The following is a 230,833-nucleotide window of genomic DNA, read 5'->3' as shown; positions in this document are numbered from 1 at the left end:
TCTGTCCCAGTCTCAGGTCTTTTGCAGACTCCATCAGGTTTTCTTCCAGAATGGTCCTGTATTTGGCTCCATCCATCTTCCTATCAATTTTAACCATCTTCCCTGTCCCTGCTGAAGAAAAGCAGGCCCAAACCATGATGCTGACACCACCATGTATGACAGTGGGGATGGTGTGTTCAGGGTGATGAGCTGTGTTGCTTTTACGCCAAATATAACGTTTTGCATTGTTGCCAAAAAATTTGATTTTGGTTTCATCTGACCAGAGCACCTTCTTCCACATGTTTGGTGTGTCTCCCAGGTGTAAGGTTCCCACTAAGAGTTAATTAATTATTTTGATTGATTGAATCTCAGCTGCGGAGGTTACTCAGGTGTAAACCACTACTTCACTCCTTTGTATGGTCAAAGAGTTTAGGGTTTAAATCATCACAACCTCTAGTATGGGAACAACTCAATCAAGGGAGCTTATTGATTCATAAGTGCTGTTTATGCACAAACATATATATATATATATATATATATATATATATATATATGTAGCAGAGAGAATCTGTAAAATATGTACACAAATAATATGTTTGACTTGTGACTAAAAGTAATCAGATAATGTGAACAAAAGTCTCTGGTAAGTATCACTAGTAGTGAATCCAATAATAGGTAACTTCAGATTATGCAGATGTAACTTCAGGCATGTATAAACAATTGAAGTAAGGAATAATTAGTAGGCAAAGTCCTATTGAGTTCAGTACAGAGGAACTACAATAATGCTGTTTTATGTAAGTTAGAGATACTTGCGGTACTGTTGGTATCTGAAGAGATTGCTGCAACCTGGGTTGTATTGGTCCTGGGTGTCAGTGACTGCAGGATCTTAGGAATCCTCACTGTGGTTTCTAGTGACACAGGTTCAGAAGTCCCTGAAGCGCTGGTGCCTGCAGAAAGGAGCAAGTCTTCTCCCTGAATGAGGGTCTGTGGTCCGGACAGATCTCCACGGGTCTGGTGTGCGGGTTCCAGGTGATGGCAGGCGTCCAACAAAATAGCGGAACGACCTGCCGTCATGCCTGGAGGTTTAAATAGGCCCTGGAGCGCGGGAGAAGCGCAACACGGCTGGGCGCACTTCCGCGTTCCAGCGTGGAGCGCAAGCACCGGCGCACCGGAAATGACGCGGCCAGTACAGAGAGGAGCGCAGCTGTGAGGACAGAGTAAGGCTGCACTCGTTCTGCATATAACGCCAGTGGCGTTACACCAGGTGGCTTGTGGCAAACTTTAAGTGACACTTTTTATGGATATCTTTAAGAAATGGCTTTCTTCTTGTCACTCTTCCATAAAGGCCAGATTTGTGCAGTATACGACTGATTGTTCAAAAACAACAAGGATATGGACAGCCGCACTCCAGTAACTTAAAAAAGACGTGCCCTTTATTGGGTACAGGAAAAAATACACTACAGGTATCAGCACACAGTGGGATAAACACCTGACGCGTTTCGCATTGAGTGTCAATGCTTAATCATAGCTAGCCATGATTAAGCATTGACACTCAATGCGAAACGCGTCAGCTGTTTATCCCACTGTGTGCTGATACCTGTAGTGTATTTTTTCCTGTACCCAATAAAGGGAACGTCTTTTTTAAGTTACTGGAGTGCGGCTGTCCATATCCTTGTTGTTTTTGCACATCCTGTGCATTGCCAGCACCCATCTGCTTCTGAGTGCACATCAATTACCCTAGTGAGCTCACCTGGAGCGGCAGCTCTCTTACCTATACGACTGATTGTTGTCCTATGGACAGAGTCTCCCACCTCAGCTGTAGATCTCTGCAGTTCATCCAGAGTGATCATGGACCTCTTGGCTGCATCTCTGATCAGTCTTCTCCTTGTATGAGCTGAAAGTTTAGAGGGACGGCCAGGTCTTCGTAGATTTGCAGTGGTCTGATACTCAATATTATCGCTTGCACTGTGCTCCTTGGGATGTTTAAAGCTTGGAAAATCTTTTTGTATCCAAATCCGGCTTTAAACTTCTCCACAACAGTATCTCGGACCTGCCTGATGTGTTCCTTGTTCTTTATGATGCTCTCTGCACTTTAAACGGACCTCTGAGATTAGTCATCATTAGTCATTTAGGTCAACATTGGATCATTCAGAGATCCTCACTAAACTTCTGGAGAGACTTTGCTGCACTGAAAGTAAAGGGGCTGAATAATTTTGCACACCCAATTTTTTTGTTTTTTATTTGTTAAAAAAGTTTGAAATATCCAATAAATTTCGTTCCACTTCATGATTGTGTCTCACTTGTTGTTGATTCTTCAAAAACAATTACAGTTTTATATCTTTATGTTTGAAGCCTGAAATGTGGCAAAAGGTCGCAAAGTTCAAGGGGGCCGAATACTTTCGCAAGGCACTGTAGGTGATCAATCCCTCAGTGTCCGGCTACCTTGATCCCCAGTGGTTTGTCGAGGCCCTTTTGGACCGCAAGCCTCTCAATGGCGCTCCTCAGACGGACTCTCCACCGAACAGCAAATTCAGCTTGAGATCCACAAAGGTGGGAACCCAGTCACTCATTTGGTCCCCGTCGTTGTTCAGATGCTCCGGTCCCGGAACCAGGAACACCACGTACGTCCCGGCCAGCTAGGCCATAACGCCAGGGCAATGTTATGTGGTCACCCTAAAGGTGGGTGCCACACTCGAAGAAGAAGACCCAGAACCAATGGCGTCTGCCTCATAAATACCTCTCCCCAGCATGCACAGCGAGGTCAAACCCTCCTGATTGGCTGCTGGGAAAGAGCACCCAAACCAAACGTTTCGCATTGAGTGTCAATGCTTAATCATAGCTAGCCATGATTAAGCATTGACACTCAATGCGAAACGCGTCAGCTGTTTATCCCACTGTGTGCTGATACCTGTAGTGTATTTTTTCCTGTACCCAATAAAGGGAACGTCTTTTTTAAGTTACTGGAGTGCGGCTGTCCATATCCTTGTTGTTTTTGCACATCCTGTGCATTGCCAGCACCCATCTGCTTCTGAGTGCACATCAATTACCCTAGTGAGCTCACCTGGAGCGGCAGCTCTCTTACCTATACGACTGATTGTTGTCCTATGGACAGAGTCTCCCACCTCAGCTGTAGATCTCTGCAGTTCATCCAGAGTGAGATCCACAAAGGTGGGAACCCAGTCACTCATTTGGTCCCCGTCGTTGTTCAGATGCTCCGGTCCCGGAACCAGGAACACCACGTACGCCCCGGCCAGCTAGGCCATAACGCCAGGGCAATGTTATGTGGTCACCCTAAAGGTGGGTGCCACACTCGAAGAAGAAGACCCAGAACCAATGGCGTCTGCCTCATAAATACCTCTCCCCAGCATGCACAGCGAGGTCAAACCCTCCTGATTGGCTGCTGGGAAAGAGCACCCAAACCTTGACACCACTGCTGCCACCTGCAGCACCGGGGTTGGAAAAAAAAACCAGCGCAACAGAATAGCCTACAACACAGCCAAGCTGAGACAGAGACCCTGTTTTGCACTTGACAATTTGGATCAGAGTTTAACTATACTCTGATCTCCCTCTAAATTTAACTAGCACTGGTACTATAAAGTACACAGGCGCTACACAACATTAATAATTCCCAGACTGCACTTCTGTGTGGGTAATCAATGTTTGAATTGTCTCTAAACACCTTTCTATACTCGCATTTCAATAATCAATTCCACTTATATTTCCAGGGGTTAAGGACATGAAACAGCCCCCTAAAAAGTTACACTTACAAGAAAAAACAATAAAAACAGCATGTATCAAATCACCAGCTCATACATCGCAGATATAAATTCACAGTGCTTCGCCTTACATCACAGATTCGACTCCTCCCCTCTAAACGCGTGTCGGCCTCTCATTGGCCTTCATCAGTAGATCTACTGCTCTAGCAAATTTACACTACTACTACTTTACAGTAGCAAAGTGTAATTTCTTCAGTGCTATCTGTAACAGCTCTGGTGAACAGAGTGAACCACAACTGCGGTTAGCAAAGATTTCAATGTGAGAATTCAGTATTGGACCCCAGGCGTCACTCCACACTAACAGGAGTTTGGGGGTTCTCTACATCATCTCTCTCTCACATAAAGAAAGGCGTTGAGTTACTAAGGATGGACGCATTACAACATGCGACCAGAGATTAGCGTTTAAAATTATAATATTCACTTTAAAGATTCCAATACATCTCTATATGCAAGTGATTATCAGTATGGGACCCCAGATGTCACTCCACGCAAACTGGAGTTTGGGGGTTCTCTACATCATATCACTTAAACATATAGAGATGTATTAGGCCACTAAGGGAGTTGGTGTGAAATACCATCAACCCTTAGCATAGAAAAGTTAGAGCGAACATGTTCAACAAGTTAGGGCAAGGCCCACAAGCAAATAGTACTTATGTCAAGCACGTAGTAAATAGGAGTTGTAGAGACAACTAATAGTTGCATATGAGAGGCAATATAGCTCAGGTAATAATAGTTGCATATGAGAGGCAAATATTGCTCAGGTAATTTGAGAGTAGATGTCCCTTTAAGATATTCCTTAGCAAGCAGTCATAAGCACAACAGTCTATCCCAAGTAGTATGTTAATAGCCACAAGCCATAATAAATATCAGCAATTGTTTTAGGTGGAAAGTATGCAGCAGATGTTTCTATAGAACTACAAGTGACACAATTGCTACTTATCCGTTTGGCTTCAGTGTAGCAACAAGGGATTCCCCAGTGTAGGGTGTCAGCAAGGAAGGTCTCAAAGGTTGTCCCCGGCAACGACAGTCTGTTTCAGCAAATGTAGTAGCATTGATGCAGGAGTTGCAGGCTGGTCAAAGTTTCAGCATGGAGAACGATGGCACCATTGGTTGTTGCATGGCCAAGCTATGGCTGACAATAATAGAACGTTGTGCAGTCAGCACACCGCTCTGTTTAAAGGATAGGGGCAGGTGCAGTGCATTTAGCACTGATTCAAAGAGAAGCGCCGTATGTTGCGGCGCACTTCCGTATTCCATGGTGGAATGCACGCGGCGCCGGGCGATGATGTCATTGCGCGGTCGCCGTAATACGTTCCAGCGTGCAATGCACTACAAGAAATAGAGGGCGCGAGGAGCACCTGTTACACTGTCACAAGAAAAGATATAATAAAATATTTACAAAAATGTGAGGGGTGTTCAACTCATTCACACTTAGACCCGGTTCACACGGGGGCGGCACGACTTTGGGGCGACTCGGCAAGACGATCTTAAGACGACTTCAGCGGCGACTTGCAAAATGACTTCTGTATTGAAGTCAATGCAAGTTGCCCGAGTCACCCTCAAAGTCGTACAAGAACCTTTATCTAAGTCGGAGCAACTTGAGTCACTCCTATTAGAATGGTTCCATTGAAACAGAACGGAGCGCGACTTGTCAGGCGGCTAAGTCGCCTGACGAGTCGCCCCTGTGTGAACCGGCTCTAAGTGTGTTGAGCTGTGTTGATTAAAAATAATCAACAAAAGATCACGTAGAAAACAATTGTTCTCTATGTGCCCTGTCTACATTGTATATGTGCATTGTGTAAAAAATGCAGCATGCCTGCATTTTTTTGTAATGCAATGCTAAAAAAATGGGTATTAATGCATCACATTGAGCCACGACATGCTGCTGCATAGAGTTGAAGTATAATTTTTTGACATTTCAATAAAATAAAAAATAAATACTGTGAAGCATTTAAACAAAAAATTCCAGCACCCTAAGGCCCCTTTCACATGATAGGCCTGCTTGGATCCACCTGTCCGTTTTTCAGGTGGAACCGATCTGAGCGGGCCACCCATTGACTCGTATGGGCAGGCGGAGATGTGTCCGATCTGACAAGATCTGTTCAAAACAGACGGATGGTGGTACGTTCGCGGATTGGATGAAAATGGACATGCTGTCCATTTTCATCCGATCTTCCCATAGAGGACAGCGGGGCTCTGACAGGTCTGTCCCTGCACAGTGAGTGGAGACAGACCTGCCATCCGCCCTCTCAGAGTCTGCCAAGCAGATCCGCCCCATGTGAAAGGGGCCTTACACAATACACATCAGCATGCCCGCATAATGAGGACCGTACACCTGTTGATATGAATAAGCACTTACATTCCATTTAGCCTGAATCTCAGCAGACAGGGCATTGATCATCACTCAAATTAGGGAAATACATCTGGGGCATCTATTGCTCTGTGACCTCTTATATACAGACATGCTTTTTAGAAAATCTGCAGTGAGTATATAAAAGGCAGCGCCACTGGCAAATTTCTGCATCAAAATTCTAGTTGACTGGCTGTCATGGGGGAACTTCAGTCCTTTTCAAATTACTGACCAGGTACAAGCTTGCAGCTCTGAATTCCTCTAACGTCACATGCTCATTCTAGGAAGGAAAGTCCATGCAAAGACGGGTGATTAGCATTTTTCACAAGGAAATCTTCAATGGCTTTCGAGGAGCTTGCAAATAAAAAAAAAGTCCCTCTCTCATATACAGTACATATACTAGGGCTATTTAGACGGGAGCCTATTAACCTATCAGTGTATATCATTGGAGTGTGTGGGGAAACTGAATTACCCAGAGGAAACCCATGCAAGCCCAGAGAGAACATACAAACTCCATGCAGATCATTTCTTGGAGGGCATTTGAACCAAGGACTGCAGTACTTGTCTCAGAGAAGATTTGTCACCATTGTCTGAGGAGCAAATGACTCATTGTGGTCATTGTGTTTCCTCTGCATCCGTTGACGCAAAAGGGCAATCAAAATTTGTGACCACAAAGTCAAACTTATTTTCCTGGTTAGACAATACAATACCTCAGAATATCATTATTGCTATCATTCTGTGCAAAGATGGGACTGTTTAGCCAACTGACCCTGCTGCTCACAGGTAATTTTTAATACTGTTACTAGCTGAATACCCGGCGTTGCCCGGTCTTCCTATCTTAACCTTTTGGGGAGGAAAATCATAGTAAATATACCCATCTTTTATATAAGGGTGTAGGTAAGGGTTAATTTAACTGTCATATATTTTTATTTGGCATATAAGTAATATGTGTACCAGGTATTATTGAAATATCTCCAGGCGTACAGAAGTTATGTGGGAACATACATTTCCCATTGATTTGCATGGGACTTTAAACAAAAACCCCGACCCTCACAAATGGGGGTAGTTAAGGGATAAATTAACTATTCTATAGTTTAAGTGGACATATAAGTAACATGTGACCAAGTGTTATCGAAATATCTACAGCCGTTTGGAAGTTATGAAGTAACATGTATTTCCCATAGAGTTGAATGGGACTTTAAAGAAAAACCCCGACCATGGCAAATGGGGGTGGGTAAGGGTTAAACCACCTATCCTATGTTTGTTGCTGACATATAAGTAACATGTGTGCTAAGTTTCGTGTTAATATCTTTAGCCGTTTGGACGTGATGCTGGAACATGAAGTAACATGTATTTCCCATAGAGTTGAATGGGACTTTAAAGAAAAACCCCGACCATGGCAAATGGGGGTGGGTAAGGGTTAAACCAGCTATCCTATGTTTGTTGCTGACATATAAGTAACATGTGTGCCAAGTTTCATGTTAATATCTTTAGCCGTTTGGACGTGATGCTGGAACATGAAGTAACATGTATTTCCCATAGAGTTGAATGGGACTTTAAAGAAAAACCCCGACCATGGCAAATGAGGGTGGGTAAGGGTTAAACCACCTATCCTATGTTTGTTGCTGACATATAAGTAACATGTGTGCCAAGTTTCATGTTAATATCTTTAGCCGTTTGGACGTGATGCTGGAACATGAAGTAACATGTATTTCCCATAGAGTTGAATGGGACTTTAAAGAAAAACCCAGACCATGGCAAATGGGGGTGGGTAAGGGTTAAACCACCTATCCTATGTTTGTTGCTGACATATAAGTAACATGTGTGCCAAGTTTCATGTTAATATCTTTAGCCGTTTGGACGTGATGCTGGAACATACATACATACATACATACATACATACATACACACACAGACACGTTGAGTTTTATATATATAGATTATGTATATGCCAGTGGCCATAGATTCGGGGGCACAGGAAACAGGCGGCAAAAAAACATGTGGCTTGCAAATGCACGCAGCTGAGACTTCTGCTTTTAGAACCATAGAATACTGATAGCAGAAAAGATCAAGTGGTACATCGAATCTGCCCTTTTCTTTACATTTTTGCTTGAGGATAGAAGCATGTTTATCCAAAGCACTCTGCCTTTGGAGCCATTTTTTTATTTTTCACACATAGTAAAATCTGCATTTTTTGACTAGAAATGTATTCAGAACCCTCAAAACAATATTTATTTTTGAAGTCCCGGTAGAATAACAATTAAGTAGTTGTAGAAACGTTGTCATTACTTTAGACAGCGAAGTAATACATGTATTTTAATTTGGGACCAGCAACACAATTTATGGTGATTTTGTGCTACCTGTTTTTTTTTCTATTATGATCATTCTTATTTCTAAAACAATAGTGCTACTTTACGTAAAAAGGTTCTATTATTTGTCCCACTTTGAATGGCACTAAAATTATGATTCTGGTACAAAGTATTTTAAAGTAAGGCTTCTTTCACACTATGGATTGTATGTCCGTTTTATAATATCCGTATTACACCTATTAACGGACGTTTATTAACGGATTTAATAACGGATACATACGGATAAATATTTTACCATTCTTCCTTTATTGAAAACAGATAATGTTTATCCGTATATATCCGTATACATCCGTTATATCATTCCTTTCTAACGTCCGTTAATAAAAACATTTCACCCTTTCTTGAAGTCCAGCTCCAGAAGTCGCATGGATATTCAGGGGAACCCCGCCGTCAATTTAAAACAAAAATGACGTGCGGTTCCCGGTAAATATCCATAACCAGACCCTTCAGGTCTGGTATGGATATTCAGGGGAACCCCGCCGTCAATTTAAAACAAAAGTGACGTGCGGTTCCCGGTAAATATCCATAACCAGACCCTTCAGGTCTGGTATGGATATTCAGGGGAACCCCGCCGTCAATTTAAAACAAAAATGACGTGCGGTTCCCCCTAAATATCCATAACCAGACCCATTATCCGAGCACGTTGACCTGGCCGGCCGCAGAAAAGAGGGGGGGACAGAGTGCGGCCCCCCCTCTCTCCTGAACCGCACCAGGCCACATGCCCTCAACATGGGGAGGATGTCCCCATGTTGATGGGGACAAGGGTCTCATCCCCACAACCCTTGCCCGGTGGTTGTGGGGGTATGCGGGCGGGAGGTTTATCAGAATCTGGAAGACCCCTTTAACAAAGGGGACCCCCAGATCCTGACCCCCCCCCTGTGTGAAATGGTAATGGGGTACACTGTACCTCTACCATTTCACGAAGGAAGTAAAAAGTATTGTAAAAAAACACACTGACACAAAAGAATAAAGTCCTTTATTAAAAAAAAAAAAACTCCAGCGCTGAAAAATCCACTCGTTCCCGGCTTCCAGCGTTGTCCTGATCCTGCGACGGGTGCGGGTGATCTCCCGCGATGAGAAGATCCAGCGTCGGGTGATCTCCGCTCCGGCGATGTGAAGATCCATCCATCTGGCGCAGCAGCATCCCGGACCTCCTCTCACCGCTGGGCACAGCCCAGCGAATGAGCGGCTGAAGCGGTGACATTTCTTATATAGAGGAGGCAGAGCCACCCGTCACGTGACCCTGCCCCCTCTGACGTACCTCTGCTACGTCACTGGGGAAGACCATGAAGAGGAAAGACCTTTCCAGGGCTTCCCCAGTGACGTAGCAGAGGTACGTCAGAGGGGGCAGGGTCACGTGACGGGTGGCTCTGCCTCCTCTATATAAGAAATGTCACCGCTTCAGCCGCTCATTCGCTGGGCTGTGCCCAGCGGTGAGAGGAGGTCCGGGATGCTGCTGCGCCAGATGGATGGATCTTCACATCGCCGGAGCGGAGATCACCCGACGCTGGATCTTCTCATCGCGGGAGATCACCCGCACCCGTCGCTGGATCAGGACAACGCAGGAAGCCGGGAACTAGTGGATTTTTCAGCGCTGGAGTTTTTTTTTTTTTTTTTAATAAAGGACTTTATTCTTTTGTGTCAGTGTGTTTTTTTACAATACTTTTTACTTCCTTCGTGAAATGGTAGAGGTACAGTGTACCCCATTACCATTTCACACAGGGGGGGGGTCAGGATCTGGGGGTCCCCTTTGTTAAAGGGGTCTTCCAGATTCTGATAAACCTCCCGCCCGCATACCCCCACAACCACCGGGCAAGGGTTGTGGGGATGAGACCCTTGTCCCCATCAACATGGGGACATCCTCCCCATGTTGAGGGCATGTGGCCTGGTGCGGTTCAGGAGAGAGGGGGGGCCGCACTCTGTCCCCCCCTCTTTTCTGCGGCCGGCCAGGTCAATGTGCTCGGATAATGGGTCTGGTTATGGATATTTAGGGGGAACCGCACGTCATTTTTGTTTTAAATTGACGGCGGGGTTCCCCTGAATATCCATACCAGACCTGAAGGGTCTGGTTATGGATATTTACCGGGAACCGCACGTCACTTTTGTTTTAAATTGACGGCGGGGTTCCCCTGAATATCCATACCAGACCTGAAGGGTCTGGTTATGGATATTTACCGGGAACCGCACGTCATTTTTGTTTTAAATTGACAGCGGGGTTCCCCTGAATATCCATGCTCAGTAAAATTAACGTCCGTTAACATAACGGACATTTACGGAGACATTTACTAACGTCCATGTGCCATAGACTTCAATGTTAAAATATAACGGACGTTAATATATCCGTTACTTGCAACGGACAAATAATTTACAAAAAATAGTGCAAGACCCGTCACATATTCCGTTATAACTAACGTCCGTATGTTATAACGGACTATTACGGATCTTTACGGAACATAAAAAAATCCCATAGACTTTAATGATATTTTATAAAGGACGTATAACTTCCGTTTTTTAACATTATCTGACGGATTTTAAAACGGATTATTAAAACGGATTTATTTTGTAGTGTGAAAAGGGCCTTATATTACAAATTAATAAATACTTTTTTGTATTTTGTGCATTTTTTTAATGGGAAAAAAAATAAACATAAATAAAAAATTTCAATTGTTACTGGTTGAAAAAATATAAAGAATTCAGAAGAAAGATAATCGCTAAGTGCAGCAAGAAGAGGATAATTATGACTGATTAGAGCTGACTAAACTTTATTAGCCCTTACATGCCTAAGCCTTTTTTCAGACATTTGTTGTTTACAAGTTAAAATCTGTATTTTTTGCTAGAAAATTACTTAGAACCCCCAAACATTATATACATTTTTTTAGCAGAGACCATAGAGAATAAAATGGCGATCGTTGTAATATTTTATGTCATACAGTGTTTGCGCAGTGGTCTTTAAACGCAATTTTTTGGGAAAAAAGGACACTTTCATGAATAAAAAAAAAAAAACAGTAAAGTTGACAATGCTTTAAAAGCTTCTACAGGTTACCAGTTTAGAGTTAAAGAGGAGGTTGTGTACTAGAATTATTGCTCTCACTCTAACGATTGCAGTAATACCTCACATGTGTGGTTTAGCGACCGTTTACTTTCACGGGCGCGACTTACGTATGCATTCGCTTCTGCGCACAAGCTTGGTGGGGCGGGGTGCTTTAAAAAAAAAAATCTTATTTATTTTATATTATTTTTATTAGTTTTACACTGTCTCTTTAAATTTTTTTATTTTCTGAGTATTTTTATTGCTGTCACAAGGAATGTAAACATCCCTTGTGACAGTAATAGGCAGTGACAGGTACTCTTTATGGAGGAATCTGGGGTTTATAAGACCCTAAATCCCTCCTTTGCCTCCCAAGTTTGGCTGTTTTGAAAATTGTATTTTTTTTATTTGGCGCCTTTAAGTCTTCAGTAAACTAGAAGTGATATCATGACATTGCTTCCGGGTTACTAGATCTGAGACCCGATCGGACGTGTCGACTGTTCGCATGGACTTCTCATGGGACGGGAGTGCCCAGGAGAGCCACGGAAGGTATTGAGAGGGGGGAAGAGCTCCTTGGGATAACAGCCAAGTGGATTTTAGCCGCATCGTTTGTTATTATAAGAAAGCCAACCGTTTTCTCTAAAAAACAGTACCTGGCATCACCCTGGTATAACCACTTTAAGCCAAGGCCGCATATTTGCGTACGGTCAGCGTGAAGGGGTTTTAAGGAGTATCTCTGGTCTAAATAGAAAATGATATATTCATTTCCACATTGTATTTCAACTATTTCTAGTTTATCCCTATTCCTCTGAACAATCTTGTTTGTAAACATAGTGAAGTTCCCCACACATCCTTGATTTTGAGTTCTGTGACTGACACATATTCACTATTTCTTATTGATAGGCGTTGCTGTGTCACACATTTCACAGAGCCTGTCTTCTAAATGTTAGGTCCACCTTTTAAAAAATAATAATAAATACACAAGTATTTACCAGAATAAAAAAGGGTTTTCTTTAATGAGCATGCAAAGCATTGCAGCCATAAGTGGATAGCAGGTACAATGTCAGGCTACAGCAGACTGTTGTCAATGGATAGTCAATGCACTATGAATAATGCAGTGATTAACCACACTTGTGTTTTATGCCATAGTGGCAGTTGGGACCTGTAGTTAATTTTTTAACAGATCTCACAGATTTCAAGTCTGACAGCCGCTATGGTTCAGAAGAATCTCTGTACACTGTCAAAGGGGGTCCTCTTGCATGATGCCATGTGTTCTAAGTGTATCTTGTGTTTTATACTGAGGATTTTTATCATATGTTTTTCTCATATGTGGATGTAAGCAGAGCTTTTTTTTCTCAGAAAATAGGTGCAGGAACTCAACCACGACCCCGTTCAGATTTCACAAACAGTAGAAGGGTCTTAAAGGGGCATTAAATACCAGGATTGCATCACATACAGAGTGCAGAGTTCAGGGGGTTACACACAGAGTGCAGAGCTGTCACTTGTAAACAAAGAAACCAGACGTTTGTGTTTACAAGTGATTGTGGTGAGCAGGCACCAAAGGGTCTGAGCCAGAGGTGGTGGAACTGAGTTCTCCCTGAAAAAAAGCCCTGGATGTAAGTAATTGTCAGATTATGTTACTGGTCAGTCAAGGGATTGTATGGTTTGAGATCTGAAATTATTAAACCTTGAGGTTTTACTGAGGGAGAGAGAGCGTTGATTGTAGTGAAATTGAGGGGTCCTCTTGGCACCTAAATATGGTCGTAATATGTAACGCTATACAGTAAACATACCTGTAATAAATAAATAAATAAATCTTCAGGTGTTTGCTCTTAGGCAGCACTTGTAAATCAAAACTTTAAAATATAGTGCAAGCTCACATTAATTTGATATTATATTGGCTTTCGTCTGCTTCCTATGTATTCTGACTGGAGGTCTCTTCTCTGTCTCTACAGGTTTCTTATGGTTATGCGTTCCTGTTTGTACATTAGCAGATGATACCGTGACCATACCATGCTCTTACACAGTTCATCAATACCAATATTCTGTGTGCTGGGGCAAGGGGTCCTGTCCACTCTCCTACTGTAACAATTTGATCCTCAAGACTGAAGACAATGGAACCTGGAGGAAAGCAGATAAATACCAGCTGATGGGTGACATAGAGAAGGGAGACGTGTCACTGACCATCTCTGGTGTGACCATGGAGGACGCTGGAACATACTGCTGCCGTGTGGAGATCCCAGGATGGTTCAACGACCTGAAGAGTAACATAGATTTGGAGATACAAGAGGGTAAGTCCTGAATTCATGTTTAAAAGAGAAACTATAATGGTTTTGGTGCAGTTTATGTACACATTTTCAAAGGTGAAAGGCAGGGTGGTAATGTCACAATCTTCACCTCGTCCAATCACAAATAGCCTTGCATTAATGGAAAAACATACAAGGTGTTCTGTGAATGGCTCTGGCACAGCAAAATTGCCTTTGTTTACAATGTGGCAGGATAGCCACTTGGCACAGGATCTGAAAGACCAATCACTGTAGTAGTGCACGTGATTTCTGCATCCTTAACGGCTCCCACAAGTATGACATACTGTATGAATACTGAGATTGATCCAAGGCGAGATGGGGTTCACCGCTCCAGGGAAGTCCTGAGTGCAATCTTGGATAAGTCCAGGTGGATGTGGGTGCTGGCAATGCACTAGGCAATAGAAAGTAGTAGAAGATGAATGGACGGCCGCACACCAAGAAACTCTTGAGTTGTCTTTATTGAAGAAACATAAGCAGACACCGCAAATACACAGCAAAAATCATAAAACAACCAATGTGTTTCACACTTGGTTAGTGCTTATTCATGCCATGAATAAGCACTAACCAAGTGTGAAACGTGTCGGCTGTTTTATGATTTTTGCTGTGTATTTGCGGTGTCTGCTTATGTTTCTTCAATAAAAACAACTCAAGAGTTTCTTGGCGTGGGGCCGTCCATTCATCTTCTACTACTTTCTATTGAGATTGATCCAAGCTGGACCAATGTAACTATATGATAAAGTCTATACCATAAATTGAGTTTTAAAGGCTAAAATATAAATGCGCTATTACCAAGCCCACCCTGGAAGCCCTTGACGCCTGCCAGGCATCGCTGATGGTTTGTATCGACCATCTGGCCACAGACTGCACACTTTTCAGGCATGACCTAGACAAGATCTGGGGCAGACTTACAACAGCTGAGGATCGCATATCTGAGGTGGAAATGCTTCCCATTCCCATGGTTCTTAATTATGTGAGCTACAGGATCTGAGGTAGCTGGGTAACCTCTGGGTAAAAGTATTGTTTGATCACCTGGAAACTCCCTTCACCCCTGCCTGCCCTTTAATAGGTACTTAACTACCCGTAGTTGGTACTGGTTTAATTTTATATCTAAACATTGTCATGGGTTTCATGGCATTTTTTTTTCCCACCTAGCATTGGACTTGATTGTCTACTAGAATTCACTGTGACACATACTTTTAAGTTCATTTTTATTTTTAGTGCATTTCTTACCCTGGAAAATGCTGCATAGGTTGTTGGAGAATAGCTTGTTACTGGGAGGGGAAGGTGTGGGTGGAACTAGAGGGTAGATAGAGGTTTTCAGAATGTTAGTTGGTCTCTGTTAGACCTCATACACAATATTAGATTTTCTGCAAATTTTTGTCTTCAGATCTACCAAAACCATAAAATATAAGGTCAAACCTTAATGCCGCGTACACACGATCGGAAATTTCGACAAGAAAACCGTGGATTTTTTCTGACAGAATGTTGGCTCAAACATGTGTTGCATACACACAGTCACACAAATCTTGTTGGAAATTCCGACCGTCAAGAACGCGGTGACGTGCAAGATGTACGACGAGCCGAGATCAATGAAGTTCAATAGGCAGTTTGGCTCTTCTGCTTGATTCTGAGAATGCATGTTTTTTTGCACGTCGGAATTGCATACAGACGAGCGGATTTTCTGATAGGAACTTTTTCCGTCGGAAAAATAGAGAACCTGCTCTCAATCTTTTGTTGGCGGAAATTCCGACAGCAAAAGTCTGATGAAGCATACACACGGTTGGAATTTTCAACCAAAAGCTCACATCAGACTTTTCTTGTCGGAATTTCCGATCGTGTGTACGCGGCATAAGAAGTTTCAATCAGGCATGCCCTTGCACTACAAGGTTTTGGTAAATCTAAAGACAAAAATGTTTCCTTGATTAAATGGACAGAATGGAGCTAGACAGGCCTATAACGCTAGAGGAGATTCAAAGAGTTACAAATGAGATGGCGGGACAGAAATCCCCGGGCTCGGATGGGCTCCCAGTTGAGATATATCGGCATTATGGGAAGGTGTTGCTCCCGGAGTTGATGAGGGTTTTTAACTGGTCGGTGACAAAGGGAGCGCTCCCCCCCATCAATGATGGAATCCACTATAATTATTATACATAAGGAGGGTAGATACCGCCTCATACAGGCCTATTGCCTTACTGAACTCTGACATGAAAATACTTGCAAAGGTCTTGGCGGCTAGGCTGAGCAAAGTTATACAGAAACTCGTCCACCCCAATCAATCGCGTTTTATACCTGGAAGAACCACCAGTACAAATATAAGACGGATATACCTGAACCTCCAGATTCCAACGGACGAGGGAGGAGAGAGGGCCATCTTGTCTTTGGACACTGCTAAGGCCTTTGATAGCTTTGAGTGGCAATACTTATGGCGAGCTATGCAAGTGGCCCAATTTGGACCGGGTTTTATTAACTGGGTAAAAATGCTTTATAGGACACCAGAGGCTAGAATAAAGGTGAACAATGAACAGTCTGACAAATTTCAATTGGGGAGGGGAACGAGACAGGGGTGCCCTTTGTCACCCCTCCTCTTTGCCATCGCAATCAAACCCTTGGCCATTGCTTAGGTCCTCAACTCAGATAAAGGGCTTAAGAAGAGGCAAGCTGGAAGAGAAAGTCGCATTATATGCAGACAATCTCTTGTTGTTCCTTGGCGATACGCAGGACTTCCTTTTGGGGAGCCATGGATATCATCAATAAGTTCTGTTGAATTTACAGACTTAAGATAAACTGGGAAAAATCCACCCTCTTGACAGTAGACCCCTTAGGAAGGCCCCCTACCTAGAGAGGTGACCCAGGTACAAATAGTGAACAAATATAAATATCTCTAGAGACCCCCAACAGTATATACAATACAATATAGCCCCACTGTTGGTTAAATTTAGGGGGAAAATAAAAGACAAAAATCTGCAGAAAATCTATCTTACTGTAGTTAGGAGGAAGTAGAATTGGTCTATGTAACTGTTATATTGGGCACTACGAGGCCGGTTATGGCGGCATTGGTCTTGTGGCTGCGCTACTATGTTTTTTATTGCACGTTGCTAAAAAATTGAATAAAAATAATTTTTCAAAAAAAAGTTTATTATATCTTGTCATTTTTCAATTATATGGCATAAACCTTTTATTTACTACACAAACATATTTAGAGGAAGTGAATATTGGTGGGTGTAATGGCGCTAAAAACAATAGAAAAAACTTAGAAACAATAAATGATCCTCATCACTCGACCCATAAAATAATGGAGAAAATTTCTTGGTAAATACTCCAATGAATGTGAATAAATGTGTCCCACTCTTGGCGAATCCTGGAATACCATCCAGCATCAACAAAAAATGTGGAGGGTATTAATAGTGGCAAATAATAACAAATGATAGGTGAACAAACTGTGCCAAACCAATGCACAATGTTGCATCAATACAATCAAAAGTGAAATATTTGGGTAACCATCAATATTAATGAAAAAACGGAAATCCAGTATATAAAACCACCAAAAAAACAAAGGTCAAATAAAGTGCAGCGTGCAATAATTATAGTGTAACAAATTCCAAAGTGATCCGAAGTAGTTTAAAACAACATGCAAAAATTTAAGCATGAAAATTAATTGTGAAAAAATGTCCAGTGAAAAGAATAATGTTACATTAATAACAATGTCTCTAAAATTCACCAATAGAGGTTAAAAATAAAAGCACAGTGATAATGGTAAAGTGTCACAGTGCATATAAGGTGAAGAAAAAAACAATCATAAAAAATGTTCAGTGAAAAAGATAAGTGCACCAAATCGCAAATCTTTAAAATCCACAGCGTTCAGTGATCAATCCTGGATGTGCATGCAAGCTTAGAACTTCCACCATCAGGATTCCCAGAAGTGTCCAACAAACTAGGTGTTCCAGCCCCTTACCTCAGAGCGGCTTGTATTTAAGCCTATATAGATGTCTCACAGGCAGTCAGCTGTTCATCCAGCTCCACAATCCCACGACCCAGTCACGGATGGTTGCAGTCTCTCAAAGGGAACATAAAGCAAGGGGAGCCTCCATGGTGTAGTAACATCAATGCATTTTATTGAAAAACAAATAGACACTCACATTTCTAGAAGTACAGAGTCGGCGTGTGTAAATCTTTGTGTCTCCCGCTCTGCGGCCGGGAGCGGGTGACGTCACCAGCAGCTCCTCCACGTCCTCACGCGTATCGCAACTGATTCACGTTGCTTACTCATAGGATGGGGAGCGGCTGGCATACAGGTGACTTTTATAGCGCCGGGCGGCGCCCTAATACATACAAGTTACAGTAGTTTAATAATCAAATTCCTGATGTGAAGTGCAAGGACTTCTAACAATATTGATAAACTACAATTAAATATTAAATAAAATGAATACTAATGAAACCACGCTCAGAGTGCTCACCCTGGTGGTCAAAAAATAGTATTACAAGATATATTCAACACAAGCAGAAGATAAAGACAACCTCTGATTGAGCTGGAAATAAACAATTCGCATCTGTAGCCAAGGAAGAAAAGCAAGGAGTTTGACCAATCTGTCCAGATAATATATTAAACATCATGTCTGAGCTAATTGGACACCATGTCTAGACAAATCCTGGTTGGTAGGAACAATAACCACGCATAGAAGTTGCTGAAAACTAATGCTTGTGGACCAATGATCTAATATAATAAAAGAATAAATAATATACTGATGTATATAAAAAAATCTAGTTAAAATCAGATATTAAAAAATGCGGAGAATGGGGATCGGAATCTGTAATGCTAAAATATATGTCAACTACTTCATTAAAATCGTTAAAATGATAAAATGATCTATAAAAAATGGAAATCGAGATATAATTCTAATAATTGGATATAAAACAATTTAAGTCAAATTCCACATTATGTCCATGAGGTGTTAAAGTGCATAATTCGTGAAATCCAGCGGGATTCTGCCTGGCTGATTTTTTGCACTTTATTGTCCCCTCTCCAGTGTGGTTTATATTTCTCAATGCCCCATACCATTAAAGAGGAGGGATCTTTATTATGGTAACGTTCATAGTGGCGGGACAAACTGTGTTTGGGGTACCCATTTTTTATGTTTTGTGTATGTTCACGTAATCTTTTCCATAAATTTCTTTTAGTTCTGCCAACATATTGTATTTTACATGGACATTCAAGGAGGTACACTACCCCCTCCGTGTCACAGGAAATAAAATCTTTAATTTTGTATTCTCTACCTGTGACATTGGATTTAAAACCTTCCTTTTTCTTTTTACTTTCTTTCGTATGTTTGCATGTATAGCATCTCTTGCAGGGGTAGTATCCTCTTTTTTTCCGGTGGATCCAATACATTCTTAGCTATCATGTCTCTTAGAGTGGGGGCCCTTCTGTATGTAAATATTGGTTTTTCTGGTAAAATTGATGACAAATGTCGATCGGCTTTCACGATATGCCAATATTTTTTACAAATTGCTTCAAGCTGCTTATGCTGGACACTATAGTCCATTATCAGTGGTACTTTTCCGGCAAAGGCATTATTCTTTACAGAGTCCTGGATAAGGGTTACTCTGTCTAGGGCGGCGACATCTTTAATTTTTTTCTCAATATAGTCCTCTTTATAGCCCTTTTCAACAAATCTTTTGCCAATAAAGTTAGCTTGTTCCAGAAATACCTCAGTCTTTGTGCAATTTCTCCTTAGTCTTAAAAACTGCCCCTTGGGGATGTTCTCCAACCAGGGGGTGTGGTGACAGCTATCCAAGGGTAAATAGCTATTTCGGTCCACAGTTTTAAAATGCGTTTTCGTTACTAGCTTATTCCCTTCTCTGGCTATTTCCAAGTCCAGAAAGCTAATTTTCTCGTCACTAATCTCCCAGGTTAACTTGATATTTTTGTCATTGGAGTTCAAATAAAAGCCGAAATCTAAAAGGCTCTCCCTATCTCCTGACCAAATAATTAAAATATCATCAATAAAACGCCGATATAAAAGTAGTTGTTCTGGTTTTCTGTTATATAAAACTTCTGCTTCCCACTCCGCCATATAGAGATTTGCCACACTGGGAGCATACTTGGCTCCCATCGCTATCCCGCAGATTTGCTTAAAATAATCATCACAGTACCAGAAATAATTGTGATCAAGACTATATTCCAAGCACTTAAGTATAAAGTTCTTTTGTGTATTTTTTAGGTCACTAAGACCAGTTAGCGCCCAGTTTGTGGCTTGGATTGCTTCTTCATGGTTGATGATGGTATACAGAGATGAAACATCAGCTGTAGCCATATAAATAGAACTTCCATCAACAGAGATAGTGTCAAGCAGCTGGATCAGATGTTTTGTATCCCTAAGGTACGATTCAGTTTTCTTCACTAGGGGTTGCAAAAACCAGTCTATATATTCACCGATTCTTGCACCCACGGAGTTAATGCCATTCACAATCGGCCTACCAGGTGGGTCATCTCTAGATTTGTGAATTTTGGGAAGTGTATATAGAACTGGGATCTTACATCCTACTGGTTGTAGATATTTAGCTTCCTTTTTGTTTAAAAGTCCTTTTTTCGTACCCCTTTTGACCAGGTTTGCTAGATCTTCCTTATAACGTACAATAGGGTTTCCTATTTTTGCATGTTGTTTTAAACTACTTCGGATCACTTTGGAATTTGTTACACTATAATTATTGCACGCTGCACTTTATTTGACCTTTGTTTTTTTGGTGGTTTTATATACTGGATTTCCGTTTTTTCATTAATATTGATGGTTACCCAAATATTTCACTTTTGATTGTATTGATGCAACATTGTGCATTGGTTTGGCACAGTTTGTTCACCTATCATTTGTTATTATTTGCCACTATTAATACCCTCCACATTTTTTGTTGATGCTGGATGGTATTCCAGGATTCGCCAAGAGTGGGACACATTTATTCACATTCATTGGAGTATTTACCAAGAAATTTTCTCCATTATTTTATGGGTCGAGTGATGAGGATCATTTATTGTTTCTAAGTTTTTTCTATTGTTTTTAGCGCCATTACACCCACCAATATTCATATCTGTCTTGAGTGTGAGAACACTTTTCGTCGTGGCTGCTATTTTATTTTATTTTATTTATTTTAATTTTATTTTTAGTTCCCTTTGAGTTCAGAATTATTCTTTATTAGGTGGATTTGCGCATTGGTTCCCCCTCTCATTATATTTAGAGGAAGACTGTATTAATGTTTTATTTTTTTTTATTTAACCACTTGACCTCCATAAGATTTATCCCCATTAAAGACCAAGCCATTTTTTGTGATACATCACTTGCGTAATTTTAACTGAAAACTGCGCGGCCGTGCGACACTGTACCCAAATATTTTTTTTTTATATTTCTTCCACAATTAGAGCTTTTTTTTTGTGGTATTTGATCACCACTTTGTTTTTTATTTTTTGCGATATAAATAAATAAATAAAAAATAAATACTGACAATTTTGAAAAAAATAAGAATTTTTCCTTTCCGCTATAAAACAGGCAAAAAAAGGTTAAAATCGAATTTCTTCATTTATTTAGGCCAATAATAGGATTTTTATAAAAGCTTACCTGTAAAATCCTTTTCTTGAAGTACATCACGGGACACAGAGCAGCCATAGTAATTATTACTATGTGGGTTATAGGCCACCTTCAGGTGATAGACACTGACAGAAAGTCCCTCCCTATATAACCTCTCCCATCCAGGGAGTACCTCAGTTTTTTTAGCCAAGCAATAAGTATCCCAACAAGAAGGGAGGGACCTCTGTGTGCCGTGATGTACTCCAAGAAAAGGATTTTACAGGTAAGCTGTTATAAAAATCCTATTTTCTTTATCGTACATCACGGGACACAGAGCAGCCATAGTAATTACTATGTGGGATGTCCCAAAGCAATGCCTTCTGAGGGGAGGGAAACACAGATAAAAGCAAGCCGCCATCAGATGCGAGGACCTATACTGCTGCCTGCAGTATACTGCGCCCAAAAGCGGTATCCTTTTGCCATCTTACATTCACCTGATAGAATCTAGTGAATGGAGGCACTGACAACCAAGTTGCGGCCTTGCAAATCTGAGTCATGGAGGCCTGGTGATGCACTGCCCATGAAGCACTTACTGCCCTGGTAGAGTGCACTCTAACTTGAAAAAGCGGAACCCTTCCTTTCAACCATAAGCCTGAATAACAACCTGACAAATCCATTTTGAAATAGTTGATTCCAACGCTGCCTGCCCTTTCCAGTTTTCTGTATCTGAATCCTTCAGATAGACCTTAACTGCTTCCACTACAAGGAGAGAATGTAATAACCTTCCCTCCGCAGAACAAGGTAGGCAAACATCTTGATTCAGATGAAATTAGATACCTTAGGCAAAAAATGATGGGTGAGGACTCAACACCACCTTATCGTTATGAATCGTTATCGTTTTTGGTGATCTGAATACTTTGAAGTGTAAAGAGGGGATTTGGGGTCTATTAGACCCCTTCTTCTTCATGGCCGAGGAAAGCGCCATGCAGCAGCCCTGGAGGACCGCCTTGTGGGCTTCCCAAAGAATGGCCGGGAGATATCGGTATCGTTTTCAAGAAAGTAATACTGCAGCGCAGATTCCAGTTCCTGTTTGGAGGGGCCATACTGGAGCAGAAAGTTGTTCAACTGCCAGTGGTAGGGCCTGTGATTAGGGGCACCTAAGTTTAGGTTCATGACCACGGGAGCGTGGTCAGACCAGGATATCGGTAAAATCTGGTTCTCCCTAGTGACGCGGAGGGTGGCGTTATTGACAAAAAGGTAGTCAATGCGGGAATGTATACGCTGCGGGGCAGAGTAGAACGTGAACTGCTTATCCCCTGGGTTGAGGGCGTGCCACGCATCAAACAGGGCATAGCGACTAGTGAGCTGACGAAAAAGTTTGGAGTCCCTGTGAGCCCGGGTCTGTGGGTCCGAGGGGGTTCAATACGTGGCGATCAAGGGCCACCGACTGGCACAGGCTGAAATCTCCACCAATCAGCAGATATTCGTTAGGCGTCCGGAACAGACGCACGAATACTCTAGAGAAGAAGTGGATCTGGTGGGTGTTGGGAGCGTACAAAGTGCACAGTGTGATGGGTTGTGACTGCCAAAGGCCCATCAGAATGATGTAGTGTCCCCTTGGATCAATAAATGACTCAGAGCATGTGAAGGGGGAACCGCGCTTGAAAAGTATGGCCACTCCCGTCCGCTTTCGGGGAATAAACGCCTGGAAAGCCTGGGGGTGAAGGGAACTCTTAAGGTGTCAGCATATTAAGACATTTGGGACAATTTCATGCTAATTAGTTGATGCTGTAGAACCAGAAATGAGTCAGTTATACCAAATAACATACATAGGGAAGGTGCTGTAGAAGCAACATGGTTTTACTGCACCAATATGTTCTACAAATAGGAGTAATGTTTTCGAACGTTAACAAAATAGGTTTCTAGGCAACAACTTAATATGTAACACTATTCCAAATTAGCAGTGGTAAGGGGCTTGGTGTATTTTGTTAAAAAAAAAAGTGATGTAGATGTAGCGGCCTGCTCTTTTTGAGCCAGCGCTGTTGTAAATTCAGAGGGAAGTCTGAGAGTTAGTTGACTCAGACATGTGTGATTTGTGCAAATTTGGCTTCTGCTCTATCCATGGCTGTGCTGTGAGTGACCACTATTGTTCGCCTGGGGTGTAGTTGTTACTCCAAGCCAAGGGTGGCAGCAGCTAGGTCAGGGTGATTTGAGTATTCTCCCTCGGCAGCCAATCAGTGGGGTTGATCGTCTGGATCACTAGACTGGGGTCGTCGATCCTGAGTCTGTCGTCTCACCACCCCCGTGTGTGGCCCTCCTGGCTGGGGGTGCGTGTTCCTGTAATCCTGGCTCCAGGACCAAGTTGGTCCAGGGTTGTGATCTTCTGAAGGCAGATTGGATCTACGCATTGGAAGGTGATCCTGTGCTGTCCGTCCTGAGGAAGGAAGCCGCTTAATGAAGGACCCATCATGGAGAGGACCAAGCACGAGGCTGGTGTCTCAAGAGAGGCCTTGGACTTCATCGAAGGATGCACCATTTACTGAAAGGCTGGATGGTGATCGCCTGTCAGTCTCAAGTTCTACAAGAAGTTACTCTGGGGAGATCCAGGTGCTGAATTCTGTACGGTGAGAATTCTGGACCGAAAAGTGTCTCCATCTGTGGGAAGGTCTGTGGCAGAGACTGTACCATACAACGTTTTTCCAACTTCATCATTAAAAACGATGTTGCCCACACACCATCGTTTTTGAAAAATGATGAACAAAGCGCGGTGACGTACAACATGTACGACGGCACTCTGAAGGGGAAGTTCTATTTGCTTTTGGGCTGCTTTTAGCTGATTCCTTTTTAGTAAAAGACGATTCGCGCTTTTTTTGTCTGTTACAGCATGATGAATGTGCTTACTCCATTATGAACGGTAGTTTTACCAGAACGAGCGCTCCCGTCTCATAACTCGCTTCTGGGCATGCGCGGGTTTAAAACGTCGTTTTAGCCCACACACGATCTTTTTTTACAACCCGAAAAACGACATTTTAAAAAACGACATTAAAAAATGCAGCATGTTCGAATTTTTTTTTGGCCATTTTTTCAGAAGCCGAAAAACGATGTGAAGCCCACACACGATCATTTTAAATGACGTTTTTCAAACATCCTTTTTTTCATGCCGAAAAACGACTGTGTGTACGCGGCATTAGAAAAAGAAGTGCAAGGTGTGGACATTGAACTTTTTCAGCTCTCATCTAATACCCTGGACGGTGAGGAAATAGAGGAAACATGCTGCCCGAAAATATCCAGCAGCTCCTTCGGGGGTAGTGCTACATAAATACCCAGCGACCTACATATTTTAGCAAAAATCAAAAGACATTTTGTTTGGAGGTGGGAAGTGAATTTGTAGCTTCTAAAAGCTCGGATGAATCCAATGTTATGTTGGATCCAAGTATTAAAATTTTTGGAGTCCAATTTAGGATTGTCAGTTTGTGTCCCTGATAGGAGGTCTACAAACCAGGAGTTGGGCTCAGGCAAATCACTCTTGATGTATGGTTTTATTTTCTCCATGGCTGCTGTATTAAGTCCCATATACACATTCAGACTTTTTGCCAACAAACTTCAAAATGAGCAAGTTTTCCAAAAAATCAGACCGTGTGTACACTCCATTGGACAAACTTTTTCGCTTTTCATCGGACAAAAGTTTGTTCTGCAAACGGTAAAAACTTTTAGGCAACAAAAGTCCAATGGTGCAAAGCCTGACCGTGTGTACAGAAATCCATCGGACTTTTGTCTGAGGTACAAATATGCATGCCCAGAACCAATGTTAAAATCAACCAACAATAGCAGAAGTTGACCAAAGGGTGGCGGTAAAGAGCAGAAAAGAGCTGAAAAACCATGTGATGTTGGGAAAGTTTGCAGAAAAGTCCGAGCGTGTGTATGCTATGGGCAGGGATGGACTGGCCATAGGGACTACAGGGAGTTTCCCGGTGGGCCGATGGCTCAGTGGGCCGTCTAAAAAAATATATATATTTTTTTTAAACTGAGACTCTCTCATTCTCCCCCTCTGTCTCTCAGTCCCCCCCTCTTTTAGCCCCTCCTCTGTCTCTCAGCCCCCTCTATCTCTCAGACCCCCCCTCTGTCTCTCAGCTCCCCCCCTCTGTCTCATTCACTCCCTGACTCTTAGGCTGCTTTCACACTGGGGTGGACATTGAGGACTTTTTTTTAACGCTCTGGCAGTTCCCCAGTGTGAAAGCACTTGGGCTTTCACACTGGGATTGCAGCGGAGCTGTTTTTCAGGCGCTTTACAGGCGCTATTTTTAGCCCAAAAGCGCATGAAAAACGCCTCAGTGTGAAACTCATCACCTCTCTTTTACACTCACTCTCTTTTTCTTACTCTCACCCCCCTCTCTCACCCACCCCCTCTCACCCCCTTTCCCTCAACCCTCCCTCTCTCTCTCATTCCCCTCTCTCACCCTCTCATGATATACAATAATGGATGTAGGGGCCTTTTGGTGGGCGTGATTTTTCGGGGGGGCAGAATTTTATTAACTTAAAGTGGGCCGGTCTGGATGAAGTCCAGGGCCAAATTTTTGTCCCAGTCCAGCCCTGGCTATGGGTGTGCCCGACCAACTCCCTTCAGACAAAAATCCATGGAAAAGTTTGTTTGAAGTCCGACCGTGTGTACGAGGCTTTACACATTACATTATAGAACACATGTAAATTGCCTCTGCTTCCACCTCCCAACAGGAGTTTACACTCAGCCTAAACATGCAAGTAAATAAACACTCATTGTATAGTTAAGTTAGTTAGATACCACTGACCCCAACATTGTGTTTTTGGGCTGTGAGTAAATTCCAGTACATAAGAGGTGACTCAGCCGAATAGAGAAGGAACATGTAAAAATTAAAAGATGAGAATGAGAGCGGGGGGAAAAAAAAAAAAAAAAAGACAGGACCATGTCAAACAAAATGCTCTTGTTTTAATTTTTTCTTAATTCACTGATTATTTCAAACTTGTCCTTAAAATAGATGAACCAAAGATATCTCAGGTCTACCGCCCAGAAGGTCAACCTCAGAGTGCCCTTACGAAGGTCATACACAAGATAAAGGTATCCATTCACTTCTGCTTAGAACATAAAATGTCATTATTTGTTCAGTTTAATGTTTTTATTGTTAGGGAGATGAAACAAGCCAACAGGCAACATAAAGTGAAAAGAGAGACAGCACTAGCAGTCAATCAATTTCTGCTAAGTTTACACAAGCTGACAGGTGAAGGGAGTAGACTGAGCAAATGGATGACTCAAGCTGGATACACACTATACAATTTTTGGACTTTTTTTTTTTCCCCTTTAGATTTACCAAAGCCATATAATATGAAGTAAAAACCCAAGAGTTTCAATTTGTATGCAAATCAGGCAGGCCCATTGTTAGATTTTGTTTTGAAAAAACACGTGAGTTTTGCACCATTAGTTTTGAAAAACTAAAGGTGTTATTTTGAAACATGAGGTGACCTAGAATGTCAAAATAAGCTTTGACTAAGCTAATGACAACTGGATGTTAAAAAGTAAGGACAGTTGAAGCTAAACTTATGCAGTGTGATAAAGCCACAGTTATGTAAGTAAATCATGCAAAAGTTACTTTATCAATTTTTCAGTGGATATTTATTGGGAGGGAAATGTTGTGCTTTTATAAATGGATCCATTTATATCTATCTATATTGGCACAGATTTCACTTTCTGAGTATCTGTCTACACTGAAAAATTATCTTAAAGCGGTTCTAAACCCGCGATTAATTTTTTATTTATTTTTTTCACCTGAAAGGCAAAAGCCATAATGAGCTAGTATGCACCGCATATTAGCTCATTATGAAATACTTACCTCGGAACGAGGTGAGAGGAACTTAGCTGGTCCACGCCGAGCGAGATGTCATCTTGACTCGGCGTGTCTTCCGGGTATCGCCGCGCCAGCGCTGCGATTGGCTGGAGCGGCGATGCGCGGGAGACTTCTGAACCAATCATACAGTATGATTAATTGAACCACATGTGTTCTGTCACTTTGTGACTGCTAAGCAAACACAAGTCTTAAAGTGGTTGTAAACCCACATTTTTGACTTTTACCTACAGGTAAGCCTATAATAAGGCTTACCTGTAGGTATAAAGAATATCTCCTAATCCTGTACGGTTTAGGAGATATTCCCCCGGCAATGCGCCGCTGATTGCAGCGGCGCATGCCCGGCGGGGATCCTCGGCTAAAGGCCCGGCAGCCGTCTCCGCAGGGCCGGCCCTTCAGCCGAGGATCCCCCCTGTGCATGCGCCGCTGCAATCAGCGGCGCATTGCAAGGGGAATATCTCCTAAACCGTACAGGTTTAGGAGATATTCTTTATACCTATAGGTAAGCCTTATTATAGGCTTACCTGTAGGCAAAAGTGAAAAAAGTGGGTTTACAACCACTTTAACATGATCAAGTTTCTTTTAGAAATAAAATATTTAGGAAAGCCCAACCTAAATGTTCTTTTGCAAAATTAATATGGTTATAAGTAATTATTTCATAATGAGCTAATATGCGGTGCATATTCCTTGCAGGTGTAAAAAAAATAAATAAATTATATGCGGGTTTACAACCGCTTTAAAGTACTTTTTCTGAACCAATCATACAGTATGATTAATTGAACCACATGTGTTCTGTCACTTTGTGACTGCTAAGCAAACACAAGTCTTAAAGTGGTTGTAAACCCACATTTTTGACTTTTACCTACAGGTAAGCCTATAATAAGGCTTACCTGTAGGTATAAAGAATATCTCCTAATCCTGTACGGTTTAGGAGATATTCCCCCGGCAATGCGCCGCTGATTGCAGCGGCGCATGCCCGGCGGGGATCCTCGGCTAAAGGCCCGGCAGCCGTCTCCGCGGGAGACTTCAATTCGGCAAGGTCCGGCGGCTGCCGGTCCTTTAGCCGAGGATCCCCGCCGGGCATGTGCCGCTGCAATCAGCGGCGCATTGCGGGGGGAATATCTCCTAAACCGTACAAGTTTAGGAGATATTCTTTATACCTACAGGTAAGCCTTATTATAGGCTTACCTGTAGGTAAAAGTCAAAAATGTGGGTTTACAACCACTTTAAGACTTGTGTTTGCTTAGCAGTCACAAAGTGACAGAACACATGTGGTTCAATTAATCATACTGTATGATTGGTTCAGAAAAAGTACTTTAAAGCGGTTGTAAACCCGCATATAATTTATTTTTTTTTTTTACACCTGCAAGGAAAAAGCCATAATGAGCTAATATGCACCGCATATTAGCTCATTATGAAATAATTACCTCGAACGAGGTAGGTAACTTCCCTGGTCCACGCCGAGCCTCGGCGTGTCTTCCGGGTATCGCCGCTCCAGCGCTGTGATTGGCTGGAGCGGCGATGACGTCACTCCCGCGCATGCGCGTGGGAGATTTCCTTTCCGCCATGGGTCGGCAGGGCCGGCCCTTCAGCCGAGGATCCCCCCTGTGCATGCGCCGCTGCAATCAGCGGCGCATTGCAAGGGGAATATCTCCTAAACCGTACAGGTTTAGGAGATATTCTTTATACCTATAGGTAAGCCTTATTATAGGCTTACCTGTAGGCAAAAGTGAAAAAAGTGGGTTTACAACCACTTTAACATGATCAAGTTTCTTTTAGAAATAAAATATTTAGGAAAGCCCAACCTAAATGTTCTTTTGCAAAATTAATATGGTTATAAGTAAAGTATAGTAAAAGAAAAATACAATAATATGGTAAAATTATTACTTTTACAAAATATAAAATTAGTCACAGAATAAAGATGGGGACGATGAAAATTGTCTCAGTACAGACTGATAATGAAGAATTCATTGTAAAAATAATTGATTCCAACAATTATGGATAGAGTAATTTTTTAAATGAAAATATTTATTTTTGCATATCCAGGTACCTGACAGATTGACTGATTAAATGATAAATTGATCTTTTTGTTTGAGCTAATGAAATTTTTTTGAACTACTCATTATTAGAGCATTTTGTCATCAAACTTCTGAATATTGTTTTATTATGTTTATAAAGTTTCAAAAGGCAAAGTGTAACCCGATACTATTACAAAGTATTGAGAGATTTTGCAATCTATGTAGATTGATCTAAAGAAGGATACAAGGATGTTTTTTCCTTTGGTTAATTTTTTTTTTTATAAAATAATTAAATTAAGGTAATTCTAGTAAAATTAATATATTTTAAATGAACGCTAAATTATGAACTTTGATATATTCCATTGGGGTTTGTTTTTAAACCATGGAATCAGATTATGATTTTTTTTCATTTTTATAGGACAGGTGATGAAGGACATGTATGCAATTCTAGCATTTGATAAAGTTATTGTTTTTTTATCATCTTTAGTACCCAGATATAGTAGAACGCTACAATAGTATTTTTAAAAGTCTAAATAGGGTAAGAGGATTTAAGAAAAGGTAAATACTAGGGGGCAGATCCACAAAGGAAGTACGCTGGCGTATTTTCAAATTTCCCACGTCGTATCTTTGTTTTGAATCCTCAAAACAAGATACGCCGGCATCTGGGTTAGATCCGACAGGCGTACGTCTTCGTACACCTTCGGATCTAAGATGCAATTCTTCGGCGTCCGCTGGGTGGCGTTCCTGTCGTATTCCGCGTCGAGTATGCAAATTAGCTATTTCCGACGTTCCACGAACGTTCGAGCGGCCGTCGCATTCTTTTACGTCGTTTCCGTTCGGCTTTTTTCGGCGTATAGTGAAAGCTGCTATTTGGTGGCGTACGCAATGTTAAGTATGGCAGTCGTTCCCGCGTCAAATTTGAAAATATTTTTTTTGTTTGCGCAAGTCGTCCGTGAATGGGGCTGTACGTAATTTACATCCACGTCAAAACAATGAGGTCCTTGCGACGTCATTAAGCGCAATGCACGGCGGGAAATTTAGGGAGGGCGCATGTGCAGTTCGTTCGGTGCGGGGACGCGCTTCATTTAAATGAAACACGCCCCCCTACTCACCGATTTGAGGTACGCGCCGTTACGCCGCGATAGATACACTACGCCGCTGTAACTTACGGTGCAAATTCTTTCTGGATTCAAAGCTTTCAAAAGTAAGTTACAGCGGCGTAGCGTATCTCACATACGCTGCGCCCATGCAATTGTATGTGAATCTGCCCCTAGGTGACTTATTTACCTGCTATATTTTTAGTTTAAAACCATTTCTAAAGTAAGGGTTTGTTACATTTTTTGAGTTAATGACAGGATGAAGAATGTCTGTTTTTCTATGTCTTTTTAAGATTAGCATACATAGTCATTTGCAATCTGTTGCATAGGACAAAGTACAGGTATAGGAATTTCAGAAGTTTGTTCACAAAACATGACTAGGCCTTTGCTAAATTTAAATAGAAATTATGTTTTAAATAAGATTTCTACTTTATGAGTATGTTTCATAATTTATTCCAGTAGCTAAAGTTATGGTTAGGAATTATAGATCTGAAGGTACCAAGGATGCCAATAGAAATGCCAGCTGAAATATCAATTGGAGTTTCGATTGGGAAGGTTATTTTTATTTTGGATTCTTCCATGACCATGAAACAAGCACAGCTAAACTTCTATGTGTTATTACTTTAATGATTTATTCATATGGACTTACATCAAAAGTGACATATTGATCGGTCGATCATTATGTAAGGGGAAGTTGGAATGTAATTCTAATATAGGAATTTATTTGAAATATGGAAAATTAGTTATATTTTGGTTTCTAAATATTTTATTAGAATACATATTGATACACATAGAATTATTATTTCACATACAATAATTAATTTGCATTCATTTTTATAGAACACATAACTTGGGAATGTTGGATGGATAGTTTGTTATTACAAGTATGTATAACAGTATACATTTGAAGTATTAATATAGTTAAAATACATACAGGCTTGTGTGGAAGAAAAGAATTTTAAAGTGTCTAAACAGAATTATTGTTGAATTAAATAATATAGATAGATAAAAATAAAAAAATAAATAGAAAGAAAGATAGAATATATAAAAATATGACAAATAATGGGAAAGTTATGTTTTTATGTATCCACAAACAAGTAGATTACGTATTATGTTTATAATTGTTCAGTGTAAAGGATAATGTATAAAAACTTATATTACTGAAATTATTTGGTTATTGAAATTTCAAAAGAAATACAAGAAATTGTATTCAATAATTAATAATTGATATTATAGAGTAATATAATTTGATACAAAGATATTTAATTTCTTCTTTATGATAAAATAGTTATATGATATGGTTGAAGTTATAAGAAGTAACATTTATGAAGGTAAAGGAAGAAAAATTTTAATATTACATAATTATAAATTAAAATTAATGATATAATAATTTATAGTTTCTTAATGGAATGAAATGGTTAAATATTTCACAGGAATATCTCAGAATTTTGGAAAAAGTTTATATACAATATCTAAAATGTTAAATTGTATTGTTTGTATTGGAAACAAGTGGATCAGAAACCTTTATTTAGGATGAATGCACTTATTTTGTTTGTTAATTATAGTGCATTAAGGGGGAATTGTTAGATTTTAAATTTATTAATATTCTTATGTGATAAATGTTTTTGAATCAATGTTTAAGACATGGTAGTTTGAAGCTTTGCTGAGGTCAGAGAAATGCCACCTGTCGTAGGCTTCATGTATTTTTGAAGATCTACGTCAGGGGTACTGAATTAAAATTCAAGGAGGTCCGGTCGCCAAAATTTTCTTTGAGCCGAGGTCCGATTCCTCAAGTCTGTGCTATGACTCAAAAAGATTGTAGTCACTGTATGTCCATCAAAATATGAGAAAAGTACAATTTCCTTAGCATTTCAACAAACTTTATTGTCAAGTTTCAGTTACAACATTAAACATGTGGACAGTTGAAACTAGGATAGCTTTACATTTGCTCTTGTCTTTGTATAGAAAACAAACAACTATTTTTAACAAAAACAATATGGAAATAAATCAATATCTCTTTAATAAAACATAAAAAGCACCTCCATTTTTCAAGTAAAAGAAATAAGCACCTTCTAACTTAAACAACTAAAGGTGTCAATTTGAAAAAATGCACAAATTATCATTTTTTTTTTCATGCAAAAACCTCCCCTGTCTAGTGAGAAAAATGGGCTTTTGCTTGTCCTGCCAGTAGTTTGAATCTTGGCTTAAATTGAGTTACTGCCATTCTCATGCACATATGAAGGTGCTCATTGGTGAGCCTGGAACGATACTTTGTTTTAATAATGTTCATAGTGGAGAACGCTGACTCACAGCTGTACGTAGATCCAAACATGGTCAAGGTGTGTAGTGCTACCTTCGTTAGACAAGGGAAATCAGTCTCAGGAACAGTCTGTAGCCAGAAGTTAGCAGGATCAGTTCCTCCAAAGTGCTCTCTTAGTGCAACATTTGTTTGCAGGTCGATCATTTCCATCTGTAGAGATCCCTCGTGTGCCCACTTGAAGGTCTGTGTCACCTCCTTTGAAAAAACTCTGACGTCTTTAATGATGAATGGATTGTGGATAAACAGGAGGATCTGCTGTCCAAGACTGAAGCTATCAAACCTTTTACTAAAGTTTCCAATTAGTTTATTGATGAACTCAACAAAAGGAGAAACATCTCTCTTTCCTTCAATCTGTCCTTTCACCTTTGAGAAATGCAAGCACTCTCCTTGCAGATCTTCTTTGAACAAATCCAGTTTTCTCTGGAAGGAGCGGACAGCGGTCATCAAATCACAGATGGAGTTGTTCTTGCCCTGGAGCTTTAAATTTAGTTCGTTAAGGTGTGAGGTTATGTCCACTAGGAAAGCGATATTATCCAGTGTGCTCTCATCCTGTAAAAACAGTGAAAACGGTCTTGCTTTCTGACTTTTGAGTTGCACTAAGAAAGCCGCTACTTCTGTTCGAATGGACCAAAAGCGTTCCAATACATTGCCTTTACTCAGCCATCTTACATTGTTGTGAAGTAAAAGGTCATTTGCATTTGCCTCAACTTCTTTAAGAAACTCTCTTAGTAAACGATGTTGATGGGATGAGGATACCCTGAGGAAGTTGATGAGTTTCATCATTGTGTTCATGATTTCTGCAAACCGGTCTGATAGAATGGCACACAGGACAGTCTGGTGAATGATGCAGTGATAAGAAATAAGGTCAGGGTTGTCCTCTTTCAGTCGTGCCACGGCTCCTCTCTCCTTTCCTACCATGGCAGGGGCACCATCTGTGGTAACTGAGACCACTTTTTTCAGATCAATCTTCCTCTTTCTCAAAATCTCCTTAATGGCCTCATATATGTCTTGTCCTCTTGTGTGTGTCTCAAGTGGTGTTACACCCAACAGGTCCTCACAGATTTCTTTTGTTTCTCTGTGAAAAAATCTTACATACACCAAAAGCTGGGCATTATCAGTTATATCTGTGGATTCATCAATGGCTAAAGAAATGCATGCTGCACTCTGAATAGCTACCTCAAGTTGTCCCAATACATCCTCGGTTAATATTTCCGTCTTTTTTGTTGCTGTTGACGCCGACAGTGGGATCTGGTTGATTTTTCCACACAGCTCATCTTTTTGTTTACCCTCGAGTAAAGTTTCAGCAACAGCATTCAAACACTCCTTTACAAATGTACCATCGGTAAATGGCCTTTTGTGTTGTCCCAAAATCCACGCTACTTTAAGTGAACATTCATTTGCACGCTGCTGGGCGGTAAATGAATGTGAGAGGACTTTGGTGGATCTGTCATACTGAGCTTTCAGTTCCGTTATTTTACGTGCCCTCACCTCGGAATGCTGTGGATATGTTTGCGCAAACGAACTGTGTTTTGTTTCGTAGTGACGCTTCACATTGCTACTTTTTATTAATGCCACGGTTTCGCAACAAATGAGACAAATTGGTTTTAAACTTCCAATGGGAAGAATGAACATATATTGGCCTGTCCATTCATCTTTGAAGACTCTGTTTTCAGCATCTACCTTCCTTTTCTTGGCACAAGCCATGCTCTCTGGTGCCTTTTCTACGGTTTCCTCCACACACTTTGGTAATACTCTGTAAATGTAAAAGGGGTATTAGTGTTCCCCCTTACATCAATTGCCCCTATCGGAGTAATTCATTACATTGGGTGCCCCATCAGACTACCCCCAAAAATCAGTTGCCAACGTCAGAGTACTCCCTTACATCAGGTATTCTTGTCAGTACCCACTTACATCAGGTTTCTGCAATGGAAGGTCCCCTTACAGCTGGTTACTCCCATCAGTGTGCCCCCTTATATCATTTGACCCATTCTATAAGGTTCCCCCATCAGTGCCCCCTTACATAGCGTGTCCTCATCAGAGTGCCCTCTTACATTAGATGTCACCATAAGTGTCCCTCATTACATTGCCACATCAGGTGTGCCCATCAGAGTGCACTTTACATCAGGTGTACCCATCACAGCCCCCCTTTACATCAGGTGTCCCCATCACTGCCCCCCTTTACATCAGGTGTCCCCATCACTGCCCCCCTTTACATCAGGTGTCCCCATCACTGCCCCCCTTTACATCAGGTGTCCCCATCACTGCCCCCCTTTACATCAGGTGTCCCCATCACTGCCCCCCTTTACATCAGGTGTCCCCATCACACTGCCCCCCTTTACATCAGTTGTCCCCATCACAGTGCCCCTTTACATCAGGGGTCCTCATCACAGCACTAATTTACATCAGGTGTCCCCATCACAGCCCCCCTTTACATCAGGTGTCCCCATCACAGCCCCCCTTTACATCAGGTGTCCCCATCACAGTGCCCCTTTACATCAGGTGTCCCCATCACAGTGCCCCTTTACATCAGGTGTCCCCATCACAGTGCCCCTTTACATCAGGTGTCCCCGTCACAGTGCCCCTTTACATCAGGTGTCCCCATCACAGTGCCCCTTTACATCAGGTGTCCCCATCACAGTGCCCCTTTACATCAGGTGTCCCCATCACAGTGCCCCTTTACATCAGGTGTCCCCATCACAGTGCCCCTTTACATCAGGTGTCCCCATCACAGTGCCCCTTTACATCAGGTGTCCCCATCACAGTGTCCCTTTACATCAGGTGTCCCCATCACAGTGCCCCTTTACATCAGGTGTCCCCATCACAGTGCCCCTTTACATCAGGTGTCCCCATCACAGTGCCCCTTTACATCAGGTGTCCCCATCACAGTGCTCCTTTAAATCAGGGGTCCTCATCACAGCACTAATTTACATCAGGTGTCCCCATCACAGCCCCCCTTTACATTAGGTGTCCCCATCACAATGCCCCTTTACATCAGGTGTCCTCATCACAATGCCCCTTTACATCAGGTGTCCTCATCACAGTGCCCCTTTACATAAGGTGTCCCCATCACAGCGCTCCTTTACAACAAATGTCTCCATCACAGTGCCCCTTTACATCAGGTGTCCCCATCACAGTGTCCCTTTACATCAGGTGTCCCCATCACAGTGCCCCTTTACATCAGGTGTCCCCATCACAGTGCCCCTTTACATCAGGTGTCCCCATCACAGTGCCCCTTTACATCAGGTGTCCCCATCACAGTGCCCCTTTACATCAGGTGTCCCCATCACAGTGTCCCTTTACATCAGGTGTCCCCATCACAGTGCCCCTTTACATCAGGTGTCCCCATCACAGTGCCCCTTTACATCAGGTGTCCCCATCACAGTGTCCCTTTACATCAGGTGTCCCCATCACAGTGCCCCTTTACATCAGGTGTCCCCATCACAGTGCCCCTTTACATCAGGTGTCCCCATCACAGTGCCCCTTTACATCAGGTGTCCCCATCACAGTGCTCCTTTAAATCAGGGGTCCTCATCACAGCACTAATTTACATCAGGTGTCCCCATCACAGCCCCCCTTTACATTAGGTGTCCCCATCACAATGCCCCTTTACATCAGGTGTCCTCATCACAATGCCCCTTTACATCAGGTGTCCTCATCACAGTGCCCCTTTACATAAGGTGTCCCCATCACAGCGCTCCTTTACAACAAATGTCTCCATCACAGTGCCCCTTTACATCAGGTGTCCCCATCACAGTGCCCCTTTACATCAGGTGTCCCCATCACATTGCCCCTTTACATCAGGTGTTCCCATCACAGTGCCCATTAACATAAAATGTGCTCATCATTGTGCCCCTTAACATAAAATAAGGGTCACGCTGATGGGCACATGTTATGTTAAGGGGCACTCTGATGGGCACAACAAAACTTATGTTAAAGCGGAGGTTCACCCAAAAAAAAAAACTTAACATTACATTCAGCCGAGTTGTCCTAATGACAATCGGCTGTTTTTTTATCCCCGTACATACCGTATTTTCACCGTCGCTTCCGGGTATGTCTTCTGCGGGACTGGGCGTTCCTAATTCATTGACAGGCTTCCGACCGTCGCATACAGCGCGTCACGAGTTGCCGAAAGAAGCCGAACGTCGGTGCATATAGAGCCGCACCGACGTTCGGCTTCTTTCGGCAACTCGTGACGCGCTGTATGCGACGGTCGGAAGCCTGTCAATCAATTAGGAACGCCCAGTCCTGCAGAAGACATACCCGGAAGCGGCGGTGAAAATACAGCATGTACGGGGGGAAAAAAAAAGCTGCCGATTGTCATTAGGACAACTCGGCTGAATGCAATGTTAAAAATTTATTTTTGGGTGAACCCCGCTTTAAACATTCTGACATTAGCTATATGCCTCCAGCATACTGCTAACATCTGCAGTATGCTGTTTCTTTTTTTTTTTTTTACTTATCGTTATACGAGCCCTTGTTATCCGGCTCCGAGCGGGGGATTACTTCCGGGTATAGGCGTTCCTAAGCAAAGAGGAGTTGATTGACGGGCTGCTAAAGCGCGTCATGCCTTCCGAAAATACCCGAAGTTACACTCGGGTGTTTACGGCGCCTGCGCAGTCAGCTCTACACGGCAGGCGCCGTAAACGCCCGAGTGTGACTTTGTGTATTTTCGGAATGCGTGACGTGCCTTAGCAGCCGTCAATCAACTCCTCTTCGCTTAGAAAACGCCCATTCCCCGCAGGATTCCCCGCTCAGAGCTGGTAAACAAGGGCTCATATAACAAAAAAAAAAAAAAAAAAAAAAAAAAAACAGCATACTGCAGATGTTAGCAGTATGCTGGAGCTAATGTGAAAAAGTGGATTTTTGGGTGAACCTCCGCTTTAAGGGGCACGCTGATGGGTATATTTTTAATGTGTACGCTGATGGGCATATTTTATGTTAAGACGCACTCTGATGGGCACAACAAAATGTGTCCATCAGTGTGCACATTAAAAATATACCCATCAGAGTGCCGCTTAAAGCGGTGGTTCACCCTAAAATCCACTTTCTGTCACTAGATCCAGCATACTGCTGACATCTGCAGTATGCTGGATTTTTTTTTCTTTTTTTTGTACTTATCGTTTTATCCGTATGTCTGCTCCGGCTCGAGCGGGGAATGGGCGTTCCTAAGTAAAGCGCAGTTGATTGACGGGCTTGGATAGCACGTCACACCTTCCGGAAATAGCCGACGTGACTCTCGGCTGCTTACGGCGCCTGCCGTGTAGAGCTGACTGTGCAGGCGCCGTAAATTGGCGAGAGTCACGTCGGCTATTTCCGGAAGGTGTGACGCGCTATCCAAGCCCGTCAATCAACTGCGCTTTACTTAGGAACGCCTATACCCGGAAGGATACGTCGGTCGGAGCCGGAGCAGACATACGGATAAAACGATAAGTACAAAAAAAAAAAAAAAATCCAGCATACTGCAGATGTCAGCAGTATGCTGGATCTAGTGACAGAAAGTGGATTTTAGGGTGAACCATAACATAAAAAAGTGCCCATCAGCGTACACATTAAAAATATACCCATCAGAGTGCCCCTTAACATAAAAAAAAGTGCCCATCAGCGTGACCTTTAGCAGTATTGTTGACAATAAATTATTAGCCATAGTGATTAACAATATGCCACATACCGTGAATGCAGGGGCGGATACTGCAAGTCAAATAGCCGGGAACGAGTAGCAGGGGGCGGGGCGCGCACGGGACGTCACGCCTCTAGGAGAGCCAGGAGTGGACCCGGGAACCAGGAGTAGCAGGGGGCGGGGCACGCAAGTGACGCGTGAGACAGGCGTGGCCCCTACTCGCAATGTAATCAAGCATTGGACAGCGAGCTGCAGGGGAAGGAACGTGACGTCACGCCCATTCTCGCCGCCGTAAACTTCAAGGACCTGCGGTGAGGAGCGGGGGGGCGGGCACACACTGGCAGCGTCACTGGTTGCTGGGGAAACCCGCGATCCCAGCAAACCAGCGCTGCACTTTGTAAATGTACTGGCGGTCCGGGGAGAAGTGTCACTCGGGCCGGACTCGGACCGCGGGCCGCCATTTAGTGACGGCTGATCTACGTCAAGACAGTGGGTGGAGATGTCACTTAAAAATACACAAGTGGGTGTTACGTTTATCACCAACCTTCCATGGAGCTAATATATATATGAAGTATGCTTAGCTTGGCTTTTAAACCTGTATAAGTATCCATGTGGTGTGCGTAGTTAGTTAGGAAGCCTTAGGGTCATGACCCTACAGAGAAGATGGAGGTAGGAAGCCCCAATCTGCTGGAATGGACCTTTCCCAGCAGACAGATCATACCATCATAACATCTATTTCCTCCTTCTGTAACTTTCTGAAGTATCATCCTGCCATGATGTTTTTACCAGCTGTAACAATGTAAGCATTGACTGTCTTGCTGTCCTGTCTTTGAAAGAATAAACATTGTATAATGAAGGAAACCTGAGTCTGTATATTGGGAACCAAGAACGCCTGGGATGAAGGAGAGTTTTGACATATCGCATGACATGTGTTAAAAATGTCTCTCTCTCCCCCACATTTTACACCCATGCACTACATGGTTTTGGTAAATCTAAAGTAAATCTGACAACAGTTGTAGAGTGTATGGAGTCCTAATCAAGGCTCTTGTTCTTCATGGTCCAACAGGCTGGGTGTATGTTCTTAAGCTTCTGCAGGGTAAGTTGAGGACCTGGCCAAGCTGCTTGCCAGCAGTGCCTGCATCACAAGTTTGACTGCACGGAATTACAAATCCTCTGCCATGTAAAACATGTATTTATCAGTTTCCAAAGAGTTCAGATAGAAGGGTTTGCAGAAAAAAAACATAAAATGTGAAGGACAACCTTTAAACATGTATAAAATAAAAAGTAACATAGATGGAATATAATTTGTGCCTTTTTAGAAGCAGATCCATGAAGAGGAAGTGACATCAAACCCTCCAGCATTGCCAACAGACTTCACAGTGAGTATATTTGGTTGACTAATTACTCACTTCTTTTCTTAAAAATAAAGTTCTGCCAGGACAGGATATCATTAACTGGTATATAAAACCTGTTGCAAACTTGAAAGTGTAACGCAGCTATTAAGGTAGTCCTTTCAGCCATTTTGAAACTTCCAAAAGTCCTGACTAGTAGCAGAACCAACAAGGTGTCGCCTATTACGTTTATTTGCACTAAAATATACCTTAGCGCTTCCCCTTGAGGCTGGGTTCACACTACTACACTACTTTCATCCTACTTTGCTCTGTGTTCAATGTTTCCCTATGAGAGCGTCTTGTAGCGTCCTACACAAGTCGGTCCGACTTTGAAAATGCTCCCTGTACTACTTTTGGTCCTACATTGATCCTACTTCAGGCCCATTGAATATCATTGAAGTCGGACCAAAGTAGTATCCTGTTCATGAAAGTAGGATGGATGTAGGACCAATGTAGGATAAATGTAGGACCAATGTAGCAGAGCAAAGTAGGATGAAAGTAGTGTAGTAGTGTGAACCCAGCCTAAAACTAGTTTCACTAAGAACTTGGCACCCTGACATAATGGCTAAGACCGGCCATACACTGTCCGAATCGTTATTGGGCAGGCTGAATGTACCAAGTTGATTGATCAACTTGAATTTAACCAGCCTGACTGATTCTCCTGCGATAATCACTACCTTCTCCCGGCGGGGACGGTTCACCCCTCCACCAGGAGAAAACCGTAGCACAACAGGATGAATTCCCACATCAACTCATGGTTGCAGGAAAAAAATTAGTTGGGTATAGCCAGCCTAAGGCTGGCCATACATTAAAGGAACATTTTGTATAAGTAAATTGTATAGATTTACCAAAACCCTATAATTTGAGATCACACCTTAACACTTTCCATGTGTATGCAATCAGGCAACCAGAAAATTGTATGACCTACTTAAGGGTACGTTTACACCTGCCAATGTACCCACACTCAGATGTGAGAACACCAGCAGTAGTTCCCACAATTAGCTGTGGGAGGCAGTCCTATTGAAAGCAGTGGGAGGCCCCACAGCTTATCATGGTCACTCGCACATAATCTCTCATGTGAATGATCATCCCTAAAGCCTAGCTTACTCAACAACCCCCTTATCGGCCAATCTCATTGGACTGGGGGGAGTCAGATTGGCTAGGTTAAAGCCCAGTTGAAGACTCCTTTTTTTCCACCTTTATTGTACAAAACTGCTGCATGTTATAATTTTTAACCAATTTCCATTTGCAAATGCCTTAATGGCTCTTTAAAAAGATTGGACATTACCTTAAAGACGAAGTAAACCCTCTTTTTTTAAAAACACCCTGCAAGGCAAATGCATAATGAGCTAGTATGCATAGCATACTAGCTCATTATGAAGTACTTACCTGCGATCGAAGCCCGCACACCGGCGCTCGGTCACCTCCTCCGTCAGCGCCATCTCTCCAGGAGTGTCTTCCGCATATTGCGGCTCCGGCCCTGTGACTGGCCGGAGCCACGATCACATCACTCCCGCGCATGCATGCGGGTGCCGCCACTAACGGCATGCGCCGTAGACATCATTCACTTTCTTTTGGAAGTATATACCAAACCGTGTAGGTTTAGGAGATATTTGTTGCACCTACAGGTAAGCCTTAACCTAGCGCAGCTTTTCCTTTTTTATATTTGTTCTTTGGTGTTGTATAACATTTTAGTTGCCGCTTGATATTTTTATTCAAATAGTGCAGTATAATTTTTTTGCCATTCCTTAATCTAGGCTTACCTGTAGGTTAAAGTGGTCTGTAAGGGTTTACAACCACTTTAAAATTACATCTCTGTTTGACAGAGTTTGAGATTTTAGTGAAACCAAAGGCAACACTTGTTATTGCTTTGGATAGAGCAGGGATTAGAACACCTATCAAGTAAATCTCCCTAACAAGGGAAACGGACAGCAATAAAAACAACGTCATTTTAATTTATCCCGGTTATACTCCGTTCCCACCTAGGCATTATTGGACGATTTTTGCTCTAAACCTTGGCTCAAAAAACACCTAAGGAAACAAATATTATTCATGCCAATGGCCTGTGTTCACATCTGAGCATTCTGTCACCTTAAAGGGGTTGTAAAGGTAAAAAAAAAAATCCCTAAATAGCTTCCTTTACCTTAGTGCAGTCCTCCTTCACTTACGTCATCCTTCGATTTTGCTTTTAAATGTCCTTATTTCTTCTGAGAAATCCTCACTTCCTGTTCTTCTGTCTATAAGTACACACAGTAATGTGAGGCTTTCTCCCTGGTGTGGAGAAAGCCTCTTGTGGGGGAGAGGGCAAGCAGGAGTGTCAGGACACTCTCTACTTTGCAGATAGAGAAAGGAGCTGTGTGTTAGTGGGTGTCCTGACACTCCTGCTCGCCCCCTCAAAAGGCTTTCTCCACACCAGGGAGAAAGCCTTGCATTACTGTGTGTAGTTACAGACAGGAGAACAGGAAGTGAGGATTTCTCAGAAGAAATAATGACATTTAAAAGCAAAATCGAAGGATGATGTAAGTGAAGGAGGACTGCACTAGGATAAAGGAAGCTATTTAGGGGAAAAATATATTTACCTTTAAAACCCCTTTAAGAAAAATGCCTGTTGCTCAAAAAAAGTATGATTTTTTGGCCAGATTACAGGCGTTTTGCTGCTTGAACAAAAACATCAGGGAATAAAAAAAAACACCTGTAAAAATAGCAAAGCCTAGATGTGACTTACTGTTACTGAGTGTTCACATTTTGGGTGGTCACCAGAACTGGAGGGGAAATTTTCCCTTGTGGACACTAGTTCTGGTGACAACCAGGGATTTCCACTACTCTCCGTTTTGGCTATTAAAAAGGAAGTGAAATTAGCTCAATGGGAAATAAAAAAAAATAAGGGTTATAATAACCCCTCCTTACTCTATCCAAAATGAAAAGTTTTGGCTTTTAGTTATACTTAAAGCAGCATTCCAACCCCCCTCCCAAAAGATAACAAATACTGTAGCTGCTGACTTTTACTGTTAGGGCACTTACCTGTCCTGGCATCCAGCAGTGTCCTCACCCGAGCCAATTCTTGAATTGGCTCTTGGGTGCTGGCGCTGCCATCTTGGTTAAGGGAAAACAACCAAATTTCCAACTGCGCATGCGTGAAAAGAGGGGGGGGGGGCAACTACCACATCACTTCAACAGGCAGAGCGTCCCCTTTTGGGTGCAGCTTCGCTTTAACACTGAATTCCAAACTTACCTTTAGTCTTACTGGCTCCTCTCCTCTACTGAAATTGCTTACTCAGATTTCACTACACACAGTGAGCTTCTTACAATGAGCATTATAAGCTACAGCAGGCAATGCCTGACTGCCCATGGCCCACACCTTTAATTCTTTGGGACTCCGCATCGCATGTGGTTGTTACTTTGGTTGGTCTAAATGCCAATTCAGCCTGCCTATGAATGCTCACTCCTAACACCTACCCATTGATATTTGCACAACGCTCCCAAAACCAACCTATTGCTTACATCAGGGTTCAGGGCTCCAGAGATGAGTGCTGAGGTAGGGTGATGTAATGTTTCCAGGAAGCCATGTACAGGAAGGACCCAGTCAGTCTGTCCAACCAGCCTTGATCTGTCTACTTGCATAGGAGAAGCATATACAAATATTTAAATATATCTCAAATAAACTTTCAATTTCATCTCTATATACAATTTTTTTAATTAACTACATCATTAGCATGTTGACTTTGGGGGTGGAGAAATAGTATTAAAATCCAAGCGTTTCTTTCTTCTCCAGAGCAGTCTTGCCAAAAAGGATAAGATCACCTCTGCAGCGAAGGATACAGGCGAAAACAAGGTTAGTTTAATGGCAATAAAATCTGAAATAAAAGTATTTGGTTATGAAATTAAATATTTAACTCTGTTTTTCAGAGGATCACAAATCACAAACCCCAATACAGTCTACCATTCAATATTATCCGAGCAACTATTATACTTGGAGTGACTTTACTGTTGCTAATCCTATTTTGTAAGTATGAAACATTCCTAAACCAGTACAATTTAAAGAGGAATTTGCCTTTTAATATCATCCCCTCTCACTTTTTATGAGGAGTTGTCCATAAAGACACTCGCATGCCCAACAAATCTAGCCATATGCTCCATTATGATCGACTGCTGCACACCATTTCCCACACGGTTATTTTTTGTTGCCTTCGTCATTTGGGAACATGTCGTTTCTTCCACATTCTTACAGCCAGCACCCCCCCCAATGACACAATTCTGGGTTTGCCTTCTTCCAGCACTGTGATGCCTCCTAGGATATAACACATGTACATCCCAGGAGCCTGCAAATGCAAGGTGATGTCATTGTCACCTAGGTGAAAATTGTGGCAAGAAGCAGCATGGCCCATTATATATATATATATATATATATATATATATATATATATATATATATATATATATATATATATATATATATATATATATATACACACCATATATAGAAAACAAAACGTGCATCAGCAAGGCTCATTGGGGTACGATTCAAAATGAACCACACAAGGCATGCATTATTGCAGCACAATAGTGTGAATGGGCCCTAGAAGAAGTTTCCTCTCCTCTCACTTGACCAGGTTTTTGTGTCGCGGTTTACTATGCCAACGTTTAGGTGTTCGATATGCTTTATTGGTAAACTTTACCCAAAGTCTACTTGGAACATGACATCAGGAGTCAGGACAGTCCAAATTTCTCTAATTCGCCATGACTTGTCTGTGTAAAATCAGACGTGACATTTTCTGTCCTCTTAAAGTGGTTGTAAATCTCAGCCATGAAATATGAACAAAGCATATCCCTCTATAGTGTGTACCAAGAACACCAAGTGTCATTTCCGTCTCCCGCTTCATTCCTTCTGACACATTTTGTTGACACCAAGAGAGCAAAAGGTGACAAAAAAAAAAATTGTAGCACTTATCACAATTATTGAAAACTCAAAACACCTGAAGTGTTGTAATTTTTTTTTGTAAACCCAATTTATTTTTTAATTAAGGCTTGCACCTGGTACAGTATAGGTTTTTAAGTCATCTGTGCCCAGTCCATTTCTCCCGCTTGCTGTGACTGGCTCATGCATGAGATATGCAAATCGCCCGAGAGCTACATTCAGTGTACTTCAGATCCCCTCCTTCAGCTCTCCCAGGATTGACTGCTACACACCTCAGCATGATTGGGCATTCTGAAGTCATGTGGTGACGCTTCTGGGTTTTAACTGGATGTTGGTGATTAAAGCAGACGTTCAGTGTAAGAAATACACAGAAGAAAATTATGTTGACAAGGGGAGTGTAGAGGTGGGCGGGGAGTCTGACATGACCCACCCACAGACACTGCAGTTTTTTGGGTCGCATAACAGACAGAGGGGAGACATTTGATATGGATACATGTATATCCTTATAGACAGGGCTCAAAATTTCAAGTCCTGAACTACTAGCCAGGCCTCAAGGCGTACTCGCCACCAGTTGCCCCGTCCAACCCCTACCATGTCCCGTCCCCAATCCCGCCCCTAGACACACCCTCATAAATCTCATGAAATGGCACTTAAATGTTTTATGCAGAATCAAGTTATAAAAATAATTAACAACAACTTTATCCGTGCCCAAAAATGCAGCCTGCCCATGTCTACCAATGCAGCATGTGTCCCCAGTGCAGCAAAATGTCCCCATTTTGCAGCCAGAGTTCCCCCACAATAGCAGCCAAAAGTCCCCCCACAATAGCAGCCAGGGTTCCCCCCACAATTGCAGCCTACCTGTGCTGAGTAGGGTAGGAGAGGAGCCGGAGCCGCCGCCGCGTTCAAACCACAGGGAACATTACAGCTTTCAAATCAATAGCTGCTGCCGCCGCTGCGAGCGTCATATACAACCCCCTCCCCCTTGACCGGGAAAGTTTGATAGACAGATCACCCATCCAATCCTGGGATGGGTGATCGGTCTATGAAAAAAGTGCCCGAAAAGGGGGAGGCGCTGTATATGACACGCGCCGCGGGGAACACAGATATTGAATTGAAAGCTGTAATGTTCCCCGCGCTATTAACAAACAGGCGGCGACGCGACTCTCCTCTTCTTGCTTGCCCCCCCTGCTCCCAGGCAGCCCACACTCGCCAGTCCTCAAAATATACTCGCAAAATGAGAGCAGACGAGTGAAATTTTGAGGGCGGCTTATAGATATCCACTATGGCAGTAGTTAAGAATGAAAGTGGGTTTACATCCACTTTAACCAGTAGCTGACCAGCCACCGCAGGTATACTGTGGCAGGTTGGCTCGGCAAATCGCTGTAGCTGTGCATCGCTCCTTTAAGACTTGACAGGAGGCGCACGTCCCCGGAGCCAATGTGCCAGATAACCACAATTGCTCATTACAGAGAGAGAACCGGGATCTGTGTATATAAACACACAAATCCCAGTTCTCTCAGGGGGGAGGAGACAGATCGTGTGTTCATACTAAGTAAAAAAGAACAATTTATCTTTTTGGGGGGGCGACGTGGTTAAAGAGCAACTGCAGTCTGCGCACATAATTTGTAAAACATCTTTGCCATGCTGAAGCTTCCCTCCAACCACTTTGCATGTTATTTTATTATGCGATTCTGTACTTGCCATATATGCGCAAGAAATCACCCTCCACTGAGTCTGGCTGCATTTAACTGTGGGCAGCTACAGCGGCTTCCTGGATTTTCACACACACACACCTCCAGCTCTCATTGGCCCTCTTATAACTCATCCCCCCTCCCTATCTGGCAAACTCATGAGCTAGAGAGCTGTGCATGATGTCATAAGCCTAGGCTTTTTACCAGACAAGAAACAGGAAGGGGCCTATATAAAAAGGCATTTACTGGCAAAAAAAAAAAAAAAAAAAAAAGAAGGTTTTACTATCCAAAGTTAAAAACAAAGGCAGAAGATTTAATAGATGAAAAGTTGAAAGAAAAAAAAAAAAAAAAAAAAAAAAGAAGGACTGAAGGTCGACCTAACACCTTTACTTTTAAAGCATTACATTCCAAGTGATATCCCCTAGTAATCCAGTCCCCCAATGTGACCTCCACCAATGCCAGAAAAACACTCGCCAAATGTAGTTGCTGACTTGCTGTCTAAGAATTAGAACAGCAAAAATTTAATGCAACAGGTTTACAAACGCTTTAGGGCTAAACTACGTAATCCCATTTTCAACTGTTCTATTTTGCCTCATCCATGGTTAATTCTTCAAAAATACTAGGTCAACAACTATAGCCATTCAAGAGACATTGCCGCACCTTGCCTGTGCAGGATAGAGGAACAGCTTCTCTACATAGCTCCTGGCCCCCACCCCCAGGCCTATAGACCAAGGCAGCCTAGAAGCACCAGGAATACCTTATGTGTTACAGCTCATCAGTGGCGGCTGGTGCTCAATTTTGGGGGGGGGCGCAAACAAACTGAAAACTTCTGGGGGAAAAAAAAATGCTGCCACTGCCCATCAAATGCAGCCACTGTGCCCCACCCACTTGCCGTCTGCCCGGCACTTACCCTGTCTCAGTGGGGCAGCAGGTGATTGCAAGGGGTGTCCTCCATGCGTCTCCTCCTGTCCGGTGTCCAATCACAGCACCTGTAATTTCAGCCAATCCGGTGACGGGCAACAGACCCAAGCACCTGATTGGCGGAGAGGTGGTTCAGTGTTAGTAAAGGTAATATTCGCTTTTCTAACACACCTGGGTGGATTGTGAGCGCCAAGCATGGTGTTCGCAGGTCACCTGTAGCGCTACCCCCGGAGGAGCCGCTGATTAGATTTGGGATCGGCGCATTTAAGTTACCTCTATACTGTGTCTAGGGGTGATAGTAGTGCTGAGAGCAACAACATAATGTCCAGGACCGTTGGTTGACGTTTTCAAATGCTTTATTTTCCCGGTCCAACACGACAAACATATGAACTTGAGGTAGACAGGATAGGTTGGTGAAGGTAGAGCAACTTCACAGTATCAGGCTATGGATAATAAAGGCAGTCCTGCCCTCTGTAATTTGTATTCGTCTACGTCACCACTCCAGCCGGAGTGGGCAAAAGTGCCCCTGGACAGACCTCTCACAGGCCTGGCAGCCAAAGCACCACTTAATGCTTCTGGGAGGAACAAGTCTCTGCCACCGACTTGGCTCTTATTTAATTAAGATGTTAGGCGAGACTGCCACAGGCCTAGTGCTGAAATTGTAAACAGTAAAGCGAATCCTCACAGTATGTCCTTTTGGGGTTACCGACTGACAGGTTGAATGTGACCCGTCAACGTCCGGTCACCCTGATCCCCGATGGTTCGTTCAAGCCTTGTTGGATCACCTGCCTCCGGGTTCTCCTCAGACCGATCCCCCACCAGCATCCAGCTTGGGATCTTCTCAATAGAAGTGGGGACCCAGTAAGTCACTGGGGCCCCTTTGCAGCATCAGTTGCTCCGGGCTATGAGAGCCCAGAGTCAGGAAATCCGCGTAGCATGTGACCCCAGCCTGGTGGGCCATAGTGGTGGGGCCCGTTATTCTGCGCAAACCCTAAAGGTGGGTGCCACACCAGGAACCTGTGAAGAACCCCGAACGGCCTCCGCCACAGAAATACCCCTTAACATGAGGGAAAACTCCTCTAATTGGCTGCTGGGAAGAAGCGGCTCCGCCTGGACCCCTCTGGCGCCACCTGCCGCCCAGAGATGAGACTGCATCTCTGGGGCACAGACTGACCCGCAGGACAATCCAGATTTGGCAATAGCCAAATTTGTCAAATCAAAGAACAACATGTAACATAACTCTCATTCTCCCCCGAAATTTAAACATAGCACCTGTACGAAAGTACACAGGCGCTACACACCTTTGATGCCTATGGCTCTAATCAAGTGCTTCAAAAACACTCCCCCTGCAATTCAGGCACCCAGCAAAGGCTGCCTGAATAGGTGGCGGCAGCCATGGAGAGATTCATGCTATGCATGAATCTATTCATTGGTCATAGAGGGGGGGTTAGCTAGAGAGGGTGCGGTGCCCATGCGCCCTTATGAACGCACCGCCACGGCACCTTATCCTTGTAGCCTTAGACTCCATTGCAAGAGTAGCTTTTTGTCAAATTTCCAGGGTTCAATTAATGGGTAATTAGACACCCTTAGGTGCCCCTCATACATTCTTGCATGTATTTTTCACCCTAAAAAACTACTTTCTACCATGCAGCATACTAGCGTCAGCGTATGCCTTTTATTTTAATTTTTTTGCGCTGTACTCAGTGTTATCCAATAGTTTTGTTTTAGACACCTACGGGGAATAGGCGTTCCTATCAAGAGGGGAACATGATTGACGGCCGGCTATGGCGCGTCGCGCTTCCCGAAAATAGCCGGAGTAGGTCTCGGCTCTTCACGGCGCTATACGGCGCCTGCGCACAGACTAGGAGCTGACTGCGCAGGCGCCGTGAAGAGCCAAGTCCTATTTCGGCTATTTCCGGGAATCATGTTCCCCTCTTGATGGGAACGCCTACTCCCCGAGGGAGTCTGAAACGGATTAAACAGTGAGTACAGCGGAAAAAAATAAAATAAATGCATACTGTAGCTGACGCAAGTATGCTGCATGGCATGATAGACAAAAAAAAAAATTTTTTTTTTTTTTTAGGGTGAACCCCCGCTTTAAGCAGATCAAACAAGAATACCTAGAATTTAGTGGTGTTGCTTGACCATTTGGCGGTTTTCGCTACTTTCACACTGAAGTGCCTTGTAGGTGCTATTCTTAGCACTATAGCGCCTGAAAAAACACCCTGAAAGAGCCTCTCCTTTCACTCCAATGTGAAAGCCTGAGGGCTTCGCACTGGAGTGGAGCGCTGGCAGGATGGCAAGAAAAAAAAAGTCTTGCTAGCCACGTCTTTGAGGCGCTGTAGGAGCAGTGTATACATTGCTCCTAAAGCACCCCTGCCCCTTGAAATCCAGGGGCAGTGCCACTTTGCGAGCGGTTTTAACCCTCTTTCGGCCGCTAGAGGGGGTTAAAAGCGCTCCGCTAGCAGCTGAAAAGCACCGCAAAAACTACTGTAAAGTGCCGCTAAAAATAGTGGTGCTTTACTGCCGACACCTCAGTGTGAAAGTAGCCTAAGGCCCCTTTCATATGTGCGGACCATATGTCCCTTTTTCATCCATCCGTTTGCGGATGAAAAAGGGGCATACATTGGTCCCTATGAGATTGCGGGCATCCGCTGACACCCGATCTCGTCCTCCTCCACAAAGATCCAATTTTGCAGACAGAAAACCCTATTTTTCCTTCCGTCTGCGGATCGGATGAACACGGACACACGGTCCTTGTTCATCCAATCCCCCCCATAGGGGAGAGCGGAGAAAAGACAGGGCGGTCCCTGCACAGTGTGCGGGGACCGCCCTGTCATCCACCAGCTCAGCGGGGATCAACGGAGCGATCCCCACTGAGCATACGGAGGCGGATCATTACCGATCCGCCCCGTGTGAAAGGGGCCTTAGGGTGTAACTGCACATATTCTCTTTTGAGAGCTACAGGTGCCCCTGTGATGGCAGATGGGACTTTTAGTCTTTCAGTCAAAGATCTCTGAAAAGATGCAGCTGTGTGGAAAGAGCCATGCACAGCTACCTAAAAAAAAAAAAAATTACAGGAGTCCTTGGGAAGAACTTCCAGATTGAGTGAGGCAGGGCACATGCTGCAAACGGACCATAATATGCCCAAATATAGGTGTAACATAATTCATTGTCAGAAAGGTGGACTAAGTTTTTTTTTTTTTTTTAAACTACTCATTCTCTCATTTCAACTTTTTCAGGCACTGCAAAGAAAAACAAGACCAAGGACAAGACAAAGTCATGTTATTATAGGACCCAAAGTTGAAACAAACCTGCAAAAGGCCATCGCCAGCTCTATAAAAAAAAAGGGCAAAAATATTAGCATCTGGTAAAATTTGTGTAGAGGATGGTTGCCAATAGTTACCAACAACCACCATATCACCCGGCTGCCAGACCTCCATATATCACTCTGAGACAATGAACAGTCATTTGCTTTGTTTTTGTTTATTTGGGGGATATAACTTGGTTGGGGAAAGGAATGCCTATAGAACAGATCACTTTGCCATCATGATTACTGAATTGGTTGAATGGATTAAGCTTTTGAAGAACCGATACTCAAATATTCAGTCACTTCCCCTGCATGACTCCTCTCCTCCTGCATAAACTTCACTGAACTATTTGCCTTTCCGCCTCATCTTCACTTTACACTAAGGCAGGGCCGGTGCAAGGATTTCTGCCTACACAAGCGAAGCTCCATTTTGGCGCTCCCCCCCCCCCCCACTCCTTCTTCCAGTTCCATTATGCCCTCCTGCTTTATTAATTATCCACCCGACCCAGTCTCCATTAACCCCCCTTGCTCCTTCTTCCATCATCCATCCCCCCTGGGCCCTGCTCTGCTTCCGCCATTCCTCCCCCCCACTGTGGGGGGGAGGAATGGCGGAACCAGAGCAGGGCCCAGGGAGGATGGATGATGGATCATGGAAGAAGGAGCAAGGGGGGTTAATGGAGACTGGGTCGGGTGGATAATTAATAAAGCAGGAGGGCATAATGGAACTGGAAGAAGGAGTGGGGGCCCCACTGTGGGGGGGAGGAATGGCGGAAGCAGAGCAGGGCCCAGGGGGGATGGATGATGGATCATGGAAGAAGGAGCAAGGGGGGTTAATGGAGACTGGGTCGGGTGGATAATTAATAAAGCAGGAGGGCATAATGGAACTGGAAGGAGTGGAGGCCCCACTCCTTCTTCCAGTTCCATTAAGCCCTCCTGCTTTATTAATTATCCACCCGACCCCGTCTCCGTTAACCCCCCTTGCTCCTTCTTCCTTCATCTATCCATTCTTCTTCCCCACGCCACAACCCCACCCTCACCTCCTGTGCGATTTTCTGCAATCTTGAATCTTCCGGCGGCGCGGGACTGGGCACTGTGTCACCCAGCAGCGGAGGTCCGCCCCTTCAGTGACGTCAGACGTCCTCCTGCGCGGAGGAGGACGTCGTCACTGAAGTGCCGTGCAGTTACAGGCCCGGACCCGGCGTCATCCATCACCAGGCAGTAACTGGATTGGCTGCGCCCGGCCGGGCCACATTCAGTCAGCAGCTGACAGGCGCTGCGGCGCATTAGCACACCGGAGCGGGACACCGTGCCCCGGGGGACGGCGGCAACTCCGGACAAAGTATAAATTTTTTTTTTTTTTAAAAAGTTAATTTTTTCGCCCCATCCCAGGCTGCGGACCTGCCCGCCCCAAGCGGCCGCTTGGTCCGCCTGGTGGTTGCGCCGGCCCTGCACTAAGGATTACTCTGAATAGTCCTAGATGCTTGCCAACTTTCCGAACTGTTGAAAGGCCTGGGGCCTGCAGTACCCCTTCTTGTGGCCTAGTAGTTTAGCAACTTACATTGGTTGGTGGACTACTGATGCCAGCTAGCCTAACTTGCAAATCCTGTACCCATAGGCCACATCAATTTGACAAAATCCCAGCGTCTTCTCCTGGCCTTGCACCCAGCTCCCCTGGCATGCCTCATCCAGATATCTATTGTGCCTCACTCACCAACATTCTTCTGCCCTAAATCCATGGTGAAGAACTTAACCAGACATGTGTTCCAATCACTTCTCCAGCCCCTCTGTTCCAGGACACCTCTTCCATGACCATGTAAGGACAAGGCTCCCTCCCAGTTCCCCTGCTAAGGCACCCCCCCCCCAGATGGGGATGGGCCCAATGCTGTGATCTAGCACTTAATTCTTCACGTCTCCCAGCTGACAACTCTCCTCCAGTGGGCTGGACCTGAGCTTAAGTAGGAGGCCTGCCCCCAGCCAATTCCAGTTGGGGGATTGTTCAGGGCTCCTCACATGTTTTTTGTCACTCCAGGTCCCAGCCCTGCCCCACTTCCACAACATTCTCCCTGGAAGCAAGGGAGGCACCCAAGAACTGAAGCACAGGTGGTCACACCCACTGCTACACTAACCACTCCCTGCCCCCAGATAAAAACAAGCAGGCCTAGCCTGAAGCATAGGCATGTCCAAATTTACCTGCCTGCCACACAAAAAAACTCAATCTCTAGCACCTATTGGGTGACCACATTTCCAAACTACAATTCAGGGACCCCCCTTCCCAAAAATCAGCTTGGGCTGTAACGAATCACAGCACAGTGATTGAACACAAGAGGCGGGATTTATGATTTCTCCAATAACAAACAGGGGGCGGGGATTGTGCTCCTCCAGGCATTCCCGGCCAGGACAAGTACCGTCAGTGAGTAAAGCAGTGATGTGGCGACCTTTTTTGGGGGCATCAGATTGGCCCAGGGGGTTGGCTGTGTCAGTTTCATTCCGGGACACTGTATTGTCCTGGAATAAAGGTGCCCGGGACAGACTTGCAAAATGCGGGACTGTCCCCGGCAATCCGGGACACGTGGTCATCCTAAGCACCTACCTATTGTAGAGGGTTTTATATTTGTAACAAGGCATTATAAAAAAATAAAAAAAACACAAATGCTGTAATCTTCAGATTGTATGGGGGGGGGGGCAGCTTAATGCCTTCAAGACATATCTTGGGAGACAGAGGTCACCTCTTCAACTTCATAGGAAATTCATTTCAGGGATGTTTTCCGAATGCAGTGAGCCTGTGTGCAAGAACACAAGTTGGGCACCTGCAACATGGAAGAGACACACTGCAGCCACCTACACATATACAGCTGTTAAAAGGAGAAGTCGTCCAGCTTGAGACGTTTTCAGCAGAAAGCTGTCTGGAGGTCCACTCTCCGCTGACGTCACTGCCATCAGTCAAGGCAGCACGTCATCCCGACTTCCAAGTTTGGATCTGCCAGCTGCCTTGACTGATGGTAGTCTCAGCGAGCCACCGAGACGGCCACTCCCCTCAGTTCATCGCTCCAATGAAAGTGGAGGAGCAGAGCAGGCGCAGTAATTGAGGGAAAAAAAAAAAATCTTCAAATGGGGACTAGTTCTAGTGACACCCCAGTATTCCCTCTTTGGAGGGATTTCTTTTCACTTCCTGTTTTAGCTATGGACAGGAAGAAAAGGGAAATGTCCAATGGAACAGATGGCAAAAATAACCGACAGGGTTATAACCCTCCCTTACTCTATCCAAAAATGAAGTGTTGCCTTTAGTCACACTTCAACATGTCTCCATAGCAACAGCCAACCTCCAGTAACAGTGCAGAACGCTGTGTGTGGCCAGCGTTTTTTTTTTAAGCCATGTCTTAGCTTATCAAATACCAGGGGCCACTGGGGGAGTCAGCCCTTTTCTATTAAACACATGTTTCTTAAAAGCAGCCAGCAGCAGTAAGGAGAACTGGTTTGAGGTTTTTGTCCATTTCTAATCAAAATAAAAAAACAACCACAATGACACAGAATATTGCAACCAGTGTTTATTTAAAGCAGTTCCACTCCATACAAACACCAGTAAACCTTGCTACACACCAGAATCCTTATTTAAGTGACAAAAACCACACTTTTCACCAAAGCATTATGGGATGACTACATTTGTGCATCCAAGTTTAGACCAAATAACATTTTCATGGTGTTGTGAACACCTAAAGCTGGCCATACATTATACAATATTTCTTTAGGTTTGACATATTACATGGTTTTGGTACATCTAAACACTTTCAATTTGTAAGCAATCAAGGCAAGCCCTTACACTACATAGCTGAAGGTAAACCTAAAGTAAATTGAAGAAAATTGTAGAATGTATGGCCAGCTTTAGACCATGGAAACTTTGCATGGCCTATCCAGTACTTTGATGGGCCTATAGTTCCAAATTACACAACTGCATAGGTAAACAAGGAACCATTCACCATTACTTAAGTTGCTCATGTACTGGCCCCAGCTCCAAAAATTTGGCTGATCAATCCTGGTACAGTAAATACCCAGAAAAAGTGGAGTACTTCCAGCTACTACCATAAATTGCTCCTCTGTGTAAACGTAACCATATCTGGTCACCTTGGAAGAGTTGTAGGACCGCATGGTTGCTGGCCGTTTCGTGGTCAGGAGCACCATCATTGGCATAGGCTGAAACCATTACCTCTTCGTTCTTCATCAGGTTAACATACAGTGGAACATTGACAGCAAGCTTTAGCATATGAAAGATGAAGACATATGTGCCATTAACAGGACACATAAAACGGCCCATCTGAAAATCAAAGGTGTCTCCTAGGTTGTTGAGCAAGAGGTCAAAGGTAATCGACTGATCCAAAGTACCTGGAGCAAAGTTTGAGGTTCTGGCAGCAGAGAAGGCAACCCTCATTTGTTGGGGGAGGGGGTAAACATGAACAGGAAGGATGGTGGCTTGGTTGTTCATGGACATGTCAACCGATGTCATACTGCGAGAATCTCCTTGACCAGAGTCCGTACTGTTGAAACTTTCCTCGTGCTCTGGACTGCCAAGCTGAGAGTCGTTCCAGTCTGAAATCAAAATACATTTCAGTCAGTTACTGCAGACAGTTTACAGTGCCACTTACCAAGCATTGGGGGGGGGGGGGGTAAATGCACACAACTCTATTCAGCCTTTTTTTTTATTATGCAATCAGAGTTATTGTGCAATTTTTTTTTTACAATTTATGGTTCATGGCAAGTATTGTTAAAATTAGACCGTTAACCCAATTGGCTCTACACACACCAATTTTACTTCCATCCTAGGGTGCAGACTAATATTGGTACTCACTTCTTGCAGTAGAGCGTGTACTAGGAGTGACACTTCGCTTGTGACACAGATGGGCATTTGCCTCCTAGATAAAAACAGTTCAGTCAAGCATTAGATTAAAGTTTGCCTGTAAACCACTCACTGGCCTGGCCATTCAATACTATATTGAAGATAATTCATTGCATCAAGTGGAGTGTTGCTTAAATCACCAATTCAAACAAAAAATCAACCTACCCGAGATATGACCTGAGTAACTGGAAAGTCTCTCCCGGGGCATGGGCCATGTCCATACATTCCATTAGGGACACATTGGGCTCCTCTAAAGGTTTCTGGACCTGCAGAAAAAATGAGTTCAAGATGTGAAAGCTGTACAACAAAAAGCCACAGGGTGCCAAAACCATGCAGAGCCTGTTACTGTGCCATTTTGCTTCAGGGCTAATGGCGACACTCAGTCATCAGTTATGGGACTCAGCTTATATGTATTCAATGGAACTTTACTGTAATTCAGTTATTCATTGTGGACATTTTTTATATAGAAGCGGATATTGGGAAACCCATCTGAATATTTTTCAGTTTACCATCACTTTTCATAGCAGATAAGTCTGTTTTACCACAAGATGGCAAACTCTTGTATAACTAGAGTGCGGTTTGGGACTGATTTTACATTGACAAAATTTGTCCCCCCCCATGCCCATTTTAGATATACGCTATATTACCATAAGCATTGGGACACCTGCCTTTACACCCTCATGAACTTTAATGGCATCCTGGTCTTAGTCCACACAGTTGGCTAGTTCAATGTCAGCGAGACACAACTGTACAGAAGATTAATCTGAGGGCTCATAGTATTGGGGCCTCATTTATTAATTCCCCGTGCATCGTGGCCAGTCAACTAAAGACTTTAACACCTGTTGGAATAGTGATTATTGTGGTGTATGTAAAGTATGCCCGTGTGTCTACATTTAGGTCGGAGGTGTAGTATTGGAAGGGGGGGGCAGTCATACGGTGAGTGTAGCGCATAACCTATGTTTTCACTTGAAAACTAGGGGGTCTTATATGCCCAGTCTTTTTATAAGCCCGCAAATACGGTACACAGGACAAAAAAAAAAACTCACCATGCCTCTTAAAGACATTGGAATGTCTACTTTCCAAAAGGGGAAATTTGGGGGGTATTTGTAGTGTCATGACATTTCAGAGCCTTAAGAAATGATAGGCCATCAGTACATCAGGTGTAATCAGCACCATAGCTTGTGGACTCTAACTTTCACAAAGACCAAATGTACACCGATTTTGGTTAATTTAAGATATGTAGCAGTATACATTTTGCCCAAAGGTTTGAAGCAATGTTACCAATTGGCAAAAGTTTATAACAGAAATGAAGAAAAATGCATTTAAACCAAACTTTTGGCCTTTCATTTAGAGTGAAAAAAAAAAAAAAAAAGTGGCGAATAACCACCAAAAGTAAGCTTAATTTGTGAAAAAAAAATAAAAAAAATTGTATTTATTTATTTATTATATAAATAAATATATAAATAAATATATAAATAAATAAATAAATAAATATATAAATAAATATATAAATAAATATAAAAATAAATAAATATATAAATAAATATATAAATAAATAAATATATAAATAAATATATAAATATATATATATATATATATATATATATATATATATATATATATATAATTTTGGAGAAGGTTTTACCGTTTACCGCAACAATCTGAGCCCCCCACTTGCACATATTTGGAACAGACTGCACTGCAACTTCATTGTGGTCACATACACTGCTCTATGCACACTACAAATCCCAAAGTCCCTAGTCCCATCTTAGGCGCAAGCAAGAGTGGCTACATTCCTCCATACAATGGGACCAAGTAGAACATGGTCACCCTATAACAGTTGGATCACAAAAAAAGTCTGACCTTTGAAGGTGGTCTGGCAGCGATAGCCATTGGTCAGGATACGCCCTCCACGGCTGGTCCCCCTGATTGTTCCACCTCTGGTCATGCATGGCTGGGAAAGTCTGGGTAGGATGTTGGGGGTAGATGTGTAACAAGGCAGATTTCCACTGTTTACAGGAGACGCCCCAGATGAATAAGGACCTAAATAGAAGATCAATCCTTATGTAAACTACTTTAGGTTTATACAAAGCTATCAACATGCTACAAAATATGAACTACACACTTGGGGGTAAACAAACCAAGTCAGCTCCCTCAACCATGAAATCTGGTCTAATTACTGGCTTGAAAACTGCAAATGGTTTTCCTGAATGTCCAGATCAGTTGGGTAGGTAGCTAGAGACTGGACCTAACAAAAACTGCCAAAACAGAAAAATTGCTTCAGAGTGTGGCAACGATTTCCTTGTGTCACACTATTTTTCAAAGGGGACATCCATTCTCATTTCCTTGCATCGCAAAGCAAGGTAGTTAAGGGAACAGGATAAAAAGCCACAAACTAAAAACGGTTAAAATAAAAGTTTTGGCTTTATACTAAAGACTTGTGCTAAAATGGGTCAGGCTGTGCACCTTAAATTTACATTAATAAAATTAGGTTTTATGGCTCAATAACACCATGCTGCATGTGGTCGCACACATGCCCACTGCATTACAGCCAGTTGGACATGAAGCTGGAAAAGGTTACACGATTTTTCTTCGGCGCACACCAATGTACCAGCACACCAGTACATTGGTGTGAACTGAACTCCTTTGTTCTTGCTTTGCGGCAGTGATGGACAGGGCAGCTCGACGCCCTTGCTGCAAACAAGCCTGTAAAAAAAAAGAAGCCCTGCCTGACCTGTGTACCTGTAGAAATTATATAGTAAATCAGGTTTAGCCCTGGTTCACATTAATGCTACTTTGAAATGGCGCTACTTCACTTGAAGTAGCGCCATTTCAAAGTAGCAAGGTCAGCGCCACTTGATAAACACAGATGTCTATTGAAGTCACACCTGAAATCGTCAAAAGTAGTGCAGGAACTACATTTGCAAATTGGTACGGCGCCCTCTAACCACATGTACTGACTGAACCAAATCCTCTGTGTCCAACACTATACTGCAGCTCACAGTGGGAGGGTTTCAGCTGCAGAGGCAGTGCCGTCAATCCAAAAAGCAGTGGGCAGGACTAGGTATGGCCCGATGCCATACCTACCAACTTTGAGATGGGAATGAGGGACACCTATCAAAAAAGTATTCAGGCATAGGAGACACCCCCTTAAAAAGGAAAAAAAAAAAAAAAAAAAGATTGGTTAAACCCACAAGTGCTTTTTTACCACTTCTATTCCTTTATATTGGCTTTTGAAATTTACAAATGCAGCAATTAAAAAAAAAAAAAAAAAAAAAAACACACACACACACACACACACACACACACGAAAGGTTTAGCACTGGGGACATTTTTGATAGATAAGTGCAGTTTATATACATCAGACCAAAATGAAGGACAAATTAGGAGGAATAAAGGGAAATCGGGGACAATTGGGAGCTGTGGTGCTTTGTCAATTTACAGGCTTGTGAATCAGCAGTGATCACATTTTAGATGTGTCACCTGCAACGTCTCATCTCACCGTCTTCCAATCAGGCACAGCCTGCATGAGTGGCAACACCGAGTTAACAAGCAGTAGAGCATTGCTGCCACACTATCACAGGAAGCTCAATTGGCATTTTGCAGAATCAAGCTTTGCATCTTGTCTTATTGAAGTCGCCTGCTGGCAAAAATTTGTGTCAGCTTTAAAGGCTATAGACCGAGTTGCTGTGGGGAGGAAGAGCAGAGGGAGCCAAGCTGCTGAAATGGGGACATGAATTTCTCCACAGTGCCTGAAGCTATGTCAGCAAATGCTTGTAGTAATCTACCAAGTATTCATAAAAGACTGGGGACATTTTCAGCCATATTTAGCATTTAAAGAGTAATTGTATAATAATGGCCTACCCCCAGAATAGTATGAACAGACCCTGATCTAATCATCCTGCTAAGCTTGTACATCTTGGTGCTTTGGCAGTCTGACTATAGAGAATGGTTGTCTGAAGTGCATGAAATATGATTGCACCATCTGTGTGTGGCCGAGGTATTAGCAGTTTTTACCAACAACATTTTTAGGAAATCCTCATGTACAATTAGGGCCAGAAGACTCCCATGTGACAATCCCAAAAGTCTTGAAAGCTTACTGCTCACCAGGTAAGTGCTCCTGCATGAGTGAGCGTGGATCCGTCCCATTCATGTCCAACAGCCCATGAGGAAGGGTCTGGGTACTGGCTGTGCTGAAAGTTTGTTGGTATTCTACAGGATAAGGTGGGTCCTCCTTAACTTCCATCTCTTTTCGCAGAGGAGCATTGACTTTAAACACCTGAGAACAGAGTACATAATAGATACTTGTAACTAGACTATCCCATACCAATCCAAGTCAGAGCCAGATCTAGGGGTTGTTGATGGGGTGTGTTTTGCCCCTCTCCCAGCCTACGAGTACATCAACTGAATTATGAGCCAGTCCAATTGTGGCAATCTATGCAAGTTGGCACACGATGGTGTATGCACCGCCCCTGCTCATTGAAATGAATGGGCAGCGCTGCCGAAGGTCCTGCAAAGCGATTCGGCAGTGGTGCTTTGCACGCAATTTAACCATTTGGGTGCTAGCAGGGGTTAAAAGCGCCCCACTAGTGGCCATAAAGCATCACTAAAATTAGTGGCACTTTACCGCCAATCCCCCCCCCCCCAGTGTGAAAGTAGCCTAAACGATCACACGCTACCTGTATGCATACCAATGTACAGTAACACTCCAAGATATCCCCCCCTGCTTTCCCTTTCAGAGCAGTAGTATATGCCAGCTCAGGAAGGACACCTGTAAAACCTGTCTAAGCAGTTATTGATTGCATTAAGAAATGTGACAGATCAGCCCCTTTAGCAGTCCATCACCTTGACTTGCTACAAAGTTGCAGTTCGATCACTGGGGATGAGGTGGAAAGGTCTGCCTGCAGCAGACAGGCTTTATTTCAGCTTGGGCTCAACATAATCCAAAAAAGTTTTGCTTAGGTTTAAATATACTTTTATCTATTGGGCTTGTTCTTGGGTATGTATATTTTTGTCAGCATTTGCCTACTTAACCCCCCCATATATACACATTATTTGCATCTTCCCTCAGCCTGTCTCTGTATTTTGTTGCCAACATGCCTACAGTACCCAAAGACATTTAGTTAGTTGTCACCAGAATAGGAAGGGGACATCTTTCAACACCTGTTCCAGTAGCAATTGCCTAGAAGGGGGGGGATAGCCCTAACTTTAGAAATATTTCCTGTTGTGCACACAGGGCAAGTTAGGGATCATTTCAGTGGGACAGATTTAATCATCCCTTATTCCATCTAAAATTAAATAAAAATGTTGGCTTTGTTGACTCTGTTAGCGTTTGGGTTCCTGCATATTCCACAACCAATATGGGATGCCATATTAACTTCCATTACCCTTGAACTTACAGCTGGCATGCTCTGAAATGGGGAGGTGTGAGGAGACATTGGTGGGCTCCTGGATAAGGCAGTTTCCTCCTGTTGCAGCTGCAAGATTGATATGTTGGTTGGAGTCTTTGGAGATTGGATCCGGCTGCTTGGCAGATTCACTGGAGTCTACACCAAGTAAATGAAGATATTCAAATAGTTGTCTCTAGTACTTTGCAGTTTAGCAAAAGCTTTGCACCATACAATATATACCTTGTCTATAGTACTTTGTAGTTCAGCAAAAAGCTTTGCACCATCCAATATATACACCAACTAAAACATAGGTTTCCATCTACGAATGATGCATGCGTACGCAACAGAGCAAGCTATCCAACTATTACCCTGCTATAGAGTCAAATATTTGTGCTAGAGGAATCCCAAAGAAAAACAAAACCAATCTGTTGCAAAGAGCCCAGGTCACCAACACAGCAAGACTAAAGTTCCAACCACTAGTCGGGGTCCAATATTGTTGGTCAATTCAGTTTGCAGGTTACCGACTCGCCTAATTAGGTGGAGTTCCTCATCAAGACCGTAGAAGCAGTCAAAATTAAAAAAGGAAAGTGGTAATAAGACAAAACGGTGTCCTTGCCTTCAATGAAGGAAAAGGAACAAACTGTGGTTTAACCCGATATATCTTTATTAGAACAATTGGTAGAAAAAGTGCATCATTGAAAGGAAAGCATAAATAGGAGATTACACATTGTAAAAACTGACAAAGTTGTCACTTAAAAACACATGCCCACAAGCTCAGCCATATCCAAGTCATCCACACATGTCGATCACCTCAAGTCAAGTGTGACTTAAAGTGGTGTTCCTCAAAAAAAAAAAAAAAAAAACACCCGATTTGTTGCTCAGCTCTCGAGTGCTGCCGCCATCTTCGGTGAGGAAATCAGGAAGTGAAGCCTTACGTGCAAATGTGACACAGGGAGGGGAGGATTCCAAAAAGCGGAAGTTCCATCTTTGGGTGGAACTCCGCTTTAACACCTAATGCTTATGTACATCAGGGCGAGGAGAGTTCTGTGAAACCTTGGTAGCACACCAGTATCTGTATTGTGCTGTATTACGGACCTCTGGACTCCCCATTGGCCTTAAAAGCTGCTGCATCAAGTATCTACAGTATTAAAATGGCATTGATCATATTGCAATATTGGACCGTAAGGTGTTCCTGCCAGTTAATGAACAAGGCAGGTTTGGTTTCTTAACGTAGCACTATCAGTCAGATGATAAATCAGTGGAATGCAGCACACTGATGTAGCAATGTGACATGAGTCTAGGAGGAATAGATCTGCAGTAAGCCTTTTAAATCATTTAGCACCAGGTTTCCATAAAACGTTTAAAGCAGCGTTCCACCCAAAATTTAAACTTCCGCTTTAAGTACTTGTGACCCCCCAACATGCCATGTTTGCATGTCATTTTTAGGGGAGGGCAGGTATTTAGTTTTCACAGGTACCCAGCTCCCACTTCCTCTCCTGGTGCCTCCAAGTGGAAGTTCAACAGTTTTCCCCTCCCTGCAATCTTCTGGGACATGTCACAGGTCCCAGAAGATTGCCTGGCCATTTGCAGTGCTTACCCACTTGCGAAGCCACAGACGGGTGCCTACACTTGCAATGCCGGCACTGCAGAGAGGAGGGGGAGAGAAGCGAAGCTTTGGGTGGCCGCATCGCTGGACTGTCTGACAGGCGTCTGTTTATTAAAAGTCAGCAGCTACACTCATTTTAGCCACTGACTTTTAAATGGGTGGAACTTTGCTTTAAGACAGCGCTGCATGCGAGAAAAGAAAAAATACATAATCAGCTGAATTACCCTGAAGAAACCCACATCACAATTGGGTGTAACGTGTGCTTACACATCTTCTCTGACGATAGCCAGCCTGGGTTTTTACATCACCCCTTAAGCCCTACCTAGTCTCTGCAAACTAGTCCACAAACAACTGGAAACCGGAAGAAGATGGCCCCATGCTGGTTTTGAGTGGATGACACCTTGTGTGTCACTAGGAATACAAAGATTTGCACCCTGCATACCCACGGACCACTGCAAAGGACTCTAGATTCACACCACCTTGCCCCTGCAATCGAGGGCCAAGTCAATATCGTCCAAACAATCTTTTTCAAGCTGGTTTACCCAGCAAGCAATCACAGCCTGAACACCTTTTGAGGCTTTGTCTCAGCCAATAAGATTTTACTACTTAACTCACATGCAGTGCTGTCTTACTTTTTTTTGGAAACCTGGTGCTAAATGATTAAAAGGCTCAATGCAGATCTAATGTTCTCAAGTGACTCAAGTCACATTGCTACATCACCATGTGCTGCATTCCACTGCTTTACCATCTCTATGACCGATGGTGCTAAAGCAAGAAACCAAAACCTGCCTTGTACCATTAACTTTCTCTGGGACACCTTCCAGTCCGATATTGCATTTGTCTCATGATCAATGCCTTTTGAATACTGTAGATATTTAATGCAGAAGCTTTTAAGGCAAATAGGGAGTCTGGAGGTCATTTGTATGGTCAAGTACAAATAAGTCCTAGCTTCCAATTCACCTGAAAGTTCTCCAATAGGGTTGATGGCATGGCTCTGTGCAGGGCACTGAAGCTCTTTGCTACTAAACCATGCTCTTATAGAGCTGGCTTTATGCTGAACATCAAAGGTCCCTCCCTAAACTGTTGCCACAGAGTCAGAACAGAAGCACACAATCAGCTAACAAAACCCTTCACTGTAACCCACTTTACTTGGGTCTACAAACTTTTGGTCATATAGCACAGCAATGATTTGTAAAAGCAGCACATCGCACCCAATTCTGTTACACTCATACTGACCCATCATGACCAAGAAAAAACCCAGCAAGGTTCCCAGACTCACCAGATTCCTTTCCAGTGGTGGATCCATCAGACGAGGACTGGTCACATACATGTGCTCTGCAGGGATTGCTTCCAACTCATGAACTGGAGAAGCTGGAAGCTATCAGAAGACATTACACTAGATGCTGTTAGTCAAGAACACCTCCTACTCAACTTACAATTCTACCCTGTATTATGTGGTTATGTCATCCCAGGACCACAAGAGCAATGTGGGGCCCCCCAAGTGTGTTAACTACATTGTACACACCCCCCTTGTGTGTGAACGCAAATACAAGAAATCTAGATTCTAGCACCAATTTATGGGCATTAGCAAGTGTGTGATCTTACATTGTACCCAGTGCCAGGACAAGGTCATCTAGAGTGCAGGGCGAACATGCCAAATTGCAAACCCCCCCTCCCTAAGATGTACGAGCATTGGTCAGCAAAAATCCCACACCATATAAACTAGCACTAATCTGTATGCTTACCCCAAAGCATAAATTCCCCCTCTGCCCTGTACATATCGGGCCCCCTACTGCCATTCTCTCCTTCCCAGCACACATCTTTGTCCCCGCCTCAGCTAAAACCATCTATATGCCCTCAGCACAAATGACCCGCGCCCCTGAGTCACTAATGACACTGCAGTTAGGCTCCCCACACCATGTGGCTAAGCTGCCCACACCTCCTTGCTTTGTGTATCCCTCCTTAAGTTAGCACTGGACGATAGACCCAGAAACTACTTATGTACATTTACAGGAGACCTGACGGTTGATGGATGGTCAGAAGGTAGGGCAGGACGTTCAGGTGTAACAGGACAGGCTGTGTCACGCTCCATCTCTTCTGAAGCTGGCACTGGGGAGAGCTGTAAATTGGACATAAAGAAAGCAAATCAAAAAATTCCCTTTGTAATTACGCAGAAGCCTTGGTGTCCAGTTCATCGCTTAAACACCCCTAAACCTTAGTTCAAACAGTAAGATTTCAAGCCAATGTTAAGTCTTAAATGAAGCCTTATATGCCAATAGGAAGCTATTGGGCTTTGACCAATCACCTGCCTTGGAGGGCAGAGGAGAATCCAATTGACCCAACATCTCAATTAAAAAAAAAAAAAAGTACCCGTCACCATCCAAGCCATCATACGGGACATTCATCTCTTGTGAAAGCAATAAACAAAAAAAAATTAAGTGTTGGAAAAAAAAAAAATGGTGTCCATATATGCTCACGAATGCAAACACTAAGGCCCAATTCACACCTATGCAGGTTGCATATTCCAGGAGCACTATGCGTTTTTTCTATACACACACACTTGTGTGACACACAAGTGCCATTGCTTTAGTGCGCATGTGCCGATGACATCAGCACATGGGATATCTCCTAAACAGTCCAGGGTACCTGTAGCAAAAAGTATGTTGTAAGGGTTTACAACCACTTTAACAAAACATCTTTGAGAGAAAGCTCGAAATTAGCCCAGATGGCAAGTTGTTAAATGTATTTTGGGAAACTTAAAATTGATTTGTTTATCGCGACTAATATCTTCACTTGATCCTGGAGCACCAAGCTATAGAACCTTCTAGGAGAAAGCCTAGGTCCATATATTCGTTGACCCCAAACTCGCCAATTATATCAACTGTCCATTGGTCTATATCTGAGATGACTTATGTCTCTATGCTATGGCTTAGGAGTCTCTGGTTATCTATGCATGGTCATGGGACTTAATACAGATTTCAGGGAGGGGGAGAGGTGATCTTACTTCCAGCGCCAGGGAGGAAGTGGGAACTGTGTGTGTGCGCCTCTAAAAACAGGGTACCCGGCTCCCAACCCCCCCCCCCCAAAAAAAAACTTGCCAAATGTGGCATGTCAAGGTCACCTGCACTTAAAAGCGGAAGTTTAATTTTTGGGTGGAACTCCACTTTGACCACACACACACACACACACAGAAAGTGATAGAGGCTTTTAATTTTTATTTATTTTTTAATCTACATATCCACACCGGCTCTGTGCAATAGTTTTGCACAAAGCAGCCCACATGCTCAGGTCTCTTGCCGCCGCTCTCGGCCCCTCTCTCCTGCCAAGTGCCCAGCGCAAGCAGGCTAGTTTCCGAGCCATGGCTCTGCGCGTTCATTCACACAGCCCTGTCCCCTCATTGGTTGTGATGGCAGTGTCAATGGCTCCCAATGCTGTCTCAGCCAATGAAAAGGGCTCCCCAGAGAGCCGAGACTCATGCACATTGCTGTATTGAGATGGGGATCAGTATTTTTTGGGGGGGGGGCTGCTGCACAGAGGTAAAAACCTTAAACCTTTAGAACCACTTGAAGTAAACTATGGTGGGGGGGGATTTCAAACCCATGACTGCACTGGTGACCAATTCAGATTGAGGGAAATCTAAGGAAAAGGTTAGTGAACCAACAATGCACTAGCTTAAAGGAACCTATTTAGAAAATAAAAAAATGAAACGCCCTCCTAAAATACAGTACAGGTTTAGTTAGTGGCTTGGACAGTCAGGTTTTGTATTATGCTATGACTTGTGCCATGTACTGGTTTAGTTTACTGCCTTGCTGAATGTAGGACAAATGTTTTTGTCCCTGTCTCATGTATAGTTTACTGCTGCCACTACCAGTTGAGCCTGTTCCCCTTCCACATCTCACTTTATCAGTGAAGCTTCAAAAAATATTCAGGTAGAAAATGGGAAAAAGAAAAAAAAAAAAAAAAAAAAAGAAGAGCTATAGTTTCATATAATCCATCAAATGAGGTAATCAAGAGCATTATTTTGTACAGAGGTTTACTTCCTACCCACAAACTTCAAAATGCAATGCGTTGCTTACCTCCTGAGGTTTAATGGGGTCCTTTTGAATTGGTGCAGCCTCAATTAGGACTAAAATGAACAACAAGTGTGCGTTACAAAATGGCAAAGGATTTTGATCACGAGAGATTAGCCAAGGACCACACAACAAACTAAAGCATTACTGAAATAAAAAAACACACTGGAAAGAGCAGATCAAATAATGGAGAATGGTTTCACTTACAAGCCAATATGGAAGATTGGCCTATCGCAATATTTTCAACTGCAAGATCAACCTCAGTATCACCATCTCACCGATACTGTTAATGTCCATTCTGTTACATGGCACCAGCATTTTGCATACACTCGTTTCATCTACACATTTGTTGAATTCTTTGCCAGAGTTTTAGTGAAGTAACTTTACTTCCCAGAACTCTCCTCTCCAGCCAGCTTTAGTGAATTGGAATATGCCCATATCACCTATTAGTTTAATAAATGTTATACTTCTGAATTAGATGAAGCACAATAAAACATTAAAAACCAATGTCTTGACATCTCATCCCCCCAAAAAAAATTTTTTTTGATCATGGTTCGTAGAAACTGTATTGTGCATGACTGGTGTTACAATCACGTAGAAGGCAGCTCCAGCCATAATTGTACATCTACTGGACCCTACACAGTATGTTCTGTCCAATGCAGCCACATATCTAAAGATGGTTATACACTAGTACATTTTTTAATTCATGTTCAGCTATTCAATATTTTATATGAAAAAATTATCAGGTGCATTTGATGACAACATTACTGAAAGCACTTCTAAACTTTCAAGGCTTTAAACCTACTATAAATTTGAAATGAAGGTCAATGGTCAGCGAAAACCAAATCCATGATTAAAAATTTGTTTGTGAAAATTAAAATCCTGCAAATTGGTCACTATGGTCATAAGTGAATGTCGATACAACCACTAATTGAAAAGTGAGCAAACATTCTTTAAGTGGAACTAAAGTCAATTCCCCTCCTCCAGGAAGTGAGGAAATCAACGCAAAGGGAAATCCTTGGAAACCACAGATCACCTGAACTAGCGACCCTATTAAAAGATTTTCCCTTATTACTTTTTTGGGGAAAGCCCAAATTTTGAATTTTTTTACTTTCAATAATGATAAATAAGACAAAGGGTGCATCTCCTCAAACAGGGGAACAGCAATAAAAACTGACAAGCATTCTGATCCTCTCCATTCTATGCAAAACAAAATGTTTTGCCTTTAGTTATATTTTAAGAAAAATTTCAAATGAAATTCATTATTTTATAGTCAGCTTCAGGTAGGAGATGTCAATTCTTTGGAACACAACAGCACTGCAAATACTCAAGCCCACTACAAAGTAAATTTTGGCCTATAACAGCCCTTCACAGGATCTCCAACTTACCTTTAAGAGGAGACACTGGTGGCAGCTGTTGAGGAGAAGCTGGTGGCAGCTGTTGAGGAGAAGCTGGTGGCAGCTGTTGAGGAGAAACCTTTGGCAGCTGTTGAGGAGAAACCTTTGGCAGCTGTTGAGGAGAAACCTTTGGCAGCTGTTGAGGAGAAACCTTTGGCAGCTGTTGAGGAGAAACCTTTGGCAGCTGTTGAGGAGAAACCTTTGGCAGCTGTTGAGGAGAAACCTTTGGCAGCTGTTGAGGAGAAACCTTTGGCAGCTGTTGAGGAGAACACTTTGGCGGAAACTCAGAATCCAACATGGAGTCCTTCAACAAAAGAGAACATGTAGATGCATTAAATTCAGTCTTCAGGTTTTATCCAGAATGTCATGAACATTTACAGAGGAACATGGACAAGCTAGAGCATTAATGAAAACACTTTTCTAAAAGTTTGTGCTCTACAGCTCTTTTATCAACCGTCTTCAGTTTATAGGTCATTCTACAGAAGAATGTAGTGTTAATCGGTAAACACATTGGGGTAGATTCAAGAGGAAATTGCGCCTGTGCAACCATAGGTTACACAGCGCAATTGCTTACTTGCCCCGGCGTAACGAGTGCTCCTGATTCAGGAACCTCGTTACACCGACTGCAGCCTAAGTTCTGCGCGGCATAAGGCTCTTATGCCCGCATATCTTAGGCTGCATTCTTGCGGTGGCCGCTAGGTGGCGTTCCCGTTGTGCTCAGTGTATAGTATGCAAATTGCATACTAACACCGATTCACAACGTTGCGCGAGCCCTGCATACGCAATTTACGTACGGCGGTTTTCGCGCAAGGCTGCCCCTGCTATTAGCAGGGGCAGCCCATGTTACGTATACCCGTCGTTCCTGCATCGCAAAATTTGAATTTTACGTAGTTTGCGTAAGTGAATCGTGAATGGCGCTGGACGCCATTCACGTTCACTTTGAAGCAAATGACGTCCTTGCAATTTACGGAGCTTCTGCTCCGTGAATCAAGGGCAGCGGAGCAAATTTGCGGGGGCGCAGGGCAAAAACGTTGCCCTGCGCCTCCATAAATAATGCGCAAATCTACCTGAATCCGGGCCATTAAGCACATAATGGAAAAATCTTTCAATGAAGACAGCCCAAAGGCCCCTGGAGCCACATTTAAGGGTGACATAACCAAAAGGCAAACCTTAGCCTTACCTGCATGAAATTATAAGTGCCTTTTATTTCATCAATAAGGTCATTAATCTTTTGTTTTCTGAGCTCTGGATCTTTAGGCAGAGTTGGTGAGGAGCAGAATTCTGCAGCTGGCTGGGAGAGTACCCGGGGGACCTGTGAAAGAAACCAAAGTCTTTACTACAAAAAGGTTTTAGGACATTTCCTCTTCTGAACTTAACCACACGTTTGTAGGTTTACCCCATTTGGTCAGTTACAGTGACTTGAAAAAAGTATCCATACTCCATGAAATGTTTCACATTTTGTCATGTTACAACTAAAAACGTAAATGCATTTTATTGGAATTTTATGTAATAGACCAACACAAAGTGGCACATAATTGTGAAGTGGAGGGAAACAGTTTTCCAATTTTGTTTACAAATAAATAACTCAAGTGTGGCATAGATGAAATTAATGTTGTATTCTATTTACATGCATGTACCAAAGATACTTAGTTGTCTGAATGACTCTTGGACCTATTGCGTCGACCAGACCCAATTTTCTTGCATTTTTCTATGATTGTACTTTATTAGCTTGTTTTCTTTTGATATGCACTCGCAAAACGTTAATAAAAGATTATACAAAAGAAAAAAAAAAAAAAAAAGCGGCGTGCATTTATTCTGCTTTTTTACTCAAATACCACCAACCAACATCTAGTGGAACCAATTGCCTTCAGAAGTCACCTAATTAGTAAATAGTCCACCTGTGGGTGATTTAATCTCAGGTATGAATACTGCTGCTCTGTGAAGCCCTCAGAGGTTTGTTAGAGAACCTTAGTGAACAAACAGCATCATGAAGGCCAAGGAACACACCAGACAGGTCAGGGATAAGTTGAAGTTTAAAACAGGGTTAGGTTATAAACAGGGGACACAGCAAATATGTGGAAGATTCTCTGGTCAGAGGAGATCAAAATTGAACCTTTTGGTCTAAAAGCAAAAACGCTGTGTGGCAGAAAACACTGCACATTACCCTGAACACACCATTCCCACCGTGAAACATTATGGTGGCAGCATTATGCTTTGGGGCTGCTTTTCTTCAGCAGGGAAGCTGGTCAGAGTTGATGGGAAGATGAATGAAGCCAAATACAGGGCAATCTTAGAAGAAAACCTGTTGGGGTCTGCAAAAGACTTGACTGACAGAGGTTCCCCTTCCAGCAGGACGACCCTAAACTTTCAGCCAGAGCTACAATGGAATGGTTCAAATCAAAACCTATTAATGCGTTCGAATGGTCCAGTTGAAGTCCAGACCTAAATCCAATATAGAATCTCTGGTAAGACTTGAATAGCTGTTCAGACGCTCTCCACCCAATCTGAGAGCTTGAGCCATTTTGCAAACAATGGGCAAAAATGTCACTGTATATGCACAAAACTGGTAGAGCAGGGCTGTCTTAATAGCATCATGGGCTCCTGGGCAAAGTAATACTACATACATAAACAAAGCTGTCCTGTGAATACAATATATCTGCAAGATTGATGCCTCCCTGGCACTCTGGTCCCTCTATGCCCCAGATATCCCCCCCAGGCACTCTGGCCCCTCTACGCCCCAGATATCCCCCCGGCACTCTGTCCCCTCTACGCCCCAGATATCCCCCCCGGCACTCTGGCCCCTCTACGCCCCAGATATCCCCCCCGGCACTCTGGCCCCTCTACGCCCCAGATATCCCCCCCGGCACTCTGGCCCCTCTACGCCCCAGATATCCCCCCCCGGCACTCTGGCCCCTCTACGCCCCAGATATCCCCCCCCGGCACTCTGGCCCCTCTACGCCCCAGATATCCCCCCCGGCATCAGTAACCATATACCAAGAGATACGCCTTGTATCGTGACCCCACTACATCCCTGATACCCCTACACTGTGGCCTCTCTACATTCCTTATACCTCTAGCACTATAGCCACCCAAGCATTGCTACCCCCTATACATCCCAGTTCCCCCCTCAGCATTGTCCCCCCCCCCCCCCCCCAATACAACCTTGATATCCCCAGCACATTATTCCATCCATATAGTACCCCCTTTTCCAGTGGAGATGCAGTGCATGTAAACTTTTTGCCCTGTGCCCACGTCCAGCACTGCACTCACCTATACCAATCAACCAGGCAGAGGAGGGAGCATCCATCCGGGGATTCCAAGCCTTTCGGTGCAAACAATGCTGGACAGCTGGGCTCACCTTGACATCATCCACAATGTTACTTCCGCAGGTGGGCTCTCCGTGCTGCTGACTCAGCAACTCCTACCCTGCAGCCTTCGAGTCCTGAGCTTTCAAGGTGCATGGGGCGGGGTCAGAGCACAGCCTGCCTCCCCTGTGTATCCATCACTTTCAGTGCCATCATGGGGGCCCCCCCCCCCAATTTTGGGACAGCGTGGGCTCAAGGACCAGCTGGTTTGGGGAAGTGCAGGGCCCCCCCCCCCCCCCATGCAGCTGGGGCCCAGGTGTGCCCTCATTAAGACAGCCTTGTGGTAGAGACATACCCAAAAAGACTTGTAGCTGTAATTGCTGCAAAAATTGGTTCTACGAAGTATTGACTCAAGGGGGCTAAATACAAATGTTTTATATTTATAAAAGAATTTTAAAACCATTTATCATTTTCCTTCCACTTCACAATTATGTGCCACTTTGTTGGTCCATCACATAAAATCCCAATAAAACACATTTACATTTTTGGTTGCAACATGACAATGTGGAAAATGTCAAATAGGAATACTTTTCCAAGGCACTGTAAATGGTTAAAAAAAATGTGCACAAAATATTTTGAACCATTAGTGTAGTCAGAAATTTAGTGCTGTCCTGTGCACAAGGTTACCAGAAGATAAGGGGGAGGTGCAAGGTTACACTTTTTGTCCTAGTTTTTCAAACACATTTCTACATGGATGCCATATCCACCTCATCCCTTTAACCACTTCCGTACTAGGCACGCGGTCATGCAACACTGTACCCAAATGAAATTGATAATCCCCCCCACACACACACACAAAGCTTTCTTTTGGTGGCATTTAATCCTTTGTGCTAATTTCTTGCAAAAAAAATACAAATTTTGAAAACCACCAAAATATTTGTTTTCACCTTTTGGCTATAAAAAAAAAGAAAATGCCCTCAGTTTAGGCCGAGATGTATAGGCCAAGATGTAAAGATGTATTCTATTATTTTTTTTTACCAAAAATGTGTAGCAATAAGCCTATATTGATTGGTTTGCACAAAAATGTTATAGCGCCTACAAAATAGGTTGATTCAAGGCTTTTTTTTTTACTAGTAATGGCGGTGATCTGCGATTTTTATCAGGACTGCGGCGGAACAGATCGGACTCTTGACACCATTTTGGGACCACTGACATTTAGACAGCAATCAGTGCTATAAATAGCCATTGAATACAGTATAAATGTAACTGGCAGCGAAGGAGTCAACACGAGGGGGCAATCAAGGCGTTACATGTGTTATCTAGGAAGTGATTTTAACTGGGGTATAGAACCGACTGGGGGAGACCGATCGGTGTTCTTATATGCTAGGAACACACGATCTGTCTACTCTCCCCTGACAGGACGTGGATTTGTCTCCTTACACACAGATCCATGTTCCTGCTCTATCATAATCGATCACGCGTGCACCGGCGGACATTGCGGCCGTCGGAAACGCTCATCGAATCCTGGGTGACGCTGCGGGGTGCACGCAGGAATCTGAAAACGTCATGTAATGCCCGCCCAGGATAGATTTTATTTGTGGATGCCATGACTATGGGTGGGTATTGAAGTGGTAAACCCGAACACATGAATTACACAGATTCTGTGGCTGATTAAGGTTGTAATTAAACTCATTCAGTGCATTTTGTCTCAGAACCTGTGTAATTCATAGGTGTTCTGGTTTAAAGGGTAACCCCAATGCAGTACAGCATGTGATGTCACAGACGTGTTGCTCGCAGGATAACCAGGAGAAAGTAAAAGGTGTTGGATGACCTCTAGCTTATCCTCCCCAAAACAGATGCATTTTTCATGTAAATGAAATCACAAACCCACTATCAGTTGGTGTGCAACTTGTCTTTTGGCTGTATGTCATTGCTGATCCTGGCTGAATTGCCAAGGCCCCTCCCCCCCCCCCCCCCCCCAGGGCCCTAAGCAGCTTGCGTAGCAAGCATATAGGGAAGATCGGCCCTGGGAACGGCACACAGAGCATGCCGTGACTCTGGACGGCAAGTGCACGCGCTGGAGAAATAATCAAAGAAAAAAGTAAGGAGACTAACAGGCAGGGGTACCCTATTGGACAGGGCCCATGGGCTTGAGCCCAGTCAAGCCCAATGGCAAGTCCGGTCCTGCCGGTAGATATGGCTGGGCAGGATAGAATGTTAATTGGGACGTATTCAATTCCACCCACCAGAGCTTTGAAGGAAGCTGCATCGTTTGCAGAGTGAATGACTACAAAGTTGCTTTATAGACTTTAGCTGCTGCAGGAAGTGTGGCAGAATAATATCAGCAGGAGTCAAATGATTCAAAATTACAATTAAACCCAGAATTTCAGGGGAATCTGCAAACTGAGCCACATGGTACAGTGATATGATCTATGCTGGAAAAAATCATTCCATTCAGTTCCAGTAAAAAAAAAAAAAAAAAAAAAAAAAAAAGGTAGAGTTCAGCTTTAAAGTGGTATAAAACGCAAAAGCAATCCCATTGCAGCCTTCTGCTGGCTGCATTATTTGGGTTTATTTAGCATTTTTACCTCATCTGGCCAGTGAGCCGGTTATTCAACAGCTGTAGAAGTTGTGCATCAAGCTTTTTACTTTTATTCAAGATAAATGCAAGCCTTAACTGATGTTCTCTGACCTGTGAATTGCCTACAGTTGGAGATTGATGGCCAACACAAATGGGTGCTGGGACATCCCTCTTTTTCACTGGAATATGTCCATTTACTACAGCAGGGAGCGTCGCTTCCTAAAGAGAAAAGAAAGAAAAAGAAGAAGACAATGACCAGTTACACTTACCGGTAGCTGTATTTCTGGTAAGTCTTACAGGACGGCACCCGGAGAGATGACTGGCTTCTCCTGACAGGAAACACAATCAAAAAGAGGTTAAAAACCCCGCCCCTTCCCGTGCTCCTCAGTTTGAGATAAAGTATGAACCCACCAGTGCACGGAAAAACAACCACAAAAAATATAATACAAACCAATAATGTATCACAAGGGTGGGAAGTAGGCCTGCCGTCCTGTAAGACTTACCAGAAATACAGCTACCGGTAAGTGTAACTGGTCATTTCTCTAGTCTTCCAGGACGGCACCCTGAGAGAGAAGCAAGTAGCTTCAGGCCTACCTTAGGGCGGGACCACTGCTTGTAGGACCTTTCTCCCGAAAATCAAGTCCTGAGGTGACAGTAGGTCGACACTATAATGCTTCAGGAACGTGTTCTGACTTGACCACGTCGCTGCTTTGCAAATCTGCTCCACCGAAGCTCCGGCCCTTTCTGCCCAGGAGGTTGCTAGTGATCGTGTGGAGTGTGCTTTAATATTAGGAGCTACCTTACCGGCTTGTACATAAGCTAAGGAAATAGCCTGCCTAATCCATCTTGAAATAGAGGCTCTGGACACCTGAAGGCCTCTTTTCTGTCCCGAAAAACAAATTAAAAGATGAGTAGAACGTCTAAAGGCCGTGACTCTCTCTAAATAAGTTAATAGACATCGTCTAACATCCAGACAATGAAAGGAAGCTTCCCCTTCATTCTGGGGGTTTGAACAGAAAGAAGGGAGGATTACCTCCTGTGACCTGTGGAACTTTGTCACTACTTTAGGAAGGTAAAGGGGGTCCTGCCTTAGAACTACCCTGTCCTCAAATAAACGAAAAAATGGCTCTTTAATAGAGAGCGCCTGCATATCACCTATCCTCTTGGCCGTCGTGATTGCCAAGAGGAAGGCAAACTTAAAGGTGAGTAACCTGATGGGGATAGTGTCAATTGGCTCAAATGGAGCCTTGGTAAGTTGATTCAACACTAAAGAAAGATCCCAGGGTGGAACCCTAGAGATATGAACTGGGGACAACCTGTCTCTGGCTATAAGAAACCTTTTGACCAGGGGGTCCAGGGATAGACGTCTATCCAAAAAATATGACAAGGCTGCTACCTGAACCCTTAGAGTCCTTGTAGCTAACCCCTTGTCTACTCCATCTTGGAGAAATTCTAAGATGACCGAGGTCTCCTGCTGGGAAACTTGTCTCGCTGAGCACCAGCGAGAAAAGATACCCCAGGTCTTGGCATAAATACGCCTAGTGACTACCTTCCTACTGGCTAGGAGCGTGTCAATAACCCTCTCGGAGCAGCCCTTCTCCCTCAGGCTCCGCCTCTCAAGCACCAGGCCGTCAGCTTGAAGAAGCCGGGTTCTGGGTGATAAATCGGACCCTGACGAAGAAGGTCCGCCCAGACCGGGAGAAGAAGGGGAAGCGACACTGACCCTCGCTCTAGAGCGGGAAACCAGGCCCTCTTGGGCCACCAGGGTGTGACGAGAATGAACTTCCCTACTGCTAGATTTAACTTCTGCAGGACTCTCGGAATTAGGTTCAGAGGAGGGAAGGCATAGGCTAGATGAAACCTCCATGCCTGTGCCAATGCATCCACCCCCTCCGAGCCGTGCCCTCGGGAGAGAGAGAAGAACCTCTTCACCTTCCTTTTTGCCCTGCGGGCGAAGAGATCTATCTCTGGGCTGCCAAAGTGTTGGCATATTAAACTGAAAATGTCTGCGTTTAGTTCCCATTCCCCCTGGAGAATGGGATGGCGACTTAAATAGTCTGCCTCCAAATTGAGGGTCCCTTTTAGGTGTACCGCCGAGAGAGAGAGAACCCTCTGCTCTGCCCAGCCCAGAATCTCTAGGGACAAGTCTAGAAGGGTGCGAGATCTGGTGCCCCCCTGATGGTTGAGGAAGGCCACCACGGTCGCATTGTCGGAAATGATCTGGACCTCTTGGTCCAAGACTCTGTCCTCGAATGCCTTCAGAGCCTCTCCGACCGCTAATAGCTCACGGTAATTTGAAGAGGCTCCCTTCTGTCGTTGTCCCCAGGTACCCTGGGCGCAGAGATCGTCCAGATGTGCGCCCCACCCCCATGAGCTGGCGTCCGTGGTGATCCTGACCGGATTGGTCTGACCCCACGATAGACCCCGCTGCAGGTTCTGTGGGACGAGCCACCAGCCCAGTGAGAGCTTCACTGGGTCTGGAAGACTGACGCTGACCTCCAGGGATTCCTTCCCTCCGTCCCAGGAGGATAGAAGGAAAAATTGGAGGGGTCTGGAGTGGAGCTGTGCCCACGGGACTGCTTGAATACAGGAAGTCATTAGGCCTAGAACTCTCATGATGTCCCTGAAGGAGGACTCTGTTCTGTCTAGCGTTGATCTGACCACTGACATGAGACCCCGGATCTTGTCGTTGGGTAAAAAGAGCTTCCTTTCCAAGGAATCTATCAGAAACCCTAGATAGAGTTTTTTCTGTTCTGGAAGGAGAGAGGATTTCTCCCTGTTGATGACCCAACCCAAGGATTCGAGGGTAGTCATCGCAGTGGTCAGATCCGCAAGAAGGAGATCTCGACTTTGGTTGTATAGTATCAAGTCGTCGAGATAGGGGACTATCGCTATCCCTTGTAGGTGCAGGAAAGCGATCGCCTCCGCCAGGACCTTGGTAAAGACCCTTGGACTGGAGGCTAGCCCGAAAGGAAGGGCAGCAAATTGCCAATGCCGCACTCCCTGGGCGGAGGCGATCGCAAACCTGAGGAACCTCTGATGACCCAAGAAAATCGGGGACATGGAGGTATGCGTCTCTTAAATCGATGGTGACCATGAATACCTCCTTCAGTAAGAGCCTCCTGAGGCTGTAAATACTCTCCATACAAAACTTCTTGTTGAGGAGGGAGGTATTCAGGGGCTTTAGATTTATAATTAAACAAAATTTGCCTGAGGGCTTGGGAACCACAAAGATGTGGGAGTACACTCCCAACCCTCTCTGGTAAACAGGGACTGGAACTATGACCCCCTGTTGTGCTAATTCTGCGACATTTTGCAGGAGGCCTGCTGATTTGAGAGGGTCCTTGGGCAAATGAGTCAAAATAAAGTTTGGAGGGGGAGGCTGACGGAACTCTAGTTTGTACCCCTCTCTTACAATCTGGAGAATATGGGGACTTTGAGTAATACTCTCCCACCTGGGAAGGAACTGGGAGAGTCTTCCCCCGACCTTCACGTCATTTGGCGTCTTTGTCGCTGGGTTTGGGATTGGAAAAGAGGATACCTCCTTTTTGCTTTTCCTTCCCAGCACCCCAACGTCTGTTGTAAGGGGGCGTCATGAATTACCTCGGCCACCAGAGGGCGCTAGCGGCGCACCGGCACGCGCAATCGCGGCATCGCGCTCGTGCACACCGGCGGTAACGGCGCGCGGGAGCGCGCATCGGCGGTAACGGCGCGCGGGCACGTGCAGGCGTCCATCTGGCGCCAAAACAAACCTATTTAAAGTGTCCTGGGAGCCTGGCCCCTTGCTGTCCGGTCTGCAGCGTTTCCTGAGAACACCTGTACCTGTACCAACTACTCCTGCTTGATCCAGATCCTGATACCCGGCTTGTCTTTGTTGTTCCTGTCTTCCGCCTGCCCTGACCTCGGCTTGTTCTGACCATCCTCCTGCCTGATCCTTGGTACTCCGCTGACCGCCTGTTGCCGACCCGGCTAGTCTACCTCTCTGTTACCTGGGCCTCTCCTGCTTACCAGTCCGGCTGCTCCTGCCTCTTCAGTCTTCTGGGACCCTGTTCAGTCTTCTGGGACCTGCTGCGGCCAGACTCTCCGAATACCTTCCTTTCCGGCTTACCTGCTGTTCCAGTGTTCCTGCATCCAGGCTGCTACCTACTGGCCTGCACCTGCCCTTCAGAGACTTCCTCAGACTTCGCAGAAGCTCCATCTGGCCCCTGCACCAGCGTCATCCCTGGCGCTTGTGCGACTCTGCATTCCCGCTCCCCCTGTCTACTCTACCAGGGGTCCGGGATCAGAGGAGCAACAGCAGCCACTTCCTGCACGTCGGGCTCTCCCTTAAGGTACATGACAGTACCGGACAGCCATGTCCGAGCCCGCGCAGGGAGTGGATCCGATGCAGGAACTCTGCCGCCATTTGGAAGGACTAACCCAGGCCGTCCGAACCCTGCAAGAAGGTTATACACGTCTGGAAAATCGGGTCCAAGCCTTGTCCACTCCTGCTACAGCCTCTGCGACTTCAGGGGCATCCGCTTCGCCATCAGTAATAATGCTGCCACCTGAACCTAAAGTTCCCATGCCCGAGAGGTTTGCAGGAGAACGTAGCAAATTCCGAGCCTTCCGCAACGCTTGCGACTTATACTTCGCTCTTCAACCCCGGACTTTCTCCCTGGAAGCCACCAAGGTAGGCTTCGTCGTTTCGCTACTGTCTGGCGAACCGCAAACCTGGGCTCATCGCCTCATGGAGAACAAGGATGAATCACTTGACAGCTTAACAGCCTTCTTCCAGGCTATGTCTCTGCTTTATGAGGACCCGCATCAGACCGCCACTGCAGAAGCTGCATTACATGCTCTACAACAGGGTCGCAGACCCGCAGAGGACTATGTGTCCGAATTCCGCAAATGGTGTTCTGACACAACCTGGAACGACTCGGCTCTCTGCTACCAGTTTCGCCTGGGCCTGTCCGAACCGATAAAAGATAAGCTGGCCCGGGTAGGAGTTCCTGGGACCCTGGATGCCTTAATCAACTTGACCATCCAGATCGATCGGCGCCTGAGGGAGCGCAGGACTGAAAGGACCACTGTCCCATCCCGCCCGGTCTGGATGATGCCACGGGTACCTTCCACGGTCAATCCACCTCCACCAGCTCCCACAGTCTCTTCTATCCCTGATACTTCAGAGCCCATGCAGCTAGGCCTCCTTCGCCCTTCACTTACGCCGGAGGAACGACAACGCCGTAGGGCCAACAACCTGTGCCTGTATTGCGGGGAGTCCGGACACTACGTGAGGACCTGTCCTGCCAAGCTGCGCAAGTGTCAATCCTTGTCGTCTGTATCCCTACCTGTCCTTCCAAGCAATTCCACTCATCTGGCTATCCTTTTATTCCAGCTTCCAGGAAGAACTATACAAACCAGCGCCATTATTGATTCAGGAGCCTGTAGCTGCTTTTTGGATCAATCATTCGCCTTCAGATATCAGATTCCTCTCCGCCCCAGGTCTACTGGACTCTCTGTGTACTTAGCAGACGGCTCGGTGTTAAAATCTGGTCCCGTCACCCAGGATACCCAGCCTCTTGCCACCACCATTGCCGATAACCATCACGAACTCTTATGCTTGGATGTGATCAATTCCCCCCTGTTCCCTGTCATACTGGGAGTACCATGGCTCCAAGTCCACAACCCCCAGATTGACTGGGCCACTGGTAAAATTGACTTTAACTCTCCATTCTGCCGACAGCATTGCCTGCAACTACCGTCTCCACCTCTGCCATTACTCTGTTCGGACTCTGACATTGAGACTCGTCAATCCGTCCCAGAAATTTATCATGACTATCTGGATGTCTTCAGCAAAAAGGGGGCCGAGACCCTCCCACCTCACAGGGCCTATGACTGCCCCATCGAACTCCTTCCTGGTGCCGAAGTCCCCTTCGGAAGGATCTTTCCCTTAACCGGACTTGAACTTGAGACCCTGAAAACTTATATCGATGACAGCTTGAGGAGGGGGTTCATCCGTGCCTCCACGTCACCCGCGGGTGCGGGCATCTTTTTTGTTGAAAAGAAAGACCATTCCCTTCGCCCCTGTGTGGACTACCGGGAACTCAACAAAATAACTATTAAAAACAGATACCCTCTTCCCTTGGTACCCGAACTATTTCAGTGTCTGGGGTCCGCGGTCATCTTTACTAAATTGGACCTCCGAGGGGCCTACAACCTTGTCCGCATACGCGAAGGGGATGAGTGGAAGACCGCCTTCCGTACCCGTTTCGGGCACTTCGAATATCTAGTCATGCCCTTTGGACTCTGCAATGCTCCGGCAACATTCCAACACTTTGTCAATGACATTTTTAGAGATTATCTGGACCTCTTTGTGATCGTCTATCTGGATGATATCCTAATCTTCTCCCCTTCCCTAGAGAAACACCGGGTACATGTGAGGAAGGTGCTTGAACGTCTCCGTACCCACGGACTGTACGCAAAACCCAGCAAATGCGAGTTCGAGCGCCCCAGTATACAGTTTCTGGGACTTATCTCTGTAAGGGGCGTAGAGATGGATCCTCAGAAAGTTTCCGCAATTCTTGACTGGCCAGCTCCGACTGACAGAAAAGGTGTTCAGCGATTCGTCGGGTTTGCGAATTTTTATAGGAAGTTCATCAAAGCCTTTTCTAACATCATTTCTCCTATAACGGACTTGACTAAACTGTCTGCTCGGTTTCGCTGGACACCAGAGGCCCAAACAGCCTTCGAAACCCTGAAAGGCTTGTTCACCTCGGCATCCATTCTGAGACATCCCGACGCAAGCCTGCCCTACATTCTTGAAGTGGATGCATCTGAAACCGCGGTTGGAGCAGTCCTCTCTCAGAGGCAGGGTCCCAAGGCACTGCTATATCCTGTCGCATACTTTTCCCGTAAACTATCTGAAGCAGAGAAAAATTACGATGTTGGGGACCGGGAGCTGCTGGCCATAAAAGCCGCCTTGGAGTGGCGGTATCTCCTGGAGGGCGCAGCGCACCCGATTTTGATTTTTACAGATCACAAAAACCTGGAGTACCTGAGGGTGGCCAAGAGACTTAGACCACGCCAGGCCAGGTGGGCACTTTTTTTTACGAGATTTTCATTCCACATCACGTACAGGCCAGGGTCAAAAAATGTCAAGCCGGATGCTCTTTCCCGCATGTACGCCAGTTCAGAGCCTCCCAATCCTCCGGATACTATTCTGTCATCAGGGAACTTTTTGTTACTACAAAGAGACTTGGTACCCCAAATCAGGCAGGCATCCGCTGGCATTTCTTCTCCACCTGATCCGGAGCTACAATCCAGGGACGGTTTGCTATGGTACCGGGATAAGATCTTCGTACCCGAGGGGCTGCGAGTTAGTGTTCTGGGCTCCTGCCATGACCACAAGCTGGCTGGGCACTTTGGGATACAAAAGACCGCTGAACTTCTGCAACGCACCTTTTGGTGGCCCCAACTCCTGAAGGACTGCAAGGATTATGTGGAATCGTGCACTACGTGCATTCGAAACAAAGGTAGTAAACTCAGAGCCTGGGGGCTCCTTAAGCCATTACCCGTACCGGAAAGACCTTGGAGAAGGATCTCCATGGACTTCATCGTGGAACTTCCCCCATCAGAGGGCTTCACCACTATCTTTGTGGTAGTGGACAGGCTGTCTAAGATGGCACACTTTGTCCCCTTAAAGGGCACACCCTCGGCTCCAGAGACGGCTAAAGTCTTCATCAGAGAAATTGTCAGACTCCACGGCATTCCTGCGGATATTGTGTCCGATCGTGGAGTACAGTTCACCTCTAGGTTTTGGAGGGCACTTTGCAGTAGTCTCGAGATCGGCCTATCGTTTTCCTCAGCATACCATCCTCAGTCAAATGGGCAGACGGAGAGAACGAATCAGACCCTTGAACAGTATCTCCGCTGCTTCTCGTCCTTTTCGCAAGAAGACTGGGTTTCTCTGCTGCCCTTGGCGGAGTTCGCTTATAATAATTCTATCCATTCGGCCACCAAACAGTCTCCTTTCTTTGCCAACTATGGGTTCCATCCACTGTTCCTCTCCAATTCTGTTCCGGAAAGTACGGTACCCGCCGTTCAAGACACCTTGGATTTCTTTAACTCAAATAACAGGATCCTGCAGGAAACAATGACCCAAACACAGGAACGCAATAAGGAAATCTTTGACAGGAGAAGAAGGGGGGAACTCAACTTAGTACCCGGAACTAAAGTTTACTTGTCCACCTTGAACTTAAGGCTTGCATGCCCTACGAAGAAACTAGGTCCTAAGTTCGTGGGTCCCTTTGCTGTCAAGAGAAGGATAAATGAGGTGGCCTACGAACTTGACTTACCAGAGTCCTTTCGAATCCACCCGGTGTTTCATGTTGCCCTGCTCAAACCGGACGTTCCCAACTCCTTCCCTGGACGGGATACCGATCCCCCAGAACCAGTATTAGTCGATGGTGAGGAGGAATTTGAGGTGGAATCTATCCTGGATTGCAGGAAGAGACGCAACCAAATTCAGTTCCTCGTTAAATGGAAGGGGTATGGGCCGGAGGAGAATTCATGGGAACCGGAGGACAACATACACGCCGAAAGACTAATTCAGTTGTTTAAAGACTCTCACCCGCTGAAGATGACTCAGTTGGGCATCCGGAGGCTGCCCCTTGGGGGGGGGCAATGTCATGAATTACCTCGGCCACCAGAGGGCGCTAGCGGCGCACCGGCACGCGCAATGCGCGCGCAATCGCGGCATCGCGCTCGTGCACACCGGCGGTAACGGCGCGCGGGAGCGCGCATCGGCGGTAACGGCGCGCGGGCACGTGCAGGCGTCCATCTGGCGCCAAAACAAACCTATTTAAAGTGTCCTGGGAGCCTGGCCCCTTGCTGTCCGGTCTGCAGCGTTTCCTGAGACCACCTGTACCTGTACCTGTACCAACTACTCCTGCTTGATCCAGATCCTGATACCCGGCTTGTCTTTGTTGTTCCTGTCTTCCGCCTGCCCTGACCTCGGCTTGTTCTGACCATCCTCCTGCCTGATCCCTGGTACTCCGCTGACCGCCTGTTGCCGACCCGGCTAGTCTACCTCTCTGTTACCTGGGCCTCTCCTGCTTACCAGTCCGGCTGCTCCTGCCTCTTCAGTCTTCTGAGACCCTGTTCAGTCTTCTGGGACCTGCTGCGGCCAGACTCTCCGAATACCTTCCTTTCCGGCTTACCTGCTGTTCCAGTGTTCCTGCATCCAGGCTGCTACCTACCGGCCTGCACCTGCCCTTCAGAGACTTCCTCAGACTTCGCAGAAGCTCCATCTGGCCCCTGCACCAGCGTCATCCCTGGCGCTTGTGCGACTCTGCATTCCCACTCCCCCTGTCTACTCTACCAGGGGTCCGGGATCAGAGGAGCAACAGCAGCCACTTCCTGCACGTCGGGCTCTCCCTTAAGGTACGTGACAGGGGGCTTCTTCTCTGAGGGACGGTTCTTACCTCCAAATCCACCCTGGGGGCCTCGGAAAAAACTTTTCTTGTTTTGTCTAGGCTTGGTAGGAAAACGTACCCCTTTTTCTGAGGATCTGGTCAGGGCCTGGTCCAGACCTGAACCGAAGAGCAGGGAGCCCTCGAAGGGAAGACCACAAAGGCGGTTTTTTGACGCCAGGTCCCCGTTCCACATTTTGACCCACACTGCCCTTCTGGCAGAATTGAGGAGGGCTCCCGTCTTTGCGGTAGAACGGACTGTTTCTACAGAGGCGTCCGCTAAATAGGCTACTGCGCTCCCTATGAGCTGAAGGGATTCTAAAATTTCCTTAGAATCTGACCCCTGGGACACATGTTCCAGCAATTTGGAGATCCTAGCAACACAGGCCGAAGCCAAGGCGGGGCTCAAAGCAGCCGCGTTAGCTTCCCAGGCCCTACGCAAGGAGGTCTCTGCCCGCCGATCCATAGGATCCCTCAAATTGCCTGTGTCCTCGAAGGAGAGGTCCGACTGCTTGGAAACTTGCGCGAGTGGAGCGTCTAATCTAGGAATTTTGAAAAATCTTGATTCCTCCTCCTCCTTAAAGGGGCAACGTCGTTTCCAGGTCTTGTACCTTAAAAGCTTTTTCTCTGGCTCTGCCCATTCCCTGAGGATGATATCCTTCAGGGACTGGTGTACCAGAATAGCTTTGGCCTGAGGTTTAAGCAGGCCCTGGTATAACCTATCCTGTGTAGAAATTATTTCTGCAGGCTGAGGAATCTCCTCAGAGGTGTACACTGCCTCTAGGAGGCCTTCCATATCGTCAGCAGCAAAGACATATCTGCCTGCCCTAGCATCCTCGCTTTCTTCCTCTGCCTGACCAACAGAGCCATCCTCCTGAGGAGGAATCTCTGAGTCCTCAGAGTCCGATACTAAGGAACCGTGGGATTCCTGACGGACTCTAAAAACCTGTGAAGAGGAACTTTCTTGCGAGGAGGGCCCTGCGATGGGGGGTTCAGGTTCTTTGCTCTTTAAAGACACCTTGAATTCTTTGAGTGTAGAGAGCATCTCAGATTGGACCTCAAGAAAACCTTTAAGAATTTCAGAGGTCTCCTTCCCTGCTAATTTAACAATGCATTTGGCACAAAAGGGTTTGGAATAATCTGAGGGTAGCTTGCCACTACAGTAGCCACATTTTTTTGGAGCGACTAGTGTCCTTAGCCGATCGACTAGCACCCCCCTGAGCAACACATTCCTCCCCTAAAGAAAAAAGAAGGGTACACAGGCATGTTTGTAACAACTAAGGAAACAAATACAAAGTCCCAGCCCATCATACCTGTAACCAGGAGCACTCACCCCCTGTGGCCTCCTCCGCAGCCAGGGCCATAGAAGACCGGACCTCTCGCTCCATCGCGTGAGGATGAAGGCGCCGCTCTCTCTTGGCTGCTGCCGTGTGTACACAGGTGTCTCCGGTGCTGTAGGGAAGCCGAGACTGGCATGCTGGCGCTGGAGCGCGCCATCTTTCACTGAGCCGACCCGGAAGTGACACGCGCAACGTCATCGCCCTGCGCCGCCGGCTCTGAGGGACGCCGGATTTTGGCGCCGAATTCGAAAAACGGCAATGACGCTTCCAGGACGGCCCAGTTACAGCCCCAGCCGCACAGAAGGCCCCCATCACCGGAGAAAGCCTGACCCACAAACCTCCAAGGTAAGGGGAAAGCTCAGGGAGAGAGTGGATTCGCCCCTGGAGCTCCAGGATAGCCACCTATCCCCAGGAGACTCCAGTACTCAGGGGGGCTTCTTCAGCTCACATAGTGAGGCCCTCCTGAGCATGAGAGGGACCCCCTAGGAAGGAAAAAAAATTGCCAAACCCAAAGGCTACCCAGTGCCTGCAGTTTAGTTCCCAGGGGGAGACCACCAGCCCCAGGCCTTAGGTCAGTGGGGAAACACAATCAAGAACTGAGGAGCACGGGAAGGGGCGGGGTTTTTAACCCCTTTTTGATTGTGTTTCCTGTCAGGAGAAGCCAGTCATCTCTCCGGGTGCCGTCCTGGAAGACGACTAGAGAAAGTTATACAAGTTCCACAGCCATTGCATTTCTTTACCATTTGCCACAGTAAGTAATAACTTCCATCACTCACATTCTAGGAGACCGATAATTCCAACTCCACAGAATTTCTACTGCCACCACTCTACCCAAAAGCTAGAATTCAACAACTTCTAAAGAGCTAAAGACCATTTTTTTAAATCTAAACCCAACAGGTTTGCGTCCATACCATCACTCTGCCCTAATTTATTAGGGGGGGGGGGGTGACGGGACGAGAGGGGGTTTTGTCTACAGGACAGAAAAGTGACAGTCTCACCAACTGGATTACAAGCAAACAAAATGGGACAGAGGTTAACCATTTTTTACTCGGTCTAAAGCAACTCTAAACTTTAGTTGCAAGGCTAAAACTTGACAAGGAACCCATAATCTTTTGGGGCTAGACAAAGTACAGGCAGACAGTCTGTTTCTCTGCTAAAAAACTGCGTCACGAGCAGGAACTCTTTTATTACTTATAAGGCATAGACAAAAACATGAACTCACAAACGTAACACTGCCATCTAGTGATCATACAATGTAGTAGGCACACAGCAATGACATATAGTGGTTGTTGCTTATTAAATACAAACCTTGTATGCCAACAACCCAAGATAATAGTCAAGATTATTCTGTTCTGGAGTGCAAAGAGCGAGTTTGTGACAGATAGCATTCCCAAAGTGATTGGGATAATATCCACAATAGTGTGCCAGACACCACAATGGGAGGAAATTGGGCAGGTTTGAACATCTTTCTTGGTCTCAGATATAACAATTTTAACATTGATTCCTACTTACCTTAACCTGAATGGCAGGTTTGAGGTCAGACATCTGTTTTTGTGCCCTTTCACGCCTCTAGAATCCAAAACAGAACATGAAGACTTGGTTATCAAAGTATTTAAACGTAGGTCACTATATCATATGGATTAAAGTGAAATTACTGCTACAACTTTAGCAAGGTTTCAAAATAGCCCCTCCCCACTTCTGCTACCAAACATGTGATAAAAAAACAAACAAAAAACAAAAAGCAAAAGCTAATTTTAAGCACACCTAGTGTCAGAACTACAAGGGTCACAAAGGTCAAACTAGCGACCGGGCGTTGGCATTACTTCACTGTCAGGAGGCAGCAGGGTTGCCAGCCAAAGGGGTCAGAGCATCTCTTCCATACAGCTTAGAGCCTGCACCGACAGTTACCCCTTAACACACAAGCCCCCCCCCCCAGCTGCTGGGATTTACACTTCACAAAGAAATTGGCTCTCCTCTTCCATCTGTGGGAGGGTGAACTGTCAGGCTCTGGACTATAAGAGATGCTCTCAGCTTAGAGGCCTGCTGAGGAGTCACTGATGAGTTCTTGGGAGCACTAGGGTGGTTCAGTGAATATGCAGTTGGCTAAAGGATAGATACCAGAGTGGTGTTGTAAATGGGGTCCACTCTGAACAGTGACCAGTCACTAGTGGTGTACCACAATGCTCTGTACTGGGTTTTGTTCTATTTAATCTATATATACACACACAAGTGGTATAATTAAAGGTTTGATGGGCAAGGCAAGTATTTTTGCTGATGACACAAGGTGTGTAATAGGGTTGATATCCCTGAGAGGTGGTGTCCAACATGAAACGGGATTTGGCATTGCTGGAAGATTGAACTGTAGTCGCCACTGCTTGACCAATCTTTCTAAATGTAAAAATAATGCACCTAGGGAAAAAGAATCCAGAGAGTGTACAACACTGGGGATAAAGTGTTAGCCAGCACTACAGAAGAAAGATTTGGGGGCACTTTCAGATGATTGCAAAATTAACTTTTCCCACTGCCTAGTCAGTTTGCTTATCAAATTCTAGGATGCATCACCAGCAGGAAGGAGGTTACGATTCCTCTATAGAGATCTTTAGCGAGTCATCCTTTAGAATGCTGTGTCCGGTTCTGGAGACCTCACTTGTAAAAAGATAAAAGTCCAGAGACTGGTAAACATGGTGAAAGGTTTTCGGGGGGGGGGGAATAAAACATTGAGCGACTTGAGGAACTTAACTATGTACAGTTTGGGGGGAAAGAAGGGAAAGGGGAGATTTGATTAAAACCAATACATCAAGGGGGCGATTAAGGTTTAGGAAGGTAGTTTTTTTCAATATGAAACCAAAAATCAAGAACGCGGGGACATGACCTCAAACTGGAAGAAAGTTTGAAACTGAATCTTAGAAAGTGTTATTTTACTGAAAGCGTAGTTGATGCTTACATAAAAACTACCAAAAGAGGTAGTGAGGCAGTCAACAGTAAATGGCTTTAAAAAGGCTTGGGATAAACCCCCCCCCCCCAAAAAAAAAAAACGGAGCACCGATGTTCAATGTAAACAATGTACCAACAGTATTGCTGGGCAGTGGCTCTCCTTTCCACTCAAGACAGCGTGGGGGGAAAGGATTGCTGCTAACCAGAAAGTCCATTTCCAGTCAGAGTGGGCTGGATGAGCACCTAAGGGGGAAACCTGGAGGCAGGGTTCTGGGAGGCGGTCCATGGACATCCTTGCCAGAACTAGAAACCCAGATGGAAAAAAAGGGGCAGCAGAAGGGCCCTTTATGGTTTCTGGCACCAAGGCCCTGATGGTACTAGTTCTGCCTTTGCCCATTCCGGTCTAGTCACGTTGCCACCTGTCAGGCAGTGGCTGTTGCAGGTAGAGGACAGCACACAACAGCAGGGAATTCCAGGAGTGGCGACATAACTCCTAGGCTTCCATGTCCATTCACTGGCCATGCTCCCTCTCCCCTGCAGCAGTGGTGGACAGGGGACATGAAGTTGCAGAACACATGTCTGGGCCAATAAGAACACTTTTTCCCCTGTTAAGCCGCACAGGTACAGTAGGGGGGCTGGTTTCTGCAGGGAGCAGTGTTAGACAGGAATTCTATGCAACAAATTAGAAATTACCTTCTCCCCCCTATCCTAGTGTGCCAATTTGATATTCCCAGGTGACCATGGCATAATTTCCATAAGAGCATTAACTTCTGAAATGCTTCATGTAGCACCTTGGAGTTTGGTCAGAGATCTATCAATATCTCGCCAAATTTGGCCTGTCGCACTTTTCTACCACTAGGTGGCCAGGTACTTTGTGGTGCTAGATACGAGAAGGGCAACGCAAGGTCAGGTTATGGGTATATGGGGTATCTCAGCCAAAAGGCAGGGGTTTTCTTGATCCCTTGGCCTGCTGGGAGAGCCTATATATTTGGGTGGAGTCATGTGATCGATGTTTTGTGCCACCTGGATGGCTGTCTGGGTGGACACGTGTTGTACTGCCCCAGGCTGCTGGGCCTGAAATTGGGCATACCCCGAGCACATCTGCCTGCTAGGCTGTCTGAGGGTCTATCCAGAAGCAAGAGCGCAGCACAGGGTTGGGATTGCGATTTGCAGTCCAACCAGAAGTGACGGCTCTGCTGGCCGGAGAACCTGTCATGGTCAGAGGTAGAGGGGACGCTTTCTCCAGTAAGGGACCATCAACCTTATTACCAGGGACCACAGTGAGTAACTGAAGTACCGGAGCAGCATTCTCACCAACCAGGAACATTGAAGAATCAGGGAACTTCAGGGGAAAATCAAGCCAGGGACCCTGCCAGTGGAGGTGACGCTTGCAGAGCAGCCTTGTGTCAATTCAGGGACCGAGCAGGCTAGTGGGGGTGAAGCTTGAGAGATTTGAGTGCCAAGCCAGGGACCCAGCAGAGGTGTGGGGGCGACACGTGACGATACCATGGTGAAGATTGGAGCTCAAGGGATTCAGTATCAGTGGGTCTAGAGAGAGACCATAAGCTCAGTGGGCTGAACTACAAGGAGTGATAGTAGTGGAAGTGAAAAAACCTATGCTTTGTGTTAGGAACTGTTAAAAGATTGTTGTCACACGAGAGCATTCCTGCACTTGCAGATGTGGCATCTTGCTGGATGCCTTTCGCTGCATGGCAATCCTATTGAAGTCCGAGTCTGCCAATTGAACTTGCAACTACTTAAGAGCGTCCTGTTCCCAACCCTCTTTCCCCTAAAAGTTTGAGAAATGTTCTCATTCAAGAAGTGTCTGGTGCTTAATTACTACATTGCACCCATCATGCCTCAGAACCCACCATATACAAAAGGATGTGGGCCATCTCTGGCCCTGGAGGTCCTCAGACCGAAGGAGGCCTGGGATCTTGCTACATTCATGAATATAAAACTAAAGGCAATTGTTTAGGGTCAGTTTTTTTTACCATCTAGAGACAATGTTTGACAGCAGTATTAATTCCCCCCAAAAATGAATTAAATAGCAGCATAGATGTGGTGACTGCATTGTGTTTATTTATACCTGGTGATCCAGCCAAAAAGTTTAAAACTTCCTTTCAACATATTGAACTGTTCAGACAAGTAGCAGTTAGGGTGGAGACAAAATATTTAAAGTTTAAGGTGCTTCTAAACCCAACCCATTTTTTACTATGATGCATACCTGCGTTAAAAAAAAAAAAAACACTGATGTTTACATTCCTTGTAATAGGAATAAAAGTGATAAAAAAAAAGTGTAAAAACATAAAATAAGTAAAAAAATTTAAATGAAACCCCCCTGTCCCTGGTAGCTCGTGCTCAGAAGTGGACATGCATGCAAGTCCCGCCCACAAATGTAAACGCCATTTAAACCCCACATGTGAGGCATTGCCGCGTGCATTAGAGCATGTGCAACAATTGTAGCACTAGACCTCCTCTAACTTGAAAATGGTAAACTAAAAAAATTTAAGGCATCGCCTATGGCGATTTCCGTACCGAAGTTTGGCGCCATTCCATGAGTGTGCGCAATTTTAAAGCGTGACATGTTGGGTATCCATTTAGTCGGCGTGACATTTTTCACATTATACGAAAAAAAAAAAAAAAATTTGGGCTAACTTTACAGTTTTGTTATTTTTAAATTCATGAAACTGTTTCCCCCCCAAAAAAAAGTGTTTGAAAAATTACGCAAATACCGTGCGAGAAAAAAAAAAAAGTTGCAATGACTGCCATTTTATTCCCTAGGGAGTCTGCTAAAAAAAAAAATTATATATATATATATATATATATATATATATAATGTTTAGTGGTTCCGACTAATTTTCTAGCAAAAAGAATTATGATTTTTACATGGAGAGAAGTGCCAGGATAGGTCCGGTGCTGAAGTGGTTAAGCACATGATTAGAGCCAGAGGCTCCAATACAGTGGATATAAAAAGTCTACACACCCCGGTTAAAAATTCTGAATGTTCCACCTTTAATGTGACATAAATGTACAACTCAGTTAAAAAATAGTAAAAAATAGTAAAAAATAAAACTAAAATATGGTTGCACAAGTGTGCACCCCCTAAAATACTTTGTTAAAGTACCTTTAGATTGTATTACAGCGCTCAGTCTTTTTGGGTATGAGGTGTGTACCGACTCCGATTTAACATGAGTTTGAATGCGATTGCTTGCTAAACACAGCTACATCTCCAGTTATAAGAGGGTGTGCACACTTACGCAACCACATTTTAGTTTATTTTTACTCCCCCCCACCTAAAAGATTTCAGTTTGTTTTTCATATGGGTTGTACAGTTTTATAGGTCACATTAAAAAAAGGTGATAAAAGAGTTCTAAAATGATTTAGCCGTCTTTACATCACAGAAACCTGACATTTTAACAGGGTTGTGTAGACTTTTTATAACCACCTTAGGCTTCAAAAACGGGTGGGCTCGGAGTGCAAATCACTACGTCCAAAGCCCACCCAGTTGTGCGACAATAGCGAATATTGCCTCCTGACCAATCAGGACCCATTTCCCAATTGGCCAAAAGGAGAAGCTACCCTATTTGCTGAGGGAGAAGTACGGCAAGCACACCCGGAAGCGCTGCAGGTAACCAAACTACCAGGGGAGGTTACAGTGCACTGTTTGCCGCCCCCCAAAATATACCACCGGCCACCAATAATGCAAGAGTATTCCTGGCAAGAAATTTGAAAGGCCATTATACTTTGCTACCCTAGGAAAGCTGCCAATTGTTTTAAATAGAATTTGCATCTCCTTTGGTTAGGTTTAGCATATTCACCACATTTTACTGGAAGAAAATCAAAAGCCATTTAAAAAAAGTTCACCTAGCTAAACAGTTGATTTTACCTCCTTTGGTGGTTCTGGTTCACATATCTTCAAAGGCAGAGCTTCAGGTTGAGGGGTGCTCACAGGCCCCTGCCAGGGTTTGGTGAGTGGAGTCAGCGAAGGAGGGGTCTGCCACCTCTTTGGCTCTGGCAGTTTTACCATTGTAGCTGCTGGCCAAGCTTTTATGGGTTCTGGCTTTATGCATTTGACATCCTGTATTTTCTGCACTTCTGTGGTCTTCATTTGATTAGGTCTCAGCACAATATGCCTAATAGAAAGCTGGAAAGTGGAAGGTCAGAGTTAAACTTCTACTTATAGGCCAAAAAAAAAAAAAAAAAAAAACAGGCGCTAAATTCTACACTTAATTTTGTAACCAAGGGACACAATATTGACTAGTCAGGTTTTGCACCCAAGTGCAAAGGTGGCCAGCAATTTTTGCTGTAACCATGCTTCCACTAACTAAACACAGCTACCATGATTTCAGAACGAGAAAATACAGGCGGTCCCCTAGTTACAAACATCCCACTTATAAACGAATACTACTTACAAACGGAGAGAGACATCGGGAAGGGAGAGGAACTCTAGCTCTAGGAAGGAAAATTCACTCCTGCAAGAGTTATGGGGAAAAGGTACCTCCACTGATGCTTCATCACCAAGGCTTGTTTCCACAACTCAAAATTTTCAAAACCCAATTGTCATTGGGACAGAAAGTTGAAAGCTTGTGAACAGGGCCAGAGACAGCAAAACAAATGTTACAGGGGTGTTAACCCTTCCCTATACAAAAAGCTTACGTTTTTTGCCTGGAGCTACAATTAGATTCAACTTAAAGGATCACTAAAGGATTTTTTTTTTTAGCTAAATAGCTTCCTTTACCTTACTGCAGTACTGGTTTCATGTCCTTCTTGTTCGTTTTTGCTTTGAAGTAGCTGTAATTCTGCTGTGATCTCCACACTTCCTGCTTGTCTGTTTCCTTATAACCACAGTACTGGGAGCTTTTCACGGTGGTCTAAGCTTTCATTACCGTGTCTAAAACTCCTTAGAACTAGGGCTGTGCAAATTAACTTTTAATTAATCGATTAATCTTAAAAATTTTTGATCGATCAAAATCTTTTTGATCGATTAAAATTCTTTTGAATGGTACTCACCTTTCCGCCGGCTTCTGGGCCTTCAGGGAGTTCCGTCGGAGATCCAGTAACGTCACGGACACCGGTGGGGCTTGCCGTGTCCATCTGAAGGGCTCCTTTGCTGTGCCTTCATATCTGCCGGCGGGACCTTACTATCGGCCACACACAAGGGCTGTTACACTTCCCTCTATCACTTCCCTCCATCAACCTGGGATTCTACAACCATCCACTGGGAGTTGTGATCGTTCCCTTCATGGGACATCTACATGCCGACGGACTGATGTTAACCTCTCCTCATCTAGATTCAGCAGTGGCATCCTTGTACACATTTTTATGCCAGTATCATACTTAGCTACATGTTTTTATGACTGCTTTTGCTACCATTTGGTATTACTCGCACCATTTTTACAGTTTATGTAGCTACATCAATTTTATCTCCAGTGCAATATTTTGTTACCTACTTGAAGACTATAAAAGTTTTAATGCTATTCCCATCGAGTGCTGCCTTTGTGTGTTTTTTGTATCCTGCCATCTATTTTTCCAGTTGTTGGTAGCTGCACTGGGAATCAGCCTGCAATGAGATCAGCTAAAAGTAGTTGGATCTGTATGTGCGTTATAATTAATTGAAATTAGTCGATTAATCGATTAAAAAAAAAAATCGATTAATCGAACACAAAAATTTTGATCAGTAATAGCCCTACTTAGAACCAATCAGATTAATTTTAAAAACAAAACACTGCCCTGGATTTGTTTTTGGTCTGTGTGTCTCTCTAGTTCACAGAAACATGAAACCAGTTTAAAAGTGAAACTAACCTGTAGGCACATTATATGATTGATTTGTATCCATTTGTAATCATTTTTAAAAGGAAGTTAACTTTTATGTCTCTATACCCTGTAAACAGTAATTTTAGCAAAAAAAAAAAATGTTCCTTTAGTGACCCTTTAAACCTACAGACCTTTTCTTGTTTGTAACCTGGGGACTGCCTGTAGTTTGTTGTGCTTCTGATTAAAGGGATGGAACCTTACCTCTTGACGGTCACGGTCAGGTTTCACACACTCCACAATTGACTCTAAAAAGACAGACTTGAATTAATTTCCTAATTTAGGTTGCATTAGGACACTAGATTTTTGAACGATCATGTGAAAATTCTCACGACACGCGATGACTTGACCAATGTTGTTCGTATGTACTTTTGATTTATGTGTTATTTGGCTTTTGAAAAAAAATAGACTTCCACAAACGTCTTGCCAATTTGGAGATCCCTCTTCTGCCACTTCTTCCAAGGTTTATCATTAGGGACAAAATACGTAATGTGACCCCACTACTGGACTAGAAAATCAAACCAATGACCCAATAAAATTTTAGAGTCCTAATAAAATGTGGAATGAAATTTTACTAGTGTATAACCAGGTTTGCTTTAAGAGTTTAAAGGTAGAGATTAGAGCAGATTACAGCAGTGGCAGCAAAATATCTTCTCAAAGTTGGAGTCTGGCAGTGAAATATATACAGTATGCACGTCTGTATTTTGCTGAAAGGCATTTTACTGGACAGTACCTAAAAAATGTATGATTGGTGGTGTGGTGCATTGCAGGGCATGTTGCATGCACCACAGTGCTTATATTGCATAGAAAACTGGAAAGATTTGTCCATTCTGAAGCCTTGACCACTAGAAACAGTAGTGTGGACCACCTTGTTAGGCTATGCAATGCGATAGGGATTTGCAAATTACATGACTGGATAAACAAAATCAAATGTCAATGTACGTTTGAAAAAAACCTCAAACATATATACCTTGCGCTCTCACTAGCTCAACTAACTTTGTTGTTTTGTGAATCTCAGTTTTCGGTGGCTTCTCAGGTAAAACCTCTGGCTTCTTCTCTGGAGGAGGATTAGGGACATCTTCAAAGTAGCCACAATCCAACATTCTGGCAACGAGGTCTTTCAAATGTTTATCTAAGTAAAGAGTAAACAGGTTATACCTACCAGGAGGGTAGTGGATTTTAGGTATAAAAAAATCCTTATACTGAAGAGCTGTATCCAAGTTCTTCCATCTAATGCAAAGGTTACCAGAGCCACACACACACACACACTTTTTTTCCAGGGGGAACTCAGTTCCACCACCTTTGGCTCAGACCCTTTGGTGCCTGCTCACCACAATCACTTGTAAACACAGAAGTCTGGTTTCTGTGTTTACAAGTGACACCTCTGCACTCTGTGTGTAACCCCCCTGAACTCTTCACTCTGTATGTAATGCAATCCTGGTATTTAATGCCCCTTTAAGACCCTTCTACAGTTTTTGAAATCTGAACGGGGTTGTGGTTGAGTTCCTGCACCTATTTTCTGAACACATACACACACACACACACACACACACACACACACACACACTCTTGGATAGTTGATGTCAAATTAAAATGTCCCTTGCGCCACATTTCAATGAATTGTGTTTACATCCACTTTAAAGGGGGTTGTAAAGGATAACTTTTTTTGTTTGTTTTTGTAAACATGTTATACTAACCTCCACTATGCAGCTTGTTTTGCACAGAGTGACCCCGAACCAGGTCTTCTGGGGTCCCTCGGCGGCTGTCGCGGCTCCTCCCCGCAACCAACGCCCTTCATGGGAGCCTTCTCCCATGGGTGTTAGTTCTTGCAGGTGCGCTCCCCGTGATGCAGCCAACGGCTATAGCCGCTCACTGTATCAATTGGCCCCGACCCCCAATGCAGCACGCCATTGGATGTGATTGTCAGCAGCGCCAATGGTTGCGCTGCTATCAATCCATCCACTCTAGCCAAATGGCCAGACTGAGCAGAGGACGTTGGGGGGCTAGTGCAGCAGGTGAACGGGCCCAGGCAAGTTTACTATACAGAAAGGACCGAAGAGTCCTGTAGCATGGCAACTCACATTATCTTTCCACATCTTGCCAATTTGGAGATCCCTCTTCTGCCACTTCCCCCACATAAAACTTTCCAGGTGTCAACCCCCACATAAAACTTTCCAGGTGTCAACACCTGCAATATTTCAAGTCCTATTCCATCTTTTTAGGACAAAGTGGGTAAACCTTTCCAGCAGGGATACATATGAGGATTTAACCCCGATGGGCTTTTAACCCATACTCATCTATTCAAAGCCAAAGACATCTTGACTTAATTAAACCAAGTTAATGGTTTGAGAGGCAGTGCTGTCACATAACGGTCCCTCATATGAAGGCTTACAAGGCTTTATCAGTCAACTTACAGTTGGTTCCAGCCACTGTTTTCTCATTGCCCTCTAGCAGGTTCCAGAAGTAGCCAGCTGACTGATCCATCTCATCTTCTAGACTGAGAAAACAAACATTAACATGCAAGTAACTGGTGGCCAATATCACCCGTTCAGCAAAAAACGTAAAGCTAGCCACACAATGGTACTACACTAACCAGCGCCACCGGCTATTCGCTGGCAGCACCAATCCATTTGGAAAAAAACTTAAGGTTGTACAGAAGTCGATCAACTTCTGTACAACCAGCCTGCCCATAAATGGAACGAAATTTAGCCAGTCACTGCTGAACTGGCCCAATTCCAATCCATTTATGGCCACTCTTACAGTTCTTGCATTACCAACTCGAGAGCTGAAAATTATCCTACATAAAGATGTTATGTGAGCAGGGCTCAAGTCCTGCGGGAACGCGTGGGAACGGAGTTCCTGCACTTTTTTCACAGCAGGAACTCGGATCCCTTTGCAGGACTAGAGCAGCCGAGCGAGCCAATCCTTCACTAAGCGGCAATGCCCAGCTCGAGTCACTGTCAGGGGCAGGCGAACCTTAGTTATCCTTTATGTTACTGGCCGCTTCCTGTATATGGATTCATTGGGTAGTGTGCAGGTATTCCGTCACTTCCTCGATGCCGCAATGTCTCCTGGGAGCTTTTGTCATTGTTCCCAGGAGACATTGCGGAGGTCTGCCGTGAGTTATCGTGGGATTTAGAAAGAACTTACTTCTTTCTAAATCCCGCGATAACATTGCGGCATCGAGGAAGTGACGGAATACCTGCACACTATCCAATGAATCCATATACAGGAAGTGGCCAGTAACAAAGGATTACTAAGGTACCGTGGATCGAAAAAAAACATGCGGTTTAGTAATTATGCATACAAGTATCTTTTTTTTTGGTGGGGGGAGTGAATCTTGGGTGGGAGTTCCCACACGTTTTCCCCCAGGACTTGACTCCTGTATGCGAGCCATCAGCTCTAAATAGGAAATAAAGGACCCTTGCAGTGGCGGAATTTACAGGGTCGCAACAAGTTCCGCCAAGTCCGGGGGGACCGCCACCTGCCCGTGTGAGGGACAGCCAGCGGGCATCTCCGCTGTGTGTTTCGGAACTCAGTGTGTGAAAAGCTTGGCCACGCTTTGAGAAAGGTCCCGCCCTCCTAGATCAGCTTGTGTGATAGATGCAGTGTTCTGTCTATCACACAAGCTGATCTAAGAGGGCGGGACCTTTCTCACATGCTGGCCAAGCTTTTCACACTGAGCACCAAGAAACAGCAGGAGATGCCCGCTGACTAATATCCAGGGAAGGCAAGACCTCAAAATCATGCTTTTTGTGGGGGCATGATGTCTTGCACTGGGGCCCTGAAGTTTCTAGTTACGCCTCTGGACCCTTGATTAGAAGTTAGAACAAGTCTAGTCTTACACCTCTAAACTAGACTTCCTCTGAATGATTAGCACTATTAAATGTTTTTGATCTTCAGCTTGTCTCCTCACATACTAGATCCTGCAGAAACACCTAGGTGTCAAAGAAAAAAAAGAAAAAAATATGGATTTACAATAAAAAAAAAAATAATAAAGTTTCCAAATCTTACCTCATGTGTTTGAACCTCTTGTGGCAGATCAGCTTTGCAAACTTGGCAAGATAATCCTGTTCTTTGGAGGAGAGGTGCATGGCTCCATTGAGTCCATTCTTAAAGTCCCCCTGGATGTGATCCTGAGCGAAAGACTGTAGCAAGTACTGGACCTGCAGGACTTTATGCAGCCGCCTCTTTTCTGCTTCAAGCCTTTGAACTTGCTCTCGCCTCAGCGATTTCTTCTGGGCTTTAATCAGCTGAAATAGTCCATAATTACTTATGCAATGCAGTGGTCCGAGAAGACCTGGGGCAGGCCCAGACAGGCTGAAATGTACACACTGCATGTTAGACAACTATAGCCAATGACAGATTTTACTTTAGTGCCACTTTGGACATGCAGGTGGTAGTCCGACTACTACAGTCAATATTACACACCCCTGTAAAAATGCTAGGATTTTGAGATGTTAAAGATAAAAATAATTTCCCCACAAAAAAAAAAAGTGAACTATAATAAATGCAAACTTTCCTGTGTAGCGAAAAAAAAAAATATATAATAATAATAATAATAATAATAATAATAATAATAATAATAATAATAATAATAGAGTTGCATACATATGCATACCCTTGAATACTTTGTTGAAGCACCTTTTGGCTTCATGACCACATTCAGTCTTTTGGGGCAAGAGTTCATCAGATTGGCACGTCTTGCCTTGGGAATATTTATCCACCCTTTGCAAAAGCACTCAGATTGCAAGGGCATCTCCTGTGCACAACCCTCTTCAAGTCACCCCACAGATTTTAAATTTGAAGTCTGGGCAATTTCAAAACTGATATTCTGCTGAAACCATTCTATTTTTTTATAGAGGAGGTACACTTTGGGTTGTCGTGCTGAAAAGGTGAAATTCCTCTTGATCAGCTGTTTAGCAGAGGGCTGAAGGTATTTTTTTATTTATTTTTTATTGACTGGTATTTGGAACAGTTCTTGTCCCTCTACCTTGAATAAAGCCCAAGTACAGCTGAACAAAAACGGCCCCAAAAGCATAATGCTGCCACCACCATTCTTCACTGTAGGTAGGTTTTTTGGTGATGTGCAGTTTTGCACCAAACATACTTTCTGGAATTATAGCTAAAAAGTTCAATATGTCTCTTCATATTGAACACATTTTTGACAGACTACGTAGATGAGAAATGGGAGTGGTGGCACTCCAAGATAGAAGTGGAAATCTTTATTGTAAAACCAGTTAAAAAAAAAAATATAGGAAACACTTGCAGGACAACCAGTAATGTAGGTTTTTGCAAAATGTAGCCAGGCATGGATGTTTTTTTTTTTAAGGCTTCTGTTTTGTCCCACAGCCTCTTTAATGTTGCCGAAGGCCTCTTGGCAGCCTCCCAGGTAATTTTTCATCAACTTGGAGGAAAGGCCAGTTCTTGGCTACTTACTTTTGTGCCATATTTTCTGCACTTATTGATGACCATCTTCACGGTATTCCATGGTACAGCTAATGTAAAACATTTTTCACCCTTCTCCTGACTGATGCTAAAAATTTGAGTCCTTTGATGCTTTGCAAGATGGACGTTTAAGAATAGCCCAGTCAGAGTCCGCACCTGAATCAAATTTGGAGCGCTTTTTCAAAGTAGAGCGGACAAAGACTTCCAAGGCAAGTTGTGCCATGCAAAAAAGTTTCCTACCTCAAAAAGGCTGGATGCCGTCAATCAAAAAGGCATCTCATAGTTTTGAGGGCCAAAACTGGCCCTCAGGGCCATTTCATGTGGCTCTTGCACTTCTCCTGCAGCTGCAGAGAAGCTAGTGTCTGCCCCAATCTCAGAAGGTGGCAGCAGAGAGAACAGAACTTCTTCCAAGTAGCAGCACAAGTTAAGGGGGGTGTCACTGATGCAAGGGTGGGTGGGAGGGGACCGACTTCTGTCCATGGGGACTTAGCCTGAATATCTAGTCTTAAAGATACAACTGACCCTTTTAGGGGGCGACCATAGTGCTGATGCCACCCACGATGAAATTGAGTTTTACACCCCTGTTTTACTTCTACTTTTTGTGCACTGAAGCCAGGGATTTTTGACAATAAAATCAGGCACTCATGAGAAGATGCAGACACTTGTAAGTGTTGTATAATATATCAATTTACTGGTATGAAGCTTTAATGACAAAAGAAAAAGAAAAAAAGTGTTGCCACCTGACCCACTTAGAGAAATTTGAAATGGGGAGGAGAATTTACCACCACTGGACCACAAACATGAAAGCCTCTTAGAGATAAGCCATGTTAACATGTAAAGTTTTAGTCAGATTTAAGTATTAAAAATGAAGGTCACTTTTCCGGAATTTCCGGTTATATGGCGATGATGAAATATCTATGTATCCTATTGGGCTTCTATCCTGCACTTAAAATCCAGACATTTGCTTCCAGTGCAGACAATGGGCCATGCCAATTCATTGTGCAGGCATGTTGCACCATTGCCACCATCAAGGTTTATACCCCGAGTAATGACAACTGATACTACTGGAGCAAATGAATGGACAGAAAAATCACTCAAGCAACATGGTGCAATAAAAGATGAAGTGAAAAGGTTTAGTTAAAAATACAAAGCCAACTATTATGATGAACAGTACTTTATCAAATTGGATAATAATTTAAAAATCCATCTCTTCTGACACAAGTTTATTCTTAATATAGACTACTAGATCAATAAGTTTCTCTGCATGTGACAGAATTGAAAAAACAATCATAAATTAAAGCAACTTACATCTTGGTTGAGAGCAGAAAAGGTCTTTTGGAGCTCCTTAGCAAATTCCAAGTTGTGAAGCACCTCTTCATATTTCTGCACTGCTTCCTGAAATAGATCGACCCAAGCAGAGACCAGTCATTGCCATGTAGGAGGGTTTTTTCTTTACTGCACTTACGATTTGTAGTTCCATCACACCCAAGTACCAACTAAAGCAGTCAACATAACTCAATATCCAAAAATCCAAAATATAAAAATTGTGTTTAAGATTTACTTGAAAGCAGAACCCCCCCCCCCCCCCCGTAACAAAATCCCAATCATTAGGTACCCCCTAACAGCCACCCTTTAATGAAACATACCTTAAAAGTCTGGTACTCCTTAAAAAATTTTAATCATTTTTCCTGCAGCTTCCTTTAGTCATAGGCACTTCTTTTCTACCAGCACAATCAAATCTTGAATAGCTTCTATATAACAAAATGGATGACCGACCTGGACATTTTATAGATCGGCAACTCCTATCCTCATATTGATGAGTGGTTCCAAATAAACAACTACTGCAGCAGCAGGGAACAGATACACTCAGCATCTTTCCAAATAACCGATCTGCTTTATTATGACACAATTGAAGGTTTTTATACACATGATTACGTAGGTATCAAAATATTACAATTGTACGTTTATGGTAACAAGGGGCATAACAGGCAGACTAATTCTAAATCGGGACTCAAAAGAATGCAAATATGTAATGAAAACATTATTGGTGCCGTGTGCACAGTGAGGGCAGTGTGCAATACATACAAAATAGAAAACAATTATATATACAGGACTTACAAATTTCCTCAACAATGACCGATATGGGCAAATGAGTGGGCAGTCCCACCATATACACACACACACACACACACACACTGATCCAGCGCTACAGGGAAAAACAAAATGCAGACTGTCTCTTGGTGATGAATAGATTGAACAAACATCTATCACAGTAAGGAGTTAATGGACACCAGGAAAAAAAAAAAAAAAAGGTAAAACTTGAACACTTATTTTCACTTGCAACCCCTTGAGCAAGGAGGAGCTAGCGGTTCCCAGTGTAAGTCGGGGATCTCAAAGCCAAAGTGTACAATGGACCAGGGGGCAACTGAATACAGTTTCCAGTTCTGGAGACCTCACTTGCCCAAAGATATTAAGACTGAACAAGTCCAGAGAAAGGCAACAAAAATGGTGAAAGGCCTGAGAAAATATCAAATGAGACTTCAGGAACTTAATATGTACAATCTTGGGGAAAGAAGGTAAAAGGGAGGCATGCCTGAACCCTTTAAAAACATCAAGAGTGTTTAGGAGGGCAGTATTTTCAATATGAAATTAAGATCAAGGACACGGGGACATGACCTCAGACTAATTGGAGGAAAGTTCAAAACTAGTCTCAAAGTATTTTTCTGAAAGTGTAGTTGATGCCTAGAATTAACTTACAGGAGAGTTAGTGAGCCAGCCAACAGTAATATGGATTCCAACATGCTTGGGAAAGAAACGGCTATACTCTGACACACACACACACACAACCATTTTTTCTGCTGTCACTTTTCTAGGTTTCTAAAATGAAAACCTACCAGCTGATCCTGATTCAGCTCCTCCCCATTTCTTAAACGATCTCTGTAATCTTCCAATTTAACCTTAAAAAAAACAAAAAATTGAAGTATCCACAAGCACATCTGCCAAATCTGTATTGTGTCTAGGTCATACAGTCAACAGTTTGAAGACAATGTTCCCCATTATCTGCTTCTCAAATAATTTGATCTTTCACATTAAAAAATACTTCTAATAAGGAAATCAGGAAGATGCTAAATAAAGCATTACACAACTTCCCATGCAATGCAGTTGTCCAACCATGCACAACTAGAATATCAGCTATTGAAGGTTTTGATTTTTAAAATTTAGAAGGGAAGCTACCTTTAGATTTCACCTTTATTTTATAGCAGTGGCGGCCCAGCCATAAGGGGTGCCACCCTCTCCCCCCTAATTGATGCATCTGGCCCAATCTACATGCAGAGCACTGCGTCCACCCAGTTGCGTGACAAGAGCAAATAACCGCCATTGTCTTTCAGATTCTCCTCCCAGCCAATCAGGAAGCAGGTCCTGAGACTATTGTCCATGGAGTCTTAAGACTCCCAGCCAATTGGGTCTCTGGACCCACTTCCTGTGGAGCCGGGAGGAGAATCAACGGCCCTTGCTCTACCCTAGATCCTCGTCATCTGTCTCCTAAGGTAAGGTCTCTGATTGCCACCTTCCTAAAGTATCCCAAGGGGAAGGGGGTTTGGGTGGCGTTGGTGCGAGTGAGGTGGGCAGGTTTGGTATGTAAATAAACAAAGGCCTGGGGAATGCCCAGGAAAAGCTAAGCCTACCCAAGCATGGGTATGTAAATAACTAAATGAACCCGGTCAGCAGCACCCCAGGTAGTTGAAGAATCACAACTATTAATACAAGTCTGCAAGTGTAGTTGCCATATTTACAGGTGCATATCAAAATTAGAATATCATTTTTTATTTAGACACGGGTTTTAAAAGGAAGTCTTAATTTTCACTGAATAAAACAGGATTGCTCAGAGCTGGATTAACTCTCTGTGGCAAGACTGGGGACAGATGATAGGAAATCTTATACTCTACATTGTGACATCAAAAAAATAAAACATTTTTGGGTTTACATCCACTTTAACCACTTAAGGACCGCCTCCTGCACATTTACGTCGGCAGAATGGCACGGCTGTGCACATGCACGTACAGGTACGTCCTGTGCTAGTAGCCAGCCGTGGGTCGCGGGTGTGCGCCTGGGACACAATCGCCGCTGGAGTCCTGCAATCGGTCCCCGGAGCTGAATAATGGGGAGAGCTGTGTGTAAACACTGCTTCACGGCGGCATCGATCGTGTGATCCTTTTATAGGGATACACAATCGATGACGTCACACATACAGCCACACCCCCCTACAGTTGTAAACACACATGAGGTCACACATAACCCCATCAGCGCCCCTTGTGGTTAACTCCCAAACTGCAATTGTCATTTTCACAGTAAACAATGCATTTTAAATGCATTTTTTTGCTGTGAAAATGACAATGGTCACAAAAATGTGTCAAAATTGTCCGAAGTGTCCGACAATGTCGCAGTCACGGAAAAAAATAAAATAAAAAAACCGCTGATCGCCGCCATTCGTAGTAAAATTTTTTTTTTTTTTTATAAAAATGCAAAAAAACCATCCCCTATTTTGTAAACGCTATAAATTTTGCGCCAACTAACCGATAAATGCTTATTGCGATTTTTTTTACCAAAAATAGGTAGAAGAATACGTATAGACCTAAACTGAGGAAAACATTTTTTTAATATATTTTTGGGGGATATTTATTATAGCAAAAAGTAAAAAATATTGATTTTTTTTCAAAATTGTCACTCTATTTTTGCTTATAGCGCAAAAAATAAAAACCGCAGAGATGATCAAATTTATCACTCGGATGGTCTTGGCCAGCTCCGGAACTGTGCATGCGCAGTTGCGAGCCAAGCGGCATAGACAGTTTACTAGCAATCTTTTCCTGTCACTGGAATGAGAAAAGTCTTTTTACTTGCTACCAGTAAAAATACAGACTGTGGCAACACTGACCTGTAGGTAAAAATCACCAAGCGGGCCATACAACCGCTTTAAAGGACCTATAAAAAGTCAACAGGCAATCTGGTGGCACTTTAGAACAGATCCTTGGGCACTGGTCTACCCTTGCTTTCCCCTAAGCTAGGCAGCTGTCATTTTATATAAAACCACCTCAGATACTGTAACATAAAGACACTAGTACCTTCTTTTTCTCAATGTTGCGGATTTTGTGCTTCAGGCTGACATAGCCGTTCTCTAGATAAGTCTCATAAACCTGCAGAGTTGTTGCAGTAGGCGACAGTGAGGACTGCAGGGAGCTGAGGCCATGCTCAGACTGACTCTTGATATCTCGCATCACCTGGCTGTCACCAGTGGGACTGGATTGTGAGAGCTGCACCATTGTAAAGGCCTACCCTACAGAAAAAGGAAAGCGTTAATGGCATAAATTGATAACATTTTTAATTTATCAAGATATAAAAAAATAAAAAGCACAGCACAATGTAGACAAAGGACACGCCCCTACCATGACTCCAGTAATTCAGACCGTGAGGAATAACGTACAGATATAATTGGTTTATCCCAAAATGTATCACTACTTAATTTTGTAGGAGTTTTTCAAAACAAATAGAAAAAAAATTAAACAGATATCCAGGCTTACCAGAGAGTGATTTTAAACGATAACCTTGTAAAACAATCTTATTTTTATTGAAGAAAATAAAGGCCAAACACTTGTATAGATGTAAAATTATAAATTATCCTTTTGCCCCTTTAGAAGTGAAAACTTACTCCCAGTTCTCAGCTTTACAAGAGCTGGGGGAAGGGGGGAGCAGCAACAATACACTGATCTTCCCAGTGAATGGCTGTGCAGGAGAGCAAAATGGCATCTCGTTCGCACCTCTCAGACTTTCATAGGCAGCTTTGTATTCCATCAATGACTACAAAGCTCCCTCTGATTGGCTGTCACAATATCCGGCTTGGCCAGAGGAAGCTGTATTCATTGATGGACTTGATAACTGCCCAAGAATGGTTGAGCATCTCACATTCAAAGCCCAGTGTTGTAGGAATTCAAAGCTGCCCATTAGTGATGGGCCTGATCTTCATAGAATGGGGTGCTGGCGGGTGAATGTCCCATAATGCACTGCAAAATCAGTGCATTGAAGGCTGCCGATTGACAAAAGCAAGCACCTGACCTATATGCTTTGGCCAATCATGGCTCGGGCCAAGTCGGAAAAAGTTATTTACTGGCAACGTTCTTTCCAGGAGTCCCAGGACAGCCACCTGAGATACCTTGGCTCCTCCCCTCTGTAGGAAACACCGCGCCAGCCTTCTTTAAATTTCCTCCTCCAGTCCGCTGGGGACACAAGAACATATGATATGTAGCGCCCCCTTACTTTCAGTATGGGCACTACGCTAAAGTTAGTGGGGAATGGGAGAGTTATTTGCTCCCATTCACAATTTGTTAAATTATGGGCTGCTGTCATTCCAGAACTGTCCTGTAGGTCAGTCTGCGCCCCAGGGGTGTTTCCAGGGGTTCTGGCAGAGCCACTTTTCCCCAGTAGCCAATTAGAGGAGTTTTTCCCTCGTGGGGCATGCTGGGGAGGGGTATATCTGTGGCAGACGCCATCTTTATTGGTTCTTCCCGCGGGTTCCAGGTGCGGCATCCACCTTTAGGGTGCGTGCATCCAACGGACCCTGGCGATGGCCTTCCAGGCCGGGGTCGCATGCTACGCAGAGCTTCAAATTGCTGAGAGGGGCCCCAGTAACTTACTGGGTCCTCTGCTTTACTGAGAAGATCCCAGACTGGGTGCCGCTTGATTGGGGGGGGGGGCGGGGTCGGCTTGAGGAGAACCCAGAGGCAGGTTGTCCCAACAGAGCTTGAACGAACCATCGGGGATCTGGTGACCGGAATGCCAACAGGTACTCTTGCTGTCATCCGGTGACCTACTTTCGATCTACTGGGAGGATTCGCTCAAGTCGTCCGTTTGGCTCATTCAAGTAATAGGCCTGTGGCAGAGGCCCTAGAGCCAGGTCTGTGGCAGAGGCCTGTTCCTCCCAGCAATCTAAAGTGACACTTCGGCTGCCAGGCTTGTGGCAGAAGTCTGTCCTGGGGCACTTAACCCACTCTGGCTAGAGTGGCGACGAACGGTGACTACTAATGTGCTGCTGAGAGCAGGATTGCCCTTTCTATATCCAGGCCTGATACCGCAAGTTCTCTATCGCTTCATCAACCTTTTCTTCCTACTGCATGTTGATGTTGGCTATGTTGGGCCTGAAATAAAGCAATTCTAAACCTTTGCTCGTGTACTGGACATTCGCTCACTACTTTATTCACCAGCTGCACCCCTAGACAACATTGAGGTTACTTAATATGCCGATCCCAACAACAAACCAGTAGCTCCTGCGGGGGTAGCGCTACACATAATCAAGCTATATGACATTTCCTGTACAGAAATCTCAAGTATTTTATACTTTTGGGTGGGTACCTGTGCTCTCCTGAAAGACTCCGGGAAAGAACGTTACCAGTAAGTAACTTCGTTTTTCCCCTAATGGTCTTTCAGGACAGCCACCTTACTTGACGTGATTGTAGGCGTATTAGTGCAATTGTGATAGAGAAAATTCAAGTTAGTCTTACCGGTAACTTGTTTTCCAGAAGTCTTTCAGGACAGCACCTTGAGATATGGTGACTCCTCCCACTCCATCAGGAAACACCTTCTTTCCAATCTTTAAAAGGGAGGTCCCTCCTTGTACCATCAGTTGTAATAGAGAAAAACCTCCGGCCCCGGCTGGAACACATAAACACATACGTTAGTCACAGCATAGTTCATTTAACACTCATAGGGCGGGTCGTTGCTGTCCTGAAAGACTTCTGGAAAACAAGTTACCGGTAAGACTAACTTGAATTTTCCCGAGGCGTCTTTCAGGACAGCACCTTGAGAGGATAACAGAGACTTACTACCTTAGGGCGGGACGACAGCTTGTAAGACCTTCCTGCCAAATGCCTGATCACTGGCCGAGGTGAGGTCCAATCTATAATGTCGCACAAACGTGTGAAAACTTGTCCACGTCGCTGCCCTGCAGATTTGCTCTGGCGTGGCACCAGCTCTTTCTGCCCATGAAGTTGCAAGAGCTCTGGTTGAATGGGCATTAACCCCCTCTGGTGGGGTCAGGTCTGCCTGTAAATAAGCCTCCCGGATAGCCAGCTTCAGCCACCTAGCTAGGGTCCCCTTAGATGCCTGTTGGCCCTTCTTGATACCCCCAAAGAGGACAAATAGAGCATCCGAGCGTCTGAACGGACCCGTTATCTCCAAATAACCTAATAAAGTCCTTCTGACATCCAACATGTGAAAAAATAATTCCTTCTCTCCCGAAGGACTAGAACAAAAGCTGGGAAGGACAATGTCCTGTAAACGATTTGCCTTAGAAGCTACCTTTGGCAAAAATTTAGGGTCAGTTTTAAGCACTACCCTATCCGTAAATAAACATAAATAAGGCTCCTTAATAGACAGGGCCTGTAATTCGCTGATCCTACGTGCCGAGGTAATAGCGATCAAAAACAGAGTTTTTAGGGTAACATTCCTAAGCGATGCTTCCCCTAAGGGTTCGAACGGCTTGTTTGCCAGGGATCTAAGTACCACTGAGAGCTCCCACTTCGGGAACCCCTGTAACCGAAGTGGTCTGGATCTCGTGAGAGACCTAAAAAACCTACCCACTAAGGGTTCTATGGCCACAGGCCTCTCCAAGAACACTGCGAGTGCGGATACCTGCACCTTTAGGGTACCGATAGCTAAGCCTTTATCTGCCCCTGCCTGTAAAAACTCCAAGATGGAACTTAAATCTCTAGGGTCCTGGCCCGCTGAGCTACACCATGTGGAAAATACCTTCCAAACCTTGGCATAGATAGCTCGGGTCACTTTTTTCCTACTGTTAAGTAAGGTGGAAACTAGACGGTCAGAAAACCCTTTATTTTTTAAGATTTCTCTCTCAGAAGCCACGCTGCCAGGGAAAGTCGTGCCACTTCCGGGTGAGAGACCGGGCCCTGTGCTAGAAGATCCCGCCTGAGGGGCAGGTGCCAACAAGGTTCGGCTGCCAACGTCAGGAGCGTCGCGAACCATGCTCTTCTGGGCCAAAACGGGGCGATGAGGATGACCGGGACCCTTTCCTTCTGGACCTTTCTCAGAACCAAGGGAATTAGCTGAAACGGGGGGAAGGCAAAGCAAAGGCGAAATTCCCAGGGATTCGCCAGAGCATCCACCCCTAGGGAGGCTCAGGGAAAAGAACTTTCCTACCTGGGAGTTCTCCTTCGAGGCGAACAAGTCCACCTCTGGTAGACCCCATCTGTCGGTGATCTGTAGGAAAACCTCTGGATTCAGGGACCACTCTGATTCCCGAATCTGGTGTCTGCTTAGAAAGTCCGCCACCCGGTTTAGTGATCCTTTCAGATGTAAAGCCGTCAGGGAAAGTAAATTGCTTTCTACCCAGAGCAGGATTTCTGTGGTAAGGGACTGAAGCATCCGGCTTCTCGTACCCCCCTGTCTGTTTAAGTAGGCTACCACCGTGGAGTTGTCTGTCAAAACCTGAACATGGTGACCCCGTAGGTGTGGAGCAAAGCCCACTAGGGCCAGGGCGACTGCTTTTAGTTCCCTCCAATTTGAGGAACGCAGGGATTCCTCCTTGAGCCAATTTCCCTGAGTGAACCTTCCGTCTAAGTGGGCTCCCCATCCCCAGGCGCTGGCATCCGTGGTAAGCCTCTTTTCCACTTGGAAGAACCATTCCAGACCTTCCACAAGCACTCTCTGATTTTTCCACCAGTATAGGGATCTCTTTACACTGGCTGGAATCTTCACCTGGGAGTCCAGGGAATTGGGCTTGTGATCCCATGCTTTCAACAAAAAAGCCTGCAGGGGTCTGAAATGCAATCTCGCCCACTGGACGGCTGGCATGGTGGAAGTCAAGACTCCCAGGGCTGCCATAACCTGCCTGACTGTTAGTGTCTGGTGGGCCTGCAACAACCGAACGGAATCTAAGACCTTGGTTGCCTTGTCCAAAGGGAGAAATATTCTCCGGCATAGTGAATTCACCTGGAATCCCAGAAAACGAATCTCCTGGGAGGGTACTAGGGCGGACTTCTGAAGATTTAAGATCCAGCCCAGGGATTCCAAGTGACTTCGTGCCCGAGACAGATCTGCCAACAACCTCTCTTTCGAGGGGGCAAAGAAGAGGAGGTCGTCCAGGTAGGGGATGACCTGAATCCCCTGAAGCCGCAAAGGTGCCAAGGCTTCTGCCAGCACCTTGGTGAAGATCCGGGGTGATGATGAGAGCCCGAAGGGGAGGGCCCTGTATTGGAAGTGCTGTACTGTGCCCTCCAACTCTACAGCTAGCCTGAGAAACTTCTGCGACTTTGGGGATATAGGAATGTGTAAATAAGCGTCCCTCAGGTCTATCGAAGCCATGAAGCAACCTGGCGTCAGAAGATTCCTGATGGAAAATATCGAATCCATCTTGAATCTTCTGTACTTCACACATCTGTTTAGAGGTTTTAAGTTCAGGATTAGCCTGAATTTTCCTGTGGGCTTTCTTATTAGGAAGACATGAGAGTAAAACCCCCTGCCCTGGTCTACTAGAGGGACCTGGATTAATACTCCCTGCTGTCGAAGCTCCGACAGGGAGGACTTTAAAGCCAATGCCTTCACTGGATCTCTTGGGGTCCGAGTTACCAAAAATCTTGTTGGTGGGGCCTCCGAGAACTCTATAGTGTAACCCTGGGCGATAGTGGTCAGAATGTACCGGTTGTCTGATACTGCCGACCACTGCGGAAGGAAATTCTCCAACCTTCCGCCTACCCGAAGGGCTGAGTCATTGCGGCTTGTTGGTTTGCGCAAGAGGATTGAAAAGGACTCCCTTACCTTTACCCTTCTGCGCTGACCAACCTCTCTTTCCCTGTGGCCCTTTACCCTTATTTTGCTGCTTATGGGCCCGAAAAAAACGCTTAGGGGGAGGATTTTTCGCTTTTACTGGGAAAGCCTTTTTCTTATCTGCCGTCCTGTCCAGAATACTATCTAGTTCAGGGCCGAACAGTAGGTCTCCCGAGAACGGGATTCCACATAATTTACTTTTGGACGCTGCGTCTCCTGGCCAGGTCTTGAGCCAAAGGGCCCTCCTGGCAGAGTTGGCTAAGGCTGCGGACCTGGCAGAAAATTTAATCGCCTCGGCCGAGGCATCTGCCATATAGGCAACTGCTGCAGCTATAGTGGAAAAAGAATCCAAAATATCCTGTTTCGGGGAATCAGCCTCAATATGTGCTTTAAGCTGATCCACCCAATATTCCAGGTTACGAGCCACGCAAGTGGTAGCCATGGCTGGTTTCAGATTGATCAAAATAGACTGCCAGGCTTTCTCAAGGAGAAGATCCATACGCTTATCCATAGGATCTTTGAGCAGACCCATGTCCTCAAAGGACAAGTCCGTGGAACGCGAGACCTGCGAAAAGGCTGCATCCAGCTTTGGAACCTTGTTCCAGATAGCTGATGGATCCTCTCCAAAAGGAAAGCGTCTCTTGTGGGACTTGGAAAAAAAGGGTTTTTTCTCCGGCTCCTGCCATTCCCGTAGAATAGTCTCGGAAATAACCGAATGTACCGGGAAGGTACGACCCTTGGGTTCGCAGAGACCAGCATACATTCGATCGTGCAAACTTAGGTCCTTCTCCTCACCCAGTCCTAAGGTAGCGTAAATGGCTATAAGGAGATTGTCCACCTCCTCTAAGGAAAGTTTAAACTTTGCGGGAGACCCCGTTTCCTCCTCAGTCTCCGATTCCCCACTAGAGGGGTCCTGAGGTTGCCCTAAAGATACCTCCTCGAAGACCGAGGGCCCAGAAGATAATACTCCTACCTCCTGGGAGGACTGAGAGGTGGACGGCTGAGTAGAGGGGGTAGAAGCTAGGGATCCCCTAACTGACTGGAATTGGGCCAGTAACTCGTTTTTAACGGAAGAGACTAACTCCTCTCTAATAGAAGCTGACTCTTCCTGCACTACTGCCGCAATGCATGCTTTGCACCAAGGTTTCTTCCAGTCCTCCCCCAATCTAGTCCTGCACGCAGGACACCTTCTCTTAGTATCCGTTTTGACCTAAGGAGACGGGCGAGAAGAAAAACACAATAAAAGGGGTCCGGAATGAGACCCGGTCTCAGACAAGAAAACGGAAACCCCCCCATTCACCAGGTGCGCCAGGAAGGAAAGTGACCACTGCCTGCGTCCTGACAGGCCCCCATGCCACTGGGGGGAAAAAAATAAGGAGACCGAGAGAGAGACATAAGACCCCCTCACCCCTAAGGAAGACAGACTCACGTTACTGCTTCCCGCCGAGGTCCTGCTGGTGCCAGTGCCTGCTCCACTCGCTGTGTCTTCTGTGTTGTCCATAGTAGAGACGACAGCGCTACTCATGTGGCATGTGTAACGCTTCCTGGATTCCTAAAACGCCGCTGCGCCGGACCAGGAAGCGGAAATAGGCCCCAGCGTCCGCCCTGCCCCTCCTCCCGGCACGCCGGAAGTGACGCGCGTCTCCGGAGCCTGGCTCCGCCAAAATGGCGGCGCCCCGCGCACACGCGGGGAATCGAATGCCTGGCCCCAGATTTGCTGGCTCCACTGAGCACGGAGAAGAGGAGCCTGAATACCCTCACCGCCGCGCGGGTGGCACAGGAGAGCGGACAGTCTCCGCAACGAATCGCAAAAGAAAAAAGAAAGGTAGGAGTACAAAAAAAGAGTCCGACTTTCAGGAGCTCCCTGAGATATCAGACTCCCTCCTAAAAAGATGCCCCCTCCGGAGGAGGAAACACAAAAACTGATGGTACAAGGAGGGACCTCCCTTTTAAAGATTGGAAAGAAGGTGTTTCCTGATGGAGTGGGAGGAGTCACCATATCTCAAGGTGCTGTCCTGAAAGACGCCTCGGGAAAATTGAGTACTGTAGATACTTTTTTTATTTGCACCAACATACAATTTTTCAGGACAAGCTTTCGAGGTGTTACCCCTTCAAGGTCCAAGCAGTACTGATTCACAATTTTTTTGGCAGAAAGTTAAAACAAAAGAAAAAAAAAAAGAAAAAAAAAAAAATCTCAGGAGGGAAAGGGAAAAAAAAAAAAAAAAGAACACATACAAATCAATGGTAATAAAGATAACATCAGAGTTGTTGTACACAACATTACTTGAGGTACAGTTGTATGATCCCATGATATTGAAGGTCCCATTTGTGTGCGTGACAAAAAAAAAAAAAATATATAATCAAAGATTTACAACCCATTATTACAGAGGATGAAACTCTGAAAGCAATATTCCAACAACCCCCATTATTGGCTTTCAGACAACCACCCAACCTCAGACACAAACTAATCAGCAGGAAACTTCACTCTGATTATGAAGTCACTAATAATGGAAGCAAACCCTGCAATAAAAAACGCTGCAAATTATGCAACCAGATCAATCTATCCAAAGGTGTCACACACACAAATGGGACCTTCAATATCATGGGATCATACAACTGTACCTAAAGTAATGTGTACCTTATCCAATGCAAAAGGTGTGGCAAAGGATCTTATGTTGGTGAAACAGGACAGAAGTTGCAAGCGAGGATGAATTTGCACAGACATACCATCAAGGAACATAAGGAAGACAGTTTATGCACACCTGTGGGACATTTCTCACAACCTGACCACACTACTCCACATGTGCTACTTTTCCAAAGGGACAGAGTTCCTAGACTGTAATGGGCTGCCAATCTAACAAAAAGACTGTTGGTTCCTAAGGAGTGAACCCAGCAGAGGTGTGCAAAGGAGCAATATTTGTGCAGAAGGAAGAAGTGGAAGACGCAAGTAGGGAGGAAGTTGCTTACCAGTCCAATGTGGTAACTTATTTTTTTTTTTTAAGGCAGTTTTCCAGCAGAAACGCTCCCAAGAAGCTACTAGAAGCTGGAAAGCTTTTTTTTGAGCTTATGAAAAACGCTAATGTGCATGGAGCCTTAGCAGTTGAATTGTCCACATCTAGCAAAAAGCTGCTTTTAGCAAACAAACCCTTTGAAATAGGCACAGGCTTACCATGAAGTGCAATCAGTGGGCACACCAAAGCTTTGCAAGCCAACAGTACCCCAACTGTTTCACGTTGCTCTAGAACCACCACCAGATTTTCCATACCTCCCAACATTTTGAGATATTAATGAGCGACACCTACCCCCCCCCCCAAAACACCCCCTTAACCACTTCCATACCAGGCACTTACGCACCTTCCTGCCCAAGCCAATTTTCAGCTTTCAGCACTGTCGCAATTTGAATGACAATTGCGCGGTCATACAACACTGTACCCAAATTAAATTTTTATCATTTTGTTCCCACAAATAGAGATTTCTTTTGGTGGTATTTGATCACCTCTGCGATTTTTATTTTTTGCGTAACTTCTTAAAAAAACACCGTCATTTTTGAAAAAAAATAAGTTTTTATTTTTTTCTGTAAATTATTTTGGTAAACAAGTAAGTTTTCTTCTTCAATTATGGGCACCGATGAAGCGGCACCGATGGGCACCGATGAAGCGGCACCGATGGGCACCGATGAAGCGGCACCGATGGGCACCGATGAAGCGGCACCGATGGGCACCCATAGGCGGCACCGATGGGCACCCATAGGCGGCACTGATGGGCACCCATAGGCGGCACCGACGGGCACCCATAGGCGGCACCGACGGGCACTCATAGGCGGCACCGACGGGCACTCATAGGCGGCACCGACGGGCACTCATAGGCGGCACCGACGGGCACTGGGCATCATTTCAGCCAGTGCCCATTTTGCCAGTCAGTGCCCATTTGTGGGCACTGATTGGCATCGATTGTGTTAATTTTCATTGGTGTTTTCTGCTCTATTGAGCACCGGGGGGCACTCCCTGGTGGTCCAGTGTTAGCATCCGAGGGGGGGCTGCGCTGATAAACAATCAGCACGAACCCCCCGTCAGGAGAGCCGCCGATCGGCTCTCCTCTACTCGCATCTGTCAGACGCGAGTGAGAAAGAGCCAATCAACGGCTCTTCCTGTTTACATCGTGATCAGCCGTGGTTGGACACGGCTGATCACGTGGTAAAGAGCCTCCGCCGCATTACCGATCGCCGCGATGCGCGCCCCCACGGGCGCACCGGCATGAAATCCTGCAGGATGTCAATAGATGTCCAGTCAGGATTCCACAACCACTTCCCAGACGTCAATTGACTATTGGCGGGAAGTGGTTAAAGGGGAATAAAAAGAAACAAGACTTTTATTTACTAAATCACTATTCCTTTATAGTGTCTTTTAAAATGTACAAATTCAGCAATTAAGAATTTAGATGAAATGTTTAGCACTGGGAAACACTTTTTGAAAGAAAAAGTGCATTTTATATACAAATCTAGATCAGACCAAAATAAGGGACAAATGAGGGGGGAAGAGTGACATTGCTCCAAATCAGGGACAGTTGGGAGCTATGCATTTTCTCTAGAACCTCTGTAATAGTTAACTCTTGCCAGCCAGCTTGGTGTGTGCTCACTGTTACATACAAATGACTGGAACACCCCTTTAAAGTAGAACTATAGGCAGTTTTTTTTTCCTCCTCTCCATTTTGGATAAAGCAAGGGAGGGTTACAACTCATCGGATTATTTTTTTTGGCTATCTGTCTCACAGGCCACCACTAGTGTCCCCATTGGAAGATTTCCTCTCACTTTTTTGGGGGGGAAAAACCCAAAATGTGGCAAGACTTTCAATGATAATAGTAAAAAGGTCAACTAGAGGATGAATCTCCCATATGGAGGCACAGACAGGAATAAAAGCTGACAAGTGTCCCAATCCCACTCTGTCAAAAAAAAATTGCCTTTAGTTATATTTTAAAGGACTGGGCATGCATAAGATTTAGTACAAAGAACTGACTTGCAATTTGCCATTTAATCCAGCTCAAACAGCAACCCATTAATTAGGTGGTAAATAAACCCTAAGCATATTCACACCAGATTTCCTAGTATCACCTCAACACAGCAAAATAAATGACATTACTGACCGTAAACCTCCACTAGGCACCGATCCCAACTCGTCCTAAAACCCACTAAGGTGTGGTGATTGCTACTCAGGCCTTTAAATTGGCTTCTCATAATCTAGCCACACCTGCACACATTCTACCAATCACCTGCCAATCAGACATGGAGACTCCTGGCAGTGTCACAGCAAAGCTTTCAGGACCCCTTTAGGCCCAAATCACACCTATGCATTTTTAGTGCATTTTCAGTTTTGCAGAAACACACTACAGTCCATTTAACATGGTTTCCTATGGATGTAGTTCGCATCTGTGCATTTTATGGAAAAGGCCAGGGACTTTTGGTTCCATAGTCTTTAATGGATCAAAAGCATGTATTTAAAAAAAATGCAAAATACACCTGCAATATGCAAACTGCAACCTGCATAGGTGTGAATCTCAATCTGGCCTTATAGCTAGATTCAGGTAGAGTTAGGTCGGCGTATCAGTAGATACGCCGACCTAACTCAGAATCTGCGCCGACCTATGTTTCAGGCCAGGTTCACACCTATGCAAATTGAGTGCGGCTTAATCCGCATCCAATTTGCAGGACATTTCAAAATACATTGTTTTCAATGAGGCTGGTTCACATATGTGCGATGCATTCGCACTGCGCATTGCCTCCAAACCGTGTGCGGTTTTTATGTCTTGCGGTGCGGCTCAGGTGCGAATTCAGTCCCATTATCTTCTATGGGTACGCAGCTGAATTTGCAGATGTGTTCATTTCTCTTCAGTGTTTGTCTCATTCAACTCAATACACTTCCCCCCTCCCCTCTCCCAGGTCTCCAAATTCGCACCTGATCCGCCGCTAAAACGCAGTTGATCTGCAGAACACCTTATAGAGAAATTCGCAAAGACAACGGAGCTCCAAAACGCAACGCACTGGTGTGATTCAGGCCTCAGTGTATTCTCAAACAGAGATACGCTTAAACATATCTAAGATACGACGGCTTGCGCCGTCCTATCTTAGGTTGCAATATTTAGGCTGGCCGCTAGATGGCGCTTCCATTGCGGTTGGTGTAGAATATGTAAATCAGTAGATACGCCTATTCACGAACGTACGCCCGGCCGCCGTAGTACATTTACGCTTTTTTCCTTAACGCTTTATGAGGCCTAAAGTTATTCCAACAAATAGTTGGAATAGTAATGTTAAAGTATGGCCGCCGTTCCCGCTTCTAAATTCGAAAATTTTACGTCGTTTGCGTAAGTCATCCGTGAATAGGGATTTACGTCTTTTACGTCCACGTTGAAATCAATAGGCCCGTGCGGCGGACTTAGCCGCAATGCACACTGGGAAATGTAGGCGCACGGCGCATGCGCAGTTAAAAAAAAACGTCAATCACGTCGGGTCAAGCCTCATTACCATAAAACACGCCCCCTCAGACAAATTTGAATTAGGCGCCCTTACGCCCGCCCGCTTTAGGCTACGCCGCCGTAACTTAGCAGGCAAGAACATTGTGAATAATGTACTTGCCTCGCTAACTTACGGCGGCGTAGCTTAAATGCCATAAGCTACGCCGCCTAAGGCCCCTTTCAGACTGGGGCGGGAGCTGCGGTGGCGGTATAACGCCGCTAAAAATAGCGGCGCTATACCGCCGGAATTGTCGCGGGTATCAGCCGCTAGCGGTGCGGTATTAACCCCCGCTAGCGGCCGATAAAGGGTTAATACCGCCCGCAATGCGCCTCTATAGAGGCGCATTGCGGGCGGTATTGCCGCGGTTTCCCATTGTTTTCAATGGGAAGGAGCGGTGAAGGAGCGGTATACACGCCGCCCGCTCCTCTCACCGCTCCAAAGATGCTGCTGACAGGAGATTTTTTTGTCTCCCGCCAGCGCATCACCTCAGTGTGAAAGCCCTCGCCCTTGAGTCTGCAGTGAAGGAGTTTTTCAGGCGGGGTAGCAGCGCTATTTTTAGCGCTGTACCGCCTGAAAAACTCCTCAATGTGAAAGGGGCCTTAAAGTTGCGGCCATCTCTCTGAATCTACCTATTAGGCTCGATTCACACCTATGCATGTTGCTTTGGAGCGTTTTTGCAGTGCTTTTTACGGTGCTTGCTGCGTTTTTTTGACACATGTTAATACCGCTATTTGCATTTTGCGTTTTTTTATATTTTATTAATTTTTTGTTTTTTTAGCCGGCAATTTTCATTTTTTTGCATTTCCTTTAACAACCAGCTACAAACAGGTTTAAAAAAACGCAAATCGCGGCAACATCACGGTAAAAACGCGGTACTTGTGTTTTGGATGTGGGTCCATTGAATTCTATTACAGGCAAAACACTGCTTTTTGCAGGAAAAAAAGTCCCCGAGCCTTTCCAAAAACGCAGAGGCACAAAATAACATTGATGTGAACATGTTACATAGGAAGCCATGTTAAAACATTTCCCTGTATTTCTGCAAAATGCATCAAAAAACGCATTCGTGTGAATGGAGCCTAAGGCTAGATTCACACCTTTGCATTTTTTTGCATTTTGCAGATTTTCACTACAGAACGCGTTCCATAGGAAACCATGTTAAGTGGACTGTAGTGCAAATCTGCAAAAAGCACTAAAATTGCATAGGAGTGAATCCAGCCTGGGTTCACACATGTGCTATCTCAGACATCGCATTTGATTTACACCCGCACCGCAGGTGCCGATCCCATGCAATGTCTAGGCAGTGCGAGTTCAGCCATAAAGTTGTATGGCTGAACTCGCATTGGATTTGCACGTAAATAATGTTCTCACCCTTGCGATCTGATTCATGTGCAAACCAATTTGGGGGTGTTGTTAACAATGTATTGACACCTGCAACGGTTCGCAGAGGGCGGGCAGTGTGGACAGCCGCACTCTGAACAAATTGTAGCCTTTTTTAAAAGAAGGACAGCACTACAAGTCACAGCAAAATGAAATAAAAACCCGACTGCTGACGCGTTTCGCATTGAAACTAGTGCTAAGTCATAGCTGATGACTAAGCACTAGTTTCAGTGCGAAACGCGTCAGAGGTCGGGTTTTTATTTGGTTTTGCTGTGACTTGTAGTGCTGTCCTTCTTTTAATAAAGGCTAAAATTTGTTCAGAGTGCGGCTGTCCACACTGCCCGCCCTCTGCGAACCGTTGCGGGGGTGTCAATACATTGTTAACGACACGGTGCGGCTGTCCAGAGACAATTTTGGTTCCTGCTTTGCACTTGAAAGTGCACTAAAGTGCACTTGGAAGTGCAGTCGCTGTAGATCCGAGGGGGACATGCAAGGAAAATAAAAAACAGCATTTTAGCTTGCACATGATTAGATGATAAAATCAGCAGAGCTTCCCCTCATTTTATATCTTCCCCTCATTTCATATCTACCCCTCAGATTTACAGCGACTGCACTTCCAAGTGCACTTTCAGTGCAATTTCTATATTTTTGACTTTTTGCTATAATAAATATCCCCCAAAAATATATAAAAAACATTTTTTTTCACAGTTTAGTCCAAAACATATTCTTCTACATATTTTCGGTAAAAAAAACGCAATAAGCGTTTATTAATTGGTTTGCGCAAAAGTTATAGCTTCTACAAATTAGGGGACTGTTTTATGGCATTTTTATTAATATTTTTTTTATTAGTTATGGCGGCGATCAGCGATTTTTATTGTGACTGCAACATTATGGCGGACACATCGGACACTTTTATCACCATTTTGGGACCATTGTAATTTTTACAGCGAACGGTGCTATAAAAATACACTGGTTACTGTAAAAATGACATTGGTAGTGAAGGGGTTAACCACTAGGTGGCGCTGCAGGGGTTAAGGGTTCCCTAAGAAGTGATTCTAACTGTTTGGGGGCGTGGCTACACGTGACACGTCACTGATGACGGGGAACGATCACGGGGAAGGTCATCAGTGACAGTGTCACTAGGCAGAATAGGGGAATGAGTTGTTTACAGCGCGTCACGAGTTGCCGAAAGAAGCCGAACGTCGGTGCGCAGTCGCCGTATAGAGCTGACTCGCAGTCCGGCTTCTTTCGGCAACCCGTGACGCGCTGTATGCACCGGTCGGAAGGATGTCAATCAATTAGGAACGCCCAGTCCCGCAGATTACATACCCGGAAGCGGCGGTGAAAATACGGAATGTAGGGCAATGAAATACATTTTTTTTTTATTGTTAAAAATTTTTTTTTTGGGTGAACCCCCCTTTAACATACACTCCACAATCGGTTCACATGGGCGGGTTTAGATTTAGATGCGGTTTGCTGCGAATTCGCACCACATCCGTGAACCCAGGCTGGATGTTCCTCGCTAAAGAACAAAGTTGTTATGGGTAATGTTCCACTTTAGTCACAGACAGAAATGAAAACACTGTCAGCAAAATTCTTCTCCCCCTTTAATGTTATACTTTGTATCACAGAATGAAAGTATTCCGCACACACTGACAATGTCACAAATGTTTCTGTTGACATTCTGCTCCGTACAGTGACCTCATTCTGAACAAAACCAACCCTCCCGCACCCCGTTCTGGCTTCACTGGCTCGTACTGCGCATGCTCCTCCGTACAGTATGGCCGCCTGCAGCAGCTAATGGTTCCGTACGGCGCGATAGTTTGCGACAGCAGTGTGAGGAGTCCGGCCGTAAAGTGACATCTTGATGCCCGGCATCTGTTGTTGAGCCGAGTGATCAGCTCTGATTCTCTCAGCAATGGATCCGAACCGGATCATCCAGGCCCTGCGGGGGACCATAGACCCCAAGATGAGGCTGGCGGCCGAGAATGAGCTCAACCAGGTGGGGGCACATTACTGACACCATCCTGGGGTAATACTGTTATTACATGGGATGACAGTGGAAGGGAGGGGTGCAGCATTCTGCCCCCAAGGGGTAAAAGTATACTTTATTAGGCCCCCCCAGGGGCAATATTGTAAAGGGGTACTGCCCCCAACCCAGGGATAACAGTGTCTTCATTCTTCATCCATCCTAGGGGTAGTAGTGTAAGGCAGGGGTACATCACACTTCACCCATCCTAGGGGTAGTAGTGTAAGGGAGGGGTACATCATTCTTCACCCATCCTAGGGGTAGTAGTGTAAGGGAGGGGTACATCATTCTTCATCCCCCTCCAGGGGTAGTAGTGTAAGGGAGGAATACATCATACTTCACCCATCCTAGGGGTAGTAGTGTAAGGGAGGGGTACATCATTCTTCACCCATCCTAGGGGTAGTAGTGTAAGGGAGGGGTACATCATTCTTCACCCATCCTAGGGGTAGTAGTGTAAGGGAGGGGTACATCATTCTTCACCCATCCTAGGGGTAGTAGTGTAAGGGAGGGGTACATAATTCTTCACCCATCCTAGGGGTAGTAGTGTAAGGGAGGGGTACATAATTCTTCACCCATCCTAGGGGAAGTAGTGTAAGGGAGGGGTACATAATTCTTCACCCATCCTAGGGGTAGTAGCGTAAGGGAGAGGTACATCATACTTCACCCATCCTAGGGTTAGTAGTGTAAGGGAGGGGTACATCATTCTTCATCCCCTCCAGGGGTAGTAGTGTAAGGGAGGAATACATCATACTTCACCCATCCTAGGGGTAGTAGTGTAAGGGAGGGGTACATCATACTTCACCCATTCTAGGGGTAGTAGTGTAAGGGAGGGGTACATCATACTTCACCCATCCTAGGGGAAGTAGTGTAAGGGAGGGGTACATCATTCTTCACCCATCCTAGGGGAAGTAGTGTAAGGGAGGGGTACATCATTCTTCACCCATCCTAGGGGTAGTAGTGTAAGGGAGGGGTACATCATACTTCACCCATCCTAGGGGAAGTAGTGTAAGGGAGGGGTACATCATCCTTCACCCCCCCCCCCACCAGGGGTAGTAGTGTGAGGGAGGAGTACATCATTCTTCACCACCCTCCTGGGGTAGTAGTGTAAGAAAGGGGTACATCACCCCCCCCTGCTTGCATAATAGTGTTGTGGAGGGTTACATCATTCTTACCCCCAGGGGTAATAGTATTGGGGGTGGGGTAAATCATTGTCCTCATCCCCAGGGAGATAGTGTACATCATTGTGCCCCAAAAGGGTTAATAAGATAAGGGAGGGGTACCTCGATCACCACCCCCCTAGGGGGGACAGTATTAGGGAGGGGTACAACATTTTGCCACCCCCCACTCCTCCTTTTCCAGGGGTAATAGGGTAAGGGAAGGGGTACATCATTCTTCTATGCTAGAGATAGTAGTACATTATTCTGGCCCCTCCCCCAGGAGTATTGGGGTAGAGAGTATTCTTCTCCCCAGGAGGTACTGTCCCTCATCCAGGGATAATAGTATAAGGGAGGGATACACCATCTTTACCACCCTAGGGGTAATAGTGTTAGGGAGGGGCTACATCATTCTGCCCCCTCACCTCCCTAGGGGTAATAATGTTAGGGAGGGGCTACATCATTCTGCCCCCTCACCTCCCTAGGGGTAATAGTGTTGGGGAGTTGTACATCATACTTCTTTGCCAGGAGTTAAAGTATAAATGGAAGGGTACATTGTTCTTCTCCCCCCACAGGGGCAATAGTGCAAGGAAGAGGGTACATTATTACCCCCCCCCCGCCTTTAGGGGTAGTAGTGGTAGGAGAACTTCATTCTGCCCCCTTAGGGGTGATAAGGTAAGGGAGGGGTGCACACATCTGCACCCCCAATCACACCCAGGGGTGATAGTGTAGAGGAGGGGCACCTTATTCTTCCTTGCTTAGGGGGTAAAGAAAAGGTACATCATCCTTGCCCCTCACACCAACGGAGACAGGATAAGGGAGGGAGTATAAGGGGTACATAATTCTCTCCTTCCCTCAGCCCAGGAGTGGCAGTGTAAAGCATACATGGTAGTCCTACATCATTCTGCCCCCCTGGGGCTTATAGGGAAAAGGAGGGCACATTATCCCCCCCCCCCCCAGTGACAGTGTAAGGGTGGGGGTAAGTTATTGTCAGTGATAGTCTTCTGTGGCTTTAGAGAGAGTGATGCTTATTGCCAGATATGGAAGGACTCGGGGCGATAGATACAATTACCTTGGTGTGTAAATCCCCTTGTATCTCCCTATGGCTTTATAGGCATGTGTACATATAGGGTAAGGAAGGGGTGCACAAATCTGCGCCCCCCGAATCACGCCCAGAATATACACTTCTCGATAAGATGCAGAACCTTTATCTATAGAGGGCAGATATGGCTTCTCCAGATTCATAGATGTAGAAATGATGGAATGATTAAAGTGGATGTAAATCCCCAATTTTTTTTTTGATGTCACAATGTAGAGTATAAGATTTCCTATCATCTGTGCCCAGTCTTACCACACAGAGTTAATCCAGCTCTGAGCAATCCTCTTGTATTGTTCAGTGAAATACAACAGAGTTGCAGATAAAGTCCTTGCTTCTGAAAAAAAGTGCGCAATTCACATCCCCTCCCCTGTGTTTTGATTAAATGTTTTCAAAATATGGGGTGAGTCACAGTTCAGTGCCATGAGAAAATGCAACAGCCATGAGAATATACAAGACTGGGCACAGATGATAGGAAATCTTATTCTCTACATTGTGACATCAAAAAAAAAAATGTATTTTTTGGGTTTACATCCACTTTAACCACTTCCATACCAGGCACTTACACACCTTCCCGCCCAAGCCAATTTTCAGCTTTCAGCGCTGTCACACTTTGAATGGCAATTGCGCGGTCATGCTACACTGTGCCCAAACAAAATTGGCGTCCTTTTTTCCCCACAAATAGAGCTTTCTTTTGGTGGTATTTGATCACCTCTGCGATTTTTTTTTTTTTTGCGCAACAACTAAAAAAAGACTGAAAATTTTGGAAAAATATTACGTTTTTATTTTTTTATGTAATTTTTTTTGTAAATAAGTACGTTTTCTCTTTCAATTACGGGCACTGATATGGCGGCACTGATGGGCACCAATGAGATGGCACTGATGGACATCGATGAGGTAGTACTGATGGGCACAGATGAGGTGGCACTGATTGGCGGCGCTGGTATGCGGCACTGATGGGCACACATAGGCGGCACTGATGGGCACTCATGGGCGGCACTGGGCACTCGTAGGCTGCACAGATGGGCACTCATGGGTGGCACTGATGGATACTTATGGGTGGCACAGATGGGCACTGTGGGGTGGCACTGATGGACACTGTGGGGTGGCACTGATGGACACTGTGGGGCAGCACTGATTTATCCATGTTGCCAGTCAGTGCCCATTTGTGGGCACTGATTGGCATCTTTTTTACTGCTCCTTTTTTTTTCCACTGACTTTATTTTTTTTTGTCCCCCTTTTTTTTTTTTTTTTGCTTTTCCCTGGTGGTCCATGTGGCGATCCGAGGGGGGCTGCGCTGATAAACAATCAGCGTGAACCCCTCCTGTCAGGAGAGCCGCCGATCGGCTCTCCTCTACTCGCGTCTGTTAGACGCGAGTGAGGAAGAGCCATCAACGGCTCTTCCTGTTTACATGGTGATCAGCCGTGATTGGACACGGCTGATCACGTGGTGAAGAGCCTCCACCGGAGGCTCTTTACCGAGATTGGAGATGCAGGGTGTCAGACTGACACCCCACATCACCGATCGCCACGCTGCGCGCCCCATGAAATCATGCAGGACGTCCAGTCAGGATTTCAGAACCACTTCCCGGACGTAAATCCCCTATGGACCGGGCGGGAAGTGGTTAAGGCAGGGTTCACACCCAATACGGATGCAGCTGATAGCAGGGGTCCGGTGTGTTCCTGTTCTCCGTTTTAGGGACGAACCGGACCCAAATTTTTGCCTGAATTCTGGCCCTGAAACAGAGCGATAGACGCACGAGACCCTTGTGCAATCCGCTCTGGTGATGTGTGAACCGACTCTATAGAGAGCCGGTCACAATCTCCTGTCATGCAGAGAAATTTGCATAAGTGTGAACCCAGCCTAAAGTGGAACTTCAATCAGAAAATTCGGTCCTGCTAGATGACTTCAGGCTGGTCCTTTTTGCAGATATATGTAAAACATTTAAAAAATAAGTATACTGCTTAAAATACATAGGGTTTTTTTTTTTACTAAAGGCAACTCCACTTTGCCCTACAAGTGCACTTGGAAGTGCAGTCGCTGTAGATCTGAGGGGGACATGCAAGGAGAATAAAAAACTGAATTTTTGCTTGCACATGATTGGATGATAAAATCAGCAGAGCTTCCTCTCATTTCAGATCTTCCCCTCAGATCTAAAGCGACTGCACTTCCAAGTGCAAAGTAAATTTGTCATTAGTAAATAATCCCCAATGTCTCACCCTGCTCTGCACATGCTCAGTTGCTCTCCATTTTTAGGCACTGCTGAGTAAGGATGAGCTCCAGCGTGTTCGCATGGTACACGTGCAGAGCCCGCCAGGGAGTCTGCACGGCGCTGCGCTAATCACAGCCAGGGCGACGTTTCCTGATCTCTGCAGCCGAGCATCAGGAGAATGTCTCCCTGGCTGTGATTAGCGCATCGCCGTGCAGACTTCCTGGCGGGCTCTGTACGTGTACCATGCGAACACGCTGGAGCTCATCCTTACTGCTGAGTTTGTAGAGGCCAATCTGCTGAAGATTCGGGCCCTAAAGTGGAATTAAAGTGATTGTAAGGCTTTGTGTTTTATTTTCTTAAAATATCAAACATGTCATACTTGCCTCCACTGTGCAAATCGATTTGCACAGAGTGGCCCCGATCCTCCTCTTCTGGGGTCCCACGGCGGCTCTCGCAGCTCCTCCTCACATCAGATAACCCCCTAGGAGAAGCGCTCCCCCAGGGGGGGTTACCTTGCGGATTCGCCATCCATAGACACTAATGCCATACTCGGCCGGCGCCCGCGTCATTGGATTTCATTGACAGCAGTGGGAGCCAATGGCTGCGCTGCTATTAATCTATCCAATCAAGAGCAGGGACCCCGTGCAGAGAGGGAGAGAGCTTCTCCACTGAGGAAAATACGGGGCTCAGGTAAGTAAAATGGGGGGCCGGCCACTGCCAGAAGTTGCATTTAGACCCCTTTCACACTGAAGCATTTTTACAGCCTTTTAGCGTTAAAAATAGCGCTCATAAAACGCTCTCCATGCATCTCAATGGACCCTTTCACACTGAATCCTGCAAGCAGCATCTTTGGAGCAGCTTTTGGGCGCTGAAAAAACGCTCCAAAAACGCCCCTCTCCATTGAAATAAATTAAAAAGCGCTGTAAAAACGCCTTACCCTTTCACACTGAGGCACTGCAAAAACGCCCTAAAACGTTAGGGTCTTAGCGGTGCTTTACCAGGACATTGGGATTGCAGATGAGGCTTCGCTCGAAAAACGCCCCAGTGTGAAAGGGGTCTAAGGGGAAAAAACAGGAGGGTTTACAACCCTTTTAAATCCTCTTCTTTACAGCCAAGGAAACCGCTTCTGTTTGATCTGTAACTGCCTTTGCGCTTCACATGTGATTTGGCAGTTTGGTTGAGGACACGAGCAAATGTGACAGTTGGCAATCCTGGCATTCCAGGAATGTAACTGTTTTTTTAAACCGTTAAATTGATGGGTTTAGTTCCGTTTTCTGATTTCCTGCTGTTTAGGGCTCTGGGCTTCAGTCAAGCGGCAGCCTCCAGCAAGAAGAAACAGGAGCAATGCTGGAGGCAATTTACAGCGCACACTTTTTTGGTAGCATAATTATAAATGTAGAATGTATGTTCCTCGCTAAAAAACATTATTTTGCATCAAATTGTTATGGGTAATGTTCCGCTTTAAGATTTGCACAGAGAGGATATCCTTCACATATAATAGAATGTCAGACATTTCCTGATGTGGATCCAATGTTTTTCTCTTCTCTCCAGTCCTACAAGATCATCAGCTTTGCTCCCACTCTGCTACAAATCATTGTGTCTGATCAGGTGGAGTTTCCTGTGCGACAGGCAGGTAAGTGTGTACCTAGGATTTGTTATTCTGTTCCTGTGTAGTAAAGCGGTATTAACCACTTCCATACAGGGCACTTATACACCTTCCTGCCCAGACCAATTTTCAGCTTTCAGTGCTGTTGCATTTTAAATTACAATTGTGCGGTCATGCTACACTGTACCCAAACTAAATTTTTACCGGTTTGTACCCACAAATAGAGCTTTCTTTTGGTGGTATTTGATCACCCCTGGGATTTTTATTTTCTGCAATTTTTTAAAAAAAAATGACGAAAATTTAGAATTTTTTTTTTGTTTCCGTTATAAAACATTGTAAATAAGTACGTTTTCTCCTTCACTAATGGGCACTGATGGTACTGCACTAACTGGCACTGATAAGGTGGCACTGATGGGCACCGATGAGGTGGCACTGATGATGGGCACCAATATGCGGCACTGATGGGCGGCACGGATGGGCACTGATGGGCGGCACGGATAGGCGGCACGGATGGGCAGGGATAGGCGGCACGGATGGGCAGGGATAGGCGACACGTATGGGCACTGATAGGCGGCATGGATGGGCACTGATAGGCGGCATGGATGGGCATAGATGGGCACTAACTAATGTGTTGTACTAATGGATGCCAATCAGTGCCAAACAATGCCTGCCAATCAGTGATGCCCATTGAGGGCACTGATTGGCATCCATTGTGGCACTGATTGGCATCCATTATGTGTCATCCCTGGTGGTCTAGGGTGGCATACCTTTGATTTAAATCCCTGGTGGTCCAGTGGGCATCCCTGGTGGTCCAGTGGGCATCCTCAGGGGGGGGCTGTGCTGATAATCGATCAGCACAAACCCCCTCTGTCAGAGGAGTAGCCGATCGGCTCTCCTCTACTTGCGTCTGACAGATGCGAGTGAGGAAAAGCCGATTACCGGCTTTTGCTGTTTACATCGTGATTGGACATGGCTGATCACGTGGTAAAGTGTCTCCGTGAGAGACACTTTACCTAGATCGGTGTTGCGGGGTGTCAGACTCACACCCTGCAACAACGATCGCCGGGATGCGCGCCCCCGGGGGCGCGCAGCGGCTCAGAATCCTGAGGACGTCATATGACGTCCAGTCAGGATTCTACAACCACTTTGCCGCCGTCAATCTGTCATTGGCGGGCGGCAAGTAGTTAAACCCATAAGCAAACATTTATTATATTGCAGCTTACCTATTTCCACATGTAATGGCGGTATTTTCTTTTTTAGGCTTTCTTTTATTTTCATCTGGTAATCCAGCCAGCAAGTCTGTTGTTTTTCAAAAGCACAAGCTCTCCAGCACAATATATTAGGTTACATGGATGAGGCAAACTACTTTTTCCCCTAAATAGCTTTTTTTACCTTAGTGCAGTCCTCCTTCACTTACCTCATCCTTCCATTTTGCTTTTAAATGTCCTTATTTCTTCTGAGAAATCCTCACTTCCTGTTCTTCTGTCTGTAACTCCACACAGTAATGCAAGGCTTTCTCCCTGGTGTGGAGTGTCGTGCTCACCCCCTCCCTTGAGGGGGAAGGGGGCGAGCAGGAGAGTCAGGACGCCCACTTACACACAGCTCCTTTCTCTATCTGCAACGTAGAGAGCTCCCTGACTCTCCTGTAGTCCAAGGAAGGGGGCGAGCACGACACTCCACACCAGGGAGAAAGCCTCGCATTACTGTGTGGAGTTACAGACAGAAGAACAGGAAGTGAGCATTTCTCAGAAGAAATAAGGACATTTAAAAGCAAAATGGAAGGATGAGGTGAGTGAAGGAGGACTGCACCAAGGTCAAGGAAGCTATTTAGGGATTTTTTTTTTTACCTTTACAACCCCTTTAACATTGGTGGGAGTGATTAAAATGTTCAGCTTTTATGTATTTCTGCAAAACCTTTATCCCAAAAGGTAAAACAATGTGTTCTGTTACTGATTTTTAAGTGTGAGCTGGAGTCTGGCTTGTTTAGTGTATCTAAATCTGCTAATACATTTAACACTACTCTTCCCAAACCCCTTCCTGCCCAGAGCAATTTTTAGCTTTTAGCGCTGCCACATGTTGAATGCCAATTCTACAGTCATGCAACACTGTACCCAAAGACATTTTTATCATTTGTCTTCACACAAATAGAGCTTTCTTTTGGTGGTATTTAATCACTACTGGCTTTTTTATTTTTTTGCTAAAATGTTGAAAATCTGTGGTATAGATATTTGAAAATCGTTCAGTCCTGATGTACTGACGGCCTGAAAATGCCAGGACCGTTCAAATGCCCCCCTTTTTGTAAAGTAGATAGTCCAAGGTATTTAGTAAGAGGCATGGTGAGTTCTTTTGAAGTTGTAATTGAAGAAATTACTAATCTGGGATTGTGATCAGGACTTTTATTTTTACACACGATTGCTTATAACAGTGATAATAGCTGTTAGGAACAATTTTTTTGTGTGAATGGCATCCATTCATCCAGTGCGTACCTTAATGAAGCTGTGATTGGGCACAACTATTACATGGTATAGAGGCACTGATTGTTCACAGTGATCACATAGTACAGACGGGGCCAATCACAGAGATCAAAACAATAGTACACAATTATTGGCTATGAATGGAAGCCATTCATTGTGTACAATTGCCATGTGATCTACTGTGATTTGTCACAGCAATAACATGGTACCGGCAGCAGCGCAGTACACTTATTTGTACACTGATTTGTCATTTGCCGTGTCCAGCGTGGTGCTTTCCTAAGAAGGCGTCATATGACGTCAACCCGGGAAGGCAGCGCTCCCTCTTGGCTGTCCTTCTATTATAGGGCAAGCGGTTAATTGACGTTGTTTTGTAACCGAGATGCACTTTAATGACCCCCTCTGTCATAGCTGCCATCTACCTAAAGAACATGGTGACGCAGTACTGGCCTGACCGAGAACCCATGGTGGGTGAAGTCATCTTCCCATTCAACATACACGAGAATGACCGCCAGCAAATCCGTGAGAACATTGTGGAGGGGATCATCCGTTCGCCCGACCTTGTAAGGTATGGAGTAACTTTGCTTATTTTTCTAAGTTTAGATTCATATTGTTCCTGTAGCCTCTGCCTACCAAGAACCTGTTTTATTATCCCGGTATGGGCTCTGCTCCTTTGTTTTTTCATTTATTACCATCACTATAGTGAAGAACTTCTTCTGTTCTGTGCCTATATACTGGAACACTCTCTCTTGCTCTGTTGGACCCTTTTGGTAATACTGCATGGCTTAGACACTGTTTAGGCACCTCCTTAAATTAGATTTGTTTGTAACTTTAAATCTCCATTTAAAGTAAATTCCTACCGTGCCACAATATACGGCAACCATATTGTTTTTCAGAAAAGCTCCACCGTTTCTCATTAAAAAGCCATCCTTTAGCTCCAGCAGTGACTTTGTCTAGGCTGAGATGATGTCATTAGTCTGCTGCACGCAGAAGGAAGCATTTCCTCAGTCTGCCCCCCCTATTTTTTTTTTTTTTTTTTTTTTAATCTTCACGTCAGACTCTGCTCACATATAGCCGAGAGGCTAGCTCACGGTTCGCCCGCCCTTAGCGTCTCTCTTGCGGCTTCGCATCATTCGTGGATTTTTTTTTCCTTTTCATATGTTTAAGCTTTTTTTTTTTTTTTTTTTTTTTTTTGACATTACGGATTTAACATTTTTAAACTGTTAGGTTAGTCTTTTCCCGCTTAACAAATCTAACTGCATTCCTTGGTAGCATAACATAATTAATCCCCCCCCTTTCCCCCCCCCCCCCCCCTTTTCCTCCCCCCCCCCCCTCCTCCCCCCCCCCCGGATCTGTGTGCCATGCAATCTTCTTTATGGTTTCTCAGCTTTCTGCTTCTGTCGTTCCCTGGGCGAACTTTTCTGTGGATTTAAACACTTTCCACTTTTCCCAAACCATCCTGTTTTTGTCCTCTTCTCCTATCTCTCTGCAGGCAAGATACTCCATCTCTTCTATATATTCCACCCTTTCTATCCACTCTTTAATTGATGGCCTCTTTGGGTGTAGCCAATTTTTGGGGATCAGAGCCTTAGCTGCGTTTAACAACACTGGGACCAGAGTTGTTCCATATTGTTTTTTTGTTTTTTCAGTTCCGTGAAACAAACAGGTCAGCGGGCTACATAGAATCGTCTCCCCTGTTATTTCTACAATATATTTCAAGATTTCTTTCCAAAATTCCTGCATTCTCGGGCAGTCCCACCATATATGTAGCGTTGTTCCTTTTTGTTTACAGTTTCTCCAACATAGCTCTGAATTTCTAGGGTGGATCTTATTCATTCTTGATGGGGTCATGTGCCATCGCACCATACATTTATAGTTTGCTTCTATGGTGGTAATGTCCGCGGCATGGTTGTATACTGCACCTATCATTTGTGTTTTATCAATTTTTTTACCAATGTCGCTTTCCCATTTTTCTAAAAAGGGCAATGCTTCCTGGGTCTCGAGTTCTGTTAGTATCCCGTATACCTTTGATATACCATGTATCAGGGGCTTGTCCATGCTGCATATTTTTTCTATTGGGTATAGTATCTTATCTTCCCTAATTGGTTGTGGTAGTGTGCTAACGAAATGTTTTAACTGCATATACTCCCATTCGCTCATGCTTTGTTCCCCTTCCCCTATTTTTATCTCTTGTCTAAGTTTAATTTTTCCCCGTGTAACAATATCTTTTAATTTTTTCTCCCCTAAGTGCTTTCCAAAACGTGTTCCATTACCTGGTGGAAAAAAATTTGTGCCTGCTAATGGGATTAATGGGGAGTTATACTCCCATTTTTCCCGTCTAAATATTGTGTCCCATATCCTAAATACGTTCCTTGTTATGTTGTGTGTGTTCGTGCTCAATTCCCTCATTTTCGGTGGTATCCATACGTTTCTTTTTAATAGTGTCCTACTTAATATTTCTTCCATACGTACCCATTTTTTTTGTGTGTGTGCATTTGTCCATTCTACCAGCCTGGCTAAGTTTACAGCAAAATAATATCTTTTTATATCAGGGAGCCCCAACCCCCCTCCTTTTTTTTTCATGCTCAGCAATGAATAGCTTAATCTAGCCTTTTTACCTGCCCATATATATTTCAAAATTACTGTTTTAATTACTTTAAAGAAGCTTTGCGGTATTTTTATTGGGAGCATTTGAAGTTTGTATGTTATCTTTGGTAAAATCATCATTTTAAACGCATTAATCTTGCCTATCCAGGAGATATGTTTTTTTGCTAGGTTTTTCAGGTCTTGGTTAATGTCGTTAATTAAGGGGACAAAGTTGGCCGAGTAGAGTTTTTCAACTTTAGATGTAATTTTTATACCCAAGTACGTTATAGCTTCTTTTTCCCATGTAAATGGAAACTCTTTCTGTAGTTCTTCTGCTTCTTTTTTTTCTATCCCCAGATTCAAGATTACCGTTTTTATCGGGTTTATTTTAAAATTTGAAAGTTCACCGTATCTTTTTATTTCCTTTATGACATTAGGGAGAGATACTCTAGGTTTGGTCAAATATAGGAGTATGTCATCCGCATACGCCGCCACCTTGTGTTCTTCATCTCCCACTCTCACCCCTCCTATCCCCGGGTTTTCCCGGATTTTTGCTAACAACGGTTCCAAGGCTATTACATATAGGAGAGGTGAGAGCGGGCACCCCTGTCTGGTTCCGTTTTCCATGTTGAACACAGATGACACACTCCCATTGACCTTCACCCTTGCCGTCGGGTGGCTATACAGGTTCTTTACCCATTTCATGAACCTTGGTCCCAGGCCTATATTTTGTAAAGTTTCCATCATAAACCCCCAGTCGACTCTGTCAAATGCTTTTTCGGCATCTAAGGACATGAGTACGACTGGGGGTTTCTTTTTTGGATCTTGTTGTAACAGTAACAGGGTCCTTATACTATTGTCTCTTCCTTCTCTGCCTGCCACAAAGCCCGCCTGCCCCCCCTATTGATCAGACTTTACATTGTAACTGTGTAGCAAGTCACAAGGTGAGAGTCTGCAGCAGGGGGAGCTGATCTGTGTCAGACCTTTGTGAATACAGCCAAGAACTGCACAGGATTTACATGACTGTGTACTGTCTGAGCCGGTGTCTTGTCGAGCTGGTTCCTTCATCGGATAGGTTCCTGCCTCGACTGTGCAGGCGCGGCGCTTGCGCAATAGGACGCCACGGAAATCTCTGAACCTCAACAACTGTCGGCTTAGACGAGCTTGCTCCTGATGCCTGCTTATACACTGCGCTCTATAGTACACGCCGCTCTACACAGCAAGGGGCGGATGTGATATTGAGCAGTGCTTTTTTGATTGGTTATCCACGCCACTCTATACAGCAAGGGGCGGATGTGAGACGTCTATTTTATTCAGAAAACCATCCCCCAAAAAAGGACTGCTCAATATCACATCCGCCCCTTGCTGTAAAGAGTGCCGTGTATTACAAAGCATAGGCGGCGTCTATAATCAGGCATCGGGAGCGAGCGTGTCTACAGCTGTTCCCGCTCGAGATTTCCGTTGCCTCGGATTGCGCCAGCGCACTCCGGAGGGAACCATCTCGATAGGAGGAACCAGCTCGGCAGAACACCGGCATCTCAGTCTAGGAAGTAATTGGTAACCCTGGATGATACCTGAACAAAGGTGACAGTGGGGAAATTCACAAAAACTGCATCACTGAATCTGGTACAGCTGTGCATAGTAGCCAGTCCACTTCTAACTTCAGCTTGTTCAATGAAGCTTTGACAATAAAACCTGGAAGCTGATTGGTTTCTATGCAGAACTTCACCAGATTTTGCACTCTCCTATTGTAGTAAATAGGGTTGTACCGATACCGGTATCGGTATCGGGACCGATACCGAGTATTTGCGGGAGTACTCGTACTCCCGCAAATACCCCCGATACCTAAATAGAATACTGCCCCCCCCCCCCCCCCCCGCCGCCGCCGTATATCGTTAAGCACCGTGCGGCGAACATTACAGGCACCTTTAGTTTGAATAGCTGTTTTGCCCGCCGCGCCGTGTATAGACACACCCCCTTGGACGGATCTGTCCAATCCCGAGCAAGGGGGAGTGTCCTTTACATGGCGTGGCAGGGAAACAGCTATTGAAACGAAAGCTGCCTGTAATGTTCGCCGCACAATGATTAACGCGGCGGGGGGGGGGGGGTATCATCGGCGGCATGATCAGGTATGTCAGTTTTCTTTAGACCAGAGCAGTTGCAAATATAATTTTGTGGCAATCCTAAGCTCACCTTTTACAAGAGTCTTACTTTTCATGGATGGCTGTTTGTTATGTTTCTAAGTTGTTTGGGGACATGGCTGCATATGGGGGGGACATGGCTGCATTTGTGGGGGGGACATGGCTGCATTTGTGGGGGGGACATGGCTGCATTTGTGGGGGGGACATGGCTGCATTTGTGGGGGGAACATGGCTGCATATGTGGGGGACATGGCTGCATATATGTGGGGGGACATGGCTGCATATATGTGGGGGGACATGGCTGCATATATGTGGGGGGACATGGCTGCATATATGTGGGGGGACATGGCTGCATATATGTGGGGGGACATGGCTGCATATATGTGGGGGGACATGGCTGCATATATGTGGGGGGACATGGCTGCATATATGTGGGGGGACATGGCTGCATTTATGTGGGGGGACATGGCTGCATTTATGTGGGGGGACATGGCTGCATTTATGTGGGGGGACATGGCTGCATTTATGTGGGGGGACATGGCTGCATATATGTGGGGGGACATGGCTGCATATGTTTGGGCACATGGCTGCATATGTTTGGGGACAGGGCTGCATATGTTTGGGGACATGGCTGCATTTGGGGACACATTTAAAAAATGTATCGATATTTGGTATCTGCGAGTACATAAAAAAAAGTATCGGTACTTGTACTCAGTCCTAAAAAAAGTGGTATCGGGACAACCCTAGTAGTAAATCAACCCAATTGTCCTTCTGGAGAACAAAAGTTCATCAATGTATGTTGAGATATTTGCAGGCGAATGGTCATTCAGCATTACATAAGCTTGTATTTGCGGTGCCGGGACCCTCAGCTGCGCAATTATTCCCATTGGAATGAATGACAAAATCTGCTGTATGTAGGTATATATGTAAAAACACTGGAACTTGTTTTATAGGTGATATCCTGATCATAAGCATGTGCCTGTAAATGTAAGTAGCGATTTTTACAAGGTCATTCCCGAATACAGCGTATTTTGTACTTTATTCCTATGGGCAGAATTATGCAGCAGCTGGAGCTTCCAAGTGTTTGTTATGCAATACTGCAGATATGTCGGTGTGCAGGAATCCTTATTGTCACAATAACGGGTGCTGCTAAACTAGATCTGCTCATCTTGCATTGTGACCACGGATCATGAAAGGGTTAATGGGACATTTTATTTGCCTTTTTTATATTTGTAATCTTTGACCAAGCAGGACTTCTGTGTTTGCTTTTTAATTTTGTTCTGTAAAAGAAATATTTAAATCTTTAAAATCAATCAAATACGCCAAATAAACAGAAGCGTTATTTGGAAAGATGCCAAGTGCATCTTTTTGTGTGTGATAGTAGGAGATAAAAAAAAAAAAGATTTGACATTACAGTACACAAAAAAAAAAAAAACAGTGCAGAACTGTCTTGGAAATTTTATAGATAGGCAACTCCTATCCTAATATTGATCAGTGGTTCCAAAATAATTAAGGATGAGCTCAGGCGTGTTCGCAGCATTTCCTGATCCGCAGCTGCACAAATCAGGAAATGTCTCCCTACCTTTGATTAGCGATGCGGAGTGTCGGCTTCCTGGCATGGGCATGTGGAGTTGCGAACACGCCTGAGCTTATTTTTAATTATTTTGGAACCACTGATCAGTATTGGGATAAGAGTTGCCTATCTATAAAATTTCCAAGACTGTTCTGCACTGTTTTTGTGTGTACTGTATGTCAAATCAAAACTTCTTCCTTCTTTTTTTTTTTTTTTTCCTACTTTAGGATAGGAGAGGATTAGAACTCTTTGTGCTTTTTCTGCTATCTGGGGCTCCACCGGAAATATTTCCCCCTCACTTTTTCTTGCTGACAACGGCATCACCAGACAGGAAGTGAGAGAAAATCTGTTACCCCTTGGTGGGTAACTAAAATATGACTCGGGATCAGTTCACACCACATGCAGGTCCAGTGCTTTTGTTTTTTTGTATCAAGAACGAATGGAAAGTAGATTGTATGGTTTGCAGTAGCATAATTCACACCAGTGCGGTCAGTTCCAGGGCTTTCCAGTTCCAGAAAAACATGCTGCATTCTTCCTGCACTGGACTGGAACGTGGTAAAACGCATAAACCCACTGGAATGCACTGAACTTAGAGCTGGGCATTTTTCTCCCACAAAAAATCTGCGATTTAAAATAAATAAATGGATTCACGATTCAAATTGAGTTTTTTAATTTTTATGGACACCGCGCCAGTCTTGAGGAGCTGCGGGCAGGAGTTTTTAGGCGAGGCCGCGGCTTCGGCCTAGTCCACGGCGTCCGGCCTCGCGGACTAGGCTGAAGCTGTGGCCTCGCCTAAAAACCCCTGCCCGCAGCTTCTCAGGGCCGGTCCTGGTGAAAAAAAAACAAAAAAGATTTGCTGAAAATCTGAATCGATTTGACCTCTCAACTCGATTCTAGATTTAAATCGATTTTTGTTTCCCCCAGCCCTAACTGAAATGCATCAAAAACACACCAGACTCCAGTACAGTGGAGAAAAGAAGAAAAAAAGCTTCTGGAATGCATCCAGAAATGCATCAAAAACGCATCTAAACGTGTTAAAAATGTGTATGTAGAAACGCATCCAGGTGGGATCTGGAGTGCGTTTTTGTGATGTGAACCAGCCCTATAAGCATAAAAACACAAATTGCCAAACCAAATGGTGAAAGACTCCTGGTTGTAGTAATGGCTCGTAATATAATCACTCAGAACAGAAAACGCGTTCCAGGGACTAACTTCCCCAAATGAGAGCTACAAAATATACGTAAAAAGGTTGTATCCATATGCATATCGTTTATATACCCCATTACATAATAATGTATAATATTAATTGGTCTTGTATTCACATAGATGTGAATATACACACATTCTTTCTATATTATTTTGTAGCCCTGATGAAATGGGGGTGCTGGCTGTTCTGTGGGAATATTTTACAAATCATTTAATACATTTTGACTCTTTCAGCATTTTGTGTGGTTTTACTTTTTTTGTGTGTGTGTTCTTAAAAAAAAAAAAAAAAAAAAATCCCCTGCTCTCCTAAAGAAAACTTTTTTTATTTCGGAGGTCCCCAAAGACCAGAGCACTTTTTTGCGATTCGGGACTGCGTCGCTTTAACTGACAGTTGCGCGGTCGTGCGACGTGGCTCCCAAACAAAATTGGCGTCCTTTTTTTCCCACAAATAGCTTTCTTTTGGTGGTATTTGATTACCTTTGCGGTTTCTTATTTTTTGCGCTATAAACAAAAATACAGCGACAATTTTGAAAAAAAATAATATTTTTTACTTTTTGCTGTAATAAATATCCCCCAAAAATATATAAAAAAACATTTTTTTTCCCTCAGTTTAGGCCGATAAGTATTCTTCTACATATTTTTCGTAAAAAAAAAAATCGCAATAAGCGTTTATTGATTGGTTTTCTCAAAAGTTATAGCGTTTACAAAATAGGGGGTATTTTTATGGCATTTTTATGAATATATATTTTTTTACTAGTAATGGCGGCGATCAGCGTTTTTTTTTTCGGTACTGCGACATTATGGCGGACACTTTTGACACATTTTTGGGACCATTGGCATTTTTATAGCGATCAGTGCTATAAAAATGCATTGGATTACTATAAAAATGCCACTGGCAGTGAAGGGGTTAACACTAGGGGGCAGGGAAGGGGTTAAGTATGTTCCCTGGGTGTGTTCTTACTGTGGGGGGGTGGGGGGGGGGTGGCCGGCCTCACTAGGGGAAATCACTAATCTTCTGTTCATACAGACAGGACAGGACCGGGAGCTGTGTGTTAACACACACAGCTCCCGGTCCCCACTCTGTAACGAGCAATCGCGGGTGCCCGGTGGCAATCGCGCCCGCCAGGCACGCACACAGGTGCCCTCCGGCCGCGTGCCCCTAGTGCCCTGTGAGACAGCCGACATAGAGCTACGGGCTCTCGCGCAGGGGAGCCAACCTGCCACCGTAAAACGACGGCGGAAGGTCGGCAAGTAGTTAAATGGGGGGGGGGGGAAATCCTATATGGCCTGCTTAACAGAACCCCAGATAACAGTAAAGACCTGACAAGGGTTCTAATGATTTCATGATCTATTCTATCCCCCTAACAGTACTCTAGCGTATGATTTTGCTATAACATGTGTCGCCATAACATACAATAGTAAATGCATCAACTAACACGGCGTCTGATGTTGCCGCAGGGCTCAGCTGACACTCTGTTTACGCGTCATCATTAAACACGATTTCCCAGGGCGATGGACCAGTGTGGTGGACAAGATCGGCTTCTACTTGCAGTCACAGAACACAGCCAGTTGGCTGGGCAGTCTGCTCTGCCTGTACCAGCTGGTGAAGACTTATGAGTGAGTGTCTTTTTTTTTTTTCACTATCTGGAGAGGAACTGAGATAATTGTGGGGGGTTTAAAAAAAATTGACAATTTTTTAATCGTAAAACCTTTCCTGTTACTTTCAGGTACAAGAAGTCAGATGAGCGAGCCCCTCTCATCGCCGCCATGCAGATCTTCCTGCCCCGCCTCCAGCAGCAGATTGTTCAGCTGCTTTCAGATCCCTCTCACTACTCTGTGCTGATGCAGAAGCAGATTCTGAAGATCTTTTATGCCCTCATCCAGGTGAGCATTGAAGGATATGCATAATTGTACTGAAATTGCTTACTCTAATCTCCTTTCACACTGTGGGCATTAGCATTGGTCTGCATTAGAAACTGCAGCAAGTCAGATGGAGCCCGCTTAGTGGTTGACGCTGTAAGCAGTGGTAGAGGGTGCATTTTCTTTCCTTTTTTTTCAATGGCAAACCATTGAGTGGGAAAAGGGAGAGGGCTGTATAGTAAATGTTGTTTTTGATCTGACCCTCATGAACGCCTTGAAACCCATCTATGGACCCCAGGTTAGCTCCAATATATATTATATTTTTGATTTAGATACACTTTTTAAATAAAATGATAAATGTTATCACCCAAAAACTTTTTAAATATTGCTCTACATAGCTGCCAAGTGTGTCAGTTCAGAACAGTAACCCTCTCACCTTCTGGCAAATTGCCAATCACAATGTCCCATCACATGTGAAGGGGCGGGGGGGTGGACCACCAATGGCTTTGGCAGGCAGCATGCAAAATGCTCCTCAATATTTTTTTTAATAATATAGGATAATGTTAAAAGAAGAAAAGGGGGGAAAAAGTAGCCCACAGGCACAATGAACAGTAGAGAATATACAAAATGATTTCAATATTTATTTATAACAATACATGGTACAAAAAGAAAACGATTTTGAAGAGTTAAAAAAGCATATATAAAATACATGACAAAAAGTAAGCCCCTGTGCGTCAACGCGTTTCGCTGTCTAGCTTCCACAGGACACACTCTGGGATTGTTGGAGAAAAAACAGGTCTCGCTATCTAGCATAAAACGCATACATGAGATTGAGTGTGTCCTGACGAAGCTAGACAGTAAAACACGTTGACGCACAGGGGCTCGCTTTTTGTCATTTTTATATATGCTTTTTTATCTTTTCAAAATCTTTTTCTTTTTGTACCATGTATTGTTATAAATAAATATTGAAATAATTTTGTATATTCTCTGCTGTTCATTGTGCCCTTAAAGTCCGACCTGTGGGCTACTTTTGTCCCCCTTTTTTTCTTTTATACCAAACTTTTTTATGGATGTTTTTCTTGTATTTTTATACAGGAAAATGTTCTTTGGGAACGTTGCCTACTATGCCAGTGTGTACACATTTTACATAGATGACTATTGTTTTGTTTTTTTCCTTCTCTTTGCAGTACACTCTGCCACTCCAGCTTGTTAACAATCAGACCATGACACAGTGGATGGGAATATTTAGCAGTATTGCTGATCGGGATGTTCCTCCTGTGAGTATAAAATGTAAAAATACATTTACAAAACTTAAAAGGCCTTAAGTGGAACTGAACTTAAAGCGGAGGTCCGGCTTTAAATTTTTTTTTTAAAAGTCAGCAGCTACAAACACTGTAGCTGACTTTTAATAAGCACACTTACCTGGCCAGGTTGCCCGTGATGTCGGCCCCCGAGGCCGATCTGTCGATTGTGGCTGGTCCCGGCGCCGCCATTTTCACTAGGGGGAAACATGCAGTGAAGCCTTATGGCTTCACTGTTCCTTTTCCTACTACGCATGCGCGAGTCGCATGGCTTTTTGTGAATGGGAACACCATCCTGTGTGTCCCAGAAGGCAGCGCGCCTCCATTTCCCAGGAGATTTCGTGAGGAGGAGAACACAGAATCTCACCGTGGAAGAGGCAGATTAGGACGATCTGCCTAGTAACAGCAATTTCTGGTAAGTTTAAAATGTATTTATTTATTTTTAAACCTTTTTAGCCATTTTTTTTTTTTTTTTAGGCCTCCACTTTAAAAGGTGGATGTGTTGTGTTATAGGGAACATCAAAAATGTTAATTGTGTCTAATTGGTAGCCTGAACAATGTACCTTTATCATCATAGCTGTGTATTTGCAGTGTGCGATCATCTAAGGCACTGCTAATATCCCCAGATTTGGAGTGAGATTTGGTGATTTCACTACTGTGCTGCACATTGTTCTGCTTGCTGTAGAGGAGGGTGTACCTGAGGACCTGCAGAGGAAGGATTTTCCTGCTTCAGCCCCCTCACGTTGCTGCTTGATTTTTTTATTTTATTTCCCCCTCCAGTCATCAGATCACCAGTCATTAGCAGTGGCGTCTCCAGCATTAGCAGTGGCGTCTCCAGCAATTGCTTACTTGCTCCGGTGTAACGAGTGCTCCTGATTCAGGAACCTCGTTACACCGACTGCAGCCTAAAATCTGCGCGGCATAAGGCACTTATGCCTCGCAGATTTTAGGCTGCATTCTTGTGCTTGCCGCTAGGGGGCGCTCCCATTGTGATCAGCGTGTAGTATGCAAATTGCATACTACCAACTGATTCACAAACTTGCGCGGGCCCTGCGCAAGCCAGGTACGGAGTTTCCGTACGGCAACTTTAGCGCAAGGCTGCCCCTTCTAATAGTAGGGGCAGCCAATGCTAAAGTATAGCCGCCGCTCCCGCGACGTGAAATTTGAATTTCACGTCGTTTGCGTAAGTGCTTCGTGAATGGCGCTGGACACCATTCACGTTCACTTTGAAGCAAATGACGTCCTTGCGATGTCATTTGCCGCAATGCACGTCGGGAAAGTTTCCCGACGGAGCATGCGCTGTACATTCGGCGCGGGAGCGCGCCTAATTTAAATGATTCCCGCCCCCGGCGGGATCATTTAACTTGCGCGCGCTTACGCCGGGCAAATTTGCCGGCGCAACCTCGCAGTTCACGGAGCTACTGCTCCGTGAATCGAGGGCAGCGCAAAATATTTGCGGGGGCACAAGGCAAAATCGTTGCCCTGCTCCCCCGCAAATATCGCGCAATTCTACCTGAATCTGGGCCAGTGTGTGTATGTATGTATGTATAATCTCCTGGGGCCCTTTAGTACGATCCCACAATGGGCCCTTTCACATGTTTTTCAGTGAGCTCCCTTCCTATTATACTGGGGCCCCCCAGGGTGGCAGAAAACAAGAGATATATGTCACCAGCACACCAAAAAAATATAAGGGTCCAAAGCAGTGGGAGATCTCTCAGGGTTGCAAAGGTTGTCTTGCTACCGGGCCCTGGTGTTCAGCCACTGTGGGGTTCCCCAGCTGTCCTGTCCCTGCTATTGACAGCACTGGTCTGGCGTCTGTCTCCTTGGCAGTGGCAGCAGTCTATTAGGACCTAGTGCTGGTGAGATTATGGGTGCATGCAGGGGAAGGCTGGCATTATTGGTATCATGCCTTGCTCTTTATTATGTCTGTGTGGAGACAGCTATCTCGGTAGAGGCAGGGCTTTGATTTCTCATGTCAGAGCTGCCTCCTAATGACCAATGGCGACCCTAGGGGGGGGGGGGGCAGAGGGGGCCCTGAACCCCCCCCAAAAATTACGCTGTGACCCACCATGGGGTCATTAGGAGGCAGCTCTGACCTGAGAAATCAAAGCCCTGCCTTTACCGAGATAGCTGTCTCCACACAGACATAATACAGAGCAAGGCATGATAAGTCGGTAATTGGGAAAGCTGCAGGTAGGCCGCAGACAGTACTGATAGCTCGCCATTTGTCTGTGGTTGCCTTTGTTTGGGCACAGATTCCACATTTCAGTTTTTTTTTTTTAGGGTATTCCAGCCAAATATATATTTTTAGTTTGGGATAAAATGGAAAAGTGCTAAAAATTGTCAATTGTGTTTGTGACCCGTTGGGCAAATCATCCCTCACTTCCTGTCACTGTGAACTTGGAATTTATTTATTAAAAAAATTAAAGCGGAGGAATACGTTGAGTTTGACTTTTAAAGGTTAGTTCACCTTTACAAAAAACCTGCCTATGCAGGTAAGGGATGTTTATTGATTACAACAAACTGTGCAGTTCTGACTAAAGATGAATAATGTATTTGCTATAGGTGTAGGCCAGGGGTCTCCAAACATTTTAAACAAAGGGCTGGTTTATTGTCCTTCAGACTTTAGGAGGGCCGGATTATGGCCAGCAGGAGTAAAAATTCTAGCATCAGTGGAAGTATACATCACCACATTTGGTATTGGGGGGGGGGGGGGGGAGGAGTGCTCCACTGTTGGTATCCTAAGGAAGAATAGAGCCCTCATTATTTGTGTCGGTGGGAAAAATGGTGCTCCATTTTTGGTGTCAGATGGCAAAATAGTGTATTGTATCAGTGGGAAGAATAGTGCCCCAAGGGCCGGGTAAAGGCAAGCGAAGGGCCACATCTGGCCCTCGGGCCGTAGTTTGGAGACCACTGGTGTAAGCCATTTGCATACCTTATGAAGCCTGAATGGAATACCCCCAGGACGTTGCTAAGTGAGGTCTAGTCATCACTGTTCATCTCACCACCACAAGGGTGAGCTCTTTCTCTGGTTCAAACCCCCTCACATACTCTTTCTCTCCCCTGATGCAGTAGCTCTGAGCTCAGCATTTGAGAGCTCACTCCTTTGAGCAGTGATGACTAGGCCTCACTTAACATCCTAGGAGTATTCCAGTCAGGCTTTATAAGGTATATAAATGGCCTACACCTATAACGAGGGCTTTATTCAACTTTATTTAGAGCTGCATAGTTTGTTCTTATCTATAGATGCCCCTTATCTGCATAGGCGATTTTGTGGGAAAGGTGAACTATCCCTTTAAAGCGGAAGTAAACCCATCAATTTAATAGTTTCATTTCCGGCGCATGCAGGTAATGTAATTGTCACATTGGTTGTGCTCTCAACACCGGATGAGCTCCGGCGTGTTCGCACAGTCCACGTGCAGAGCCTGTCAGGAAGTCTGCACAGCGCTGCGCTAACCACAGGCAGGGAGACCGTTCCCGATCTCTGCAGCCGAGCATTGGGAATATGTCTCCCTCCCTGTGATTAGTGCAGCGCCATGCACACTTCCTGGCGGGCTTTCCACGTGCACTGTGTGAACACGTGGAATCACTACTCTCAACCAAACTGTCAAACCAGCCGGCTGATGTCATAACTGATCAAATGTGCAGCATCATGACAGTTGAAGATTAAACAGAGGCCGAGATGGCAGCTTCCTTGGCTGAAAATAATAGGAGGGTTTACTTCCACTTTGGGGCTCTGTTCAAATCTAGGCGTTGCTATTTTATGCTTTTTTTTTTGGGGGGGGGGGGTGTGTTTGCTGAGTTTTTACAGCGCTTTTGTATAGGCGTTTTGATGTTCAAAAGGTCACCAATGTAGAAGAATTAAAACTCCTGTAATCTACCAAAAAAGAAACTCATGTACATTTTTGAGCAACGGGCATTTTGCCTTAGGCGACAGAACGCTCAGATATGAACAGGGGCCATTTAAAATGAATGGGATTTGTCTCGTTGGGCGTTTTTAGAACTGAGGCTTAGAGAAAAAAAAAGCCAAAATGATTGTTACAGCCCAAGTTTGGAAATTTCTCCTTTGCGCCTCCGAGAGTAGACAAGAGACTTCTGACTAAACGTCCCACAATAAACGGGATGTTTTGTTTTGTTATGCTCTGTTTTTACTTTTTTACTGTTTGTGTTTAAAAAATAAATACATTTTTGGATATGCTATTACATATGTTGTGATGCTCTGTACCTGGTCCTATATTCCATGTTCAGTGCAAATGTTGATGGTTGACATCTGTCTTCCATCTTTATAATGTACAAGCACTTTTTTTCTTGTCAATAAAAAATGTTTTATTTATTTATATATTATATATATATATATATATATATATATATATATATATATAAATAAAACGCCTAGATGTGAACGGAGCACAGCATGGTATCTCTTTTTAATATGTTTCTGTGCACATTTTGTGATCCTATTGATAGGAAACTCTGCAGGTGGATGAAGATGACCGTCCAGAGCTAGTCTGGTGGAAGTGCAAGAAGTGGGCCCTTCACAACATCACCCGGCTCTTTGAACGGTAAAGTCAACACATATATTATAAAGCTGTTCATGCTGAACTCTTTCGACTAGTTGCTGACCTTAGTTAGTCCGTGTATGGCACGTCCAAAAATACAAGTACCTAGGGTATACCTTGTACATACAGGCCTTCTTTTCTGCTGCTGCCAAATCCTACTGATTTGCTGGAGTTGCCAGAGAGCAGAAATTGGCTACACTGTAAACAAGGCCTGCACTTTAGACATTATAATATTATTGATACAGTGTGAGTGGAATAGTTATTCATTCTACAGATCAAGGGGGTTTCCTTTGATGTGTATTTAATGTCGGAGCAACTTACTATGTGGCTGGATAAGAATAAACATCTCTGGAGCTTGCACTTTTTAAAAGCCAGCAAGCTGTAGTGGATCCAATATGTTTTGTTTGGCAAGTTCTCACTAAGGCTGGCCGGTTTGGTAAGAGGTAGAAGTGGCCATTTTTCTTCTGCAGTTTAACATTACAGTGGTGGACCTTTTTGGTAGCCTTACAGGGCTGCATGAGATCTTTTTTGACAACATACAGCAACAGTATAGTTTTAATAAAATGGCATACATTTTATTTTTAAAAAGCTAGACTTCTCTCCCCAATGATCAGACTGCAATGATTGTAAGTTTGTAGCAAGTCACAAGCTGTGAGGCTGCAGAAGGGGCTGATCTGTGTCAGGCATTTTTGAACAGAGCCAAGAACTGCACAGGCATCAACGTTTTAGATGATTGTGTCATTTCTGAGCTGGCATCTCGGGCCAGGAAGTAGATGGTGACCAAGGATAATGCTTGAACAAAGATGGAGAGAAAATCAGATGTAGGCTTTGTCAGAAGGAGTACTGTAATATGTGTGAGAGGTAATACCTGGAAATGTTACACACATACAATACATTACGTGTGTTTGTCACACGAAGAAAAATATCATAAATTAAGTTTGCTTCAAGTCTGAATTTTTTTTTTCCTTCAGTAGGAAGATGTGCCTATCACTGATTTTTTGCTTTGTATTCTTTAGGTATGGAAGTCCTGGAAGTGTCACCAAGGAATATATAGAGTTCTCAGAATTCTTTGTGAAAACTTATGCTATGGGAGTATTGCAGGTGACTTTGTATTCTTTGTTTTACCATTAGCTGCATACATACAAAGGGGGCAATTTACTAACACCGGAGCACACAGAATCTGGTGCAGCTGTGCACGGCAGCTTCCAACTTCAGGCTGTTCAATTAAGCTTTGACAATAAGCCCAGGTTCACACTGGGTACGATTTGAGATGCGATTTCACATGTCAAATCGCCGGCATTTGCCGTCAATTGTTGACAATGGCACCGTCCTAATCGGTGCGATGCCGCATCTGCGGAGCTGCACCGATTTCAAAAAGTAGTTCCTGTACTACTTTTTGCGATTTTGGGCCGCGATTTACATTGAACCCTGCACAGATGTCTCTTAAATCGCGGCAAAACCGCAGCCGCGAAATCGCGGTAAAATCGCGATTTTTTTTTTTTACCGTGATTTTGAATTCGCAGCAGTGTGAACCTAGCCTAAAACCTGGAAGCTAAATATTACTATGCCCAGCTGCACCAAACTCTGTGTGCACCAGTTTTAGCAAATCTCCCCCAAAATGACACGCACTTCTTGCTAATTAGAAAAATGCAATTAAAGCTGAATATTTTGCTGGTTTCTCCCTCCCCCTGATCAACACGCTAATCTTATTTTAGTCCAAGTGATGTTCTTACAAGGTCTCTGCTTCTATATGCAATGCAGACATATCGTGAATTTGACCATCATGAATATTTGCTCAGTATTCCGCTTGGAAGGAATTGTCACACTACATAATTATGTTGTTTCTTCAGGTTCTGCTGAAAGTCCTGGAGCAGCACAGACAAAAGCAGTATGTGGCCCCACGGGTTTTGCAGCAGACTCTCAACTACCTGAACCTAGGAGTGTCTCATGCTGTTACATGGAAGGTTCTGAAGCCGAACATGCAGGTGAGAATACCATCATACATAGCTGGGTTGAAAGGGACATGTGTTCAAGTCTTAGCCCTAACAGTTTTATGCATTGCGTACTAGCCCATTATGTGACACTTAACTGCAAACGAAGCCTGCGCTGTCCCCTGTGCAGGCCGTGTCCATCTTCACCCCTCTTGCTTCCGGGGTCGCATACTCTGGCTTTGTGACTGGCCGAAACTGCATGACGTCACTCCCACGCATTGCGTGCAGGAGCCTTCAATCACGGCACAGAGGTTCGTTTCTTCAGAGCGCATGCGCTGATTACATCATCTGCGCACTGCAAGGGAAATATTTCCTAAACGGCACACGTTTAGCAGATATTTCCACTACTTATAGGTAAGTCTTATTCTAGGCTTACCTATTGGTAAAAGTCACTCACAAGGGTTTAGAATCACTTTAAGGGCCCATTTTCATTTTTGCATTGTGACAATGCACATTACTGCAGTGTCATTCATTTTGAATGGCACCCAACACGTTCACACCACAGGATAAAATACTGTGTGCAAGGTCACCAAAATCTCGATTGAATGTTCTTTTAAAAGGAAGTACCATCAAAGCTTGTTTGGCTTTACTTCACCTGTGGATCACAGGACTGCTGTTCAATCTGCACTCCTGTGACCCGTTTTCAGCAGACGGTGGGCTAAAGTCTGCTGATGTCACAGAGCTCGGGCAAGATCGTGACAGTGGAGTTTGGGATCCACCCACATGCCCAGACCAGCACCCGGCTCAGCCTCTCGGTAAGTGAGCAGGGGGGGTGTTTCTGAGAACTGAGCAATCGTCGGTGTTGGATCACTCTCACTCGGTTCTTAGTGTTAGAGGTGCTGTGGCAATGCTGCATCCACCTAGGTACGTATGATTATTAAATACAAAGAAAGCCTATACTTGTCTTTTAAGTATTCTGTTATGTTGACAGCTCATTTAAAGGAATGAGTTGCCTTAATGTAACGCACACTAATGTGTGACATACATGCAGTAAGCCCTTGTGATATCGCACTATAACGGGAATGGGACCTAAAAAAAGAGTCCTGTAAATGAACATCTCGTTGTTCATTTAGGTAATCTGCCTCTTGGCTACTAAATTTTTTTTCCATCCTTACTGGAGGAAAAAGATGAAATGATCAAACAAGTTTGCAGGGTAATAGCAGTGTGTCCACTTGTTAAACATAGTGCAAATGAATAATTATAAAAATTTGATATATAGACTCTGCCCCCCCCCCCCTTTGCTTCTTAGGGTATTTCCGAAGAGGTGATTTTCCCCCTGATGTGCTACAAAGATGAAGATGAGGATTTGTGGCAGGACGACCCATACGAGTACATTCGCATGAAGTTTGGCAAGTACATTTTTTTGTTTGAGGTAGAAGGAAAGGATAGGTAATAAAATAACAAATGTTCCCTCCCCTTTTCTCCACATAGCTCTGCATACATTTTATAACAAATTACAATGTAATGCCTGTTTTTAGCATTTTTTTTTTAAGGCATCTTCCAGGGCAGCATCTTCGTGATATGGCTCCTCCCCCTGCAACAGGAAACGCATCACATACCTCTGTGCCTCAGTTTTTGTCCGGACCAACAGGACATGGGATGTCTTTTATTCTCTTACAACCAGACTGACATGCTTGTTGCAGGGGCCTGCCTGTCTGGCGGCCTTCCCATGGCCTCGCTGCAGGCCAGGCTTGCCGGGGCAGGACATCACTCGTGTTGCCTCTCATCTCCTTACAAGCTTGAGTTTTTTTTCCTCCAATGGGAGGTATGCAGCTATTTCTCCAACCACAGGCTGCCTTGGCAGCCTCCTCTGGTGCTCTCCTCATAGCCACTGTACTTCAGCCTAGTCCTACCTTGCTACTCCATGATGGATGCGGGCATTGATGGCTGTAAGGTATGCCAGGGGGTGCCCGTTTTCCTCTGTCTTACATTTCCACTATGCAGGTGTTTAGTGGCACCTTTCCAGTCATTTCCTTATGAGTCCTATGTCCTTCCTTCGCAGAAAAATCTGGCCTCTGCCACTACTTGTGTCACCCGGATGTTTATGCACTAGCTCAAGCTGTTTCAGACCCACCTGGAAGCTGGCACGGTCATAGCAGATCTCTTGAAAACACTACCAACTTTAAACAAAGCCGCAGTATTTATTGCAGACTCTTCAGCCGAAGCTGTGAATAGAACAGTGCGGTCCACGGCCCTCATCAACTCCTCTCACAGAACATTATGGCTTAAAGCTTGGAATGGAGGCACATCTTCCAAGACCTAACTATGCAGGATTCCATTCTGACCTAAACTGGAATCTATACTGGACAGGTGAGCAGATCGAAAGAAAGGATCCCACCCCAAAGTAAAAACACAAAATTAATTTCCTCTGAAGGCTCAGTGAAGTAAATAGCAAAACGAGTCCAAGAAAAGGTCATCCTGCGTCAATGTATATAGGGGTTCATCCTTAGACACACAAACAATAAATGCCTACCTGTGGGGTGAGCCACGCTACGTACTCAAGACAATGGCAGACTATCAAGGAGAACAAGTTTGTCCTTGACACCATACTAGAGGGACACACAGTAGAATTGACACCATACTAGAGGGACACACAGTAGAATTCTATCCAACTTCCCAGTTGGACACTTAACATATTTCACAAATGGCAAAAAAAGTAACAGGACCACAATCGTCACTGGACGATCTCCTAGCACGAGTAATTGCATTTGTACCCCCTCCCCCAACGAGGAGGGGAGAGTGATCTATTCATACATATTTGCCAAGCGGAAACCCTTAGGCAAATTCAGACCTAACCGGTCATAGACTGATCGAAATTTGGCAGGATGCGCCTGGATTTTCAATCTGTCTATGGGAAGGCTGGTTGTACTGAAGTCGATCCATCAGTCAACTTTAATACAACCAACCTGTCAGGTTTTTTCACCTGATCACTGCCGGTGGCTAAAGCCACAGAACACAATAGCACTGCGGGAGGTATTTGAGAAATTTTCTTTCCTTCTCCCCACTGTTGAAGGAAAGAACCACGTTTTGGAATTAAGTACCACCCAAAGAAATCCTGGCATCTTCATAGGCAAAGAAATCAGGAGCTACACTAGACTAGAGCTACACTAGACTAGAGCTGCAGGGCAGCAACATGGACGAGCCTTAAAAACCTTTGCAAAATGGACTTCCTGTCCAACCAAGACCAGTTCCTGGCCAGGCTGTGGACCCCCACAAAGTATTCCTTGCCAATCCTCTGAGATGCTGCCCTGGAAGATGTCTTGAGAACAAAAAGTAGTTACCTGGTAACTAATTTTCTAGAAGTCTTCCAGGGCAGCACATATACCATGCCTACTCTCAGCAAAGTACTTCCTCAAAACTTTGGCACACCCTTAGGGGGCCCTGACTATACCTGGTATTTCTTTTGGTGCTTTTTACTTTTCTAATGCCGAGACACCAAGGTATGTAATGACTTTTTATAATGGTTGATGATGCTTACTGTTGCAGGTGGGAGGAGCCTAATCTCTCAGATGCTGCCCTTGGAAGACTTCTAGAAAATTAGTTACCAGGTACCTAACACTTTTTTTTTTTTTTTTATGGTCATGTGACTGCAAAGCTCTGGCTCCTGTGTGTAATGTGGTGGGCAGACAACAGGAATTTATCCCATAGGGCAGTAATGGGTCCACTGCTTTAGGACCTGTTGGAGGAAGAGAGAGATTCCTCTCATCAGCCTCACCACATGCAGCAGAGAATGGATGCAAAAGAAGAGACGTATATGGACAGCCACACTCCAAAAGGTCTAAAAAAGACGTGCCCTTTATTGGGTAAAAAAGAAAATGCACTACAAAAAACAGCATACAGTGGGAAATAAACAGCTGACGCGTTTCACATTGAATCTCAATGCTTAGTCATAGCTACAAAAGAATTCAAATATATATATATATATATATATATATATATATACACACACAGTGATCTAAAATCCTTGCTTGGCCCGCCCAACATGTGATTGGTTCGCGCAAATTGCTGGAATCTCAAACACATGCTGGATAGGGCAAATGACAAGACAAACATCTATGCATAGTGAAATAATGAAAAACATGTGAATGACATGACCAATATAATTAAATAACTAAGGTACAATACAATAGTGAATAATAGTATAATATAGTATACAGCAGGGGTACTGAATTAAAATTCAAGGAGGTCCGGTCGCCAAAATTTTCTTTGAGCCGAGGTCCGATTCCTCAAGTCTGTGCTATGACTCAAAAAGATTGTAGTCACTGTATGTCCATCAAAATATGAGAAAAGTACAATTTCCTTAGCATTTCAACAAACTTTATTGTCAAGTTTCAGTTACAACATTAAACATGTGGACAGTTGAAACTAGGATAGCTTTACATTTGCTCTTGTCTTTGTATAGAAAACAAACAACTATTTTTAACAAAAACAATATGGAAATAAATCAATATCTCTTTAATAAAACATAAAAAGCACCTCCATTTTTCAAGTAAAAGAAATAAGCACCTTCTAACTTAAACAACTAAAGGTGTCAATTTGAAAAAATGCACAAATTATCATTTTTTTTTTCATGCAAAAACCTCCCCTGTCTAGTGAGAAAAATGGGCTTTTGCTTGTCCTGCCAGTAGTTTGAATCTTGGCTTAAATTGAGTTACTGCCATTCTCATGCACATATGAAGGTGCTCATTGGTGAGCCTGGAACGATACTTTGTTTTAATAATGTTCATAGTGGAGAACGCTGACTCACAGCTGTACGTAGATCCAAACATGGTCAAGGTGTGTAGTGCTACCTTCGTTAGACAAGGGAAATCAGTCTCAGGAACAGTCTGTAGCCAGAAGTTAGCAGGATCAGTTCCTCCAAAGTGCTCTCTTAGTGCAACATTTGTTTGCAGGTCGATCATTTCCATCTGTAGAGATCCCTCGTGTGCCCACTTGAAGGTCTGTGTCACCTCCTTTGAAAAAACTCTGACGTCTTTAATGATGAATGGATTGTGGATAAACAGGAGGATCTGCTGTCCAAGACTGAAGCTATCAAACCTTTTACTAAAGTTTCCAATTAGTTTATTGATGAACTCAACAAAAGGAGAAACATCTCTCTTTCCTTCAATCTGTCCTTTCACCTTTGAGAAATGCAAGCACTCTCCTTGCAGATCTTCTTTGAACAAATCCAGTTTTCTCTGGAAGGAGCGGACAGCGGTCATCAAATCACAGATGGAGTTGTTCTTGCCCTGGAGCTTTAAATTTAGTTCGTTAAGGTGTGAGGTTATGTCCACTAGGAAAGCGATATTATCCAGTGTGCTCTCATCCTGTAAAAACAGTGAAAACGGTCTTGCTTTCTGACTTTTGAGTTGCACTAAGAAAGCCGCTACTTCTGTTCGAATGGACCAAAAGCGTTCCAATACATTGCCTTTACTCAGCCATCTTACATTGTTGTGAAGTAAAAGGTCATTTGCATTTGCCTCAACTTCTTTAAGAAACTCTCTTAGTAAACGATGTTGATGGGATGAGGATACCCTGAGGAAGTTGATGAGTTTCATCATTGTGTTCATGATTTCTGCAAACCGGTCTGATAGAATGGCACACAGGACAGTCTGGTGAATGATGCAGTGATAAGAAATAAGGTCAGGGTTGTCCTCTTTCAGTCGTGCCACGGCTCCTCTCTCCTTTCCTACCATGGCAGGGGCACCATCTGTGGTAACTGAGACCACTTTTTTCAGATCAATCTTCCTCTTTCTCAAAATCTCCTTAATGGCCTCATATATGTCTTGTCCTCTTGTGTGTGTCTCAAGTGGTGTTACACCCAACAGGTCCTCACAGATTTCTTTTGTTTCTCTGTGAAAAAATCTTACATACACCAAAAGCTGGGCATTATCAGTTATATCTGTGGATTCATCAATGGCTAAAGAAATGCATGCTGCACTCTGAATAGCTACCTCAAGTTGTCCCAATACATCCTCGGTTAATATTTCCGTCTTTTTTGTTGCTGTTGACGCCGACAGTGGGATCTGGTTGATTTTTCCACACAGCTCATCTTTTTGTTTACCCTCGAGTAAAGTTTCAGCAACAGCATTCAAACACTCCTTTACAAATGTACCATCGGTAAATGGCCTTTTGTGTTGTCCCAAAATCCACGCTACTTTAAGTGAACATTCATTTGCACGCTGCTGGGCGGTAAATGAATGTGAGAGGACTTTGGTGGATCTGTCATACTGAGCTTTCAGTTCCGTTATTTTACGTGCCCTCACCTCGGAATGCTGTGGATATGTTTGCGCAAACGAACTGTGTTTTGTTTCGTAGTGACGCTTCACATTGCTACTTTTTATTAATGCCACGGTTTCGCAACAAATGAGACAAATTGGTTTTAAACTTCCAATGGGAAGAATGAACATATATTGGCCTGTCCATTCATCTTTGAAGACTCTGTTTTCAGCATCTACCTTCCTTTTCTTGGCACAAGCCATGCTCTCTGGTGCCTTTTCTACGGTTTCCTCCACACACTTTGGTAATACTCTGTAAATGTAAAAGGGGTATTAGTGTTCCCCCTTACATCAATTGCCCCTATCGGAGTAATTCATTACATTGGGTGCCCCATCAGACTACCCCCAAAAATCAGTTGCCAACGTCAGAGTACTCCCTTACATCAGGTATTCTTGTCAGTACCCACTTACATCAGGTTTCTGCAATGGAAGGTCCCCTTACAGCTGGTTACTCCCATCAGTGTGCCCCCTTATATCATTTGACCCATTCTATAAGGTTCCCCCATCAGTGCCCCCTTACATAGCGTGTCCTCATCAGAGTGCCCTCTTACATTAGATGTCACCATAAGTGTCCCTCATTACATTGCCACATCAGGTGTGCCCATCAGAGTGCACTTTACATCAGGTGTACCCATCACAGCCCCCCTTTACATCAGGTGTCCCCATCACTGCCCCCCTTTACATCAGGTGTCCCCATCACTGCCCCCCTTTACATCAGGTGTCCCCATCACTGCCCCCCTTTACATCAGGTGTCCCCATCACTGCCCCCCTTTACATCAGGTGTCCCCATCACTGCCCCCCTTTACATCAGGTGTCCCCATCACACTGCCCCCCTTTACATCAGTTGTCCCCATCACAGTGCCCCTTTACATCAGGGGTCCTCATCACAGCACTAATTTACATCAGGTGTCCCCATCACAGCCCCCCTTTACATCAGGTGTCCCCATCACAGCCCCCCTTTACATCAGGTGTCCCCATCACAGTGCCCCTTTACATCAGGTGTCCCCATCACAGTGCCCCTTTACATCAGGTGTCCCCATCACAGTGCCCCTTTACATCAGGTGTCCCCGTCACAGTGCCCCTTTACATCAGGTGTCCCCATCACAGTGCCCCTTTACATCAGGTGTCCCCATCACAGTGCCCCTTTACATCAGGTGTCCCCATCACAGTGCCCCTTTACATCAGGTGTCCCCATCACAGTGCCCCTTTACATCAGGTGTCCCCATCACAGTGCCCCTTTACATCAGGTGTCCCCATCACAGTGTCCCTTTACATCAGGTGTCCCCATCACAGTGCCCCTTTACATCAGGTGTCCCCATCACAGTGCCCCTTTACATCAGGTGTCCCCATCACAGTGCCCCTTTACATCAGGTGTCCCCATCACAGTGCTCCTTTAAATCAGGGGTCCTCATCACAGCACTAATTTACATCAGGTGTCCCCATCACAGCCCCCCTTTACATTAGGTGTCCCCATCACAATGCCCCTTTACATCAGGTGTCCTCATCACAATGCCCCTTTACATCAGGTGTCCTCATCACAGTGCCCCTTTACATAAGGTGTCCCCATCACAGCGCTCCTTTACAACAAATGTCTCCATCACAGTGCCCCTTTACATCAGGTGTCCCCATCACAGTGTCCCTTTACATCAGGTGTCCCCATCACAGTGCCCCTTTACATCAGGTGTCCCCATCACAGTGCCCCTTTACATCAGGTGTCCCCATCACAGTGCCCCTTTACATCAGGTGTCCCCATCACAGTGCCCCTTTACATCAGGTGTCCCCATCACAGTGTCCCTTTACATCAGGTGTCCCCATCACAGTGCCCCTTTACATCAGGTGTCCCCATCACAGTGCCCCTTTACATCAGGTGTCCCCATCACAGTGTCCCTTTACATCAGGTGTCCCCATCACAGTGCCCCTTTACATCAGGTGTCCCCATCACAGTGCCCCTTTACATCAGGTGTCCCCATCACAGTGCCCCTTTACATCAGGTGTCCCCATCACAGTGCTCCTTTAAATCAGGGGTCCTCATCACAGCACTAATTTACATCAGGTGTCCCCATCACAGCCCCCCTTTACATTAGGTGTCCCCATCACAATGCCCCTTTACATCAGGTGTCCTCATCACAATGCCCCTTTACATCAGGTGTCCTCATCACAGTGCCCCTTTACATAAGGTGTCCCCATCACAGCGCTCCTTTACAACAAATGTCTCCATCACAGTGCCCCTTTACATCAGGTGTCCCCATCACAGTGCCCCTTTACATCAGGTGTCCCCATCACATTGCCCCTTTACATCAGGTGTTCCCATCACAGTGCCCATTAACATAAAATGTGCTCATCATTGTGCCCCTTAACATAAAATAAGGGTCACGCTGATGGGCACATGTTATGTTAAGGGGCACTCTGATGGGCACAACAAAACTTATGTTAAAGCGGAGGTTCACCCAAAAAAAAAAACTTAACATTACATTCAGCCGAGTTGTCCTAATGACAATCGGCTGTTTTTTTATCCCCGTACATACCGTATTTTCACCGTCGCTTCCGGGTATGTCTTCTGCGGGACTGGGCGTTCCTAATTCATTGACAGGCTTCCGACCGTCGCATACAGCGCGTCACGAGTTGCCGAAAGAAGCCGAACGTCGGTGCATATAGAGCCGCACCGACGTTCGGCTTCTTTCGGCAACTCGTGACGCGCTGTATGCGACGGTCGGAAGCCTGTCAATCAATTAGGAACGCCCAGTCCTGCAGAAGACATACCCGGAAGCGGCGGTGAAAATACAGCATGTACGGGGGGAAAAAAAAAGCTGCCGATTGTCATTAGGACAACTCGGCTGAATGCAATGTTAAAAATTTATTTTTGGGTGAACCCCGCTTTAAACATTCTGACATTAGCTATATGCCTCCAGCATACTGCTAACATCTGCAGTATGCTGTTTCTTTTTTTTTTTTTTACTTATCGTTATACGAGCCCTTGTTATCCGGCTCCGAGCGGGGGATTACTTCCGGGTATAGGCGTTCCTAAGCAAAGAGGAGTTGATTGACGGGCTGCTAAAGCGCGTCATGCCTTCCGAAAATACCCGAAGTTACACTCGGGTGTTTACGGCGCCTGCGCAGTCAGCTCTACACGGCAGGCGCCGTAAACGCCCGAGTGTGACTTTGTGTATTTTCGGAATGCGTGACGTGCCTTAGCAGCCGTCAATCAACTCCTCTTCGCTTAGAAAACGCCCATTCCCCGCAGGATTCCCCGCTCAGAGCTGGTAAACAAGGGCTCATATAACAATAATAAAAAAAAAAAAAAAAAAAAACAGCATACTGCAGATGTTAGCAGTATGCTGGAGCTAATGTGAAAAAGTGGATTTTTGGGTGAACCTCCGCTTTAAGGGGCACGCTGATGGGTATATTTTTAATGTGTACGCTGATGGGCATATTTTATGTTAAGACGCACTCTGATGGGCACAACAAAATGTGTCCATCAGTGTGCACATTAAAAATATACCCATCAGAGTGCCGCTTAAAGCGGTGGTTCACCCTAAAATCCACTTTCTGTCACTAGATCCAGCATACTGCTGACATCTGCAGTATGCTGGATTTTTTTTTCTTTTTTTTGTACTTATCGTTTTATCCGTATGTCTGCTCCGGCTCGAGCGGGGAATGGGCGTTCCTAAGTAAAGCGCAGTTGATTGACGGGCTTGGATAGCACGTCACACCTTCCGGAAATAGCCGACGTGACTCTCGGCTGCTTACGGCGCCTGCCGTGTAGAGCTGACTGTGCAGGCGCCGTAAATTGGCGAGAGTCACGTCGGCTATTTCCGGAAGGTGTGACGCGCTATCCAAGCCCGTCAATCAACTGCGCTTTACTTAGGAACGCCTATACCCGGAAGGATACGTCGGTCGGAGCCGGAGCAGACATACGGATAAAACGATAAGTACAAAAAAAAAAAAAAAATCCAGCATACTGCAGATGTCAGCAGTATGCTGGATCTAGTGACAGAAAGTGGATTTTAGGGTGAACCATAACATAAAAAAGTGCCCATCAGCGTACACATTAAAAATATACCCATCAGAGTGCCCCTTAACATAAAAAAAAGTGCCCATCAGCGTGACCTTTAGCAGTATTGTTGACAATAAATTATTAGCCATAGTGATTAACAATATGCCACATACCGTGAATGCAGGGGCGGATACTGCAAGTCAAATAGCCGGGAACGAGTAGCAGGGGGCGGGGCGCGCACGGGACGTCACGCCTCTAGGAGAGCCAGGAGTGGACCCGGGAACCAGGAGTAGCAGGGGGCGGGGCACGCAAGTGACGCGTGAGACAGGCGTGGCCCCTACTCGCAATGTAATCAAGCATTGGACAGCGAGCTGCAGGGGAAGGAACGTGACGTCACGCCCATTCTCGCCGCCGTAAACTTCAAGGACCTGCGGTGAGGAGCGGGGGGGCGGGCACACACTGGCAGCGTCACTGGTTGCTGGGGAAACCCGCGATCCCAGCAAACCAGCGCTGCACTTTGTAAATGTACTGGCGGTCCGGGGAGAAGTGTCACTCGGGCCGGACTCGGACCGCGGGCCGCCATTTAGTGACGGCTGGTATACAGTGTATATACACAATGTGTAATGTGAAGTATGTAAATATACTGAAAGGTGATATTGATCTAGGAAAATAATAATAATGGAATCGTGAAGAATAAAAAGTAAAATAAAATATAGAAAGGATATATATGTGTGTCCCATATATATAGGATAAATATAGGATCAGTAAATGTTTATGGTAAAAAAAAAAAAAAAATTGTATTTGAAACATAAAAATCCTTACTATAATGCCGCTTGGCATAAAAAAGACAAAGACAAGATCGCGTTAAACCAAAACGTAATATAGTGGTGTGAATAAGTGAATGTAAGTGTCTAAGATTTGTGTATCAACACAATCAGCAGAGAATGGAGCTTTGCAGATATGTGACCGCATAGAAAAAATTGTATTTACATTGTGATTTATTATAAAATGTGTGCAGGGCCATGGGGAGACAAGGGAATGGAGCTTTTAATTGTTGTTTTTTTACTTGGCCTTTTCTTCTATTTGAACTTTTTACACAGCTAACAAACCTGTTAATGTTATGTTCACAAAAACAATTATTAATATGTAGCACAGGTTTTATATACTGTTTTATATGCAGTTAGTCTATAACAGGGGTCTCAAACTGGTGGTCCTCCAGCTGTTGTGGGACTATCAATCCTTTCATGCCTCTGCCTGAGGGAGTCATGCTTGTAACTGTGAGCCTTGCAATGCCTCGTGGATCTTGTAATTTCGCAACAGCTGGCGTGCCGCCGTTTTTGGAACCCCTGGTCTATAAGGTCACCTTCACACTGCTGGATAGCTGCTGCCACCAGATTCCTGTTTCAAGGATTGGCAGATTCTTGGAATGAGTGGGTCACGTGATTAGCAGCGACCGCTCAGCCCATTTAAACTAATGGCAAACTGACATGCTGTTCCCATGTAGCCATGCAAAGAGCAGGAAGTTACGGTTTGGGACAGATGTTTGACACAGCTCACCTGTCCTTGGTGTCGAGAAGCCTGCAAAGGTGTGAAAACTTCAATTTACATGGCTGAAGGTGTGGATTTTTAAAATCAGAACAGTGAAATTTTAAACTAGTACATTCGCCATCATGTCTCTTCCACATATCGTTTTTAATATCTTTGACAACAATTCACACCTTCAGCCATGTAAATTGAAGAATTGCCAGCTGTTCAGACTTTTTCTACCAGGGATGGGATTATGTAACTAGAACTGAGTGGTTCTACAGCTTTCACACCTCCCATCCTGTTCTTGGGCAATCATCAGCAGCATTGACACATGCCTTGGTGATTGGATTAAGGCAGGGATATGCAATTAGCGGACCTCCAGCTGCTGCAAAGCTACAAGTCCCATCATGCCTCTGCCTCTGGGTGTCATGCTTGTGGCTGTCAGAGTCTTGCTATGCATGATGGGACTTGTAGTTCTGCAACAGCTGGAGGTCCGCTAATTGCATATCCCTGGATTAAGGGGTCAGTGCTACCTGTGTGGTTTTAAATGCTGGTGTATGTTCCTACCACACATTAGAACTTAAGAAATGGCTTTGATAAACTATGAAACCCCTTCAACATTACAAAACAAGTCCAGTTCAATGTAACTAACTACTGCTGGCTGTATATGTAGTTTTCATTTTCTTTGTGCACTACTCCTCATGTATGGCTTGTGTTGCATTTTCAATGCCATGTCCAGTATTGCTCTGCCATTTTGTTCTGTACATCAAGCAAGGCTGTTGTCAATTCATTCAATGTCACACCTTCCCACACATGGCTGTTTTGTTGTGTACTGGTTAATGACCTGTTGTGTTTCTGGTTCTAGATGTGTTTGAAGATTACGTATCACCTTCAACTGCTGCTCAGAATCTGCTCTTTACTGCCTCCAAGAAGAGGAAAGAGGTGAGGCAGAAATATTGGCAAAACTTTGTTTTCAACCACTTGTCATCCTGTACTTGGGAGCAGTGGTTAAACCAAGCTTATGGCTGCAAATAATAAGAACAATTAATATAGAAATTAAAAGAAATGTAAAAGATACACACACACTTGGTGCCCACAGCGATTGTGCCATGCATGAGGTTCGAGGGCCATAAATCATTCATAGATGATTCTAAAATGATAATCTCTAAAGACTTTTAAAGCATCCCCAATGAAAAATGTTATGTACTGTTTTTTTGCCATTTGATACGTGCAGTTTTGAGTCTCGACATGTTTGGTATCTATTTACTTGATTCAACCCTATCTTTTTTGTTTTACCAAAAAATTGGTGTTTTTATTGTATTTGTACTAAAATTCATTTTAGTGTATATTTTTCTAAAAAAAAATATGCTTTTGATAAAACAGTTTAGCAAACATGCAACATAATAAATTGCAACTACCACTTAATTCTTTAGGGTCTCTGTTTTCAGAAAATTATAAAAATTGTGGGTTCAAACTACACAGCCAATAGATGATTCAGCGTTTTTGTTTTTTCTTCATTCAACCAATGGGTTGAACAAAAAATAATTGACCTGATTTCTCCATCCACACATTCAAGGTGGATGGGGAAATCTCTCCCGCTGAGCTATTGTTTTCTTACGATGGGAGGAATTCCCCATCGTTGGAGTTCACTGATCAGCACTGCCAGCTATAGCCTGTGGCACTAATTGAGCTGCATTTATCTGACACAGTGGTTGTGCAGAAGTCAGTTGTCCACTGTCCCTATGCATAGATTGCATAGAGGTTGGGAGGCAGAGCAAGTCAGGACCCAGGAGGCAGCCTCCCCCATCACCAGTGGTTCCCAACTTTTCTAGTTCCGTGACCCCTTGATAGAACTTTCCAAGTTGTGGGGACCCATAACAGTAAAATTATTTTTGTTGCTCCTTTGCTGTAATTTTGATACTGTGCAGTGCATTATGGGTTCTGGTACAAATTTATGAGTTTCGCCAAATCTTGAGATCCACCTCAAATCCATGGTGGCTCTGACCAAACTCCATCCCTACTTACTGTTCAATCCAGCATCAAGCACATATAATGTAATATTATTAACACTTAAGCATGGGCGTCCGCTCCATAGGGCAAGGGGGGTCATTTGCCCCCCCCCTGGAATCACCAGGGAGAGCCAGGAGCAGGGCCGAACTGGCCCTGGGGCCGATTTAAGCAGTGATTGCAGCGCTCCCCTCCCCTCTAGTTGTCCCTTATTTAGAGTGCCTGTCCCTCTTCTGGAATCAAATCCATTTGTCCCTCATTCCAAAAGGTTCCTCTTTTAGACCTGAAATAAATATACTGTCAATATAGTGTAGTGTTTGAGTCAAGGGAAATGGGTGCTGTGTAATGTAAAGGGGTCCAGTGGTGCAGGGTGCTGTGTAATGTAAAGGGGTCCAGTGATGCAGGGTGCTGTGTAATGTAAAGGGGGCCAGTAATGCAGGGTGCTGTGTAATGTAAAGGGGGCCAGTAATGCAGGGTGCTGTGTAATGTAAAGGGGGCCAGTGATGCAGGGTGCTGTGTAATGTAAAGGGGGCCAGAGCTGTGAGGTGCTGTGTAATGTAAAGGGGTCCAGAGGTGCAGTTGTGGAGAGGGGGTACACAGTAGTGACAAAGAGATATTGAAAGATGCAGGGGGCACAGTGGGGTGTTTTTACATTTTAACGTGGGGGGGGTCGCTTTTAAGCCCCGCTAGCGGTCAAAGAAAGGGGTAAAAAGCGACTGTGTATCGCCGCTGCCGAAGCGCCCCCCTCTGAAAAAATTTCAGCGGATGCCCATGCACTTAAAGCGGTGGTTCCCCCTAAAACAAATTTCTAACAATACATTCGTAAGACCCGTTACACTGCGGGTAGGCTGGCTTTTGTTTTTTTAGTACATACCTCGATCTCGCCGTTTCGTCCCTTGGCGGTGGGCGTTCCTAGTTGATTGACGTTTCTCCGACGGGTGCATACTGCGCGTCACGACTTTCCGACAGAAGCCGAACGTCATTGCGCAGGCGCCGTATAGAGTCGGCTCTATACGGCGCCTGCGCAGCGACGTTCGGCTTCTTTCGGAAAGTCGTGACGTCACGTATGTGCCCGTCGGAGAAACGTCAATCAACTAGGAACGCCCACCGCCAAGGGACGAAACGGCGAGATCGAGGTATATACTAAAAAACAAAAACAAAAGCCAGCCTACCCGCAGTGTAACGGGTCTTACGAATGTATTGTTAGAAATTTGTTTTAGGGGGAACCACCCCTTTAAGACTCCTTGTATCTAGAATTTTAAGTGAGTAGAAGATGGAGGTTCTACCCCCTTCTCGATTCTATCCAAAGAGAAAAAAAACTATTTTGTCTAGAGTTGGGCTTAAAGTAGTTTAGAATCCGTGCATTTTGAAGTTACATTTCAGTAAATAGTTGAGTCTGGTGGTCTGAGGCCATCTTTGGTTTATTGTATCTATCTGGGATGAACCTGTTGGCACAGGGATGGTGGAAGCACGTCGATGGGCACAGCAGGTGTGCAGACCTAGAATATCCATACACAAATGGTGGGAACACCTCATATTGGGCACGGCAGGTGTGTAGACACGGTATCTCAGTACAGGAATGGTTGGAACCCCTCATATTAGGCACAGTGGGTACACAGCCCTGTGGACTCGGTACAGAGATCTCACCAATATGGTCCCCAAGATATTGAAGAGGCTGTCAGATGGTCACGTGGTTATGTTCCCTCTTTTTTCTCCTCATGGAGTGTAAAGGAGCGACAGGGACCCTTGAATGTGCTGACTTTTTTTTTCTTGTAGTTTATCACATGCCGCTTAGCGCTAAGAGTTATAAAAAGTATAATTTTATCCTAATGGCCATACTTCTAGTACCTTGATGTATCTTTTTGTACATTGAAATAAATATCCTATGTAAGCAATATTTTGTCTTGGAATTTGATATGTAAATTTTCAATAAAAATTCTTGAAAAAGAGGCTGTCAGATGGTTTAATGCCCCAGCATCTACCAAATGCAGAAATATGCATTGTGGGTGGGCTGACCCTCTGCGTTATTACTGAAAATTTCTATTGTTCCTCTTTGTTTTAGGTGCTGCCAAAGATGATGAACTTTTGTTACCAGATCCTCACCAGTTCCTCGGTTGACCCGCGGAAAATAGATGGGGCACTACATGTGCTGGGTTCACTTGCAGAGATTTTATTAAAGGTAACCTATTTTCTTGCTACTACTATGGTCAGTATACAGTACATGTGACATTTCTGTAGTGTAATAATTTATATTTTCCTCCAGAAATCTGTGTACAAGGATCAGATGGAAGTTTTCATCCAGAATCATGTTTTCCCACTTTTCATGTCTGAGCTGGGTTACCTCCGAGCACGGGTAGGTCTTTCAAAAGTAATTTCCAATATTTTTAAATCAGCAACTTGTATACATTGCCTGTCATAAACATCCTAGCATAGGGTGACAACCGCATCTACCAGTAGTGTTCCTGTGTTGTCATGCAGTTACATGATCCTCAGGAGTTTACAAGTGGCCATTTACGCAGACATGGTCCACAGTTGTCATCATCAGGAAACTTGCCCTGAGAAATGCCATGAAACTGGAGTGCATATACAAAGGGAGGGGCTGCAAAGATGCTGAAAGCAGGACTTCACCCAAAAAGGAGAGTTCTGCTTTTCCTCTGCCCCCCCCCCCCCCAACCCCCTTCCTCTCCCATGTTTTGGATTATTTTTTTTTGGGATGGAGTGGGTACCTGATTTTGACAGGTACCAGCTCCCTCTTCCGCTCTAAGACCAGTTCACACTGGGGCGGTTTACAGGCGCTATCGCTCTAAAAATAGCTCCTGCAAACTGACCTGAAACAGCGGCTGCTGTTTCTCCAGTGTGAAAGCCGAGGGCTTTCACACTGGAGCGGTGCGCTAGCAGGACCGCTTCAAAAGTCCTGCTAGCCGCATCTTTGGAGCGGTGTGTTTACCTCTCCTCTACTGCTTCTTCCCATTGAAAGCAATGGTAAACCGCGGCTATACCGCTGGCAATACGCCTCTGCAGAGGCGCATTGCCGGCGGTATTAACCCTTTTTTGGCCGCTAGCAGGGGGTAAAACCGCACCACTAGCAGCCGAATACAGCCGCAATTCCGACGGTAAAGCGCCACTACTTTTAACGCCACCACACCTTCCGTCCCAGTGTGAAATTGGGCCTTACTGCCTAGGTGATCAGAGCGAAAGTTCCCCCCCCCCCCCCCTCCTCCCGCAGCCTCTTGGGACATGTCACAGGAGACTGCAGGACCATATACAGGGTGCAGCATGGCTCGCACATGCGCAATGGCCAATCAGCTGTGAAGCCGCAAGGAGTCAGTTGGCTGCCCACAGCCTGGACCCAAAGACACAGCAAAGAGCAGGGTCAGGTGGGGACATGGATGGATCCTGGGACAAGTGTGTGTTTTTTAAAAGTCAGCAGCTTCAGTATTTATAGCTGCTGACTTAAAAAAATTTTCTTTTCGGGGTGAAGATCATCTTCAATGTCATTTGCAGCATTGAGATGCAACAACAACATAAAGATGAAAGTGGAATTTGACGTTTGCTTCAACTTTTGCATAGTTTGTTTGGGCCAAGCAAGCTATATCAGTTACTAACTGATGTGTGCACTGTACTATATTGTAGTAGCATCATCTACATGCAGTATGTGGCGCTGTGTTTCGGCAGCAGTATGGGCAACTTCCCTTCTGCTGCTGGAACTAAATCGAATGCTTGTCTGCCATTCAAGAGAAGCCTTGTATTTTTTTAGTGAATACAATTTCTGACGTCATCCTGCTGGTTAACCTGGAACTTTATATACAGTACTTTAGCCAACCAAGTGCCATTCAGACAGGATTTACATCTCCTTTTATAATTCTGTCCTTTACGTCATACTCTATCTCCTTTCTCTTCTAGTCATGTTGGGTCCTTCACTCGTTCAGCTCACTAAAGTTTCACAATGAGCTGAACCTTCGAAATGCTGTAGAGTTGGCGAAGAAAAGTCTACTTGAAGATAAAGAACTGCCAGTGAAGGTGGAGGCTGCCATTGCTCTGCAGATGTTAATCAGTTACCAGGGGGCTGGTGAGAGAATTTCCCCAAATATTTGGTATATGTTGTTCATCCAAAAATGCTGTAGTACTGTACTATAAATAAGTTGTCCCTTATCTGTCACAATAGGGAAATAGTATATGAATACCCTAAATAATAAAATTATTATAATATAGGATTTATATTGCGCCAACAGTTCAGTGCTTTACAATATAAAAGGAGACGGTACAGTTAAAATACAAATCAAGACAAGGGTTTGGAAGGTTTTGCTCATGAGAATTTTACAATCCCAAAGGGAAGGGCATGTTGATTTATAAGATGAAATAAAAATAAATAACTAAATGGCTGGTAGTAATAAATAGATGGATAAATAATGCATAATCAAATGATAAAAGCTGCAATTGCAGTGAATGTGTATCCAACACTTAAATAAATGAATGAAAAAAGTGTAGTTGCGCTAAAATCAACCCATATATTCATTAAAACACCAGTTGTGTAAATATGTGAAGTGCTGCTGGTTATGCCGTGAAGCATGCATAAAACTATATACCATACATATAACAAAAAAACATAAATGTATATCAGAAAAAGAAAATCAACTGCAATCTAGTGCAGTAGGTGCATCTAATGAAGAAACAATAAGGATATTTGCACATGTAGGTGATTTATTTATATCGCTGTTTATTTTAAGGAATTGCTGGCTATTGGGATCATTGACTGTGTTCCTTCATAAGATGCACCTACTGCACTAGATTGCAGTTGATTTTCTTTTTCTGATATACATTTTATGTTTTTTTTGTTATATGCATGGTATATGGTTTTATGCATGCTTCACTGCATAACTAGCAGCAATTCACATATTTACACAACTGGTGTTTTAATGAAATATATGGGTTGATTTTAGCGCAACTACACTTTTTTCATTGATTTATAAGGTGATGACTGTATCTGGATTACAGCAGTTGGTGGAGAAATAAAGATTGTTGTTAGAGGACGGAATAGGCTTTCCCTAAAAGGATGAGTCTTCAGGGATCACCTAAAAATGGAATAGGAGATGGCAGAACAGATTCAGGTAGGTTCCAGAGGATGGGAGAGGCTCTGGAGAAGTCCAGGAGGCAACAAGGGAGCCAAAGAGCAGGAGATCTTGGGTGGAGCAAAGAGAATGGTGTAGGTGGTATTTTGAGATGAGGTTAGTGCTGTAGCTCAGGACAGCTGTTGTTGACTTAGTTAGTATTTAGGATTTAATTTGTTGGGTGAGTTAAAGCCAGTGGAAGGATTGCATTTGAGAGGGATGGCAGACACCGAGTAGTTAGGAAGGTGAATTAGTCTAGCAGCAAAATTCATGGGTACTGATGGGCACGGATGAGCACTGATAGGTGGCACAGATGGACACCATCAGAGGCTCTTTACCGAGATCGGTGTGTCAGACTGACACACTGCACCACCTATCGCCGAGCTGGCAGTTATGCTGAAGGACGCCATATGACGTCCAGTCAGTATAACTGAACCACCGCCGTCATTTTGCTTTAGGCCGGGTGGGAAGTGGTTATAGCAGGTTTCGGTTATAAAAAATAAAAAAAAAATATCCCAAGCTTTGAACATCTCACAGAGCACTATTCAATCTATCATCCGAAAATGGAAAGAGTATGGCACAACTGCAAACCCACCAAGACATGGCCGTCCACCTAAACTGACAGGCCGAGCAAGGAGAGCATTAATCGGAGAAGCAGCCAAGAGGCCCATGGTAACTCTGGGGGAGGTGCAGAGATCCACAGCCCAGGGGGGAGAATCTGTCCACAGGACATCTATTAGACCCCTTCCACACTAAAGTGCCGGTCGTTTTTGCAGCGCTTTTCGGGCGCTAGTGGGCTGTGTTTTTTTTTTTTTAAGGTCACATGACGTAAAAAAGGAAAAGACCCATTTTGCAGTCCTTTTCAAATGGCTTTTAAGGCGATTTTGGAAGTGCTGCCCATTAATTTCAACGGGCAGGGGCGTTTTTGGAGTGCTATTTACCGTCCAGCAAACAAACCGCCCCCTGTGAAGACACACATTGAAGTGAATGGGCAGCGGTTTTCAGGCGCTTTACAGGCACTATTTCTAGCGCTAATACGCATAAAAACTGCCTCCGTGTGAAAGGGGTCTTAGTCATGCACTCCACAAATCTGGCCTTTATGATGGAAGAGTGTAAAGAAGAAAGCCACGTGGGTGAAGGTGCTATGGTCAGATGAGACAAAATTTTAACTTTTTGGCCTAAAAGCAAAACGCTATGTGTGGCAGAAAACTAACACTGCACATCACCCTGAACACACCATCCCCACCGTGAAACATGGCGGTGGCAGCATCATGTTGTAGAACAACGACCTTAAACATACAGCCAGAGCTACAATGAAATGGTTTTTGATCTTGAAAAATTTAAAATTGCTGTCAACAGACGCTCCCCATCCAATCTGACAGAGTTTGAGCTATTTTGCAAAGAAGAATGGGCAAAAATTTCACTCTCTAGGTGTGCAAAGCTGGTAGAGACTTACCCAAAAAGACTTACAGCTGTAATTGCAGCAAAAGGTGGTTCTACGAAGTATTGACTCAGGGGGGCTGAATACAAATATACGCCACACTTTTCACATATTTCTTTGTAAAACATTTTGAAAACCATTTATAATTTTACTTCTACTTCACAATTATGTGCCACTTTGTGTTGGTCTATCACATAAAATTCCAATAAAATACAGTTACGTTTTTGGTTGTACATGACAAAATGTGAAAAATTTCAAGGGGTATGAATACTTTTTCAAGGCACTGTATAGACTGTTTGAGTGCAAAGATTAGCACTGGTAGTAGGGCACCAATTAAGCTAACCTGTTGGCTTTCTTGCATAGGTGGAATGTTATCAAAAATTATTCTGAGTGTCTGGATTAGGAGCTCTAATTTGAGACAAAATTGTCAATAGACTGCTCTGCTGTTGTAAACTCTTCAGACTGTAGTTCTTTTGTATTTTATTATAATTCCAGCATTTGTATCCCTCAGCAAAGGAGTACATGAGGCCGTACATCCGACCAGTCATGCAGGAGCTCCTACACATAGTCCGGGAGACAGAGAACGATGATCTGACCAATGTCATTCAGAAGATGATATGCGAATACAGTCAGGAAGTGGCCCCCATTGCTGTGGACATGACGAGACATCTAGTGAGTCGTGTGATATGATGAATGGCAATAGTTTGGTGCTGTGATGTACAGTACAGACCAAAAGTTTGGACACACCTTCTCATTCAAAGAGTTTTCTTTATTTTCATGACTATGAAAATTGTAGATTTACACTGAAGGCATCAAAACTATGAATTAACACATGTGGAATTATACATAACAAAAAAGTGTGAAACAACTGAAAATATATTTCATATTCTAGGTTCTTCAAAGTAGCCACCATTTGCGTGATTACTGCTTTGCACACTCTTGGCATTCTCAAGAGGTAGTCACCTGGCGCAGCACCCCATCACTCTCCTTTTTGGTCAAATAGCCCTTACACAGCCTGGAGGTGTGTTTGGGGTCATTGTCCTGTTGAAAAATAAATGATGGTCCAACTAAACGCAAACCGGATGGAATAGCATGCCGCTGCAAGATGCTGTGGTAGCCATGCTGGTTCAGTATGTCTTCAATTTTGAATAAATCCCCAACAGTGTCACCAGCAAAGCACCATCACACCTCCTCCTCCATGCTTCACGGTGGGAACCAGGCATGTAGAGTCCATCCATTCACCTTTTCTGCGTCGCACAAAGACACGGGGGTTGGAACCAAAGATCTCAAGTTTGGACTCATCAGACCAAAGCACAGATTTCCACTTGTCTAATGTCCATTCCTTGTGTTCTTTAGCCCAAACAAGTCTCTTCTGCTTGTTGCCTTTCTTTAGCAGTGGTTTCCTAGCAGATATTCTACCATGAAGGCCTGATTCACACAGTCTCCTCTTAACAGTTCTAGAGATGTGTCTGCTGCAAAAGGTGGCTACTTTGAAGAACCTAGAATATGAAATATATTTTCAGTTGTGTCACACTTTTTTGTTATGTATAATTCCACATGTGTTAATTCATAGTTTTGATGCCTTCAGTGTGAATCTACAATTTTCATAGTCATGAAAATAAAGAAAACTCTTTGAATGAGCAGGTGTGTCCAAACTTTTGGTCTGTACTGTATATGCACAGGAGATATCCAGGATGGCAATGATTCAGTGCTCTATGTATAGGATATAGGACATAAATGGGATGGTGATAGTCTGGTGCACCTTTATATGTACAGGAGATAAATAGGATGTGGATAGTCTGGTGCTTTGATCTGTATGTACTGAAGATATCCAGGATGGTAATGATCCGGTTCTTTGAACTGTATGTACAGGAGATAAAAAAAGATGGTGAATGTCCATTGCCTTTCTCTGTATGTACAAGGGATATAAAAGATGGTGGTTCACTGCTCTGTGCATGTACAGGGTGTAGATATTCCAGTGATCTAATTTGTATGTACAGGGAAATATACAGCATGGTGATGACCCGCTGCTCTATGTATGCACAGGAGATATACAGGGTGATGGTAGTCTGGAGTTCTATGCATGTCCAGATATTCAGGGTGATGATGGTCTGGTGTGGTGCTTCAATCTATGTCACCGCTCTTTGTGTTCTCTCTCCAGGCAGAGATCTTTGTAAAGGTCCTGCAGAGTGAAGAGTATGAGGAGGTGGAGGACAAAACCGTCATGGCGATGGGAATCCTTCACACCATCGACATTGTCTTGACTGTTGTGGAAAATCATAAAGAGGTGTGTACCCCGACATGTGGCTTAGTGGATATCCCCCACTTTTCCTTACCTTCTATAATTCTTTACCTTTCTTCCAGGTGAAGCAGCAGCTGGAGGGGATTTGTTTGCAGATTGTTGGTCTTGTGCTTCAGAAACATATTATAGGTATGAGCCTGTAAAAGAATTAAAAAAGGCAGTAATATTTCTATCTAGGGTGGTCACATAATGGACCCCTGGTATATAACCTCATGAGTTCCAAAAAACTGAATAATGTTATAAGTTTGCTTTTAAACCTGTGTAAAAAGTGAAGTTTATTGCAAGTAATGGCAATCATCAATTAAATTTATGGACAGACTTAACAAGTATGCTTTAGTGAGTAATGCAAAGTGTTTTTCTATGTATGGGAATTCATGTTTGCTCTCCGTACAGAGTTCTATGAGGAGATTCTGGCACTTGCATACAGCCTCACCAACCAGACCATCTCCCCACAGATGTGGCAGCTTCTGGAGATCCTTTTTGATGTTTTTCAGAGAGACTGCTATGAATATTTTACAGGTTCGTTTATCAAATGCTGTTTGATGTGTTCTGTAAGAGAAATAGCTACTGCTTACTTCATCTAACATTTTGTGTACAATCAGCGCTACCTATAAAATGCTCTTTTATATGTATCTATAAACAATAAATCAAACCATCCCTCTGTTATTTCACTACATGAAACAAAAAGTCATCTCCATAGTGTTTTCCAGTTAAAAGCTTTATTAAAATGGCCCCAGAAAATACACTTACAAGACATGCAATAAAAACCAGCTAATTTCAATGTGTCAGCTCACCACTTGCCACTCTGCTGATCGTGGTTGCAATGCTTTGCAGGTCTCTAACAAAAAAAATAATACATGCATATTTTTTTACCTGCAAATATTTTTTTTACTTTTTATTGTTTTAAAAGAGAGGGTTTGGGACTTTAACTTGAGACACAAGTCTCCATCCCTATGTTTACGTGAAAAGGAGGGGACATGGAATGAGGTGAGCAATTGAGGCTAAGTCACTATTGTACAAATAATTTTATTAGTAGAAAATTACAACATAAGGACACCAATATGGAATAACAGTCACTTGGTACATAACACAATGCGTCGGGCCTGCAATATGCACCAAACAATGTATTCCTTTTAAAGGTTCAACTTATTAGTATGTCTCTACTCAGAAGTCTTGTGATCATGTGCATTCTAGAATGATTTTTATCAGTTTATAAGGATCATTTGCCCTGCGTCATCTGGGGACTCTTACCTTGTCCACAATGTATCAATCTTTGTGTATGTACTATGTGACTGTTATTCCATATTTGGGTCTTTATCATGTAATTTTCTACTAATAAAATTATTTTGAACAATGTACTGATCCCTTGGCCTCACTTGTCCACCTCATGCAAAGGCCCAAAAAAAACGTATTTTTCTTTTATTGTTTGTATAGGTGAACTTATCCTTTTAAAACAGCGGCTATTCAACCCTGTTGGCAGAAGTGTTGGGAACGACTGGATTAGTGACCGTCTGTTTTAGCTCCTAGGCTTAGTACTGGAAACAATCAGCATTTTGGGCTTTTAATGCTTCTGCAGATTGCTTTATAGGAATGTAAACACTAAGCAGTTTTTTATGAGAGATTTTTTTTTTTTTTCTGGTTCGACTATAGCACCATATGATATATATTCATGTATCCAATAATCTCTCCCACCCCAGATATGATGCCACTTCTTCATAATTATATCACGGTGGATACAAGCACACTGCTGTCTAACCCCAAACACCTGGAGATTATTTACACCATGTGTAAAAAGGTGAGATGATAAAAGCACATTTATTAGCCCGTGTGTGCATATAAATAATGTGTGTGTGTGTGTGTATATATATATATATTGTGTGTGTGTGTGTGTGTGTGTGTGTATATGTATATATATATATATATATATATATATAGTGTGTGTGTATATATATATATATGTGTGTGTGTGTGTGTATATATATATATATATATATATATATGTATATGTATATATCGGCTTTCATAATGATTACATTGTAACAAAGAAAAATTGTAATGTTTCTATCCATTTTTCTTTTTCTGTAATCTATAGCAAATCATAAATCCTTATAATTGGGCAAAAAAAGATATCAAGAAAAAAAAATGTGATAAAAATTAATAAAAAATGTACGTGAAAGCTGTACATGGCTGGAATACCTGGAGCAAGACCAAAAACACTGGGGTAGATTCAGGTAGGGGCGCGCACTGCTATAGCAGCGCAACGTACCGTTTTTACGCTACGCCTCCGTAAATTACTGGAGCTACGCTTCATTCACAAAGCATTTGCTCCGTAATTTGCGGTGGCGTTTCGTAAAAGGGGCCGGCGTAAGCCCGCGTAATTTAAATGATCCCGTAGGGGGCGTGGATCATTTAAATTAGGCTCGTTCCCGCGCCGAACGACGTGCATTGCAGTAAATGACGTTGCAAGGACGTCATTTACTTCGACGTGAACGTAAATGGCGTCCAGCGCCATTCACGATCCACTTACGCAAACAACGTAAATTTCGAAAATCGCGACGACGAAAGCAAACGACGTAAAACACGTCCGCCGGGCACGCGTACGTTTGTGAATCGGCGTGAGTATGCAATTTGCATACTCTACGCTGACAACTACGGGAACGCCACCTAGCGGCCAGCGTCAGAATGCAGCCTAAGATACGACGGCATAAGAGACTTATGCCAGTCGTATCTTAGGCTACAGTCGGCGTATCGAGCTTTCTGAATACAGAAAGTTGATACGCCGGCGCTACTTAGCAATTACGCTGCGTATTTATGGATACGCAGGCGTAATTGCTTGCTGAATCTACCCCACTTTGTCATCACTAGATATAGTCAATACACCCAGCCAAGCCTCGCTTTCACTAATACACATCTGCGGTTCATCATATATATCCAAGCCTTAATGTGAACTAGACAGCTACCCACATCTCACTCGCAAATACGGAACACGATGCAGGCGATGCCAAACGCCGCCCTTACCAGACATGACGTCCAAGTAACCGTAGTGTCTCCGTAGGCAAATAATTGGGCAAAAAAGATATCAAGAAAAAATAAATAAAAAATGAACGTGAAAGCTGTACATGGCTGGAATATCTGGAGCAAGACCAAATGGCTAAAAAGAGTACAAAGAAATAACATAAAAAAAAAAAAACAACCACTGTATAAAAACGAATTTTAGGAATTTTTGATGAAGCAAATAACATCCCAATCTATATTTAAGCCAGATGGAGTATATCTTTTAATGATACAAATCAGCTTGGTCTACATTCTAGATAGCTCCCTCACGTTAACCGCTTTACCCCCTTCCTAATCACAGCACTTTTTACAATTTTGGCACTGCGTTGATTTAACTGACATTTTGATGCTGTAACCAAACAAGATTGCATCCTTTTTTCCCCCACAAATAGAGCTTTCTTTTGGTGGTATTTGATTACCCCTGCGGTTTTTATTTTTTTTGCGCTATAAACAAAAAAGAGCAAATTTTTTAAAAAATAAATAAAAATTTGCTGTAATTAATTTCCCCAAAAGTTTAAAAAAAAAAAAAAAATTCTTCATCAGTTTAGGCCAAAATAAATTCTTCTACATATATTTGGTAAAAAAAAATCGCAATAAGCATATATAAGTTAGAGTCTGCAAACTATGGGAAAGATTTATGGCTTTTTTATTTTTTACTAGTAGTGGTGGTAGTCTGCGATTTTTAGCAGTACTATGACATTGCGACGGACAGATCGGAGACTTTTGACACTTTTTTGGGACCATTGGCATTCGTACAGCGATCAGTGCTACAAAAATGCACTGTTTGCTGTGTAAATGTCACTGCCAGGGAAAGGGGTTAAATGTGTGTTCCCTCAGCATGTTCTAACTGTGTGGGGATGTGAGTGACTAGGAGAGAAGCCATATCGTTTTTTCCTACTTGGTAGGAAAAAATTATATGGCTCCTCTCCTCTGACAGCACAGAGATTTGTTTTGCACACACAAATCCCTGTGCTGGCGCACGTGCAAGCGATCGTGCCCGCCGGCCACGCGCAGGGGGGCACGCGTGTGCCCTCAGGTGGCTAAAAACTGGTAGGACGTATCTGTACGGGATTTCACCCAGGAGAGCCATTGTGCCGCAGTATATTTGCGTGACACAGTCGGCAAGTGGTTAAGGCTACCCCTCCAATGGGGTATGCCCACAAACGGATCTCTGTTGTGAACAAGATCAAAATGCCATGAAACACTGTTTTTTAAATCCTATTTTACTATTGGCCATATGCTCATTGATCTTAACATTAAATGCTCAAATAGTCTGGCCCACCTACAGTAGCCCACATGGGCACTGCAGAAGATATACCACATGAGTGGTACTACATGTGATAAAGGGTTTAATAAAATCATTCCTAAGAGTAATACTGAAGGAGAAATCAAGAACGTTCTTAGTTTTGAGTTTGAGTTGACAGACCTGACATCTTCCACACTTATGGTAGCAAACCAAACTGTGGAAGAAGGAAGGCCTGGAGGGGGAGATCAAGAAAACGTTGTACAACTCTATACCTCACATGTTACGTAGTGGAGGATTGTCTACTGCAGTGTTTCTCAACTCCAGTCCTCAAGGCGCCCCAACAGGTTATGGTTTCAGGCTTTCCATTATTTTGCACAGGTGATTTGATCAGCTTCACTGCCTCAGGCTGGGTTCACACTACTACACTACTTTCATCCTACTTTGCTCTGCTACATTGGTCCTACATTTATCCTACATTGGTCCTACATCCATCCTACTTTCATGAACAGGATACTACTTTGGTCCGACTTCAATGATATTCAATGGGCCTGAAGTAGGATCAATGTAGGACCAAAAGTAGTACAGGGAGCATTTTCAAAGTCCGACCGACTTGTGTAGGACCAATGTAGGACAATGTAGTAACACAGAGCAAAGTAGGATGAAAGTAGTGTAGTAGTGTGAACCCAGCCTTAGTAAATACCACAGCCGTTTAATCTGAGGAAAATCCTGAAAACATGACCTGTCGGGGCGTCTTAAGAACTGGAGTTGAGAAACACTGGTCTACTGGATCTTTATTATACACTTTTCCCTGGCTATTCGTAAGCCATTGTGTCTTTGGACTTTAGAAAATTATTTGAAGCCATGTCCTTTAGCTCTACTTGTCGCAACATATTTGCACTTTTTCACAATTTGTGTTGTGTTTTATGATTATCTCCCAATTTTAATGTTGTAGCTTTTTCTATGTTTTGAGCACTTTTACACAAGCACAATATTTTTTATAGTATTGGACTGTTTTGGATATCATTTTGAACATCTGGAGAATCTTAATTTTAATAAATGTATAATTCTGTTGACTCTAAATATCGGTTATCCAGACATGTTATTGCATTAACAGTCTGCAGGTGTGTGGGAGTTTGCTGCTCCAGTGATTTTCAGGAGTAAGGGAAAATCCTTCATGTCACCATGAACTCATTGAGGGCTTGTTCACACTAGTGCTGGTCTTTGAAAAGTTATTCAGCGATGGATCACTTTTCAGAGAGCGGTACTGGAGCTGCCAAAGGACTTTCAGGAGTTGATACTGCTGCCTCCTAAAGGTTGTTGTGGTGGGGTTGTTTTTTTTGACAGCCAAAGTGGGATTGCGAATGGGAATACTGCACGGCATCTGCGCACCTAGTATTTTGTTTTGCAGTTGTAGTGAGGCTTGAATGGAAAGGGGCGCAAAATTTTGTCCCCAAATGATCATGTTCATGGCATGTGCACTCCTTCATTTTGTCACCGTAATTTTTTATGATGGGTGGTAAACTATGGCTCAACCTATTTGTTATTTTTTTCCCTCCTTTCCCCAACGAGAAGTATAAACTGCGTAATAGTTTTGACTGTCGCATCAAACCCTGGGATTTCGCAGTAGTTTTTTGAACCCCAACACCAATTTATTTATTTTTTGACAGGTGCTGATGGGAGAAGCGGGAGAAGATGCAGAGTGTCATGCAGCCAAACTCCTAGAGGTCATTATTCTTCAGTGTAAGGGCCGAGGGATCGACCAGGTAAGCTGAAATTGGAAATGGATCCAAACATGCACACATGACCGATTAGTTTGTCGTGCTCGCTCCCTATCTATTTTAGTTTTTCGTGCTCGCTCCCTATCTATTTTAATTTGTCGTGCTCGCTCCCTATCTATTTTAGTTTGGCGTGCTCGCTCCCTATCTATTTTAGTTTGGCGTGCTCGCTCCCTATCTATTTTAGTCTCCTTTTTTTTTTAACCTCCTAACAAATCCTAGCTTTTGTAAAATTAATAACGAGTTTACTTAAAGGGGTTGTAAAGGTTTGTTTTTTATTTTCTAAATTGGTTCCTTTAAGCTAGTGCATTGTTGGTTCACTTACCTTTTCCTTCGATTTCCCTTCTAAATGCTTTTTTTCTTTGTTTGAATTTCTCACTTCCTGTTTCTCCTCGGTAAGCTTTTCACCATCATCCGAGCGGTGGAAAGTCAGTCAGAACAGCTTACTGAGGAGGAACAGGAAGTGAGAAATTCAGACAAAGAAAAAAAAAAACATTTAGAAGGCAAAAGGTAAGTAAACCAACAATGCACTAGCTTATAGGAACCTATTTAGAAAATAAAAAAACAAATCTTTACAACCCCTTTAATGTCGCATTTTTTAGGTATAGTGCTTATTTTTGAATCTCCTCACAAGCGTAATATGATTAATGTTCATCTAAGGCCAACAAAAATATCATAGCTTGCAGCTTACCAGTCTTTAGATTCAGTGGCTCCATTTGTTTTACTTTTTCAGAATTTTCCCCCTTTATTTTCAGCTGTTGATCCTGCCAGTAACACATATCCTGTCCTAGGGTGACGGTGCTCACTCACTGTACTGTGCTTGTGAAGGACAGGCTTTGTCACCCTAGGCTGCTCTCCTAAATTTGACTACAGGAAACCACCCCCTCTCCTCATCTCAATAGCATGAGGGGGGGTTGTATGTTTTGTAGTATAGTGGTGAAATGACTGACAACTCTGTTTGGGATTTCAGTGCAGCAGAGGCAGTTTGTCCACTGAAATAGGATGTTGGGAGTTTGATGAATTTTTTTAACGACAGATATTTTTCTGTGCTTGCTGCATTTTAGAGAAAAATATGGGAAAATGTGCATGCATCACAAGGATGTGTGAACACCTCCCTTTTTTTTTGCCCAGACATACACTTTGAGCTTTCCTGATTTAGTTGTTTGTTTCCTGCTTGTTCAATGAGGTAATGTGGTGATCTGATGCATGTGCTAAAAATTACTCATGACAATCTTGCAAAAAAATTAACTGTAGTTATGAGGATCTTACTTCAGTGTGGCTGCAACAGACTGACCACCAGATGGTGCTGTAACTTATTGAATGCATAGCTTGCATTGGTAAAATAAAAGTATGGCCAAAGCTTTTTTTAGTCATACTTCTCTAGTGAGTCACGAGTGCACTTACTTTTGCTCTCCTGCGACCCAGAATTAGACAGCGTGCCCGCTGTCAGTTAAAGTCACTGGTTCTGGGAGGATCATGACCATATTGCCGGTATCTACCCAGCTGCCTGATGGATAACTGTCTCTGACTCTCAGCACATGACTGAGAGCCGAATGCAGTAGCAACTACTCCCTCTCCAGACTGGTGCTCCAGTGAAATCTGTAGGGGCATAGCAGAGAGCAGTGACTTGCGGTCATCACTGCTCTTTGATCCAAGAAAGTCAAGAACCGAGCGATCAACTGGCATGTGATCGCTCAGTTCTCGAGCCGGTGTTCTGTCGAGAAGTACCGGGATGTACTGCGTATGCGCCGTATGGAACAGCACAACAGCTAATGTGCCGATCAGCTGGACTGATGTAACCATGGCACATGCACACATCGTAGGAGGTATCTCTCGATGGGAGATACCATTTCAGAGGCACAATTTATACCTAAAGTAACCATGGGGGGAGACTGTAGTTCTCAGATTGTGCATCACTGCTGCTGGAGGGCAGCTATTGGCTGTGTTGAAGGGCTGGTTTTGCAACCCGCCCTGCAACACAGCTAACCCGCCCTGCAACACAGCTAACCCGCCCTGCAACACAGACAAAGCCGGACCATCAGCACACTGTAAAGCCGCCCCGCAACAGCAAGGCACAATGTGAGAACTACGGTCTCTCCCCGCTGTTTGTATAGGTTTAATTTATGCCCGTTAAATGGTATCTCCCATCGAGAGATACCCCCTATAATGTGCTCTTGCGCCCTGGTCACGTCACTGCAGCTGATCGGCAAATCAGCTGGAGTGCGGCTCCGTCCTGCGCATGCACGGGCACTGTTCGATGGGGGGTACTTCTTGACAGAACATCGGGGAAGACAGCTGCAGCATGGAGATGAGTATGCATGTTTATTTTTTTCCAAGTTTATATCTAGCCTTAAGGTTTGTTTTTTATTTTCTAAATAGGTTCCTTTAAGCTAGTGCATTGTTAGTTCATTTAGATGCTGGAAAACATTAAAGCTATAGATCAGCCCAGGATAACCTCATTTTACCAGAATACCTTTTTTGCATGTGTACTAGGAGAATGGACATGTTACTTAAAAAACAAACAAAAAAAACACTCTTCCGTATATTGTTGCTAGAGCTGGTCTCTCTCATTGTATCTATGCTACACAGCTGGCCTAATCAAAAACGTGGTTTGCCCACCCTGTGGATCCAGCCGTGTCCCATCCTAACAAAGTTCATTTTCTTGGAGGATATATCTATCTTTACGGACCCAACCAACCAGTAAATCCTTAGATGCCCTTTCTAGAGCTTTTTTCTCATTGGCAGGCCCTGCTCTTCATCCTAGACAATGTAGCGGTTTGGATGGATCCCGAACCTTTAAAAATTGTCACTAAAATCAACATATTGTTCCGAGTACCTGGATCTAGTCTTGGATGTGGCACAGGCCAGAGTGTTTCTTCCACAAGAGATACTTGGTTGATGGTAGCCTCCTTCAAAGCAGTCCCCTTTGCTCAGTTTAATTCCTAGTCTTTACAGTGCAATCCTTTATCATCATTTAATGAGGAAGTAAACCCTTGTTCTTTTTCTTTTTAAATATCCTGCAAGATAAACCCCCCTAAAAACGAAGCCCCCGAAGTTCTCCTCCGTGCCCTCCGCCGCCATGTCTCCTGCGATCTTCTTCGTGTTATCGCCACTCCGGCGCTGTGATTGGCCAGATCGGCGATGACGTCGCTCCCGCACATGCGTGAAAATTCGGCACTAAACCTGAATTTTCCAGGCTCAAAAACTGCGCTCTCAGTGCGCCTGCGCCATTGTCTACGGCGAACATGCGCCATAGACATCGGTGCTGTGTTTTCAGCAAGTATCTCCTTAACCGTGTAGGTTAAGAAGATATTTCTTGCACCTACAGGTAAGCCTTAATCTAGGCTTTACCTGTAGGTGCAGGATGTGTGGTTGGGTTTACAACCACTTTAATGAGTCAGTCTAGTCCCGGATCAGTTCTGTCGCTCGCTCTCCTCTCTCGCTCTCCTCTCTCGCTCTCTGTCGCTCGCTCTCCTCTCTGTCGCTCGCTCTCCTCTCTGTCGCTCGCTCTCCTCTCTGGCGCTCGCGCTCTCTCTCTCTCCTCTCTCTCTCTCTTTTCTCTCTCCCCCCTCTCTCTCTCCCCCCTCTCTTCTCTCTCTCTCTCCCCCCTCTCTTCTCTCGCTCTCCTCTCTCGTTCTCTGTCGCTCGCTCTCCTCTCTCGTTCTCTGTCGCTCGCTCTCCTCTCTCGCTCTCTGTCGCTCGCTCTCCTCTCTCGCTCTCTGTCGCTCGCTCTCCTCTCTCGCTCTCTGTCGCTCGCTCTCCTCTCTCGCTCTCTGTCGCTCGCTCTCCTCTCTCGCTCTCTGTCGCTCGCTCTCCTCTCTCGCTCTCTGTCGCTCGCTCTCCTCTCTCGCTCTCTGTCGCTCGCTCTCCTCTCTCGCTCTCTGTCGCTCGCTCTCCTCTCTCGCTCTCTGTCGCTCGCTCTCCTCTCTCGCTCTCTGTCGCTCGCTCTCCTCTCTCGCTCTCTGTCGCTCGCTCTCCTCTCTCGCTCTCCTCGCTCGCTCTCCTCTCTCGCTCTCCTCTCTCGCTCTCCTCTCTCCTCTCTCGTTCTCTGTCGCTCGCTCTCCCCTATCTCTCGCTCGCTCTCCTCTCTCTCGCCAGTAAGGTGATATTCATTGTTGCCATCACCTCTGCAAGGTGAGCATCTGAACTAGCTACCCTAATCTGAAAGGAGGCCTTTCTGGTTTTGTATGGGGGCAAAATCAAGACTTCTTTTGACAGTTCTGCCTTTCACCAAATCCAAGACATTGTTCTTCTGTGCCCTTGTCCTGCTCTATTTCACTCCAAAAAAACGTTCCTTCATTGTTTGGATGTTGTTTGGGTTTTCCAAGTCTGTCCGTTTTGCTACTGATTCTTTCAGGAAGATTAATTCTCTTTCTGTTCCTGGATAGATCCCAGAAGGGTGCCCTCAGCTCCTCTTTCCATTGGTGACCCAGGCAGACCATGATCCAAGCTTTTGGCATTAAGAATCAAGTTTCACCCTTTCCTGTCAAGGCACACCCTACTATATCTGGGAATGTTTTTTTTGTTTGCTTTTCAGCATCAAGAAACTTTTTCTTTGGATTTTTCAAGGCTGCCATCTGGTTTTCTGTTCGCACATTATGTATGTTCTACCAGGTGACTATTAAGGCCTCAGCTGATGCTGACTTCGTTTTTGTATGTCCCGAAGGTGAAAAATTTCTGTATCCTCCCAATGAACTTGGAAGATTATGGGATTTTTGTACTTTTGGGAGGCCCAAGTCTCCCCCGTCTGTGTTTTTATGATTGTTCTTATGATACTACTTTGCTACTGAGCTGAGGTATGATGGTAGTAGGAGGGGTTTTCCTGGGCTGGCTTACAATTTTTAGTTTTCCAGTGACCAATCCTCTTGTAGATGTCAGTATAACCCAAAGGTAAAAAACTTCCCGAGTCCTTCAATAGGATTCAGGAAACAGATTTTTTGGTAAGTACAAAAATCCTATTTACATTACTGTATTTTTCTGTCACCGTTTTTCCCCAGTGCATCCCGCTTTTTGTTGAAGCTGTCCTCGAACGGTTGACGCGAGGTGTGAAATCCAGTGAACTGCGCACTATGTGCTTGCAGGTTGTCATTGCAGCTCTGTTTTATAATTCCGCTCTGCTCTTCAACACCCTGGAACAGATTCGTTTCCCTCACAGCTCCGAGCCAATTACAGCACAGTTCATCAACCAATGGGTGAACGACACGGACTGCTTCCTGGGGCAAGTAATGTATTGCTTCTGTATCCACTGTGCAGCTCAAACATCACTTTTGTACTCTTTGTAAAGTTTACTATATTAGGTTTTTATATTGCTGCTAAACTTCAACCCCCATTACCCACTTGACCTCTGGAGTATTTTACCCCCCTTCATAACCAGGCCAATTGTTTACTATACAGCACTGTGTTACTTTAGCGGACAATTGCACGGCAATGCAACGCCCTACAGAAATTCAATTTATGTCTTTTTTTTTTTTTTTAAACATCTATAGGTAGATTCAGGTAGATGTGCCTACACTTACGGCGGCATAGCTTAGCGTGTTTAGGCTACGCCGCCGTAAGTTAGCTAGGCAAGTACATGATTCACAATGTACTTTCCTGCTAAGTTACGGCGGCGTAGCCTAGGGCGGGCGTAAGGGTGCAGAATTAAAATGTGTGTAGGGGGGGGGGGGGGTGTTTTATGTTAATAAGGCCTGACCTTACGTTTTTGACATTTTTTTTTACTGCGCATGCGCCGGGCGCCTACATTTCCCAGTGTGCATTGCGGCTAAGTACGCCGCACGGGCCTATTGATTTTGACGTGGACGTAAACGACATAAATCGCTATTCGCAGACGACTTACGCAAACAACGTAAAAATTTTGAATCTCGAAGTGGGAACGGCGGCCATACTTTAACATTACTATTCCATCTAATAGATGGAATAACTTTAGGCCTGATAATGGCTTACGGAAACAGCGTAAATGTACTGCGGCGGCCGGGAGTACGTTCGTGAATCGGCGTATCTACTAATTTACATATTCTACGCCGACCGCAATGGAAGCGCCACCCAGCGGCCATCCTAAATATTGCAATCTAAGATAGGACGGCGCAAGCCGTCATATCTAAGATATGTTTAAGCGTATCTCTGTTTGAGCTCACACTTAAACATAAGTCGGCGTAGATTCTGAGTTAGGTCGGCTTATCTACTGATAAGCCGGCCTAACTCTTACTGAATCTACCTACTAGTGATCAGATGGCTAAATGTGTGCCTAACCAGTGTTTTTGTGTTTATTATGTGGTGCTTTTACTAAGGGATGTGCTGGAGTTTATTCCCTGCTTTCCAGGAAACAAGATCCAGAACATCCCCGCTGACAGGACAGAGCTCTGCCTTGTTGTCCGGCACAGGAAAGCCACTTTGTCACTGTATAACATCGTTATGCAGTTGGCAAGTGTTTAATCCAGTATATGAATGTTTTGAAATGGCAACCTTTATTGTGGAATTTTGTATGTGATTCTGCATCTGCAATTTTCTTTAGTTTATTATGTGGCCAGGGACTAAAATATCAAGCCATATTTGGATTTCCCAGCATGCATTGCTTCTTTTCTGAGTCTGCCAAAATCTTCAGATTCTAGATGCCAGATTGTTGTGCGCACATAGGGGCTCCATATGTGCACAAAACAACCAATGCAGCCAGTAAAATTTTAAAAAAGCAGGTTATGTTTCCTAAACAGCATTTTAACCACTTGAGCCCCGGACCATTTTGCTGGTCAATGACCGGGCCACTTTTTGCGATTCGGCACTGCGTCGCTTTAACTGACAATTGCGCGGTCGTGCGACGTGGCTCCCAAACAAAAGTGACGTTCTTATTTTTTCACAAATGGAGCTTTCTTTTGGTGGTATTTATTTTTTGCGCTATAAATAAAAATAGAGTGACAATTTTGAAAAAAAAATCACTTTTTTACTTTTTGCTATAATAAATATCCCCAAAAAATTCATATTCTTTATACTCATTTCTTTCACTTTAGGCTGATACATTATATTCTACATATTTTTGGTAAAAAGAATCGCAATAAGCGTTTGATTGGTTTGCGCAAAGTTATAGCATCTACAAAATAGGGGATAGTTTTATGCCATTTTTATTAATATATTTATTTTTCTTTACTAGTAATGGCGGCGATCAGCGATTTTTATCGTGACTGCGACATTATGGCGGACACATGGGACACTTTTGACACATTTTTGGGACCATTGTCATTATTTCAGAGATTACGAAGAAAACGCCCGTAGCAAACGCTCGTTGTCGCGCAAGTCGCTTGAATCGAGCATTTCCATTACTTTCTATGGGAAATGGAAATGCTCAAAAACGACCAAACCAAAAAAGGGTCCGGAACTTGTTTGAGCTTCAGTCGTTCGGCGTCAGGCGTATTGGCGTGCAGATGTGAACCATCTCCATAGGGAATAATGTATTTTTTCCCCTCTAGCGTATTTGAGCGTCGCGCTTCAGGCGACAAAACGTTCAGGTGTGAATGCAGCCTAAACCTGCTTTAAAGCAGGAAAAAATAAATACAGGAAAAATGGATTTGAGAAGCAAAAAAAAATTATGGTTTTTATAAAAGCTAAACATTTGGGGTCTAAACCTTAAAGGACTTCTATTCAGTTCTCATATTCTCCCTCCAGGCTGCATGATAGGAAGATGTGTGTGATCGGCCTTAGTATTCTTATGGAGCTCCCAAATCGACCAGCAGCTGTCAGTGCTGTGGCCTCGCTCATCGTGCCTTCCATCCTCCTCCTGTTCCTCGGGCTGAAGCAGGTGTGTGCCAACCGTGACCATCTGGACCGAAGGACGGCATCCCGAAACCTAAAAACCGACACTGAGGAAAATGGTAGGAGGGCAGCAACTAGTGACATAAGGGAACCTGCCATCATACTTGCCTAGGTGGATGCAGAATCTGTCCCTCAATGCTGAGAATCGAGCGATCAAACACCACTGATCGCTCTGTTCTCAGTGCTCCCTGAGCAGAGAGCCGGTGACTGTCAGTTACTGGCTCTCTGCTCTGTCCCCTTTACAGGTCTTGTTGCTTCCTCAGCCTATGACTGGACAGTAAAGGGGAGGAGCAAACTGATGAGCTCATCATTTGGTCTATCCTCCTATCAACATGCCTTCATTTGTATTACTGTATTATTTGTGTTTTTTTTATATGCCTGCAGTTGTGCTTTATGCAGTTGAAGCTAAACTCCCACCAAAACATGCATGGTTTTGGATAGCACAAAGAGTTATTTGAGCCTATGTCAGATTTTTATTGCCTTCTGTGTCCCTTAAAGCGGGGGTTCACCCTAAAAACGATTTTCTAACATTACATCCGGCTCACTCTCTACATTGACAGTATGCCGTTTGTTTTTGCTGTACATACCTCGTACAGCTATTTTCTTCCCCGGCTTCCGGGTCGGGACCCCCACGGGAGTGGGCGTTCCTATCCAGCAGGTGATTGATGTGATGACAAAAACGACCTCACCCCGTCGCATAAGGAGCATCACGAGTTGCCGAAAGAAGCCGAACGGCGAATCGGCGCTATACGGCGCCTGCGCACCGACGTTCGCCTTCTTTCGGCAACTCGTGACGCTCCTTATGCGACGGGGGGAGGTCGTTTTTGTCATCACGTCAATCACCTGCTGGATAGGAACGCCCACTCCCGCGGGAGTCCCGACCCGGAAGCCGGGGAAGAAAATAGCTCTACGAGGTATGTACAGCAAAAAAACAAAAAACAAACGGCATACTGTGAATGTAGAGAGTGAGCTGGATGTAATGTTAGAAAATCGTTTTTAGGGTGAACCCCCGCTTTAACTTCCTATCAAGACAGGAAGTCATATGAAGTCTCTACAACAACTGCTCAGACAAAAAGACATTTCTAGTGAAGTGTGGAGAGTTTAGAAGGTGTGCTAATGTTGTTATTGCTGTCTGCGCCTTTCTGTCCCAGTGTTAGCCATACACCCATATCTTGTATGAGTGTCACAGGCTCAGAAGGAAGTGGTCTCTCCAGTGTGATGTGATATTGTCTCATATCTTGTATGGGTGTCACAGGCTCAGGAGGAAGTGATAGGAAGTCTCTCCAGTGTGATGTGATATTGTCTCATATCTTGTATGAGTGTCACAGGCTCAGGAGGAAGTGACAGGAAATCTCTCCAGTGTGATGTGATTTCTTTATCGTTACATCACGGGACACAGAGCGGCATTCATTACTATATGGGTTATATGGAGTACCTTCAGGTGTAGACACTGGCAATCTTCAAACAGGAAATGCCCCTCCCTATATAACCCCCTCCCATAGGAGGAGTACCTCAGTTTTTACGCCAGTGTCTTAGGTGTTAGTCATGGTTTAGCTTGCCTCCGCATCCTTGGGATTAGGTGAGCTACCGGTTCTGTCCAAAAAAGCCTGCGCGCTAAAGTGGTCAGTAACCGGACCCCAAACCCTTGGGGTATAGCCCATAATGCTTTCTTTTTAAGAGAGCTGGACCCTGGGCCCAGAACTTAGAAAACCTTTGGGGCGCCTAATGTTTTCTGTTTGCCAGGGTGCTGTATGGGCCCAGGACAGTGGATCCTTCATGGAAGAAGAAGGTTCCCAGGGCCTGAAGGTCTAGACATCCCCACGGAGATGGGGGAAGATTGGACCTCTTGCTTGGCAAAGTCCTGCGGCATGGAGCAGGTAAGTAAGGGGAAAAACCTGCGGGGCTTGGCTCTTAGCAAGTTTTTTCTGGGAGGTCACAGGGGACATGCCTAAGGTTATGCATTGCATCTGGCAAACCAGTCACATATCATGAAGATAGGATGGCTCTATATGTTATATTTCCCCATAAAAAGTGACCTCCCTGGTAGTGTTGGAAAAGCTGTGAGTGGGGCCTTTTATGTACAAGTGTATGTGTGTGTCAGAGAGCTATGCTTACCTGCAAGCCTCCAGGCGATGCTCTATCCAGTCCTCTCCCTCATGCCTGCAAGGCAGGCAAAACGCTGACCTCCTCGTGTGTTCCAGGCCTGCGGCTGCAGGAACAGAGAGGCCCTTCCTCCCAACCCCCCCCCCCCCCCCCCGTCGGCGGGCGCGCGCGCGGTGCGCGTGCACGTGTTATAGACGCATTTGGCGCCGTTTTAGCTGGGGGGGAAGGGCGGGTCAGTGGTTTAAAGGAAGGGGCGGCCCTTCCTTAGATGCCACAGCTCATTCATTTCTCTGGCTTAAGGGAGGAAGGACTGGAGTGAAGCACGGGGCGCTGAGGACACACAGTGGCCAGAAAGAATACTACAGTCTTCAGAAGATTGTGGTTTAGCCTAGGAATAGGCTGGCTTTCTTTTCCATCTCATAGTCTTTTCTTTGGCAATACTACTCAGGGGGATAGAATGTTTTTTCTTGCCTAGATTGAAAAAAAAAAAAAAAAAAAGAAGAAAAGTTTTTCTTTGAAAAAAAAAAAAAAAAAAGTGTCATCTAGGGTAGAGGAAACATTTTTATTCCCCAAACAGGTGTTTGGGCATTTAACTATTATAAGTCCCAGGTACCAATAAGTAGCAGGTGTACCTCGGTATTGTACCATGGCATCAAGATCAGAGGGTACAAAAGGTGGGGATTCCCCCGCAGAATCTGAGGTCTCGGATAGAGCTATGCCGCTGCTTTCCCCACAGGGAGCCTTTGGGCCATCGGGGTCTGGGGCTAGAGCTGACGCGAGTCAACCCAACCCTAAGGTGGTCACGGAGGAGGTGTTACTCGCCTCTTTAAATGAGATGCGGAGAAGCATGGGAGAAATGATAGCCGCAGCCATGCGGGGTAGTAAGCGGAATAGATCTCCGTCACCCGTGCGCGGACCCTCGGAAGAGGAGGTCCTTTCCTCTGGGGAATTGGACGACCTCTTGGACAGAGACCAAGTAGGTTCAGGGATCGAAGATCCGGATACAGAGGAGTCTGGGGCAGTCTCCCTGAGGGAGAGCTGGTGGATTCAGGGCTTGACGGACTTGGTCCATAAGGCATTCAACCTGCCTGTACCAGATCTCCAGGTATCGACGGTTTCAGCTTTGGGCTCACTGAGGGCGCCTCAAAGCAGTGCTGTGTTTCCGATCCATCCTCTTTTGGAGGGAGTCTTGTTCCAAGAGGGGAACAAACCAGACAAGGTTTTCTTTCCACCTAAGAAATTTTCTGTCTTATATCCTATGGAAGAAAAGTTTTCCAAGAGATGGGCTTCTCCTGCAGTAGACGCAGCCATCTCATGTGTTAACAAATCGTTAACATGTCCTGTAGAAAACGTACAGGTTTTCAAAGATCCAGTTGATAGACGCTTGGAAGCCCTACTTAAGAACTCCTTCACTTCTGCAGGGGCAGTAGTACAGCCAGCCGTGGCTGCGATTGGAGTCGCTCAAGCTTTATCGGATCAATTTAAGCAAATGCTTGAACTTATTCCTGCCGAGCAGGCAGAAGAATTTTCGGATGTCCCTAAGGCCATATGTTTTACGGTAGACGCAATCAAGGATTCTATCCAACAAGCGTCACGTTTATCATTATCCCTTATCCATATGAGAAGACTCTTATGGTTAAAAAGCTGGGAGGCTGAGCCCCCATGCAAGAAGCTCCTGGCAGGGTTTCCCTTCCATGGAGGACGGCTCTTCGGAGAGGACTTAGATAAATACATTCAGACCATTTCAAGCGGCAAGAGTACTCTCTTGCCAACTAAGAAGAGGGTTCAGGGACCTGCGTTTAAACGACAGTCCTCCCCTGGGCAGAGGCCCTCTAATGCCAAGCAGTATCGACGGCCTCCTGCAAGAACAAACTTCGGCTTCAACAGCAGATCACAAGGACAGGCTGTTAGGGGCAAGAGGCAGTGGTTTCGCAAGCCAGCAAAACCAGCCCCCAAGTCTACCTCATGAAGGGGCGCCCCCACCCACGAAGGTGGGGGGAAGGCTGCGACTCTTTTCGGAGATTTGGGAAGCCAGCATTCCCGACGAGTGGGTACGGTCTTCCGTGGCCACAGGCTACAAGCTAGAATTCCTAAGGTTTCCTCCTCCTCATTTCCAGGAGTCGAGGATTCCAAACGATCTGGAGAAAGGAGCCGCATTAAGGTCGGCTCTAGATCATCTACTTTCCCAGGAAGTAATAGTAGAGGTACCAGTCCTGGAACAGGGGCTGGGTTTCTACTCCAACCTATTCATCATCCTAAAGCCCAATGGAGATGTCAGGCCAATTTTGGACCTAAAGATGGTAAATGCATACTTAAAAGTCCGCTCATTTCGGATGGAATCCGTGCGGTCAGCAGCTGCCACACTCCAAAAGGACGACTTCATGGCGTCCATAGACATAAAGGATGCCTACCTTCATGTTCCAATTTATCAGCCACATCAAAGATATCTACGCTTTATGGTGGCTTCGCGTCATTTCCAATTCGTGGCGCTTCCCTTCGGGTTGGCTACGGCCCCCCGGGTGTTCACGAAGGTTCTAGCTCCAATCCTAGCCAAGCTAAGGAGCCAAGGGGTCACGATCCTAGCATACCTGGACGACCTCCTAGTCATAGACCACTCGTCTCCCGGCTTGGAACGAGCAGTGGCCCTCACGGTCCAATACCTCGAGAGGTTCGGCTGGGTCCTAAATCGAGAAAAGTCAGCATTCCAGCCCACAAGGCAGTTGGAATATCTCGGCATGAGATTAGACACGGAACAACAAGGGGTGTTCCTACCTCTGAGGAAGGTCAAAGCCATCAAGGAATTAATCCTACTGGTTCTAAGCAAGAAAGAACCGACTATTCGCCTATGTATGAGATTACTAGGCAAGATGGTGGCTACTTTCGAGGCGGTGCCATACGCCCAGAGCCACACTCGCATCCTGCAGGCAGCCATCCTGTCAGCATGGAGCAGAAGGCCACAGGCCTTGGATATCCCGTTGCCTCTCTCATCAAGAGTCCGGCAAAGTCTGTGTTGGTGGTTAGACCCTCAGAATCTACTGAAGGGAAAATCTTTCAGCCCAGTGGCTTGGAAGATAGTGACCACAGACGCCAGCCTGACGGGCTGGGGAGCGATTGTGGATGGTTCCACTCGCCAAGGTATTTGGGCAAAGCCAGAGAAGCTTTTACCCATCAACATCTTGGAGCTCAGAGCTGTTCGACTAGCCCTCAGGGCTTGGACGTCGAAATTGCAGGGGCTTCCGGTGAGAATTCAATCAGACAATGCCACGGCAGTGGCATACATAAATCACCAAGGGGGGACCAGGAGTCAGGCCGCTCAGAGAGAAGTGAGCTTGATTCTCCTATGGGCAGAGGCTCATGTGCCCTGCATATCGGCAATATTCATTCCCGGAGTGGACAACTTTCAGGCGGACTTCTTAAGCCGCCAGACTCTATGGCCGGGGGAATGGTCTCTGCATCCACAAGTCTTTCAAGCACTCTGCCAAAGATGGGGAGTGCCGGACGTGGATATCATGGCATCGAGACTCAACAAGAAGCTAGACAGGTTCATGTCCCGCTCAAGGGATCCGATGGCCTGCGGAACCGATGCTCTGGTTTGCCCTTGGCATCAGTTCAAGCTTCTTTATGCGTTTCCCCCGCTCCAGTTACTACCCCGCCTGCTGCGCAGGATCCGGGTGGAGCACATACCAGTTATCCTGGTAGCTCCAGCATGGCCCAGAAGGGCTTGGTACTCACTAATCCTAAGGATGGTAGTGGGAAACCCTTGGACTCTGCCTCTAAGGCCAGACCTGCTATCGCAAGGTCCGATCCTCCACCCTGCCTTACGGCATCTAAATTTGACGGCCTGGAAGCTGAATCCTTGATTCTCAGGGGTAGAGGTCTGTCTCAGAAGGTAATCTCTACCCTAATCAGAGCCAGGAAACCGGTCTCTAGGGTGATTTATTACAGGGTCTGGAAGGCCTATGTAGGCTGGTGTGAGTCCAAGCTATGGCTTCCTCGCAAGTTCACCATAGATAGAGTTTTAAGTTTTCTCCAGCTAGGAGTGGATAAAGGATTGGCATTAAGCACAATCAAAGGACAGATTTCTGCCCTGTCAGTGTGGTTTCAGCGGCCGCTGGCCACCCACTCGCTGGTTAAGACCTTCCTTCAAGGGGTCTTACGTATTAAACCTCCAGTTAAATCCCCGCTTTGTCCGTGGGATTTAAATCTTGTTCTGTCGAGTTTACAGAAACAACCGTTTGAGCCGTTGGCTGAAGTTCCTTTGGTTCTACTGACAAGGAAGTTGGTGTTTTTGGTTGCCATAGTTTCCGCAAGAAGAGTTTCGGAACTGGCAGCCTTATCCTGTAAGGAACCATATCTTATATTTCATAAGGACAAGGTCGTTCTCCGCCCTCATCCTTCCTTCTTACCGAAGGTCATATCCAGTTTTCATTTGAACCAGGATTTGGTATTACCATCCTTCTTCCCTAAACCTACTTCCAGAAAGGAAGGGTTGCTGCATACCTTGGATATTGTCAGGGCCATGAAGGCCTATCTTAAAGCTACAGAGAAGATCCGGAAAACAGATGTGCTGTTTATTCTACCGGATGGGCCCAAGAAGGGGCAGGCAGCTGCAAAGTCCACCATTTCTAGGTGGATTAAGCAATTGATCACTCAGGCCTACGGCTTGAAAGGGTTGCCTCCTCCAGTATCATTAAGGGCTCATTCTACTAGAGCCATGGGTGCCTCCTGGGCAGCACACCACCAGATCTCTATGGCTCAAGTTTGCAAGGCGGCAACCTGGTCTTCTGTCCACACATTTACAAAATTCTACAAGTTGGACGTAAGAAGGAATACTGATACTGCCTTCGGGCAGGCAGTGCTGCAGGCTGCAGTTTGAGACCCTCGGATTCCGGGGGCTCCTCTTTTTTTGAGTTAAATTTAAAATTTAAGATTATTTTTCTCAAATAAGTTGGATTTATTATGATTTGAGTATATCTCTAAATTAAATCCTTTTGTCTTGGAGATGTTCTCCCTCCCCTCATTGTAAGCATTGCTTTGGGACATCCCATATAGTAATGAATGCCGCTCTGTGTCCCGTGATGTAACGATAAAGAAAAAGAGATTTTTAATACAGCTTACCTGTAAAATCTTTTTCTTGGAGTACATCACGGGACACAGAGCTCCCACCCCTCTTTTGAGGACCATTTTGGGAGGCATACTGCTTGCTACAAAACTGAGGTACTCCTCCTATGGGAGGGGGTTATATAGGGAGGGGCATTTCCTGTTTGAAGATTGCCAGTGTCTACACCTGAAGGTACTCCATATAACCCATATAGTAATGAATGCCGCTCTGTGTCCCGTGATGTACTCCAAGAAAAAGATTTTACAGGTAAGCTGTATTAAAAATCTCTTTATTGTCTCATATCTTGTATGGGTGTCACAGGCTCAGGAGGAAGTGACAGGAAATCTCTCCAGTGTGATGTGATATTGTCTCATATCTTGTATGAGTGTCACAGGCTCAGGAGGAAGTGACAGGAAATCTCTCCAGTGTGATGTGAAATTGTCTTTCTTGCCGCCACTTCCCTTTTCTGATGAATACTGTAATATTTTGGATTTCAGACCATTTTCTGTCTGGGTGACAGTGATCACCGGGACAAATAGAGGGTGGATCTCCCTAATGGAGACACAGCAATAAAATCTTCCCTTTTTAAAGCTAAAATAAACAGATTTTGCTTTACCTCTACTTTGAACTAAATGAAATGTTTTCATTTAAAGAGGAGATTCCAAGTGACGAGGAGGAGGCGAGCAGCCTGAGCCAGGCCATGCAGGAAAACGCCAGGGAGGATGAAGACGATGACGACGATGAGGACTGGGATGATGAAGCACTGGAGGAGACGGCCTTAGAAGGGTTTAGTACTCCGCTTGATTGCCATGATGCCTTGGATGAATACCAGTTCTTTACAGACGTCTTGTTGAGTAAGCCTCTAATAGGTTGTTCTGATGGTTCTAAAAAAGGACTCGTTTTATTGAAACCATTTAACCCCCCCAAAAAAAATACACAGATTCTGTACCTTTTTTAAAGCATGTTACACAGCACAGTGTCACCTAGTGATAGCGCCGCCCCATCCCCCTCCTGCTGCAGGAATAACCAATATACTTTTACATTACCAATTCTGTATCCTAATACAGTGCCCCCTGTCTCTGTGTTTCATTAAAATCCCTCCTTCACCGTATCTCACGGCGGCTCCTGGCGAACATGTGACCAGCTGTGTCTTTCTCCCCTCCTCCTTGCGTCCCGCTGACGTCAGTGGGGAAATCTTGGCCCCCGCCGCTGCTTATGCAAGACGGGCAGAGAGGAGACACAGCCGGTTACATGAGTGCTGGGAGCCGCCGTGAGATACGGTGAAGGAGGTCTTCTTTTTTTTTAATGATACACAGAGACGGGGGCACTTTAATATCAGCAGGTTGATAAGGAGGAACCAGGGAATGCAAAATGTAAGCAGCTTAAAGCGGAACTTAAGTAATTTTTTCATCTTTCCATCTATTAAATCTTCTGCCCTAGTTTTAACTTTGGATAGTAAAACATTTTTTTTTGTGCTAGTAAAAAACTTAAACAGCCCTCTTCCTGTTTCATGTCTGGTAAAAAGCCTAGGCTTATGACGACATGCACAGCTCTCTAACTCTCATGAGAGTTTGCTAGGAAGGGAGGGGGGATGAGTCACGAGAGGGCCAATGAGATCTGCAGAGCTGGAGGTGTGTCTGTGTAAATTCAGGATGTGAACAGGCAGCGGCTTCAGCTGCCCACAGTTAAAATGATTGCAGCCAGACCCAGTGGAGGGAGATTTCTGCAGCATATTTGGCAAGCACAGGATGATCGTATATATATATAAAATAATATGCAAAGTGGTTGGAGGGAAGCTTCAGAATGGCAAAGATGTTTTTATTACAAATGATGTGAGCAGACTTCAGTCCCTCTTTAATTTTCAGCTTTAAGACCCCTTTCACACTGAAGCGTTTTTTACAGCGTTTTAGCGTTTAAAAATAGCGCTATTAAAACGCTCTCCATGCATCTCAATGGACCCTCTCACACTGAGTCCTGCAAGCAGCATCTTTGAAACAGCTTTTGGGCGCTGAAAAAAACTCTCCAAAAACACCCCTTTCCATTGAAATGAATTGAAAAAAACGCCTTACCCTTTCACACTGAGGCCCTGCAAAAACGCCCTAAAACGTTAGGGTCTTTGTGGTGCTTTACCAGCACATTGGAATTCCAGATGAGGCTTCGCTCAAATAACGCTCGAAAAACGCCCCAGTGTACAAGGGGCCTAAAGTGCAGCCCTTGAAATCAATAAAACACTTGCACATCATTTTTAGAGTATAATGTTGCAGAAAACTGTGCATATACTACAGAAGACACTTATGTAACTGGAGACCTGTTACATAAGACTGCTAGAGAGGACTCATTACAGGCCCTTTATAAGGCTCCCACATTAGGGAGAACCCTATAAAATCCCTGACACCACAATTCATATTGCTCTAAGCAGCTTAAAAGAGAAGTATGGGGGTATCAGAAAAAAAAACTTATACTCACCTAGGTGGATGCAGCATAGATCCGATGCTGCATCTGTCCCCTGTCACTTCTGCACCGAGAACTGAGTGATCAAACACTGCTGATCACTCAGTTCTCCCCTCCACTCTGAGCAGAGAGCCAGTTACTGTCAGTCACCAGCTCTTTGCTCTGCCCTGCCTCTCCAGCTCTCACTGGAATGCTGAGCTGGGGAGGGAGCAGCTGGCTCAGTCTTCCAGTGGTGCAGCTGAGAGGCTGAGCCAGCTGCCAGTCCAGGCATTGGAATCTTTCCCAGCCTGGACCGTCTGAGTCAGCCTGTCCGCTAAAAATGGGTCACAGGAGTGCAGAACTAACTGCTCTCCTATGATTCATAGAAGTACAGCCAAAAAAGCTTTGGCCATACGCCTCCTTTAAAAACATCAGAGGAAAGAAATATAAAGACCTAATTAAGACCTGCATACTTCTGGTCAATGGCTTGGAAAATATTGAAACCAGGTGCAAGCAGAAAGCCGCTAAGATGTTCAGATTGAGGTCAGCTATGACGGCCTTCATAATCGGTGCATTGTGACTTTTAAAGTGGAACTTGGCTTAAATCTTTAATGTCACGCACTGCCCGGCACAGAGCTGAGTGTAATCCGAGACCTGAGTGGAAGGAATGGATTTACAAGATTGTGCTATTTCAGTTTAGAAAGTAGATGATCACCCTGAAAAATGTCTCACCCTAATGATGGCCTTGTCGGGGGGATAACTATGATCTCTGTGAATGGGGATAAATACAGTATCTGGAAGTCTTATACTGACACATTACTTGGCATCACAAACATTTTATCGGATACTAGATCCACTTGTAAAGCTACTGACATAAGACAAGTACACTACACACATTAATATTGCTATACATTAGGTATACAACTAGTTTATGCTCCCATTGTAAGGGGGGTGTTATGATATCTTTCCTTGTACATAGAAAATTGCTGATCATGTCCTTGGTTGCTCTTCTCCTGACTCAGGCATACAGAGTAGAGATCAAGCCTGGTATCATTCACTCACAGCACCGCTCAGCAATGACCAGAAGAAGCAACTGCAGGAAATTTATACACTGTCGGAGCAACGGAAGAGCGCAGCCGGTAAGTAAACGATTACATAACAAAGTGGACTTCATGGAAAATATTAGGAATTATGTAGTTTTGTGCTTTTATTACACTTTAACCACTTGCCTACCAGGCCAATTCTGTTGCTTCTCACATACATGTAAAAATCTAAATATTTTTTTGCTTAAAAATTACTTATAGAAAAACGTCTATATTTGTGCTGGACTAGCTCCTCCACCCCTACCCTTGCCTCCCTACATAACTGCATAGACCAGGGGAGGAGCAAAGGGTATTATACAGGATTTATATGGTGCCAACAGTTTGCACAGTGCTTTACATCAGGGAAGACAGTACAGTCACAATACAATTCAATACAGGAAGGATCAGAGGGCCCTGCTCATTAGAGTCTAGAAGGGAGGGTCAAGTGGAACAAAGGGTAGTAGCTGTGGGGGATGATCAGATGGACAAAATGAAAATACAGTTGTTAGGTGTGGGTAGGATAGGCTTCTCTGAAGAGGAGGGTTTTCAGGGATCCTCTAAAAGCCAATAGAGAATGAGATAGACAGATTGGGGTAAGGAGTTCCATAGGCTTAGAGAGGCTCTTACTATATACTATACCTTGGCACCTCAGATGTTTTGGAACTACATATTTCTTTTTTTTTTTTTTTTATCAATAACAATTTTATTGGTCAATGGTTCCAATGTACATAACATACAGCCACATAGAGCCGCAGGCCCGCAGTGGGAACATAAAGAATAAACACCGTAACAGTAGCCTAGGGCGTTCATGTTATCTCTGACTAGCAGTTGCAAGTATGCCAGCTTGCCTATTAAAACCAGTGCCGCCAACATGGCGAAGTGCAAGCTGGCCATTGTCCTTCCGGACTAACCACATGTTATGGCTATACTAAGCAGTAGACTTAACTTCTAAGTATCAAAGCAACCGGAGACACTAGGGGTCTTCAAAGAGAAAAGGAAAGAAAAGAGGGGAAAAGAAAGGGAAAGTGATAGAGAGAGGGAGTGTCGTCATTTCGGCCCATGTACCTTCTCAGGGTGGATCCTCCCGGCGGTGCCACAGTTCCCAGACCTTGTCGTGAGCCTCCTGCCGATCCCGTAACCTGGCCGTCATCCCCTCCATGATCTCCACGTCTTTAATCCTGGCGTATAGGGCTTCAGGGGGAGGGGGAGACCGACGCTTCCAGTGCAACGCCACCAGGCAGCGGGCTGCTGTGAGAATGTGTCGGGCCAGTTTCTTATATGGAGACGGTAGTCTTACTGGAGGAAGTCCCAGGATGAAATATTTTGGGGAGGAAGGGATCTTCCTCTCTAGGAGCCGCTCCAGCAGCTGCCGGACCGAGTCCCAGAAAGGAGCAATCAGTGGGCACTCCCAGTACACATGGAGGAGGGTGCCCCTCGCCCCCAGGCACCGCCAGCAGCGGTCCGAGCTAGTGGGATAAATGGCATGGAGGACGTCCGGGGTCATGTACCAGAAACACAGTATTTTATAAATGTTTTCGGAACTACATATTTCATGATGCTCATGCACTCTGCACTCTGAGCATCATGAGAAATGTAGTTCCAAAACATCTGGGGTGCCAAGGTTTGCCATCACTGCTATAGAGTGTCAATTGAGACTCCATTGGCTGCTGACGCCACAACCAAAGATGGGGCACCCAGCATCCTACACTAGGGAGGCATTTACAGGTAAATAAGATGCCTACAATACCGTGCATGCACATATAATCTTATGGGAAGGTTGTTGTTGAATTGAATGGTCTAGTAACAGGGTTCCTTTAATTACTACAGCTTCTTTCTTTTGACTGTGAAATGATTAGCAGCACACAAGGCAAATACCAATAAGTGGCAGATCTGGAATGTTTATATTTTCACACCCCCTATTCTGTTCACAATTGTGTTTCCTTCCCATAGCCTCTCGAAAACACGAGCTGCAGCAACAGCAGTCGGGGAAAATGGTTGGCGGTTCTCAGCAATGAACTGTGGAGCTGCAAGTGACTCTGGGACGTTTGCACTACTACATTTTGTAAATGCCATCACACTGGGAAGCAACTTATAAAAGTTATTTGAAGGCTGCTACAGCGAAGCCCATCGACAAGCATTCACACCGATTTCTGGAAGAGTGTGCTTTTCTTTTGTTGGTCAGCTTCCTTTTTTTTTGGCAGATGGCAGACCCTCTTATGAAATGACTGAAGAACTGTGTAAATTATTGTTTAAGGGGTTTGAGCTAGGACCTCTGCACTTTTACTCATTCCCTTCATGTGCTCCTTGGCTATCATGCACTTGGAGTCTACAGAAAAGTGTTAATGTGTACTATGGACCCCGCCCCCAAGGAGCAGATTCATAAATGACTGATGATGAAGTTTAGCTTTAAAACCCTGCTTTTAACTACCAGTGTAACATTGATCACCCGTCTTTTACATCGTTGTCTTTCAATAAAGAAGAGTGTGTGTGTTTGCAGCAGTTATACAATCTGTTGGCTGCACATTACATCTGTGTCAATATTTATGCAGAAATGTGTTTGGCAGTTTATTACAGTAGGTTCAACCATTCGATTGACAGAAGACAAATGACTGAGAATACAGCTTCTCTATTCATCAAGACTAAGAAATGTCTATTATGCTGGCCATGTTCACAATTTTTAGGATTGCAATTTTGGTTTGCATTAAATTTCCATCTGATTATTTGGAAATTCCTGTGGTATAGCAAAACGCATCTGATGTGTCATAAGTGCCCAATCTCGTCCTTTAACCTGGACCATTTGGCTGGCCAAAGACCAGGCTACTTGTTGCGATTCGGCACTGCGTCGTTTTTACTGACATCTGCGCGGTCGTGCAACGTGGTCCCAAACAAAATTGACGTCCTTTTTACCCACAAATAGAGCTTTCTTTTGGCGGTATTTGATCACCTCTGCGGTTTTTATTTTTTGCACTATAAACAAAAATAGAGCGACAATTTTGAAAAATATTTTTTACTTTTTGCTATAATAAATATCCCCCAAAAATATATAATAAAAATAATAATAATCCTCAGTTTAGGCCGATACGTATTCTTCTACATATTTTTGGTAAAAAAAAATCGCAATATGGGTTTATTGATTGGTTTGTGCAAAAGTTATAGCGTCTACAAAATAGGGTATAGTTTTATGGCATTTTTATGAATATTTTTTTTTACTAGTAATGGCGGCGATCAGCAATTTTGTATCGTGACTGCGTCCTTATGGGCTACACGTTGGACACTTTTGACACCATTTTGGGACCACTGTTATTTTTATAGCGATCAGTGCTATAATAATGCACTGATTACTGTAAAAATGACACTGGCAGTGAAGGGGTTAACCTGTAGGGGGCGCGGAAGGGGTTAAGTGTGTCCTAGGGAGTGCTTCTAACTGTTAAGGGGCGTGGCTACGAGTGACACGTCACTGATCGTTGTTCCCGATGAGAGGGAACAGACGATCAGTGACATGTCACTAGGAAGAACGGGGAGATGTTGTGTTTACACTGACATTTCCCCGTTCTTCAGCTCTGTGACCCGATTGCGGGACACCGGCGGACATCGAGGGTCGTGAGCGCGCCGTGCGACGACACAGCGGCAAATTAAAGGGGACGTATATAGACACGTCCATTTGCCCAGCCGTGCCATTCTGTCGACATAAGTTTGTGCGACGGTTAAAGCGGTAGTAAACTCAGATAATTTTACACCAAATAATAAATATGGAATTGCATGTTGCTGTGTAGAAGCTATACACAGCATACAAAAGGCAAATAGAATATTCTTACTTGAAAGAAGAAACTTTTACTGAAAGCTCCTGCTTTGTATGCAACCACTGCCATTAGAACTCTTGTCTTCCACGTCTAAACAGCATTTTAGTTCTGCCCTCACTCTGTGGCCATAATCCTGCGCATGCACATTAGTTCCAGAAGCCATACCTCGTTTTCGTTCTGGTTTTACCATGGCAACCGTGTATAGCGAATATGGAGCCGATTTGTGCTGCTGCATTATTCCATAATCGGGGCTTAGCCTCGGAATGGCGAAGGGGTATTGTGGGATCTCGGGGCTGACGCTTACCTAAGGAAGTGACGCAGCCCCGGCATTTATACACCATTTTTCTGGCACAAAGAGGTTGCCTGAGTTTTGGCAGATTAGGTGACCTATCATAATTTGTAACGGAAGTGGCGTTCCGTCAGTCCCGTCTTGCTACATTCCACACTGGTCCACAGTAAGGATACAGTGAAAAGGTGCCAAGCGGACATCTTGTTACACCATGCATTTCACACTTCTTTTTAACGGTAAACTGAGCTTTTATAGTGAAATTCAGTATTTAAAAATCTGTCTGACTTTTTAGATATGGAATTTTAAAAGCAGTGGCAAGCCTGCTGATCTCACAGGTTTGATAATCTGACAGAACACCATTTATTTGAAAAATCAACATCAAAATAGTTTGAGGGAATTTAAAAATCCTGAATTTCACTATATAAGCTGAGTTTACTGTTAAAAATGTGTGTGTAATGCAAGACTTCGGTTGGCGTAACAATATGTCCGCCTGCCGCCTTCTTACTGTATCCTTACTGCGGACGAGTGCGGGGTGTAGCAAGATGGCGGCGATGGAAAGTCACTTTGGTTACAAATTCCGACAGGTCGCCTAATCTGACGAAACAAAAGAAAAACAGGACTAACAGTGCATGTGCTGATGACCTTCTTTACAAAACAAAGGATTACACAGAAAGCAGGCAGGTAGGAAGCTATGCATACTGTACAATAGCTTGCAATGATTACTGTATTTATTGGCGTATAACACTTTTTTTCCCTGAAAATAGAGGGTAAACTGTGCCTGCGTGTCATACGCAGGGGGCTGTGGAAAGTTTTTTTCCTGAAACATCCCTTAAAGTTAGGGTGCGTGTTATACGCCGATAAATACAGTAATTTAACATAAACCTGATTAAATGGGTTTACAACCGCTTTAAGGAATTATAAATGATACCTAATTCTGGCCATATGTTACAGGCATATTGTATTAAATTATATTTAAAGTCCGAACGTTTATTTTACATTTTTGAGTAGCGTATGTAACTCTTACAAACCCCTGTCAGATTTTTATTGCTGAAGTCTGAATACTTGTGTAAGAGGCATTAGTAGTCTTGCTTTTAATATCCAGTATTGCAAGTGAACTGATAAGTGGAGTGGACTAGCTATGGTGAGGCTGCTCCCATGTAGCACAGCGAACCCAAATGGGAGTAGGGGGGAGTTTGGAGGAATTCCAAAAATGTTATAAAAGCAGTGAAAGCACCACACTAATGTTCCTTAGGTCCAGTAAGGATTTTAATGAAAATCTTGTTAGAATAGAATAAAAACAGCCAATGCAATGAAGGGTTTAGGACTTCATAGAATGATTGTACCTGCGCAAGTGGTAGTTGGAGATCACCCAGTGGGGTAAACTGATTCTACCACTTTCTGATTGATTCTCCTTGTTGTATTCTACTTTCTGCTGAGTCTAGGCTTGTACATTCCCACGAGAGTGCTCTTTTTGCAATGGGCTGGAATGCAGTCTTGCAGGATTTCGAACCCCCAGCTCATGCTGGGAGACATTATGATGTCACCTATGTCTCCTTGGAGCATCAGAGGCCAGGGTCAGGAAAGTATTTTTTTTTTTGGGGGGGGGGGGGGGGTTTCAGGGGAGAAGGATGTGAACAGTGAGTAGTGTGTTTACAGCCATTTGTGTTGGGGAAGGGGGTGGTAAAAAAAAACACACCCTCTGTTTGCCATTAAAGGTCTTTACGTGTAGTAGTAATATTGCTAAATTTGGTCTATTATGAATATGGTTCAATCTTTATTTTTTGATGCAGTTGAACAAAAGTGTGGGATTGCACAATCAGAATCTTTGTGTGGTAGTAATAGTTTTTTGTATAGTCAGATTGTAATCGGTGAAATATTACACCAACAAACTGTGTTTAAACACTTGTCACAAAGGCTATAAATCCACTTTGTTGGCAGTATTCATTAGCAAACCCAGATTTTGACATATAAAAGTTGCAGTGACATCATCCTTGCTGTACATGGCTTGTGGACGACGACACAGGAGGCCACACCCACTACAGGCTGCCTGCTGAAAACTACAGGAGAAGGCGGAGATGAGACCAGTCACCCTGCAAAAGTAGAGAGCAGCAGCTACCGGTCCCTATTACAGGAAGCTCCTGCATATAAGTGCAGTTTCACACTGGAATACTGCAAAGATTTGGAAGAAATACACATGCCTCCTTTTTATTTTGTTTTCCATGGAGTTCAACTTTGATGAAATTTCATAGTTGTAAGAAAATAATTTCACATGTGTGACTGAGGATACAAAGTAATGTCTGTGGTGATGGATTTTCTGCATGGTGAGCACATTGACTACATTTCTTATGTAACTTTGATCATTCATAACTCGTATTATATTATTTAAAACCTTTTTAAATTTTTTACTACAACTAAAATAAAGGATATTGAGCTCAATCATCTGGTCTCCAGGCACACTGTGTTATTTGCATCATTGCAGTAAGACAAAAGCAACAGCACTATAAACGCAGAGCCAGCTGTATAATATGGCCAGTTTCTATTGTACTCCTCCCTCATACACTAGGTCACAGGGGTAGGCAACCTTGGCCCTCCAGCTGTGGTGAATCTACAAGTCCCATGAGACATCGCAAGACCCTGACAATCAAATGTATGACTCCTAGAGGCAGAGGCATGATGGGATTTGTAGTTTCAAAACAGCTGGAGTGCTGAGGTTGCCCCTGCACTAGGAGCTCCAGAAAAAAACACCTGTAAGGGTCCTTTCACACTAGCGGACCGTTTGTCCGCTCATTACAAGTCCGTTAACGGACTTGTAATGAATCCCTATGGGATCGTGTCCGTTAGCGGATGGAGCATCCGCTAGCGTCCGCGTCAGTCGGGATCCGCTTTCCCAAACGGAAGAAACCCTATTTTTCTTCCGTTCGGCGGGACGGACCGGATGCAGACGGTCCGTCTGCATCCGGTCCCCCATAGGGAACAGCGGAGCAGAGACAGGGCGGTCCCTGCCCTTTTGCGGGGACCGCCCTATCCGCCGACAGCTGAGCTTTGGCGGACACACGGAGCGGACCCAGAAACGGTCCGCTCCGTGTGAAAGAGCCCTTAGAAATTACAATTTTAGACTGCTATTGCTGACCCCTCCCTCTGAAAATGATTGACTGTCCTTCTGATTCCTTGTCTCTTATAATTTGAGTCTCTTTACCCCTGCATGTTTACAGATTGGGGGGACGTTACCAAAACTGGTGCACATGGAATTTGGTGCAGCTGTACCTAGTAATCAATCCGCTTCTAATTCAGCTTGTTCAATTAAGGCCCGGTTCACACTGGTGGAATGGTCACTCTTGATTTTGGGAGCACAAGTTGCATGACATGTAAAAATATCAATGTTTCCCTGTGAGAGCCGTCCTAACTGGTCTGACTTTGGAAAAGGTTCCTGCACTACCTTGGTCCGATTTCAGCTCATAGAATTGAATGGAAGTTGGATCCACCTCTTAAATTATGTGATTTGGATCCAACATTACAGGAAGATTACACAGGAATTCCATGAAGTCGCACCGAAGTAGCCTGGCAAAGTCGTGCGCCTTTCATGTCGGAGCAAAGTGAACCCGGCCTAAGCTTTGACAATTAAAACCTAGAAGCTGATTGGTTACTACTAGATTCTGTCTGCACCCGTTTTGGTAGATCTTTATTAGCTATATATTAAATTCAAATTAGTAACTCTATTGACTATTGATTCTATACATAGAGGCCCCCAGCACACTTTCAAGTTCCCCAGCATTTTGGTTGCATACATTTGCAAATCTGTTTGGAAGCCATACTACTGCAGCAAGGCACCTCTGGTAGTTGCTGTCCCAAACTCTATACTATCTGAGTTTCCCAAATATGGGATATTTACAGTAGACATATACTTTATAGTAATGATGCAATAGAAAGCAGGCCTTTCTTCTTTAAAATTTCCCATTCACACGTGCAATTTTATTTGCGTGGCCAAGTGTATCGCAATGCAGAAAAAGAGGATTACCATTATTCTCTGTTCTCTCTGGTTCCCAATATTTGGTGTGATGACAATGTACATTTTTGCTGCATAGACTTCAATTGGAGCGCATGAAAAATGCATAACAATGCACATGCGCGTGTGTGAACTTAACCTAATGGTGCGGCAACATACCATAAGCCCAGATACTTCCAGTGTGGTTTCTGCACCAAATCCAAGAAAAGGAACAATGATCTGTTAGAAACTTGCAAAAAATAAGTCACGTGGGCAGGGCAATATACAAAACGATACAAAAAGGATTTCCAGCACACTTTCACACAAAATGAACAACAATTTTGGGTTAAAGTGGGACTTAAAGGATAAGTTTACCTTTTCAGAAAGAATAATGAATGCACATTTTTTATGCAGGTCAATACATTTGCATTCATTTATTTTTTGTTGCAGGAGCCTGTAAAGCATGGCTGAATGAACTACCACAGTGCTCACAGTGACATGGTAGTTCATTTAAAACTACAAGCCTACAGCCACAAAGGCTGCTGGACCTTGTAGTTTTCCATTCACAGAGTGCTGTGAATGAGTGACGGAGCCCCGAACAGCCATGTTTTTTTTGTTTTTAAACATTTTGACCCCTAGCGGGTGGAGCAGAACCCCCGCTAGCTGGCACAGAGGGAGGTGCGGGGGTAAGTGCATTCATAACATGTTACATGGTAACGTGAACTTATTCTTTACCTATCTGAGCACCACAAACTGAAAACACTATTTAATTCAATGTTTACAGCAAATGCATGTCTCCATACTTTTTTTTTTTTGAGAAATCACTTTGAAAAACACCCCTTAGCATTTCTAGCCACAAGCCATCTTGAGTAAGGACAGATAATGTATGTAGCATTTACTTCCTGAAATCCATCAAACACGTTTTTCAAATTTTTCAAACACATTTTTTGTGGGGAAAAAATTAAATAGTTTCATGCATTAGAAAAAATAAACAGTAAAGTTAGCCCAATCTTTTTGTATAATGTGAAAGATGATATTACACCAAGTAAATAGATACCTAACATGTCGTGCTTAAAAATTGCACACGCTCGTGGAATGGCGCCAAACTTCGATACTTAAAAATCCCCATAGGCGACGCTTTAATTTTTTTTTTTTTACAGGTTACATGTTTTGAATTTTGACACTTTCTTTTTATATTCTTTTTAATTACTTTTATTCCTATTACAAGGAATGTAAACATCCCTTGTAATAGGAATAGTGCTTGACAGGTCCTCTTTGCAGTGAGTTACAGGCAGTCCTCGAGTTATGAAAGACTCCTACTTGCGAACGACCTCAAATGCCAGCCACTTGTGCTCCACGCTGGTCCTAGATACCTCTAAACAACTCCGGACACATCCAACACTGCAGTACTGCATGTCCAGAAGAGCACCAGATAACATAACAAGCGCCCGGATCATTCCACATCCATGCACAGGTGGAAGTTACACTTGTCCAGGCGGAACACTGCATTTGTGTTACACTTAAAAATGCAGTGTTGCGACTTACGAACACAATAAGGATTGTAGGTTTGTTCGTAACTTGGGGACTGCCTGTATAGGGTCAATAAGTCACCAGATTTCACCTCTAAGCTGGGAAGCCTGAAATGTAAAAAAAAATTATAATTCAGCTTTCCAGCTGATGGCAGACTGTGACGTTACAACATTGTGTCCAGCCTTCGAACGATCATAAAGATTCCGGGGACCATCTGGCCCACCGCAAATCTCGATGGCAGGGGCGAGACAAGAGAAGCACTGGAGGGTGGCGGGAAGTCCCCTCTCGTTTATCGTTCTTACGGCTCTAAAAGACAATATTTGAATGATGCCTGTAGCTGCAGGGATCATTCAGATATCACCGCTCAAAGTCTGTGATGTCATATAATGTCATGTGGGCGGCAAACGGTTAATGTCTAAACCGCTGACAACAAAAGTGTACTCACTAAGTGGAAATGTCCAAATTGGGCCCAATTAGCCATTTTCCCTACCTGGTGTCATATGACTCTCTCAGACTGGTCATTGAAAATTCAACATGGCACCTCATGAGCTGTAGCATGGTGGCCAAGACCATACAACAGTTTACCAGGGCAGGTTCCACTCAGAACAGGCCTCCCCATGGTCGACCAGAAGTTGAGTGCACTTGCTCAGCGTCATATCCAGAGGTTGTCTTTGGGAAATAAACATATGAGTGCTGGAAGCATTGCTGCAGAGGTTGAAAGGGTGGGGGTGTCAAGGTTGTCAGTGCTCAGACCATAGACCGCACACTGCATCAAATTGGCCTGCCAACAGTTTGTTAAAGACAAGCAGACTAATGACCTGAATTACGGGAGCCATGTCCTGTGGTCTGATGAGACCAAGATAAACTTATTTGTTTCAGAGTGTGTCATTTGTGTGAGGTGGCCACCAGATGAGGAGTACAAAGACAAGTGTGTCTTGCTTACAGTCAAGCATGGTGGTTGGAGTATCATGGTCTGGGGCTGCATGAGTGCTGCCGACACTGGGGAGTTACAGTTCATTGAGGGAAAAATTAATGCCAACATGTACTGTGACATACTGAAGCAGAGCATGATCCCCTCCGTTCGGAGACTGGGCCGCATGGCAGTATTCCAACATGATAATGACCCCCCAAACACACCTCCAAGATGACCACTGCCTTGCTAAAGAAGCTGAGGGTAAAGGTGATGGACTGGCCAAGCATGTCTCCAGACCTGAATCCTATTGAGCGTCTGTAGAGCATCCTCTAATGGAAGGATGAGGAGCGCAAGGTCTCTAACATCCACCAGCTCTGTGATGTTATCATGGAGGAGTGGAAGAGGACTCCAGTGGCAACCTGTGAAGCTCTGGTGAATTCCATGCCCAAGTGGGATAAGGCAGTGCTGGAAAATAATGGGCCGAATTTGGACATTTTCACTTAGGGGTGTACTTACTTTTGTTGCCAGCAGTTTAGAGATTAAAGGGTCACTAAAGGAAAAAAAATGTTTTCGCTAAATAGCTTCCTTTACCTTACTGCAGTCCTGGTTTCATGTCCTCATTGTTCGTTTTTGCTCTGATGTTGCTATAATTCTTCTCTGTTCTGGACACTTCCTGGTTGTCTGTTTCCTGATGACCAAAGTACTGGGAGATTCTAGTTTCATTTTCCAAACCATCACTGCTCTATGGCTCTGTGCTATCACAGAGGCAGGATAACATGGAAAAAACGAAACTAGATGCACATTATATGATTGATTTTTATCTATTTTTAATCAATTTTAAAAGGAATCAGTTAACTGTTATGTCTCTATACCCTGTAAACAGTCATTTCAGCCAAACTCCTTTAATGGCTGTGTGTTGAGTTATTTTGAGGGGACAGAAAATTTACACTGTTATACAAGCTGTACGCTCTTACATTGTAGCAAAGTGTATTTTTTTTCAGTGTTGTTACATGAAAAGACATATTAAAATATTTACAAAAATGTGAGGGGTGTACTCATTTTTGTGTCACCAAAATTTTTAGTGCATCAACAAACTTGATGAGATGACTTCTAATTACCACAAAAAACTATTGGTATGAAGTGACAGCAAAATCAAGTGCACATATAAACATATTCTCAACCTGAAAAAAACATATATTGCATAAATATGTAAAAAAAAGTGTCCAATATTGCAATCAAAAATTAAAATGTCTTTAAATCCCCCAAATGCATATGTGCGCAAAATCAAAAACTCCTCATTTCAATCCCCAAACCGAAAATACAAAACGTGATCCAATAATTTGTGTGTTCAAATAACTGTTGTGCTCCTTCATCAAGAAAGTCCTAAAGTGACTCACCATAGGCTGTGGCTGGTCAGATTATAAACCAGCAATTGCACATGTTATATCCTTGGGAGAATCCACTCTCCACTCTGCTGATACAAATGTGTCCACCTGTAAGTCTCTCTCCCGCATCGGAACAACAGATTATTAGGAGGAAGTTATGTCCTCACGGAGCGGTAGCCTGTGATTACTTTCAACAATGGCTTTTTCCTGTCACTCTTCCATAAAGGCCAGATTTGTGGATTGCACAATTAAAAGTTGTCCTGTAGATAGATTCTCCCTTCTAAACTGTGGATTTATGCATCTCCTCCAGAGTCACCATGGGCCTCTTGGCTGCTTCTCTGAATAATGCTCTCCTTGCCTGACCATGTCTTGGTAGGTTTGCAGTTGTGCCGTACTCTTTCTATTTTAAGATAATGGATTGAACAGTGCTCCATGAGATTTTCAAAGCTCGGGATATTTTTTTTATAACCTAACCCTGCTTTTAACTTCTCCATAACTTTATCTCTGACCTGTCTGGTGTGTTCCCCTCATGATGCTGTTTGTTCACTAAGGTTCTTTAAAAAAAACTCTGAGGGCTTCACAGAACAGCTGTATTTATAATGAGATTATGTTACACACAGGTGGACCCTATTTAATAATTAGGTGACTTCTGAAGGCAATTGGTTCCATTAGATTTTAGTTAGGGGTATTAAAGTAAAGGGGGCTGAATAGAAAAGCATGCCACACTTTTCAGATATTTATTTGTAAATTATTTTGAAAACCATTTATCATTTACCTTCCACTTCTCAATTATGTGACACTTTATGTTGGTCTATCACATAAAATCCCAATAAAACACATTTATGTTTTTGGTTGTAACGTGACAAAATTTGGAAAAGTGTGGATATCTTTAACTTGTGAATTAGTATCAGGAAATACAGTAGACAAGAACATTTAGTGATAAATGAACTCAATCTATGGGTTAGAGTAAATGGTGGTTTGAGTTTAAATGAGCATACAGAAGGTTGGTTTAGACACAGTCTGCTAGACAGTATTATCACTTAGACTCCAGTCTCCATACACACTATTAGATTTTCTGCAGATTTTTGTCTTCAGATGGTAGAATGTTGTCGGATAATCCGACTGTTTGTATGCTCTATCGGACAATTGTTGGAATCTCCAACAACAAATGTGGGATAGCATGTTTTAAAATTTTCTGACAACAAGTGTGTGATGTCAGTTTATTCGATCGTGTGTACAAACAAATGTGTACAAGTCCGTCGGAAAAAAATCGAAAGTACAAACACACATGCGCCGAACCAATGCTAACCATAAGACAACATTAGCAGAAGATGTCCAAAGAGTGGTGCTAAAGACCTGAAAAAAACACGTAGTATGTCTAGTACTTCACTACGTTCGTGTTTGTCCAAGGATTTGTCCGATGGAAATCCGATCACGTGTACGAGGCTTAAGAGTTTCAATTCATATGCAATCAGGCAGGCCCTTGCACTACGTGGTTTTGGTAAATCTGAAGACAAAAATCTGCAGAAAATCCAATAGTGTGTATGGGGCTTTAGGATAGAGTTCTGTACTGCTAGAATTAACTCATGAATCAGCAAAGTCAGCACTAAGCAGTGCAAATAAGCATTAACTGCAAGGTAAATAAAAATACTATAACTAGTTCAGAGTATTCCAGGAGAATGACTACTATATAGTAAAATGTCCCCTTCCATTGAAGTGTACCTCTTAGCATAGACGATAACTAAAGGTCTCTGTGGAGCAGCTGTAAAGGGGCAGTCCTTAGTCTTAACTCTTCAGCTGCCAGCGTTGGGGTCAATTTGTACTGCTGGTGCACACTAGACACGTGCAATTCGGATTGGTCGAAAAATTATCCCCAGGGTCAAATTCTGTGTGAAGAATAGCTGGTTGTTAAGGAGTGGACCGGGAAGTCTGTCACCACGTCCTTAACAACCAATGACTCATCAGCTGTCGGCGTGCTTCCCTGCTAAAAGATGAATGTAAACAAAAGAATGCCAGCAATGAAAATTGCAGAAAAAACAGTGTGAGGCCTCCCAATTCATACAAGGCCCTTCAGGTCTGGTATGGATTTTAAGTAGAATGTTAAAACGTGTTTCCCCCCATGAACCATATCAGGCCACATGCTCTCAACATGGGGGGTGCTTTGGGACAGGGGGGTCTTCCCATGTTGATGGGGACAAGGGACTCTTCCTCACAACCATGGCCGGTGGGGGCTTATCGGAATCTGGAAGCACTCTATGTGGACCACAAAAAGTGTAAAAAGTAAACATGTTAACTGTATTAAAAAATAAAAAAATATAGCTCCATTGTCAATCATGCCGGAACCGCTGCCCAAAAAAAGAAAGAAAAAACCTCTGGTACCGACGAAGGCTCCTGCCATCTGCAAACTCTGCCATCTGACAGTTCTTCAATAACTAAGAAACAGTGCCTGCTGGCCTGCATGCTCGGTATGCATTTTAAGGGGAACCCACACCAAAATCCATACCAGACCCTTATTCGAGCATGAAGCCTGGAGGTCAGGATGGAGGGGGCGCCCCCCCTAACCATACCAGGCCACAAGGTTCCCGACAACCCTGACCAGTGGTTGTCTGCGGGCGGGGAGCTTAACGGAATCTGGAAGCCACCTTTAACAAGAAGGCCCCCAAATCCCGCCCCCCATGTGAATGGGTATCGGGTACATTGTACCCCTACCAATTCAACCAAAAAAGTGTCAAAAAGTAAAAACCACAAGAGACAGTTTTTGACAATTCCTTTATTTAAAAAAAAAAGACGGACCTGAAAAATATAAAAAATGAAAAAACTCTGCCTCCATGGGAGGGTGCTTTGGGGTGTTGATTGGGACAAGGGTCTCTTCCTGACAACCCTGGCCGGTGATTGTCCGGGTAGAGGCCAAGATCTCCCCCCCTATGTGAATGGGTATTGGTACATTGTACCCATACCCATACCCATTCACCAAAAAAAGTGTCAAAAAGTAAAAACCATCAGCATGGGAACAAGGTGCTTTTGGGAGCACCCTCCCCATGTTGAGGGCAAGCGGCCTGGTATGGTTGAGGAGAGGGAGCGCTTGCTCGTCCCCTCCCTTTCCTGACCTGCCAGGATGCATGTTCGGATAAGGGTCTGATTTGGATTTTGAGGGGCAACCCACGCCATTTTTTTAAAACAAATTCCCCTTAAAATCGATGTCAGACCCTAAGGGTCTGGTATAGATATTGGGAGGGACCCCTCACTGTTTTTTTTTTATTTAGCATGGAGTTCCCCTTAAAATCTATACCAGACCCAAAGGGCCTGGTATAGGTTTTGGGAAGAACCCCATATAAAAAAAATGTTGAGGAGGAGGAGGGAGGGAGTGGGCTGTCATTTACCACTTTGTATACACCCACATGTATGACTCTATAGTCACATGGGCTGCTCACCATATAAACTCACTGAAAACTGTACAGAGTTGCCGCCACAGCTGCAAAATCCCTAGCTGAATCGGGGACATGGACAGAAGGGGGAGATAGAGAGCAGCAGGATCAACCAGAATTTTTGCAGAATACAGAAAACGAATCTCATAGTGACTGAGTGAGTATGAACAGCATGTAAAACACAATTTATTGATAGTTTTTTTATGATGTGGGTTTAGTGACACTGTAAGGTCTTTTGGCAGTTTTAGCCTTCTCTAGCAGGCCTATAATGGAAGTGTCCCTCTAATAACACTGGTTCTCCTTATTACACAGGGAATTATTCAGGGTCACCAACCTTTGTCTTTTTGATAGCTATGACAGTTGGTCGGCCGTGTTTTTTTTTATTCTAGTATGGATAATTATATAAGACCAGAATGTGATTTACCTTGAAAGAAACTTTGCCATACTAACATATCAGATTTGGGGGGAGTTGTCCTTTTCATTAAGGTTAATAATTACTTATACTCAACCAAGGTTGCTCAGCAGCTGGTCTTCACACAGTGTTTTCGTCGCCTCTCAGATTATCGGCTGCTCAGGATATATAAATCCCAGTGGAAGAGGACGGGCGCCGCACTCCAGCCATCACCTTGCCTACCTGCTAAAATGATGGGGTACATCCTTCTCCTTGCCCTCATTGGGCTCTGCAGCGCCCAGTCCCGGCTTGGTAAGATCAACTAACTTCTTCCCTTCCAGCAATTGGTTGCTTAATTCTTGAGTATTTGACAGGTGCAGATTTTTGTGCTTAACTGCAGCCAATTCATTTCAAATCAGCTAGCCAATCACTGAAACACACAAAAAAAGAATATGTCCATTCAGGGATAAGTGACAGGTTCTCTTGTAAAACCAACACCAACGCAGTCATGAACACTGCACTACTCCTCCATTTGGAGCATTTAGTAAATGCACAAGCCTTCCTATTATGGAGGAGCATGTGACCTCATCCTAACATGTAGCGCTTATGTCTGAGCAGTCAGTCACCAGGCCTAGAAACTGTTGCATGACAAGGAAGAGGCCGTTGACCCTGACACCAATCGACCTGAAGCTTACTCAGGGTTTGCATCTGGTAATCCAAAGGGAGTGCCTGGAAGGTTTATATCAGCGGGTGGGGAGTGATTCTTACCTTCTCCCCTTCTTAAATTTTATAAATAGCCTTGTCATAGTTATCCATAAAATGTATCATCCCCATTCATGCCCCACATTTGACATGCCCACCTTCTGGGCAGTCTCACCCAGATCACAACCACTTTCTGGGCGGTGCCGTCCCTGAATATGTTCAAATTACCCACTGGTGGCCATGGTCCCCTCAGTTATTATTTTTTTTTGAGTTTATGTTGAAGAGTTGATGCTATGATCCCAAAACACAGTCTGGGACTTGGCATCATTGGGACAGAGGACCGAGAAGTAGGACTGTCCCAGTAAATTTGGGGAAGTTAGTATCTATGCCTTGTCTTATAGAATAGCAGATGTTTGCCGCTAAGGTCAGTGGGTGACCTACCTATTGTCTATAGTGCTAGGACTGTGCATTGCTCCTTATTAGGGATGAGCTCTGGCGTGTTCGCACACTCCATGTGCAGAACCCACCAGGAAGTCAGCACGGCGCTGCGCTAATCACAAACAGTGAGACATTTCCTGATCTCTGTAGCCGAGCATCGGGACAATGTCTCCCTGCCTGTGATTAGCACAGCGCCGTGCCGACTTCCTGGTGGGCTCTGCACATGGAGTGTGCGAACACGCCGGAGCTCATCCCTACTCCTGAGGCCCTGTACACACGACCGATTCATCCGATGAGAACGGTCCGACGGACCGTTTTCATCGGTCCACCGCTTAAGTGGCCTGATGGTCTGATGTGTGTACACACCATCAGTTCAAAATCCGATCGGGTCAGAACGCGGTGTCGTAAAACACACGACAGCTGAAAAAAACGAAGTTCAATGCTTGGTCGGTTTGGACCAATGAAACTGAACTTAGGTCCGTTTTCATCGGTTTGGTCCGACGGTGTGTACGCGACCTTATGTGACTTCCATAACGAAATACTTAAATGATGATAAAGACATACTTGAAAGTCTTGAAAAAAGACACGTGTCTATTGAATTGAAGCAAAAGGCATGAAATTAAAAAACCTGCATCTTCAAGGCCCAGAACCCACAGCTGATCCAGAGGAAGGCAAAACAAACCCTTATAAAATGTATTTCCTAAGACAATTGGACATTCCCTGGATCAACAATCTCCGGTGTTATTACTTATTAATACCAATAGCCAGTGCATTTGAAAATAGGGATGAGGTTCGGGTTCTCCACCACCATTGATTTGTGTGGGTTCGAAATTCCTTGTTCTGACCAAATTTTGTGCATATTCGCCAAGCAGATTTTTTTTTTAAAACAATAATGCACTGCATGGCCTTTGAACTATGGCCAGTAGGCTAATGCCGCGTACACACGATCGGTCAAACCAATGAGAGCGGTCTGATGAACGTTTTTTCATCGGACCAAACCGATCGTGTGTGGGCCCCATCGGTTATTTATCCATAGGTTAAAAAAAAGCCAACTTGTTTTAAATTTAACCGATGGATTCCTAACCGATAGAAAAAAAAACGATCATTAGTAGGCACGATCATTGGTTAAAAATCCACGCATGCTCAGAATCAAGTCGACGCATGCTTGGAAGCATTATATTTCGTTCCGTCAGCACGTCGTTGTGTTTTACGTCACCGCGTTCTGACACGATCGTTTTTTTAACCGATGGTGTGTAGGCACGACTGACCATCAGTCAGCTTCATCGGTTAACCGATGAAAACGGTCCATCAGACCGTTCTCATCGGATGGACCGATCGTGTGTACGCAGCATTAAAAGGGCCAATAAGGTTTTTTTTTTTTGGGATAAACCATTCCCTCACTAAATAGGTGAGGTGCAGAGCAGCCATATTGTCAATTGATTAACTTCTTGTAAGGAAAGCTGACAAACTGAATTGGGCAAGTTCAGGGTCAGTTTGTAATTCTGATTGCTATCTCTTTGGGGCGATCAACACCTTTGCTGGCTTTTTATTTTTTATTTTTTTATTGGGTGCTTTATTGTCTTTCATTTTATTTTGTGGTTGATTTGAGGTCATTGGTTACTTTAAAGCTGTGGTCCTGTCCAAAGCAAACTTTTTTTTACTTTACTTTTTTAAGTCTTTACTTTAAAATTAATAGCCAGATTCAGATACAAGAGTGTATCTGTCGGTGGGCGTAACGTATCTCAGATTAGGGCGCAAGTTCCGTATTCAGAAAGAACTTGCGCCCTAAGTTACGGCGGCATAGCGTATGTAGTCCGGCGTAAGCCCGCCTAATTCAAATGTGGATGATGTGGGCGTGTTTTATTAAAATTTAGTGTGACCCCACGTATTTGACATTTTATACGAACGGCGCATGCATGCGCATTCGTCGGATAGAATGCCTAAGATACGTCGAACACTGCCTATGACGTGAACGTAACTTACGCACAGCCCTATTCGCGTACGGCTTACGCAAATGACGTAAAAAGATAGGCTTGTTCCGACGTCCATACCATGCATGGGCTGCGCCACTTAGGGAGCAGATTTATCTTTACGCCGGCATATCTCTTACGTAAACGGCGTAACTAATTGCGACGGGCGCACGTACGTTCGTGAATTGGCGTATCTTGCTCATTTGCATATTCAACGCGGAAAACAACGGAAGCGCCACCTAGCGGCCAGCGTAAATATGCACCCTAAGATACGACGGCGTAGGAGACTTACGCCACTCGTATCTTAGCCTAATTTAAACGTATCTTGTTTCCAGAATACGCTTAAATTTACGACGGTGTAGATTCAGAGTTACGACGGCGTATCTACTGATACGCCGCCGTAACTCTCTCTGAATCTAGCTATAAGATTTTGTTTCAGTGGTGGTATTTTAGGGGCTTCATTTTTATTTTTATTTTTTTTGAGGGTATATTCTTTTTTATGTTGGGTTATATTTTGTTGCTGCAACTTTTCTATTTAATAAATAATGTGTGCTTTTTTTCAGGGGTTTTCATTTCTTTTGTGAGTGTTTTTATTTTTTTTATTGTAGATAGGGCCTATCATAACTGCCATTTGTTCATAACACATTGCTGCACTATTTGAAAGGAAAAAAAAAACATTTGCAAGAAGAGAGTGCACATAAACCACCTCATATTTTATCAGCCACATTAAACACACCCTTTATCCCCATAACATCCCCTATCATATCCCTGATATTGGCCAATTTTACTCTGCCCTATGCAGTATCTTATATCTTGTAAAGTCCCAGCCTGTGCTCTTTGACTCGAAGGCTGCATTCACACCTAGGCGTATATACGCCTGAAGCGCGACGCCGCAGCCGCCCCTCATACGCTGGAGGGGTGATTTTACATGGTCGGCTATGGAGATGGTTCACATCTCCACGCCGAACGCCGGACGCCTGACGCCTGCCGCCTGAAAAAAGGTCCTGGACCTTTTTTTCAGGCGTCTTTCGGCGTTCGGCATAGGAGATGTGAACCATCTCCATAGAGGGGGTGAGGCTGCATTCACAATCGCGGCGTTTTGTCGCCGTGAATCGCGGTACAAAACGCCGCTATTTTCCGTCGCAATTCGCGGGACAAAACGCCGCGATTCAGTACGCCTAGGTGTGAATGCAGCCTAACACATTTGGGCCTAGCTTTGTTCATTAAAAATTTCCTGCTGCCAGACAATTTTACACTGCTGAGTCTTCGGCATACCTCCCAACTTTTTCATATGGGAATGAGGGACACCTATCAGCAAAAGTATGCAGGCATAGGAAACCTTGTCACGCCCCCTTAAAGGACAATTGTACTAAAAAAAAAGTGCTTTTTTTTACTACTACTATTCCTTTATATTTGGAATTTACAAATGCAGCAATTTTTTAAATCAGATGAAAAGTTTAGCTCTGGAAAACACTTTTTGAAAGATAAAAAGTACATTTTATATACAACTATATAGATCAGACCAAAATGAGGGACAAATGAGGCGGGCAGAGGGACATTGCTCCAAATCAGGGACAGTCCCTCAAAATCAGGGACAGTTGGGAGCTACGTCTTCTGTGGTCTCTTTATTCCTGTATTAAAACACCTACTGGTATTTTTTTGTCTGTAGTGCACTTTGGCCAATTCTTCCTCATCAAAAATGTCCAGCTGCTTGCCAGTTTTATAATGCAATGTCAACTGCAGTCCCTTATCTCTTAAAAGAAATTGGCTAGCGGCAGGACAGTTTTGCATCAGCGAGAACAGGGAGAGTCTCAACAAACTACTGGTCAATTTCTATCTGCCAATCAAATCAAGCCTATTACTGTTTTCTGAAAAAGTATGTATTGCTGATTATCCTACTTTTTTTTTTTTTATAGGCAGCTACAATTTGGATAGCACTGCGACAGTTTCTGGATTGTCCTCCGGGGCCTACATGGCCAATCAGTTTCACGTGGCACACTCAGGAAAGGTCACAGGAGCCGCTATCTTTGCAGGAGGTAATTATAACAGCCAACAGCTGGTGAGAGGCTGGTTGGTCTTCATGGTATGCCCAGATGTAACATATTTGAAGCAAAAGATCAGATTAGTGGAAGGAAGAAAGTCCTCCAACAGTGCAGAGTATTTCAGGAAAAGTGAGTTAGACAGCGGAGGGAAAAAGTCATCCAATAGTGCAGAGTATTTCAGGAGAGGAGAGTTAGAGGAAGAAGCAGAGTCCTCCAGCAGTGCAGTGTATTTCAGGAGAGGAGAGTTAGACAGAGGAAGCAGAAGAGTCCTCCAGCAGTGCAGAGAATTTCAGGAGATGAGAGATGGTAGAGAAGTCACAGGTTTGTCTGTTCTATGTACTTATAGGTCCCTATTATTGTGCGTTGGGAAACGCATTAACAGCCTCCACCACATGTATGAAAATCCCTTCTGCCATCGGTCTTCTTGCAATAAGAACGTATACACAAACCGCTGCAAACACAGGATTCATTGACCCATTGTCTAACCTGGGCCGTGGACGTGTCTTCATCTTTTCTGGAACAAAAGACAGTGTCCTCATACAAGGTGATTTTATTATTTATGTTCTTTGGTTTTATTTTATTTATTAGCTGAATACCCGGCGTTGCCCTGTCTTCCTATCTTAACCTTTTGGGGAGGAAAATCATAGTAATATAAATATACCCATCTTTTATATAAGAGTGTAGGTAAGGGTTAATTTAACTGTCATATATTTTTATTTGGCATATAAGTAATATGTGTACCAGGTACAGTATTATTGAAATATCTCCAGGCGTACAGAAGTTATGTGGGAACATACATTTCCCATTGATTTGCATGGGACTTTAAACAAAAACCCTGACCCTCACAAATGGGGGTAGTTAAAGCGGATGTGCCACTAAAACAATATATTAAAAGCTAGCAGCTACAAATACTGCAGCTGCTGACTTTTAATATAAGGACACTTACCTGTCCTGGAGTCCAGCGGTGATCGCAGCAGAGGATGAGCCGATCGCTCGTCACCCTGCTGCTCCCCCCTCCATCCACGGTGAGGGAACCAGGAAGTGAAGCGCTGCGGCTTCACTGCCCGGTTCCCTACGGCGCATGCGCGAGTCGCGCTGCGCCCGCCGATTGGCTCACACGCTGTGTGCTGGGAGCCGAGTGTTCCCAGCACACAACGGGCGACAGACGGGATGTGACGGAATGCCCGTCTTTCGCCCGTAGCGTGTGGCCGGAAGTGGGTGCAAATACCTGTCTTTAGACAGGTGTCTGCACCCCCCTCCCCCCTGAAAGGTGTCAAATGTGACACCGGAGGGGGGGAGGGTTCCGATCAGCGGGACTCCACTTTAGGGTGGAGGACCGCTTTAAGGGATAAATTAACTATCCTATAGTTTAAGTGGACATATAAGTAACATGTGACCAAGTGTTATCGAAATATCTACAGCCGTTTGGAAGTTATGAAGTAACATGTATTTCCCATAGAGTTGAATGGGACTTTAAAGGAAAACCCCGACCATGGCAAATGGGGGTGGGTAAGGGTTAAACCACCTATCCTATGTTTGTTTCTGACATATAAGTAACATGTGTGCCAAGTTTCATGTTAATATCTTTAGCCGTTTGGACGTGATGCTGGAACATGAAGTAACATGTATTTCCCATAGAGTTGAATGGGACTTTAAAGAAAAACCCCGCCCATGGCCAATGGGGGTGGGTAAGGGTTAAACCACCTATCCTATGTTTGTTGCTGACATATAAGTAACATGTGTGCCAAGTTTCATGTTAATATCTTTAGCCGTTTGGACGTGATGCTGGAACATACATACACACACACACGTTGAGTTTTATATATATAGATTTCTTTTGGTTTCATAGGCTCTTATGTTGTATTTTGTACAATTGTGATTTTAGCAGTTAAGAAATTGTGTTGCATAGTGGGCCCTAAAGGTGCCTCGTCTGTTATATGACAGCTCTTCACCCTCATAGCATTAAAGGAGCCACCAAAGTTCCTATGCTGGTAGCCACATTCCCATGTTCAATGTTGCAGCACTCATAAAGGTGAACCTAGCCGTTAAGGTCAAACATATACATTAGAAAGATCTGTGCCCATCATTGCAGTTTGACCTGTACCCACCAATACAGCCTCACCTGTGCCCATCATTGCAGCGTGACCTGTGCCCACCATTGCAGCCTCGTCTGTGCCCATCATTGCAGGTGTGACCTGTGCCCATCAATGCAGCCTCACTTGTGCCCACCATTGCAGCGTGACCTGTGCCCACCATTGCAGCGTGACCTGTGCCCAACATTGCAGCGTGACCTGTGCCCACCATTGCAGCGTGACCTGTGCCCACCATTGCAGAGTGACCTGTGCCCACCATTGCAGCGTCACATGTGCCCACCATTGCAGCCTCACATGTGCCCACCATTGCAGCCTCACCTATGTCCATGATTGCAGTGTGACCTGTGCAAAGGAAGAGAGAGGGCGGCCGGATCATAACAGGGGAAGAGAGCATGGAGGAAGAGAATTGCAGACCAGATGACAGAGCGGGGATAGCCCGCTGTAACAGCTTACATTAGAATTGCCGTCCACTTGACGTCACACACAGCCCGCCTCCTGACTCGATGCCTGTCACAGACAGAACACATCCCAGCATTAAACCGGCATTCTGTCTGTCACAGGCGTCGAATTAGTAGGCGGGGCTGTGTGTGACATCAAGCAGACAGCAATTCTAATGTAAGCTGTTACGGCAGGCTATCCCCGCTCTGTGATCGGGCCGGTGATCTGCCAATATGGTTCCTCCTATCGATATGGTTCCCCTCTTGACTGCGCAGGCGCAATCCGAGCCAACAGAAATCACCGAAACTGATCAGCTGTAGCAAGAGGTCCAGGGCGACATGGAATTTGCTGTAAGTGGCCAGTCGGCCTCACGTCCTCGCTTCGCTCGGACGGCTCGCTGCGCTCGCTCGGCCTCTTGGCTCTTTTTTTAACATCCTCCAATCCACAGGGATGTTAAGCAATGAACCTGGATGCCGCCCGAGGTTCGGAGATTTCCACAGGCTTCGTCTGCGCCGGCGTAGTCAAGCAGGGAACCATATCGATAGGGGAACTAGATCGTCAAGACACCAGCAATTCTCTTCTTCTGCGCTCTCTTCCCCCAGGGGCGATCGCTGGGAAAACGGCTCCCATTCAACCCCACCTGCCGGATCATTGGTTATGTCATTATGTTATTTCGGATACTTTAAACATTAATACGTCTCAAACTATCGCATCATGTCATCCAAATGAAACAAATGAAGACATATAAATTTGTTGCTTTTGTTATCATTTATTTTGGTTTTGTTGAAATGCGTTACTATTGTGATTCAGAGATTCCAATAGATCCAAATAAAAAAAAAAATCTGACTTTTGATTCGTAATAAAACAAATCGCACATGTCTAATCATTATCTATGTTGGTTTATTGAGTATGTAATAACAATGTTTTATATCATATTTAAATTCATATTGATACAGAAATAGGATATTGATTTGGTGTAAAGGTTGCATTTTTTGTTTTAAATTATGAGGTGTTGTATAATGTGAACTGTGTTCCAGGGCTGATTTTCTATTTTCTGTTGCTCACAGGGGTGGCCAAGAAGCTGCAGGAGTTCTACACAGGGTATATAAGCTCTGCATCTATAAAAACTGTATACAATGTGGCTGCTGAACACGGGATGGTGAGTCACACCTGATTACCTTATATTCCCAAGCTTCTCAGTCCAATTACCCATCTATAGGACATGCCCCCTGTTTTGTTAGGAGCAAAGACTGAGATGAATGGCTCAGTGTTCTCTGTACAGCACCATGGGATATTTCAGAGCTATAAAAACTGCTTGCTTTTATGCGGCCTTTGGGGCACTGTTTCATCCATTGATACCAACAATGGGGCATTATTTTCCTCCACTGAGACCAGCAATGGGGCACAATTCCTCCCAATTACGCCAATGATGCGGCACAATTCCTCCCATTGATACCAACAATAGGGCCTAATTACGCCAATGATAGGGCACAATTCCTCCCACTGATGTCGGGACCTTCTCTATTGCCAATGGCCAGGATCCGGCCCCCCTAAAGTCCAAAGGACAGTAAACTGGACCACTGTTTAGAATGTTTGACAACCCCTGCTCTAGGTGCTTTGAATTGAGGAGAGGACACATTATAGAAAGATATGGTTTGTTAATTTTTCATGTAAAAGGTTTACAGCCACTTTAAATTGGAACTTTTGAACTCTGAATATTTTTTTTTTCCCTCCAGCCTACCGACAGCTACGGAGGTACCTGTGGAATATTGAACGATGTCTATATCAATAACTGCAACTACAACGGTGCTTATGAAGCTCTAAATCACCTCTATGGTGGACTGCAGGTGAACTGAGAATTGTTTCCAGTAATTTTGAGGCCCATAACTGATTCTTAGACTGATGTCATCTCTCTTCCTTTCAGAAACCCAGCAGTAGTGCCGGACAGTCTGGACAGGTAAAGTTTGTGACATAGTTCTACATAAAGGTATTTTATAAGAACATGGAGGATAGCAGATTCTTAGGACCGTCGTTGCATAAAATATGGTATACTTATAACTTATGGAACTAAAGAGACCCTTTCACCTTGCTCACCCTCTAAACGATATATACTTATCTTCACAGTTGTCTGCTTTTCTTTTGTCCTTTGCTACAATCGCTGTAAAAGACCTGTCTTTGGCTGGTGTCGGACCTTAGTGGGAGCAATGATGTCACCTCTATGTGACAGTGCTTGGGTTTTATGTTTGGCCACTAGACCTGAGAAATGCGTCATGGGAGAATGTAACATGCTCCCCATATCCAGGAGCACCTGGTATTTTGTTTTGGCAGCCATGGATGGAGAAATATCGTAGGTCTGATGTATACAGTGAGTGTGAGATAGTCAGGGGGGGCTTTAAATTGACCTTTTTGACCTTGCGCTGAATGGGCAAGGTGATATGGGCTCTTTACTACCATTTTCATCGGTCCCAGTGCCAGTCACCCAGGTCAGGGATTTGGGAATCATCTTGGACGAGAGATTGACGCTACGACCGCAGGTAAACCAGGTGGTGAGTTCTTGTCACTTCCACTTGAAACTCCTGAGGTCGACTTTTCGCTTCATTGAAGAATCGCATAAGATCTCCATGGTCAATGCCATTATCGGAAGTCGATTAGATTATTGTAATGCTTTGTACCTGGGTTTACCTAATAACATCATGCACAAATTACAGCTTATTCAGAATGCCGCTGCGAGGCTACTCACGGGTGTTGGTCGTCGTGACCACATCACGCCATTGCTGAGAGCCCTGCATTGGCTACCCGTGAAGGAACAGGTTCTGTTTAAGACTGGATGCATGGTGCACAGGGCTACCCATGGCAAGGGGCCAGTGTACCTGCAGGAAAAATTCACCAAGTATGTGCCCAACCGTACCTTAAGGTCGGCTAATTTGGAAACTTTGGTGATTTGGTGATTCCTAAATTTCGTAAGAAAAAATGCGGAGGGAGGACGAGTGCGGTCCAGGGAGCACAGTTTTGGAACTCCCTGCCTCTAAAATTAAGGCTTGAGAATGATCTTTTTAAGTTCAGGAAGCTTTTAAAAACTGAGCTTTTCAGTCTAGCCTATGGAATTACATAGGTTTTTATAGTTCTTTGATCTGCTAACTATTTTAAATTTGATCTGTTCCGCTGCCTGTGTGTGTTTTTTTGGTTGTTGCTGTATTGTTGTTCTCGGCGCATCGAGGCCTACGGGTAACTGACTGCGTTTTGTACTTTTTTTGTACTTTTAAGAATTTTAATAAATAAATAATAAATAAATAATATCAGCCAGAAGCTCTGTATTCTGGGATTCAATTTTTTAAATGGCTGCAACCAGTGGTATGTTCTATGTCAGTGATGCTTGCTACAGTCTCCCCACCGTTAGAACACAATAGCATAGTGGGAGGATTCCCTCATCCACCTCAAATGCGTGGATGGGGAAATTGGGTCATTTGAATGCTGGTTGAACAAAAAAATTTATAAATGCAGCAATTTAGAATTTGGATGAAAGGTTTAGCATTGGGAAACACTTTTTAAAAGATAAAAAATGAATTTTATATACAACTATATAGATCAGACCAAAATGAGGGACAAATGAGGAGGAAAGAGGGACAGAAGGACATTGCTCCAAATCAGGGACAGTCCCTCGAAATCAGGGACAGTTGGGAGCTATGGTGATGGTATTATTTTTCTTTGATCCCAAAACTCCAGTGTCAGTGTGTGTTTGTGCTGAGACCTTCTGGGTCAATGTGTTACTTTTTTGAATGCCCCTTCTCCCTTCACAAAAAAATTCTAAGTGTATTATATCTCATATCTGCAGCTGATCCTGTTTGACCAATCCGAATTTTTCAACCTGGCCCCTGCTATCACTTATGGCATGGACTCAGCAGGATACATCTATGTCCCTTCAGCATGTGCAAGTGGAACAAGTAAGTGATTAGGGGCTTTTGTAGACACACCATAATGATGAACTGTCTACTCTATGGTTATAAAACATAACTTTTATTTAATTATATCTTAGGATGCAGGCTTCATATTGCATTCCATGGATGTCTCCAGGGCAGGTAATATCCTTCTGTCTGCTTTTGCATGTTAAAATAATGTATATGACCTGACTGTCCGACTTGCTCTATTTATTTGCAAAACATGTCAGAAGGAGGCAATAGATGAAGACGGGACTTCCTGAGTTTAGGCCAGGGGACATGAATGAATGAATGAATGAAAAATTTATATAGCGCGGCACATGCGAACTGAATCGCCTCTGGGCGCTGGTTGTTTGTGTCTCATGCCATCAGAAAAGCAGAGTCTTGATCTGCCTTCTGAACGACAGGTGATTTTGCTCCAACCGAATGCTGGTTGGTAAAGCATTCCAAAGCCTGGGGCCCTGGAAAGCAAACCTTCTTTCTCCTTTAGATTTGTATTTGGTTTTAGGAACCATGACCAATTTTTGGTCGGTGGAACGCAGAATGCGGTTGCAATTGTGCGGTTTGATCTTGTCGCATAGATATCTAGGAGCCTTCCCATGGATGCACTTATGTGTCAGGCAGAGTGCTTTGAATGCAATTCTGTCTTTCACTGGCAACCAGTGAAGGGATCTCAGTGAAGGTGAGATTGATTCCCAAGATTTTTTCCCAGTCACAAGTCTTGCGGCCGTATTCTGTACGACTTGAAGACGAGCGATTTGGTACTTGGGGAGCCCGAGGTAAAGGGCATTTGCATAGTCCAGTCTGGAATTCACAATTGTTCCCACCACGACTGCTACGTCTTCTTTGGGGATAAATGGAATGAGTCTGCGTAGTAGGCGCATCAAATGGTGGGCCCCGCTGACTACTGACCCTATTTGTGCGTCCATAGTCATGAAGGTGTCAAACGTGACTCCCAGACTTTTGACTTTGGAGCTAGGGGCGATGATTTGTCCCAGAATGGGCGATGGTGTCCAGTTTGTTGCTGGTAGTCTCTTTCGACTGGCATCGAAGATGAACAGTTCCGTTTTAGCGCTATTGAGTTTGAGATAACTCTTAGTCATCCAGTTTTCTATTGAAGAGAGACATTTCTCTAATCTGAGATGATGATCCTTTTTGTGGCAGATGCGAAAATACAATTGCGTGTCGTCTGCATAAGAGTGATAAAGTAGTTCTTGGCTACTGATAATATCAAAGAGAGGACGAAGATAGATATTAAACAGCACCGGTGATAGGGGGGACCCTTGGGGGACCCCGCAAGGCACCGTGCGTTTTTCTGACGTGAAAGATCCCAGTTTCACTGTTTGTGATCGGTTTCCGAGAAAAGAGGAGAACCATGGTAAAGCGTCTTCTGTGACTCCGGCGACTTCTGTGAGTCGTCTCAGTAGCAATTTATGGTCTACTGTGTCAAAGGCTGCGCTTAGGTCCAGCAGAACCAGGAGACACGATTCTCCTTCGTCTGCGGCCTCGAGTGCATCGTCCCATATTTTCAGTAAGGCCGTTTCTGTCCCGTGTCCGGGGCGGAACCCGGACTGAAATGGATCAAGTAGGTTGTGGGTATCCAGATGCTGTTGCAGCTGATTTACCACCACTTTCTCCATTATCATGTACTGCTCCATCTTCTGACCTTAGTTAATCTGTAAGGAAGGGATCTTTTCATCTGAGTCCTCAGCTACACCCACTAGCCAGGGTCATACTCTCCCTATTGGGTTTTTTATTCATGGATCAATATGGAGATTGCAGCAGAAAGATTGCAACTCAAAGAAGCAGAGCCAGGGTCTCACCAATGGAGTTCCTAGAAGACAAAAAAAGGCCAGTAAGTGATTAAATTCAACTGCATCTGTCCATAAACAGAATATTGGTATAAAGTGGACTGACACTTTTGGGACGTGTAGTAGTATAACAGCTGGAGTGCCATCGTTTGGAGATCTCTGCTTTAAACCAAGGAAGCCAATACAAATTGTTGTTATTTGGGCTGAGTAATGTGTAAATGTCATAATCTTTACTGATGTAATAATAAAAGTATCTTGCAAATTGGCAATATATTGACTAATATCTAATATATCCTATTTAATAATATATATAAAAAAAAAATTGAAAAAAAATAAATAATAGTAATTTTTTACTTTTCACAAGTTTGTTTGTTTTACTTTTTAATGTATATTTATGTTAGTGTTCTCATTAATTGGGTTACAATTAGTTATTTGTAGCTACCTTAGTGGTACTATATTGTACGTATTGTATATTTTTGGACTGGTTAAAACAACGCCAATGTCCAAGCTATGCATCTCTTTATTGAGAGGAAGAAAGAAAGAAGTGATTGGGTGTGTGCTGCTTTTGTTCATTGGTGGAGGTTCAAGATACATAGCAGCTTGTAAAAGCACATCTGAGTACAGGAATGTCTCTCCATCCATCGCAGTTAGGAAGGCATCTACATGTCTATAGCTTCACACTCTTTCCCACAATCATTACAATTATTTGACAACCTTGTATTACAGAGAGAAGGTTGGTGATACGTTTGCCAGATATGCCGGTTACAACCAAGTCGCTGATCTGAATAATTTCATCATCCTCTATCCTCAAGCCAGGACCATTTTGACCAACCCTAACGGATGCTGGGACTGGTAAGTGCTCAGATTTTTTACGCTGCATTTTGCTGAGTTATCTTTGTTTTTATAAACTGTATAAACTCCAGCCAAAACAATAATTTAGCAGGAGATTTTGAAATTCTGTTGGGCTCCTATTCCTGGCGGTGTCACTTTTGAGATTTCCCCTCATTTCCTGTTCTGTTTGACATCCATCACCTGTCACACCCTGGTGTCACTGGAGCAGGAATTTAGGGTAAACCTCCCAATGGGGAAACAGGTAGTAATTCAAACTCAGTAGAAGTTCTATCCCACACCCATCCCAGTCTGAGCTGAAATTTTACCTGCCTTGTTTATGCAAGCATTGGGCCGGGCAGTTAGTCTTCATATTCTTGCCTAAAAGGCATATCTCATGATCATTGGTTCAGGTTCTAGTGACTGAAAGTTATGACAGCAGTATGCTAGGTGTTGAAAAAAAACGCAAAATGGCACATAATTGTGAAGTGGGATGAAAATCATAAATGGTTTTCTAAATTTTTTGCAAATTAATATGTGAAAAGTGTGGCGTGTAGTTTGTTTTCAGCCCCCCCTAAGTCAATACATTGTAGAACCACCTTTTGTTGCAATTACAGCTACAAATATTTTTGGGTAAGTCTCTACCAGCTTTGCACATCTATAGAGTGACATTTTTACCACATTCTTCTTTGCAAAATAGCTCAAGCTCTGTCAGATTGGATGCAGAACATCTGTGAAAAGCCATTTTCAAGACTTGCCACTGATTCTCAATCAGATTTAGGTCTGGACTTTGACTGGGCCATTCTTATACATGAATATGCTTTGATCTAAACCATTCCATTGTAGCTCTGGCTGTATGTTTAGGGTCGTTGTCCCGCTGGCAGGTGAAATTCCACCCCAGTCTCAAATCTTTTGTGGACTCTAATGCCGCGTACACACAACCGTTTTTCGGGTTGTAAAAAATGACGTTTTTTTAAATGTTATTAAAAACGATCGTGTGTGTGTGTGTGGCATAACAGGTTTTCTTTTACAATTGGCCTGTATTTGGCTCTATCCATCTTGCCATCAAGTCTGATGAGCTTTCCTGTCCCTGCTGAAGAAAAGCATCCCCACAACATGATGCTGTCACCACCATATTTCACAGTGGGGATGGGGTGTTCAGGGTGGTGTTCAGTGTTTTCCACCACACATAGCATTTTGCTTTTAGAACAGAAAGTTGAGGTCAGGAGACTGAGATGGGAACTCCAGAACTTTCACTTTATTTTGTTGTAGCCAATGACGGGTCGACTTGGCCTTGTGTTTTAGATCATTGTCATGTTGGAATGTCCAAGTACATCCCATGAGCAACTTCCTGGCTGATGAATGCAACCGTTCCTCCAGTATTTTTTGATAACATACTGCATTTATCTGGCCATCAATTTTGACCAAATTTACTGTGCCTTTGTAGCTCACACATCCCCAAAATATCAGCGATCCACCTCCATGCTCAATTTTGGTCTCATCAATCCAAATGACTTTGTGCCGGAAGGTTTGAGGCTTGTCTATGTGCTGTTTGGCATATTGTAAATATATACTTTGTGGCATTTGCGTAGTGATGGCGTCTCGACATGCAGCCTATCTTTCTTCAAATGCCTCCTTATTGTGTATCAGGCACACCACATTATTTCAGAGAGTCCTGTATTTCACCTGAGGTTATTTGTGGGTTTTTCTTTGTGTCCTGAACAATTTTCCTGGCAGTTGTGGCTGAAACGTTAGTTGGTCTACCTGACCGTGGTTTGGTTTCATCAGAACCCCTCATTTTCCACTTCTTGGTTAGAGATTAAACACTGCTGATTGGCACTCTCAATTCCTTGGATATCTTTTTATATCCCTTTCCTGTTTTATACAGTTCAACTACTTTTTCCCATAGATCCTTTGACAATTCTTTTGCTTTCCCCATGACTCAGAATCCAGAAACGTAAGTGCACCACTGGATGAAAGATACAAGGGTCTGTCAGGAGTCCAGAAACTCATTGACCTTATATACACACACACTAATTACAAGCAAACATATCACAAGTGAGGATGGTTACCTTTAATATCCATTCAAACCCCTTCGTGTCAACTTGTGTGCTTGTTATCAGGCCAAAATAACCAGGGTATGTAAACTTTTGATCAGGGTCATTTGGATAGTTTCTGTTGTGATTATGATTTAAAAAGAGTAAACACAGTTGATTGATAATAAATGGTTTCAGCCAAACACTAACTATGAGTAAAATAAATGTTTTTGTTTTATCATTCATATTCTCTGACAAATTGCCAAGAAATCATAAATTCTGCCAGGGTATGTAAACTTATGAGCACAACTGTATCTGCTTTTAAAATGAAGGCACAATTTAGAGTCATTACCAGTCATGCTGTGGAAAATGTTACATTTACATGAAGTTTATATGGAGGCCCTTATAACCCCATCCTCTCTTGCTAATGCTAATGCTTACTGATAAAATGAGGCCTAATTAAAGTCCCAACAATTTCTAAAAAGTAGACCTAAACTGAGAGATTAAGCCCAATTCCAATTGCATCTGAGATTAAAGGGATTGTAAAGGAAAACATTTTTTTCCCTAAATAGCTTCCTTTACCTTAGTGCAGTCCTCCTTTATTTACCCCATCCTTCGATTTTTCTTTTAAATGTCCTTATTTCTTCTGAGAAATCCTCACTTCCTGTTCTTCGGTCTGTAACTCCACACAGTAATGCAAGGCTTTCTTCCTGGTGTGGAGAAAGCCTCTTGAGGGGGCGAGCAGGAGTGTCAGGACGCCCACTAACACACAGCTCCTTTCTCTATCTGCAAAGTAGAGAGTGTCCTGACTTGCCTGTTCGCCCCTTCCCCCCTCAAGAGGCTTTCTCCACACCAGGGAGAAAGCCTTGCATTACGTTGTGTAGTTTACAGACAGAGGAACAGGAAGTAAGCATTTCTCAGAAGAAATAAGGACATTTAAAAGCAAAATCAAAGGATGAGGTAAGTGAAGGAGGACTGCACTAAGGTAAAGGAAGCTATTTAGGGGGAAAAAATGTTTTCCTTTACAACCCCTTTAAGTTTTTCAGCATAGAAAGACTTTTGAAACAGCAGTTTAGCATTGTTATCTTATCTTTATATATTATTATTAATTCTTAATACTCTGATTTCTTCCAGGTGGGGATACACAGGCATTGCCTATGGTAAGTACACCTTCGAACTTGTTGAAAACAAGGGGTGTAGCTAATTTGCATACTCGACGCGGAAATCGACGGAAACGCCACCTAGCGGCCACCGAAAGAATGCACCTGAGATCCGACGGCGTACTAAGACGTACGCCTGTCGGATCCATCCGAGATGCCGTCGTATCTTGTTTTATGGATACAAAACAAAAAAACGACGCGCAAAATTTGAAATTACGCGGTGTATCAAGAGATACGCCGGCGTAATTCTTTTGTGGATCTGCCCCACTGTATGTAAAGAGGCAGAGGCTTGTATTATTTACAAAGAAAGAGAGAGGAGCTTGTATTGTAACTATTGTTACCACTGCTACAGTGCCAAACTGATCCTGCAGTTTAATTCATAAATTTCAATTTCAAAACTGTATAAATTCAACTGAGCAGGGAAAATAGAAAAGAAAACTGAGCAATTTAAAATGGTAAACCAGTAAATGAGAGTAGTAAACTCCAACAACTCCCAAGCCCCTCTGTTTGTTGGTAAGACTGTCTATTACTTTAAAGGCCAAACTCAACTTTTTACAGGAAAATATATTTTGTAATTTTTGTCAAATGCTCAGAATCCCATATGCAAATCACTTGTTTTTATCTTCTAATTAATTGCTGCAAACCAGCTGGAAGTAGACTTTCAGAGGGAGTGGCTGTGATGAAGGGTTGAATGGTGATGGACTGGAGGAGGAGTTACTTATGTGGGCTATTGGAGGGCTAAGGTGGCGCTGTGACCCAGAGTCTGCAGAACTGCAGGCTCTAAAAAATTCCTGCATTGTACTTATGCTATGAAACTTATTTCATGGGAAAGCTGGATAAAACATAAAAATGATTGCATTGCTTTTTAAATATTGTGGTAGATAAAAAAGGTTTTACATGTTTCCTCCATGTATTTGCCAGTTTACTTGGGACTGTCCTTTAACTTACCCATTTGAATTTTCCTTTGCAGCTACCAATGATAGCTTCCAGATAACTGGAGTGGATAGGATGATGCGGAGGACTCAGGGACTGTATTAAACACTTTGTTGATTTCATCTCTGGACATTGATTGCCCTGCTGATTCACACCAGTTATAAAAAGAATGATAATATGACTATGTACAGCATGTAAAATCTACCTAGGACTATGTACAATATTCTAGTAATTTCCACCCAAACCATAATTTTTAGGGTTAAAAAACATAAACAAACACTGATACCTGGAAATGAATGATAAAATACAGTTCTGTTTCCTAACCGTCTCCATTGAAAAACGGACTTGTAAAGGCAATTGACAGATGTGTGGTAGCGATGGACCCGTAGGAATGAGAATTGGTTTTATTGTTCAAAAGAAGATGTGTTCTTCTTAGAGGAGTTGGGGATACGCAGGCATTGCCAATGTGAAAGTGCAGGGCTTTGGTCTGATTCAGGTCCTAGGCTGCTGCATCTCTGATCACAAAAGAAGAAATGCTCATCTAAACATCAAATCATAGATGTGGTTTGGGGAGCATCTAACTAAAATTTGTAATTTTGCTTAGAAATTGTGTACAATATTTATTGAACAAGAACATCAGATGCAACTAATGCATTTCAGAGAAGGGCCTAACCCTTCTTCAAGGCTTATATATCGATTTGGTATTTGATCAAGTTGGGTTTTACTGTGAAGTCTAGATTTTGTGACATCTTTGTTCAAAAAATATTATAAATTAATTTCCAAATGAGATAACCATTTTTAATGTCATCAAACACATATTTTCAGTTTGTGAAGGCAATGTGATTGTCTGCATTTTCTGCCAATTAATGTACTATAAAGATGTGGGTGTGTCAACAGCTGGAGACAGTTGTCAAAGATGGCCAAAGCTTGAATGTCCAAGACCATATTTATGATGTGTAAAAAAGGGGGTTTATAGATAATGTTTTAGAATATATAACATATTATTTTAATTTTGCATAGATCAATTTAAAAAACAAAATGTAATGTAAAACTTTAACCATATGCAGATAACAATTATCTAAAAATCCAAGACATTTCATCCATTTCATGCAGTAGCTATTGCATTATAATGCACTTTGTTATTCAAACCTAAATCAAGGAGCTCCAGTCATCTATGCATTTCAAAGAATATGTCTGCCTTATCTGGACTCTGGTGTCGCTTTTAATTTTAACAAACTTGTCTTTAGTAATTCAATGTCCAGTTGAATAACAATCAAATTATACAGCAAGTACATACAGCCACATTAATAATATGTAAATGTAATGGATCAAATATCTTGGGTTTTTAGATATTTGTTACTTGTATATGGAAAATGTTTTACTGCACCGTTAAAAAATAAATAAAAAATCTATATACAAATAAAATTAAATATTTTTATATATGTTATGTTTTCTAAGATTCTTATATGACATAGTCTGACATAGCGGCCCCCTTTTTGTTATACATTGTGAATATAATTTTGGACAATTAGTGTGGAGGTCAGGGCTGTCATTTTCTCCACTACAAGCTAATATTACAAGATGTGAATGTGTGGTAGAAACCACATTATACAACTGGACAATGGATTGAAATGTTCTTGTTGCTTATGTACATATCATTTAAGGAGACCTGTTACATACCATTTAAAGCTATTCAAACTAACTTTAAAAACTTGAAATCAGAGGTATTTTCATGAACCCTTATTCATTATCCTGAATGCCCTAAAACCTCTGAACTCAGATGCTCAAAATTCAAATGCCTTCTCCCAGTTCTGAATTTGGGGCTCAGTCAATTCCCCCAGTCTAGTCAACACTCCCAATTCCCCCAGTCCAATGCAACAAGTTTTATCAACCTATAGACAGTTTGTCAGAGGTTTGACTTCAGAGATGAACGCCTATGTCTGCATACTGAGTTCTGAACGTTTAGAGGTTTTTGGGGGTGATTAGGAAAACAAAGGTTTATGTAGGAAGTTCTCAGGGCCCGTTACAAAAATTGTCTTGGGAAAAATACTTGTATAGATCAACTGCAAAATTGCTTTGCAATAACTTTAATAAATATAGATAAAAATAGTATTATCCATGAGTCTTTGCTTTTTTCTTTAAAAAACTTAAGTATATTAAGAGGTCACAGCTCCTTGCGGTTTGGTTTTCCTTTAAAATAAGGTAAAATACCCAGTACATACTGTACAGGTACGAGGAAGCATGTTTGCTTCCTTCTTCTTCCCAAAACGCACTTAATGGCCAAGTGTAAATATGTGTTATTGGGGGGATTTTCTTCAGCCCTGCATTTTACTAAATGCTGGGAAACTTTTCAAAAACACGGAGAAAATTGTCCTATATCATTGTAGCGCCCTCCTAGGTAGGTGCTAGAGTGAGTGTATATCGTTTTTGGTTTCTCTGCTTAACCACTTCAATGCAGGGCACTTATACGTCCCCTCCTGTCCAGACCAATTTTCAGTGCTCTCACATTTTGAATGTCATGCAACACTGTACCCAAACAACATTTTTATCCTTTTTTTCACACAAATAGAGATTTATTTTGGTGGTATTTAATCACCACTGGGTTTTTTATTTTTTGTGACATAAGTGAAAAAAGAGCAAAAATTTTGAAAAAACAACAACTTTTTTTTAGTTTTTATGATATAATTTAGCAAATAAGTAATTTTTGTTCATACATTTGGGCCAAAATCTATACTGCTACATATCTTTGGTAAAAATAACCCAAATAAGTGTATATTATTTGGTCTATGTGAAAGTTATAGGGTCTACAAGCAATGGTGCAAATCATTGAAAATTGATCACACCTCATTTCTTAAAGCCCTAAAATGTCAGGAAAGCACAACAAACTAAACAAATTACCCATTTTTAAAAAGTAGCCAGTCCAAGGTATTTAGTAAGAGGCATGGTGAGTTTTTTGAAGTTGTAATTTTTTCCCACAATTCTTGGGAATATGTTTTTTTTTTACACAAAATTGTCATAATAACAAGTTATTTCTCACACACAGCATACGTATACTTCAAATTACACCCCAAAATACATTCTTCTGCACCTCCCGAGTATGGCGATACCACATATGTGTGAATTCTTCACAGTCTGGCCACACAGAAAGGTCCATCATGCAGGGAACCCCATCAGGGGTTCTAGGAGCATAAATTACATATCTAATTTCCTAATTTCCCAACGACCTGTTACACTTTTGAATGCCCTGGAGCACTAGGACAATGAAATTACCCACAAAATGACCCCATTTTGGAAAGCAAACACCCCAACATATATTCTATGAGTCTTTTGAATCAGTTCATTGTTTTCCACAAGTCTTCGGAAAACGTGGAAAGAAAATGAAAACGTATTTATTTATTTTTTTACACTAAGTGGTCAAATTATAAGATATTTCTAACACATAGCATGTATATAGCAAAAATTACACCACAAAATACATTGTATTTTTGGTGTAGTGTCTCCCTACATTGTAATGCGCTGCACAAACTGTTGGCGCTATATAAATCCTATATAATAATAATAATAATAATAATAATAATAATAATAATAATGTATATAGCAAAAATGACACCCCAAAATACATTCTGCTACTTTTCTTGAGTATGGCGATACCACGTGTGAGACTTTTACACAGCCTGGCCACATACAGAGGTCCAACATGCAGGGAGCACCGTCAGGCGTTCTAAGAGCATAAATTACACATAAAGTTTCCTAATGACCTATTACACTTTTGAGGGCCCTTGAGCACCAGGACAATCGAGTTACCCACAATATGACCTATGTGATATGAAAAGCAAATCCAGTAAAGTATATTCTATCAGGCATAATGAGTCTTTCGAATTATTAATTTTTTTCCACAAGTCTTCAGAAAACGTGGAAAGAAAATTAAAACCTATATTTTTTTTACACAAATTGGTCATTTTATAAGATATTTCTAACACATAGCATGTATATAGCAAAAATTACACCCCAAAATACATTCTGCTACTCGTCCTGAGTATACTGATACCACGTGTGAGACTTTTACACAGCCTGGTCACATAGAGAGGTCCAACATTGAAGTAGTACCTTCACGCGTTCTAGGAGCATAAATTACACATCTAATTTCATTCCTACCTATCACACTTTGGAATTACCCAAAAAATGACCCCATTTTGGAAAGCAAACACCCCAATGTATATTCTATAAGGCTTTGGCTGCAGATAGGTACTCGGTTACTCTGAAGGGT

General features: G+C 44.0%; 4 protein-coding genes and 1 pseudogene across 6 annotated transcripts; 3 read left to right on the top strand and 2 right to left on the bottom strand.

Annotated features, from left to right (window-relative positions):
* Window positions 1–13,461: 13,461 nt before the first annotated feature.
* On the top strand, window positions 13,462–50,863 carry LOC120932817 (hepatitis A virus cellular receptor 2 homolog). The gene is made up of 6 exons (XM_040345556.1): window positions 13,462–13,793; window positions 26,374–26,453; window positions 39,606–39,665; window positions 43,450–43,509; window positions 43,584–43,680; window positions 50,447–50,863. Exons 1-6 carry the CDS (start codon window positions 13,652–13,654, stop codon window positions 50,509–50,511), a joined length of 504 nt encoding a protein of 167 aa, XP_040201490.1. The 5' UTR covers window positions 13,462–13,651; the 3' UTR covers window positions 50,512–50,863.
* Window positions 50,864–54,044: 3,181 nt separating this feature from the next.
* CAPRIN2 (caprin family member 2) lies at window positions 54,045–114,791 on the bottom strand. Of its 3 annotated transcripts, none has more exons than XM_040345553.1 (23): window positions 114,710–114,791; window positions 103,860–104,071; window positions 101,634–101,696; window positions 100,048–100,134; window positions 97,306–97,544; window positions 95,706–95,788; window positions 94,262–94,423; window positions 93,496–93,539; window positions 91,367–91,624; window positions 86,056–86,112; window positions 73,863–73,970; window positions 69,046–69,177; window positions 67,919–68,169; window positions 67,857–67,870; window positions 66,475–66,524; window positions 64,404–64,517; window positions 63,678–63,776; window positions 60,790–60,948; window positions 59,510–59,681; window positions 57,266–57,445; window positions 55,568–55,668; window positions 55,355–55,418; window positions 54,045–55,095 (listed from the first exon to the last, which is right to left on the bottom strand). In XM_040345553.1, the coding sequence occupies exons 2-23, from the start codon at window positions 104,055–104,057 to the stop codon at window positions 54,539–54,541; spliced, it is 3,192 nt and encodes a 1,063-aa protein (XP_040201487.1). In that variant the 5' UTR covers window positions 104,058–104,071; window positions 114,710–114,791; the 3' UTR covers window positions 54,045–54,538. The 3 variants fall into 3 exon arrangements, with proteins under 3 accessions (XP_040201487.1, XP_040201489.1, XP_040201488.1); XM_040345555.1 differs by having other exon boundaries at window positions 60,802–60,948; XM_040345554.1 differs by having other exon boundaries at window positions 103,860–104,066; window positions 114,710–114,786.
* Window positions 107,377–109,650, bottom strand: LOC120932816 (annotated as a pseudogene).
* Window positions 114,792–119,237: 4,446 nt separating the features above from the next.
* IPO8 (importin 8) lies at window positions 119,238–195,013 on the top strand. Its single transcript, XM_040345551.1, has 25 exons — window positions 119,238–119,454; window positions 125,496–125,577; window positions 128,433–128,589; window positions 136,986–137,144; window positions 137,255–137,411; window positions 138,575–138,664; window positions 143,156–143,250; window positions 144,264–144,348; window positions 145,098–145,232; window positions 146,488–146,587; window positions 157,882–157,958; window positions 161,086–161,202; window positions 161,287–161,376; window positions 162,927–163,092; window positions 166,084–166,244; window positions 167,734–167,859; window positions 167,937–168,003; window positions 168,268–168,393; window positions 169,572–169,669; window positions 173,842–173,937; window positions 178,947–179,167; window positions 181,603–181,808; window positions 189,607–189,807; window positions 192,406–192,522; window positions 194,416–195,013. The coding sequence occupies exons 1-25, from the start codon at window positions 119,371–119,373 to the stop codon at window positions 194,478–194,480; spliced, it is 3,078 nt and encodes a 1,025-aa protein (XP_040201485.1). The 5' UTR covers window positions 119,238–119,370; the 3' UTR covers window positions 194,481–195,013.
* Window positions 195,014–208,376: 13,363 nt separating this feature from the next.
* On the top strand, window positions 208,377–228,681 carry LOC120932813. The gene is made up of 11 exons (XM_040345550.1): window positions 208,377–208,492; window positions 213,207–213,326; window positions 213,679–213,876; window positions 216,931–217,022; window positions 217,600–217,710; window positions 217,788–217,820; window positions 219,696–219,804; window positions 219,897–219,939; window positions 222,336–222,461; window positions 225,608–225,633; window positions 226,604–228,681. Exons 1-11 carry the CDS (start codon window positions 208,432–208,434, stop codon window positions 226,669–226,671), a joined length of 987 nt encoding a protein of 328 aa, XP_040201484.1. The 5' UTR covers window positions 208,377–208,431; the 3' UTR covers window positions 226,672–228,681.
* Window positions 228,682–230,833: the final 2,152 nt, after the last annotated feature.

Source organism: Rana temporaria, chromosome 3 (assembly GCF_905171775.1).
Source record: "Rana temporaria chromosome 3, aRanTem1.1, whole genome shotgun sequence".
Taxonomy (NCBI): Eukaryota; Metazoa; Chordata; class Amphibia; order Anura; family Ranidae; genus Rana; species Rana temporaria.
The sequence above is the reverse complement of the archived record's forward strand: the minus strand, read 5'-3'. Positions and strand labels throughout refer to the sequence as shown.

What these genes read in the sequence shown, in the direction of transcription:
- LOC120932817 (XM_040345556.1), top strand. Translation starts at nt 13,652, where the DNA reads ATGGGTGACATAGAGAAGGGAGACGTGTCACTGACCATCTCTGGTGTG. An exon ending in AGATTTGGAGATACAAGAGG is followed by an intron (nt 13,794 to 26,373) that starts GTAAGTCCTGAA and finishes TCCTTAAAATAG; the next exon opens with ATGAACCAAAGATATCTCAG. An exon ending in AGGTCATACACAAGATAAAG is followed by an intron (nt 26,454 to 39,605) that starts GTATCCATTCAC and finishes GTGCCTTTTTAG; the next exon opens with AAGCAGATCCATGAAGAGGA.
- CAPRIN2 (XM_040345553.1), bottom strand. Translation starts at nt 104,057, where the DNA reads ATGGTGCAGCTCTCACAATCCAGTCCCACTGGTGACAGCCAGGTGATG. An exon ending in AGCTGAATCAGGATCAGCTG is followed by an intron (nt 100,135 to 101,633) that starts GTAGGTTTTCAT and finishes GATCTATTTCAG; the next exon opens with GAAGCAGTGCAGAAATATGA. An exon ending in TACACGCTCTACTGCAAGAA is followed by an intron (nt 55,096 to 55,354) that starts GTGAGTACCAAT and finishes TTTTGATTTCAG; the next exon opens with ACTGGAACGACTCTCAGCTT.
- IPO8 (XM_040345551.1), top strand. Translation starts at nt 119,371, where the DNA reads ATGGATCCGAACCGGATCATCCAGGCCCTGCGGGGGACCATAGACCCC. An exon ending in TGGGTTACCTCCGAGCACGG is followed by an intron (nt 161,377 to 162,926) that starts GTAGGTCTTTCA and finishes TTTCTCTTCTAG; the next exon opens with TCATGTTGGGTCCTTCACTC. An exon ending in CTTTACAGACGTCTTGTTGA is followed by an intron (nt 189,808 to 192,405) that starts GTAAGCCTCTAA and finishes CTCCTGACTCAG; the next exon opens with GCATACAGAGTAGAGATCAA.
- LOC120932813 (XM_040345550.1), top strand. Translation starts at nt 208,432, where the DNA reads ATGATGGGGTACATCCTTCTCCTTGCCCTCATTGGGCTCTGCAGCGCC. An exon ending in TGGCTGCTGAACACGGGATG is followed by an intron (nt 217,023 to 217,599) that starts GTGAGTCACACC and finishes TTTTCCCTCCAG; the next exon opens with CCTACCGACAGCTACGGAGG. An exon ending in AGCATGTGCAAGTGGAACAA is followed by an intron (nt 219,805 to 219,896) that starts GTAAGTGATTAG and finishes ATTATATCTTAG; the next exon opens with GATGCAGGCTTCATATTGCA.